The sequence below is a fragment of the Schistocerca cancellata genome, chromosome 9 (assembly GCF_023864275.1).
Source record: "Schistocerca cancellata isolate TAMUIC-IGC-003103 chromosome 9, iqSchCanc2.1, whole genome shotgun sequence".
In the NCBI taxonomy this organism is placed as follows: Eukaryota; Metazoa; Arthropoda; class Insecta; order Orthoptera; family Acrididae; genus Schistocerca; species Schistocerca cancellata.
This window is the reverse complement of record NC_064634.1, coordinates 241376020-241619812: the sequence shown is the minus strand read 5'-3', so window position 1 is coordinate 241619812 and position 243793 is coordinate 241376020. Positions and strand designations below refer to the sequence as shown.

General features: G+C 41.2%; 1 protein-coding gene and 3 non-coding genes across 4 annotated transcripts; 3 read left to right on the top strand and 1 right to left on the bottom strand.

Moving 5' to 3' along the window:
* Positions 1 to 19184: 19184 nt before the first annotated feature.
* Positions 19185 to 146166, bottom strand: LOC126100907 (G protein pathway suppressor 2). The gene is made up of 9 exons (XM_049911574.1): positions 145869 to 146166; positions 104015 to 104228; positions 101221 to 101365; positions 92195 to 92294; positions 72442 to 72495; positions 65425 to 65640; positions 63138 to 63307; positions 40366 to 40491; positions 19185 to 20285 (listed from the first exon to the last, which is right to left on the bottom strand). Exons 1-9 carry the CDS (start codon positions 145966 to 145968, stop codon positions 20169 to 20171), a joined length of 1242 nt encoding a protein of 413 aa, XP_049767531.1. The 5' UTR covers positions 145969 to 146166; the 3' UTR covers positions 19185 to 20168.
* A 45252-nt stretch (positions 146167 to 191418) lies between these two features.
* Positions 191419 to 191493, top strand: Trnas-uga (transfer RNA serine (anticodon UGA)). The gene has a single exon. It is a non-coding gene; the product is annotated as a tRNA-Ser (tRNA).
* Positions 191494 to 191719: 226 nt separating this feature from the next.
* Trnas-uga (transfer RNA serine (anticodon UGA)) lies at positions 191720 to 191794 on the top strand. The gene has a single exon. It is a non-coding gene; the product is annotated as a tRNA-Ser (tRNA).
* Positions 191795 to 192020: 226 nt separating this feature from the next.
* Trnas-uga (transfer RNA serine (anticodon UGA)) lies at positions 192021 to 192095 on the top strand. The gene has a single exon. It is a non-coding gene; the product is annotated as a tRNA-Ser (tRNA).
* The last annotated feature ends 51698 nt before the right edge of the window (positions 192096 to 243793 follow it).

The window sequence follows — 243793 nt, the reverse complement described above, 5'->3', positions numbered from 1 at the left end:
ACAACACTTGAACAAACACGTGAAGATTTAGCAGCTGAGCTATTTAAAATCTAATCAAAATATCAAAAGATTTCTAAAGATGTAAAATCACAAATTTGTGAGCATTTTCAGCCTATTTTTTTGCACCATGAAAATGCTTTACAGAATCATGAAGCAGCCATAAAAGAACTGCATACCATTGTGCACGAAAATCATGACACCTTGCAAGCCAAAATTGTCTCAGTTGCATCCACCAGTATGGTCACACAACTTGTACAAAATCAGGAAAACTTAAAGGGCACAGTAGATACTACTTTGACACAAATAGATACGCTAAAATTTGGTTCAGAAAAACACACAGAAAAAGTAATCGAACTTTCGGATCAGCTAACTAATTTATCTACAATGGTAGATGATGATCTAAATAATACATGACTGGTAGCCTTTAATGACACAGAAGAGTATGAGCAAATCAGGAAATTCAAACAAAATCAGAACCAATTTAATTTTAATACTCTCGCTACAACACGGGAAGTGGGATTTAGAAATACTGAACAGTCACAAAGTAATAACACTGGATATTATAGAGAGTTTGAAAGGAGTTGGCAATGTGCACCATATCTTGAGATGGAACCACCGACTTGATGTAACAATGACCGATTTGCAACTCGCTGTCTTGATGATTTTTACTATAAGCTCTTCACCACTACACGTAAATTTAAAACATTCAAGAATTCTGGTGATGACATTCATTTACAAGCTTGGCTTCATCAATTTCCTCATTGTTTTCCTCCAAATTTGTCATGAGAGCATATATTAGAATTCATGTGCGGCTATTTGGAGAATGAACCAGCCCTAAGAATGCATTCGGTTATTCGCAACTGTAACAGTGAAGGAGATTTTTATCATGCCTTCCTTTCTACATATTGGTCTCAGCCTACTCAAAATCGTGTAAAACACAGTATCATAATGAAACATTTCAAGCAATCTGAATTTTCCAGCTCGGTAAAATATTTTGAAGATATGTTGCACAAAAATCAGTATTTGTCAAACCCATGCAGTCCCTCAGAACTTATCCACATTTGCTTAATAAAGTTGCCTGAACATTTAAGACGTATTATTTTGGCAGGACATTGAAAAGATGACAATGAAGCTTTTCAGGGACTGTTGCAAGAACTGTAAATTGACACAGACAGTCACGGGATGTGAAAATGGGAAAACACCAACAATTACAGGTCACATCCGTCACAATTTCATAATGACAGAAGTAATAACTGAACATGACAATGCCATTATTATAATGCAAATTGTGACCAAAGCAGATGCCACCCATATGACAACCGTTGGGAGAATAACAATAGCTACAGGGAAAGATCACCTCCCCATGGTAATGAATATGACAGAGATAACTGTAGAAACAGACAATATAGGAACCAGAATAAATATCATCAAGGGAGACAAAATAACTTCAGACAAAACAGTCCATCTCATAATTATGATTCCAGGAGAAATTCTCCACCACATCTACATCTACATCTACATCCATACTCCGCAAGCCACCTGACGGTGTGTGGCGGAGGGTACCTTGAGTACCTCTATCGGTTCTCCCTTCTATTCCAGTCTCGTATTGTTCGTGGAAAGAAGGATTGTCGGTATGCCTCTGTGTGGGCTCTAATCTCTCTGATTTTATCCTCATGGTCTCTTCGTGAGATATACGTAGGAGGGAGCAATATACTGCTTGACTCTTCGGTGAAGGTATGTTCTCGAAACTTTGACAAAAGCCCGTACCAAGCTACTGAGCGTCTCTCCTGAAGAGTCTTCCACTGGAGTTTATCTATCATCTCCGTAATGCTTTCGCGATTACTAAATGATCCTGTAACGAAGCGCGCTGCTCTCTGTTGGATCTTCTCTATATCTTCTATCAACCCTATCTGGTACGGATCCCACACTGCTGAGCAGCATTCAAGCAGTGGGCGAACAAGCGTACTGTAACCTACTTCCTTTGTTTTCGGATTGCATTTCCTTAGGATTCTTCCAATGAATCTCAGTCTGGCATCAGCTTTACCGACGATCAACATTATATGATCATTCCATTTTAAATCACTCCTAATGCGTACTCCCAGATAATTTATGGTATTAACTGCTTCCAGTTGCTGACCTGCTATTTTGTAGCTAAATGATAAAGGATCTATCTTTCTGTGTATTCGCAGCACATTACACTTGTCTACATTGAGATTCAATTGCCATTCCCTGCACCATGCGTCAATTCGCTGCAGATCCTCCTGCATTTCAGTACAATTTTCCATTGTTACAACCTCTCGATACACCACAGCATCATCTGCAAAAAGCCTCAGTGAACTTCCGATGTCATCCACCAGGTCATTTATGTATATTGTGAATAGCAACGGTCCTATGACACTCCCCTGCGGCACACCTGAAATCACTCTTACTTCGGAAGGGTTCTCTCCATTGAGAATGACATGCTGCGTCCTGTTATCTAGGAACTCCTCAATCCAATCACACAATTGGTCTGATAGTCCATATGCTCTTACTTTGTTCATTAAACGACTGTGGGGAACTGTATCGAACTCCTTGCGGAAGTCAAGAAACACAGCATCTACCTGTGAACCCGTGTCTATGGCCCTCTGAGTCTCATGGACGAATAGCGCGAGCTGGGTTTCACATGACCGTCTTTTTCGAAACCCATGCTGATTCCTACAGAGTAGATTTCTAGTCTCCAGAAAAGTCATTATACTCGAACACAATTCGTGTTCCAAAATTCTACAACTGATCGACGTTAGAGATATAGGTCTATAGTTCTGCACATCTGTTCGACGTCCCTTCTTGAAAACGGGGATGACCTGTGCCCTTTTCCAATCCTTTGGAACGCTACGCTCTTCTAGAGACCTACGGTACACCGCTGCAAGAAGGGGGGAAAGTTCCTTCGCGTACTCTGTGTAAAATTGAACTGGTATCCCATCAGGTCCAGAGGCCTTTCCTCTTTTGAGTGATTTTAATTGTTTCTCTATCCCTCTGTTGTCTATTTCGATATCTACCATTTTGTCATCTGTGCGACAATCTAGAGAAGGAACTACAGTGAAATCTTCCTCTGTGAAACAACTTTGGAAAAAGACATTTAGTATTTCGGCCTTTAGTCTGTCATCCTCTGTTTCAGTACCATTTTGGTCACAGAGTGTCTGGACATTTTGTTTTGATCCACCTACCGCTTTGACATAAGACCAAAATTTCTTAGGATTTTCTGCCAAGTCAGTACATAGAACTTTACTTTCGAATTCATTGAACACCTTTCGCATAGCCCTCCTCACACTACATTTCGCTTCGCGTAATTTTTGTCTGTCTGCACGGCTTTGGCTATGTTTATGTTTGCTGTGAAGTTCCCTTTGCTTCCGCAGCAGTTTTCTAACTCGGTTGTTGTACCACGGTGGCTCTTTTCCATCTCTTACGATCTTGCTTGGCACATACTCATCTAACGCATTATGTACGACGGTTTTGAACTTTGTCCACTGATCCTCAACACTATCTGTACTTGAGACAAAACTTTTGTTTTGAGCCAACAGGTACTCTGTAATCTGCTTTTTGTCACTTTTTCTAAACAGAAAAATCTTCCTACCCTTTTTAATATTCCTATTTACGGCTGAAATCATCAATGCCGTAACCGCTTTATGATCGCTGATTCCCTGTTCTGCGTTAACTTTTTCAAATAGTTCAGGTCTGTTTGTCACCAGAAGGTCTAACATGTTATCGCCACGAGTCGGTTCTCTGTTTAACTGCTCAAGGTAGTTTTCAGATAAAGCACTTAAAAAAATTTCACTGGATTCTTTGTCCCTACCACCCGTTATGAACGTCTGAGCCTCCCAGTCTATATCCCGCAAATTAAAATCTCCACCCATAACTATAACATGGTGGGGAAATCTACTCGAAATATTTTCCAAATTATCCTTCAGGTGCTCAGCCACAACAGCTGCTGAGCCAGGGGGCCTATAGAGACATCCAATTACCATGTCTGAGCCTGCTTTAACCGTGACCTTCACCCAAATCAATTCACATTTCGGATCTCCATCAATTTCCTTCGATACTATTGCACTTTTTATCGCTATAAACACACCTCCCCCTTCACTGTCCAGCCTGATAGACAAGAAAGAAATCGACAACATGACGACAGATGCTATAACCATGACGACAGACCTGAATTTAATCAGAATTAGCGTGATTCAAATAGGGCAGGGCCCTCTCGACAAGTTGAAATTGTAGAAGTTAGATCTCCATATCCCAGTAATGATGCACAACAACAAAGAGATAACAGACAATGACTTACACCGCAGGTAGCCACAAAACGTACTTATGAAGCTGATGACGTAGCTGCCATGGCTATCAAGTACGTGAAAATGGAAGACATTAGGGATATCTTACTTCAGGAACATGACTTGAAACAGAATAATATTGCATTCCTGTAATTTACATCACAGCAAATGACATAAAATTTATGGCAGTACTTGAAACTGGCAGTCCTGTTTGTTATTAGTAAAATAGCTTTTAGTAAATGCAACAAATCAAACAGTTGCCCCATACTGGTACTTCCTTTATGCGAAATTAAATTACAAGGTGCCATTTTTCGAAAAAATGTAGATGTACGCCAACAAACTAACTTAGAATTCTTTTGTCAAAGCCATAGATTTACTATGAATTTTCTTATTCTTCCATTATTGTCAATGGAAATTATATTGGATGTAGACTTTTTCAATGAATATAAAACAATTTTAAACTTTCATGATGCTGAAATAAGTTTAGAAAAACAAGGTAAGTCAATAGCTTTGAAATTTGAAGATTGGCTTTCAAACCATGTCAAGGAAATTAATCAGCTTTACCTCTTGTTAGATCACAGTATGGAACGTTTGATGGAATTTGATACAATTAATCACCTTGCAAGTACTGAGAGAGATGATATCGATGACGTATTAGATACTAACGATTTAATTCAGAATAAAATTCAAACAATTGAGAACTGTAATGACACTGATAGGCAGGACCTTTTTTACATTTTACAGCACATTCTATAGTTTTTACTCCCAAAATAGGAACAATTAAAGGATTTCAATATCAATTTCATGTTCATGAGCACACTAAATTTTCCATTAGACCATACGTAATTCCGGCACATTATAGGGATCGTGTTAGAATGGAAATACAATCTATGCTTGATGAGGGCATTATTGAATTAGTGGTAAGCTCGTACAATAATTCATTACATGCTGAGAAGAAAAACGGATCAATCGGGCTTGTCTTAGATTTGAGACAAATAAATACCATAATCATTCCTGAAACAGACAGGCCACAAACATTGGAAGAACTTCTTCAAAATTTTAATGGCATAAAAGTATTGTCTTCTATTGATCTCAGATCCAGCTTTTATCAAATTGAATTTCATCCAGAATGTAGGAAATATACGGCTTTTCTTTGTTTCAGTGTTTGTTATCAGTTTTGGAAACTTCCTTTTGGTTTGAACACCTCTTCGACAGCATTTACTCATGGGTTAAATTCCATATTGCCTGAGTTCTTAAGACGTCACAACACATCATATGTAGATGGTATTTTAATACCAGAAGCATCTTGGGAACAACATAATTGCATCCTCAACAGTGTGTTACGTATTTTTGCAGAATTACAGTCAACTTGGAAAAATCTGAATTTGGTAGGACAAAGGTGAAATTTTTGGGTCACATTATTTCTTCTGAAGGCATTCAGCCAGATCCTGAAAAGTTAGAAGCAATCAGAACCATTCCAGTTCCATCCACAAAAAAACAAGTTCGCAGTTTTCTAGATCTCGTGAATTTCTACTGTCATTTCCTGAGTATGCAAATTCTAGTAACACTAAAACTTTATTCTCTCACTGGCAAAAACATTATTTGGAACTGGGATGAACAGGCACAGTTATTTCTTTGAATGAAGTGCTACTTAATGCGCCAATCTTAGCTCACCCAGATCTGTCACAAGATTTCTGCCTTAGCATGGATTCTTCTAAAGTTGGTCTTGGTGCCCATTATTTCAAGAAACCATAGAAAATGACATTATTGTTCAGAAAACCATGGCTTTTGCTAGCCATGAGCTAACAAAATCTGAAAAAAATTATTCCGTCACTGAATGAGAAGCTTTAGCTATCGTTTGGGCATTTGACAAATTTTGTTTCTTTCTTTCTGGCAAACACATAAAAGTTTATAGTGATCATCACGCATTACAATTTCTTATATCATCAAAATTCAATCATGATGGGTGAAACATTGGGCATTGTTTCTGCAAGAATTCTGCTTCATAGTAATCTACATTCCTGGCAAGGAGAACATTGTTGCGGACACACTTTCAGGTGCGCTGGCTGGCCTTCAGAAAAGTAACACGGAAGCTAACCTTGAGAAAAATTTCAGTATTCTTTACATTCAAAAAGTAGCCTTTGAAAACTTCATCACTGCATCTTTAAAGAACATTGCTTATGAACAAGATAAAGCTCCGATTTGGAAAGATATCAAAAGCAAATGGAATGAAAAGACACGCACGCAAATTTGTCATTATTATATGGTTAGAAACAACATACTCTTTAAACGTTGCACTGTTGATGACAAGTTATGGGTACTTTGTATTCCTGACGATTTTGTTAATAGGCTCATCTGGTACGCTCATTTCAGCTATGCACATTTTGGTCCACGAAAACATTATTATATTCTTCAGACAACTTGTTATTTTAGCAATGTAGAAAAGAGAATTATGAGAGTCTTGTCTATTTGTAAACTTTGTCATCTTGCTATCTACCCTCTCACATCGTGCTCCATTGTTTCCTATCATTCCTACTAGATTAAAAGAATTTGCTGCTGTTGATCTTCTGGGACCCCTTGTCAAAACATTGAATGCATTTTCTTGCATTCTAGTCGCTGTTGAACTTACTTCAAAATTTATTTATTTCACACCGTTATGCAAAGCCACTTGACGGTCTGTATCCAATGCCTTTGTTAAAAATTTCTTATGTGAAGTTGGACCCGTTGCCAAAGTCATTTCAGATCTACTGTTTGGTCATGTATGCTCTGGAAGTATAAAATCAAACCTGTTTTTATTTCACTGTACTCTCCACATTGTAACCCATCTGAATGGGTCATGAAAGAAATCAATAAGCTTTGCAGACTTTTTTGTCACAGGAAGCATCAGTATTCGGATGGATACTTACACTTATTTCAAAACGTGCTGAATGAAATGCCCCATGACTCAACTGCTTAACACCTGTTCTTGTACAGAAGAATGAGGAACCACCAAACAGAATTAGAGAGTTTGTACCTTTTCTGAATAGATGTAAACTTCGACATAAAGACGTAACTGATTTGGCTATTAAAAATATAAATTTTGCTGCAGACAAAAGGAGAAAACTACATGGTAAGACAAATGCAAAGAAACTACTTATTGGTCAGAAAGTTCTTATTAAAGTCCATTCTTGTCACACAAGAAGAAACATTTGAGTCACAAATTCTTTCTGATTTACAATGGACCTTATGGGATCCGACATTTACCGTGTGATAATTGCGTTGAAGTTGAAACTCTGCGTACTAAGAAAAGTAAAGGACTACACCACATTTCTCATGTAAAACTGTTTGAGAGATAATTTGCTTTCTGACTTAGTCATTGCCACAAATTTTCACTTTATTTAAAGTACTTTCTCAGAGATGACAGATGACACAGTATTTGGTATGTTTGTCAGCTACACGATTATATTGTGACACTATTAATGAGTGACATAATTTTCATTATTACTTTTGTGCTGTATCTGTTTTCTGTCTGCACAGAAATATTTCGGTAAAGAGTATATGTGACCCTGATGTTATGCTGTGCTGGGCTATGCGCTAGCCACTTTGAATTATACCTATTGTTGTGTGGACTTTCAACTTTGCTCATGCCACTTCAGCAACTTGTCGCACTCCCGCAAGCGCTCGCATACCTGCAGAAAAGAGAGGCTGTTGACCTCAGTATTAACATTTCTTTGCAGAACACACCACAAACATGACACATTATTACTTGGAAACCTATGAGTACACTTTGGAGTTCGTACTTTGTGCTACTTACTGAAATGCTTATGAAGTGATGAGCAATATTTTTATGCCACACACTTGATTATAACAAGTGTCATCTATGAGAGTTGAGAGAATTTTTACTGACTTATGAAATGCCATATGGCTGGTTAATGATGTTTTTATGCCTTGCTTTGTACATATTTGTTTATTTTATTTGATATTTGGTTTCTAGCTGCACTGTAGCATTGGTTTTATAATATAAAATTCAATGCATATGCTAATGTAAACACTTCCTGTCTACATATCCATTAAATAATAATTTTATGATCCAAATTCCTAAGAAAAAGGGAGCAAATGGAAAGAAAAATAATAATAAGAAGAAGAAGGAGAAGTGACTAGTAACTGGAATTGCATACATAATTTTCTTTGCAAGGACTTGATAATTTTTTGGTAGAATAAATTGTTGTGGTGCATCACTCTAGTGTTAAGATGTGACATAAGACATTAAAATGTGAATAGACATTTCCCTTATCTTCAAAAAATGGCTCTGAGCACTATGGGACTTAACATCTATGGTCATCAGTCCCCTAGAACTTAGAACTACTTAAACCTAACTAACCTAAGGACAGCACACAACACCCAGCCATCACGAGGCAGAGAAAATCCCTGACCCCGCCGGGAATCGAACCCGGGAACCCGGGCGTGGGAAGCGAGAACGCTACCGCACGACCATGAGATGCGGGCTTTCCCTTATCTTCATTTTTGTCTTTACTGTAATATTTTTTCTGATTATGCTTTTTCATATTTAGGTACAAGTTATTCCATTTGCTCCTGTTATTTGTCAGGCATTGTCCTACTGAATTTTACGTTGTATTACTGTGCTAAGCCAGTTTTACCAGTGATTTATTTTTCTTGTTTGCTGCATATTGCCTTATATTTAGTTGTAATGTTGCATTTTTTTTCTTTGCTAATTTAGATAAGAAACTGCTTGTTTTGCCAATTTGCATCTTTGGTTGTTGTTGTTTGTATTAATTGTTTTGTGCTGCTGCATTGCCTTGTTCTCTAGTTTATGTATCTGAGCTCAGTAGATTTAAGTTAGTTTAGAAGGAAGTATGCTATATAATGAGTAATGATGAGTTGGGAAGAAATGCATTGAGAAGTTGTATGGAAAAGGTTTGGCCAAAGAGTATTATGTAATGAGGAACAATTATTTTGAAAGAGGAAATGAACAGAGATAAGTAGGATATGATGACAACAGGTTTAGGTAGGATTTTTCTTGGAAAAGAAAGATGAGGTAAGAAATGTACGTGAAACTATAAATCCAGAAAGCATGCTTAGATAGGACTTTTTTTGTGGGAACAAATGTTGAAATAAGAAGAAAGTTTGGTTGCTAATGAAGTTCCACAAGTACTGCAGTACTAAATGTTACACTGAAAACAGAACCTGTCCTTTCCTTTTGTGTTATTCTGCTATGTGTTTGGCACCCTTTGTGTCTATGTTATTCCTGTCTCTGTGTGTTTACCTGATAAGATAAATTTCGTAGATTTTTTTTCCTAATACTAAGCTGCTTTCAATATGATGAGGAATACTGTTATCCCCAAATATAATTTTGTTTTGTAACATATTTGTTTATTTTGGGAAGATGTTTGGACACGATTTATTTTGTTATGTTTTCTTTCATGCTCATGTGTCAAGTTATTGTTTCAAAGAATATTCTCATTTTTCATTTATTTACTTATGTCACAATTCCTGTAATACTCATGTATACACTTATTTCTATTCTTTTTGTAAAGTCTGTATTACTGCAAATGTTATTGGTATAATCATGTTCTTGACTGTAACGATGTCTTCTGTACCTTTGTAACAGTATTCTTATGCTGTAAAATTGTAAATTGTATAGACACCAGTTCTTAAAGTTAAGTAAATAGTAGGGATTCATTTTACTGCTCACTTCTGTTGGTCATACTATATGTATAGAATGTCAGAGGTTCTATGACTGTGTTAGTGCTTGCACATGTGTTGATAATTCAGCAAGGGACTGGTTAACAGCATTGCTGATTCTAAGGATATTGCAAAAAGTGAGTGCACAAGTGGTGGTTCATGGACTTGCTACATTGTCATCAAGACTCTTCAATTGTGATTGTGCACCCGCACAGTTGCAACAGATGGCTGCTGGCCATCTCTACAAGGACTACAGTGGGTCTGCACCTTTGGTGGCCCATTCTGCCACAATTTCTACAATAAATACTGTGGGTCTGCTCTGTGGTGACCTACCAATTCTACCAATATTCTTCAAGACTTTGATTGACTCTGCTGTGGGTTTGGTCTGTTATGGCCCATCACCAGTCTTCATGTCAAGAGTCAGCACTGTGTTTCCATTGGGAGGACAACACTACTTCTTCAAGACTGCATGGAGATCCACTACTTACGTGTGCATTTTCTTTTACTGTTCAGACTTTGTTCATAGAACTGTCATAGACTACTCTTCTGATGAATGATTAGGACTGTATTTACGGACTGTGAGGTGAATTTTTTGATTTATTGACCAACAGTATATTCCTAATTTTGTGCATCTGATCTATCTGATATTGTTAAAAAATTAGTCTTGGCCACTGCCCAAACTATTTTCTAAAATTTTTTGAGAGGAGCAGGGCAGCTATGTAAATAGACTGTTTATGTGTTTGTAAGTTGGCAGCACTATGTAGCACTCTGCATTAATAACTCTGACAGTGCTGTGCACACTCTGTAAGAGAATCTGTGGCTGGTCGGACTAGCACTTGGAGGAGAACAGCCAGCAGTGATGGAAGTTAGGAGTGAGTAGTCAGCAGTGATGGAGGTTAGAGGATAATAATTAGCAGTGTTGGAGGTTTGCAGTATTAGCACAAGTGGACAACGGAATCTCTGTTATCACTCCTTTGCTCTAAAAATTCAATATGATTTTGGGCATCTGAGAGCTGATCCTTTACAAGTTTACACTCCGTTACTGCAAATCCTCACAAACTATCTACACCAATATAAATTTCACTAATATGTTATTGAACGCTCATGTTTCTCATAAAATCTAGCAAACCTGCCATCATTACTATTAAGTACCTCCTCCTTCAATGACTGTATTTTAGTATTACATGGTGTACAACTTTGCTTCCACCGTTTTTTCCCCCAAGATTTGAGGCTTTAATGAAACAAATTGGTTACACATGTATCATTCAAAGTACGAGTATTTTCCATTGCTGGCCACTACTTTCTCCATCTTTCGGGCAGTGTAGGAATACTGTGTCAAAAAAATTGTTCATCTGTTGAAGCGATCCACGAATTGATTCAGTTTGTGACTTCTTCATGAGACCGGAAGTGCTGGTCAGTCAGGTCATGCGCCATTGTTTAGACAGGTGATAGAGGGAGCAATGTCTGGAGAATATGGTGGGTGGGGTAGGACTTTCCATTTTAATGGCACCAAGTACATTTTGACCTCATTTGCAATGTGGGGTCGAGTGGTGTTGTGCTGCAAAATCACTTTATCATACCTCTCGCTGTATTGCAGCCATTTGTCTTTTAATGGCCTGCCCAAATGCATTAATTGCATTCGATAACGAGCACCTGTGATTGTTTCATTTGGTTTTAACACCTCATAGTACACAACGACGAGCTGGTCCCACCAAATGCAGAGCATGATCTTGGAGCCGTGAATATTCGGTTTGGCCATCGACGTGGAAGCATGGCCGGGATATCCCAATGATTTTTTGCATTTAGGGTTTTTGTAATGAACCCATTTTTTGTCCCCCGTCACAATGCGATGCAGAAATCCCTTCCATTTTTGCCTCTGAAGCAACTGTTCACAAATACACAAATGCCATTCAAGGTCTCTTGGTTTCAGCTCTCATGGGAACTAAGTTCCTTCTTTCTGAATCATGCTCATAGCCTTGAGGCATTTTGAAATTTCTTGCTATGTCACTGCCACTAATCGTGCCAATTCTGCTTGAGTTTGATGTGAGTCTTCACTCAGCAGTGTCTCCAATTCTGCATCTTCGAAAACATTCTCTCTTCCACCACTATGCCACTCTTGCAGCATTTAAACCACTCACGACATGTTATTTCACTAATAGCATCCTTACCATATGTACTTGAGAGCATTCAATGAGACTCAGCCACTGTTTTCTTCATATTGAAACAAAATGGTAACACTTTCCGCAAATGACGAGAAATAGGCTCATAAACTGACATTTTCAATCAATGATGCAGACACAAATTGACTAATGTGTGAATGAGGTTACGTTGACCAACGTCCTAGCTAACTGCCTGACGTCTGCGATTTGTTTCTTTCAACCACTACTTACCGTTGTCGCCACCTATCAGCAAACGGCGGAAGCAAAGTTGTACACCTTGTAATATCTTTAAACTAATTTTGTATCTTATTATTTTCTTCATTAAGAGTTTGTATCTGCTTAGTAAATTCATCAGATTTTTTCCAAAATTATTTCTAAATTCATTTCTCCCAGTGTGATCATCTTTCTTGTGATCACAGGCATAAATAAATAATTCATTTCTCATCACAACAGGCTTATCGTTTATATTGATGTATTTCATTTTAAAATTAATTGTATTCAACACTTCTCTTACTGTATCACTCACAACACATACAACTTTTTAAATTAATCGCAAGCACAGCTCACCATTAACTTTATAGTGCATGCTGCCGATGGACTGCATGTCAACTGCTAGTTGTTCACAGCTGCACACTGCTAATAAGCTGCATGTGATCTGCAATCTGTGGATAACTGTGTGCTGCCAACGAACTGTGTGTACGCTGCAATGAGTCGACACCTGCATATGTGCTGCAATCTTTTGATGACCACTTGTGGATTTGATTCAGTTTGACATCTATACAGTATAGAATGTCTTGTTATTTTATTCCTGTAGCTCTTGGCAACTCATTTTCTCCTTGGTGCTTTTTAACAAATTTTCTTGAGATTCGGCTTTTTTGTTATACTTTATTTGTCTTTTATCTGTTAAGTTCCTCACGTGAAGAGTCAGGTTGGCTTGGGCTGGGTGTAATTCATTACACACACATCAAAAAAATTTTCCATCGCCTCGGTTGCGAGAGTTCAGGAAGCTGTACAGAAAATTGGAATAGAAATCATCACAAATATCATTTCCATCCTTTTTATTGCTCTTGAAAACTACACATTGCATGTTGTACCATCATACATGTCGTTATCCTGAAGGAAGCCTTTCACAAGATGGGGGTGCGAATCGTCGTCCACGAAAACGAATGCCTCGCCAATATGCTGCTGATATGGTTGCACTATTGGTCAGAGGATGGCATTCACAGCCGTTATGGCACCTTCCATGACCACCAGCGGCATACGTTGGCCCCACATAATGCCACCCCAAAACAGCAGGGAACCTCCATCTCGCTGCACTTGTTGGACAGTGTGTCTAAGGCGTTCAGCCTGACCGGGTTGCCTCCAAACATGTCTCCGATGATTGACTGGTGAAGGCACATGCGACACTCATGCAACGTGACGCCAATCCTGAGTGGTCCATTCGGCTTGTTGTTGAGCCCATCTGTACTGTACTTCATGGTGTCGTGGTTGCAAAGATCGACCACGCCATGGATGTTGGAAGTGAAGTTGTGCATCATGCAGCCTATCGCGCACAGTTTGAGTTGTAACAAGACATCCTGTGGCTGCATGAAAAGCATTTATTCAACATGGTGACACTGCTGTCAGGGTTCCTCCAAGCCATAATCCATAGGCAGCGGTCATCCACTGCCCTTGGGCGGCCTAAGCGAGCTATTCATCGACAGTTCCTGTTTCTCTGCATCTCCTCCATGTCCAAGCAAGATCACTTTGGTTCACTCCGAGACGTCGTCTGGACACGTCCCTTGTTGAGAGCCCTTCCTGGCACAAAGTAACAATGCGGACACTATCGAAACGCAGTATTGACTGTCTAGGCATGGTTGAACTACAGACAACAAGAGCTGTGTACCTCCTTCCTGGTGGAATGACTGGAACTGATCGGCTGTTGGACCCCCTCCGTCTAGTAGGCACTGCTCATGCATAGTTGTTTACATCTTTGGGCAGGTTTAGTGACTTCTCTCAACAATCAAAGGGACTGTGTCTGTGATACAACATCCACAGTCAATGTCTATCTTCAGGAGTTCTCGAAACCAGGATGATGCAAAACTTTTTTTGATGTGTGTACTTACCTCTTGCACCAAATACATAAAAAAGTTGCCATCTGAACACTCCTTTCATATGCAATGAATGTTGCTTACTAAATATTCGGTCACTGTTAGGTATTACTAATCAGGGTCCAGCTAGTTTGTGCCCTGAATCTGTGTGCCTTCTTCCTCCAAGTTCGCTCAGACTTTGCTTCCTTACAGGCTGCAGATGAAGCTGCTTAAAATTAATATTTCATTATCATTCACTCCTCCACATCAATAAGAAGCTAGATTCAATTCACCATCTTATATTATCTTCAAAATTACAACTTGACATGATAAATGAAGACAGCTACTCTCACTTGTATACTGCCTCTCTGTACTATGTATATGACAGATTTGATATTCTGTTGGTAATTAACAATTACAATACATTTATCATATTTGCATTTTGCATTATTAGACGTCATGGAGCTCTTCCTTCCACACTGCTCACTCCATCGTACTCCTGTTACCATTTCAGCAGGTAGGGTCGTCTAACTGCTACCCACTTCTGTACATTCACTGCATCATTAGCTCTGGTATCAGCACCTACAATTTAAAACTCCTCCCAACAGTGGGATGCTCACCACCTATTGACTAGCATATGTATTTAAGGACATGATACCTCTCATTCGCGGAATGGGATGTATCACTACAAGGTGGCCCATGGACAAGGAGCGATAAGGCAGCTGGAAAAAGGATAGGTGTGAGGAGGCAGGTTGAAGAGGGACAGTGTGTAATAAAGCTGATGAAAGAGTAGTTAGAAAAACAGATGAGGGAAAGTTTATTAGGGGAAGGATTTTAATTTTTCCTGAATATTTTGATGAAATCATGGCCAACAGCTACTAGCAACTAATAACAGGGTACATAAATTATCTAAATTCATTGCAGTCATGTAATTCGAGTCTGTTGAATATATAGGCTGTTGCTTGTAACACAGAGTTGCTTAGTGACAGCTGCAGAGGCAGTGTGATTAAATTTTTGCTGTTATCAAGTTTGAATACTGTGAGAGCATGCAGAATGCGAAGAAGTCAGGTTCGTGTATGCACAGATAATATGGCAAAAACTAGTACAACCTACAGTGCATCTCTGCAGGGTAGTGATGACATTGTGCTGATCTCTGAATTAATTGAAGCATTCACCAGTTCAACATCTGAGGGATCGATTGGGACAGGGGCCACATTCTACAGCCCTTCCAGCTGAAATTGTTGTACTGGCCATTAGAAGTGGAGGAATTAGTTAGTCGTCATTGGTTGGTTGTTTAGTTAGTTAGTTAGTTAGTTAGTTAAATGATCCATGGTTTATTTTGTAAGATAAATCATAATGATGTGGAACAAGTAATTTTACATTCACATCACACATTAGTTTGTACAGACAGTTGCATTTTGAACATTTCTAAGTTTTTTTTTATTTTTTATTATTATTACAAAAAGAAAAAAGAAATACAAATGTGAGTTAGTAGCTCCTACCCACCACCCTTTACACATTACATTAATAGAAATTCTTCTACGGAATAGGAGTTGTCAAGGAGAAACTTTCTCACTTTGTTTTTCAATTTTACTTTTCTGTCTGTCAGACATTTTATATCACTGGGTATGCAATCAAAAACTTTTGTTGCAGTATTGTGCACCCATTCTTGTGCTAAAGACAACCTTAGTGAGGAGCAATGAATGTTATTGTTCCTTCTGGTATTGTAATTATGTACATCATTGTTCCTTTTGAACTGTAGTGGATTGCTTACAACAAACTTCATGACGTAATAAATATATTGTGTAGCAGTAGTCAGAATGTCCAACTCCTTACAGAGGCCTACAAGATGATCATGGGTGGGCACCACATATTATTCTCACAGCATGTCTTTGCTCAATGAAGACTTTCTTCCTTAAAGATGGGATGCTGGGTTGCAGGTAGGCACAACAAAAAGGCTCTCATAATTAACATTTTCTGTGATTAAAACACACACACACACACACACACACACACACACACACACACACGACTGCAGTCCCAGGCAACTAAACCACACTGCTAGCAGCAGCACCAGTGCATGATGGGAGTCGCAACTGGGTGGGGGTAAGGAGGATGCTGGGGTGGGGAGGGGGAGGGCGAGGGATAGTATGGTGGGATGGCGGACAGTGAAGTTCTGCAGCTTAGACGAAGGGCAGTAGAGAGGTGGGAAAATGGGGGGGGGGGGGAGTAGCGGGGGAAAAGGAGAGAAATAAAACGACAAGGTGTGGTGGTGGAATGACGGCTGTGTAGTGTTGGAATGGGAACAGGGAAGGGGCTGTATGGGTAAGGACAGTGACTAACAAAGGTTGAGGCCAGGGTGGTTATGGGAACGTAGGATGTATTGCAGGAAAAGTTCCTACCTGTGCAATTCAGAAAAGCTGGTGTTGGTGGGAAGGATCCATATGGCACAAGCTTCATTGAAATGAAGGATATAACGTTTGGCAGCATGTTCAGCAACAGGCTGGTCCACTTGTTTTTTGGCCACAGTTTGTCGGTGGCCATTCATGCAAACAGACAGCTTGTTGGTTGTCATGGCTTCATAGAATGAAGCATAGTGGTTGCAGCTTAGCTTGTAGACCACATGACTGGTTTCATGGGTAGTCCTGCCTTTGATGGGATAGGTGATGTTAGTGACCAGACTGAAGTAGGTGCTGGTGGGAGGATGTATGGGACAGTCTTGCATCTAGGTCTCAAAGGAATATGAGCCATGAGGTACGGGATTCAGAGTAGGGGTTGTGTTGGGATGGACGAGTATATCGTGTTGGTTCAGTGGACGGCAGAGTACCACTGTGGGAGGGGTAGGAAGGATAGTGAGCAGGACATTTCTCATTTCAGGGCACAACGAGAGGTACTACAAATCCTGGAGGAGAATGTAATTCCATTGTTCCAGTCCTGGGCGGTCCTCCACCATTCACCGAACCTACACAATATACTTGTCCATCCTTACACAACCCCTGCTCCCAATCCCTTACCTCATGGCTCATACCCTTGTAGTAGACCTAGTAGCAAGACCTGTCCCATATATCCTCCCACCAACACCTACTTCAATCCAGTCACTAACATCACCCATCCCATCAAAGGCAGGCCTACCTGTGAAACCAGTCATTTGGTCTAAAAGCTAACTTGTAACCACTGTGCTGCACTTTATGAAGACATGACAACCAACAAGCTGTCTGTCCGCACGAATGGCCACCGACTAACTGTGGCCACAAATCAATTGGACCACCCTATTGCTGAACATGCTGCCAAACATGATATCCTTTATTTCAACGACTGCTTCACAGCCTGTTCCATATGGATCCTTCCCACCAACACCAGCTTTTCTGAATTGCACAGGTGGGAACTTTCCCTGCAATACTTCCTATGTTCTCATAACCCACCTGGCCTCAACCTCCGTTAGTCACTGTCCTTACCCGTACAGCCCCTTCCCTGTTCCCATTCCAGCACTACACAGCCGTCATTCCACCACCACACCCTGTCTTTTTATTTCTCTCCTTTTCTGCTACTTCCCCCCCTCCTTCCCACCTCTCCCCTGCCTACGTCTAACCTGCAGCACTTCACTTCACTGTCCGCCATCCCCACCATACTATCCCTTCCCCTCCCCACCTCAGCCCCTCCTCCTTACCTCCACATTGTTCACAGTGTGGTTTCAGTTGCCTGAGACTACAATCATATGTGTGACTTGCATTTACGTGTGTGTGTGTGTGTGTGTGTGTGTGTGTGTGTGTGTGCGCGCGCCTTTTGTAGACAAAGGTGTTGATTGCTGAAAGCTTAAATTGTGTGAGTCTTTTTTGTTGTGCCTATCTGCAACACAGCATCTCCTTCTCATAATATTGCCACATTCCACTCTGGATTTTCCATTTTTTGGTTTCTTGAAGATGAGTTACCCCAGAACATTATTCCATATGACATTATTGAATGAAAATATGCTAAATACGTCAGCTTACTGATTTCTCTCTCCCCAAGATTTGCAATGGTTCTAAGCACAAATGCGACTGAACTAAGCCGTTTTTGGAATTGCGAAATGTGATTTTTCCCCAATTCAAATTATCATCAATATGGAACCCAAAAAATGTTGAAGTTTCCAGCCATTTATTATTTCCTTACCATGTGTTACACTTATCACTGGTGCAGAAGTGCAGAAATGAAATATGTTGTGTCTTTTAAAATTGAGGGCGAGACCATTCACAGAAAACCAGTCAATAATACTTTTAAGAACTTTGTTCACCATTTCTGATGTTTCTTTACGATTGCTTGGATCGATTACAATACCAGTATCATCTGCAAAAAGAACTAATTCTGCTTGTTTTATATTAAATGGAAGATCATTTACATGTATGAGGAACAGTAGTGGACCTTCGGGAACCCCATACGCGATTTCTTCCTAGTTCGATTTATTTCCCTCCGGATGACATATGGTGGGTGTAATATGCAATGCAACACATATTTCTTATTATGAGTGAAAATTAGGATGAACTACACTCTTTAACTATAATTGTGATTGTCTACCTTCCTTACTGATCTTGTTAATTTTATGTGCTTTTAAGTTACTACACATTAAATAGAAAGTACATGACTTCCAAAGTGTGTATTACTTTTATGGTCAATAGTTCCTACAACCTTCAATAGGACCAGAAGTCTTCAATAAACAAAAAAAGTCGAAGTTTAATGAAACATTCATACAATGTGGCCTGGTGTAGATATAAAAGATGTGATATGTTTACATTGTGTTATTTTCATAATAATTTTAGGGAAGCAATCATTAATTTAAAAGCTAGAAGAGTCAGCTGAAGAGTACAATTCATTTAGCACAAACAAACACATCTTAGATCTTAAACATGACACATGGTTATTGAATCAAATCTTTGATTTTCTATCTCAAATTTTTATTCCATAACTGGAAACACACAAAAAAATCTTGGCAAGTTAAGTACTGTTATCATGTTTATTAAAATAATTAATTACAAAAAGACAATAATATGTAGCATATCAACACTATATGTGTACTTTGTAAGTGTTTAATTATGCAGACTATACATTTCACCTCATATATTGCCTAACAATAGTGACAAATATTCAGTTTAAGTACACAAGAAAAATATTCTTATTAACAAAGGTGTCTAAATGACTGAACATGGGATGTTCTCATTTACTCTCAAATTGTGCACAAAAGTTTTGCCATAATCACCAAACACGTGAAGAAACAACCGTAACTTATATGATGCGCTCTGAACTCATGCCACTTCCTTTAATGTGCCATTTCTTTTAATTCCTCCATACTAGTGTTGCAAGCCAGATTAAACAATAAGAAAAATAAAAATAAATTATTTTTAAAATTCAATAGTTATTAAAACAGCAAGTAACACAAAAAATTTTAAATAGGAAAAAAAATTGTGTGAAATGAGGAAAAATGAAAGCAAAGGATTGAAAATGTGTACAAATGGGCCTGTAAGCAATGTAAAAATAGGTCACCTACTGGTTCCTGCATGTAGAGAAATGTAAGGATAGTAGATGCAACATTTCACGGATCAAAAAATTTAACAATAGTTGGAGAGCTCACAGCCAAAATCTGCTGCAAAAATCTTAATGGGCATTAAACATTTTGAGAAGAAGACTTTCTGTGCATAGTTTGCACCAAGCAGATGAGATGTCCAGTCTACAGTAGTCTATGGTGATGTCATGTTAGAGGTACTTTCATGCGAACAAAAATACTAACCTTCTAAAAAACATAGTAAATATTTTCTTGTATATACTGTCACCTTTTATCAGATAACTGAAAACTAATGTGAATTCACTGATTTCAAACAACAGCGCCTGAAACACTTGGCAATTTTGTCAACAGTATGCTTTTACAAAGGTTATCTGATCAATTAACTTTGTATTCTGTCTCTTCATACATATCTTCTCCAAGCTTCTCACATTTCCCGCTGCATGCTGGTAACATATCTATTTTGTGGAGGTGCCTGGTGACCAGGTGGACCAGCTTGGCTGTACAATAGACGATTACTTTGTGCCTGCGTAACATACACACTCTGAAAAATAAATAAATAAAAACTCAGTATACAGAATATTATCTTTTGTGTAAACTACTCATTTGTCTACTTAAAATTACAGGACCTGCTGAACGTGACTAAAGTCTAATGAGTACAGAATAAGAATGTGGACTGCAGGTAAACTGAAGAAAGACGAAAGTAATGAAGCACAGCAGAAACAAGATTAGCAATAAACTTAACATCAAAATTGATGAACAAGAAGTATATGGAGTGAAGGAATTCTGTGAACTTGGTAGCAAAATAACACGAGAGATGAAGCAAGGGTGACATCAAAAATAGGTTAGTATAGGCTAATATGGCACTACTGACCAAAAGAAGTCTACTAGTATTAACAGCAGCCTTAAATTGAGGAACAAACCTCTAAGAATGTACATTTGGAGCACAGCGTTGTATGAAAGTGAATCATGGAATGTGCAAAAAATAGAAAAGAAGATAATCAAAGCATTTGAGATGTGGTACTATATGATAATTGCGAGGGCTTTACACATCCAAATTTCAAAATTCTTTTATCTTCTTGGTATTGGTGTTCCTGATGCATCTTTGCAATTTCAGCAGTTTTGAACATTCACTTCATTGTTGACAGTCAAAAAGGTTTCATGTGTTTTTGAGTGCTTGGCAAATTTTTAGTTTTGTAAAAGATGTATTGAAGAATATGCGTAACATTTTGCTTGAAAAATGGAATAAAGTGCAGCACTGCATTCAAAATGTTCACTGTGTTTTTTGGTGGCTCTACTGTAATGTGTAAGATGAGAGTTTACAAGTGGTATAAATGTTTCAAAGAGGATCAAGATGATGAAGATGACAACCACCCTGCCCTAGCACATCAATTATTGATGACAATGTGGAATAAATAAAGAAAATGCTTCTGGAAAATTGTCAAATCACCATCAGAGAGGTTGCTGATGAAATCTGCATATCCTTTGACTGATGTCAAGCAATTTTCTTGCATTTGGGCAAGATATGTGTCGCACAAAAGTTTGTTCAAAGGTTGTTGAATTTCCACCAAAAATGACATCATGCAGATATCACTGAGGAATTGCTGAACAAAGTCAGCAATGATCCAGAGCTTCCAAAGAAGGCTGTAACTGGTGACAAAACATGGGTACACAGGTATGGTGTAGAAACCGATGCTCATTCATCCCAATGGAAACTGCCTGAAGAGCCAAGAACAAAAATAAATTTGACAACTTACATCACATGTGAAGGTTCTTCTCACTGTTTTCTTCAATTACAATGGGATAGCGCATCATGAGTGCCTGACTTATGGTTGCACAGTCAATAAGGGATACTAACTGGAAGTTATATGCCATTTGCGTGAAGCAATCCGATGAAAACCACCAGAATTTTGCCAAAATCACTCGCGGAAATTGCATCACGATAACACTCCCGCTCACACCTCAATGCTTGTTCGTGATTTTTTGGTGAGAAATGAAACTGTTATGTTGTCTCAGTCACTGTATCCACCAGACATAGTCCTCTGGAACTTCTTTCTATTCCCAAGGCTGAAGTAAACCATGAAAGAAGGTCGTGTTGCCACCATCAATGAGATGAAAACCAAATCACTGAAGGAGCTGAACATCATAACTACAAGTGAGTTCTATAATTCCTTCCAAGACTGGAAAAAGTTCAGTTACAAGTGTATTACATCTCTGGAGATGACTTTGAAGGGGTCAAATTTGATGAGTAGATAAAAATTATTTAACAAAAACAAAAATTTCCATTACCTTTTGCTCACATCTCATATCAAGAACACTGACAAGAAGAAGAGAGAGGATAATAGGACATGTTGTTAAAACATCAGGAAACATTTTCCAAGACACAAGACACAAAGATTGGAATGCATGCAACAAATAATTGGAGATTTTGGGTATGAGTGCAACTCTGGAATAAAGAGAGGTAGAGATGTACAAGAGAGGAAGTCATGACAGATCACATCAACCAATAAGATGATTCATGGTGGGGAGACTGTTACACTGTAGAAAAATTCTTTCTACTGAAATAGAACTAGACTCAGTCTACAATAAAATAAAAACTAACATAACATTAAAACAACTACAGACAGCAATGACTGTTAATACCAACATTATAAAAAGTGGATAACCCCTCTTCTAGTTTAAGTAAATACTGTCATCTACACTTCCATAGAAACAACCAAACACACACACCTGCCGAAGCAGTGTCACACCTGCGTTATTGTTTTACCCCTTGCATTCTGAAAAATACTGGTCATAATGTTTCTAATAGATGAACTTAACTACCCGACTCATAAAATTAACATAGAGCTATCATTCCTGTGACACTTTTGGTGTTAAGTGGATGCAAGTCTCATCTATAATATAAAATCACGGCACAAAATCTATTGGATCATTTTTTAAATATTTAAAATATAGCTGAGAAATTCATTATCAGGTTTGTTTTTGGTCAGTATAGAGCAAAAATGACAAGACTCTGCAAAAATCCTTTTGATAGTAAATTTTTCATTGCAGAATTTACTCATAAATATTCCAAACATTCATCAAGCAACATATTCTTGATGATTGGTCAGAAATGAATGGCACATATACTGCTGAAAAAATTATTTCCAGAGTGTATTGATTCCTCATAATATGTGAGATTATTCTCTCCTCTTTCTTAAATACGGGTTTTTACTAGGTTAAAGAAAGGTAAACCTGAATTTATATCTTTTGTAGATTTACCGAAAGCTTTTGAGAATATCGACCGGAATACACTCTTTAAAATTTTGAAGAAAGAAGGGATAAAATATAGGCAGCAAAAGGTTTTACGCACAATATTTTGACGACTAGTCCTGTTGTCTTCTTCAGGTGATCTGAGTAGTGTTGTTACATGTACTTGCAGCACCTAAAGAAGACAATGGGGTTGGTCATCAAAATATTGTGCACAATACAGAAATGACAACTTGTCCATATATCTGGAAAAACACATTATATTGTAACTGGTTGGTTGTTTGGTTGGTTGGCTGGATTAAAAGAGGGGAGAAAGGGTCCAAACTACAAGGTCATCAGTCCCTTGTTCCGAACAAAACAATGCCACAAGTGTGAGAATAAAATAAACAATGAAGGACAACAAACATGTAAATGGACATTGGGGACAAGAAAACCACAGAAACGCAAGAAGCAGGATGAAGAGATTAAAACGACAAAGCAGATTACCATGGCTGGCTAACCATGAAAGTTGAAAAAAAAAAAAAGGAGAAGCCAGCCACTCTGAAACACGTTAAAACCTCCACCCTAGAAGCACTAGGGTGCTGGACACAAGAGGGCCAAAGGACATGCACCAAAACTTAGATCAAACGATAAACCCCACCATCACAAATAAAATGTAAAACTAAATCAGCCGAAGAGGCGTTGTCAGATAAAATTAGCGGCAACAAGTCCGGTAACCCAAGATTTCATCACTGGGCAGTCAAAGTGGGACAGTGCACCAGAATATGGGCCACTGTCAGCCGGGCACCGCAACGACACTCAGGCGGGTCTTCAAGGCGCAGGAGGTAACCGTGGGTCACCCAAGTGTGGCCAATGTGGAGCCGGCAGAGGACAGCTGATTTCCTGCGAGAGGCCCACATGGAAGACGTCCACACATTCATAGTCTCCTTAATGACACACAGTTTGTTGTGTGTACTGTTATGCCATTCTGTCTTCCAAAGCCAAAAACCCTATGGCTTAAGTCAGAACGCAGGTCAGGTCCAGAGATGCCCATCTCCAGAAGCGGTTTCCACATAGCCTGTTTGGCCAGCCTGTCGGCAAGTTCGTTGCCTGGGATGCTGACATGTCTTGGGGTCTACACAACCACCACTGAACAACGGGACTGGTCCAGGGCATAGATGGACTCCCGGACGGATGCCACCAAAGGATGGAAGGGTAGCACTGGTCGATAGCTTGTAGGCTGCAAGAGAGTAGAGCTATCTGCACCCCAGTTGGTATTGCCCAGGCAGTGGAGGGCATTGAGGTGCTGCCAGCACTTCCGCTTGAGCTGACAAATGTGAGGTAGCCAAGTCAATCGGGTGTCGAAAACCAATCCTAAGAATTGATATGTCTCCACCACAGTGAGTGGATCGTCTTGAAGGTGAAGTTCTGGTTCCGTATGAGTGGGACGATGCCAACAGAAGTGCATGACACACGACTTTGCGGCCGAAAACTGGAAGCCATGGCCGTGAGCCCATGACTGCGCTTTGTGGATGGCTCCCTGTAGGTGCTGCTAAGCAACACCAGTACTGGTGGAACAGTACGAAATGCAGAAGTCATCTGCATACAGAGAAAGTGAGCCGGACGGCCCTACAGCTGCTGCTAGACTGTTAATGTCCATTAAAAATAGTGATACACTCAAGACAGAGCCCTGCGGAACCCAAGTCTCCTGGATATGGGAGGCACCAACTTGGCCTTGGAAAGTTCGGAGCGACAGGAAATTCTGGATAAAAATCAGGAGCGGGCCTCGGAGACCCCACCCATATAATGTGGCAAGGGTCAGACTCAAGGGACACAAGATTATCAGTAGTAGAGCACCCCTGGCGGAAGCTGCCCTCACATGGAGCCTGTAGGTCATGTGACTCCAGAACCCAACCCAACCACCAACACACCATACGTTCCAGCAGCTTACATAGAATGTTGGTGAGGCTGATGAGGCCGATAGTTATCCACATCAAGCGGGTTTTTACCCAGTTTGAGCACCAGAACGATGGTGCTCTCCCGCCATTGTGAAGGAAAGACGCCATCGCACCAGATCCGGTTGAAGATGACAAGGAGATGGTGCTTGTAATCAGACGAGAGATGTTTAATCATCTGACTGTGGATCCGATCCAGTCCAGGAGCTGTGTCGGGGCAATGCGCAAGTGAGCTGAAGAGTTCCCACTCCATTAATGAGGCGTTATAGGGTTCACTGTGGCTTGTAGTGAATGGGAGGACTTTCCTTGCCATCCGCCGTTTGAGGGTGCAAAAGGCTGGGGGGTAATTCTCCGATGCAGAGGCTCAAGCATAGTGCTCAGCAAAGTGCTCAATCGCGTTTGCATCGGTACATAGCACGGCATTTATGGTAATGTCGGGTACCCAAAGAGACATCTGATCATTGACCAGACTTGGTAAGGCGACATATGGCACCTAATGGTCAACACATACCTCTCCCAACACTCCTTTTCCCGTCGTTTTATAAGAAGGCGTATATGGGCATGGAGCTGTAGAGCTCACTGACGCTCTGTAATTGCCTCGACTTCCAGCGACCACCACGGGACAGTCTTTCGCTGGAGGCACCCTATAGAGCGAGGGATCGCATTTTCTGCCACAGAAATGATTGTGATAGTCACTTGCTCAACCATCACATCGATGTCACCATATGGTGGAGAGTGAACTGTGACATCAGAGGTGCAAGTTTACCAGTTCGCCTTGTTTAAAACCCATCTGGGCAGGCGTCCGTGGGCCTGATGCCGGGGCAGTGACAGGAAGATGGGGAAGTGGTCACTACCACACTGGCCGTCAAGTGCTCTACAGTGGATAGATGGGAGAAGTTCTGGGCTGCAAATTGATTAATCAATGGCCGAGTAACTACCTCAAGCCACACTGAAATGTGTGACGGCCCCATAATTTAATAGGTGGAGGTTGAAATGAGACAGTAAAATCTCTGCATCGGCCAATAAGCACGGTGTCACTCCACAAGGGGTTATTAGCGTTAAAATTTCCTAAAAGTAGGAAAGGTTTGGGGAGTTGCTCAATCAGTGCAGCAAATACATTCAGGGGTACTGCACCATGTGGAGGAAGATATACATTGCACAGTTATTTTGTATTTTGTCCATATTCTGACAGCCACAGCTTCAAGATGGATTTGACGGGGCACAGTTTCACTACAGACTGAGTTTAGGGCATAAACACAAACACCACCTGACACTCTATTATAGTCGCTACGGTTCCTTTAATATCCATTATAGTCACGGAGGGTAGGGACCCGCATTTCTGGGAACCAGGTTTCTTGGAGGGCAATGCAGATAGCCAGGTGTAAAGCTTAACAGTTGCCGTAGCTCAGACTGGCGGTGGAAAAAACCGCCACAATTCCACTGGAGGATGACATCATCATGAGACTGGGAAAGCATGGAACATTCAATGAGGCATTTTACACCTCAGGGTCACCTGCTGTCACCGACTTTTTGCCTGAGCAGCCTGTATCCATTGTGTCTGAGGGTCCGGCAAGATCCAGGTCCTCAGCAGATGCCAGAATCTCCACCCCATCCTCAGATGCAGAACTTATAGGTAGCGGTGGTGTGGGTGCCACCGCAAGTTCCTTGTTCTGAGGAGTCATCTTTTTCGATTTCTTGCGCTGTTCTTTGAGTTTCCCTGGGTGGTAGGACTTCACTGAATCAGTCACCAGCACTGATGATGAGCATGAAGCCCTACGACCAGCTGCTTTTGGGCTCTTCAGCCACTGGCGGGTGTCAGAAAACTGGGAAGGGAGTGACCCAAGGAACCCCTTCCTGGCGAGAGGAGCCGAAGGAGCCTTACCCTTCTCTGGCTCAGAAGTGGGGACTGAATTCCCCAATGGTTGGGGGGTGGGGGGGTGTTCCGGACTGAATTCCCCAATGGTTGGGGGGTGGGGGGTGGGGGGGTGTTCCTCCCAAAGTAGGTGGTACGGGAGCAACAGGAAGGGAAGTTCCCCTCGCCATCAAGGGGGCAGATGTAGTCTCCCAGTTATGAGAGGCAACAGGAATTCGAGGAACTGATAGGATGAGAACTGTTCTTGTAGCGGCGTATTATGAGGTGGTCATAGCCACAAGATGCTGGTGCTCAAATTTTCTCTTAGCCTCAGTGTAGGTCCGTCAGTCTAGAGTCTTATATTCCGTGATTCTGTAAAATCCTGCAGTCTGGTGAGCAAGGTGAATGATGCTCTCTGCAGTTGACACAGATGGGAGGCGGGGCGCATGGAGTATTGGGATGCAATGGACATCCACAATCTCGACAGGTGAGACTGGAAGTACAGCAGGAAGACATGTGGCTGAACTTCCAGCACTTAAAACACCTCATTGGGGGAGGGATCTATGTTTTGACGTCACAGCAGTAGACAATCGCCTTGACCTTCTCTGCCAATGTGTCACCTCGAAGGTCAAGATGAAGGCACAGGTGGCAACCTGGTTAACCCTCGGACACCGATGGATGCACCAGGACGAAATGAACACCTTGCTGCTCTAAATTGGTGAGCAGCTTGTCGTCAGACTGCAAAAGAAGGTCCCTGTGGAATATAATACCCTGGACCATATTTAAGCTCTTATGAGGCGTGATGGTAACAGAAACATCCCCCAACTTGTCACAAGTGAGTAATACCTGTGACTGAGCAGAGGATGCTGTTTTTATCAAAACTGACCCAGAGCACATTTTGGAGAAGTCCTCCTCCTCCCCAAACTTGTCCTCAAAATGCTCCACAAAAACTGAGGCTTCCTGGACATGAAAGATTCCCCATCAACTCTTGTACATACAAGGTACCGGGGCGAATAAGCTTCACTGCCATCCTTAGCCTGGCGTTTCTCCCATGGTGTGGCCAGGGAGGGGAACGACTTGAGGTCATATTTCTTAGCATTAAAGTTAGACTTTGCCCGCTTAGAGACTGCTGGTGGCGGACCACCAGCAAGAAATGACGTACTATGCTTCATGGCATGTCATCCATCCTAATGCCACCCACTCCGACCAGGGGCTGTCCCCACGGGCGCCACCTAACTGCAGCAAAGGCCACCTGGCAGGATGGACATTGCCGGGAATCCCAATGCCCCAGGGTGACGGACATCTACTCCTTGGCATATGTGGGGAGTTAATGGCGCAGGCATCAGCTGAGCAATCCCTGTTTTGTTAGGGGACTACAACCAACAGGTTACATGGCGGCCCCACCAAAAAGGACTGGCTACTGTGCCAGATATGAGGTACAAAGAAGTCCATGGTCATCGTCAGCACAGAAAGTGACACTGCGTAGTGCATGGTGGAAAACACACCCAGGAAGGTGTCCTTGCCCAAGAGATGGAGAATGGGCAGGACTGCAATGCGACAACGAGAAAGTGGACTAAAAACCTCAATGTACGATGAACATGATGCACCATGTAAGGCGCCCCTCCCCAATTGGTTCGCTCTTTGGGAAAATTTTTAAAATTGGAGGTCAAACCCTACAGGGGACCATCACATAAAGGCCGAAATGTGTGAGACTCCTTTTAGTCACCTCTTATGAAAGGCAGCAATACCTCAGGCCTATTCTTACCCCTGAACCCACAAGGGGAGGGGGGGGGGGGTCTATTGTAATTCTGCCAGACACAACAAAGGATTTCCAAGAGCAGTTAAATGGAATGCGTAGTGTCTTGAGAAAAGGTTATAAGATGGACATAAACAAAAGAAAGGTAATTAAATGTAGCTGAAGTAAATCAGGTGATACTGAGGAAATTATAATAGGAAACGAGACACTAAAAGTAGTGGATGAGTATTGCCATTTGGGCAGTAAAATAGCTGATGAAGGCTGAAGTAGAGAGGATATAAAATGTAGACTGTCATTGGCCAGTGAAACACTTTTGAAGGAGAGAAATTTAACTGTTAGGAAGTCTTTTCTGAAGGTATATGTCTGGAGAGTAACCTTGTCTGGAAGTGAAACATGGACCATACGCAGCTCAGACAAGAATAGAACAGGAGCTTTTGAAATGTGCTGCTACAGAGGAGTGCTGAAGATTATGTGGGCAGATGAGTAAGTAATGAGGAGGTACTGAATCAAACTGCAGAAAAAGTAAATTTGTGGCAGTATAAGAAAGGGTCAGGATGATAAGACACATCCTGGGGCATCCCAGAATCGTCACTTTGGCAATGGAGTGAATGAGGGAGGGGGGGGGGGGGGGGTGTAAAAACTGCACAGTGAAACTTAGGTAGGAATACAGTAAGCAGGTTAAAATGGATGAAGGTTGCAATAGTTAGCCACAGATGAAGTTTGCATTGTGTAGACCAGTGTAGAGAGCTCTAAGAAACCAATCTTTGGACTGAAGATAACAACAACAACAACAACAACAACAATTACTACTACTACTACTACTACTACTACTACTACTACTGATTCTTTCCACTGATTTGGAATTTTCCTTTGCCCCCAGACTCACTGAAGATACCAAGGGTCATCTGGGTTGATTTTTTTTGCCTCTGTGTACAAGAGCTCTTCACAGAATCAGAGGTAAGCAACTGGGTTGTTGGAAATGAAGTTCGTAGCATCTTTTTCTCCTTGCTGGGATATTTTGGTAAAAGCTGATGTTTGGCATCCATACTTGCCATGTTCAGTGTCTGATAAGTATACATCATAAGACTCTTTGGACTTCACTTACAAGTCATTTTGCCATTCCTTCTTACACGCTGTACTCCTCCCACTCCACCTGTTTTCATTCCAATTTCCATTTTAGTTAAAAATGTGATTTCTCTAGTATCTCTCTCTTCAGCTCTTTCTTTCAGAACCAAGAACTTTTTCTTCTTTCATCTACTTACCTTCGAGTCCCACAACTTCTGCAGTTGGCTTCGCTTCTTCTTTGACCTTGAACCATTCTAAAATGTACCTTTCACTCTGCAGCAGAATACATACAAATTTGAAACTTCCTAATACATTAAAACTATTTGTCGAATTTTGCATTGGCCCATTCTATTGGTGCCTGGTTACAAATGGTTTCCCCATCCATCTATGTAGAGGTTTGTAATGGATTTCTCTCTTTAAAAAAATCCCTTTCACTGCCTCTTGATCTCAGTTTTTATCATTTGCTTTTCTGTACAACACCTGCGCTCTATAAACAATTGTCAGATATGTCATTTCCTGACAGAACATTTGTTTCTGATTTGTCATGAATTTCTGACCTCCTGCCCACTGACTGTACTGTTGTATATCCCTGCATTTAAAAAAGGAGTTCTCAGCACCTAAATGCTGTTCTTGATACTAAGTGCACTGAAAGTTGCAAGGACTCTCAGCATTTTGCTTGAAGTTGATAGACTATTCTCCATGTGGGACCAGAATTTCATTTGCCTCAGTCCTTAATGAACAGAACAATTCTGACACTGTTCACTTCACCTGATGTGTTCCATTCTATACAAAAAATCTGTGTAAACCATACTCTCTCTTAATTTTTTCCTTGATTTCACTTCGACACATGCTGTCAATACAATTTGTTCTGGCTCTACAACTTGCCACACTTTCCAAGCTCAAGTTTTTTTATGTTCCCAATCATTTTTCTACATATATAAGTGGTCAGTGTCAGTAATGCACTCAGACTGTTAACTGACAATGCTTTTATCTGCAGGAATGTATTTTCACTGGGCAGTTGAAAGAAACTGCAGAAAACTTGGACAATGTTTTCAGTAGATCTAATGAATAGTACTTCTCCATAGAGTCTGCTGCACTGTTAAAATATGTAGTGGTGACACTATGTAGTGATATGAAATAAAACAAATTTGTGAAATTAGTTTTAGTTGGATGAAAAATTACATTTAATGGGAGAATTATTTGGAAGTGTACTGCATCTGGAAAAAACTAATGGAAATGATACTACTTCTCCAGTATCTGGAGTCTGTACTGTGCAGAAGAATGTCTCCCCAGAAGGAAGAATCACGGAAGGCATAAAGGAAGAAGAAATTGAATTAACAAGATGTAGATAGTGCAGTTAAGAAACTGAAGAATAATAAGGCACCAGGAGAATATAGGATAATGGCAGAGATGTTGAAAGCAGGGGGTTGGAAACTTCAGAAAAAGATGTATAATCTCGTAAGTGAAATATCGAGAAAAGAGTAGATCCCGAAAGAGTGGTAGTGAGCTACCATTATCTCACTGCACAAAAAGACCAATAAAAGGATTTGTAGTAATTAGAGAAATTTCTCTACTAAGTGTAACATACAAAGTGCTATCATTAATAGTTCTGGAAAAGCTGATGTCTTCTGCTGAAGAAACTATTGGAGAGGACCAGGCAGGTTTTGCGGGCAGGAAGATCAACCATGGATCAAATTTTCTCTTTGATACAAACCTGGGAGATGTGCTAGGAACATATCACAGTATACACAGATTAAATAATTGCTTTTTTAATTTGGTCCTGGAGAAAGTAATTCAGGAGGTGAAAAAACAAGGTAAAGGGGTGAAGCTAAATGGAAGAATGCAGCTATTGGGATATGCAGATGACATTGCACCCACAGCGAAGTCAGAGGAAGAGATGGCAGAAACTGTAGAGGATTTGACAAAGAATGCCAGTATGACTGGACCGAGGATTAATTTGAAGAAGATTGAAATGGCAGAAGTATCCAGAGAAGCACCAAATAATGCCCCATTACAGGTTGGAATATGGAATATAATTGAAGTGGAAACTTTTAAGTAGTTCGTCACCTTGTTCAACAGGCATAATAACCTATAACAAGAAAATAATCAACTTACTTCAGTGTGAAACAAATAACATCATCAAAAAATCTGTCAGTTAAGACCAAACTTAAAGCCTCTAATGCAGTGGTAGTACCAGTGTTATTATATGGGACATAAATGTTAAGTACCACAACAAAGATGAAGAGAACAAGCTGATCTTTGATCATGAGAAAGATCTTTGGACCAATCCATTTAGAGAACACATGGAGACATAGAAAGAACCAGGAACTGTAGGACAACTGAACATCAAGCAGAAAATGAAAGTGCACAGAATAAGCCTGGCAGGGCATACTGCCAGGAGGACAGAAACTTATGAGAAAGCCTGCTGGAACTCACCCAACTGGAAGAGCAAGGAAGTGATGGGAAAACTAACTGCAGGGCCTTCAGCAGGCCGGTGTCCATGAGAAATGGGTCAAAAGTGCTCAAGACCACTATCTATGGGGGAACAAAGTAAGATCGTCACATGACCTTCAGAGTCTGTGTTCGCTGATATGCGTGTATGTGCGTATAATGTAGTCTAACAGAAAATGTTAAGGGTGTCAAACACTGGGTTGCATCAGATCTATGCAGCTCAAACAAAAGTATAAAAGCAATGACCAGGGAACGTAAAATTATAATAATGGTAAAAATGTTCTTGTAAAAACTGCTTGGTAAACTTAAAGCCTGTTCATCTGCTGATACCACATTTCAATAGCAGTCAGTTAAGACACAATGAAAGATCACCTGAAAAGTATGGTTTGGTTTGCAACACAGTACTCCCTTTACCTCAAAATATCTAAAATAGGAGTGGCGTTCACAAGTGTTTTACAATAGCAGTTTTTGTGCACCTTATTTATTAATTAACATGAGTCGATGTACAGGGCTCTCTCAATGTGCCCCCCCCCCCCCCCCCCCAACGTCAATGCACCATTGCCACCTTCCTGGGTAACTTCATTATTGTGTCACAAAACCACTGTTTGGGGGTACTACACACCCACTCATGGATGGCTGCCTGCAATTCTTTGATGTTGCCAAATCTTTTATCCTGCAGCATGTCCTTCATGTTATCAAATGAAGCTAAATCTGTTGGAGAAAGATTAATATGGTGGGTGTAGCATAACAATGAGTCCCAGTGATGCCAAATTCGCTCATCATTCCACTGCTAATGACAATGACCTGTCCCGTAAACAGGAGTTTCTTTACCACACAGCATAGTTAAACCATTAAGAATATCTGTACTTCTGACTCCTTCCTTCCACAAAAACCATGCAAGTCCCTCTTTATCCATGATAGTCATCTTCCATCTTGTCCATAGCTTTCTCTACAAAAAAAGATTGCTGTCATCGAGTAAAACTGAAGTGATATCAGGTGTTCCCCAGGGAAGCGTCCTGGGACCTCTGCTGTTCCTGATCTATATAAATGACCTGGGTGACAATCTGAGCAGTTATCTTAGGTTGTTCGCAGATGATGCTGTAATTTACCGTCTAGCAAGGTCATCCGAAGACCAGTATCAGTTGCAAAGCGATTTAGAAAAGATTGATGTATGGTGTGGCAGGTGGCAGTTGAAACTAAATAACGAAAAGTGTGAGGTGATCCACATGAGTTCCCAAAGAAATCCGTTGGAATTCGATTACTCGATAAATAGTACAATTCTCAAGGCTGTCAATTCAACTAAGTACCTGGGTGTTAAAATAACGAACAACTTCAGTTGGAAAGACCACATAGATAATATTGTGGGGAAGGCGAGCCAAAGGTTGCGTTTCATTGGCAGGACACTTAGAAGATGCAACAAGTCCACTAAAGAGACAGCTTGCACTACACTTGTTCATCCTCTGTTAGAATATTGCTGCGCGGTGTGGGATCCTTACCAGGTGGGATTGACAGGACATCGAGAGGGTGCAAAAAAGGGCAGCTCGTTTTGTATTATCACGTAATAGGGGAGAGAGTGTGGCAGATATGATATGCGAGTTGGTATGGAAGTCATTAACGCAAAGACGTTTTTCGTCATGGCGAGATCTATTTACGAAATTTCAGTCACCAACTTTCTCTTCCGAATGCGAAAATATTTTGTTGAGCCCAACCTACATAGGTAGGAATGATCATCAAAATAAAATAAGAGATATCAGAGCTTGAACAGAAAGGTTTAGGTGTTCATTTTTCTCGCGCATTGTACGGGAGTGGAACGGTAGAGAGATAGTATGATTGTGGTTCGATGAACCCTCTGCCAAGCACTTAAATGTGAATTGCAGAGTAATCATGTAGATGTAAATGTAGATGTAGATGTAGAACACACAATGTTCACAACTGTCATCTAGTGTCTGCATGGTGTTCTGGAATCAGTTCACTAGGTCACTGTTCTACAAGAGGACTTGCCTGTAGTTTGAGCAGTATTAGTAAGACAACAGAACTGTAAATCATTCAAATATACCCCTTGTAATTCTGGACTTCTTCAGTGAATTGGATGGCTAACAACCCCATCAGCAGTCCCATTAGGTCCAGCTTTATCTAAAACTCAAATTGCTCTGCTGTTGCTGTCCACGGTGTGCTTCAGTAGACTCTTATTAATGACGATATGGGTTGTCAGTGATTTTGGGGTGGCCATAATTGCACCAGTAGAAGCTATCACTTGATACAAGTAACAACTTTAGACTCAGCTCATAGACCGATTATAGAGCTGATTTCATGTGCTTCAAGAATCACCCGAAACATTCTTTCCTGAACAACAGAAACTATGATTTTAACAACTGGATATCTTGCTAACCAATAAACCAAGCACAAATTATACAGGCAATAGTTAAAGAATTTTTCTGAATTCATTCCTTCTTCTTGGCAGAAGCAATTAACAATCTTCCTTGGCTAATATTAATTTTCCTAGCAGCTTCCCTTACTTCAGTTGAATTAGTAGCACGATTAATGTAAATCAAGAACTTTGTCTCTGACCTCTACTTATGCTCGTTATTTATATATCCTGTGGCCTCTCTTACTATCAGAAATTCCACATTTTTCTGCTCTTGGTCTATGCCTGAACATTTACAAGAGCCTGCTTCCTCTGTATTCTTATAATAAATCAAAGTGTGTCATCTGCCTGAAGAACAAACAACATTCAAGTGGTTTCAGAAAACTTTGTTACAAACAGACCAAAGTTTCAGGGAACAGTTGCACTGAAATCTGTAAAAAGGAGGTTTGCTTGAAGGAATTCACTCAAGTAATTCTTGAAAAGTCCCACTGCCAAAACAGTCTGTCTGAAAGGCAAATGAAGCTTACTGTTACTTATGTTTGTGTATATAATATTGTTGTAACAGTGTCTATGGTGAGAACAACAAGTATGTTATGATAATCAAAATATCCACGGGTATGCTGCCGGTCTATAGTGTCCAACGGGCACAATATTTCGGCGATCAAACATGTCGCCATCATCAGGTGAACTGACGGACTGAGCTCCTGTGAACGTACCGGCACGGAGATCCGTACGCTATGGCTGCTCAGAGGGAACTGGGTTCGGTCGCGGCGGCGGCCGATTTAAATACCCTCCGCCCGCGGCGCGCTCCCTCCGCCGTCCGCGCCCAGCGCCACGGTCGCGCGGTGGAACAGATTGCGACGGCGTCTGAGATGTCGTCGGTGTGATGGCTCTGTCCGCCGTGGTCGTCACAACTATACGTCTGCTCGATTTACTCTTGATTAACCCGATCGCTGGTTCCCAAGCCTTGCTAAGATTATAGCCACAGTCCCGGTTTATGAGGTCGTCATTGGTGCGAATTTCGATGGCCTCTCTAACAACGCTGTCCCAGTATCTCGACGTCTGTACCAGAATCCTCGTGCGGTCATACTCCATGGCGTGATTTTCCGACAAACAATGTTCAGCGACCGCCGACTTGCTCGGATACATTAGTCGAGTGTGCCTCTGGTGTTCACGGCATCGATCCTCGACGGTACGCATCGTCTGACCAATATACGACTTGCCACATTGACACGGAATCTGGTACACGCCGGCCTTCCTCAAACCGAAGTCATCTTTGGCGCTCCCCACCAGTGCACGAGTTTTATTTGGAGGACAAAACACAGTTCCGACCCGGTGTTTCTTCAGAATGCGGGCGATTTTCCCCGAGAGTGCGCCTGTGTATGGAATAAATGCAGTGCCTACCTCCTCCCTCGTGACTTCATCCATCTCAACAGGTTGTGCTGCAGTGGTTGGGCGGAGAGCACGTTGAATCTGCCACTCTGAGTACCCATTTTTTCGAAATACAGTTCTCAGATGTTCCAATTCCTGGGGTAGACTCTCTGCGTCAGAGATAGTGCGCGCCCTATGTGCTAGAGTTTTAAGTACCCCATTCCTCTGTGAAGGGTGGTGGCAGCTGTCTGCATGCAAATACAGATCAGTGTGCGTAGCCTTCCGATACACCCCATGACCTAGGGTGCCGTCAGCCCTTCTCTTGACCAAGACGTCAAGGAAAGGTAATTTACCCTCCGTTTCAGTCTCCATAGTGAATTTGATGTTGGGGTGTATGGAGTTTAGATGTGTAAGGAAGTCAAGGAGTTTATCCATACCATGTGGCCAGATGACGAACGTGTCGTCCACGTAACGGAAAAAGCAAGTAGGTTTCCATACGGATGACGACAGGGCTTCCTCCTCGAAGTTCTCCATGTACAAATTCGCTACCACCGGTGAGAGTGGGCTACCCATGGCGACTCCCTCCGTTTGTTCGTAGTATTCTCCATTAAAAAGAAAATACGTGGAAGTCAAGACATGCCTAAAAAGTTCAGTGGTCTTCTCATCAAACTTCTGACTAATCAATTCTAGTGACTCTCGCAGGGGTACCCTCGTAAACAAGGAAACGACATCAAAACTCACCATGATATCTGACTCATCCAACCTGAAGCTATCAAGGCGTTTAACAAAATCCACGGAATTACGGATGTGATGAGGGCATTTACCCACATAAGGACTTAATATTCCCGTCAGGTATTTGGCCAACAAATATGTAGGTGCCCTGATGTTGCTGACAATGGGGCGTAATGGTACCCCCTCTTTGTGAACCTTCGGGAGTCCATATAGTCTAGGCGGTACCGGACCTTGGGGTAACAATTTCTTAGCGTCACCCTCCGGTAAATCTGCGTCTTTGAGAAGCGCCCTCGTCTTGTTCTCCACCTTCTTTGTAGGGTCAACGCTGATCTTCCGGTAGGAATCGTCATTTAGCAGGCTCTGCATCTTATCAGTGTAGTCCTTATGGGAGACAACAACTGTAGCATTGCCTTTGTCAGCTGGTAAGACAACAATTTCAGAGCGCTCCCTCAGATCACGAATGGCCGCCCTCTCTTTACTGCTGATATTTGACTTCATCGGCTTGGATTTCGTCAACGCACGACAAGTTTCGCGACGTATTTCCTCGACTGATTCTGGCGGAAGTCGAGCTGCAACCTGTTCAACAGCACTAACAATTTCTGCGACCGGAGTGAACTTGGGGGTGGGAGCGAAGTTGAGACCTCTCTGCAAAACCGAGACCGCATCATCACTCAACACCATGCCACTCAAATTGATGACAGTCTTGCACGGAACCTGCAGGGATGGTTTGTCAAGGAGACGTGAGAACTTAGCTGTTTGACGTCCTGTAGCCTTCTTATGGGCGGAATCAGCTGACACCCAGGTGACACCATCAATCCAATCCCAGGAACAAGAAGTGAACTTACTAGCCAGTTGCAAATGTAGTTTGAGTAATTCCTGTGAGATAAACTCAAGGCTCCGGCGGGTGAATTGCACTCTCTCACGTACCAATGCGAGGCTGGCTCGTTTCTTGATTCTTTTAGCTGCTGCAGAATCGATGTGATGCATAACCTTAGCAAAACATCAGGGCACCTACATATTTGTTGGCCAAATACCTGACGGGAATATTAAGTCCTTATGTGGGTAAATGCCCTCATCACATCCGTAATTCCGTGGATTTTGTTAAACGCCTTGATAGCTTCAGGTTGGATGAGTCAGATATCATGGTGAGTTTTGATGTCGTTTCCTTGTTTACGAGGGTACCCCTGCGAGAGTCACTAGAATTGATTAGTCAGAAGTTTGATGAGAAGACCACTGAACTTTTTAGGCATGTCTTGACTTCCACGTATTTTCTTTTTAATGGAGAATACTACGAACAAACGGAGGGAGTCGCCATGGGTAGCCCACTCTCACCGGTGGTAGCGAATTTGTACATGGAGAACTTCGAGGAGGAAGCCCTGTCGTCATCCGTATGGAAACCTACTTGCTTTTTCCGTTACGTGGACGACACGTTCGTCATCTGGCCACATGGTATGGATAAACTCCTTGACTTCCTTACACATCTAAACTCCATACACCCCAACATCAAATTCACTATGGAGACTGAAACGGAGGGTAAATTACCTTTCCTTGACGTCTTGGTCAAGAGAAGGGCTGACGGCACCCTAGGTCATGGGGTGTATCGGAAGGCTACGCACACTGATCTGTATTTGCATGCAGACAGCTGCCACCACCCTTCACAGAGGAATGGGGTACTTAAAACTCTAGCACATAGGGCGCGCACTATCTCTGACGCAGAGAGTCTACCCCAGGAATTGGAACATCTGAGAACTGTATTTCGAAAAAATGGGTACTCAGAGTGGCAGATTCAACGTGCTCTCCGCCCAACCACTGCAGCACAACCTGTTGAGATGGATGAAGTCACGAGGGAGGAGGTAGGCACTGCATTTATTCCATACACAGGCGCACTCTCGGGGAAAATCGCCCGCATTCTGAAGAAACACCGGGTCGGAACTGTGTTTTGTCCTCCAAATAAAACTCGTGCACTGGTGGGGAGCGCCAAAGATGACCTCGGTTTGAGGAAGGCCGGCGTGTACCAGATTCCGTGTCAATGTGGCAAGTCGTATATTGGTCAGACGATGCGTACCGTCGAGGATCGATGCCGTGAACACCAGAGGCACACTCGACTGATGTATCCGAGCAAGTCGGCGGTCGCTGAACATTGTTTGTCGGAAAATCACGCCATGGAGTATGACCGCACGAGGATTCTGGTACAGACGTCGAGATACTGGGACAGCGTTGTTAGAGAGGCCATCGAAATTCGCACCAATGACGACCTCATAAACCGGGACTGTGGCTATAATCTTAGCAATGCTTGGGAACCAGCGATCGGGTTAATCAAGAGTAAATCGAGCAGACGTATAGTTGTGACGACCACGGCGGACAGAGCCATCACACCGACGACATCTCAGACGCTGTCGCAATCTGTTCCACCGCGCGACCGTGGCGCTGGGCGCGGATGGCGGAGGGAGCGCGCCGCGGGCGGAGGGTATTTAAATCGGCCGCCGCCGCGACCGAACCCAGTTCCCTCTGAGCAGCCATAGCGTACGGATCTCCGTGCCGGTACGTTCACAGGAGCTCAGTCCATCAGTTCACCTGATGATGGCGACATGTTTGATCGCCGAAATATTGTGCCCGTTGGACACTATAGACCGGCAGCATACCCGTGGATATTTTGATTATCAAATACGCCGGGAGAAACTCAAGAATCACAAGTATGTTATGATATTTATCACTGAGGAATACAGCCATACCCTTGTGAGCCTCTCGCAGCTGACAGTGTCCTACTAGGAAGTTTAAAGTGGATCCCCAACAACAACAATCAATTTAATTTTTCTTTCATTAAGAACTTTTGTTCCCTGATCCTGTTTTGAATTCACAGCAAAATGAGAGTCATTTAATCAATGACATCTATCAGCTCTCTTTCCATTTAGTTCCCGCACAGGTGGTATGCCTGTGACTGTAGTAGAAGGACTCCTCTTTTTTTTTTCTTTTGCTTTCTGACAGATATTCACATCCTTATACTGGATCCTTTTGGATCATCAGGTAATATTAGGGCCCTCTTATCTATCACATTTTGTCATCTGGTTATTTAGTCTCCTTTTATAGCCTTCTCTGTGAAGCTTTCATAATTAGTTGTTGTGAAGATTTCATAACCTTCTGCATGGTTGTAGTTTCTCTGGATAATGTCTGTTCAGTGGCAATTATAGTGTTTCCAATTTTGCAACTAAATTTTCACCTACTATGACTATTGTATCATTTGACAAGTATGTCTATATTGTGTAAACCACTCTGCTGTGGTTAGTAGCTAACAACAATGAAAAGCTGAATGCCTCGAAGGTGTTAAATAAAGGGACACATTTAATTAGTTTTAATTCCTATTTTTTCTCATCCTTAGAATAAACTTCTACATCACACCAGATGGTTATTAAGCTAATTAATGTAAACTGTTGGTAATGAACATTGTGTTCCATCACAGATGGCTCACCACATTTCAGGCAAGCTGTATATGTACTATCTTAGTTGATCCTCTTCTCATTCAGCACAGAGGACTCAGAACAAAACAAAGAACTTTGACTGCTGCAGTCAGCATTCCACTAGCGGCATATCTTATTATATCTTACAGATAAGTCATTGGCTCCCACAAAATTTCACCACTATTCAGCTGTCTGTATATACTTAATTACAAGAGTTATAAGAATAACTGCCAGACAATAAACAAGACAGTATAGAATTACCTAATGCCAACCTCTATTTTTCCCCATGAGCTATCACAACATAAGAAAATGTGAAGTAACTTAGTAAAGTGAATAGAAAGTTTCAGAGTATGGAACTCCTGCTATGAATCATTTTCATATAAAATCAACTTACATGGGATGCTGACACTCCTGGTTGATAGCTGCTGCTGGTAACATGAGAACTGTTGTGCTGAGGTTGTGCAGACACTGGCTGGGCTCTGATTGGATAGCCAGATGTAATACTTCCAGTCTTAGCACCCTACAAATTTGTTAATAAATAAATATTAGGAAAACAAATCAGAATCAATTTGGACTTGGAAAATAAATGAGATCAAATATTTCATGATGGATGATACATCACACACATTTAAAAGAAATTTTTAGGCCACCCTTTCCTGGCTCAAATTTTTCTACACTATTAATCATTAAATTATTCCAAATAAGAGTATTTATGATGAACTGAAAAGGAAAGCTTTGTACAATTGTTATGCTGTAACTATCAATTTTGTGTGTGCACAGCTTCATAGTTCATGGGTGAAGTCTGTGCTACATTTGGCCACTACAGGCCAATGGCCTGCTAATAGGTCAGTAGATGCATGCACAGCCTGCTGGCTGTGCCTGCTGTTGGAACTAATAAATATATAGGCCAGAGCACTTGCCTTTGCCAGTGATTTGTGCATTCCTTTTTCTATTGTACTTGTCTTTCACATGTGTGTATTGTTCAAGCAATAAATTAAAGTTTTCTTGGGTAAGAGCACTTTTTGATGACGAGTACAGGGTTCTACTCCAGGTGTTCCACTTCAGTCATTAGCCCTTTGAGTTTAATTCCCACGAAGGCAGTGCTCAAATCTCTTCACAAGCAACAACATATACAGAAAGTTGCTATTTCCAGTTTAACGACTACACTGACACACCTGGCAGCCATGCCAACAACATGTCTGCTGCTGTTTCCTGTGAACAACGATGCAGCAGAAGACCAGGATGCTTACAAAACACCTACAGCAACATTTCCAGGCATTTGGTGTAACAGACATAAACTTGCGCAAGGCCTTTTTTTGTAGTGGAATTCACTTCGTGTGTATCAGTTGTTGTGTCAGCTCGTCCCCTTACAAGAACCTTCAAGTCTTTCTTTCGATCAGATGTGCGAGTTACTTTCTACCTATCACTACAAGCATACAAACATTACTGCTGTTCCTGTGGAGATTTTACTGCTGCCAAAGTCATACAGGGCAGGGGCTCAGCTGTCATCATCATTTTGTGACAAATGTTCATAAGGAATCCTATGCAGAAAATCATACGTTTTGCTCCAAAGGCAAGTTTGAGAGTGAGATTTACAGTGTAAAAATCCTACCCTTCAGAAGTATTAACATAGCTCAGTCATTGAAGTTTCACAGGCCGCAGTCTGTCAGACAGAATCCTGGTCTGAAGTTTCAGAAGTCAGTTCCTCTCATCCCTTCCAGCCATCAGTCAGCTCATAAGCACAACAGAGTCATTCTCAGAAAGAGAAAGAGGTTTTGGCAATTATGTACACTCTAAAAAAAATTTCATGTTTTTCTTTATGGGTCTAATTTTCACCTGATCTCTTACCACAAGCAACTGGTGTGTCTTTTTAAACATTCAATGTCCTTGCCAGACAAAGCCACACATTGTTTACAGCTTTTATCCTGTCATGATACAATTATAAAATACATTTTAGACATACAACGCAACATGCAAATCCTGACAACTTATTGCATTTTCCGACTGGTCCAGATCCAGAGTTTGATAAAGAGGAATTACTTTGTTTTCATTTAGACATGGAAGCTCAAAATGTTGTTGATTGTTTTCCTATTATTCGCACTAAAATTGCATCCACAGTAGCCGTGGATCCTGTTTTCAGTCATGTTGTTTCTTTCGTGCATCACGGCTGGCCGGACAAGCTTCCGGCCCATGCTTCTGATCCTTTGAGAAATTATTTTGCATTACACCATCACTTCTCTGTTTAGGAAGGAGTGCTGCTGTTAGCTACAGAGAACACCGCTCCCCAGGTTATAGTCCTTCAGTCCTTCGGTGTGAGGTTATGCATTTATTTCATGTGGACCACCGGAGTGTGTCAACGTACAAAAGCATTAGCAGGCAGACATGTTTTTTGGATAGGCACTGATGGAGAAATAGCGCTAGCTGTTGCAACTTGTCCACAGTGTGCCACCCATCAAGTGGCTGCCCATTCTTCTTTGTCACCATGGCCAGATCCACAACAGCCTCGGGAATGCAACCATGCATATTTTTGTGGAACCCTTTTTGAATTCCTATTGGCTTGTAATTTATGCTTATTCTAAGTTTCCATATGTGGTGTGTTGTCTGTCTACTCCTGCAGTGGCAACAATTTCTGCTCTGTCAAAAATTTTTTGCAATGGAAGATTTTCCGTGTATGTTAGATGCTGACAACAGCCCCTAGTTCAATCTCAGGAGTTTGAAGATTTTTGTAAAAAAAAAAAGTGGTGTTCACCATGTCACAGCTCCTCCTTTCCACTCTCAATCAAATAGGGTAGCAGAACGACAAGTCCGAACATTTAAGACTCTGATCGAAAAATATGTTTTGGATGTGTCACAGGAATTATCTCTTGACCAGTTCCTCAGCTCTTAAGGTTTATCCCTGTTGGAGATAAGAGACCGGCTGAGTTGTTGCACGGTGATCAGCAACGGACATTGCTATATCTGCTTTTGGATGTGTCCGTCAGCACCAGCAATGCAATACTTCCAGCCTGGCACAGCTGTTTGAGCTTGTGGGTTTGGCCGCCGGTCTAAATTGGTGCCAGTGGTAATCGAGAGCACCAGTGGCCAACACCTATGTGCGGTTTGCATGGTTGAGAGGTGGGCTTTGTGATATGTCGACCAGCTATGGGCCCACATAGGTAGCCGCGCATCAGGTGCGCCTTCGCTGCCCCCGTCCTCCATCTACCGAGTCATCTCCTACATCGCAGCCAGTGCCCTTGCCTTCCCCACTGCCATTTGCGTAACTGACTTCTCTGCTGAAGATGCTCCCTTTAGCTGTCAGGAACCACAGCAGGACCCCGGCTCGGCACAGTCACAGCCAATAGCTCCACCGTAACCGCCCTCATCACAGCCTGTGCCGCCTGTTCCGCCACCTTTGCCGCAACTTCCTTCCCTGGGGTTGGACGTGGAAATGGATGCTGCACCAGCTTCACCTGTCCTACCAAATGGTCTCTCACAGGGGGTGGGCACCGCACCTGTCTGCACTCAAGTAACTTCTGACCCTGTGCACCAGTGGCAGTGTGTCACATGACTCAACAACCTACATGTACCACAGAAGAAATAGAAGTAAATACAGTGGTCACTTCTTCACAAAGGAAGAGGAGTGCAGTAAGCATCACTCTTAGTTCACACATGAAGCTTGTTCTACATTCTACCACTAGACGCCTCTCAGTCTTTTAATATGACAGCAGTGGTGTGCGCAGCCTGCCAGTTATGCCCCTTGTTGGAGCTAATGTATATATAAACCATTGTGCCAGGCTCCACCAGCAACTTCTGCATTGTTTATTGTACTGCACTTGTCTTTCATGTGTGTACTGTTCGAGCAATAAATTAAAGTGTTCTTGGATTAGCACAACTTCAAACCACAAAAGGAAACTTTCACCTCTTTTGCTGTCTCAAGGTGTTGGGTAGCAGTAAGTAATTACTCTTTAAGAGGCTGTACTAAGTGTCTGTGTAAATGCTGTACAGATAAATACCTTAGAGACCTGTTGCCACACTATGCTCACTTCTATTAATATAACATAATTAGGTTTCTCATTTTTCCCATTTTTCCACGACACTTGTGATTTTTAACAAAAGTCCTGGTGCCCCAAATTCTCTCTGGGAGCAGCGAAATGTCCCACATTTTTGTCTTACATAGTGAGATTTTTTTTTTCTTTCTGAACTGGTGACCTGTCCTGATGCAATGCTTTGTTTTCCAGAAGTTTTGGAACACTGCAATTATGCTTCATTTGCACAAAAAAACTGTATTGGCTCTCAAGTTCGATATAATATATAAATCTTTTGGAAACTTGGTGGTACTTTGACCATGTAAGCAAACGAATGTGTTTTAATTTCGGTGTGTTGTACTCTTGTATGGTGGTCTAACATTTCCAGAGCTTGTGGCAGTGACTTTTATAATCTCTATCTTAATATTACCAGTGTCAATCTCTGTCTTAATATTACCAGTGTCAATCCTGGAAAAACACATATAAAGTAAACCATCAGACACCGCAAGAATCCTTTAAAAAAAAAGAGAGAGAGAGAGAGAGAGAGAGAGAGAGAGAGAGAGAGAAGAAGAAGAAGGAGGAGGACGTGGTGAGAATGCTGAGTGATAGTTTATGGTGTGAAATTTAGCACTGGACACTCAGGACGCACCAACATAGTAACTCACATGGAGTCCAACAAACATTATGCTGCACTTTTGGGTAACTACTCAAGATAAAATATCTAACTACTTAACAGTGAATGCAGTTTCAGGTACAGATAAGCAACTTCCGGTGCAAGAAGTCAAAGTTGCTTAGCACACAGTGATGCACAACTAGGAGTTTCAAGTCCATAGGATGCACCACTGACGTAATTAAACCACTGTTCAACAAGAACATCTTGTGCTTGTAGATAAAAACCAAATCAGTTACCAGAAACTTAACTGCACCATTTGTTATGGAACAAATAATGAAGTACTAAAATATGCAAAATTTACTTCAGTGATGACAGAGTCTTCCTGCCACATGGACTTCAAACTGGTTCATCTAAGAATTAGGCTTTATGATCCAGACAAAGGCATCATAGTGAGAGTGCTGGAGTTAGTGAACTTTGGTGTTGAAAGTGTAAAATATCTGGCTTCGATTTTAAGAAAAAATTAGTAGCAATTTCAGCTGACAGTACAAACTGCAATTATGAAAAAATAAAATAAAAAACAAAAACAATGTTTATTTTAAGTTGCAACAATTTAATGTTTATGCTGTACATTTCACGAGTTCGCTAGAGCAGAACACAAACGACTTTTAGGGCATTGTAAAACTATGCCATAACCTGCCTCTTCTACTAGCTTTTAGGGTTATTGATGTTTTCCAAGCATGTCCTACTTTCCTGATTTTATTTTATTTTATTTTTTTTTTTTCCAAAAATTCACCACTGTTTATCACTCTTCGGCTCCTTTCAAGCCAGTTACATATCTTCTCCAACAGCATTCAGTTAATTGAAAACGAAAATGTAACTATAATTGACATTGCATGCAAATTAAATATGTTGCTCAGCAACTTTGAAGGCAAACAATCCAAAAGAATTTTGATATCTGCAGTAAAACAGCAGTTACATGACTTGGAAAGTGAGATGCTAGTGACATTTAATCATTTTAATGATATTACCACAGCTTTCTTTGATACCTGCACTGGATATATTTGTGAATGGTGTGAACGATTTCTAGAACTACTTTCCCCATGCAGTAGATTGTGCTGGAAAAAAAAACTATCAGCTCCATTAGTGTTCAAGGACTGTACAGTTTTGTAAAATCTAGTGTTACAAACTTCGCCATGGATGAGGAAGAACCATATTATTAGTACTGCTGTGTAAGCAGATTTTGTGAAGGTAAACTACTCGACTGGAATAGGAAATCAAATACTAGTGTCAGTGAAATTTTTATTCATTTACACAATGAGCAAGTGTATCAAACATATCACAAGCTTTGTTGAATATTCACTGGCTATTCCAGGTTCTAATGCATCCACTGCACGAGTGTTATCAACAATTAAACTTTTGCAGACAGATTGAAAAAAGTAAAAGTTTTCACAATGATTAAAAACTCACACTCATTAGCCTCTCTTGTAAGGGCTTCTACAATTTAATATTTAATGAAAATAAACTTTTAAAGTAAAGAAACGCCACTAAAAAGTACACATCAAGTACCAGTAGATCGTCAAAAGAAAATGTGTGAAATGTGTGTTTGTATTTGATTCCATATTGTATATGCAATACTGCTGTAACCTCTCATCAGTTGTACTGTAGATTATATGAAAATAAATTATTATTAAGCCTATACTGACATTATTTGATCATATCCTGTCTTTTACTCATATAATTTTGTTCATTATTTTGAAAATGTCCTGAATTTGGTTAAAAATAATATGGGAATGATAATCTTAGAACATGCTTGTATCAACTTGCTGAATCATGCACCAATGTGTGATTTAACTTCCTATATGTTTCAGTACACTGATTGTAATAAAACTTTACACTGATGTATGACAGTAGTAGACCACCATTCCAGTTCCAAGATAACAACTTCAATAGTTGCCAAGATTTAGAAATTTACTTAAATCTCAACCTTTTTCACAGTGCAACAAGAATATGTTCCTCACACTTTGGTATAACACCTTATTGTCAAAACACAGGCCTCAACAACAAAATCAAACAATGGAAAATTTAAGATGCAATAACAACAAATGAATTAGATTCCTGATCACCACATAGGTAATGTTGAGAAGTAGACATGCACATTTAGAAGTACATGGGAATTTTCACTGATGAAATCATCTTGGTTATCAGCCAAGGCATGGTGTCAAGTCATTAAAATGATTCGATGAGTTTCCGACTTATCATCTTTAGGTAACCTTCCTTCCTTCCTTCATCACCCCTGAATTGCAAACTCCACTACTGAGAGCCGGACAGGAGGGCCAACTACATTTCTCTGGAAGAGATTTGTGGTAGGTTGTGGGAGGGCTCCCTGGCATGGAGAAGTGGAGTCTGGGCATCAAGTGCTGGTGCTGCCTGTCTATTCCATCTGCTTTCTCTGCTGCTATTACATTAGTGCATTCCTGACTTATTTTTGCTACTGTTACATTCCATTGGAGCTCAGTTGGAAACTGATTTACTGGTCGACAAGATCATTATGCAGTCATTTTTTTATATCCTGTTCCTCTGTAATCCTGCATATGATTCATGCTCTGTGTAACAGGGTGGTGCACACCAATTTGCAATGTGCTGGATGATAGCAGCCATAAGCATTTAGGTACAGATCTGTGTGTTTTTTCCTGCAGACAGAATGTCCCAGCTTGCTCTCAGGGTTGCTGCCATCAAGGATAGCACAGTTTGCTTGCTTGTGACATCACATCATCACAAAACACATCTACAGCATTCTAGTTCAGTCCTAGTGTGGGGACACATACATGATACCTGGCTAGAACTGGACAAAATGCCATACTGGATTTTGCCTTGTCACTTCCAGTTTAAGTTCATATTTTGTGGGTTTTATATTATAACTTATGTGCTATGTATATTTGCTACTTCAAAGCAACAGCATATTGAGGATCTCTTGAAAATGTGCCATTATTGGTACAATTTGTTACAATAAAATGAGAGTAATTGTCGTGTTGGTGGTTACAGAATTTTCATATTTAGTTGTTTTCATATTATATCTTGCAAGTCATGAAAGTATTCATTTTCAAGGCAATGGTGCAGTGAAGATTTATCAGAAACGCATCAGTCTTGGTACAATCTGTTACTATTAAATGTCAGAATCTGAAACAGCATAAGATGAAAGATGTAACACCATATTCCATAATTTCACCCTGGTGCAGTGGATAGGGACATGGAGTGCAAAGTGAAATGTAGATGGTTAGTTGGTTCACATTGTAATGTGGCATACCAAGAAACCCTACTAAGAATTGACTGATGCTGGGAATGATGCACATCCCAAAACACATGTTGTTAGAAAAACTAATGTTTAATAAATTATGGTTAATATTGCCATATTTAATTTCACTAGAATATGAGTTTATAATCGTCATTACACTTAAAAAGATTTGCTGCTGGATTTCAAATTCCCCTTATTTTATGTAAAATTCTAGGAAATCAGTCTGACACCAGTTCCTGAAATCACACCTTCAAATTATTTGTTACAAGAACCACAGCTGTTAATGTCAATAATCAAATTAAGATTCTGTGAACAATTTAGCAACAAAAATAATTATGTAATTAAAACAAAATGTAGAAATACCTTATCCGATTGTTTCGGATACTCAGTTTCCAAAATTTTGTATTAAAATGTGTGTTCGCAGTAATCTGTTTATATGAAAAATGTCATTACTTTTTTATGACCCAAACTTTGTATCCAAATGCTTACAGAGTTTTACATGTTAATTATAAACTCATTTATTCAGTCATGTCAATAATGTTATAGAAAATTATCAATGTTGTCTGTGGCTCAGTCTCAGTTTTTGGCCCCATGTTACACAGAGCACTACTTCTACAGTTGTTCAGTTTATTAGTTTATCAAAATTAATGTGTTTTATGAAGGCTTATAGCAGAATAAAAACTGTTCAAAATTTGACATACATTTTTTTTAAAATTGGGATGCATATCTGACAACCTACATGCATGAAGAACCTAAAATTAATTTTGAACTGCTGCAATATTTTTAACAGTCACACCAAACATGAAAATGGGCATAGAGAAAAGTGATATTCTGCTATAAATTATATCAGCATTTTGTAAGATGCTTTGTGAAGCAAACAGAAGTCAACAACAAAATTAGTTTTTATCCTCAATGTTTCATAGTGTTTTGTAGCAGACTCTTGCAGCATTCAATTTTTTTATTCATCTTTGTGTTTTCTACAGGACTCTGGAATTTTTTAATTAATCTAAGAATTCTGTAATATTTGATGCATATAGGAGTGCTCCCCCCCCCCCCCCCCCATGTCCCTCCTTGTCTGTCTGTCTGTCTCTTTGTCTATCTTGGGAGACAGTTTGTTGGATTTTCTGAGCATGGCAGAGAATATGGGCAATAGCTTGAATACTTTGTCACAGCCCAATTCCATTGCAGTTCAATACCATATTTACTTATTTACCCACAAAGCTTTCCTGATTGTAAGACATAAAGGGTTGCCTAGAAAGTAATGCACCACATTTGTTTTTGCTCAGCCAAAAACAATGCTATGAATGTGAAACGTTACATACATATTACACGAAGTCTCCTGAGTGAGCCTGCCAAATTTCCATCACTTCCAACAGACAGCATAGTTGCAGGACAGTTCCAAAATGGCGTCTGTGGGTGATCTGCATTACAAGCAACATGCCATCACTGAATTTCTCAGTGCAGAGAAAGAAACTGTGGGGAATATTCACAAACGTTTGTGCAAAGTCTATGGAGCATCTGCTGCCGACAGAAGTACAGGAGGGTGTGGTCATCAGAAGGCAGTTCAGCAGAGCACCATGATTTGCAGCGGTCGGAGAGGCCATCCACAGCTGTCACACCTGACATGGTGCAGCAAGCTGCTGATGTCATTGATTAAAGGATGCCATTTGTGGAAGATATTTTGAGGACGATTAGGAGGTGATTCACACAGTGAAAGACTGGCACTGCCAGCAGGACAAGGACTGGTACTGACAGGGTATGCACACCCTTGTTTCACGCAGGAGGAAGACCACAGAATGGGATGAAGATTATGCAGAAAAATAGGGTGTGTAGATAAAACACCATTCTTTCATGTGTGTAATTCTCATTATGTTCAATAAAGAATTGTTGAAAGAAAAAAATGTGGTGCATTATTTTCTGGACCACCCTCATGTAACTGCTTCATAAGTACTGTGGTTCACTGCATGCACAATGCACACATGTACACGGATACACATGCAGGTGTGCAAAAAACACACACACACACACACACACACACACACACACACACACACACACACACACGACGTACAGAAAACTTATCAGTAATATTGCACTAAATAAATGAATTTTTCATTTTATCTTCAAGAGAGCTTAAAATATTGCAGTAGAGTATTCTGTACTTTCTAGTTTAAAGTCTTGTATTTCAGGTGTTCTACAAATTATGCTCCTGAATAGAAGCAGTGATGTAATAAGAAAGACCTTAGGGTTTTAATAAAAAGTGAGAATGATGAAATAATTTTTATCTTATGTACAATGCTATTTTAAAGTTGTATCCCACTACTTCTAACAGTAATTTTAAAAGCTGTTGTCTTACTGACTCAACAAGGAATTTCTCTTCACGTCTTATGCACTTTTATCAGACCTAATATGGCAATTTTATGTATGTCCATTTTCATAAACAAAATGTGTTATTTTCAAGCCAGATACAGCTAAAAACTACTGCTTGAGCACACTGCATTCACAGTTCATGATAACGGCATGTTCCATGTTATGTGCCAGCTTGTTTCTGTGTGTGCACCTACTATAATGTAAAGTGTGGTGCCGACCTCTATACTAGCAGCAACAGGAGAACAGATCATTTGTTTGCTCATTGTATTGTGAGCTAAAGTAGAAGCTAATTACATATTTAACTTTATCTGTGTGATTTTGTAGTTTAAACATAAATTTCTTGTGTATCTGTATAGTGTAGATTTCTATCATCTTTAGTGTTGATGGGGACTGTGAATGCAGCGATCGGATGGGAGCTGAGTTAGTGACCCTTTGTTCACAGCTCCAGACAGCGCTGGCTTCAACCAAGCAGCTTGAGGCTGTTGCCAGTGGGCATCACTTTCAGGGGTCGGATGTGGGTATCCAAGGGATATTCACCAGCACATCATTCCACTTGTCCCCCGATCAGTCCATTACTGTGATCAGGCTGGTTATTGCCACACTGAGGTTGACCTCTCATCTGTGCTTAAATGAGAGTTTGTTTCAGGGTGTGGTAGGTAGTGAAAGACTTTCTGAGGGACCAATTGAAAGGCCTCCCTGGCTTACCTGGCAAACAGATTTCAGACTCTACTTGTGGCTCAGAAGGATTCTGAAGCAGCTACAATCATTTGTCCTTTCTTAGTGGAAGCCTCTCAGCCTACAAGGTCCGGGCATTCACAGGGGGATGGGTTATGGGTAGTTGGGAGCTCCAACGTTAGGTGTGTCATGGAGCCTCTTAGTGATATGGCTGCCACAGAGGAGAAAAATATAAAGCGTGCATTCTCTGTGCATACTCAGATATGGAATGGGTCTATCCATATGCCACGAAGAGCACAGAGTGCAACCAGCTTCAGGTATTGGCTCATGGATGTTCATCACTTTGGATTGCAAGGGGTTATGTCTGGTTTCCAGCAGCTATCTGAAGTGGTAAAGACAGAAAGTCTTGCTCGTAAGGTGAAGGCAGGGCTTGAAATCCATTACACACAGGAGGCAGCTACATGGGTAGCGGGTGCAGTGTGGAGTGCACTGCACGGTTGTTTAGAGTAGCTCAAACAAGTGAAAACACAGTTTCAGTCCCATAGGCTGCAGATCAAACACTGCAGGAAGGAAGACCTAGGAATCATTGGGATTATGGTTGCAAATGGTCCTAGATGTGTTAGGTAAGAACAACATTTTCAAGTACTAACAGAAAGCACTGAAGCTGAAATCTTTACAGGTACTGAAAGCTGGCTAAAGTCAAAGATAAGTCCAGCCAAAATTTTTGCCAGGGACCTGATGGTGTTCAGAAAGGATGCATTAAATTCAATTGCGGTGGCACCTTTCATGTTGTTAGAAGTAGTTTATGTTATAGCGAAACTGCAGTAGATAGTTGATGTGAGTTAGTAGGCCTTGAGGTTATACTTAACAATTGGAATAAAAAATAATTAGTTCTTTTGACTAACTCTCTTCATCAGATAATATAGATGCTGAAAGCTTCAATGAAAAAATTTTAAAATTGGCGGAAGGCATACACAATTGGTGAAAATGATAGTAAATGCTCTCTCTGATAATTATTTTCAGCAATTAGTTCAGGTGCTCATTCACAGAGTAAATGGGTGTGATAACGTACTACCCTTCTTAGAGAATAATAATACTGAGCAAAAAAGGAGCACCTAGATGGATGCAGGGATTAGTGATCACAAGGTCATCATAGCAAGACTGACAACCCTAGCATCTACATCCCCAAAAAAACACAAAATACATATATTCAAAAAGGCACATAGAAACTCACTTGACTCCCTCCTAAGAGATAGTCTACATTCCTTTCAGACTAACTATGGAAGTTTAGATCAGATGTAGCTTAAATTCAAATAAACAGTGTTGATGACAGTTGAGAGATTCACACCAAGTTCAATAATTAGAGACGGAACAGATCCGCCACAGTAGAAAAAGTAGGTCAGAATACTGTTCCAGAAGCAACAAAAAAAAAGAGTGCCGGATTTAAAAGAATGCAACACCTTCGAGATTGGTGTCTCTTACAGAAGTTAAAATTCAGCATGGACATCAATGTGAGGTATGCTTTCATGGAATTCATTTGTCAAAAAAGGTGGAGTAAATATTCCAGAATTTGAATCAACAACTGCAGCCAACATTAGTAACTTGGAATTAGATACATTTCGTGTAGCAAAGAAACTTAAATCATTCAATAAAGCAGTTCTTCTGGCCCAGACAGTAGACCCACTGGGTTCCTTTCAGAAAACGCTGATGAAATCGCTCCATATTTAGCACTATACAACCATTTATTCAATGAAAGATCCACACATAAGGACTAGAAAATTGCACACATCACACCAATACAAAAGAAAAGAAATAAAAGTAATATGCGGAATTATGAACCCATATAACTGACATCAATTGCAGCAGGATTCTGGAACACACACTTTGTTCAAACATCATGAAATATCATGAAGAAAATGATCTACTGACACATAGTCAGCAGAGATCAGAAAATATTGTTCTTGTGAACACTCACATGAAGAAATGAGAGTATGGATCTCAAGCTGATTCCATATTTCTAAATTTCCAGAAGACTTTTCACACAATTTCTCATAAGCGACTTCTAAGCAAATTGCATGTCTGTGGAGTATTGTCATGGTAGTGCAACTTAATTCATGCTTTCCTGTCAGAAAGGTTTATAGTTCATAGTAATTGATGGAAAACCATCATGTGAAACAGAAGCGATATCTGGCGATCCCCAAGAAATTGTAATATGCCTTCTGCTGTTTCTAAGCTATATAAATGATTTAGGTGACAGTCTGAGCAGCCCTCTTAGATTGTTTGCAGATTATTTACCATCTAGTAAAGTCATCAGAAGATCAAAACCAACCGCAAAATGATTTAGCCAAGAAAATTGGCAGCTGTCTCTAAACAATAAAAAGTGTGGGATCCTCCACACGAGTATGAAAAAGAATACTTTAAATTTCAATATTCTGAGAAGGAAAGTTGCTACTCACCATATAGGGGAGATGCTGAGTCGCAGATAGGCACGAATTTAATTAAGTTACACGAATTTAAAGGCTGTCAATTCAGTTAAAAAACTAGGGATTACAAGATGAACAACTTAATTTGGAACCATCACACAGAAATGTTGTAGTGAAGGTGAAACAAAGACTGTATTTTATTGGCAAAACAGAAGCTACAACACCTCTGCTAAAGGACCACCTACACTAATCTTGTCCATTCTATTCTGTAGTACTGCTGAGCAATATGCGATTCTTACCATATAGTACTGATGAAAGACACTGAAAAAGTTCTACGAGGGGCAGCTCATTCTATATTATCAGAAAGAGGGTGAAGAGTGTCACAGATACGATATGAGACCTGAAGTGAAAACCATTCAAACAAGGGTATTGTTTGTTGCAGTGAGGTTACCAAATTTCTACTCAGAATGTGAATATATTTTGTTACCTCCCACCTATAGAGAGAGAAATGACAATTACAATAAAATATGAAAAATCTGAACTTTGTTTTTCCCAAGTAATATTCATCATTAGAACAAAAGAGAAATAGACTGAAAGTGGTTTGATGAATCCTCTGCCAAATGTACTTAAGTGTGAATTGCAAGGCAGTCACACAGATGTAACTATGTGATCAAAAATATCCATACACCCCCAAAAACACATGTTTTTCATATTAGGTGCATTGTGCTACAACCTACTGCCAGGTACTCCATATCAGCGACCTCAGTAGTCATTAGACATCATGAGAGAGCATAATGGGTCACTCCGCGGAACTCACGGACTTCAAACTTGGTCAGGTGGTTGAGTGTCGTATGTGTCATATGTCTGTACGCAAGATTTCCACACTTCTGAACATCCCTAGGTCCACTGTTTCCGATGTGACAGTGAAATGGAAACGTGAAGGGACACATACAGTACAAAAGCATACAGGCCGACCTCATCTGTTGACTGACAGAGACCGCCGATAGTTGAAGGGGGTCGTAATGTGTAATAGGCAGACATCTATACAGACTATCACACAGGAATTCCAAACTGCATCAGGATCCACTGCAAGTACTATGACAGCTAGGCGGGAAGTGAGACAACTTGGATTTCATGGTCGAGCACCTGCTCCTAAGCAACACATCACACCGGTAAATGCCAAACGACGCCTCGCTTAGTGTAATGAATGTAAACGTTGCATGATTGAACAGTGGAAAAACATTGTATGGAGTGACGAATCATGGTACACAATGTGGTGATCTGATGGCAGGGTGTGGGTATGGCAAATGCCCAGTGAACATCATCTGCCAGCATGTGTAGTGCCAACAGTAAAATTCAGAGGCGGTGGTGTTATCGCGTGTTTGTGTTTTTCATGAAGGGGGCTTGCATCCCTTGTTGTTTTGCGAGGCACTGTCACAGCACAGGCCTACATTGATGTTCTGAGCAACTTTTTGCTTCCCACTGTTGAAGAGCAATTCGGGGATGGCGACTGCATCTTTCAACACAATCAAGCACCTGTTCATAATGCACAGCCTGCGGCAGACTGGTTACACGACAAGAACATCCCTGTAATGGACTGGCCTGCAAAGAATCCTGACCTGAATCCTATAGAACACCTTTGGGATGTTTTGGAAAGCTGACTTCATGTCAGGCCTCACCGACCGACATCGATACCTCCCCTCAGTGCAGCACTCAGTGAAGAATGGGCTGCCATTCCCCAAGAAACCTTCCAGCACCTGAGTGAATGTATGCCTGTGACAGTGGAAGCTGTCATCAAGGCTAAGGATGGGCCAACACCATACTGAATTCCAGCATTACCGATACAGGCCGCCACAAACTTTTAAGTCATTTTCAGCCAGGTGTCCAGATACTTTTGATCACATAGTGTAGATGGAGATCCCATATGAGGATGGCTTCACCTAAATATGGAATACTTCAAGGAAACTGCTCTCACAGCAGCATGCCTGAAACTGAATCAATAAGTGTACTGCACATTCCTGATCTGCCCACATGGTAAAGAATCCCAACAGGAATTCCTGTGCCACCTGTAACAGCATATACAATGTCACATTCAACATGCAGGTGGAAGAAAATCAATACCTACTATTTCTGGATACTCTAATATAGAATTTCCAGATGACACACTTGGAAATTCCCTCTACAAGATGAAAACACACATGGACATGTACCTGAATGCCAATAGCTGCCACCATCCCGCATAACACAAGTCAATGCTTACTATCCTGGTACACAGTAAGTGAGCCATATGCAATAAGAAAAGTTTGTTTATCAAGTTACAGCATCTGTGTGAGACCTTTAGCAAAAATGGATACTCAGAGAGACAACTAAGAGCATGAAAAATGAAAAAGATCCAGAAGAAAGAACCAAGCACCTGGAGTTCCATCCATACACAGCCAAAATTGCAAGGATAATGGAGGAATGAAACAGTTAAAAAATCAAGAATATTCTTGCCTTGGTCAAAGACCAACTAAAGCTACAGGCACCAAGCGTCCACAGCATCAGTTGCGAATGTGACATTCAGTACATCAGCCAGATGCAGCATTGCATTTCGCAGCAATGTTCGGAGGATGTGAGGAGAATATGTCTTGGTCAGACCAATACGTCTATAGTGGAAGATCACAGAATCAATAGAGGACACACATTTCTTTATCAATGGACAAATGTAATGTGCTGCATTAGCAAGTTCTGGAATTCAATCATCAAAGAACAGTACAACTAAGATTGCTGATGATCTTGTCAACTGGCACAGTGGTTTCCAACTGAGCTCATCATGGAATGTAGCAGTAGCAAAAATAAGTCGTGCATACTCTGATGTGAGAGCAGCAGACAAAGTGGGTGGAATAGACAGGCTGTGCCAGTACTCAATGACCAGACCCTCCTTCATCCCACTGGGGAGCTTTCCCACCAAATGTCGCAAGTCTCTTCCACACTGGTTGGCCCACCCATTGGACTATTGGTAGAGAAGTATGTGGCCCAACAGTCATACGGGAACAAACTGCACATGAACCTGACACTTCGTCTGAAGATGATGAGCAGAAAACTAATCAGAACATTGTGTATATACAATGCCACGATTTGGCTGATAACCTGAGAAGGCTTTTCCATTTGAAAGAAGAATGCCAATTAGAAGCCCGCCTCTGTCAAAATACCAGCGTGGCCAGATGGCCAGTTTCAGTGCGCGTCTTGTAGTGGCAGAGGTCACGTAGACACCCTGCAACACACTGTCGAAATGTCTCAAAATGTTGGTACCTCCTCAGCGTACTGCCTGTAGGTGCCGACCCACTGTATGACGTAAGTGCTAAAATTGCAGGTCCTGGTGAGCACATGGAATTCGGCAACAGGCCCTGGCTCAATACCACATCACTACTCTGGTGTGGGAGCACAGAAGGGCAGAGAGACAGGTGGAGGAGAGGGACCACCAAAAGTAAGAGGTGTTACAGAAACAAAGGATTTGTTGTAGTCAGAGTTCTCAACTGTGCAATTCAGAAATGCTGGAGTTGATAGGTATTCCATACGGCACAGGGTGTGAAGCAGTCATTGAAGTCAACCATGCAGTAATTGCTTGGCAGGCTCACATAGAATGCCACACAGAGATTGCAGCTATGTTGGTAGGCCACATAGCTGCTTTCACAGATGATGTGGCCTTTATGGGCTAGAAATACCTATAACAGGACAAGGAGTTGGGAACAGGGGTGGAATAGGGACATACAAGGATGATGTGTAGGTTCTGTGACTGGTCGATTGTCACTATGGGATGAGTAGGGAGGGCAGTGGGGAGGATATTTCTCATTTCAGGGCACGAAGAACAGTAGTCAAAATCCTGGCAAAGAACATGATTCAGTTTTTCCAGTCCTGGGTGGTACTGATTCATGAGGAGAACATTTCTACGTGGGCATGCAATGGGTATGCGAGGGGTAGTAGATGACTGGGGAGACAAGTTTCAGGCGATCTGGTTCTGTACAAGATGTGCTTGAGGCCAGAAACACTATGAAATCAAAGGATTGTTGTAAGGACAATTGTCATCAAAACTATAAAGAGTGAGTTTTTAAGCTTTTTATGGAGAGGGGTTTGGGAGTCCTTCAGTACCCCATAAGAATCTTGTAGGACTAATTTGTCCAGGTGTCCTTCATCCCATTCCATCACACTAACAGAAGAGTTCAACTGCAACACTGCCAGGCTTTCCGCTGCATGCCATTCACCTTTTTGCTGATCAGCACCCTTTCCAGCACACAGACACCACAAGTAATTTTGAGCAACGACCAAATGAATGGAATGAGGGCAGAAAGGTAGAAACACATACATCACATAAAATTTCAATTACAGTCAGTCTTTTTCATTTAAGCTGATTTATTTATTAAATACACATACCTCGCTGGTTTTCAAAACGCAATAAAACAAAAACCAGAGAGACAGAATAAAGGACTGTACTTGTGACTTTTCCTATCAGTATTTCTAAATACAGCTGGAGAACAAGGAAAGAAGGGCATGGGGCATTCAGGCGTAAAGATCTGTAACACAATCCCAGATTCGATGAAGGTGCAGAGGATATTCAGACAAAGACAAGTGAAACCCCCACTTTACATTTTTGTTTGATCCCGAGTTAAAAAATGCAAAATTGAGGAAAATGTAGAACTGAAAAAATGTTAAAACCCCTAAAATACAAGCAGAAGCAAATGTAATTGGCATATATGATTAAATACTGTAAACCATTCCAATATATTGTATAAAATCCATATAAGTGAAGGAAATTAAATGTACATTACGATTTTTATACAATAATTTTTTGTAACGAATTTCTTCGGTTCTTAAAAAATCACAGATGTGTAACAGTAGTTAAAACTAAACAGAAAATTGAAATTGGCATCTGGGTACAAGATAATCAAGCTCTTTCCAACATGCAACAATCACAAATTATAAGTCACAACAAGCAATTTTGAGAGATCTTTCCTCTGTGCTCACCCAGAAAAAAGAACATGTGAACTGAACTGAAAAATGTGAAAGGTGTCAGATTCAGTCATAGGATGGGGAGGGAGTGGGAGGGGGGGAGGGAGGCGAGGGAGGGGGGGTGGGGGGTGAGTGTTTTCCTTATGTAGCCAGTGGCACTGCAGCATAGTCTGGTGACACAAGCACAGTGATCTCTAGTGTACTGCTTGTAAACTTTTCTTTGTTCATTGTGCTGAGTGGTCAAAGTAGAGCATTCTGCAGTATTGTCAGCACATGCCATTTGCACTTAGAACTTGTCACTTGCTGTAGTGTAAACATAGCAGGTTTTGTGAAAGCACATATACGTGGACAAGTTTCCCTTCACATGTTGTACTTATTTATACCAATGTACATGAAATAAATTTAAGCCTGTTTCTCTGTCCCAGCAATCCACTACATTCATAACAATCTGTCTGCCATCACAATGCATTAAACACCATTGATGACAGCAACAAAGATGAACAGGTCATTGCACAACTGTTCACTGATCAGGTCCTGTTAATTGTTGGTGCTGCACTTAGCAAATGGAGTAGCCTACATTGGCTGCAGCCAGTATAGGCACTATACCTTCCAGATTCTGTTGACAGGCTCTGAGCACAACTACTGTAAGTAAAATTAATGCACAGTAGTGAAGGGTGTATGCAGTATAACTACATAAATTAAACCTAAGGGGAAGCTGCAATCACTCCATTTGCTACACACTGATCGCATCAGCCACACTTTGGAAGAAGCCACCATGTAAGTTTGCTGTTTATCATTCTATATGCTAGAAGTCACTGCATTAGCGTAACGTTATACAGCTATTGGCTGCAGGTGCAAAACAAACATCCAAATGTTGTAATCCAGCAGCTTTCATCATATTTCACAATTTTCAGTTTATTTCACCATGTAGGCTATAAATTCTTGCTACTTTTGAGGTGTACATAAAATGAAAGAACCCTCAAAACTTCATGTTTTAACCCATTAGCGCTGTGCGTTGCCATATGGCAATGTTTGTAACACTTTTTAAAATCGTCGATTCCACGACATCAACCAAGCGAGAGTGTTGGCAGCACTGGATTCTGTTCCGCAAGACTGTAAAGATCACTACAATGCAACAGTTTTAACAATACATTTAAATTCTGCGGTGTAAGCAGTGTTGGAAGTCGTCGTTTGTAAAAATGGAGTATAAGTTCGAGTAAGTATGTTTTACACAGTAACTTACAGTATATAATTTGGTTTTTTAGTATGCTTGTGCTTTAAATACTCAAATATATATTCTTTGGAGGTTACTGCTTGCTGTGAAATAAATTACGTTCATTTAGGCCGTATGAACATCGGTGTTGCCATATGGCAACACTAGGCGCTTGTACTCAGTGAAAGGATGAATTTTCTCTTTCTTGTTTTAGAAGAGGTTTCTCGCTTGCTGAGACGCTGGAGATTCCTTATAATGACGATATTGAAGGTGATGTGTTTGTTGAGCCCCCAGATCCGAATAGAGAAGAATGATGGATTATTGTATGTGCGGTGGCTGGGCAACTCAGTTGTCACAATTATCTCTTCTTCATGTGGTGCACAAGAAGTTGGCCACATCAAGAGATTCTCGCAACAAAAAAAGCGAAATAATATGATTCCCAGACCAAAACTGGTAGCCAAATATAATACACATATGGGAGGCACTGAGCAGATAGATCAGAATCTAGCGTGCTATCGCATTGTAATAAGAAGCAAGAAATGGTACTGGTGTCTCTTTACATGAATGTTAGATGTCGTCATAGAAAACAGTTGGATTTTGTATTATAAAGCAAGAAACCAAACTATTTCTCAGCTTGATTTCAAGAGAGAAACAGCAACAGTGTACTTGCAAAGACACCAAGCTTTACCAAAAGGAGCCGGGAGACCACCTGCATCAAGGGCATGTTCCGACAGCCGCATATCAGACTCAATTAGGTTTGATAAGACTGACCACCTCGTCCAGCACACAGAAGGAAAGAAGAAGAAAAGGTGTGCACACAAGGACTGTAAATCTATTGTGAGAACAATGTGTTCAAAGTGTAATGTGGGATTGTGTATTGACTGTTTTATTCCATTTCATGTAAAATAATGCTGAGTTCAAGGTTTGAACTTTTGATTATGAATTGTATTGTGTTATAAAGTATCAGTTGTATGATGAAGACTGAATAATAAATTTGCACCAAACTTGCATATGTAATATTATTTCCATAACCAACTTATTTCAGTTGAAGTTGTAATCCATATAAATTTAGGTAGTGAAAGCACCAAGCGTTGCCATATGGCAACATCAAATATCTCACTAATGGCGGTAATGACTTTCGTTGAAACAACTCTGTTGTGTAATTTATGCCTTTTACAGACATAATAATGCATTTTTTTTTTTAATCATGAAAAAATTAATTCCGGCGCTAATGGACTAAGGCAAAATTTGTGGCAGTAGAGTGATGGGAAATGGCTCAGTTATCTTGTACATGACTAGCATAGGTGACAAGCTTTTCAATTAACGTGCTGTACAGTATTAATAGTGCCAAAACAAACTTTGCTTCCTAATACATCTTTTATATGATATAAAATGTTGAAATTTCTTTCTTGTTTGTTTATGGATTTGCAATTTGGTTATGTCAGTTCATGTTATGAGTGTTGGTGAAATTGCTACATAAGAGCAGAACAACAAAATTCTCACACAAACTATGATTTATAGCTTCTGTGCCTGTTTGTACTGTATAATCCAGTACTTTAGGAAGTTCACATTGACAGTCCTGTTCTCCTGTTGCAGCCATAATCTAGCAGTAGCTGCATCAAATCTGTGCAGTGAAGCTAAACATTGCAAGCTGTAGTAGACAAAAAGTTCTAGCCTCATGCATAACTTTGTTCCTAGATATGTTTAATCATGTAATTGCTGAATTGTGTAACTCCATACATAATTTGTCAAAAAAAGGTCACTGAAGTAACTTTACATTAAGCCAAAGATCGAGACATTAAGAAGTCGAGATGCATCTTTGTCTTATCATCATGTTTATTTTACCATCATCATCTTTGGAATCAGTAATGTACTTGAAAATGGGCTTATAACCCAAAACCAAGGTTGTGCAGTAATCATAATAAAATTTATGAAACAATACAAAAAACAGTGTTTGTTTAGTTGCAAGTTGTGTTGGCAACACTGATCGTGGGTTACATCAGTATCTCCTCACTCACGTCTCCCTTTCCACAATGGCCTAAAATATTCCCTTTACTCTGACATAACCTGTGATGTGAACTGTCTGCCTTTTGTGCCTCTTTTAATTTCTTCAATCACATCGAATGTCAGTAGGAATAAAACAGTATCAAGGCAAGCAAAAATAAGCATCACTGTGCAAGAACTTGAATCGTGGTCCTCCTGAACATCAGTCAAGTGTGTTAATCACTGCACCACCTCACTAAGTAAGTCATTTGCAATTCTTTCTGTTAACAGTGGAGAGGTGGATGTGCTGATGTAGATCTTGTTTGATAAGCAGGACCATCTCAACACCGCAATGAATAGTAAGTGTTGTGCAACTGGCAAACAGCTTCATTTATATGGATGTAAGTTCGTACCTGTAAAGTATATGACTTTTATAGTTGCAGTAAAAGTGTCAGAAATATTAACCGAGCAACTTCACACAAATCAGACAAGCTATTCAACTGATTTATTTCTTAATACTGCACTCTCACACTGATAACTGAGTGCAGACATATCCCACTATGTTCTCTTGGAAAAATTATTGTGGTGTCAGTTGACAATACATATGTCTGCCTTGCAAATGATTTTGCATATGTATAACTGTTATGTGCATGACTATCATGAATGGCTTGTGCATCTAGTGTTGCGTTTGTGTCATTAAGGATGACAACAGAAATAACATGAAGGGAGAGGATGACAGGAGTGTCAACAATTACCTTACCCTTTCAAATAATGCAAAGGGGCCCCACATTAGTTCACAAGTCTTAACTCTACGGGAGGCTTTGGGGAAGTCTGGGATTTAGCCCAAACTATGAGCTGACACTTTGGTCTTCAGAAATCATATGACACCATATCCCTGATCACAAGGTAAATTCTTGTGATGAATTTTTTTTACCCACCAGCAACCCTCAAACTGAACAATACTGTAATAGGAAAAGATAGGTAGCTACTTACCATAAAGAAGACATGTTACGTTACAGACAGGCACAATTAAAATACACTTTCACAATGCTTTTCACCACTGCCTTCATCAGCAAAAGAGAAACACACACACCATTCATTAACACAAGCAAGCACACCACATGCACCCATGACTGCTAACTCCTCTAAGGTCAGAAAAGCCTTAGTTGCCAGAGTTGGCAGTCACGCAGAATGTGTGAGGTGTGCTTGCTTGTTTGTATTAATGGTGCCTGATTCGCTGTTTCTCTTCTTCTAATGAAGACTGTGGCCAAAAGCTTTGTGTAAGTGTCTTTTAATTGTGCCTGTCTGCAAGCAACTTAATGTGTCTTCTTAATGGCAAGTGGCAACTATCTTTCCCTAGGTAGTTGATATTCCTATGTGGAGTTTCAATTGTTCAATACTGCAATAGCATAAGAACCTTGGCTACAAAGGTGAGTGTATTTCTTCATATAAATCAGTCAATTTAATGGTGTACAGCATGTACTACTCAACTACGATCTAGTAAACCTGTTTTCAAAACCTTTTGGGAAAGAAATATGTAATTCATAAATATTATTAGCAAAGGACAATAATGAGTCATCATACATTATCAAATTATTATTTCTCACCTGTGGTGGCTGCTGTATAGGAATAGCACCACCATGTATTGGAACATGTGTTGCAGGTCTGATGGATGGCACCTGGTAATATTTGTCAGCAGCCTCCTGTGCAGTCTGAAAAGCTGCTGCCCCTTTCTGAGAACTATGTTCCATTGGTTGGTGCAATGGTGCCATGTATGCTGTTGGAAATTACAACACAATCAGAAAATCTGCAATCAAATTTATTTAGTACATGAAATCATGGCTCTGTTGAACTTGAAAGACATAACAATGCAAGGTCTCTCTATGGACATTATTGAAATTTACATTATATCATTTAGTCCAAGAAATCTTAGCAGGCAATGTGACCTGTTACAGCCCACATGCTGTTGGCTGTCTTTAGGTCTCCAATGTGGCCTACGTTGTTTATAGTTCAGAATAATGTCCAGTATACAGTTTGGAGTGTTACACTGGGGGTATCTCCAACAATCTAGTGACACTATATTCCAACAAGTTTACCATTTTACACCAACTCTTCAACACACTACAGCATATAATACTTCTCCCATAGCTTGTCTATTTGCAGAACAAATCATTAAATGGATACATGTAGAAACCACATACTCAACAGCTATTCAGTCTAATTTCCACCAAGATACAATAGCAATTAAAAATGAAGTCATATGGCAGAAGTTTGGCAAAAATACTTCAAAAAATGCAACCGACACCTTTAAGTCAATTTTATGCTGAACAGATTGGCTAATAGCTTCAAAAAATACAGATCCTTTGGCAGCGATCTGGTCAGGTTAATTCAGAACTTCAATAGCTTACTTGAATCACTGTTAGTTACAGAAAGTGTAAATATCATCCATTTCATATCATTTCTCCAATGCGTTGCAATGTTTTTGTGCAGCAGAACCCTTTGTGAAAGAATTCTGGTCAACATCTTTGGCTTTCTAAACCAGTCTTCCACTTTTAATTTACTGTATCTAATACTAATTTGTTGCTATCATTTCTCTCGTGTAACTTTTTTACATGTAACATTTTTACCTCTTCAGTATAACTTCCACTGGAACATGGTTAATAAAGTAAGTCACAGTCATTACCAAAACACTTAGCCCTTACTCTGGCACAATTTTACTACAGGCATCCAGTCTCCCTTGCCTTGAATATTTTCTGGTTGGGTTGAAGTTTTTTTATATTAATTGCTACACCAACAACAATAACTTTAAAAAATATGTAGCACAGTTACTAGTAATGATACTCATTTTAATTCATTTCCTTTTTCCCTACTGAGAGGGAAATTTAAATCTGCCCTGTGGAGGTTTCCAACTCCAACAAAATAAACAGTGAAAGGTCTTATGACTCCAGCAAACACGCAACATAATATATGTTGAAGATTGTTATGAGAAAGTGTCACATGTACCTCCCTGCAGCAAACTGTCGGCAAAAGAAGAAGATTACAAGAAAGTTTAATGAAATAAATAAGTAATTACAATAATAATACTGAGATTAAAAATTGTAAGAAATTGCAACAAGCAAAAACTTCTTTACTAAGAATGTGTAACAATAATAAATAAACTGGAAATCCATAACTGTTGGATCAGTCGTCCAGGGACTCTTAAAGAATCTTCCCATCAGAAAGTAACCTAGTCTACAAGACTTCAAACAAAAAGTCCATAACAATATCTAATGATATATCACAGAAACCACAGACCATCAGTCTCTTAACAAAATAACTCATACAGAAGAAAATTAAACTACAGTTTATAACAAAACTTCAGAAACAATGCTACTACTTTATCAGATTGTATGACTACAATTTAAATATGAAATAGCAATTTCCACAGTCCATAAATTATAGTGGTATAAACATGCAATATATTTTATTTTGTCTCCCAAAGCATGCTCTCTACCAGATCCTTATCATGAAAAATTCAAAGTTAACTTCCATAGACTTGTGGTTTCCTGTTTCATCTCCTAATAATCGTGTATTTTCACAAGTTATGTTCTCTAATGTTTTAAAATATATTTGTTATTTACGGCTTCTTGTTTTGATACCATTGCCTGAATGAGTATTTCCTTAACACAGAGGATTTAACAAACACCCAACAGAAAAAAATTCTGTCCTATATTTGTAAATATAGCTCCTTTGTACTTAACACCCTGCTTGTCTTCAATGAGATCAAAGATTTAGCAAAGCATTTTCTACATTCCCTCATTATTTTGTCTTGTTTTGCCTGCGTATTTTTTGACAGTATGGAATCTCATACGAAATTCTGTCCCTGAAATAAAGACACTGCAAAAGCAATCATACCTTGGCTATGTGGTGCCACATTGGTACGTGGTTGTCCAAGATAGATGCTGTGCTGTTGCTGAGGCTGTTTTCCCTCGTCACGTGGTGGGGCTGCTGGCTGCGGATACTGTGAAGTGTAAGTATACACAGTCTGTCCACTGCCAGGAGATGGAGCATAGCTGACTGTCGTCACCGCAGGAGGGTAGAAAGGCTGAGAGTTGGCATACTGTGTTCCCTCTGCAGACATGGAGTGATCAGCAGTCAGCTACAGCACTCCAATATCTTCTATTTTAACTGGGAACTGGGACTGTTTCCTAGGGTCTTACTTTTAAATCTTTTCAGAGAACTTTTTTGAAACCAAAGGCACCTATGTAAAAATTTTAAATATATGGGCATCTTGTATGTATTATTTAGTAGCATATCTTCTAATTAGGAAACAATCATAGACACACAGAAAACACTACTTACAATACAAATCTAGAAAAACATAGCAACTGAATTTGTTATTTAGAAAGTCCAAACAAGAAGGAATGATATTACATATGGCAAAAACATACCAATAAGAGTGTACTCAACTAGTACAGTTACATTTAGTCAACTGACAGCACATATAACAGCACCACTTATTGTGATCCATCAGAAACCACACTTTCTCTCAAAGGTGTTAATGTGAAGAACAAGGAAAGAAAGAACACACATATTGCATGCAGAAAGTGAAGCTACAAAGATGCAAGATCAGGGTGTAAATGCACATATACCTGTGCAGGTTCCCAAGTCACAAGATAAACACTCAAGAAAAATCAATATGTTTTGGACTCAATTTCTTATACTTATATGAAACTAATATGACTGGGGCATTAGTAGGAAGCATGTTGTCACTGTGGCACAAGACATGGCACACCTAATAGACATGTGCGTATAAAGTCTGGTTTGTTGGCACACTGGTTTTGTCACTGCCTAACCAAAATGACTGAAATTAATGCAAAATTGAGTATCTGTGCCTCAGCTATAGAGAGAGGCCATATGGTTAAAAGAAATAGAGGGTGCTGTATTATCTTACTCTAACCTCAATCTGCATGTAATTTTAATATCTGAACACAACTTTTACAAACAGTATTATATTACACCAAAACCTACGGTATTTTCTTCCACCAACTGTTAATGTACAGACTTTGTTACTTTTAAACCAGAGCCACTCTGGCCATAAAGCCATCTTGCACACAATATCTGTTTATACCCACATCATGTGGCAGAGCTATGGAGCACTTAAGCTCATAGCTTATAACAAATACTACTAGCACAACATTAACTGGCATAAGTGGTGTATTACTGAACATCTACATAACACATACATATTCTGTTTCTACATTTTCAGTATTTCTTACAATATAATTATAATCACCATCATTATTACTAATATGAACCATATTGTGCTTCCCACAAACTGATTCCGAGTGGATCCACCAGCAAATAGCGGACGGAAAATTTTGCCTGGGCTGTGTTTCGAAGTCCAACAGCCCTTCTGGTTGCACTACTTTTATGTGTGTCTAAACTTCAAGCAGCACTGCGTATATGGACAAGTCCCAAACAACCAAGACACCTCACAGCAAATGTATCACATATGACCACATGCCTTACATAAATACTGAACCAACAATGTTGACAAGCCATTTTGGTCACTCTCAACAACGGTCCTGTTTGCCTCCAAACAATGTTCTGTGATATCTCTCACAAGCTGCTCTCATGTAGTTCTGATTTAATTACATGACTGAGGTTCTATTGCACTGTGTTGGTAATGAAATTTGACTGCAGCTTTGGACTAATTGGTTGTGACTAACTGGTAGTGTTTAATACTTACTTTGCCTTGTCTTCTCATCACCGTTAATGATGTGCATTTTAGTGTGGCTGTGACACTTAATAGAGTGCTGTGTTTCCCAGATAAAAAATAGCTTTTCATGGATATTTAAGAAACAGAAGAAAAGCAATCTGCTGCATGGAGGTGATGAGTATAAGATGTTAATATTATGAAAAGGGTAGATTGCTGAGTCGTGATAGGCACAACAAAAAGATTCACACAATTACAGCTTTTGGCCATTAAGGCCTTTGTCAGCAATAGAATCTTTTTGTTGTGCCTATCGAGACTCAGCATCTCCGCTATATGGTGAGTAGCAACTTCCCTTCTCTAAAATTGTTACAGTCCATCCTAGATTTTCCATTGTATGAAAAGGGTAGATTGCTACTCACCATACAGCGGAGATCTTGAGTTGCCAACAGGCACAGTGAAATTAGCAGTCATTTTGTTGTGCCTGTCTGCGACTCAACATCTCCACTACACGGTAGTAGCAAACTATCCTTTTCATAACATTGTCATTATTCCATCCTGGATTTTACATTTTTTGAGTATAAAATGTGAAGGGCAATGCTGAGAAAAACAGAATAGTTCAATGCAATCTTCTTTCTTGTCATTGACCATCAGCAATGCAGTGAGCTGAACTGTGTGCAGTATGGCATAGCCATTAGCATTGTACGCTGGGGTGCTGTGGGTCACCAGTTCAAACCTGACATCGTCCCTCAATCAGACTGGATAATACTGGCAATAAGGTAGTCAATTCCCAATTGTCTACTTTGGGAACCTCATCAAGAGGTTAATTCCAATTTGGAGGTATGGTGCTGCTGCAGGTGGAACTGGTACCAGATGCCCTGGAAGTAACTGGGACCACGTGCTTCCATTGCTGACATTCCCTACACTTGCTCACATAGTGTTTAACAGATTGCTGGATAGAGATACCTGTGTCTGATTCTGTCTAGAGTTTTCACGAATCACAGATGATCAGATGGCTTAGCATCATGGGAAAAATTCATGATAGCTTATCACAGATGATCTGAGATGATGAAGAACCATTTCCCTCCCATCTGTCCTACACTGTATGAACTTTAAGCCAAAATAATTTGAAAATTGTTGCACTATTGTGATAAAATGAATTTTTTGTGATGAAATAAACAGGATTTTAAAAATAATCAATAAGTGCTTTGGCAGAGACAAACAAAGGAGATACTGAAGCACACCGGGCTGCACCTTCAGAGCAAACCTTCTGCTTACACAGGCACAAAACCAAGCAAGTCTACGTCCATTCTTGTTGTCGAGTATGATAAGGTTGGACTGTATCAATGGAAATGGAAATGAGCATTTGGAGTCATTGGCCGGGAGGGCCCCTTGCGGGGCAGCAGGTCCTGTTGCCGTGGTGCAGGTCTTATTACATTCGACACCACATTGGACACACTGTGTGCCGGATGGGGATGAAATGATGATGAAGACAACACAGCACCCAGTCCCTGAGTGGAGAAAATTCTCTGACACAGCCGGGAATCGAACCCAGGCCCATACGATGGCAATCCATCATGCTGACCACTCAGCTATCAGGGGGGACACTGTATCAATGATGACATGACAATAAATCTATTACATGTATTAAAAAACAGACCTCCACAGGGTGAATGTTATGAAGGGATATAAACTTCTGAATACAGTCAAAAAGATACTTTCGAAGCTACCAGGAGACACTGACGCTGTAAAATGGCTGCAGGAGATGAAACAAACTAAAGCACAATCGGGCACAATTAAGCCACTGTGAGTGATTTAGCTTTCATGTTCAAATGCATGTAGCTATCTTCCCAATATAAAGACTTGTTGACAGAGCAACAGACAACCTCTTGGGAAGGAATTTAAGAATTTTGACCACATTGCTAGTTGAGAAACTGTAGAAAGTTTCATAGACGAGCTATCTGGGTAATTTTTTTTTTCCTTTCTTTTGCTGACATCAATGATTATTTTATTTCTGAGTGTGATGTACAGACATGTGATACATAACATCTAATAAATCCAATGCAAATGATCAAAATATTTTCATTTTCAATATTACCCTTAAAAACTATAAAATATGGCCAAAGTATTGAACAAAAGCCAAACAGGAAGTTGTTGGAAAATAAAATAAAAAATGAGGAAACTCAGCACTGAAATCTGCAAATAATAATACTGAAATTGGCCATAAATGAAACGATTTCTTCTGTACTTTCTCCCACTAACTGCTTATAAATACACTGAGGACTGTTATTTGTATTTTTCATTCCTGGTACACCATCATTTATCCAGAGTGTCTTGAGGTTTACTGAAGATTTTATTGTAATATAAATATGTTAAAGGAAAGTTCTGGTAGACTGCAAACAAATTATTGATAAAAGTACAACTTATCAAATAGTAAGAGTCATTGACAAGCATATAAATAAGACTGAAAACATCATTAGCTTTTGGACAAATCCTTTTTCAAACTAGAGTGCTGGTAGAATTAAATAATTTAGGAGAAAAGTAACAGCTCAACATGTAGTACAGGCAATTATAGGATAAAAAACACAGGTTACTCACCACATGAGTTTACGTTGACAACAGAACATGTGATGTGTACAACATGCATTTCACGTCAGTTCTTACAACAGGTGTTATAGCAGCATTCTGTTTATTGGCCTGTTGGTTTGCAAGATTCACGTGATTGGTAAGTTGAAAAAATTTATGACTGTTATTTGGTAATGATAAAAAGCTTAAAAAAGTGACCATTAATAACTTGGTGATTAAGAAGAATGTTCTTATCACCGTGAAAGGAACTAAGGAAAATTCAGTCACATATTTATATTCACTGAAAGATTGTTTTGCAAAATATCTTGATGCATCTGGTGTCTTGTAATAACTTCTGCAAGAAAGTTTCTTGTCTGAGGTAAGCAAGGGTAGCATACTGTTTGTAGTCCCTCTCCATTTACAAAACTGATATTGCCCTACTCAATGCAATTTGTAAGAAAAAGAAGAACTGTATGCTCTATGTATCTGAATCACAACCTAAAACACTCTATTGCAGGGGCGGGCAAACGTTGCACGCGGCTCATGAGCACACAGCGCTGCACGTGTGCTGCTCGCGTGTAATCGTCGACCGGGGCAGTGGCGACAGGCAGCAGGTTGCGGCAGTGTAGTACCAGGCTAAGATGCGGACATTGAAGCGAAGCGACCACTACGCAGTGAACGTTGTATTTCAATAACCGGAAAATGCAGAGTGAATCAAGGAAACGGAGAATTGGAATTTGCTATCTTTTAAAAAGGAATGGGAGAATCATTTTTTTCTGTGTGCAAAAACGTGAAAATTGGAAATGTATAATATGTGACAGTATTCTGGCTGGTCAGCGGAAGTTTAATATTGAACGCCATTATAATAAATTTCAGTATGTTGCCGTTCTTGGTGCAATAAAAGAGGAATTTCTCAAGCGATTTGGGGATATATCTTTTTTATCCCAAGGTTTTGAATAGTTCTCGAGACAATCTGCTGTTTCTGTAGATGATATTCATCCCAGTTTGCAAATGGAATTAATAGATCTACAGCGTAATTCTCGTCTGAGAGACAAGTTCCTTTTGGCAAGACGTGTAATAGATTTTTATCACGACTTTCCACAGCAAGAGTTCCCTCGTCTCCATTGTGAAGCCATGAGGATAATGTCAATGTTTCGCTCGACATACGTTTGTGAGAGATTTTTTTCTGTTATGAAAGTCTCGGTTAAAAGAAAACATCAGTAATGAAAATTTACGTAACTGTTTGCGTTTGTCTGTATGTAGAAATTTTGTTGCAGACATTAAACGTATTGTAAACTCCACCTGTGATAATTAAATAAAACGTATCGTAGGTAATAGGTACTCTTTCAAACCACGATTACTTTCAAGCACTCCTACTAACCTTATTCCTTCATTCAATAAAGCAGGCCAGGAAACAAGACGCATTACAAAGGAAGAATCGGTGAGACGGTATGGCGGGGAGGGGAGAGAAGCGGGTGGCCAGCTTGCCCCTGTGTGCGCGCAGAACGCCTGTTAACTGCACACGTGCATGTGCACCGCACATGTGCAGAATTCCTGCCCGCCCCTGCTCTATTGTGTTATTAATAAAGGAAAGAAATTCTAGGTATGTGTTTCTAACCATTTTACGATTCAGTTAAATAACTTCTGCCCAAATAATTAAGTATTTTTTATTCTGTATGACACATTTTGGCTTCTGCCTTCATTGGACACTAAAAATGAAACAAAAACAAATAACGAGATATGACGGTAATTTTTTTTATTTTTTTAAAGAATCAAAATATGACAGACACAAAAAAAACCTTGTGGAACAAAAAAATCCTTAAGCAGTTCAGATGTAACTTATTTACTTGAATTCCAGTATCTGACAGAACAGCACAGACACGTGAACAAAACATTTTTGTAGCTCAGATGGGACTTTGGACAGAACCTCTCGGGGGGAGGCAAATAATATTCGCTTCCAGAAATAAATAAAATCTTAATTATCAGTACAATATTTTAGAAGGTTATACAGGGCAACAACATGCTATAATCAACAAGTGCATTAAGCAGTTAGGGAGGGTTTATTTCTGTTAGCCATATCACATCTACCCTCATGTAACTTTTTTAGTCAGTTTTCCACAGCCCATAAGGTTGGCAGGTCTTGTAGCTTATTTCCAAAATAGTGCCACCATATACAAAATTCACAGAAATAAAACATCAAAAGTACCCAAGACCAAAGATCCACTACAGGCAGCATATTCAAGTGTACGATCTATCTATAATTACAGGGTTCCTTATTCACGTTTGACTTCCTTGCGATTTTCACCTCACAATCATAAAATAATGGTATTGCATGATAACTACTGGACTTTTATCATGAATAACACTATCAGTGAGGATATTCAATGTTATTAATGTGAGTGACATTCCAATAATTGCTCACAGTGCATGTTATGGCAGAACTGGAAAATTAGGAATAAACACGACAGGAATAGGCTACAACTGCAGCATATAAACCATATGTTTCAATTGGAAATTTAGCATAATGCTGACTGCAGATGACATGGATAAAAACTTAAAAATTCAACACACACAATCTCAAATCATGCATTATAATGAAAATTTCATAAGCTTAAACACAAAAAGAAAAGTTCAATGATTTCTGTACTTACTATTCCACAAAACAGCGCGAACATACTCATGTCCCCTACGGCCGTCATCTACTTCTGCAAAAACAAGATAATTTACATTTAAAATGCAACAAGCAAGAAAATGAAGACAGCTATGTAATGAAAACTTACATGCTTTGTTCCCAACAGTTACTCTAAAATCATTTTACCTTGTTTGAAAAAGAGTCAGCTGGCAATGACCTAGATGCTAATAATGTAGGAAAAGACAGTTTGCTACAATAAACAAGACACATCAAGTTGCAGTCAGGCACAGTTAAAAAAGACACTCACATACAGTTTTCAGCCACAGCCTTTGTCAGTAAAACACACACACACACACACACACACACACACACACACACACAAACATAAAAAAGCAAGCGCGCCTCATGCACACAGGACCGTTGTCTCCAGCATCTTGGGCTGAAATGCCAGAGATGCTGGAGTTGGCAGTCATGTTTGCATGAGGTGTGTTTGCTTGCTTGCATGTGTGTGTGTGTGTGTGTGTGTGTGTGTGTGTGTGTTTTACTGACAAAGACTCTGGCCAAAAGCTATATGTGAGTATCTTTTAATTGTGCCTGTCTGCAACTTGATGTGTCTTGTTTATTGTAGCAAACTGTCTTTTCCTGCATTGTTGATATTCCTATCTGGAGTTTCCATTGTTTGACTAGATTTAAATAAGAGTTTCAAAACTGGAATACAGGTAGAACCTCATATCATTTAGATACACATGCAAAATATTTTCAATCTAATTAACGCTGATGTAACTGCCTGACACAATCTTCTACTTTTAACTGTGTATCTATACAAATATATATAACATCTTTAAAAAAATTCTGAACTAAAATTGAAAAAAATAATACATACAAAAATCACACGATAACCTACACAAAACACATTAATTCATTAAATATATCAGTAACATTCACACACCCCAATCTATTTATTTATTAACAGCTACAAAACCAACAGAGGAACTAAGGGATTTAAAAAAGGGACAGAAATGACAATTAATTATGCAGTTCTTTCAAGACAAAACCCAGAAATACATGGAGAGCAATGTGTATAAATTGGATTCCACCTGTCTTTGCATACACCACAGTATGACAGAACTTGTGACAATAGATGAACACCATGATGATGATGTTTGGTTTGTGGGGCGCTCAACTGCGTGGTTATCAGCGCCCGTACAATTACCCATCTTTGCTCAGTCCAATTTCGCCACTTTCCTGGATGATGATGACGACAACACAAACACCCAGTCATCTCGAGGCAGGTGAAAATCCCTGACCCCGCCGGGAATCGAACCCGGGACCCCATGCTCGGGAAGCGAGAACGCTACCGCGAGACAACGAGCGGCGGACAGATGAACACCATGTAGCCCCCTCTCGTGGATCTACAGAAGATATGCGGAAGAAAAAGGGAAGGCCAAAGGAACGACTATCGGTATGCAGCAGAGGCAAAAGAAATTGACACAAAGCTTCAAGAAACTTGACTAATAACAGTTGGGATTTCATATCTGGAGAATACAGAACGCGATTCAGTGATGAATTATTGTGTTACCCATTTACACCAAGTTTAACTGTGTCACAGTTGTCCAGTGGATCAGATATCAAATGGGAAGTTAGTTTGGAAATGTGTAGTCACTTATTAAATACACTGCATTAAAATTTGGAATTATTATTTTTGAAAATTTTCACTTATCATCTGTGTAGGCTCAAAATATTTTAATGTGTTATAAGTTTCTAACCATACTGGTAAACACAAAAGGACTCCACATTTTCTGCTTGCCATCCAGGTCCACTCAATTTCCTTTGCCATAGCACACTGTGTTTCCATTTGCTAAATGCTACTTTCCAGTTATATGTTCTGAAAAATGAGCAGAGTATTTTGCTTTTAAATGCAGTGGTGATTATACAGTGCGCGATCCTTCCATTGCATGTTTTGGAAACAGCACTGATTAGACGGAAGTCAGAATGTTTGCTTTTTGTGACCTGTGTGATTATAGTTTACAATGTAGGCGTAGAATATATATTTGTCCGTATTACAGAAAAAGATTTTTCAGTAGCCTTTAAGGTGCACTACATCAGTGCAAACAGAAGTGAAATTGCCTTCCAAATTCACATCTCCAATTCTCTGAGACTCAAGTATAAAGTCTGGTTGCTGACTTCCTCCCATGGTTTCAGACATTCCCCTCTTAGTTTATTTGTACCTATCAAGTCAGCTGTGTTATGTTTCGTAGACAGTAAGCAAACATTCTTCCACTTAAAGCACAGAATGTTTTGTTCCCCACTCACTGAGCTGCTTCTACATTCACTGATTTGTTAATTATTTTTCTGAGTAGATCTGGATAACAGCACCAATTACCTTAAAATAGTGTATGGTCTCTGTCACAAAAACAGTTCACGCATGTTTAGCACTGCATAATTGCTTACAGTCAGACTGCTACCATCTAAATTTTTACATACGAGGTGTGATCAAAAAGTACAATTTTTTTTTAATTTTGAGGGCTTTATACCTCCGATTTCCAATTTATTTATTTTTTTATTTTGTTGGTACATATGCTCATGAAGCGAGTCAGCAATTTCAGCTATATATTTGTTTGTTTGTTTATTGTTGACAGTCGAAAAGGTTATACATGTTTTAGAGTGCTTGTCAAATTTTTAGTTTTGAAAAAGGTGGATAAAAGAAACTGCATTAAGTTTTGATTGAAAATGGAATAAAGTGCAGTACTGCATTCGAAATGTTGACTCTGGCTTTTGGCAAATCTACTATGAGTAAGACAAGAGTTTACGAGTGGTATAAATGTTTCAAAGAGAGTTGAGAAGATGTTGAAGACAATGACTGCCCTGGATACCCTGGCACATCAATTACTAAAGGCATTGCGGAAGTAGGAAAGAAAATGGTTCTGGAAAAATCGCCAAATCACCATCAGAGGGTTTGCTGGTGATGTTGGTATATCCTTTAGCACATGCCAAGCAATTTTTTCAGATGTTTTTGGCATGAAACATGTAGGAGCAAAGTCTGTTTCAAAATTGTTGAATTTTGACCAAAAACAACATTGCATAGACATCACTCAGGAACCGCTAAGTGAAATCAGCAATGATCTAGAACCTCACAAGAAGTTTATGACAGGTGTTGAAAAACAGGTATACAGGTATGACAACAAAACCAAAGCCCAATCATCCCAACAAAAACTGCCTGAAGAGCTAAGACAGAAAAAAAATTCGACAAGTTTGATCACATTTGAAGGTTCTCCTCACTGTTTTCTTCAATTGTAATGGGTTAGTGCCTTATGGCTGTACAGTCAATAAAGAAGTTATGCGCCACTTGCATGCAGCAGTCTGAAGAAAACAACCAGAACTGTCGCAAAACCTCTTGTGGAAATTGCAACACAATAATGCTCCCACTCACACTTTGTAGCATTTGCCTGCTTGATTTCCTCGTTTTTTTATCCTCAGTGTCAACGTACTGCAATGCTACACTGGCTGAAAAATGGGTTGTGGAAGTACAACACTGACTACTTTAAATAATGTAGCCGACATGTGCACATTTGTGCTTCACAGTACTTTACTTTCACTTTTCACCCCCCCCCCCCCCACACCCCCCCCCCCCCCACCACCCAAATAATACACACTTATATGGCCAGTGCACTATTGTTTAACTTTCAATAAGCCTCATAAATAGGTTGCAAGCAAACATCCACATACTGCTACAACAGTTTCCTGTTGAACATCTACCAGCAGTAAAAGCCTAACCACATAGTCCACATTCCTTGGAGAATAAAAACTATGTATGGAAACAAACACTGTCATTGTTTTAACACACAGCCTAATTGTGTTACACTTATTTCACAGTAGATGCATTGTTGGGGGGGGGGGGGGGGGGGGGGGGGGTATCTGTTGAGAGGCCAATCAAATATGTGGTTCATGAAGACGGGCAGCAGCCTTTTCAGTAGTTGCAGGGGCAACAGTCTGGATGATTGACTGATCTGGCCTTGTAACACTAACCAAAATGGCCTTGCTGTGCTGGTACTGCGAACAGCTGAAAGCAAGGGGAAACTACGGCCGTAATTTTTCCTGAGGGCATGCAGCTTTACTGTATGGTTAAATGATGAATGTATCCTCTTGGGTAAAATATTCCGGAGGTAAAATAGTCCCCCATTCGGATCTCCAGACGGGGACTACTCAAGAGGACATCCTTATCAGGAGAAAGAAAACTGGCATTCTACGGATTGGAGCGTGGACTGTCAGATCCCTTAATCGGGCAGGTAGGTTAGAAAATTTAAAAAGGGAAATGGATAGGTTAAAGTTAGATATAGTAGGAATTAGTGAAGTTTGGTGGCAGGAGGAAGACTTTTGGTCAGGTGAATACATGGTTATAAATACAAAATCAAATAGGGGTAAATAGGAGTGCGGGTAAGCTACTACAAACAGCATACTGAACGCATTATTGTGGCCAAGATAGACACGAAGCCCATGCCTACTACAGTAGTACAAGTTTATATTCCAACTAGCTCTGCAGATGACGAAGAAATTGAAGAAATGTATGATGAAATAAAAGAAGTTATTCAGATAGTGAAGGGAGACGAAAATTTAATAGTCATGGGTGACTGGAATTCGGTAGTAGGAAAAGGGAGAGAAGGAAACGTAGTAGGTGAATATGGATTGGGGCTAAGAAATGAAAGAGGAAGCCGCCTAGTAGAATTTTGCACAAAGCACAACATAATCATAGCTAACACTTGGTTCAAGAATCATGAAAGAAGGTTGTACACATGGAAGAGGCCTGGAGACACTGACAGGTTTCAGATAGATTATATAATGGTAAGACAGAAATTTAGGAACCAGGTTTTAAATTGTAAGACATTTCCAGGGGCAGATGTGGACTCTGACCACAATCTATTGGTTATGAACTGTAGATTAAAACTGAAGAAACTGCAAAAAGGTGGGAATTTTAGGAGATGGGACCTGAATAAACTGACTACACCAGAGGTTGTACAGAGTTTCAGGGAGAGCATAAGGGAACAATTGACAGGAATGGGGGAAAGAAATACAGTAAAAGAAGAATGGGTAGCTTTGAGGAATGAAGTAATGAAGGCAGCAGAGGATCAAATAGGTAAAAAGACAAGGTCTAGTAGAAATCCTTGGGTAACAGAAGAAATATTGAATTTAACTGATGAAAGGAGAAAATACAAAAATGCAGTAAATGAAGCAGGCAAAAAGGAATACAAACGTCTCAAAAATGAGATCAACAAGAAGCGCAAAATGGCTAAGCAGGGATGGCTAGAGAACAAATGTAAGGATGTAGAGGCATATCTCACTAGGGGTAAGATAGACAATGCCTACAGCAAAATTAAAGAGACCTTTGGAGAAAAGAGAACCACTTGTATGACTATCAAGAGCTCAGATGGAAACCCAGTTCTAAGCAAAGAAGGGAAAGCAGATAGGTGGAAGGAGTATATAGAGGGTCTATACAAGGGCGATGTACTTGAGGACAATATTATGGAAATGGAAGAGGATGTAGATGAAGATGAAATGGGAGATATGATACTGCGTGAAGAGTTTGACAGAGCACTGAAAGACGTAAGTCGATACAAGACCCGGGAGTAGACAACATTCCATTAGAACTACTGACAGCCTTTGGAGAGCCAGTCCTGGCAAAACTCTACCATCTGGTGAGCAAGATGTGTGACAGGCGAAATACCCTCAGACTTCAAGAAGAATATAATAATTCCAATCCCAAAGAAAGCAGGTATTTACAGATGTGAAAATTACTGAACTATCAGTTTAATAAGTCACAGCTGCAAAATACTAACGCGAATTCATTACAGACGAATGGAAAACTGGCAGAAGCCGACCTGGCAATACTGACCCTACGACTTATCTTAAAAGATAGATTAAGGAAAGGCAAACCTATGTTTCTAGCATTTGTAGACTTAGAGAAAGCTTTTGACAATGACAGGAATACTCATTCAAATTATGAAGGTGGCAGGGGTAAAATACAGGGAGCGAAAGGCCATTTACAATTTTTAAAGAAACCAGATGGCAGTTATAAGAGTCGAGAGACATGAAAGGGAAGCAGTGGTTGGGAAGGGAGTGAGACAGCATTGTAGCCTATCCCCAATGTTATTCAATCTGTATATTGAGCAAGCAGTAAAGGCAACACAAGGAAAGTTAGGAGTACATACTAAAATCCATGGAGAAGAAATAAAAACTTTGAGGTTCGCAGATGACATTGTAATTCTGCCAGAGACAGCAAAGGACTTGGAAGAGCAGCTGAACAGAACGGACAGTGTCTTGAAAGGAGGATATAAGATGAACATCAACAAAGCAAAACGAGGATAATGGAATGTAGTTGAAGTAAGTCGGGTGATGCTGAGGGAATTAGATTAGGAAATGAGACACTTAAAGTAGTAAAGGTGTTTTGCTATTTGGGGAGCAAAATAACTGATGATGGTCGAAGTAGAGAGGACATAAAATGTAGACTGGCAATGGCAAAGAAAGCGTTTCTGAAGAAGAGAAATTTGTTAACATTGAGTATAGATTTAAGTGTCAGGAAGTCATTTCTGAAAGTATTTGTATGGAGTGTAGCCATGTATGGAAGAGAAACGTGGACGATAAATAGTTTAGACAAGAAGAGAATAGAAGCTTTTGAAATGTGGTGCTACAGAAGAATGCTGAACATTAGATGGGTAGATCACATAACTAATGAGGAGGTATTGAGTAGAATTGGGGAGGAGTTTGTGGCACAACTTGACTACAAGAAGGGATTGGTTGGTAGGACATGTTCTGAGGCATCAAGGGATCATCAATTTAGTATTGGAGGGCAGCGTGGAGGGTAAAAATTGTAGAGGGAGACCAAGAGATGAATACACTAAGCAGATTCAGAAGGATGTGGGTTGCAGTAGGTACTGGAAGATAAAGCAGCTTGCACAGTATAGAGTAGCATGGAGAGCTGCACCAAACCAGTCTCAGGACTGAAGACGACGACAACAACAACAACAACAACAACAACAACAATTTGTTTATAAATCAACAATAGAATTTAAGTTAAGAAACAATTACTCATTTCACCTATAACAAAAACATTAACTAGTAATAGTAAAAATAAATTGGAAAATCAAGTACATACATAAAACTCAGTACAAAATTAGATCTGGTGTTATATTCTTTAAAACAGAGGGCTAACCTTTCTATTTTATGAAAATTCGAATTATACTCATGTATGTTAATAGTAATTAATTCAAAAATGAAAAAACGAATTTAAGGAGGCAAAACATGAGGGGAAGTAAAAATATCCCAGCTTGCTTCATCCCAAACTCAGCTGGAGATGGGTAATTTGATGGTGAGGCCATTGGGACGGAGGGGGGGGGGATTTCTATGTGCCTAGCAACAATGCAGGAACAGTATGTGGGACTGGTTCTGGCCAGGGATAAAGAAACTGTCCTGTATTGATGCAGGTGGAAGGAACAAGGATACAAGGTGGTGGAAAAAATGCAAACAGTTACATAAATAAATTATGTAATTTATGTCTGAAAAAATTGGCAGAAATACACCCAAATACATGGGGAAAATCACAAGAAGAATGAAATGGATGCAAAAGGAAGAAACAAGATGAAATCTGAGACAGTCAACGATAGCGAAAGGTGATAAGTCACTAAAATTGGCGTGAAGTCACAATGAGAACAAAGTCAGGGCTGCCTCTGAAACCAGTCATGTGATCTACAAGCCAAGCTGCTACCACTGTGCTGCATTCTATGTGCTGTCCTGCATGAACAGCCACCGACAAACTGTGGCTAAGAAACAACTGAACCACCCTGTTGCAGAGCACTCTGCCTAAAATGACATATTTCATTCCAATACTGCTTCACAGCCTGTGCCATATGGATCCTTCCCACCAACCCCAACTTTTCTTAACTGTATAGATGGGAACTTTCCCAGCATTATATCCTACATTCCCATGGTCCTGCTGGCCTCAACCTTTGTTAGTCATTGTCCTCACCCATCTGACCCCTTCCCTGTCCCCATTCCCATTCCAGCACTACACAGCCCTCATTCCACCATGGCACCCAGTCTTTTTACTTCTCCCCTTTCCTGCCCCCCCCCCCACCCCCCTCACCCCTGTCCGCAGTCTAACCTCCTGATCCCGACTGCACGGAGCTGCCCTACCTTCTCTCCACGTTGTCGCTGTGCGCTCCCCAGCAGCACTTACTGCCCCCACCCCTACCCACGTCCCTCTCCCTCCCCATCCCAGCCTCCTCCTTACCCCCCCCCCCCCCCCAGTCACAGCTCCCATCATGCACTGATGCTGCTGCTCGCAGAGTGGTTTGAGTTGACAGAGAGGAACAGAAGGTTCCAAATGATTGGAAAAGAGCACAGGTAGTCCCAGTCTTCAAGAAGGGTCGTCGAGCAGATGCGCAAAACTATAGACCTATCTCTCTGACGTCGATCTGTTGTAGAATTTTAGAACATGTCTTTTGCTCGAGTATCATGTCGTTTTTGGAAACTCAGAATCTACTATGTAGGAATCAACATGGATTCCGGAAACAGCGATCGTGTGAAACCCAACTCGCATTATTTGTTCATGAAACCCAGAAAATATTAGATACAGGCTCCCAGGTAGATGCCATTTTTCTTGACTTCCGGAAGGCGTTCGATACAGTTCCGCACTGTCGTCTGATAAACAAAGTAAGAGCCTACGGAATATCAGACCAGCTGTGTGGCTGGATTGAAGAGTTTTTAGCAAACAGAACACAGCATGTTGTTCTCAATGGAGAGACATCTACAGACGTTAAAGTAACCTCTGGCGTGCCACAGGGGAGTGTTATGGGACCATTGCTTTTCACAATATATATAAATGACCTAGTAGATAGTGTCGGAAGTTCCATGCGGCTTTTCGCGGATGATGCTGTAGTATACAGAGAAGTTGCAGCATTAGAAAATTGTAGCGAAATGCAGGAAGATCTGCAGCGGATAGGCACTTGGTGCAGGGAGTGGCAACTGACCCTTAACATAGACAAATGTAATGTATTGCGAATACATAGAAAGAAGGATCCTTTATTGTATGATTATATGATAGCGGAACAAACACTGGTAGCAGTTACTTCTGTAAAATATCTGGGAGTATGCGTGCGGAACGATTTGAAGTGGAATGATCATATAAAATTAATTGTTGGTAAGGCGGGTACCAGGTTGAGATTCATTGGGAGAGTCCTTAGAAAATGTAGTCCATCAACAAAGGAGGTGGCTTACAAAACACTCGTTCGACCTATACTTGAGTATTGCTCATCAGTGTGGGATCCGTACCAGATCGGGTTGACGGAGGAGATAGAGAAGATACAAAGAAGAGCGGCGCGTTTCGTCACAGGGTTATTTGGTAACCGTGATAGCGTTACGGAGATGTTTAACAAACTCAAGTGGCAGACTCTGCAAGAGAGGCGCTCTGCATCGCGGTGTAGCTTGCTCGCCAGGTTTCGAGAGGGTGCGTTTCTGGATGAGGTATCGAATATATTGCTTCCCCCTACTTATACCTCCCGAGGAGATCACGAATGTAAAATTAGAGAGATTAGAGCGCGCACAGAGGCTTTCAGACAGTCGTTCTTCCCGCGAACCATACGCGACTGGAACAGGAAAGGGAGATAATGACAGTGGCACGTAAAGTGCCCTCCGCCACACACCGTTGGGTGGCTTGCGGAGTATAAATGTAGATGTAGATGTAGATGTAGACTGCAATTGTGTGTGTGCGAGTTGCATTTGCGTTTGCATTTGCGTGTGCTTGTGTGTGTGAATTGCGTTTGCATTTGTGTGTGTGTGTGTGTGTGTGTGTGTGTGTGTGTGTGTGTGTGTGTATTTATTTTCAACGAAGGCCTTGCTGGCTGAAAGCTTATTTGTGACAGTCTTTTTGTTGTGCCTATCTGCAGCTCACCATGTCCACTATATGAGTAGAACTTTCCTTCCAAAACATCCTGGATTTTCCATTGTTTGTTTTATACCAAACCTAACTTGTTTTAATACATTGCACTGCATGTATCTCAGTTGTTCCCTACATTTCATAAGACTTTCTTCAAACTTAAGTTTTTGGTCTGGCAAATTAAGTTGTAGAAAGATTTCAGGGAAGGTTATAATAATAGTAGCGGTTACCTTCAGTTCATCTCAAGAATTGCTTTGTGTAGTGAGTGAAATGTAAACACCGTTAAACCAAGTGAGCTTTTCCTTGTTCATTATCTTTTCAAAGACTCCTACTTTTTCTCACTAGTGAAATCAAAATCACTACAGCCCACGTGAACTTTTAGTCTCTCCTCCCCCCCCTCCCCCCTCACACACACACACACACACACACACACACACACACACATACACAAATCTACATACTGTGAAACCCCTATTTTAGATATCTGTGCAGTCCAGACTTAAAAACTGCAAAACAGGAAAACGCAGAATCGAGGAAAGCATTAACACCCCAAAACATGCACAAAACATCTACATCTACATCTACATTTATACTCCGCAAGCCACCCAACGGTGTGTGGCGGAAGGCACTTTATGTGCCACTGTCATTACCTCCCTTTCCTGTTCCAGTCGCGTATGGTTCGCGGGAAGAACGACTGTCTGAAAGCCTCTGTGCGCGCTCTAATCTCTCTAATTTTACATTCGTGATCTCCTCGGGAGGTATAAGTAGGGGGAAGCAATATATTCGATACCTCATCCAGAAACGCACCCTCTCGAAACCTGGCGAGCAAGCTACACCGCGAAGCAGAGCGCCTCTCTTGCAGAGTCCGCCACTTGAGTTTGTTAAACATCTCCGTAACGCTATCACGGTTACCAAATAACCCTGTGACGAAACGCGCCGCTCTTCTTTGAATCTTCTCTATCTCCTCCGTCAACCCGATCTGGTACGGATCCCACACTGATGAGCAATACTCAAGTATAGGTCGAACGAGTGTTTTGTAAGCCACCTCCTTTGTTGATGGACTACATTTTCTAAGGACTCTCCCAATGAATCTCAACCTGGTACCCACCTTACCAACATATATAATTGGCATATATGATTAAAAATCATAATCCTCACCAACACATTGTATAAAACCTGTACTGGTGAAGGAAATTAAATGTACAATACAATGTTTACACAACAGTGAGAGGTCAAAAAGTCATAGATGTATAACAGCAAGTAAAAACTCTTAATAAAATTTAAATTGGTATCTGGGTACAAGGCAATTGAGCTATTTTCTGACATGCTATGACTACAAATTGTACTTCAAAACACATGATTTTGAGACATCTTTCCTTTGTAATCACCCAGAAAAAAGCAAAACTGATGAACATGGTGGAAACTGTGAAGTACAGTGAAAGGCATCAGAATCTAACATGTAGGGGTGTGTGTTTTCCTTCAGTAGCCTATGGCAGTTTAATTGGGCCGAAAGGCGCATATACACTAACCTTGAAAGATGTTTTTGAAATATATTTCCTGCTGCTTAATGTGGACACCATTTGGAAACATCTTTTGAAACACGGAAACATCTATCTGTACCAGTGTAGGTACAGATCAAAAGAAACAATGTTTCAGGCCAGCTACCACAACACTGCACAGCACAAGTGTATATGTGTATGTCGCATTGTGCCAACTGTTGTGTAGAGTTGTTATGTGTTTTGTTTTCTCTTGCTGTATTAAGTTTTTCTGAAAACAAAATGCTCTGCGGAAAACTGCTGCTACATTTGACAGAATACTGACTGTGTAGAAAAGAAAATAACATTGTATGAGGTAGCTTACTTCAAATGTGAAATAAATACTCAAGGCTCTAGAATGAATCTCCAGTTGATAAAAAAATTAGACTAACTGCCTGTTTGGTTGTAATTGCTTTCATGAAACTTTTTTAAAAAAAGATGATAGCCTATCTGCCAGAAATTCAAAATCGCTAAATAATGTCCAAGTGAAATTATGGAAACTTTAGCTGTCTTCCATATTCAGTTCCCTAATGTACCAAGTTTTTCACCCCAGTTTTTCTATAGTATGTTTTCGCTCGATAAAGACAATGACTGTATGCAAACCACTAAATCCGATTTTGTCGGCCATTACCAAATACTATAAAAACTCTCCATCAAAATAATACTCTATCATTGGTTTAAAACCAATTATGAAAGTCTTTGATAAATGCAACCTTATTCTGCAAAATCACAAAACACTGAGAGGTGCTTATGGCTTTTAGGTCACAAGTCATGATAAATCAATAAAAAAGAATGAATGTCATTGACATCTTTCATTTTGTTTGCATGAACCTTTGAGTATTAATAATGCAGCATCACATATTACAGTTTTCATGCCTCTAGGCATGACGTGATAGATAATATGAAAGCAATACAATAAATAGCACTGCAGACAACACGTATACCCTGAGAAATGTTTAATGCCACTGGGGACAGAAACGGAGACAAGAAACAAGTTTGAAACAGATGTAGGAAAAAAAATTTCCAACAAAAACATGTTTCCAGTGCCAGTGTGGATGTGGCTTCACACTACTTTTTGCAGTGATCACTTCACTAGTGCTCTTTTAACTAATAACTTTCGCAAGTGCTTGTGAATGACCTCTGTGTGAACCATCTGCATTTTGATTGTTCATTTCCTTCATGGTGTGTGATGTGTGCACAGTATACTGTTTCAAAGCAATGGTGCATTGAAACTATATCACAAGTACGTCATACTTATCATAGAATGTCAATTAATAAAGCACCAATGATGTACAGCTTCAAGAGATTTTATAACAACTAATGCACAACATAAAATTCAGATGAATAAGCAGTAGCATAAAGGATAGCATCACAGTTAGTTCAGTTCAAGGTTATAGGTTCACAAATCGAAGTGTGAGAATTTACTTGGATAACATCACAGTTAGTTCAGTTCAAGGTTACAGGTTCACAAATCGAAGTGTGAGAATTTACTTTTTCAACTTCATGCTGTAACTACATTCTAGAATATTGTTATAATTGTAATACAATGTGTTCTGCAATATTCAATGTTGTTAAACATTCCCGTCTGGTTACAGAACAAATGGTGAATTAAATATTTGCCTGTTTATTTTTGAATGTGTGGTGACTTCCGAGTTTGTGGTTGGGCAGAAACCTAAGAGGACAGACTACATTTCTGAGAGTGAAAAGAGTAGCGATAAAATTCATATTGTTTCTTGTTACAAATACTTTGCTGTTTATTTCTGAATATGTGGCAATTTCCAAGTGTGTGGTAAGGTAGAAACCTAAGAGGATACCTTAAATTTCTGCAAGTGAAATGATGAGCAATAACAATATGAAAAGGAAAGTTGCTACTCACCATATAGAGGAAACGTTGAGTTGTAGATGGACTGGGTGCCATAGTGGAATGATGGCTGTGTAGTACTGGAATGGGAACAGGAAAGGGATCAAATGGGTGAGGACAATAACTAAGGTTGAGACCAGCAGGGCCACGGGAATGTAGGACATATTATAGAGAAAGTTCCCACCTGCGCAGTTCAGAAAAGCTGGTGTTGGTGGTAAGGATTCATATGGTACAGGCTGTGAAGCAGTCACTGAAATGAAGGATGTCGTGTTGGACAGTCTGCTAAGTGACAGGTTGGTCCACTTGTTTCTTGGCCACAGTTTGTCGATGACCATTCATATGGACAGCCAGCTTGTTGGTTGCCCTGCCCACATGGAATGCAGCATAGTGGTAGCAGCTTAGCTTGTAGATCACATGATTGGTTTCACAGATAACCCTTCCTTTGATGGGATAGGTGATGTTCGTGACTGGACTGGAGTAGGTGGTGGTGGTGGTGGTGGTGGTGGTGGTGGTGGGAGGATGTATGGGACAGGTCTTGCATTTAGGTCTATTACAGGGATATGAGCTATGAGCTAAGGGACTGGGAACAGGGGTTGTGTAGGGATGGACGAGTATATTGTGTACATTTGGTGGACAATGAAATGCCACTGTGGGAAGGGTGGGAAGGATAGAGGGTAGGACATTTCTAATTTCAGGGCATGGCGAGAGGTAGTCAAAACCCTGGCGGAGAATGTAATTCATTTGCTGGATTTTGCATTGTTTGATGAGCAATAACATTCATGTTCTTCCTTGTCACAAATATTTTGCATTGTGTAGCCACAAACATATTCCCCTAAACAGTTCTTGCTACAACCGAGATTCTCCTGTCACTAACACATCCATAAACAACAACTTGGCACCACAGTGATCAAAAATTTGACAGCGGCGCTCCTGGTCACCCTCAGAGCACCAATACGTCATGAGTTCCTGCAAAAAGTAGTGTGAAACGTACTCGACCCACCATTATTGTGAGGTGAAGCTATACTTTGCATGTTGTCTTGGCAATGCCAATCATGGATTACATCAGCATTTCCTCTCTCATGCCTCCTTCTCTGCAACAGCCTAATATATTCCCTTAAGTCTGCCACCACCCACAGTGCAAACTCTCAGTCTTTTGTGCCACTTATAACTTGTTCAGTCACATCAAACATCAATAGGAAGAAAATGGGACGAAGTCAAGTGAGACGTCGAATAAGAACATAGAATCGAGTAATCCCTTCTAAGGAGAACTGGAAGAAGAGAGAATTTTTAGCATTGATCTTATGAGTTTTTCAAAGGGGCTCCCTCCCCCACTTCCCCCACTCTCTCTCTCTCTCTCACACACACACACACACACACACACACACACACACACACACACACACACAAATACACCAATCTATACAAATAGTCCACTTCTTGTTCCTTTTTCAGGTCTTTTAGTTATTTCCAAGCCTACAGATTTGTCTCATCAGTAATTTTATGCCACAAACACTGCATATACCCTAAAGCTACAGAGAATTCAGGAACTTTATTTGAATCACACTTTTCAGCTATTCTTGGTGAGGCGATGCTGAATTCTTAAACAGGAATACTCTACCACTGTTTTCCCTTCCACTGACTAATTTCATTTTTTAGTTCACTTTTAGCATGTTTTCCTGATATTAGGAAACCACCATCACTTGCCCAACTTCACCCACCATTTGCATTACTGATACAATAATCACAGTCTTTCTTGGTCAAGCAGCTTACCGGAATGCAGCCAACTGACATCTTTGACAGTGTTGATATTTCAACACGTAGATGACTAGTGCCACGGGAATGTTCTGCAACAGCAGATTTGCCCAACTGCTGGAACTGTACGAGACCCTTATGCTTAATACACTGGTCTTCTACGATACTAATGATCTGACCGATGTTATGACATGCCACAACAAAGGGATGCAGTAGACACTCGCATTATACAATCATCCTTCAAAGAGCGTAAAAGAATATTACCTTGGACAGTGGATGAAAAACACACTTTATACCGTGTTTTGGCAGGATACAACAATACTGTTGAAAATGTTACCTGTGTAACGCAGAAAGGCCGTAGCCTTAGGTGCACCTCATTATTTTCTTCATTCACTCAATTCACTGTTGATCAATAGTGCAATACTTGTCTGGTCTGTCTTTCGCGATAACCCTTCAGATGAAAGGAGACATGACGATGGGCTAACTCAGATGACAAACTTCCCACGTCTGAAGTAACGGTGGCCGTATGAACCAAAGTACAAAGTACAGCTTCACGCTGAGCCAGGTAGTGATAACTATTAGCCTGAAGATACCAATCAGTGTCAGCTGACTTCCTGCTGACCAGCTGACCAACACATAAGGGAAGGAAGGTCAGCCACCCTATTCAGATGGACTTACTGTACTGTCCCCAGTAGAAATATTAGAGAAACTTGAAAGTGATATTTGGAAGAAAAAAAAAAAAAGAAAAAAAAAAAAAAAAAAAAAATCACATTTAATATAGGATTACACGTGAACATTAACCGCTCAGGCGATATGTAATTTTCTCTCATGGACATCATCATCATCATCACATCATCATCATCATTATTATTATTATTATCGTATAAAATTCTGTGCATCATTTTCAAGTGCAAAGAACAAAAAAGATTCACTCTGACAATAATGGACCATGTAGATGGAAAAGGAACCATCTTTTGTCATCTTTTATCCATTATCACTCTCTCTTGTCTTCGATGCGAGTAGTCAGACATCTTAGCAAGTACTGTTGAATGTAAGAATTATTGTACTTGGAATCCGATAATATATTAGTTTCATGCTATTATTCACTTTTAATTGTAAGAGGTGAGCCCTATCTCATGTCCACTTCCTTTGAATATCAGTAATTCAAGATATTTTCAGCGCAACAATTGCAGCCTCCGTTGGAGCCACAGCCGCCACTAGGTGGCAATTTTAAATTAGGAAATTAGCGGAAGCAAATTATTCGCCCGCTTCAGTTATGATACACATTTTTTTTCCACAGCTGCCAGCCGCTGGAACATAAGACATAGCTTTAAGATTTTTATTTTCAGTTTAATAGCCAAGATCCGGAGCCACAACTCAGACTACAATGCATCACAAAAGAAAATGGAACGAAATTATTCTCTCGCACTTGTGTGGGCAAACACAAATAACAATCAGAGATCTCACGGTTGAGCTGAAACGTTTAGCTGAGGCAAGAGCCTAAAAAAGTTTATTTCATTTTTTCAACTTACATGTAATGTGTTACAAGATCAGTGTGTCTTACAATAATTAATGTGATTAATGATTTTGCTAAGGATTAGCTTTCACTGAACAAACCGTCTTACAAAAATCAATTTAATTCAAATCAAAGAAAAAATCAAAATTAAACTAATAACCAAATTAGCAACCAATTTTGAGAAAAGCCCACCACATAATAATGGCATTCATATAAAAAGAAAGAGAAAACTATTTTATGTTATCATAAATCACGCAAGATGATGATCTAACAAAAAATTTTTTTTATTCTCGCTTTTATTAGCCCAAACAAGAAAAGTATTGTCTAAATATTTTTAAAAAATTATGCTGGTTTCAACACGCCGGACTCTAGGGCATATTCTGCAAAATCTTCCGTAAACAGTTTGGCAATAATAGGTGACAAAGGGCTCATCCCACTCCTCTTGTTGGAATATCAGCTGCACTCTTGTTAAGTTGTTTGAACATTTATTTGCTGTGAGAAACTCAAGTTTCACTATCTTTCTTATAAACCCTTAAAGAAATATTAGTAATATCATCTGGAAGGTCACTACATTTACAAGGGATGTCTTAAAACCCAGTTCATGAGATTTGTAACTGCCTCTTCTTCATGAAAGTCATTTCACGACTATAGGATGAATTTCAAACAACCATATCTATTATACACGGTGTGTGAGAACAGTAATGAGACAGACCACTGCATATGATCTGGTAATGCTTTGTTGTTCTACCTGTGTAGCAGACCTGTGTGTTCAACTCTTCCAGCTCTGTAAAGCCACCACATGATTTTTGAGAGTTCCATCTGTGAAGTTCTGTTTTTGTTGTGTGTTAGAAAAATGGAACAACAGAATTTAGAATTACATTACACTGTCAAGCTTTATGTTAAACTTATGGAATCCAAGAGTGAGAGACAAATCTCTTATCAGGGAGCCCTCAACTTCAAAAACCAACGAAAACGTTGAATGTGTGCATGCTCTTCTGAGATAAGACTGATGTTTAACAACAAAGATCATAGGTGATCTGTTAAACACTTTTCACTGCACATCAAATTTTCACTGAACATTTGACACTGAACATTTGTGTCAAAATAGTGCCGAAAAATCTCAAAACTGAGCAGAAGGACAATCAAAGAAACGTGTGCACTGATCATCTTCAGAGGATTACCAATGGCCATGAATGGTTCAGTTGTGTGATCACTGGTGACGAATTCTGGATTTTTGAGTATGATCCTTAGACAAAGTGGGAGAGTGGGGAGTGGTATACTGAGGTATCTCCTCAACCAAACAAAGTTCAAATGAGCAAATCATAGACCAAAATAATGCTAATTTGCTTTTTTGATGGTGGAGGTATTGTGCATAAAGAATTAGTTTCTCCAGAACAAGGTCCACAACTGGTGATCTAGTGGCTAGCATTGCTGCCTCTGGATCACGGGGTCCCAGGTTCGATTCCCAGCGGAGTTGGGGATTTTCTCTGCCCAGGGATTGGATGTTTGTGTTGTCCTCATCATCATCATCGTCATCATCATCATCATCATCATCATCATCATCATCATCATCATCATTCATGAGAGTGGCTAGATTGGATTGTGTAAAAATTGGACTGTGAAAAATTGGGACTTTGTATGGCCACTGATGACCGTGCAGTTGAGCACCCCACAAACCGATCATAATCATCATCATCTCCAGAACAAATTTCGACCAATGTTTTACAAAGATTTTCTTGAAAGGCTCAGGAAAAGGGTGAATCGAGTCAGACTGGACATTTCAGGCCACTTCCATCATGGAATTTTTGATCTCTAAAAGATATTCCTGCTGTTTCAGAATCCCCTGTTCCCTTAATCTGAGTTCTTGTGACACTCTTCTTTTCCAAAAATTGTAAAATGTCTTAAAAGAACATCAGTTTGGGACTCTGGAGACATTCAGAAGAACGTGGCTGACACTTTAAAGTCCATACCAAATGAAGCTTTTCAGTGCTGCTATCAAGACTGGTAACAATGATTCTACTGGTTTATAGTTGCCAAAAGAAACTACTTTGAAGGGGACAATATTGTTTTTTGAAAAAAATAAAATAAAAACTCGGGTTGATAAAAAATCACTCTCATTACTTTTCTCACACACTTCATAGAGAGATGGTCCAAAGTGAAAATTCTCAAAGTTTCCTCAGAGACCGTGATACCCAGAAAAAATAGACTGATTTACTATAATACTCAAGACTTGAAATATCATACTACAGAATGACATTTAGAGGCACATTTCTTAAAGCACACACTCATAGGTGATTCTTCAGCTTTCTTCATGGACACGTGAAACTATTTTGTCAAACAGCTCACAGTTAAGACCACTTGCTCACAGATGGAAATTTTAAAGAGAGAAACTGTAATGACTCATATTGCATAAATTAATAGTACATTAAAAAATATCTAACAGAGCAACAATTAGTTCAGCAATCAGTACATTTACTAAGCAATACAAAAACTGAAGATACACAATGAACAATATTTAAAAACCAATTAACTTGCTATTCTGACTAGACGAACAAAGTATGGGAATTTACCAGCTGTCATTTAATCTGTTAACACCAGGTAGATAAATTTATTCCTTTTTCTTTATTTGCATGTAATTTCAATTCAGAATATTAATTTCTGTAGATGGTGTCTTAAATATCAACAATAGTATGAAAAGGATAGATTGCTACTCACCATAGAGATGACAAGTTGAGTTGCAGACAGGCACAATAAAAAGACTGTTACACATTGAGCTTTCGGCCAAAGCTTTCTTTAGAAAAGAAACACACACACACACACACACACACACACACACACAATCAGGCACACCTCACGCACAAGACTGCTACCTCCGGCCACTGCACACACAATGCCATTCTGGCTGCAGTGGTAGCTTTCATATATTCGTGTGTGTGTGTGTGTGTGTGTGTGTGTGTGTGTGTGTGTGTGTGTGTGTGCTTTTCTTTTTTGAAGAAGGCTTTGACCAAAAGCTCAATGTGTAATGATCTTTTCAATGTGCCTGCCTGTAACTACAGAAAGCTATCCTTTTCACAATATTATTGTTACTCCAACCAGGACTTTCCGTTGTTTGATGTATTAAATAGTATAGCTTAATGCATGGTAATTTTATTATTTAAAAAAAATCAAAATTTATTGGCTTACTTTGCTGGGAATATGCAGGAACTGTTCCTGGTTTGTACCCATACCCCTGATGGTAGTTTGATGGTGGTGGAGAAGGTGTGCGAGTTCTTTTTAAAGCACCCTGAAATTTTAAAAAAATAATAATTTTGTCAATTTTAAAATTATTTACTTTTCTGAAGTAAAAGCAGCTGCAGAAAAATTAAACAGAATAATACAGATGAAGAACATTGGAAAAGGTATTTTTCAGGTACCTTCTGGAACATAACCAACAATATTTAAAAACTAATTAACTCACTAGTCTGTCAGCCGAAGGAACCCTAGGGTCAACAAAACTTGTAAATTTATCAGGTACTTCACTCCTACGTTATTTATATTCATGCAGAACTATCCATTATGAAATTTATAAATGTAGCGTGATGTCTGAGGGCTCCACAACTACTTTTAGTATACTGAAGCAACACAGAGATCATTGAGTTCATTTTTACAGTTCTGTACCTCAATCAGTAAAAATGGAACCCATAGGATCACTTTGTTGTCCCTCTATTCAGACTCCTTTCTCTCAGGAACTGGTGTAGATATCAAGTTGTAATTTACATTAAATACTATGGTCTATGGCCCCTTCATAGTGTAAAAATTTACACTTCTAAGTCAATGCAATCAAAAGATACAGCTATTTATGTCATGTATTTTGATACTAGCAATCTCATCGAAACCTATAGATGGACTATCTGCATAAATAATTAAGTTTGTACACAAACCTCAGAGCACCAAATCCTACTCACCTTCACTCAGCTTTTTATGATTATCCTGATTACCAGTTCTGACCTGCATTACAGGTCATCCTCACATCCAAAACTTAGTTACCATGAAGAACAGCTCATCAGCAGTGAGAAGATTCAGTTAAAATGAAGGAAATGGTCATTTTCTTGATGGAGATTTTGAGAAAGACAGTCCTTCAAAGAATGCACTTTTATTCTGTTAACATTACTGATGAGATAGTGAAGACATTCATCCAAATCTCTCTCTTATTTTTAGCAATGAAGTGCTACCAATGGATTACACACTGCATTATCATATCACCATGTATGGAAGATTTTAAACCTTTGATACTGACCAACTATAGATTCAGTTCCATCAATTGGACATGACAGTACTGAATATTAGCTAAAGGAATATTTTTTGTCCTACAGAATACTCTTCCACTTTCCTGCATACAGATAAGTCTTCCATGTCAGTGGCCAAAGTTCTGCCAAATACCAGTTCTTCTAAAACTTCATTTCTATTAATGGACAGGAAGGTACATGTACACTTAAGATGATATTTTGTAGCACTCAGGTTTATTTAAACAACTACATACAGAGTTGTGCATAGAACTTCCACCCAGCCAGGTCACCAGTTTGGTGCAGACTGACATTCTTAACACAGGTAGTCCACCACAGTGTATGAAAAATCCCCGTATTTATGTTGCCAGTTCCTCATGCAGGAAGTATGTCATGCTGGAACCACCACAGCACTCCTCCCCAGGGAGGAAACCAACTATAACCTATTTTATGAAATCATCCTTGGATCCAGTTAGAATAGCACTCTTTGCCTGTATCATATCTTCACAGTTGAGTCGTATTCTCTTGATGGCTGACATGATGCTTCACTTGTGTCTGGGTGTTCAGTGACCACCAGCCAAGTTGCTCGTGTGGTTGATGGTTCCAGGCATGAACATTACCGCAATTCAGTGACATCTTCAGCATTCAGGTATGTTGGTTCACATTGATCGATGAGCCATTTTATCTGGCTATTAAAATGCTTAGGTCCTGTACTGAATACTTCAATACTGGATCAGGTCTTGAATCAGACAGAACAACACTATTTGCTGTATACTGGTTTCTTCACTATAAGTTTTCACACTCACTTGTCAGCATACGAAACCTACAAATTACGTAATACAAGGTGCATTCAAGTTCTAAGGCCTCCGATTTTTTTCTCCGGACTGGAAAGAGATAGAAACATGCGCACTGTTTTAAAATGAGGCCGCGTTCATTGTCAATATGTCCCAGAGATGGCAGCACCGTACTGCAGATGGAATTTTACTGCCAGCAGCGAGAATGAGAACTGTTTTAAATACTTAAAATTGAGATGTTTTCCTTACTTGAACAGCGTGCAATAATTTCGTTTTCTGAATTTGTGTGGTGTGAAACCAATTGAAATTCATCGACAGTTGAAGGAGACATGTGGTGATGGCATTATGGATGTGTCAAAAGTGCGTTCGTGGGTGCAACAGTTTAATGAAGGCAGAACATCGTGTGACAACAAACCAAAACAACCTCGGGCTCGCACAAGCCGGTCTGACGACATGATCGAGAAAGTGGAGAGAATTGTTTTGGGGGATCGCCGAATGACTGTTGAATAGATCGCCTCCAGAGTTGGCATTTCTGTGGGTTCTGTGCACACAATCCTGCATGACGACCTGAAAATGTGAAAAGTGTCATCCAGGTGGGTGCCACGAATGCTGACGGATGACCACATGGCTGCCCGTGTGGCATGTTGCCAAGCAACGTTGACGCGCAACGACAGCATGAATGGGACTTTCTTTTCGTCGGTTGTGACAATGGATGAAATGTGGATGCCATTTTTCAATCCAGAAACGAAGCGCCAGTCAGCTCAATGGAAGCACACAGATTCACTGCCACCTAAAAAATTTTGGGTAACCGCCAGTGCTGAAAAAATGATGGTGTCCATGTTCTGGGACAGTGAGGGCGTAATCCTTACCCATTGTGTTCCAAAGGGCACTACGGTAACAGGTGCATCCTACGAAAATGTTTTGAAGAACAAATTCCTTCCTGCACTGCAACATAAACGTCCAAGAAGGGCTGCGCGTGTGCTGTTTCACCAAGACAACGCACCCGCACTTTGATCTAACGTTACGCAGCAGTTTCTTCACGATAACAACTTTGAAGTGATTCCTCATGCTCCCTACTCACCTGACCTGGCTCCTAGTGACTTTTGGCTTTTTCCAACAATGAAAGACACTCTCCGTGGCCGCACATTCACCAGCCGTGCTGCTATTGCCTCAGCGATTTTCCAGTGGTCAAAACAGACTCCTAAAGAAGCCCTTCCCGCTGCCATGGAATCATGGCGTCAGCGTTGTGAAAAATGTGTACATCTGCAAGGCGATTACGTCGAGAAGTAATGCCAGTTTCATCGATTTCGGGTGAGTAGTTAATTAGAAAAAAAATCAGAGGCCTTAGAACTTGAATGCACCTCGTAAACATCGGGGTACTATCTTTGACATCTATAATAATACAATTGCATAATCTTCAGTTTATATCCTCACAAGTTAATAAAGAAAAGACACGTTTCTAACAAACTGTAATTACAGACATGTGCTGCATGTAAATATCTAAAAAACAGATTGAGAAGCAATTTAACTGCAGATAATACTGATTTACTTTGATAACTGCCACAGCTTGTGTGAGAAATTAATAGCGCTACAAACAATAGCAGAATACAAATTGATATATAATCTGATGAAACACTTAGCTTCAAAATTAACACATTTATAAAATGTCATCACCTTTCGATAATTCATCTCTCTTTGGAAAGCTCAGAGGCCGGCACTTCATACTATGTTAAACTTGTCATGTTGGGGTGTAATTCAAATACTAACCCTCCACCATTTGCACCACTGTGTTTTGTAGAGTACCTGGCTTGTTTTAACTATCCACCACTTACGGTCACCTTTTTGGATTATTGGCATCAAGTATTCCTTGCAACAACACTCTTTTTGCCACCTGCCCCTCTCCACCCATTTGTTACTGCTACTTTTCTGCCAATAAACAATTTATTCAGTACATGCCTGGCTGTTGTATGGGAAAAATGCACGACCACTCTTGTTCTGATTGTTTTCGGTCGTGTTTATTTTCACCCTCAAGAAGTTTTTTACGCAATGTTAAGTAAAATTCTTTTTGTTTTTCTTATTTTTAATGTTAGTGAGTGGAATAGTGCACGTCAGATTGTTTTTCATTAGGTGTGCTGTCAAAACTTGAAGATATTCCCTGAAATTTGCAAGAATTGGAAGAAGAAGAGAATGAAACAAAAGCTCAAAATCATTCAACTCAAAATTTTGAGTGAAATGATTCCAATTTAAGTAAGGAAAAAATAACAAATGCTGACAATGATTCTGAAACTGAAGTTGAAGGTAGTGATGGAAACGAATCAGAAACACGGGCTGAAAATTTTTATGTTGAGAAGGGTAAAGTTACAAAATGGTGAAAATCAAATTTATTGAAATCTCAAAAAATAAGGGGAGAAAATAAAGAAAAAAATACAGTAAAAATTTTACCTGGTACAAAAAGAATAGTAAGAGACGGTATCTCCAACTGATACATTTTCAAAACTGTTTTGATTTAAACATGATTCATGAAATTTAAGACATATTAATTCAAAAATTGAAAAATTATGCCCAGTGTACATGCAACCCCAAACTTGCACTGATCTAACCCGAGAAGAATTATTGGCCATTATAAGTATCCTTATTCAAATCTGCCTGAAAAAAAAAAAAATACCAATGGTAAATGTGGAAGAGTTGTGGACAAAGGATGAGACTGGAATGACGCATCTAAGAGTGGCCATGCTTTCATTCAGGTTTTATTATTTTTGAGGAGCATTGATTTCATGATAGCCCAACCTGGCAAGAAAGATGGAAGCTTGAGATACTTTCTTCCATAAGACATATTTTTGACAGGTATGTCCACAATTTTAAAAAATCTTACAGCATGAGTAAACTTGTGACTGTTAGCAAAATGTTGCATTCATTTCACAGACACTGTTAATGGATTCAATATAATGGAAACCTGTCAAATATGGCAAAAATGTATGCAATGGACAGGCAAAGGCATTGTATTGAGGAAATTTGGAAGTATATGTCGATTAACAACCACTAGGACCATATTCTGTTTCAAACTCGCCAGAAGTAGTCGTAAAGCATTTTGTTGAGAACATCGAACACCACCACACAAAAAGCTATGTATGGAGTGGTACCATGACAAGGAAGCATGGACTCTTTATGAATGGTTTCGCACTGTGTTCAGCAATGAAAGCTATTCTGCACTACCCTGGATGATTGTCACTGACAAATGGGACAGCGACCAGTGGAGAGATCCCATTCTTCCAATGTTTTCGAGAGACAAAGTGATGTTACTCCTGACGTCATGGTGTAGGGAGATATCAGGTATGACTTTGGGTCACAATTTGTAGTGACTGGCAGAACTCTTGATGGCACAATGGTGTCATAGACATCCCTCATCCTTATCCATTCCTCTCATGTGACAGTATTGTGATGCCCTGTTTCAAGACGCCAATGGTTGTCCACATATCTCTGTTGACAATTCCGTCCCTGTGCCAGTATCCAGAATATCGAGGACCAGTTACAACAGCTGTGGGCCAGTTTGCCTCAGAAGATGATAGAAATGCTTTATGACAGCCTTCCCAACTGAATCAGTGCATACATCCAGGTCAGATGGGATGCAATGTCATACTGATAAGTTGGCTCATATTGTCATCTTCTTTGTAAATTTGACTTGATTTTGTAATCAGTGAAATAATATTACACATTTTCTCAACAGTGAAGTTTCATTTTGTTTCCTCCTCCCATTCTAGGCACTTCCCTTTTTCATATGGCTTTGTGTGTGTGGGGGGGGGGGGGGGGGTCATGGCCTAAAGTTTATTTTGGATAATAATCGCCATGCAACCATTTAAAACAGGAATTCTTCTCACATTTTTGACATAATAGCACAGATAAAGATTGCAGCAAAATAAGATTTATAAATAAAACAAAATTCAAGCAAAATACCAATAAAAATATTGACTGTAATAACATGCATGAAAATATAAAGTAACAAAAAGGAAGAGATTAAACTGAAGTAAATACATTAAAAAAATTAAAATTACAAAGATTCCAAATGAAGGAAGAATCAAATCCAGTAAAAAAATTAGAGCAAATAAAAAAAATTAATATAACGATTCAAATGAGGCAGCCCAGGATTAAAAGCAACAAATTATATTTAAACCAAGTAACAGAATAAAAATAATAATCACAGTCATTTTGATACAGATGTAAAAATGAAAGGAAAGAACACTTGGCAGGATTCAAACCCAGAACCTCCAGCATATCAGTGATAAACATAAGTGCTGCACTACAGCACTGCCTATATGTTATTGCTAATTTCAAGGCTCTAGTCAATCATAAGAAACATAAAATTTTGTGCATTATTTGCAAACTAGGGCCCAATAGGGTGATTGGCTGCAGTGTACGATACCTGGAACCCTGACCCACACTACCACACAGTAAGTTTCAAAAAGTTGATCCTAGCTGAGGGAACCTCTCCTTGTCAGTTATGCTGAAAGAAACTACTAAGTACTTGAAACAGAACTTATCTCTGAATGAGTGGCGGCTTGCACTGGTCTGTAGACGAAGTAAACATGCGGATGTAAGCACACACACATGCATTTCAAGTAGTTTGTATCTCTCAGAATGCACAAACTGTGTTATAACAAAATACCACAGTGCTCTTAGTAACAATAACAAACAAATGGTTTGAATGAGATAGGCAAAATACCATGATTAATAAAAAATAACAGGAGTGCTCTGAACAATGAGAGGCAGACGATGACATCACATAAAAGATTTCTATCCTAGCCAAACATTGACTTTATCTGTCTGCACCTTAGCCGAACGGTCAGCGAGTCTGACTACTATGCACAGGATCTGGGATCGATTCACAGCTGCATCAGAGATTTTCTCCACTCAAGGCCTGGGTGTTGTGTTGTTGTCGTCGTCGTCGTCGTCGTCGTCGTCGTCGTCATCATCATCATCATCATCATCATCATCATCATCATCATCATCATCATCATCAACAACAACAACAACACTCAAGTCACCCAAAGTGGTGTTAACTGAAAAGACTTAAAACTCAACGGCCAAATTTCCCCAAGTGGGGACTCCCAGCCATCAATGCCATACAATCATTTCATTGATTTTATCCTTGTCACCCAGATCCAAGCATCCTCTTGCCTAGCCACAGCAGTTTTAATTAACAGCAACCTCATAATGTGCTCCAGCAATAACAATGATCCAGAATAAATAATAACATACTGGTTACAAAAACTTACATTAATGGCCTTATATTTTATAAAACACTGTATCTACAGTTTTTCTTTGTCTAGAGGTACAACAAATTAAAGCAAATTGACTTACAACACCTCTGCTCACTTAATATTGCAATTATAATGAACTGATGACTAGAAACATACATATTTCTCAACACTTTTTGTGGGGACCTCTTCAAGGAGCTTAGTGTTCTCACACTGACAACTCAGTAAGTTTACTCATAATTGTATTTATGGCTAATGATAAAACTAACCACAGGTAAACTATAGTGTACACAATTAAAACATATGGTATAAAAAATTACCACATGGCTTTGATCACTGAGTGACATCCAGAACTCATTACTATATACTGGTGGAAAAAAATTTAGCAAGTTGCTCAGGGACATATGGCTACAAAATTACCCACAAGTCTTGTATAGGCATGTTACATTTATAATTTTCTACTCTTTTGTCAAATATAGACTGCTCTGATTATTATGCGGTAACTTGAAATTGTGTACTGAGCGGCAACTGTTTTGTACCTGGATCCCAAACTCTTGTTTAACTTGGCACACACAACTGACACAGAATATATTCTGTTACAAAACGAGGAGAAAACTTCCACCTCAGCAACAGTCTTGAAGCTATAAGCCATACTCTTCAATATACACATTCTCCCCTAATGCTGGTCCAACAGTGTCACAGCAGAGCCTTTGTATGCATTGGAAAGGATACGAAGAGGCTCTTGATATATTGAAGTTTACAGTCAATCCAGGGGGGTGCTCTGATTGTGTAAATAGTAATGCACTACCAATGAAAAGTGGTTATCTGTGATTGAGTATTGGAACACGTAATTTTCTCGCTGCTCAAGGTTATGATGCAGTATTAGGTAATAGCTACTAAAACAGCAGCTCAAATGCATACCTATAAAAGCAACATCTTTTTACAAAGTTGCATCATTTCCTTCAAGTTAAAAAATACTTATAAAACTTTTTGCATAAATGTCTCACAGAATTAAATCAGTGATGTATGAATATTAGTAACATGGGGTTGTCGTAGTTGGTCTCTGCTGTCATATTTTTTCCTGAAAAATTCTCCTTTGTACCACAATTATTGAAACATAATTTCTTATGGCAAGAAAATGAATGTCTGTGATACGTTGTTGTGGATTTTGCAGCTAAATAATAAAAAAACCTCTCTCTGTATGCAAAACATCCTCCAAACATTCTAAAATGATTCTATTCCTACCATATAAGCGATATCAGTGAAATAACTATGGCAGCAGCTTGAACTAACAACTGTAAACAGCAGATTTGCATGCAACCAGTCATAGTCAAGTACTATGACTGGTGCAATAGTTGTGTGTCACCAATCACAGTGGAGAAAAATCCCTAAATCAAGTGTTAAAGACATTCTCCACAATCTATAGGAAGAAAAAACTGTGCATGCACAGCCTGCCCTGCCTTCACTTTTGAACAAAATCAAGGGCACATGGACACATGCCATGATTTGATTGAAATGCGACATGCAGACAACTCTTTTTCCGGAAAAAAATCATCACTAGTGACAAGACTTAGTGTTATCAACACCAAGCTACCACAAAACAACAAAGTGCAGAAATTCACTTGAAGGGTCAACCAAGGCCAATGTGGCAAGCAAGTTGAACAGTATCCCAAAGAGAGATTTTTGTGACCATTTCACATGGGCGTGTGAATATTATACATGTGTTTTACTCAAGTGGGGGGAGATTGTAGAACGTATGGAGCACTGAAACCACAATCTTAAAGTTTCTCTAGTTTTTATGAACCCAGTCTCTTAAACTTTCTGGATTGCAGTGTACCTCACATCTCTTACATGTAAAAAGGAGAAAGAAGAAAGGTAACAAACATGACAATTTCTGTTACCGCAGGCAAAAGTGTATGCTGTCCATGTGGTGGAGCAACTTTGTAGATCGGTGCACGGCCTGCCAGAGGGATGTTTTGTTGCAGAAATATTTGCGGATGGCCTCCTAAAGCCATTGCCGGATATGCATGCATACTCATCATGTCACTGTAAAATCAAGAACAAAGGACGAAATTTAAGTTACATGGAGATAACTGTAAAAAAACAATGTGAAATTTAACATAAATATACGTTACGTGTAAATGATGAACGCAACTGAAATTTATTCACAGTCTCTTCAAATTCACCATAATGGTTTAATGTGTGTAAAATCCGGCGTAGCTATGAAACAATGAAAAGTCCAGTATGGAATAACAACAATGTGGAAAGGATGGACTGCTTACTCGCCATACAGAGGAGGCGTTGAGCCACAGACTTGCACAATGAGAAAAACTGCTGAAATATTAAAGCTTTCAGGTATAAAAATCCTCTCCCTGCAGTAGAAAACACACACACACACACACACACACACACACACACACACACACACACACAACCACAGTTTCTGGCAGCTGGGATCAGCTAACTTTCTTACAGACTTTTTGTTGCGCCTTTCTGTTACTTAGCATCTCCGCTATACACTATATGATGAGTAGCAACTATCCTTTTCATTATATTATTGCATTCCATTCTGGACTTTCTGTAGTGTTGTTATTCCTGAGAAGCTATGCCTACTTCAGTCTTTCATACTACTTTCTCCATCTGAGTTTGGATTCACATGCTGATTTGGGAACAATGAAGTATAATTCAAGGAGCACAGAAAATGAAAGAAATCATTAACCAGTACTGGAAAGATACCGCCTCACAAAAAAATTTGCTTCCAAGGTGACTTCTTTTCTTCATTGTCATCAAAGAACTGTTGTTCAATATCAAGAGCCTAATATCTGTAATTAGAATCGAATCAAATACAATCTTTTTGCTGTGAGTAAAAAGCCAGGTCCACATTTGTGATTTCCAACAGTGTGGCTGCAAGTCGGATGATTGTTCATTTCAGGTCAAGGAAGATTACAATATGTATAAATCCAAACTTGTTAGTGACAAGTCTATTAAAACTACTAACTTTCACAGATCTTGAATCTACTGTCTGAAAAAAAGTGAGACAGATGTAGCAAACAATGAAATGCACCAAAATGTTTCTTCAACCTGGCACAACTGCAGTGATATTCATATTTTAGTCATTGATTAAAGCTTAATCAAGTTGTGACATAGCAAACATAATTACAATTGATAAAATATTCCAGACTATTATGCTGTGGTCGAAGGGATTTCACTTTAAAACTGATGCTTCATCCCCATTTGCAGAGGACATTCACAAGGGGGATCATAGCTTTGCTGAATGTCCGATTCACACCCCGGCTCACTACTGACTGCAGCAAAGTTCCGCTTCCACAAGCTTCCGTGCAAAGGCGTGATGTCACATGTTTTGAATACACAAGCACAATTGGTCCATGTCAACTGACATTGTTCACTGTTACTATCATCCCATCGTGGAAGACTGGTACACATCATCTTCAGCACTGGAATCCAAATTTCCTCAGTTTCATGCCCTCCTCCTTCCTACTGAAATTCCTGGGGTGTTTCACATTCTCTAAGGCCTCTCTGTATAGCTTTTTTTGGTATCCACTTGTGGCTACCAATACTTGAGACCTAACAAAACGAATCTGGCAGTCTCCTGTCTGTAAAGCATATTGCGCAACAGCTAATCTGGCAATCTCACCACTTCTGCAATTGCATTTGTGCACTTAGAGTTGCTTTTGACAGTTCTTTTCGTAGTACCCACGCACACTTCGCCACTAAACATGTGACATCAAACCACTGCGTGGAAGTAGAATTTTGCTGTAGTCAGTAGCGAGCCGAGGTGTGAATCTGACATTCCACAAAGCTACAATGTACTCAAAACATGTGATGTCACGTCACTGTGTGGAAGCTCTCAGAAGTGGAATTTTGCTGTAGTCAGTAGCGAGCTGGGGTGTGAATCAGACCTTCAACAAAGCTATGCACAGTCCCCCTTGATAATGTCCTCCGCAGATGGGGACGAAACATCGGGTTTTAAAGTGAAATCCCTTTGACTACGGCATAATAGCCTGGAATATTTTATTAATTGTAACAACTCCAGCTGTGAAAGTTTACATTTTACAAATATCAAACACAGTCGACAAAAGTTTGTGATTTAAGCTAGATAAGATATAACCATATAAAAAACTTTTCCACAGTTCATTGACATATTAAAATACTAATAAGTATTACTGTAAACAGTTTCAGACTTTATATCATAAATAAAATTTAAAAACTGTTAATACCAAAATTAATATTATACCAGAAAAGCCTGGTTATAATTCAAATAATTGTATGAACAGGCAATCATTCAACACAGAATGTAGATGTTGGACAGTAAGCTGGCATGCAGACAAAAGTTGAACACTTTAGTCCAGCTTTCAAAATTGCATCCAAATCATGTCAAGAGGAAAATCTGTACAGTTTTTCTTCTTCAGCTCAGAAAACTAGACAATATATTATCCCCCCCCCCCCCCCACACACACACAAATAAATAAATAAATAAAAATTTTGACTACTCTCTTAAACGGCCATATCATTATTTAAGATGAGAGTATTTGTAACTAACATGACATCTTTTGTTCGAAATAAAATGGAAGAACCATCAGGCCCCTATATCATCAAACATTTTAAAAAATCATATGTCCTACTGCTTATTTATTTTAGAGAGATGTTACACATTGATAAAAAAAAGTGAGTCACCTAGATTCTTTGACTAGCTGTCTTCGGCGATCGTCTTCATTCAGTACTTTCTTCAGCTGCAGAAAAAGTTGGTGCTTCTCATCTTTAAGTTGAGCGAGTCGAGTCTCAAGTTGTGATATCTGTTCACGTGTTTCACCCAGAGTCATAACATCTTGTTTCTGTTGCCTTTCACGCTCTTTTCTTTGTCTTTCCACTTCAGCATCTGCTTCTTGTTCTAAGAAATTGTTTTTTTGTCATAAGACATAATAGCACAGTTACAGTTTTCACATACACCTGGTACAAGCAATGTTGGTATTGTTACAGAGTATTTTATAGATGACACAAAGTTAAAGAAGGGAAAAATCACATTTTTCAACAATACTGGTTGAAGGTAACAATTGTCAATCCATAGTTACATCAAGAATATTCATGAATGGGGCCATCCATCTCAAAATATTAACTACTTGTTTTTAAAATAATAATTCACTTCCAATATTCAGGTTCAGTAAAAGGAGCAAGACACAAACACGTAATACAAAATTTCATTTCCATGCCCGGTCAGCTTACGTGGGGGTCTAGCTCTGTACTGAGTAAGAGCTAGGCATAACTCTGCATACGACAGTGGGATGGGGGCCCTTAACCCCAACATGGTGCGTCCCAAGGGTTGATAGGGGAATTCCTGTAGATATGCAGGACAGGTGTGAATAAGGCATAGCCAAATAAGTATCCACTGATCAACCGAGGGAATGAGGAAAATGGTCAACGGTCACGAAGGCAGAAGAGGGGGAAACCCCAACAGCAGAGAGGGTGGATGAACTGACTTATATCCACTCTGCATCTGACTTGCAACAAGCGGCAAAGTGGTCAGCATCTGATCACCAGAGGTGCGGCTGGAAATGTATGTTCTGGAACTATACACTCCAGTCCTATGAAACTGGACTACGGTCCAAAACTTGTGATGATCAAGTACTATGAAGCGTGACAGGAAACAAATTTGTACCCATAGGTGGTAACCAATCCACTGCTGCCATCAACAGCACAACCAGACTATTGGATTCTGGGAAGTGTGGCTTGACACGCATACAGAGGGACTTGGAGACCTCTGGCCAACTTTGCCCAAATACCAAAACATTTTTCAGCTCATTAAATATATATTCTCTCTTATGGATAGGGAAGTTGTATGAACTAGAGAAAATTCTTAATGAACAAAAACTGGAAATACTGGCACTCCAAGAAACAAGACTGACAGATGAAAACGCAATGGATTTCGGGAGCTACAGACTTTTCAAAAGCAAAACAGACAAACAGATTCTCAAAAATACACCACATTTACGAGTTGCTTTTGCGGTCAAAAAGAGCATACTCAACTCGGTAACTCACATGAAGCCTGTAAATAGTAGACCAATAACAATCACCCTAAAGTGTGCAAACAAAACATACACACTGACCAATGTACACATGCCTATCAATGACGACAATAAAACAAATCATAACAAGGTAGACAAATCATGGAAAACAATAGAAGAAATTGTATCCAAATTTCCACAAAACCGCGTCAAAATCTTACTAGGTGATTTCAATGTGCAGCCAGGCAAAGAAAGAAAATATAGGCAAACAATAGGAAACTTCCCAGCACATAAATGGACTAATGGAAATGAATAGAGGTTGGTCGAATTCTACAGCATATTCAACCTTAAAATCACGTTAACGTATTTCAAGAAGAAACTAATCAAAACAAAGGACATGGAGATCACCCAACTCACTCATTGGTGAATTCAAAATTGACCATGTAGCAATTTCCTATCCAAACCACAAAGAAATTATGAATATTCAAGCAAGAAAGGGTGCAAATGTAGACTCAGACCATTACCTAACAAGAATCAAACTATAGTTAAAACCTCAGAGGTTCACAAAAAGGAAGTCACTAACCCCAAAATTTGACACTAGCCGGATCCAACCATCTTTCACAGAAGAATTAGAGAAAAAGCCCTCTGACAATTGGAAACAACTCAGAAGAAAACTAATCAAAAACGCACAAACACAGATACCTAGACAAAAAAGAAAAAAACACCCTTGGTGGAACGAAGAATGTGAATAAGCAATCCAATCTCAACAGAAAGCATACAGTAATTGGAACAGCAGAAAGACTAAGAAGAATTACAAAACATTCTCGGCAGTGAGGAAAGAGACAGCCCAATTAATCAGAAAGACCAAAAGGAAATTCGAAAAGGACCAGCTACTTGAAATCGAGAAAGACTTTGAAAGAAACAATATGCGAAATTTTTACAAGAATTTCAAAACAAAACTCACAGGATATCCCGCCGCAAAATTTTTGCTTCACGGAAGGAAATGGGCAATTTGCACTGAACAGTCACGAAAATTGCAAAGAACTCTCAAGATATTTTGAAAAACTACTAAACTGTCCAGAAACAACACAAAGATTTCTGCCTCAGGAACCTGAATCCACAAACCCAAACTCACCATCACCGGATGTAGAGGAAATCATCAAACAGATCAAACATCTTAAAAACAATAAAGCTGCAGGTGAAGATGTAATCATAGTGGAAATCCTCAAATCAGCAGGTCCAAATACTATAAAAGAAGTCACCAAAATAATACAAGACATTTGGCAAACAGAATGAATTCCAAACGACTGGAAAAAGTATTAATTCATCCTCTACATAAGAAAGGAGATAGATCAGATGTAAGCAATTATAGGGGAATCTCATTGATATCAGTAGCTTACAAAATTCCATCCCAGTGTCCTCTCAATAGAGCACAACAACAACCAGAACCAAAAATTAGAGAATATGAGGCAGGATTTAAACAAGGTCATTCATATCCAGAGCAAACTCTGAAATTAAAACTAATCTTAAGACATCAGAGAACAAGTGGCAAAGATGTAGTTTGCACATTTGTTGACTTTAAAAAGCCTACGATTCAGTTGATCATCAATAATTATTCCAAATATTAAAAGAACAGGGTTTAGATCTGAAAACACTTGCAATCCTACAACAGACATTGATAAGACACAAAATCTAAAGTCAAATTTATGGGGGAAATCTCAACCTTTTCTGATCAAAACAGGAGTAAGACAAGGAGATGGTCTCTCTCCACTACTGTTAAACTGCATCCTTGAGAAGATGATACAAGAATGGCACAAACTGAAATCAGTCCTCAAGATTGACCAACCAACTACTCTCGGCAGAGGAAAATGAACAGTAGATTGCTTAGCATTTGCAGACGATCTAGCCATCTTAACTCACAGTGTTTCAACAGCCAAAAACCAGATTGAACTCCTGAAAGAAACTGTGCAAAAAGTCGGCCTGCAAGTATCTTTTGAAACAACAGATTATATGACTTGCAACAAACAAGCACCAAAATTCATGGAGACAAAATATGGCAAAATTAAACTAGTCCCACAATTTCAATATCACGGAGAAACAATTCAGGAAAATGGAATATAAACGAAAGCCAACGAAGTCAGATGCCAAAAGATGGACACTGCCTATAGACTCACTCTAAATATCTACAATAAAAAAAAAATGTCTCTCCAAGCACACAAAACTACGACATTACAATACTGTCATAAAACCAGAATGCCTGTAGGGATCAGAGACACTAATTTTAAAGACCCCCCCCCCCCCCATGAACCATGGACCTTGCCGTTGGTGGGGAGGCTTGCGTGCCTCAGCAATACAGATAGCCGTACCGTAGGTACAACCACAACGGAGGGGTAAAGTTGAGAGGCCAGACAAACGTGTGGTTCCTGAAGAGGGGCAGCAGCCTTTTCAGTAGTTGCAAGGGCAACAGTCTGGATGATTGACTGATCTGGCCTTGTAACAATAACCAAAACGGCCTTGCTGTGCTGGTACTGCGAACGGCTGAAAGCAAGGGGAAACTACGGCCGTAATTTTTCCCGAGGGCATGCAGCTTTACTGTATGATTAAATGATGATGGCGTCCTCTTGGGTAAAATATTCCGGAGGTAAAATAGTCCCCCATTCGGATCTCCGGGCGGGGACTACTCAAGAGGATGTCGTTATCAGGAGAAAGAAAACTGGCGTTCTAGGGATCGGAGCGTGGAATGTCAGATCCCTTAATCGGGCAGGTAGGTTAGAAAATTTAAAAAGCGAAATGGATAGGTTAAAGTTAGATATAGTGAGAATTAGTGAAGTTCGGTGGAAGGAGGAACAAGACTTCTGGTCAGGTGACTACAGGGTTATAAACACAAAGTCAAATAGGGGGAATGCAGGAGTAGGTTTAATAATGAATAGGAAAATAGGAATGCAGGTAAGCTACTACAAACAGCATAGTGAACGCATTATTGTGGCCAAGATAGATACGAAGCCCACACCTACTACAGTAGTACAAGTTTATATGCCAACTAGCTCTGCAGATGACGAAGAATTTGAAGAAATGTATGATGAAATAAAAGAAATTATTTAGATAGTGAAGGGAGACGAAAATTTAATAGTCATGGGTGACTCGGAATTCGAGTGTAGGAAAAGGGAGAGAAGGAAATGTAGTAGGTGAATATGGATTGGGGCTAAGAAATGAAAGAGGAAGCCGTCTGATAGAATTTTGCACAGAGCACAACATAATCATAGCTAACACTTGGTTTAAGAATCATGATAGAAGGTTGTATACATGGAAGAACCCTGGAGATACTAAAAGGTATCAGATAGATTATATAATGGTAAGACAGAAATTTAGGAACCAGGTTTTAAATTGTAAGACATTTCCAGGGGCAGATGTGGACTCTGACCACAATCTATTGGTTATGACCTGTAGATTAAAACTGAAGAAACTGCAAAAAGGTGGGAATTTAAGGAGATGGGACCTGGATAAACTGAAAGAACCAGAGGTTGTACAGAGTTTCAGGGAGAGCATAAGGGAACAATTGAAAGGAATGGGGGAAAGAAATACAGTAGAAGAAGAATGGGTAGCTTTGAGGAATGAAGTAGTGAAGGCAGCAGAGGATCAAGTAGGTAAAAAGAAGAGGGTTAGTAGAAATCCTTGGGTAACAGAAGAAATATTGAATTTAATTGATGAAAGGAGAAAATATAAAAATGCAGTAAATGAAGTAGGCAAAAAGGAATACAAACGTCTCAAAAATGAGATCGACAGGAAGTGCAAAATGGCTAAGCAGGGATGGCTAGAGGACAAATGTAAGGATGTAGAGGCTTATCTCACTACGGGTAAGATAGATACTGCCTACAGGAAAATTAAAGAGACCTTTGGAGATAAGAGAACCACATGTATGAACATCAAGAGCTCAGATGGAAACCCAGTTCTAAGCAAAGAAGGGAAAGCAGAAAGGTGGAAGGAGTATATAGAGGGTCTATACAAGAGCGATGCACTTGAGGAAAATATTATGGAAATGGAAGAGGATGTAGATGAAGATGAAATGGGAGATACGATTCTGCGTGAAGAGTTTGACAGAGCACTGAAACACCTGAGTCGAAACAAGGCCCCCGGAGTAGACAACATTTCATTGGAACTACTGACGGCCTTGGGAGAGCCAGTCCTGACAAAACTCTACCACCTGGTGAGCAAGATGTATGAAACAGGCGAAATACCCTCAGACTTCAAGAAGAATATAATAATTCCAATCCCAAAGAAAGCAGGTGTTGACAGATGTGAAAATTACCAAACAATCAGTTTAATAAGCCACAGCTGCAAAGTACTAACACGAATTCTTTACAGACGAATGGAAAAACTAGTAGAAGCCGACCTCGGGGAAGATCAGTTTGGATTCCGTAGAAATACTGGAACACGTGAGGCAATACTGACCCTACGACTTATCTTAGAAGAAAGATTAAGGAAAGGCAAACCTACATTTCTAGCATTTGTAGACTTAGAGAAAGCCTTTGATAATGTTGACTGGAATACTCTCTTTCAAATTCTAAAGGTGGCAGGGGTAAAATACAGGGAGCGAAAGGCTATTTACAACTTGTACAGAAACCAGATGGCAGTTATAAGAGTTGAGGGACATGAAAGGGAAACAGTGGTTGGGAAAGGAGTGAGACAGGGTTGTAGCCTCTCCCCGATGTTATTCAGTCTCTATATTGAGCGTGCAGTAAAGGAAACAAAAGAAAAATTTGGAGTAGGTATTAAAATCCATGGAGAAGAAATAAAAACTTTGAGGTTCGCCGATGACATTGTAATTCTGTCAGAGACAGCAAAGGACTTGGAAGAGCAGTTGAACGGAATGGATGGTGTCTTGAAGGGAGGATATAAGATGAACATCAACAAAAGCAAAACGAGGATAATGGAATGTAGTCGAATTAAGTCGGGTGATGCTGAGGGCATTAGATTAGGAAATGAGACACTTAAAGTAGTAAAGGAGTTTTGCTATTTGGGGAGCAAAATGACTGATGATGGACGAAGTAGAGAGGATATAAAATGTAGACTGGCAATGGCAAGGAAAGCGTTTCTGAAGAAGAGAAGTTTGTTAACATCGAGTATAGATTTAAGTGTCAGGAAGTCATTTCTGAAAGTATTTGTATGGAGTGTAGCCATGTATGGAAGTGAAACATGGACAGTAAATAGTTTGGACAAGAAGAGAATATAAGCTTTTGAAATGTGGTGCTACAGAAGAATGCTGAAGATGAGATGGGTAGATCACATAACTAATGAGGAAGTATTGAATAGGATTGGGGAGAAGAGGAGTTTGTGGCACAACTTGACCAGAAGAAGGGATCGGTTGGTAGGACATGTTCTGAGGCATCAAGGGATCACCAATTTAGTACTGGAGGGCAGCGTGGAGGGTAAAAATCATAGGGGGAGACCAAGAGATGAATACACTAAGCAGATTCAGAAGGATGTAGGTTGCAGTAGGTACTGGGAGATGAAGAAGCTTGCACAGGATAGAGTAGCATGGAGAGCTGCATCAAACCAGTCTCAGGACTGAAGACCACAACAACAACAACAACAACAACAACAACTATTTTAAACAGGAAAACAGACATAGAAAACATTCAGAAAAAGGAACGGAAGATCATAAGAAAAATTTTAGGGCCAAAACTTGTAGATGAACAGATCAGCACAGAAGCAAACAGGAAATCAAACAATACTCTAATATTCACAGTGACATTAGAAAACACAGATTAAGATTCTATGGACACAACAAAAGAATGAATCCGGACAGACTTACAAAGCAAGTAGTCGAATTCTATGAAAACAGGAGTAAATCTAAAACCGACCCAATGAAATGGATTGGCAAAATCAAAACAGATATGAAACTAGCAGGAATTACACCAGAGGATATCTGAAACAAGGAAATCTTCAGATCCAAAATTCACAAGTGGTAAGTTGACCAAGAAGAGAAACCAAAGAAGAAGGCTCATACAGCATGGTCTCAAGAAAGAAAAGAAGCCCACAACAAAAGAATGAAAGAAGTATGGACAGAAAAGAAAGGCAACTGCATGCCACTAACAAAATTTCATTTGTGATTCTTCAGTTTCTCCCAGTGTATTTGTTGCTCGAACAGTCCACGGATATACTGCCGGTTCATAGTGTCCAACAGGCACAATATTTCGGTGATCACACATGTCGCCATCATTAGGTGCGCTGACGAACTGAGTACACCGAAATATTGTGCCCGTTGGAAACTATGAACCGGCAGTATACCCGTGGACTCTTCGAGCAAAATTTCATTTGTCAATGCAGCTCACAGAAGAAAATATTGTTGGTAATCAAGACAGTTCAAAAATAGGCAATAAAATTTGAAAGAGTGCAAAGTCGTAGTGGAACACTGCGGATTAACATCCCATAAACTTTATTCTTCTACATAGGTTATCACTCCAAAAAGTTTATTCTCGTGAAGGAAACAGCTTAAAATGGCATATCCTTTTCTAAGAAGAGCGGGGACCAAAGGACTTGCTTACTGGTTCTTTTTTTAATTTATTTCTTCTTTCTAACTACTTTTGTCACCTCAACTATGTGTAAGAGCAGTGATTATCAGTTTTTTCTTATCACTGCTTTCTTAAAACTAGCTTGATATTTTCAACAATTTTTGTATGACTTCCCTTGCATTAAGTAGAATCTCATTCAAGCGGTGTTATGTCTTCGGCATTCTCATACACATTTGTGCAAGTTTAAAAATTACCTACAGGTTCATTGTTGCTCTTTCAAGAATGACCCACATTAACAATGTTCCAGTCCAAGCAATATTTGCAAGTTTTGACCATCATCAGTGGCGAAAGATGTTTGCACTGTAGTGCTCCTCTCAATATTAAGTTGCTATCCATCATGGACTTTGAACAGTAGCACTCCTGTGAGATCATTAAAGATTTCAAAACTGCTAGAAGCCTGCAGCAAGTTTTGGTTGATTAAATTTAGTATTTTTGGATTTTCCTTCCACGACCATGATATTTTGTTGATTCAATGAATTCAGGTATAAAAGAAACTGACTTAATTATGAAAGTGAATCCAGGCAACCAAAAACAGTTTTTACCAAAAGAAATGCACTAGATGTTGAAAGAGTTATTGGTAGAGAATGCACCTACCAACACAACTGGTGTATTTTGGGTTGTACTGATAGACATGTCTCAGATGTTATATATGAAAATCATTATGTCAAACCAGTCACTACAGACAACACTGAGTCATGCAAAACCAAAAGACTAAGCATTTTGAGCTTTGTTAGTGGGTGGTTAATGGATTTAGTTCCAGTGGGTTACAACAAATATTCAAAATTCTAATTGGTATTGAAGAAATGTGGTTACAGTAATTTTATTTTATCCAAAAACAAAAAGGGACCTTTTTGGTGTCAGACTCTCACAACAAAAGTTAAGGAAGAACATAGGTAAAAGGATGCTTGGCATTTTATTCACAACTAGTGGACACATTGCTCCATTATGCACTTTAGGGTATGAATGTAACCACAGATGGATATACTGCAGTACCCCTATGTAAGCTGTCCATGAGAATACCAAGCTGAATAAGATCTTATTTAACATCATTACTAATCTCCTAACAGGACAGCAAATACACAGGTATGTCTTGAAAGGTTGTGAGACAACAAGACTTCCATATTCACCTAACAGCCCAGACCTCACTTATGACATCATTAGAAGGACATTAAACCCTAATTTCCTTCATATCCCATGCCAAGTGATTTCTTTCACTTTCCAAGGATGACAGAAACCATTCACCTACATCTTTTTATTCCCTAGGATTGTCTGTGAATGCATATGAACCACTCCTTGGTAAATTTCCCAAGGAAGTATCTGATGGGAGTCTATGATAAGTGGTTTTGGACAGTGTAAACAATGTTCAACTTGAAAAAGAAGAATCATAATTTCCAGTACTTTAACAGATTTTTCTGCATAGCAGTCATGTATGCCCAAACTCTTTTTTTAATCTACCTGTAAAGTAATAACTACATGTCCTTTATTTTTTATCTTTATTACTAGTTTTTTTACTCAGTGTTATTCTTGCAGCATTCCAAACTTTGCACCACTTAGGCTTTTGAAAAATGAGAATCAAATACATATCTACTCACTACAGTCATCGTTATTTACTACAGTACCAGAATACTCTCTTTCAAATTCTAAAGGTGGCAGGGGTGAAATACAGGGAGCGAAAGGCTATTTACAATTTGTACAGAAACCAGATGGCAGTTATAAGAGTCGAGGGGCACGAAAGGGAAACAGTGGTTGGGAAGGGAGTGAGACAGGGTTGTAGCCTCCCCCCGATGTTATTCAATCTGTATATTGGGCAAGCAGCAAAGGAAACAAAAGAAAAATTTGGATTAGGTATTAAAATCCATGGAGAAGAAATAAAAACTTTGAGGTTCACCAATGACATTGTAATTCTGTCAGAGACAGCAAAGGACTTGGAAGAGCAGTTGAATGGAATGGACATTGTCTTGAAAGGAGGATATAAGATGAACATGAACAAAAGCAAAACGAGGATAATGGAATGTAGTTGAATTAAGTCGGGTGATGCTGAGGGAATTAGATTAGCAAATGAGACACTTAAAGTAGTAAAGAAGTTCTGCTATCTGGGGAGCAAAATAACTTATGATGGTCGAAGTAGAGAGGATATGAAATGTAGACTGGCAATGGCAAGGAAAGCGTTTCTGAAGAAGAGAAATTTGTTAACATCGAGTATAGATTTAAGTGTCAGGAAGTCGTTTCTGAAAGTATTTGTATGGAGTGTAGCCATGTATGGAAGTGAAACGTGGGCGATAACTAGTTTAGACAAGAAGAGAATAGAAGCTTTTGAAATGTGGTGCTACAGAAGAATGCTGAACATTAGATGGGTAGATCATATAACTAATGAGGAGGTATTGAATAGAATTGGGGAGATGAGGAGTTTGTGGCACAACTTGACTAGAAAAAGGGATTGGTTGGTAGGATATGTTCTGAGGCATCAAGGGATCACAAATTTAGCATTGGAGGGCAGTGTGGAGGGTAAAAATCGTAGAGGGAGACCAAGAGATGAATACACTAAGCAGATTCAGTAGGATGTAGGTTGCAGTAAGTACTGGGAGATGAAGAAGCTTGCACAGGATAGAGTAGCATGGAGAGCTGCATCAAACCAGTCTCAGGACTGAAGACCACAACAACAACAACAACACCAGAATATAAAGAAGCCCGAACTAGAGATGAGTCGTTCACGAACTAACAGGTCCAAAGGAACCGTTCACCTAGATGAATGGAAGGAGCAAGGAACGTTCGTAGTTCACTTTGGTCGCAGCTTTCTACTTATAGTTCCTGGGAACGAGAAACGGTTGGTCTCATTACCACAGCGCCACTTCGGTCAGTCTCATTCCAGCCTCGGTCCTGTTCCCATCTTTGTCTCGGTCTCCCTTGGCTGCAGTTCCACTGCCGACTGTTACCAGTTAGTTCAGTGTAGAGTTGTCATTCACTTCATTCGCTGCACACACCCTTTCTAGATCTGTTTCAAACCTTTCTTGAGCTCTGGAGTTCTGGTTCTTTTCATATTCTATTCAGCATCCACGGCCGGTAATTAAAATGTATTTTATAATTACATAAATTACATAAAAATTACATTGTATGTAATACATACATCTTTTTAGGTAACAAAAGTGCATATCAGCTTACTTTGTTATTTCGATAAACAGTAGAAGACATATAAAAAGGCAAGTTTTTTGTTATTAAGCATGCAAAGGAAGTCGGTACGGCATACACGAGTGGCCATTTTCCGTCTTTCTTTGATCCAAGGTGTGTTCATTGTTATGGAAGGCAGATCGACTTATAACCGAATGAAGCCCGCACTCCATAATCTGGTCTCATATTTTGTAAAGAGAATACCATAACTTCTAGAATATTATTTCAGTGGTACAGGGTAGAGTACGAAAATTCAGCCAAGTACTAGACTGCTCACTGTCACCCATCAATTGTCATCTATTGGTTTGAAGTAGTTGTTTGCATTAGTTTATGTGTTATTTATTTACTGCCTAATTTTTACATGTTTACATATTCTGCTCCTAGCAGTCAACAAAGTGTGTGCAGCTGGCGAACAGTCTGTACTCGGGGTCGGTTTTGCATACAGCAGCTTACATTATTTCACTGTGGTCAGCCACATAACGCTATAGTTGACTAAATGACAGGTTTTGCAGAATCACGGAAATTACTTCTACAAGTGTGTGAGTTCTGTAATGAATAAAAACTCTATACTCCAGGGCGGAGGGAAGTGCCCATTCTTGGCGCCTTCCATCCTTCAGTCGCCTATGCTATTAATTTTCAATTTTTTGTAAGAACCGTATACCATACGCAAATGAACAGTGAATGAGTAAAAATGAACAGATCTCAAAAAAGAGCGATCACCAGTGAACTAGTTCCCAAGGATGAATGAGTTTGCCCATCTCTAGACCAAACACTTTTTTTGTCTGCATATTTCAAATATGGAGCTTAAAGACATGTGACAGGTGACAAACCTATTACTTCTGAGAGTACTTTAAAATAGTTTCATAACACAATCTTGAGCTATTCTGTTTGTCACTTTTTTGTTCCCCAGCTGTAACTTTACAACTGGCTTGTCTTCAACTAAGCATCTGTTCCATTCCAAATAGAAAAATGTTTAAAATAATCTAATGTTTGCCATTCAGGGCAATGGTCTGGGTCACTGGATAGTTCCCATTCTCTGAATGGAGCATTATATGGCTCCAGGTGGCAGGTAGTAAAAGATAAGTGTGTTCACTCTTCCCGCTGTTAAATGAGCCGAAAGAGGGGGTGGTAGTTCTCAAATGCAGATGTGCACGCATAATTCTCAGAAAAATGTTCGGCAACGGTACCCTCTTTGGAAATATCTGGTACACCTGCAGGAGACCAGAAACCGTAGAGGTGTCTGATCTTTGCCCATACCTGTACGTAATCCAATGGTGGAAACATACCACTCCCAGGATTCTTGCTTTTGTTATTTTATGAGGCAGCAGATGTGGGCACAGAGCCATTTACAGGTAACGAGGTGCTCCAGTCAAGGATGCTGCTTATAGCATTGGAGAGCCCACCTACAATCTCTAATAGCTGCAGCAATCCACCAGGGTACCATCTTTTGATGGGGGGGATCCTGAGGCAGATGGGATGGCATGGTTGGCAGCTGAAAGAATAGCTGTCGTTGTACACAGAAGAGCCAAAATAATTGGTACACCTGCCTAATATCGTTTAGGGCCCCCGCGAGCAAGCAAAAATGCCGCGACGTGACATGGCATGAAATGGACTAATGTCTGAAGTAGTGCTGGAGGGCATTGTCACCATGAATTCTGCAGGGCTGTCCATAAATCTGTAAGAGTACAAAGGGGTGGAGACCTCTTCTGAACAGCACGCTACAAGGCATCCCAGATATGCTCAATAATGTTCATGTTTGGGGAGTTCGGTGGCCAGTGTAAGTGTTTAAAACTCAGAAGAGAGTTCCTGGAGCCACTTTGCAGCCATTCTGGACATGTGGGATGTCGTATTGTTCTGCTGGAACTGTCCAAGTATGTCTGAATGCACAATGGACATGAATGGACGCATGTTATCAGACAGGATGCTTATGTACGTGTCATATGTCAGAGTCATATCAAGACATATCAGGGGTCCCATATCACTCCAACTGCACATGCCCCACATCATTACAGTGCCTCCACCAGCTTCAACAGTCCCCTGTTGACATGCAGGGTCCATGGATTCATGAGGTTGTCTACATACTTTTAACATCCATCCACTCGATACAGTCTGAAACGAGATTCATTCGATCAGGCAACCTGTTTCCAGTCATCAACAGTCTAATATCAGTGTTGACTGGCTCAGGCGAGGCGTAAAGCTTTGTGTCATGCAGTCGTCAAGGGCACATGAGTGAGACTTCAGCTCCAAAAGCCCATATCGATGATGTTTGTTGAATGATTCGTATGCTGACACTTGCTGGTGGACTATCATTTAAAGCTGCAGTAATTTACAGAAGGGTTGCATTTCTGCCGTGCTGAACGATTATCTCGAGTCATCATTGGTCCCTTCCTTGCAGGATCTTTTAATGGCCGCAGCAATGTCGGAGATTTGATGTTTTACCAGATTCCTGATATTCATGGTACACTTGTGACATGGTCGTATAGGAAAATACCCACTTCATCGCTACCTCGAGGATGCTATGTCCCATGCACAGACTATAACGCCACATTCAAACTCACTTAAATCTTGATAACTTTCCATTGCAGCAGCAGTAACCAATCTAACAACTGTGCCAGACATTTGTCGTCTTATGTAGGTGTTACAAACCGCAGCACCGTATTCTGCCTGTTTACAGATCTCTGTATTTGAATATGCATGCCTATATCCGTTTCTTTGAGGCTCCAGTGCATGTCGAACAGCTACATTGATACTGCCTTGCACTGGGGAGAAGGATGACAGCAGAGGTGAAACCATCCCAGTCAGCATTAAGAAGAATCCATTTGGGTGGGTGTCCAGGGAAGCACAGCTGAGGGAAGGACAGGAAGATCGGGAAGTGGTCACTAGCATGCGATCATTGTAGACCCTCCCATGGATAGGTGGTACAAGATCAGGGCTGCAAAAGAAGAAGTCAATAGCAGAATAAGTTTCTTAAGCCACAATGATGTGTGTGGCGGCACCATCGTTCAAAAGACAAAGATCGAGCCCTGCCAATAAAGTTTTAATTTCTTTACCTCAGGCAGTGATCACTGTACCACGCCACAAAGGATTATGGACATTGAAGTCACCCAAAACTAGGAAAGGTGGGCAGAGCTGAGAGAGTAATGCAGACAGTACGTCAGGAGGGAGATAACATTACAGATGGTAAAATCCTGATGTGCCCTTACCTACCTGAAGCACATACCTACAAACTCCACACATACATACACGGCACACATACAAACTCCACCCAATACCCTCTTACAGTTTGTTTGATTCTTAAAATAACCTCTGTAGCCACGAAGAGCAGGGGTTCGAGTTGCCGGAAACTATGTTTCCTGGATGGCAATACAGAATGCAAGGTAAGTGCTTAAAAGCTGCCATAGCTCAGCCACATGGTGGAAAAATCCATAAAAATTCCACTGGAGGTTCAGACTTTCTGAATAATGTGGGGGCATGAAGTGACGAGGGGCAGGCAGGTTGTCACCAGGGTAATGTGTTGCCACCGGTTAACATGTCAGGAGATAAATGACATAGGTTCTGTGGCAATTGCCTGGGGAGACCTGGTGTCTCAGGGACCACTGGGATCTCCACCTTGGGCACAGAAGGATTAAATGCAGAGTCTGTTGGTATCTTAGAGGTCTTTTTTGTCCTCCTTATAATTATTCTCCTTAGAAGACGACAACTGGGAAGGTTTCCTTGAATTGGATTCTGGGACAGAGAGAGAATGAGAATTCCAACAGCCAGCAGCCTGTGGTGCCTTCAGGCACAGGCTAGTGACTCACTGTGGATCAGCAGGAACCATGGAAGGAAGAGTCTTGAGAGATCGCTTCCTAGCTAGAAAAACTGGAGGAGGATGAAACACCTCCGGAAGGGGGACAGGGACTGGTGTTCCCAGCAGGTGCAGAGCCCATGCTCCCAAGATGGGTGCAGTGGAAGCAACAGAAGGGACCCCAACCACCTGGGGGGGGGGGGGGGGGTGGGGAGTATTAGTGGGTGGCTCTGATGGCCCACTGTAAGACTGTAAGAGGCACAACAAAAGAAGACACCACCTACAGAGAAGACGACAAAGCGTATGATTGTCTCATTTGTTTGAGATTAAGACGCTCATACTTTTCTTTTTTGACGTCTCATTATGTGAGCTTGTTCAAGGTCTTATACTCTTTGATTTTCTTCTCATACTTAAAAATGGAGCACTCTGGTGAGCAGGGTGAGTGGAGCTCACCGCAGTTTGCACAGACAGGGGGAGGTGCACTAGAAACATTTATGTGCAGAGGACATCCACAATCCCTGCAGAAAGGGGTAGCAGTGCAACAGGGAAACATATGTCCAAACTTTATACACCTGAAGCATCTCATAGGAGGAAGAACATAAAGTTTCACGTCACACCAGTAGACCTTCTCAGGCAACATATCATTCACGAAGGTCAAGATGAAGACCCCAGTAGCAACTCTGTTTTCCATTGGTCCCCTATGGACACCATGAATGAACTGCATGCCCTATCACACAAAGTTTTTTTTTTTTTTTTTTTTTTGTGGTTTTAGGGCGCACAACTTCAATGGTCATTAGCGCCCTGACTACTCTAAGAATGCACCGCGAGGCACAAGTTGACAACAACAACTAAAAGGGAAAACACGATAAAAGACAGACTGACAGGCATAGGATTAAAAAACAGCATCATCAAATGTCCTTAGCGAGGTTTGTCAAATTGATAAAACGAAGAACACGAGCAGCTGCTCGTGGGTCATCCGCTAAAATGGCATCGAAAGTATTTGGCAGGTGAAGATCGAGGTGCAGTGTGTTAAGATCTGGACAGGACATTAAAATGTGTCTAACCGTCAGCAAGTGCCCACATGGGCAGAACGGCGCCGGCGCAGCCGTCAGCAGATGGCGATGGCTGAACCGGCAGTGTCCAATTCTTAACCGGGCCAAAACTACCTCCTCCCGCCGAGAAGGGCGTGAGGAGGACGTCCAAGCCACGGGAAGAGGTTTTAAGGCCCAAAGCTTGTTGTCGGTAAGTGCAGCCCAATCGGCATGCCACAGCGATACAATTCGCCGACAAATGACCCTGCTAAAATCGGACGAAGGGACACAACAAGAAGCTGTCCGAGGCTGGAGGACCGCAGCCTTGGCCGCGGCATCTGCAGCTTCGTTCCCAGGGATACCGACATGGCCAGGAACCCACATAAAGCTAACCGGAGAACCGACGTCCACCAGCTGCTGAAGAGACCGTTGGAGCCGGTGTACGAAAGGGTGAACCGGGTACGGATCACTGAGGCTCTGGATGGCGCTCAGGGAATCTGAGCAGATGACATAAGCAGAATGTCGGTGGCGGCAGATGTAAAGAACAGCCTGGTAGAGGGCAAAGAGCTCAGCTGTGAAGACCGAACAATGGCCATGGAGCCGGTAGTTGAAACTTTGTGCCCCGACAATAAAGGAACACCCGACCCCGTCATTGGTCTTAGAGCCATCTGTATAAATGAAAGTAATGTTGATGAACTTCGAACGAAGTTCCAAAAAACGGGAGTGGTAGACCGAACCGGGGGTGACCTCTTTTGGGAGCGAGCTGAGGTCAAGGTGAACGCGGACCTGAGCCTGGAGCCAAGGTGGCGTGTGGCTCTCGCCCACTCTAAAGGTTGCAGGGAGTGAAAAATTAAGGTGTTGAAGGAGGCGACAAAAGCGAACTCCAGGGGGTAGCAGGGCAAAGACATACAACCCGTATTGACGGTCAAGAGAGTCGTCAAAAAAGGAACGATATGACGGATGGTCGGGCATTGACAGTAGCCGACAGGCATACCGACAAAGCAGTATATCGCGCCGGTAGGTGAATGGCAATTCGCCAGCCTCAGCATGAAGACCCTCTACGGGACTGGTATAAAATGCTCCGATCGCAAGTCGTAAGCCCCGATGTTGTATGGAGTTGAGGCGGCGTAAGATGGATGGCCGTGCAGAGGAGTATACGAAGCTCCCATAATCCAGCTTGGAGCGGACGATCGACCGATATAGACGAAGTAGGACGGTTCGATCCGCTCCCCACGACATACCACTGAGAACACAGAGGACATTTAAAGAACGGGTACAACGGGCGGCCAAATATGACACATGTGGAGACCAGCTAAGTTTCCTGTCAAAGGTAAGGCCTAAAAATTTGGTTGTCTCCACGATTGGGAGAGCAACGGGACCGAGTCGTAAGGACGGTGGGAGAAACTCTTTGTAGCGCCAGAAGTTAATACAGACAGTCTTCTCGGCAGAAAAACGGAAGCCATTGGCGACACTCCAGGAGTAAAGACGGTCAAGAGAACGCTGAAGACAGCGCTCCAGGACACGTGTACACTGCGCGCTGCAATAGATGGTAAAATCGTCCACGGAAAGGGAGCCTGATACATCAGTTGGGAGGCAATCCATTATTGGATTGATCGCGATGGCGAAGAGAGCGACGATCAAAACTGAGCCCTGTGGCACCCCATTCTCCTGGCGAAAGGTGTCGGACAGGACAGAACCCACACGTACCCTGAACTGTCGATCCATTAAAAAGGAACGAATAAAAAGAGGGAGGCGACCGCGAAGGCCCCATGTATGCATGATGCGGAGAATGCCCGCCCTCCAACAGGTGTCGTAAGCCTTCTCCAAATCAAAGAACACAGCCGCGGTCGGGCGCTTCTGCAAGAAGTTATTCATAATGAAGGTCAACAAGGTAACCAGATGGCCAACAGCAGAGCGGCGCCTACGAAATCCACATTGTACATTGGTAAGTAGGCGTCGAGACTCGAGCAGCCAAACCAATCGAGAGTTAACCATTCGCTCCATCACTTTACAGACACAGCTGGTAAGCGAGATAGGTCGATAACTGGAAGGTAAGTGCTTGTCCTTCCCCGGCTTAGGAATCGGGACAACAATAGACTCGCGCCAGCATGCGGGAACATGTCCCTCAATCCAGATGCGATTGTATGTACGAAGAAGAAAACCTTTACCCGCAGGAGAAAGGTTCTTCAGCATCTGAATATGAATAGAATCTGGCCCTGGAGGACCGTGATCGGCCAAGTGCGTTTTCGAGTTCCCGCATGGTGAATGGGGCATTATAACTTTCACAATTCGAGGAGCAGAAGTTAGGTGGCCTAGCCTCCTCTGCCTGTTTGCGGGGGAGGAAGGCAGGGTGGTAATGAGCGGAGCTCGAAACCTCTGCGAAAAAGCGGCCAAAGGCATTGGAGACAGCCTCAGGGGCCACAAGGACGTCATTCGCGACCTTCAAGCCAGAAACTGGTGAGTGGACCTTAGTGCCAGATAGCCGGCGCAGGCTACCCCAGACAACAGAAGAAGGAGTAAAACTGTTGAAGGTGCTTGTGAAAGCAGCCCAGCTGGCTTTCTTGCTTTCTTTGATAATACAACGACACTGAGCACGTAATCGTTTATAATTGATACAATTCGCCACTGTAGGGTGGCGTTTAAATGTGCGTAAAGCACGTCGACGAGCACGTAAAGCGTCTCTACATGCTGCGGTCCACCAGGGGACCGGTACGCGACGTGGAGAAGAAGGAGGGTGAGGGATGGAATATTCAGCAGCAGCGAGAATGACTTCCGTGAGGTGTGCGACCTGACGATCGCAGCTTGTGAAGGTTTGATCCTGAAAGGTCGCCCTGGAAGAGAAGAGCCCCCAGTCTGCCTTGGAGATGGTCCAATTAGAGAAGCACGGAGAGGGGGTATGCTGCAGGAGATGGATAACACACGGGAAGTGGTCGCTCGAATATGTATCAGAAAGTGCATACCACTCAAACCGGCGTGCAAGTTGGGGAGTACATATAGAGAGGTCTAAATGGGAATAGGTGTGAGATGTGCGAAAGAAAAGTAGGGGCGCCAGTATTGAGGCAGACAAGATCGAGCTGGTTGAAAAGATCTGCTAACAAGGAGCCCCTCGGGCAGGATGCTGGAGAGCCCCAAAGGGGATGGTGGGCATTGAAGTCTCCAGTTAACAAAAATGGTGCAGGTAGCTGAGCAATAAGTTGCATCACGTCTGCCCTGGTAACGGCAGATGACGATGGAGTGTAAACGGTACAAAAATTAGAGAAGCACGGAGAGGGGGTATGCTGCAGGAGATGGATAACACACGGGAAGTGGTCGCTCGAATATGTATCAGAAAGTGCATACCACTCAAACCGGCGTGCAAGTTGGGGAGTACATATAGAGAGGTCTAAATGGGAATAGGTGTGAGATGTGTCCGAAAGAAAAGTAGGGGCGCCAGTATTGAGGCAGACAAGATCGAGCTGGTTGAAAAGATCTGCTAACAAGGAGCCCCTCGGGCAGGATGCTGGAGAGCCCCAAAGGGGATGGTGGGCATTGAAATCTCCAGTTAACAAAAATGGTGCAGGTAGCTGAGCAATAAGTTGCATCACGTCTGCCCTGGTAACGGCAGATGACGATGGAGTGTAAACGGTACAAAAGGAAAACATAAAAGTGGGGAGAGTAATGCGGATGGCAACTGCCTGCAGGCCGGTGTGCAACGTGATGGGATCGTAGTAAATATCATCCCGGACCAGCAACATAACCCCTCCATGAGCTGGGATACCTACCACAGGGGGTAGGTCAAAACGCACAGAGGTGTAGTGTGCCAAGGCAATTTGATCGCATGGGCGTAGCTTCGTTTCCTGGAGGGCTACGACGAGCGGACGGTGCAAGCAGAGCAGCAACTTCAAGTCCTCTCGGTTGGAGCGAATGCTGCGAATATTCCAGTGAATAAGTGCCATCGTAAGAAAAGGAAGATGATAGAAGGGGTCACCTCGAAGGCCGCTTAGGGCCTGGCTTCGAGCGAGCACTGCCGCCGCTATCAGTAGGCGGACAGTCATCGTCCATTGGGTCTATAGGGTCATCGGCCATCTCGGGAGGATGGCCGGGAGGGGGAGCTTCCTCCGCCGGTGAACGGCCAGATGTACGGCTACCAGCGGTGCGGCCAGGCGAAACGGATGACGGCCTGGGGCGGCAACCGCTGGGTGGCGCAGGAGAAGAAATGCGCCGTGGCGGAGAACTGTGCTTCCTATGCGCCTTTTTGGAAGGACGTTTGGTGGAAGTACCGGTCGAAGGCTGGGAGGTCGAGGTACGGAGGAAGTCTGCACGGGATGGTTCCTTCTTGAAGGCCCGTGCATCTGACTTCAGGGTCTTCGTCTTAGCAGAAGCTGAGGAAGGGGCTGGTGTCTGTGGGGTGATGGGAGGAAGAGGAGACGTCGACCGCGCAATCTTAGCACTGGCCGAACGGACGACCGTGGTGCTGAAGGTCAGATCGCATGTCTGGGTTGCTACCTCCCGGGTAGTCAGAGGAGAGGCGAGGACAGTACTGTATTTCCCCGCTGGGAGCAGCGTGGGCTTCCTACTAGCCAATAGCTTGCGAGCAGCCGAGGTGGACACTTTCTCTTTGACCCGAATTTCTTGGATACAGCGTTCTTCCTTATAGACAGGACAGTCGCAGGAGGATGCGGCATGGTCACCCTGACAGTTCACACAACGAGGAGATGGAGGTGGACAGTCACCCTCATGGGCATCCCTGCCACAAGTGACACATTTAGCCGCATTGGAACAAGACTGTCGAGTGTGATTGAAACGCTGACACTGGTAGCAGCGCGTAGGTGTCGGAACATAGGGGCGAACAGAAATAACCTCGTAGCCCGCCTTCATGCGCGATGGCAGCTTAACACTATCGAAGGTCAAGAAAAGTGTCCGGGTCGGTACAAGGTCATTGTTGACCTTTTTCATGACCCTATGGACAGCCGTCACGCCCTGCTCAGCGAGGAAAGATTGAAGCTCCTCGTCAGTCAATCCGTCGAGGGAGCTAGTATAGACTACACCACGAGACGAATTCAAAGTTCGGTGGGCCTCCACCCGGACAGGGAACGTGTACAGGAGTGTGGCCCGAAGCAGTTTTTGTGCCTGAAAGGCATTCTCAGTTTCTAGTAATAAGGTACCGTTACGCAACCTGGTACAAGATTTGACAGATCCGGCTATGGCATCTACGCCCTTCTGAATAACGAAAGGGTTGACAGAGGAAAAATCCTTTCCGTCCTCAGATCGAGAAACTACGAGGAACTGTGGGGCAGGCGGTAGTACTTTTGTCACTGTTGGCTGGTCACGTTTCCGTTTTTGGGTCGAAGTCGAGAGAGATGGAGTAGAATCCATTGCGGAGGAATCCCCCATGATTGCCAGCGTCTCCGATGGCGCGCTCCTTCCTTGTGGGGACCCTCTCAGAGGGCACTCCCGCCTTAGGTGAATGTTTACACCTCAGGTCACACCTCCCAAGAAACAGACGGAGGGACCAATCGGCATGGTCAGAAGGTGTCAGCTCAGGCAATCACCCCTCCCCGGGCCTGGCCTTTACCAGGGGGTACGCGCGTGCCTTACATGTCTACCCAGGGCGGGGACTTACGCGTTACCCTGTCACCGGCTACGCGTGCGAACGCGTGGGTCGGCCTTCAGGCACGCACAAGGAGGAAGGAAGAAGAGGAAAAAGAAGAGAGAGGGAGAAAGAGGACAGACTGTCTCAAACGCCGAGGCGGAGACCAGAGAAGGCAATGAGAAGGCAAGGAGAAGAAGGCAATGAGAAGGCAAGGAGAAGTCAAGGGAAAGAGTAAGGAAGACAGTGAGGTGGAGAAGAGCAAAGAAAGGAACCAACAAAAGGAAGGAAGAAACGAGAAGGGAAAAACCAAAAAGACCACAATAATAGGTCGAGGAACCGTCCGTCTCCGGACGCAGGCGCTAACTACCCCCGTGAGGGGGATGGACTCCTTTTAGTCGCCTCTTACGACAGGCAGGAATACCTCGGGCCTATTCTAATCCCCGGACCCGCAGGGGGATCACACTAAGTTGGCCTGTAGCTCATCGTCAGATTGCAAAAGATCATGGTGGAAGATGATGCCCTGGACCATACTGAGACACTTGTGGGGAGTGACAGACATGGGAAGGTCATCCAACATTTCACAAGGAAGCGACACCTCTGATTAGGCAACAGATGATGTTTCGATGAGGAGAGAACTGCTCTTCATTTTAGAGGTGGCTGTAGCTCCCTCATATTTGTCTTCAATGTGGTGACAAAAAGGAAAGGCTTTGTGGCCAAAAAGGTGTCCCCGTTGGTCCTGGTACAGACCAGTTATTGGTAGGGGGGATTTTGATCCTTGTCATCTAGTCCTTTATTTCTTCCACGGCATGGCCAGGGGAGGGAACTCATTGGGATTGTACTTTTTTGCATCATAAGGCGCCTTTCCATCCAAAGAGACTGCTGGGGCCATGTGACCACCAGCAGGAGAAAGTTTAAGTCACTTCATGTGCAAACTACCCGCCACAACACCACCCACTCTGAACTGGGTCTCTTCCCATGGGCACCATCCAGCCACAGAAATGGCTACCTGGCCAGTAATCCGCTACTGGGAGTCCCCTTGCCCCAGTCATGATAGGCACATACTCCATGGCATACATGGGGAGTGTGCAGTGCAGGCACTAACAGTGCGACCCCTGCATGGTCAGGGGGCTACCACTATGTAGGTACATGTTGATCCCATCCCCCCCTCCCCTCCCTCACACACACACACACACACACACACACACACAAATGGGATGGCTACCATCCCCCCTCCCCCCCCCCCCCCACACACACACACACACACACACACACACACACACACACACACACACACACAATGGGATGGCTACCTTGCTAGATTTTGGGTACGCTATGACAACAGGAAGGAAGGGTGCCTGGGTGGAAGAGCACACAGGTGGAGCATTCACTACAGTGGGTGAACTTCCCTGCACAACATGTAAAATTTGGAAAATGTGACAGGTTGAATCTAATAACAGGGACTGTACAATCGTTTATGGAAAGTGAAGATAGCACCAGGAGTGAAACTGGAAATCAAGACCAAAATCAGGCAGGGCCTGCACCAAAAGGATCATCCATCGGAAAATCAGCAGAGGTATGAGACAGTCGAAGCATAGGTTTGCAGACAGAAAGAGGAAGTAGTGCCACAAAGGCTGGGGCCCGATGGTCACCAAAGAAAGGTGAGCCTGGGGGAGGGGGGGCAGAGCCTGTTTGGGTGCTCAGTTAGAGCTATTTTGCAATCAGTGCATACTTTCCTTTGTATGACAATTTTCTACATTAATCACTTAATTTCTCTAACATGTACTCCTTCCTTGGTTATTACTTCCCTTAGGTGCATTAGGTACCATATTTACTCGAATCTAAGCTGCACCTGAAAAATGAGACTCGAAAAAGGAAAAAAATATTTCCCGAATCTAAGCCGCACCTGAAATTTGAGACTCGAAATTCAAGGGGAGAGAAAAGTTTTAGGCCGCAACTCCAAATCGAAACAAAGTTGGTCCATTGTAATATGGGACACAATTTAGGTCGAATGAATGACGATACAGCTACAGTAGTTTGGTTCGAGTCGTAAGCTTAGCAGTTAAGCTTTACCAGGTAGCCATTGCTATGCGTCAGGCACTCCGTCTGTATTTATACGGGTACCGTTCCTTTTTCACGTGCTTCGTCTGGTTTGAATCAATTGCTTATTTTGCTTTGATCTGATAAGTGCCATTTTCTTTGTTATAGGTGTTTACGTCACTCTAAGCTGAAAACGCATTACTGTACTGTGTCATGCATTGTTTGTCGCATTCTGATAGTGCGTGTTTACGGCCTGTCGCCGCTCGCGGCATGACTTGCTTTATGAGCGCTACCGCCGCTTCGTCTCATTAGCGAAACAATGGCAAGAGACTGCTATTTGTTGTTACTTACACTGCTGCTTTCTTTGATAATGATCAACAAGAACCAAATAATAGACTGCGTATGATAGAACGTTCTGAACGAGAGTTAGGCGCAAATTTTTCTCCGTTTGAAAATCTTTGCGGCCGCTTCTTTAGTACATCAAATTCTGCACAGAAATTAATCATCTTACATTTAAAATCTAGTCAGTTGCCGTGCTTCATTTCTGACTGTATCACTATTAGGCATAAGAATAATACGAATATAAACATGACACGATACGTATATTCTTCCGCGTTTGCTGTTGTCTCATTCTAGTTTCGTAGTTTATTAGGCAGACAGGATTTAAATGAGATAGCAGAAAACACGAAAGAATACATGGCAAAATGTTTATATTCATATTATTCTTATGGTGAAGAGAATACTGCATGTGATTCACATTTCATCAGGTTCCTATTAGCAACCATCTCTTCTCACAGGTAGTAATAAACTCGGAACGTAGAGTTGGCCATATTGACAAACATCCCTAACAGTCTTGCCAGTCGGATTTTCGTAGTACATTGAAATTCTGCTACATTCGAAGATGAACAATCCAGAATTTGTATTTACTTCGTTGGATAATGTATGAAAATGCAGTGGTCAAAACTCGGGGCGGAGAAAAAAAAGCTCGTCTTCTACCTTTTTTTTTAATTTATTTACTGATGCAGAGGTTTTGGCGCCAGTATTAATCTTTGTGCCCACAAAGCATGCTTGTGTAGTGCTACATATATTCGATGGCAGAAGTTAGTTGTGGCGGCACCTACCAACATTTTTCAGAACTTCTGCTTGCTTTGCACTCGATTCTAAGCCGCAGGCGGTTTTTTTGGATTACAAAAACAGGAAAAAAAGAGCGGCTTAGATTCGAGTAAATACTGTATATGCTTCATTTTGTTACACTGCTTGTGTCACCCTCCTTTTTATTTCTCTCTTCTTTGTTATATAATGTATTTAATTGCCTACACCATTATATTAATTGACTGGCACAATGGCTTGTGGTCCTCCTCTTGCCACAATGTGTCACAAGATTCGACAGTTCCTGTGGCAGTTACGTTCCCCTGGTCGGTACTTCTAGGCAGCATTCCGACAGCTATAACAGAGACCACTGATTACTTACTCCAGGCTTATGTTTTTTTGTTTGGCTTTGTATTATTATTTATTTTATCACTTTTTTTTAATGTATATACACTGATCAGCCAGAACATTATGACCACTGACCCACTATGGGTATAAAGCCATTCAGGCGATAGCAGCATCACATATCAAGGAATGACTGCTAGTCAGATAAACACAATGGTGCATGTAGTATCAGTGAGTGTGCTGTCTGTGTGTAGAATGAGGAGGGCACATGATCTATACGAGTTTGACTGAGGGCAGATTGTGATGGTCCAGAGGCTTGTCACGAGCATTTCAAAAACTGCATGACTTGTCGATTGTTCGATGAGTGCTGTGGTGAGTGTCTTCAACAAGTGGTCAAATCAAATCCAGATATCGTTGTGCGGGCATCCCTCATTACAGATGTTAGACATCACAGGTTGGGCAGGCTGGTAAAACAGGTGCCAAACTGGGACGAAACCAACATCACACTAATGCTAGGCAGAGTACAAGTGTGTCTGAACACACAGTTCACTGAATACTCCTAACACTGGGCCTCTACAGCCAATAACCCATACATTGCTAATGTCAACACCATGACATTGGCAACTACAACTGAAATGGGCACATGCCTACTGGCACTGGATATTGGTGCCGTGGCAAAGAATTGCATGGTCTGATCAATCCCAATACCTTATTCATCAGGCCAATGGAAAGGTGCAAATCCGTCATCTTCCAAGTCCATACACCCCCATAGTGATCACATTTCCTAACGGCAGTGGTGTTTTTCAGCAAGATAATGCACCATGTCACAAGGTGCTGGAATGGTTCGAGGAACACAGTGATGAGTTCCAATTGATGTACTGCCCCCCCCCCCCCCCCCACTTTCCAGATTTGAACCCAACTGAACACGTGATTGAAAATGGTGTCACAGATCATCACTCACCCTCTCTGGAATTAATGGGAATTAAGTGACTTGTGTGTGCAGATGTGGTGCCACCTCCCTCCAGCATCCTAACAAGGTCTCATTGCTTCCATGCCACGACACATCGCTGCTGCTATCCGTGCCAAAGGTGACCATACTGGCTATTGGGTAGGTGGTCATAATTTTCTGGCTGATCAGTGTTTATATCTGTCAAATATGCACACAGTAGCAACATCTGATGAGTTTACGTCACAAAAATGTTTTTTGTTTCACAACTGTAGCCTAGTTTACTGTGAGCAAAAACGCCATTCACATTATGATTTTTCCGGCATTGCGGCCTGGTTTAGAGTATATTATTACACGTGTTAGATGATGCCAAGCTAGTCTTGTTTATACCTTTTGAAGATTCCACTTTGGCTTAATTGTATTAGGATAATGTAAGGTTTCTTCTGTTTGGTATGATTTATCACTTTTTATGCTCATCTTTTGATACATACAAGAAATTATTAACTTTTCATTATTTTATAATGTTTTCTGACAGATACGAAGATGGTCATTGTGGACCGAAACTGCTAGTTTTATGACAATTTATTTGTGATCATCATTAACTGAAATAAAAGAAAGAAATTTATCTCAACTGGCTCACCTTTCAGTTTTGCTATCTGAAAAACTCTTCAACGTTAAAAAGTAGTAAAAAACGCAATTTGATGTTCATTTTGGAACCAAGCATTCTGATGCTCTCCAAGAGTTGATGAACAATTTAGGTATAATTCTGTGCTCAGGTTATTATCAAAATAATCTTTGACAATGTTTCTGAATGCCAACCAAATATTCTTTTCAAATTCTGTCATTGTTCCGATGACATGTTCATTTTTAACGAGCTGCTGAAACTGTGGGCCATTAAACACAATGGCCTTTATCTTTCCACATGACAGGCTAAGAAAAGCCAAAATGAGATACTTGAAACAATCTCTGTCAATTGATGAAGCTTTAAAAAACATTTCATGAAACCCAGTTTTATATGCAGAGGTGGAAATACAATGTTGTTGTTCTCAACAAGTGGCTGATGTAGAATGTTTGGATCACCAGGTTTCAGGTCAGTTCTTGGTGGTCAATTTGACTGCAACCAATGCTTTTCACAAACTCTGCCCCACATACACAAATAACAGAGATACATGGTGTAATTATGTTGCTGGCCAAGAAGGAAGCAAACCATTTTAACGTCAACATAGATGATCCAGTGGTGCATGTGATATTGCAACAAATTGTTGATAATTCTCATATTCTTCACATAAACAAACTGGATGGACTTTAGGGACAGCAAATAAATTTCCATTATGGAGTATGACACACTTCAAGCTCCGTTCTGAGCTATCAATGAACACTCAGCATTCAATTGTGCTATGGGCTGAAATTTCCCAACTGTTCCATTAAACCATGAATGTTATGGCAACCACTGCTTTGAAAGTATTGCACCTCAGTTCCTTTTTCAAACAAGCTTTCCTCAAGCAGTAGTGATGCTAACAGTACTGAAGCTTTTTTGAATAGTCCTGTATTTCATGCCAAACCATTAAACTCATGCTGCTCTAATTCCCTACAAACAGAATCACTGTCACTGGGGTCACTCTGATCTTCTCCCAACTGGTATTCCAGTATTTCCAAAGAGGACAATCCTTTGAAAACTAGCACTGGGATTTCAGCTGAATGAGGCACTGGGCATATACCTGATGGTCATGTGTTCCCTTCATCAACATCCGTAAACTCTCAACACACTGACTGCACACTTTGTGAGGGGTCTATGTTCTATCTTGATCGCCAATTTTCACTTTCAAGTAGGCAAAATAGGGTTGCCAGACAAACGTACTGTTTTTTTTTTTTTTCATAAAACTGCCACATATATAATGTAATGAATTGGGGCCATTTAAGTACTTATGACATAAGCTCCCTGAGGAAGACATAAGGAAAGGTTTCTGTTCATATATAATAAAAACTGAACACTGCTAACCTTGTATCAAACAAGAATTTGGTCTCTATGTTGGAATGCACTATCAGAGTGAAACAAATAATCTCACTACAGTGTCTCAACCATAAGTGAACTGGTCTAGAGAATATGAACCTCTTACTGGTCAACTATGGCCTCATTCACCCCTCACATCACCAGTCAGAGGTTTATGGCAGCCAATAGGAAAGCAAAACTGCTGACTGTGCTCCACACTTAATCCTGCACAGAGTATTCATATTTACATAAGATGCATGGGAAAAAACTTGACCTGGTAGAAGAAAACTAACTAGTTTTGAAATCAGCACGACTACTTAACTCCAAACAAGCTCAAAAACCAAACTCAACATAAATTATGTTACAAATTTTTCCCTAGTGTTATCTGCAATTAGTTACATTTTAATGCCACAAGAAGCTACAGATGTGAACATCCACCACAGCCATACAGAGCTAGCTTCAATAAAGCTAAAATATTGTCACATCTAATTCATTACTGCAGCGGTTCTGGTAATAGCACAACTACCATATTGAACAGACAAATGAAAATAATTAATTCTTGACAGTTTTGACATTGACTTCCAAACTAATAAAAGCCAGACTTCACTTCAAAAAGCTTTCTCACCTTCTCATAAAATACCTCATCCATGGTGTTTCCCTTCCTGTCCCTCTGCAATTGTGCCACACCATCAACCACCACTGCTCACCTACAAACCAAGCTCGGCCACCCTCTTTTACATCCCACAGCCTTCACCACAGCCTCCCAGACCAGTGATGCCAATTACATTATACTGAATAGATTGGTACACTGAATTGTGTAACAGTGTAATGCCCTACTCTAAATGCAATGGGGTAAAGTTCTGGGGGATATGAGTCATTTACATTAGTCTTTTAATGGTACTATTAGGTATCTAATAGACATTTAAAGACAAAGAAGGAAAGGAATATCTGTTTCCATTAGGTACTGTTAACATAATTAAATAAATAATTAACATTATTCAGAAGCTGACACATTGCATAGAGTTGGAACTAGGGTTGGTACACGAACATTTTTCCAAGCAAGTGACTTATCATTTGGCACCCTCCCTCTCCCCTTCCCCTTGCACATTTTGACCCATGCCAGTTTTTGCAAGTAGGCCTAATTCTGATACACAGTGCATACAGTGTATATGGATGCTCAACAGTGATGTTATCAGCACCCTTGTACTAATTAGAAGAAACAAATGTGGATAAAATTTCTAAAATTGTTGCCTGCAAAATGACACACTTGCACTCACTCCCACCTCACTTGTAGCGATCCATACAATCACTCCATCTCACATGCCTTAAGACAATGGAGGTAGGGTGAAAGGTACTATACCAGGGATTAAAACATATATAAAGTGACAGAGGAGCTAAAACAATGGCACAGGGAAATGTGAGCAGCTGACCACTTACCAAAAAATATGGGGGAGCCAGTCACTCTGTTAACACATTAAGAGTATCTCTCTAAAATCTTAGGACATATACTGGACAATTCACAGAACTTTAAAACTTTGACCATATCCATTTCAAAATCAATTAAAATACAGGACACAGCTGTCCATAGATCAACTGCTGCCATCTGGTCCAGAAATAAAACACAATCTAATAAAATGCAGCACACAATGATCTGTAAGCCACAAGCACCACATATTGGAGGGCCCTCTCACTGGAGCAAGACGCTGTGTGCCACAGGACTGTGGCCTATACTAAGATGAGTATGGAGGCTCTCCTCCCATCAATGTGGCTGGAAGGAAATACAGCACAGATGCATTTGTGTGCTTTACTACACGGAGCTTATTGTCTGTCACTTTCAGCTATTCATCCTCCCATCGATGCATGACCATGTATCTCTACAGTGAGGCAACAGATAGCATGCACGGGTATGGCACACCGAACTAACTGAGGATCATGACGCATCTCCTTGGCTGCCACATCCGCCCTTTCATTCCCCACAATACTTATGTGCTCTGGCACAGAGCAGAGAGACACCTCCTTCCTCAACCTTTGTAGATGCAGGAGGATGTCCTGAATATTCTGAACAACTTCATCTTCTGGGTACAAGTCTTGGGGAGAGAGATAAGCACTCAGAGAATCTGAACAGACAAGGAATTTGGCACTCGAAACATGTCTCATCTGCTTCAGCGCCTCAGATACCTCATCTAATCCAACGCTGTAGACAGTAAAGACTTGAGGCAGTTGTCTCCTGAGCAACCAACGGAGCCCCCTTGCTTATACCTATCAATAAATACAGCTTATGAGTTGTGGTGCTTATTTAAGAAGTCAGATAATAATGTATTAAAAACATACGCCGGAGTGCAGTCACTCCCATACTGCATTAAATCTAAAATTACTCTGGCCTCTGTGTAACCAGGGTGGCAGTTGGTTAAAACCCCAGATTTGAGCATGTATGTGCCCCACAGCAAGGAACTTCAGCACATACTTCATATGGATCCCAAATGGTCTCGTTGCCCAAGGATGACTGGTAAAGGTGCATTCCATGGCCAGATGGGCAACAGTATGGTATAATGGGGAAGTGGAAGAGCGAAAAACTGAAACGCCTGATGCACCATGAGAAGCTGCTGCCAGGAGATAAGTGGCACTTCGCCAGCTTCAGCACACAGACTGCGCATGGGGCTGGTCCTGTAAGTTCCTGTGGCCAGCCTGATTTCCTCATGGTGTACAGTGTCAATCCACGATTACATGAAAGCCACATAAAACTGGAGCAGAATGGCCTCTCCACTCCCGAGGACCTGTGCCTAAGACACTTCAAAATGTTCAGAGCCTTCAGGTGAAGTAATCAAGAAATTTTGGAGTAAAAATTAAATGTTCACTCCTTCTGGGATCTTGCCTTCAGAGCATTCAGGTGTAGTAACCAAGAAATTTTGGAGTAAAAAATGAGGCCCAAAGAAGCAGTCTTTAAAAGGGAGAGTGGTGTTCCACATACGCAATTCGGGTAAATTAAAAATATGATGAGAATGATTAAAATGAACACACACACACATACCATGAGAATAAAAAGGAAAAGCCAGCCAATCTGCAACCCATTAAAACATCCACCCTAAATGCATTAGAGCGGAGACCAAAAGGGACAAAGGACATAGGCTAAAACTTATATAGAATGATAAAACCCGTCGTGTATAAAATGTAAAACTAAATTAGCCAATGAGGCGTTGTCAGCTAAAATTAATGGCAACGAGTCCGGTAACTGAAGAGTCCATCGCAGGGCAGCCAAAGAAGGACAGCTTGCCAAGATATTGGCCACTGTCAGCCGGGCGCCGCACCGACACTGAGGTGGGCCATCACGGCGAAGGAAGTGGCCACATATCACCCAAGCGTGGTCAATGCAGAGCCATTAGTATACCACAGAGTCCCTGCAAGAGGCCCACATGGATGACTGCCACACATACGAAGTCTCCTTAATGACACACTTCATTGTGCACGCTATAGTTATGCCATTTCATCTCCCAAACCTGCAACACCTTGCAGCATGGTACTGAACGCAGGTCAGTTGCAGAGAAGCCGATCTCCATAAGCTGTTTCCGTGTAGCCTGTTTGGCCAGCCTGTCGGCAAGTTCATTGCCTGGGATTCCAACATGACCGGGGGTCCAGATGAACACCACTGAACGACTGGACCATTCCAGGGCATAGATGGACTCCTGGATGGTCGCTACCAAAAGGGTGATGAGGGTAGCACTGGTCGATAGCTTGTAAGCTGCTCAAGGAGTCAGTACACAGAAGAAATGACTCCCCAGGGCATGAACGTATTTGATCAAGAGTATGAGATATAGCCACCAGCTCGGCAGTCAAAACACTGCAGCCATCGGGCAAGAAATGCCGTTCTATATGTCCTCCATGGACATACACGAACCCAACGTGACCATCAGCCATCGAGCCGTCAGTGTAAACCACTTTGTGGCCTCGGTACACGTCAAGAATCAAGAGGAAATGGCAGCGGAGAGCCGCGGGGTTAACTGAGTCCTTAGGGTCACGTGAAAGGTCCAGGCGAAACCACAACCTAGGTGCACACCATGGAGATATACGTGAATGGAGGTAAAGGTGGTAAAGGCAAGGACTCCAGTTCAGAATGAAGGGATCAGACACAAACTGCAATTGGAAGCCCTGACCTGCGCCGTCGATGCGGGAGATGAACCGCCGTAGGTGGGAAAAGGAGACAGTGATCACGATGCGCAGAACTACAAATGTGTGCAATGTAAATGCCCAGCCGTTGTGCACACCTAACCTGCAATGGAGGGACTCCGGCCTCCACAAGGATGCTGGTCACCGGACTCTTCCTAAAAGCTCCTGTTGCTAGGCGAACGCCACAGTGGTGCACTGGGTCGCATAAACATAACGTTGAGGGTGCCGCCAAACCATAAACCAGACTCCCATAGTCAAGGCGGGATTGAACAACTGCTCTGTAGAGCTGCAGCAGCGTAGAGCGATCTGCACCCCAATAGGTGTTGCTCAGGCAGCGGAGGGTATTGAGGTGCTGCCCGCACTTCTGCTTAAGCTGACGAAGGTGAGGAAGCCAGTCTTAAGAATCGATATGTTTCCACCATAGTGAGAGGATTGCCATTAAGGTAAAGCTCGGGATCTCAATGAACGATACGATGCCAACAGAAGTGCATAACACACGACTTTGCGTCCGAAAACTGGAAACCATGGGCTAGAGCCCATAACTGTGCCTTGTGGATGGCTCCCTGTAGGTGCCGCTCAGCAATGCCAATACTGATGAAGCAGTACGAAATGTAGAAGTCGTCTGCATACAGAGAAGGTGAGACGGACGGCCCTATTGCTGCTGGATCATTAATGCCCACTAAAAATAGAGTGTCACTAAATACAAAACCCTGCGGGACCCGATTCTCCTGGGGGGAACTATGGGAGGCACCAACTTGGACATGGAAAGTACGAAGGGATAGGAAATTTTGGATAACAATCGGGAGTGGGTCTCTGAGACCCCACTTGTCTAATGTGGTAAGGATATGGTGTCGCCAGGTCATGTCATACACTTTTTGTAAATAAAAAAAGATGGCAACCAAGTATTGGCATCTGGAAAAGGCTGTTTGGATAGCAGACTCGAGGGAAACAAGATCATCAGTGGTACAGCGACCCTGGCGGAAGCTGCCCTGACATGGAGCCAGTAGGGCATGTGACTCCAGAACCTAACCCAACCGCCGACAACACACCATACGTTCCAACTGCTTACAAACAATGTTGGTGAGGCTCATGGGGCCAACAGCTATCCACGTCAAGTGGGTTTTTATCAGGTTTGAGCATCGGAATGATGGTGCTCTCCTCCCATTGCGATGGAAAGACGCCATCACACCAGATCCAGTTGAAGATGATGAGGAGATGCTGTTTGCAGTCAAATGAGAGATGTTTAATCATGTGACTGTGGATCCGGTGTGGCCCAGGAGCTGTGTCGCGGCGATGTGCAAGGGCACCGAGGAGCTCAAACTCTGTAAATGGGGCATTATAGGATTCACTGAGGCGTGCAGTGAATGAAAGGACTTTCCCTTCCAGTCGCCGTCTTAATAGTGCGAAAGGCTGGGGGGTAATTCTCTGATGCAGAGGCTGGAGCATAGTGCTCGGCAATCGTGTTTGCGTCGGTAGATAATATGTCATCTATGTTAACACCGGGAACACCTGTTGGGGTCTGGTACCCGAAAACACTTTGATCTTTGTCCAGACTTGGGAAGGTGACGTATGGCAGCCAATGGTCAAGACATCTCTCTCCCAACTCTCCTGCTTACGTTGTTTGATAAGTTGGCAAACGCGGGCACGGAGCCGTTTAAAGGCTACGAGGTGCTCCAGGGAAGGGTACCGCTTATGCCGCTGTGGGCTCACTGACACTCCTTAATCGCTTCAGCGACTTCCAGCAACCACCAAGGGACTGCCTTTGCCAGGGACAGTCTAAAGAGTGATGGATCGTGTTTTCTGCCACAGAAACGATTGTTGTAGTCACTTGGTCAACCATCACATCAATGTTACCATGTGGGGAAGATTCAACTGTGACAGCAGAGGTGAAAGTTTCCCAGTCCACCTTGTTTAAGGCTCACCTGGAGCAGTGTCCGTGGGCCTGACGCCACGACAGTGACAGGAGGATGGGGAAGTGATCACTAACACACAGGTCATCATGTGCTCTCCAGTGGGTAGATGAGAGAAGTCCTGGGCTGCAAATTGATAAATCAATGGCCAAGTAACTACCATGAGCCACACTGAAATGTGTGGTGGCCCCAGCATTTAAGAGGCAAAGATCAAACTGAGACAGTAAAGTTTCAACATCTCTGCCTCGGCCAATAAGCACGGTTTCACACCACAAGGGGTTATGGGCGTTAAAATCTCCCAAAAGTAAGAAAGGTTTAGGGAGTTGATCAATCAGTGCAGTTAATACATTCAAGAGTACTGCACCATCTGCAGGAAGATATACATTGTAGACAGTTATTTCCTGTGTCGTCCTTATTCTGACAACCACAGCTTCAAGAGGGATTTGAAGGGGCACAGGTTCACTACAGACCGAGTTTAGGACATAAACACAAGCTCCACCTGACACTCTATTATAGTTGCTACGGTTCCCATAGTACCCCTTATACCAGCGGAGGGCAGGGGTTTGCATTTCCGGGAACCAGGTTTCCTGGAGGGCAATGCAGAAAGCAGGTGTAAAGCTTAACAGTTGCCATAGCTCAGCCAGGCAGTGGAAAAAACCGCCGCAACTCCACTGCAGGATGACAACATCGTGAGATTGCAAGAGCAGTATATATCCCCGCAGAGCTTGTAGGTAGTGGTTGTGTGGGTGCTACTGCAATTCGCTTGGTCTTGGGGACTTTCTTTTTGGATTTCTCTCACTGCTCCTAGAGTTACCCTGGATGGGAGGACTTCACTGATTCAGTCTCTGGGACTGAGGACGAGTGTGAAGCCCTACGACCAGCTGCTTTTGGGCTCTTCAGCCACTGGCAGGTGTCATCTTTCCCACTAGCAGAAACCTGGGAATGTAGTGACCCAAAAGACCCCTTCCTAGTGAGAGGAGCCGAAGAAGACTTGTGCTTCTCCAGCTCAGAAGTGAGAACTGATATCCCCGAAGGTTGGGGGGGGGGGGGGGGTGGTTGCTCCTAAACTAGGTGGTGCGGGAGCAACAGGGAGGGAAGTGCCCACCACCATCAAGGGGGGAGGGGTAGTCTTCTGGTTCTGAAAGCGACAGATATGCGAGGAACTGATGGGGCAACAACTGTTCTCGTAGCAGTGGCTTAAGAGGTGGTCATAGCCACAGGATGTATGTGCTCAAATTTCCTTTTAGCCTCAGTGTACGCCAGTCAGTCCAGGATCTTATATTCCATGATTTTCCTCTCTTTCTGTAAAACCCTGCAGTCTGGCGAGCATGATGAATCATGCTCTCCACGTTGACACAGATGAGAGCCAGGGCATATGGAGTACTGGGATGTGATGGACATCCACAATCTCGACATGTGATGCTGGAAGTACAGCGGGAAGACATATGGCTGAACTTCCTGCACTTAAAGCACCACATCGGGCGAGGGGTATATGGCTTGACATCACAGTGGTACGCCATCACCCTGACCTTCTCGGGTAATGTGACACCCTCGAAGGCCAAGATAAAAGTCCTGGTGGCAACCTGATTATCCCTTGGACCCCGATGGACGCACCGGACAATTTGAGCACCTCACCGCTCTAAATTGGCAAGCAGCTCACCATCAGACTGCAAAAGAAGGTCCATGTGAAATATAAAACCCTGGACCATATTTAAGCTCATATCGGGCGTGATGGTAACAGAAACATCCCCCGACTTGTCACAAGCGAGTAACGCCCGTGACTGGGCAGATGACGCTGTTTTAATCAAGACTGACACAGAGTACGTCTTGGACAAGCCCTCCACCTCCCCAAACCTGTCCTCCAAATGCTCCACAAAAAACTAAGGCTTCATTGACATGAAAGATTCCCCATCAACTCTTGTACATACAAGGTACCGGGGCGAATAAGCCTCACTGCCATCCTTGCCTGGCATTCCTCCTATGATGTGGCCACTGAGGGGAATGATTCGAGGTCACATTTCTTCTCATTGAACTTACACTTTGCCCACTTACAGACTGCTGGTGGCGGACCACCAGCAAGAGATGACGTACTACACTTCATGGCATGTCATCCACCCTGATGCCACCCACTCCAACCAGCCCCCCCCCCCCTCCCCGGGCACCAGCCAGCATCAGCAAAGGCCACCTGGCAGGATGGCCATTGCCTGGAGTCCCGATGCCCCAGGGAGATGGGCATCTATCCATGGCATACGTGGGAAGTTAACAGTGCAGACATCAGCAGAGAGATCCCTGTGTTGTCAGGGGGCTACAACCAACAGGGTACATGGTGGTCCCACCACAATGGACTGGCTAATGTGCTGGATATGAAGCGCTAAGAAGTCCATTGTCATTGTCAGCACAGAATGCGATACTGCATAGTGCATGTGGAAAATGCACCCAGGAAGGTGTCCTCGCCTAAGAAATGGAGAATGAGAGGGACTGCAATGCGAAGATGAGAAAGTGGGCTGAAGATCTCCATGCACGATGGACATGATGCACCATGTAAGCCACCCTTCCCTAATTGGCTCACTCTTTGGGAAAATTTAGAAAGATGGAGGTCAAACCTGACAGGGGACCATCACATAAAGGCCGAAACATGTGAGACTCCTTTTAGTCACCTCTTATGACAAGCACGAATACCTCAGTCCTATTCTAACTATGTCAACAGCTTTCAGGTCAGCAGCTAAGGGGAGTGCAGAGGAGGGATGCACATTAGTGACAAACACAGCAACACCTCCCTTGGCCCTTTCCCCTTTCAGGTCATCCATGCAACAGAGCATATAGCCTCATAGTACAAGGACGTCAGATGCTTCAAACAGCATTTTCTGCAAACACCTGCAAAAGTGGCATCACTGTGTTAGGAGTTTCAGTTCATCAACGTGTGTCCTGAACCCATTAATGTTCCATTGTACTATGGTAGCCATCTATCATGGGGGTAGAACTTTCATCCTGACTTTCTGTCATGGAAGGGAGCCTGCAATGGATGGAGGCTCAGTCCAGGGTTGAGACATAAGACATCAAGATCCATCAGTTCTGAAGAATACTCGAGAGAGAACCACGAATGTAGTTGTGGCAGCACTGGAGAGTGGTGCAGACTGGATCTTAGGAGGAGCAGGATGTTATCCAACTTCAGCCCTTTCTGGTGTTATAAAAGGGGATACGGGCTTCGAAATAAATGCAGTGTCAAGTGTTTAACAAAGGAAATCTGCCTTGACATGCTCCATAAGTTTTGTGCTACTGAGCATCAGGATAAAGGAGTCAGATTTTACAAAATCTCCATCCATCCACTTCATGATGTTTTGCACATCAACTGTACCTTCATGAGCACACTCGTCTTTCAATTCCTCCTTGGAAATGTCCACCTAATCCCTGCATGTCACAACGCCTCTGCTGTAATTCAAACCAAGCGAGGTGGCGCAGTGATTAGGACACTGGACTCACATTCAGGAGGATGACTGTTCAATCCCGCATGCGGCCATCCTGATTTAGGTTTTCTGTGATTTCCCTAAATTGCTCCAGGGAAAAGCTGGGATGGTTCCTTTGAAAGGGCACAACTGACTTAATGTATACATTAATGTATCACAATTGGTTTCTATGATAGTCATCAATTTTAATAAGTCTGCTACATGCATTTTATCTAATGTGCTTTTATCAGATTATGTTTTTGCATAAATGATGACTACATATAAGCAAGCCCACAGTAGCGACATCTAGGGAGGGTTTAGGCAAACAGGTTTCTGGATGCTACTGTACTTCAGTAGCTAGCTGGCAATAATCACGATGTGGCCTATTCTACACCATCTTTTAGATCTACGTGATGATGCTATGCTGATTATATTTATATGTTTTGACAATGCCATTATGGCCATATCACTTTAGGACATGGTGTAAAAAAGGTATGTTATACCATATTTTATCTGTACATTTCCCTAGCTGTATGACAGTATATTGTGATACATATTGCTGTTTTATGTTAAAAGACATACTGCTCACTGTATGTATATATATTTTAGATCAGAGGATGGTCATTACAGACTGAAACTGGTCATCGTCAAAAGAATTCATATTGTGATCAGAGACTGCAATAAAAAAGCATTCTACCAAAGTGGCCAATTATGCAATCGCTAGACTGATGTTAACGTGCCAACAATGCCCTCTAAGCCTTCTTGAATATAGAAAGGAGAAACTTTTTCAAAGCTGCAACCTTTCCTTTTCACTATTACCAGCATGTGCTCTGTTACTAGAGACGAGACTATTTGAATTAATTCCAGAATCAGGAGGACTAGCTACAGAAGCCCTCTTGATTGATAGGATATTGGTATCTGCTAGTGGCTCACCATTTCCACTGGGAGGAGGAGGAGAGTATTTCACAGGTTCTATTTCAGTGCCACGAACAGCTAAGGAAACAAAAGTCCAGCTAGACAGAGCCCCACATGCCTAGGTATGCCTTCAACAACTGAGGTGCGAGAGGCTCCCCAGAGGTTGCACGCTAACAACCGTTCCACCTCAACAGCCATGTACCTCATTGGCAAGCAGCACACCTTGTGATTGAGAGGCTTTTTTTATAAGGGTGTTCACTACCCTAGTGATTAGGGTGGTCAAGCGAAGATCCCCATTCCCTGTGACACACAACATACCAACACCGTGCCACTCATTGGTTGCTCAAGCATACTCATAGCTTACGGTGATGAGTACTGACAGCAATTATCGGTCTCCACCTTAGAAACCCTGGGGCCATCAAGCCCTCATCCAGCAAATGAAATTGAGCCCCTGAGAGCGCAATAGTCTGCAAGATAGCTCTAGTCAATGTGAAAGTGGACAAAAAAGCATGTCAGAGATATAAATAAGGGAGAATGATCAGTCTACCAGAAATAAGTTTGTAACAGCACGATATTTCATCTCATATAGTGCGTCATCCTATGACAGTTTTATGTCTGTCTGAAACCAGTGCACAGAAATGGATCATAAACCTTCCTGTCTCACAAGCTAGTGTGCTGTACATTACACTGTACAAGCAGGCATCAAAAGCCTTTGCTAACTCATAAAATATACCCAACATCCACTATTTCATAAAAGAATATATTTTGTTTTACACAGGAATTAGTGAATTATGTTTCCAACTGATAAGGCATGGTTGAAAGGATGCAGCAATTTTCATAAGCTGTGGTAAATGAAACAAGCACTTTTAGATTAACATAAACAAATTTTTTGAGAACACACGACACTGGCTTGCAGTTTTAAACTCAATAACAGTGTAATGTTTTAATTGGAATGGGCTGCAAAATGTGCTCTGAACTAATATTTTATGGAAAACTCTCCATATACGCAAAAGTATTCATTACAGAAGAGAAAGGAATTACAATTTTATGTGGCGTACACATACATCTCACAGATATTCAATTAAGAAATTACAATAACAGCAGCCTTGCAGTAGAAATCAGCAATCTATATTTTTCACAAATACTACTCGTGCAGAAAAATTATCCATGCAAGTCTTTAGAGACTCCAAGTTTGGGTAATAGTCACTTACTGATGATGATGTTTGGTTTGTGGGGCGCTCAACTGCGTGGTTATCAGCGCCCGTACAATTACCCAATCTTTGCTCAGTCCAATTTCGCCACTGTCCTGGATGATGATGAAATGATGAGGACAACACAAACACCCAGTCATCTCGAGTCACTTACTGCCTCCTCCCTCCATTTTTCATTGTTTATGCACAATATATGTTAATATACATTAAAATACTTGTCGGAGTCTTGCTCATTATCTAATATATGCTTTCTGAATCTACCTCCACTATTAGTTTTTATAATGGAAAGTGTATTTAATTATGATGTGAATGTAAACACCAGGCTACACTACAGGACAGTCGGTCAACACAAAATTTATTTGGCCTTCACTTTCAATGGCTTTCTCAATTCTCAACTGAATTATGACATGTCAGTCTGGCCTAGACCTTGGGTTACGCTACAGATTAGTCTATCACCAAAACTAAGAATTTGGGGATGGGGTTCAGATTTTACTGTAGCCAAATTTCATATTCAGTGCTAACGAATGTGTCTTTTTCAAAAACGCTTCTCTTTGCCAGTCTGAATTTTGTAGCCTGTACTTCAACCATCATCAGTTATTTTGCTGCCCAGGTAGCATTACTCAACTTCTTATAGCATCTCATCCCTTTTAGTGTCAATTCCATCAGGGTCACCTGACTTAGTTCAACTACAATACACTACCACAGATTGGCTTTATTGACGTTCACATTATAACTTCATTTCAAGATAGTATCCACTATGCTCAACTGTTCTCCCAACTCCCTGCTGTCTTTGACACAATAAAAATGTCATTGCCTTACCCAAATTTCATTTCCAGCTAAAGTCAGGTACTGGACCCTGCCCCCCCCCCCCCCGGAAGTCTTAGCTGTGGTAATAAGAATAGTCTGTAGCATAGCCTGAGATCTAGGCAGGCTGAAATGTCATAATTCAGTTGAGTGTTCACAAATCCACTGAATATGAGTACCAAATGAATTTTGTGGTAACACATTGGCCTGTAGTGTGACTTAGTGTTTATGTTCAGCCCATAATTAAATACACTTCGCCATTTTAATGCACTTTCCATCATAAAAACTAAAACTATAAGGTAAATTCAGAAAACATGTATTGGATAATGTACAAGTCTCTGGTGAGGATTTTAAGGTAAGGATTTTAAGGTAAGGATTTTAAGGTATCTTATGTACATTTATTGTGCAAAAACAACAAAAATGTGGAGGCGAGAAAGCACTATGTAACTTTTACTATAAATTTAAATGTTTAGAAGTGTTTTCTGAGTGCTTGTGCATGGATTATTGTTTTGTAAAGAAGTGAAATGTGGATGGTAACCAGTGCAGAGAAGGGATTGGAGCTTTTGAAATGTAGTACTATAGAAGAATGCTGCAGATTTGATGAGTAGATCAAATCATTAATGAGGTAAAGAACCGAATTTGGGAAAAAAGAAATTTGTAGCATAGCTTGACAAAAAGAAACTCACCACAAAGGAATTTTCAGTTTGGTAATGAAAGTAAGTGTTGGAGGTAAAAGCAGTTGTAACTATGCAAATATAAATAGGTTTGCACACTTCCGACTGGAGGCAGCAGCAGCCTTTGTAATTTTTTATTGAACGGAATTACTGTATCCCAGAGTTTAACATTTCTGTGGCTTGGGCAATACGCAGTTGAGCGCCCCACAAACCAAACATCATCATCAGTAAGTGACTATTACCCAAACTTGGAGTCTCTAAAGACTTGCATGGATAATTTTTCTGCACGAGTAGTATTTGTGAAAAATATAGATTGCCACCGGACAGTTAGCAGTATATATGAGCATGACCGGATAGTAATATTTCTACAGATAATAAACAAGTGATATCTTTACAAAAATAAGATATCTACTATTACAAGACTGCTCCGCAGGTTAGCAAGGCTCTACATAAATCTATGCCTTCAGTAGGGACCGAGTTATTTGAAGTCATGTTCAAAAGAGCATTCTACTTTGTTTGCTGTTGTTTCATTAAAACTGTGTTAACTCTATCATCAAGAAGTTACCTCTTGGTTATAGGCCTACGAATGTACCAACTCTTTCACTTATTTAAAAAAAATTCTTCCGCAAGCATTTCATGCAAATTTGGAATATTTCAGTACGGTAATCCTTCACAGTACACATGTGGTAACAATGACTCAATAAATTCTGTCAGGTGTGTATATCATCGTAAAACTAACTAGCTTCCAAGCAGCTGTTTGCGTTAGGAATACACGACTTACTGTAAGGGGATAAATGCACAGACGTAACTTAACGAAGTAGTTGGGACAGGGTGTGGCGTCTATTGAACGTGCTCAGCAAACTTGACGAAAAAATACCTTGTTTCTTTCTCTGCCTCTCTCGAATTATATGCGCCTTAAGCGCTTCCCACATATCTTCCTTTTCCTTTTTCGGACGACCCACCACAACTGCAGGCATTGTGATTAAAGTAATGTCAATGGAAACTCAGATTAAAATTACACCTGCTCACTTAACATTACAGAATTTCTTATACGTTGATTGCGCTCATTGTACATTAACATTCATTGCACACTTCTCTTAAATTTTCCATAGTCAACACGTCTGCTACAACACCTTCCGTCATATTAACAGGGCTGAGGGCTGAATGTCAACATATCGATAGGACTTGCTTTTCGATAACTCTGTTCAATCGACTTTAGCTTTTGACAAGAAGAAATGTCCACACTCCAATGTCAACCGACAACCGCAGGCCTGCTGCCACCAACCGCAGGCCTGCTGCCACCCCTTTCTTACTTCACTCTTCCCTCAAATTTAACGACGCATCCGTTTCCTCAGATACAACTCTTCACTTTGTAGCTTTACGACAGCGATAAACGATTTCCGAAATTCGGTTTTGATCTTCCGGGAGATGTGTCGAATGAAAACCGAGTGAGAGAAGTTTACAACATGTTTTAAGCCATGTCTCCATCGTTTCTAGGAAGTGGAAACTACCGCTGATCAATCGATGTTTGCAACATATTTCGAAACACGGAAAAAGTTATTTGTGGCAATGTCGGTTCAAATTAAAGGAAACCTTGTTTCCATTTCATTTCATTTTATTATCTTCCTGTAAATCATTTACATGATATAGGAATTGTCACAAGTGTAATTAACATGCGAAGTACATGTAATACGAACATAATAACAGAATATCACTCATTGTTTTCAATGCATTTTTGAGAGTACAACATTTGTCAATAGAATGTACATAAATGTCAAGACAATAATTTTACACACATTCAAAGTACTCACCTATGTCATAGAAACTTTTGCTTAAAAGGTAATTTTTAAGCTCAGTCTTAAATTTTACTTCACCTTTTATTTTCTTCATGTACACTGGCAGAGCATTGTAAAGCTTCATTCCAAAATAACTTACATGCTTTAGGGTTTGTGTTATCCTCACTCTTTCTACATGTAAATTTTTACATTTGCGAATATTATAATTGTGGTAGCCTTCATCGGCATGTAAACTGTTCAGTTGTACTCTTTACATAGAATGCTTTTAAATATATACAGTGATGCTAATGTGAGTATTTGTAACTGTCTGAAGAGAGACTTACTGTGAGTTCTTGGAGAATTGTGTGTTATAATTCGAATAGCTCTTTTGTGTAGTTTGAAGATATCTATTAAGTGCGATTTAGTTTTACCCCTGATTACTATACCATAAGACATACAATAGACTGAAAGTAAGCAAAATACATTAATCTATCACACTCTATGGTGCATACTCTAGATATTATCCTCAATATGAAACATGCTGAACTGAGCCTGTGGGATAAATACCTAATATGGTCTTTCCGGTTAAGTTCTGGTCAATGTGCATGACCAGAAACTTTGTGGATTGTACATTCTCTATCTCTTTGTCACTCAGTTTTAACTGGAGGTCATTTCCTTGGGTTGCTTTTCTGTACTGCATATAATTTGCTTTACTAAAGTGTTAACTTGTTGCATTAAACCACTGTTGACTGTATTTCAGGTCAGCTATTGCATCTTGTGACCATATGGAATCACATGTACTCTATGTTTTGGTCATCTATGGCTCGTCTGCTTTTGTGTTTGCTTATACTGGGTATTGCTACTGATACTGAAGTGGATTTGATGAGGTCAGATGTTTTGCAATTGCTGTCATTTTATAAGGCAGGGAAGAGCTTCATGAATATCATGAATTCCCGCTACAAGAAAGTAAACTAAAAACCTGAGTCTGGAAAGAATTGGTGCTGCAGTTAGGATTGTCACCTGAACTTAATCATAAAGCATTGTACATTATTTTGAGGATCTGTCCTCTATATTTTATGAGAACAATAAAGTAAGTGAAAATACTTTATTTCAACATATTTTGATTGGTTCTAGGATTAATTTTTCAAAAATCATAAAAATACCACTGAAGTTGCCTGTAATTTTATGTATAATGGATTGGCTGAGTAACTGAACAGTAACTGGTTACTAGGTTTTGAACACAACCTATCCTCAAATGTGAACATTGCCAATAAATTTGAAAAGCAGTGCTGAATCTGACGATTTTGTTAAAGTAGTTGAAAATATAAAGCTGCAAAAATTCATTTGAAATTTGATGATCTTTATGGATAAACTGCATTATATGTGCAAGAATACATTTCCAACGGTTTTGCAGAATTATCTGCTGCACAAAAATTGTGACAAACATTTAATGAAGCAAATGCTGATTTTAGTAACTTGCGCAAATTGGTTTCATTCCCATTGCTGATTCCGCCAAGGCATTTATAGAGAGTTTTTCTGTAATAAATACAGGGTGTGTTACATGGCAAGATGGTTGGTATAAGATTACCATGTAAGAATATTTCCCTGATAAAGTTATATTCGAAAACGCTTCGTTTGCCTGCTACTGTCTCTGAAATGAGGAAAAAGTTGTAGGCAGTTTGGGTGGCACAATTTTGGCAAGGAGTACAAGAGGTTATATGTAAGTTGGTGGGTAAGTTCATTGCGTTTTGCATGCTGCTATCCCTGTTGCTATGAGTTTATTTATCGATTGTAAATTTTTATTTGTGGTTCATTGTTGCTATTTGAGTTACCATACTGTCATTTTGCCATTTGGAGGTAGTTAGTGAGTAGAGCTCTGAATGCTAGAGAACAGAGTGCCAAGTGGAGGGATCAGAACATTTCCTTCTGTTTGATTTCAATACTGTGACAATAGCGGAGGCAGTCATAAACACTTTTGCTGTGTATTGCGATAATGCCAGTGGACAGAGTGTAGTAAGAAAATGGTTTACTCGTTATAAGGAAGATCGTTTTGTAATTAGTGACCCTCCATGTTCAAGACGACGTTCAGGATTTGCTGAAGGTCGTTTAAACGCATTAACCTACAATGATCCATGCCAGTGTACTCGAGTACTGGCAAATGTGATGAACTGTAATCATTTCACCATAATGCGACATTTGCATCCCGTGAAGGTGTTATGGACATCGTATGCTTTAAGACCGAATCACGAAAATCAGCTATTGGCTACATGTTCATCTCTTTGTCTCGTGAATAACACTGACCATTCCTAAACCGTGTCATTATTGGTGTCGTTATGTTACCATCAGAGAAAGAAAGGTATGGCTGAGCCCAAACAATGCAGCAGCTTCCCACACAAAGATCTGCATCCATGTACAAAAGATAATGTCATGCATTTGGTGGAACAGCGAAGTTGTGATATACTTTGAATTGCTCCCCTGGGGTGAAACCATCAATGCGAACATTTATTGTCAAGAACTGACAAGGAAACCCTTGAGTGCGAGGTTGCATGTTCAATCTTTAGTAAGACTCATTTGAGAGTGTTCTGTTAGCAATAATGACAGGAAAAAATATTGGCTGCTAATGACTCGCCATGTGCATCAGGAGGACGACAGAAAATGAATGTCCAGCATGTGCAGAGATCAACCTTCAACAGGATGTATGTATTATGCTTCACAAAATGGACATTGTCGACGTTCAAGAAATGTTCAGAAAAAGCAATTAACTTGCACCACGAACGGCAATTGAAAAATGGCGCGCCACAGTTATTACAAAGTTTCGCACCATCAAGATTGAAGGCAAATTCCTTGGGAGTTGTAAACTGTTCCAGACGCTCAACGAGGCATCCACTCTTAAAGAATGCATATACAATCATATTGGTGTCCCTCTATGATGAAATTATTGGAATGTGATGGCAAGCAACCGAGTGTGTCTGTCAGGGAGCTTATAGTGAAACTGGCTATCCCTTAAGGCAGGGGCGGGCAAACGTTGCACGCGGCTCGTGAGCGCACAGCGCTGCACGTGTGCTGCTCGCGTGCAATCGTCGACTTGGGTTGTGGCGACAGCCGGCAGGTTGCGGCAGTGTAGTGCCAGGCTAGGCTGCGGACGTTGATGTGTAGCGACCACTACGTAGTGAACGTTGTATTTCAAGAACCGCAAAATGCAGAGTGAAACAAGGAAACGGAGAAGTGGAGATTTGCTATCTTTTAAAAAGTAATGAGAGAATCATTTTTTCTTTGTGCAAAAATGTGAAAATTCGAAATGTTTAACATGTGGCAGTATTCTCGCTGGTCAGCGGAAGTTTGGTATTGAAGGCCATTATAACAATTTCAGAAGGACGAGTACAATTTATTGTCGGATTCTGAGCGGATGGGGAAATTGACTGAGCTTAAGAAGAGCGATCTGACGATACTAGACGAATCTGTCGTAGTTGCTGTTGTCACGAGAGATCTGCGACTTTCTTTCCCCATGTCTCTCATCTAACTGATTTAACATTTTATGGAGCACTGCTTTCAGTTTTTCAGGATGACAACAATAATAGCCCAGCGGTACGTACAGTTGTAAGATTGCGCTTAATATAGCGAGAGCTGGAAAACCATTTGCTGAATTAGTAAGTATCGGTTAAGAGCAAACATAAGAGATGAAAATTTAAGTAACTGTTTGCGTTTCTCTGTAAGTAGAAATTTTGTTCCACTCCACCTGTGATAATTAAATAAAACGTATCGTAGGTAATAGGTACTCTTTCAAACCACGATGTCTTTCAAGCGCTCCTACTAATCTTATTCCTTCATTCAATAAAGCAAGCTAGGAAACACAATGCATTGCACAGGAAGGAGCGGACAGAAGGTATGGTGGGGAGGGGAGATAAGCGGGTGGCCAGCTTGCCCCTGTGTGCACGCAGAACACCTGTTAACTGCACGCGTGCAAGTGCACCGCACACGTGCAGGATTCCTGCCCGCCCCTGCCTTAAGGCGTAGTGGGATAATATATTCTGTAAGTACGGAAAAAACAAATATTCAGAAGCTGAATTTGTCCAGAGGTTCCAGGGGCATGAACTGCAATGTCACACTTTTTTTCAGGGGGGATAGTTCACTCCAAAGGAGCATGATTTTTGTATGCAGACAGGAATCAAGCTAATGCAAGTTATTTTGACCAGCTATGGGCCAAAAACAGTGCTCATAGGATAGTTGAAGTTTTCTTAAACCCATTTTCCCAGTCTTGCATGCTGTAACATTAATATTCCCTTGTGCCCTTTCGAGCTCACACACATGAGAAAGACTCATAGGGAGCAGAGCACGTCCAACTTCACCTAGCACAATAAATAACTTCCAAGCAAATTTGGCATCCAGATTATCAGTCGTTATAATTACAGATGAATGCGTTAAGGCATTGATGATAGTTGACCTTAGATACAACTCTCTTGGTACCTCTAATTTCCAGCGTTACTTTCACATGCATTTCATTTTTATATCCCGATTGATCGAAGTTGAAAACAAGATCCTTAACGAACAATGGGGTAAGTTCGTTTATTCACCTACAAATATATGGAGCAATTCAGCAGAATGATGTGACTTTTAAAGTTGACAATTTTTATGAAATTTCGTTACCTTGCTTCTTTCAATTCTGTAACACTGTTTGAAGTTACGCAACCATCCACTGCTTTCCTTGAAATCAGTGTAATTTATGTAGCACGCAATTTGACGTGCATAACACAGTAGGTTACTATCATTCACATCCTGTAAACTTTAAAGAGCCAGTTTTTGTAACAATTGCTCTGTGTTCTCCCTCAATATCTGTGATGTTTCTTATGCAGTACACAGTAATATTGCTGCGAACTTACACGAAATCTGTTCATCATTGATTTTTTACTATGCTGCTGATGACCTTCAAACTATGTTCAGTACCTGCTCCTTGGACATCGAGTGTCCTTTACTACATTTCACAGGTGTCAGGATTTATGACTCCCTGTGAAACAACGATGATGAACTACATGGCTCGACATCTTTTTCAGTATCACTTTCACTTGTTAAGCACATATTGTCATCACTGTACTCCTCATGTACATTGTTCACACAATCAAGCATATACAGCACCACACATTACACTGAGTCATCTTGCAGAAATGTTAATATTTCATCTGCCACTTCTTTCTCACTCTGTGGGATTCCTTGGATCTTCTTTATGAGGGACTGTCAACTTTGGCAACTGTTGTAAATATAATGTAATGTTTGCTCTGCTTATCATAGTCAGTGCTCTGCTTTGAATCAACAACGCTAGTACTGTAGCACTGTTGTGAGTTACTCATCGACTAAGCAGTTCAGCTACACTCCAAGCTGTGCTCGCCATTGGATACCTCCAGTCCCACTCCCTGTTGGCATTAGCAGCCAACACTGTCGTTGCATGGTAGACAATACGTGGGGCATCAGATGACCTAAACACCATCGGCTTTTTGCGACTTCACACTCAAGATCTAAGCATATACTATCTAATCTAATCGAAAGATGTTTATTGTGAGACTTCTTGGAGATGCAATTCAAGAACAACAGCCAGTAAGTCTGTGTGAGGTTATGCTACTCCACGATAATGCCCATCCATATTGTGCTAGATTCACGAAAAACACTATACAGGACTTGGGTTGAAAGGTCATTCCATACCCAGCTAATTCACCTGACATTGCACCATCAGATTTTCACCTTTTCCACTCTCTATATTCAAGGAACTTCATTTTTGATGAAAATTCGCTCCGAACATGACACGAGTTCTTTGTCACAAAACCACGTGATTTCTACAGTCGTGGAATTAAACATTTAGCCCAGCGTTGGCAGACTGTTGTAAATAGTGAAGGAGGATATATTACTGATGACTAAAAGCTCTGCTGTGTGTATCTGTTGCGTTTATTAAACATATGGGAAAACGCCAAAAAATTAAGCATCAACCCAATACTTTATTGTCAGTAAACACCAGTATATTTTGCTTACAGAAGCTGCTCAGTATGACTGCCACCAGGTGCAATACATTTTGTGTGTCGCCTGATGTAGTCTTGTGGAATTCTTGGAAAGATTCCTGGCATATCACAGATGTCTCCACCTGCTATTTGTATTTGTGCCACAATATCTTGTGACCTTGTGGTGACTCCATTGGTGTCTTGCACACTGGGGCTTTCATGAACTTATGAAATGAAAATCCAACAGTGTCAATGAGCGCCAGAGGGGGGAGGGGGGGGGGCAAGCTATTAGGCCGCCATGTTAAATCCATTTGTAGCCAAAGTTGCCATCCAAATGTTGGCCACATTGGAAACCTTTTGTAAGTTAATTTTGCTGCTGTACAGTGTCTCCTTTACTCCCTGCCTAGCTTATTTGGTTCAAACTGCCTAAGGTCACCTCCACATTTGAAAGACACTAGCACATTAATGAAGCATTTTCGAAAATAAATTTGTTAGTAACATATACTAACATGGTACTGATTTACTGACCACCATGTCTGTAACATACCTTTTGGTGACACCTGTATTAAGTGGTTGCACGAAAAAGGACAAAGTGTTTCTGAACTTTATAACAAAGTGAATTTTTTATTTATCTTGGACATATATGACAAAGAAGCTGTGTAGCTCTTTAGCAGTTGTTAAATGCTGTTAAAAGCAACAATAGATATCTTCTTAAATAAAATAATTTAAAAAGTAAATAATATTTTATTTTAATACAATGTACTTTTTTCTACTTTTAACAACCAATACACTTTATTTGTCTAAAACATAGGTGTTAACCCTAGCTATAGTTAACACCAGCACCAGCTACATGGGGAGGTAGATTAGGTCAAAAATCATTCTGGTCTTCAACCAGTGCTCTACGTAGTTCAGGCACTATGTCAGATACGACCTGCTACCTCATGTGAGATAAACATGCAAGACTCTGAAATGAATTGGCAACTGCCAAAATACAAAGAGTAACAGCAAGTCTTAAGTTCATTAGGCTTCTTTGCTTGTCAGTGCCACATGGAAAAAATTCCACAACACATTTCAAAATTCAAGTAGCACTATTAACACAAGCCATCAACGGACCATCACATCAAGATTAGTAGGCAAGAATGTTTTGATGGTGTCATTGTCTGCTAACATCGGAAGTTAGCCCAGTTTCACCACACACACTCTTATTATAGTATTGCGTTTCATGATTTGCTTCTTCTTCAGGTTTATTTTTTTACTGTGCTTTGTGCTAATGTTCCACGATGACTTGGCTAGTTTCCCTCTGTGTATTCTTCCACAAGCGAAGTCATATATCTGAAAGCGAAAAAGTATTTAGGTTTACAATAACAGAAAAAAGCTAAGGCCCACATTGTGTATAAATAAAAACATAAGTGGATGAAGCAATTTAAGTGAAAAAGTCAGCTCTAATGAAGGAGATAAATAAAACTGTCTACGGCGTTATTAGTTACAAAAGGAAAAAACCATAATGGTTAAGGTAAAAAGGCTCTATTTATTCCCTCGCTCAAATTTCAATAAATTGTTTTGTGATCGTTTTATGAGGAGCCATTACAAAAGTGTAAACAACGTAAAAATGAGAAAAAGATGTATTTTAAGTGATCACTGTGTTTCTTTCTGATTACAATGCTGAAATGCTGCAAACGTGTAATGTGTCTGAAATGTGATCGACTTGGAGGTTTTGTTCCAAATTTTAAGTCTCAATTCAATGAACTCATCACAAACAAATGATTTGTTTTGTTCCATTAAACTTGAAATAATAATAAACATAAAGGTGCTGCATTTACATTTACATTTCCGTTACAAGAGTGATGTTTAAATAAATAATCGAAGCAAAGAAATGCTTTATGTCGATTGGTTTGCTGTGACATCATCATCTCTTTCAATGCAATGTGTTATGATATACGATATTTTTTGTTTTGTCTGGCACGTGAAAGAAACTGATCCTTTTCTGGCATAAGAACCAGGCGACATACAACTGACCATGCGAGAAGCATTGATTTTTGGAGTTAATACCCCACACACTCTGTGATTTTATTTTTATTTATTTTTTATTTGGTATGCGTATTCCATAGATCCGTACATGCGAGTGATTCGCCTGGATGTGGAACGTGTCAATACAATTGTACAAATACAATTAATGCTACAGAATAGTAATATAATACAATGATACAGATATTATAAGTATCACTTTTTCTTATTTACAAGCTGTCATTAAACTAGTATAGCAATTCTCAATATAACATTATAACTATAACATTAACACTGTAACATTAACATAATATTGTATCATCCATCTAATAACTAAGAGACTAAATACATCTATATTAAGGGAGGGTATTACTTCTGGAAAAGAATTCATCTAACGAGTACAGTGGATTGTCGAGCAGGTATTTTTTTAACATACCTTTGAACAGTGTTTCATTTTCTATTGTACATTTAATATAATTAGGCAATGCATTAAAAGTCTTTATAGCAGCATACTTTACTCCCTTCTGTACAAGTGTTAAATTTCTTAGTTCAACATGTAGATCATCATTACCTCTAGTATTGTAGTTATGGTATGAACAATTTGTTTCATACTGAGCATAGTCTTTATTAACTACATTCATCAGAGAGTATATGTACTGACATGTTGTGGTCAGAAAACCTAACTGTGTGAAAAGTTTTCTACATGAGGTTCGTGGAGGAACCCCACACATGATTCTGACTGCTCTCTTCTGAGCAGTTAAGATTTTTTTTAGGCTGGTGAATTACCCCAGAATATTATTCCGTAACTCATTAGATTGCCCTTGTGATTTGCTTATTGTTGTTGTGAATGCAAGCTGCATTAAAAACTGTAAGCATTTGAAGTCAAATGGCTTGTCAGTTCGAATCATTGGGACATGTGGTATCAAAACACCATTCCTTTTATACTTTCCTTTAAGAATTGTTACTTTGATAAAGTTGCTCATCAGGTCCTTCACTGCAAGATTTTGTTAGTTAATATTTCACAACATTATGATCACCAAGCTGCCTTTCAACTGGAGATTGTGAGGTGACAATCCAGGCAATTCCAGCGAGTTATAAATTCTGTTGGATATTTGACGACACATTCTCACATGGTAACAGAATCCACTGATTTGCACCTCATCAATTTACCTGCAAATTTACTTTGAACCTTGAATTTCAATACGTCGACATCAATGTTTTTCGCAGCCAGTGTAGCTCATTGACACAATCAAACATGATTTGTGTAATTTCGAGCAATATCTGGGAACACTTTTTGCATTAGTTCGATCTTTGATTCAATGAACTGGCAAAAATCGATCAGGAATGTAATGCAGCCAGTTAAAATGGCAAAGGGATTTTGCTATTTCCATTGCTTACAAACTGTTTTTTAAAATACTTATCCAGATTTGTGGTTTTGTAGCTTGACACTCGTGGTCATACTTAATTTGAGTATCTGGATGTGTTTCCGCAAAATGGATGACTTTGAAGTCATTCATTTGAAGTCACACATTAAATTTATTGACTGTGGACGATCATGGAATCGCTGGTAATATTTGGCGACTATCACCTGTCTACAGAATCGTCACACCCGCAAACCGGCTCTGATTGTTTCGTAAATCTTGCATCGTTCAGTCTAATGCCTTCAAAAGCTTTTTATGCGCCATCGTACATTCAATTCAAATGATCAATTTGCAAAACTTTGGGTATCACACAGTTCTTTGAAAGGTTGCGTGTTGGAGTTTCATTAATCCGCATATTCAGTGGCAACCTGTGTGCTGAATGAGCTGTTCAACTACCTCCCAACACTGTGGCTGCAATTACTGGTGAGGGAAGTGCGAGTACAACTTCATTCTTCGAGCAATTTGTCAAAATCAATGCGACCAATAAAGTTTTTCCAGGTCCACCAGGAGCGTCCAAGAGGAAAGTCTTTCCATTTCCATTGTTCTAAGCTTTCATGAGAGTGTCAAACACATGGTTTTGTTGTTGAATCAACATCGAGACGTTCGTTCAAACTGATTCTCTAAATGCATTGCAATCGTATAGTTCTTTTCGTTTCAGCTCTTGATTAAATTCAGCGTACATTGGATGATTGGGGACTGTTATGCGTCAGTGAGGTAATACCTTGTTTGATATAATAATACACATGTCTTAAACTAATATCAATGCCTTGTGAATTTCCTTGCTCAGTTGTAAATCTGGATTTCATGTTATACTATACATCTGATACAAAATATCATGAGACATGTATTCTTTTATTTGGTCCACGAATCAGCTGGTTTCACTGGGAAACATTTTGATATAAGTATCGAAAACAGTGTTCATATCTGATGAGTATTTGACGAAATCCAGCATCTCCAAGGGTGTAATTCCAGTGGGTATCATTCTCTAACAACATTTAAACGTTGAGAGACTTCTCTACACATACCCATTATTCATCATTAATGGTTCACAGATGTTGAAATGATCTTGGGGCAAGAACGTTGACTAATGGCAAATGCAGATAGAAATACTCGTTGTTGCTTGCTTGGACTGCGTAAATGCGACGTAAGACATTGGTGGAAAATACACATGGGTAACCAGGAACTGGATTTCCTTGTTACAGTCGTTGAAATTTCTTTGAGGATTGATTCAAAGTATACTATTTTGGCATTTAGGAGTATAAGATGTCTGGGCGAAATCATCATTTTGGCACATTTAAAAAAAACTGTCCAATGTTGCAGATGGTGGTCGATCAGATCGTAGTAATGTATCTTCCACAGTGAAGAATAGTCTTTCACCATTCTCCACATGGCCGGCCAAGTGAACAACGATCGAATGTCTTTTGAGAATGGCGAATGAAAAAATGCCTCAAACTCTTTCATTAGCGCTAATGTAGGAGCCCACTTGATATTGAGTGACATGATCGTTTTAATTCTCTGCACCAACTCCAAACACTCCTTTGGTCACATATTTGCAGACTTATTTAATGGATTTCACGGCATGGCAAGAGCCCACATTGATGTGCGCTTTAAATATAATGCCAAATATGGAGCAATCCGACGATTATCAACTCCAATGTGCTGTTGATTCACTTTAATAGACGTTGATCTTCCATTGTCCGCAGGCGATCGGCGATGGTACAGTGAATAACTGTTATTTTCAGTAATTGTTTCTGCTACTATTGCCCGTAGATGACGCTTCGAACATTTCCCATCGACCATACACGGAAGTTTTTATTAAATGTTGCAGAGGGACCAGTAACCTCTTCCTGCAAGCTTGAATCTTCTTCTACATCGGGAATTTCCGCTGATATCACATAACCGAATTAATTCAGTCTTATTTTTGCAGTCAATCAAATGAGAATATTTGTATGTGACTATCCATATTTCTGCCACTCCATTGAATACATACATCAGCGAGTCTCATTGAACATGCAATGCTTCATAGCGGAATCCATCAGCGATTTCAGTTTTTATTTGCAGACTCCCTCAGTAATAAGGCGATAGATGTGTGGTTGGCCAGGGAATAACTCTTGACGAATTTCTGTCCACTGCAGATTGCATATGAACACGGTGAACAAATGTGGTATGCCATCATGGCAAACTTACATCACTGAAATGTCTTGCACATTCTGCTGCAGGTGACTTATCGGCTCTGATTACAATTTTGTGATTATAAGATCGCATATAGTCCAGTGTGGTTCTGAATGACATAGTCTGGAAGAGTAATTGACAGTCTTTCCATAATTAGTCTTTTCACTGAACTGTTGTGTGCACAATGCTGATCTACTTCATGTCGTGAATTGACCATGAAACAAATGTGCAGAAATTTATTATCTGCATCTGAGGTGGCAATGGTGAACATACTCACTAATATATTCGACAATGAATTTGTAAAAATTAATATATAATATGTTGTTGTTGTAGTCTTCAGTCCTGAGACTGGTTTGATGCAGCTCTCCATGCTACCCTATCCTGTGCAAGCTTCTTCATCTCCCAGTACCTACTGCAACCTACATCCTTCTGAATCTGTTTAGTGTATTCATCTCTTGGTCTCCCTCTACGATTTTTACCCTCCACACTGCCCTCCAATACTAAATTGGTGCTCCGTTGATGCCTCAGAACATGTCCTACCAACCGGTGCCTTCTTCTTGTGAAGTTGTGCCACAAACCTCTCTTCTCCCCAATCCTATGCAATACCTCCTCATTACTTATGTGAACTACCCATCTAATCTTCAGCATTCTTCTGTAGCACCACATTTCAAAAGCTTCTATTCTCTTATTGTCCAAACTAGTTATTGTCCACGTTTATCTTCCATACATGGCTAGACTCCATACAAATACTTTCAGAAACGACTTCCTGACACTTAAATCTATACTTGATGTTAACAAATTTCTCTTCTTCAGAAATGCTTTCCTTGCCATTGGCAGTCTACATTTTATATCCTCTCTACTTCGACCGTCATCAGTTATTTTGCTCCCCAAATAGCAAAACTCCTTTACTACTTTAAGTGTGTCATTTCCTAATCTAATTCCCTCATCATCACCCGATTTAATTCGACTACATTCCATTATCCGCGTTTTGCTTCTGTGGATGTTCATCTTATATCCTCGTTTCAAGACACTGTCTATTCCTTTCAGCTGCTCTTCCAAGTCCTTTGCTGCCTCTGACAGAATTACATTGTCATCGGCGAACCTCAAAGTTTTTATTTCTTCTCCATGGATTTCAATACCTACTTCGAATTTTTCTTTTGTTCCCTTCACTGCTTGCTCAATATACAGATTGAATAACATTGGGGATAGGCTACAACCCTGTCTCACACCCTTCCCAACCACTGATTCCCTTTCTTGCCCCTCGACTCTTACAACTGCCATCTGGTTTCTGTACAAATTGTAAATGGCCTTTCGCTCTCTGTACTTTACCACTGCCACCTTCAGAATTTGAAAGAGAGTATTCCAGTCAACATTGTCAAAAGCTTTCTCTAAGTCTACAAATGCTAGAAACGTAGGTTTGCTTTCCTTAATCTTTCTTATAAAATAAGTCGTAGGGTCAGTATTTCCTTACGTGTTCCAATATTTCTATGGAATCCAAACTGATCTTCCCCGAGGTCGGCTTCTACCAGTTTTTCCAGTCGTCTGTAAAGAATTCGCGTTAGTATTTTGCATCCGTGACTTATTAAACTGATAGTTCGGTAATTTTCACGTCTGTCAGCACCTGCTTTCTTTGGGATTGGAATTATTACATTCTTCTTGAAGTCTGAGGGTATTTCGGCTGTCTCATACATCTTGCTCACCAGATGGTAGAGTTTTGTTAGGCCTGGCTCTCACAAGGCTATCAGTGATTTTAACGGAATGTTGTCTACACCTGGGCCTTGTTTCGACTCAGGTCTTTTAGTGCTCTGTCAAACTCTTCACGCAGTATCGTATCTCCCATTTCATCCTCACCTACATCCTCTTCCATTTCCATAATATTGTCCTCAAGTACATCGGCCTTGTATAGACCCTCTATATATATATATATATATATATATATATATATATATATATATATATATATATATATATTACATATATTTTTTCTATATATACAGGGTGTTACAAAAAGGTATGGCCAAACTTTCAGGAAACATTCCTCACACTCAAATAAAGAAAAGATGTTATGTGGACATGTTTCCGGAATCGCTTAATTTCCATGTTAGAGCTCATTTTAGTTTCGTCGGTATGTACTGTACTTCCTCGATTCACTGCCAGTTGGCCCAATTGAAGGAAGGTAATGTTGACTTCGGTGCTTGTGTTGACATGAGACTCATTGCTCTACAGTACTAGCATCAAGCACATCAGTACGTAGCATCAACAGGTTAGTGTTCATCATGAACGTGGTTTTGCAGTCAGTGCAATGTTTACAAATGGGGAGTTGGCAGATGCCCATTTGATGTATGGATTAGCACAGGGCAATAGCCGTGGCGCGGTATGTTTGTATCGAGACAGATTTCCAGAACGAAGGTGTCCCGACAGGAAGACGTTCGAAGCAATTGATCGGCGTCTTAGAGAGCACGGAACATTCCAGCCTATGACTCGCGACTGGGGAAGACCTAGAACGACGAGGACACCTGCAATGGACGAGGCAATTCTTCGTGCAGTTGACGATAACCCTAATGTCAGCGTCAGAGAAGTTGCTGCTGTACAAGGTAACGTTGACCACGTCACTGTATGGAGAGTGCTATGGGAGAACCAGTTGTTTCCGTACCATGTACAGCGCGTGCAGGCACTAGCAGCAGCTGATTGGCCTCCACGGGTACACTTCTGTGAATGGTTCATCCAACAATGTGTCAATCCTCATTTCAGTGCAAATGTTCTCTTTACGGATGAGGCTTCATTCCAACGTGATCAGATTGTAAATTTTCACAATCAGCATGTGTGGGCTGACGAGAATCCGCACGCAATTGTGCAATCACGTCATCAACACAGATTTTCTGTGAACGTTTGGGCAGGCATTGTTGGTGATGTCTTGATTGGGCCCCATATTCTTCCACCTATGCTCAATGGAGCACGTTATCATGATTTCATATGGGATACTCTACCTGTGCTGCTAGAACATGTGCCTTTACAAGTACGACACAACATGGGGTTCATGCACGATAGAGCTCCTGCACATTTTAGTCGAAGTGTTCGTACGCTTCTCAACAACAGATTCGGTGACCGATGGATTGGTAGGGGCAGACCAATTCCATGGCCTCCACGCTCTCCTGACCTCAACCCTCTTGACTTTCATTTATGGGGGCATTTGAAAGCTCTTGTCTACGCAACCCTGGTACCAAATGTAGAGACTCTTCATGCTCGTATTGTGGATGGCTGTGATACAATACGCCATTCTTCAGGGCTGCATCAGCGCATCAGGGATTCCATGCGATGGAGGGTGGATGCATGTATCCTCGGTAACGGAGGACATTTTGAACATTTCCTGTAACAGAGTGTTTGAAGTCACGCTGGTACGTTCTGTTGCTGTGTGTTTCCATTCTATGATTAATGTGATTTGAAGAGAAGTAATAAAATGAGCTCTAACATGGAAAGTAAGCGTTTCCGGACACATGTCCACATGACATATTTTCTTTCTCTGCGTGTGAGGAATGTTTCCTGAAAGTTTGGCCATACCTTTTTGTAACACCCTGTATATATATATATATATATATATATATATATATATATATATATATAATGACAATATATGTAGTGAAAGATTATTGTGTTGCCATCACCATGAAGTGAGCATGAAATAGTCCTGAATTACATTTTTTGTGCCAGATGAAGTCATCTTGAAGCAACTGTTGTTTTATGTATTACAGAAACCAGTGAATGCTATGGCTCTGGTGGCACATCAAGTGGCACCAATTCTGCCTTACAACTTGGGCAACACAATCCTGGGACCTTTCTTCTGGATTCAATGCCTAATAACATGGGCACAAAAAGATCATCGATCCAATGGCAACCGTTTAGTCTACACTGTACTCAACTGTCACATTGTTACATAATGAAGCTTGATACATAGTCATCATAACAGTTGTTTGTGTTCTTGCATGATTATTCAAATTCATTGTCTCGTGATTGGTAACTACTGACTGGTGATAGTCGTTTGTTGCATATCATCTTTCTTGGCATTTTCTCTTTCTCCTTGTGTACATGCTGAACATGTTTGCGAGAATCGATACCATTCATTTTTATTTTCCTCTGCATGTTGTTCTGCAGCTCCAGTAGATCGGACTGAAAATTTTGTTTGTAGCAATGCAAGTTCTGCAGCCTAAACTGCTTCATCTTCCTGGCAGCTTTTCAATGCGATTAAACTGTGTCATTCAATTCAATTTTGTCGATTGTGACACAGGGTATTATGTGTATAATCACAATTCAAATGAAAATGGACAGTTGATTCACTTTGTTGTTGCTGTATAAGCATTTGTCATTTCAAAACTCACAGTATTTCGTTTGTAAATCTGTTAATTTCTTTCATATAAAATAACAAAACCTGATTCATTTCTTGAAGTGACTGCGATGTACGTGCAGCGCAATCATAATTAAACTGAAAATAAACAAATGAATCAATTTTTCGTCACTATGTAACTGACTGGTTTTATTCACTATTTGACAGTCAGCTGTCAAACGACTTTCGCGCTCATAGTAGTGAAATAAATTGGTATTGCGATAGGAATAAAATAATACATTTCTTGGACAGATACAAAAGATGTAATTATATTTTTATTTAAGCTGGCATGCGTTTTCACAGATTTTTCTCTAGATCTTCCAGATTTTTTAATCAAAAAAAGAATCAAACAAATATGTTGTTCCTGTCACCAGTTATGATCGAGATTATTATTTTTGATTTATGTCCGAATTTTCCGACTTTCCCCGTAACACTTCCAAATTTTTTCCCCTGAAATCTTTTCCAGGACTATAACAAACAATACAAAAAATTATGCATAACAACCATTCGAATCATGATTTATGGTCTTGAGCACGTACAAAAACGCATAGAAAAAAGCACTTTCAGGTTTCCTGAAGTGTTCAGTTTTCCTGTAAACTGTACCAATTTTTCATTCCGAAAAAATCTTATTGACTGTTAAGAACAATTTAAAAAATTAGTCAAATTGGTCCAGCTATTCTTAGTTGATGTGCTTTTTTTTCGATGACACATAATTGTCGATGTTTTCTAATGGTGTTCACTTCTCAGCGCTTTACTACATAAAACTGGTAAGAACATTTGTTATGAAGTTTGCTTTGGGTAATAGTAAACTTTATCACTGTTAGTTCCCCAATTCCAAAACTATACTCTGACTTTTTGTGTCATGGATAGTAACTCATAACCTCAATTCTATAGCTCAGTACTGGGGTAAGTGAACTGATGTGACATGACATGAGAGACAGTGTGAATTGGCTGCAGAGAATTCCAGATAGTGTGCAATCAATTCATTAGTGGGGTATCAAACAGCTAGAGATTGATATTGTTCATGTGTTTCTGTTTGTTGTTTCTGTAATATAATTTGCAGAGGGCAGCCAGTCGACTAAAGCATTCCATGTCCTGCACAGTCCTAAAGAAAATTATATCATCACTTGCTCAACCATTAGCAATAGTAATTAATAACTGTTTATCCTTCACTGTCTTCCCAGAAATTCTGAAACTGGCATAGGCAGAACCAGTCTACAAAAAGAGGAGATCTATGTGAAGAGTATACTTATGGACCAATTTCAGTAATCCCAATTTAGTTCAGTTATGGAGTCTGTCACGAAATACCAGACACTGAAGACAATAAGCTCTTCCGGAATACACAGCATGGTTTTTGCAAAGGGAAGTCAATGGTAACAGCAGCAGTGGACCTAATTACAAGGATAATGTTGGTGTTTGAGGACAGAGAGAGAGTGTGGCATTGACACTTCGTGACCTTAGCCAGGAATCTGCTTACATCTCACACAGGATACTGCTTAATAAGCTAAAGGGTTATGATACTGGAGGTGTTGTTCCGATAACTCTTCAGTTTTATCTTGAAAACCGAAGGCCAGTAGTATCGGTCCATAGAGCAATTTCCTAAGAAAAAAAATTGGAGCACTGCGTACCTCAAAGATCCATCATAGGACCTCTCCAGTTTCTTATTTATGTCAATGATGTAGATTTAACAACCACACATTACAGTTTGCTGATGACACCACCCTTTCTACAAGAGAGAAAACCACAAGCTCTACAAGCCATAGATGTGCTCTTTGAGAACATCAAAGAGTGGTTCATCATGAATAAAGTGAAACTGAATGAAGAAAAATTACATCACCTGATATGCAGCCTCAGCAATCAATGAATGAACGTTCAGTGTATGTGTACTCCAACCTCTCCCATATAATATACTTTCTGAGAAGACTGAAGGACATATTAGCTGACCAGTACCTCATAACAGTGTATATGCACCATTCCAAACCTGCATTAATTATGGCCTGCTGTTAAGGGGATAGTATAGGGGCTGTCAAACTGTTGAACTTCATGATTGACAGCAAACTATCAATGAATAAACGTTCAGTGTATGTGTGCTCCAATCTCTCCCATATAATATACATTCTCAAAAGACTTAAGGACATATTAACTGACCCGTACCTCATAACAGTGTATATGCACCATTCCAAAGCTGCATTAATTATGGCCTGCTGTTTGGGGGACATTTCTTCAAGGTGCAAGGACGTGTTAGTACTACAAAAAAGGCTGTCAGGATCAAGTAAAATAATGGAGCACTGCAAGCCTCTGTTCACCCAATTAGGAATAATGACCATTTTCAACTATAAACTGTTCGGCAAGAGAAGAGGTCTGACAGCTGAAGTGGCCTTAGCACATGTGCTTCGTGCGTCCACGACGGCCAGTCAGATCATACATTTTGTTTATGATACTGTGACAATGTCCCAGCATTATCGTAATGCTAGGCGACCCCAGCTTTCAATCAGTGGTGCCACGTGCTTAGTTCAGGTTTGTGTATGTACATATACGTTCCACTAATTCTGTGAGTTTCTTGCTGTGTGAGTGGGCAATGGCTTCCCATAATCCAAAGAATAACACTTTTGGAAAAGGAGATACATTGAAACCTCAAGAACGCGAGTTTGTATACAGACTGCGTGTTTACTTTGAAAGGTAATGGGACTGATACCAGTGAGTAAAGTGATTTTCAGGGTGGCAGAAGCATTGAACATCTTTACAGCAACAGTGAGTCACAAATGATAAAGAGGCTGCCAATTCAGCTGCGAGCCCTTTTGTTATGAAGCCTGGAAGTGAAGGAAGAGATCGTGGCGTGTGTCTGAAACAGGCTTCCAGTGGAGAAGTTCTGAGGAAGAAAGGTACTAATGGAACACAGAGACATTGTGGCATGGAGATGTCGTTTCCTTTTTGACTTGCTAGCAGTGAAATCGGAGAATATCATGTGGACTGACGAAACATGAGTCAACGTGTGTCACGGATGATTTATCATATCGACAGACGACATGCACCACAGAACTATGAGTGTGCCAACCTTTAAGGAAGGGCGACTAATTATTGTTCATGCTGGATCTATGAACAGCTTTTTGCCCGGAGCTATGACAATGTCTCAGAAAAAAACCGGCGATTACCACGATAACATGAATAATGCAGATACATTTAAAGATTGGTTCGTTACTCGTTTGCGACAAAATTTCAAGTCTGGTAGTGTTTATGTAACGGACAACGCACCGAACATTCTGTAGAATTACATAAGGCACCAATGGCGGCGCCGGCCGTTGTGGCCGAGCGGTTCTAGGCGTTTCAGTCTGGAACCGCGCGATCGCTACGGTCGCAGGCTCGAATCCTGCCTCGGGCATGGATGTGTGTAATGTCCTTAGGTTGGTTAGGTTTAAGAAGTTATAGGGGACTGATGACTTCCGATGTTAAATCCCATAGTGCTCAGAGCCATTTGAACCATTTTTGAACCAATGGCGGCAACAAGGAGAGACGAAGTAGCCAGCTCGTTGAAAGATAATAAAACGGGCCTGGAACAGAATATGCGGAAAGCAGAACTTCTGGAATTAGTTAAGTGATACAAACAACAAAAGACGCATTATGTAATTGATACCGTACACTAGCAGAAACCACAGTTACGAAGTTATACTTCCTTCACCATACCACCGTCATTAGAATGCCATCGAACTTGTACGGGCTCAAATAAAAGCAGATGTCGCGGAGCGAGATAAACCCTTTACGCTGCGAGATACAGATATGCTGGTAAATGAGGCTGGCAGTGAATAACGCCAGAAAATTGGAAGAATCTCATGAACAATGTGTGACAAGAGATTACTAGTTCGAACATAGAAGAAGGCGTAAGAGAGGAATTCATACAAAATACTGTAATTTCTTGCTCAGATGATGAGGACAGCAGCAGCGAAGATACCAAAGATAAGAGATGATCAATCACATGACGATGATCTTCAGCTTTCCTTTCTCCCACACAAAAACTAAAGGTAACATCTCCATTCGATATTTTACATGCAATATTTGTGCATTTTGCTATACCTTGTCAATGTAGAAAATCTATTTGTGCGTGTTTGTGTAAGGATGCAAACACTTCTAGTGCATGAGAAAAAAATCTTTGATCAAGGAACACATCCTCCAGTATAACGCTGCCAACAACAATGCTGCAATGAATCATGCAGCATTGGTAGATTCTGTAGCCCTGGCTGCCCCTAGCCCAAAAGGGTGGAAGAGGAAGACAGACTCGCCACTCGCTGGCCCACTGCACTTCCATGTCGAATACTGGCTACTGCTCTGACAGCTGTCACAGCTCTTCTCTTAGCGTAAGTAGCATGAGTCATTGTTCGTCATCAATGTAAAAGAAAACCGAGGGCTTTCAGCATGTGGCAAGAAATACATAATAATGGCATCTGTAAAAAAAAAAAGGAACAATGAAATATCGAGTTGTCGACTGTCTGGAACAGAAAATAGTTTCCCAAAAGTTGTTCTAATGATGTTCAACATACTACCTCGAGAATTGCAATGTCTGCTACCAACAACATTCAAAAGGAAAACTGCACAGCACTTTAAACATGACTCTTTATATTCTATTGAAGAATTTTTCAAGAGTCTAAAGTGACTGGACAAAAAAAATATTGTTTCCATGTTCTGTTCGTCCTTATTATGAACAGTTTTCTTCATTTGTTATATGAACAACCGTAAAAGTTCATATTTATGTATGGAATTTTTGACGCCATATGCCCAGTCATGACTGGTAAATGACTCAAATCTGGCGATAAACTACTAATGAAACACTTTCATTCGATCCTTACACACAACTATAGCCTAGAACATACGAAACGATCTGCCTGCTCCAAAAGATTGTGGAGCGTGTGGGCAGGAGAATTATACAGGTATGAGATTTGTACAAACCTGGAAGTTGGAGTTCGAGGTTTGAAAAATCTGTGGGTGGAAATCACATTTGCACAGATAAATCATAGCGCGTGGACAGGCGATAACTGCAAATCTGTGGTTTTAAAACTGTTTCAGCCAGTCTAGTGTTCAAAATTTGTTGATATGTGTAAGTGCCTTAGGGACGTCTTTGCTGACTTCATTGGAATATGCAAACACTCAAGGCAAGAAGATAGTTGCTTATAATACTTTAACAGAGAAATCACAAGAATCGAACCTACAGCAAACAGGAAATCAGTAATTAAAAATATAGATTCGGTGAAGACCGTTTACTGTAAATGGGGTATCCTAAACCGCTAAATCCTGGATTACGATTTTAGGAAGCTGTCTTTTTTTGTAATAAACAGCTCTGCATGCAATTTCAACCATGTGTATTGGAGTGGAATCAAGCGCCATTCGAAGTTTATATCCTTGCTTGAGGATAAATTTAATTGGTAATTTTACTCCAGACTGGGTTGATTAAACTTCGCAGGATCGTTTTTCTGATGTAGATAGAAGGGGAGTTTCCAATTGTGGCTTATATTTAGTCGCCAGAAGTCCCCAGCTGTATAATGTTATGTGAAACAATACAGCATTGAGTTACCAAAATTCTGGCTATCAGCAGCCTAATAGTTAACTCTTAATGTTCACACACAATTTATTACAAATATTTAGTCACTGTAACTTGATGAAACAGCAGTTTATGCCTGTAATCAGTTTTAAAAGTTCCTTCTGATTTGCTGCAATAATTAAAATCTTGTGCAACGAACGGTAAAGTTCTTCTACATATCTTATGAGAGATCGATAATTAGTCAAAACTTAGATCAAAATTGACCTCAAGCACTTTTTGATAAATAAGCTCTTCAATTATTTATCACAACACACTGTTAAAAAAACTCTGACTTACCGCTTCTTTCCTTTGTGAAATTAATGAAATCGTTGGTTTTAAGGCACTTCCTTAAAAATAGTCCCAGAATCAAATTCATTAAAAAATTCAATCTGCTTCAACTTCTTGAAATAGGTGAAACGAAATTTTGCCAAAAACACAGTTTACTTATGACAAATGTATTCACCAATTTCAGTAATTTTCTGTTTCACAATACATCTCAATATTGCTTTCCAACTTGAAGTTATTCCAAACACTTCAGCAAAGTCAATGTTGAGAAAAATAATTCTTCACCATCTCAGACAAATAAAGACTTCGATGACATCAGAATTTTAACAATGAACTGAGTGGTTTATTTCTCACTATTCAACATACACTCACAAAATAATGTTGACATCTGTACAGTTCGGAATTCCAACTAGAAGTCTGTATGTTTTACAAAACTTTTGAAATAATTCTCTATCAATAAATTCATAGAATTTTAACAATGGTGGAGCAATGTTCTCACCAATAACAACCATCGCTCTATCAGATAAAGTGCCCACACCTCCAGAAACTGATTCAGGGGGGAACATCACTGGAACATCTTGTCAGAAAATTCCTCGAATACAAGTAATAAACAAAAAAGAGGCACAGTTTAGTATATATTTTTAACATAAACTGATTACAAAAATTATTCACATAGACAGGCCTTAACCTGAGTTTGGTTAAACATAGAAGCAAAGACAATGTGCATCCAAATTGGTGCACCACATCACCTCACAGATAGAAAAGCAATCTGAGGTAATGGTTATTTTATCAAGTTTATTAGAGTAGCAATCTCAATACATTCAACACTCGTCTTTTACAGCCATGCCACACCAACATGTCTCAGCACTGAGATTTTCTCTTCTTTTCCTTTAATAGTTGCACTGACTGTAATATCCATAACATTATGTCCCATACCATAATATAAAACTGTAACTTCTATAAAGTTTATCCATCATTACTAATGGAAGTACTCGAAGGTTAGTCTCTGTAACATTACCGGCCGTTTGGCTACAATAACAACATTCAAATTTTGGTAATCTTCTTGTTAATACATTAAATATCGTTATGTTTAAGAATCGGACTAATTTTTCTTAATATGTAGCTTATTATTTAATTACATCCATGATTGGGCGATTTTTTTATCTCAGTCTTACCGATTACATGAGGTGCGTTTTTAATTTTATTTTCCAATAATCTCTGTCTTATGTTTAGGAGTATTTTTAATATTAACCTTTATACATGCAACAACATCTCTTTTTCCATTTCTTGCATTATGCGTATGCAAATTCTAACATTTGTTATGGTATTTTAGGAACACCTAGTTGCTTTGACCTATGTTTCTAATAATCATAGGTGATATTCAGCTGAAGAGTAAAGTTCACAATGCTCAAAGCAATTCAGTTTTCATTAGACTATCTTTCAAATTTCGCAGTTATAACTAGTTCCCATCGTTAGTTGTTTTTACTTTAATTGGTATAAAACGATTCCCCCCCCCCCCCCCCATGAACCATGGACCTTGCCATTGGTGGGGAGGCATGCATGTCTCAGCGATACAGATAGCTGTACCGTAGGTGCAACCCCAACGGAGGGGTATCTGTTGAGAGGAAAGACAAACGTATCGTTCCTGAAGAGGGGCAGCAGTCTTTTCAGTAGTTTCAAGGGCAACAGTCTGGATGATTGACTGATCTGACCTTGTAACACTAACCAAAACGGCCTTGTTGTGCTGGTACTGCGAATGGCTGAAAGCAAGGGGAAACTTCAGCCATAATTTTTCCTGAGGGCATGCAGCTTTACTGAATGGTTAAATGATGAATGCGTCCTCTTGGGTAAAATATTTCGGAGGTAAAATAGTCCCCCATTCGGATCTCCAGGCGGGACTATTCAAGAGGACGTAGTTATCAGGAGAAAGAAAACTGGCGTTCTACGGATCGGAGCATGGAATGTCAGATCCCTTAATCGCGCAGGTAGGTTAGGAAATTTAAAAAGGGAAATGGATAGGTTAAAGTTAGATATAGTGGGTATTAGTGAAGTTCGGTGGCAGGAGGAACAAGACCTCTGGTCAGGTGAATACAGGGTTATAAATACAAAATCAAATAGGGGTAATGCAGGAGTAGGTTCAATAATGAATAGGAAAATAGGAATGCGGTTAAGCTACCACAAACAGCATAGTGAATGCACTTTTGTGGCCAAGATAGATACGAAGCCCATGCCTACTACAGTAGTACAAGTTTATGTACCCACTAGCTCCGCAGATGATGAAGAGATTGATCAAATGTATGATGAGATAAAAGAAATTATTCAGATAGTGAAGGGAGACGAAAATTTAATAGTCATGGGTGACGGGAACTCGATAGCAGCAAAAGGAACAGAAGGAAACGTAGTAGGTGAATATGGAATGGGGATAAGGAATGAAAGAGGAAACCGCCTGGTAGAATTTTGCACAGAGCATAACTTAATCATAGCTAACACTTGGTTCAAGAATCATAAAAGAAGGCTGTATACATGGAAGAAGCCTGCAGATATTGGAAGGTCTCAGATAGATTATATAATGGTAAGACAGAGATTTAGGAACTAGGTTTTAAATTGTAAGGCATTTCCATGGGCAGATTTGGACTCTGACCACAATCTAGTGGTTATGAACTGTAGATTAAAATTGAAGAAACTGCAAAAAGGTGGGAATTTAAGGAGATGGGACCTGGATAAACTGAAAGAACCAGAGGTTGTAGAGAGCTTCAGGGGGAGCATTAGGGAACGAATGACAAGAATGGGGGAAACAAATACAGTAGAAGAAGAATGGGCAGCTCTGAGTGCTGAAATAGTGAAGGTAGCAGAGAATCAAGTAGGTAAAAACACGAGGACTAATAGAAATCCTTGGGTAACAAAAGGGACACTGAATTTAATTGATGAAAGGAGAAAATATAAAAATGCAGTAAATGAAGCAAGCAAAAAGGAATACAAACGTCTTAAAAATGAGATCAACAGGAAGTGCAAAATGGCTAAGCAGGGATGGCTAGAGGACAAATGTAAGGATGTAGAGGCGCATATCACTAGGGGTACGATAGATACTGCCTATAGGAAAATTAGAGACCTTTGGAAAAAAAAACACTTGTGTGAATATCAAGCCCTCAGATGGAAGCCCAGTTCTAAGCGAGGAAGGGAAAGCAGGAAGGTGGAAGGAGTATATAGAGGGTCTATACAACGGCGATGTCCTTTAGGTCAATATTATAGAAATGGATGAGAATGTAGACGGAGAAGAAATAGGAGATATGATACTGTGCGAAGAGTTTGACAGAGCACTGAAAGACCTAAGTCGAAACAAGGCCCCGGAGTACACAATATTCCATTAGAACCACGACAGCCTTGGGAGAATAAGGCCTAACAAAACTCTACCATCTAGTGAGCAAGATGTATGAGACAGCCTAAATACCCTCAGACTTCAAGAATAATATAATAATCCCAATCCCAAAGAAAGCACGAATTGAAAGAGTTGACAGATGCGAAAATTACTGAACTATCAGTTTAATACGCCATGGCTGCAAAATACAAACACGAATTCCTTACAGACGAATGGAAAAACTGGTAGAAGCCGACCTCGGGGAAGTTCAGTTCGGATTCCGTAGAAATGTTGGAACGCATGAGGCAGTACTGACCCTACGACGTGTCTTAGAAAATATATTAAGGAAAGGCATTTGTAGACTTAGAGAAAGCGTTTGACAAAGTTGACTGGAATACTCTCTTTCAAATTCTGAATGTGGCTGGTACAGGGAGCGAAAGGCTATTTACAATTTGTACAGAAATCAGATGGCAGTTATAAGAGTCGAGGGGCATGAGAAGGAAGCAGTGGTTGGGAAGGGAGTGAGACTGGGTTGTAGCCTATCCCCAATGTTATTCAATTTGTATATTGAGCAAGCAGTAAAGGAAACAAAAGTAAAATTCGGAGTAGGTATTAAAATCCATGGAGAAGAAATAAAAACTTTGAGGTTCGCCGATGACATTGTAATTCTGTCAGAGACAGCACAGGACTTGGAAGAGCAGCTGAACGGAATGGACAGTGTCTGGAAAGGAGGATATAAGATGAGCATGAACAAAAGCAAAACGGGGATAATAAAATGTAGTCGACTTATACCAGGTGATGCTGCGGGAATTAGATTAGGAAATGAGACGCTTAAAATAGTAAATGAGTTTTGCTGTTTGGGGAGCAAAATAACTGATGATGGTCGAAGCAGAGAGGATATAAAATGTAGACTGGCAATGGCAAGGAAAGCGTTTCTGAAGATGAGAAATTTGTTAACATCGAGTATAGATTTAAGTGTCAGGAAGTCGTTTCTGAAAGTATTTGTATGGAGTGTAGCCATGTTTGGAAGTGAAACGTGGACGATAAATAGTTTAGACAAGAAGAGAGTAGAAGCTTTTGAAATGTGGTGCTACAGAAGAATGCTGAAGATTAGATGGGTAGATCACATAACTAATGAGGAGGTATTGAATAGAATTGGAGAGAAGAGAAATTTGTGACACAACTTGACTAGAAGAAGGAATAGGTTGGTAGGGCATATTATGAGGCATCAAGGGATCACCAATTTAGTTTTGGAGGGCAGCGTGGAGGGTAAAAATCGTAGAGGGAGACCAAGAGATGAATACACTAAACAGATTCAGAGGGATGTAGGTTGCAGTAGGTACTGGGAGATGAAGAAGCTTGCACAGGATAGGGTAGCATGGAGAGCTGCATCAAACCAGTCTCTGGACTGAAGACCACAACAACAAAAAATCGATTCTTTAAATGTGTAAGGCTTGCAGAGGCACATTGAGCCTTATATCTGTGCATATCCTGAAGGCTGGAACTATTACTTGGTGGCTTACTTATTTGCCATGGGTTAAAGCTCTCATCAGTAACCTATCCTCAAGAACAGAGTTAAGATTTATTTCCAATTAAATGTGCCTGGGGTACTTTTAAAACGTCTAACTATGCTACCTACGAGTGAAAACGATATGGAAGTCTTTCTTTGTACCATGATCCTGATGAAACCCTGTCATTACCTCACTTAGTACCAGATGTGACCCCTATCTTCACTTATGGGATTTTTATCTCATATCCATATTAATCATTCTTAGACCCCATGTGTATGATCATCACAATCATTTTCCTTAAACAATCTGCCTTGGTTCACCTACCAAATTGTACCTTATGGTAATGGTCAGAGTAGACAGACTTCCATATTTTCCGAACTTGGTGTCATATTAACAAAGAACTACCTTAGTAGTGATAAATGATAAATCCCTATTTCACCTATTCATCAAAACCTAACATTGTACATATGTCTTTTCCTGGTGAACTAACTTTATTTTCCCTATAATACTGATACATTATACAGTTATATGTATCATCTGTGTCCTAAGTTTCTCGTATTCTTCACATCTCAACATTTGCAATATTCCCATTCCTTATTACTCTGCACGTATGTTCATTCAATTAAGTTCTCTGCTTGAAACAAATTAATAACTATTTCTGTGTCTGTTACCTCTCAGGCATATCTTTTCTTTTGACCTCATCTAGCTTATCACTCCTAATTTACCTTTATCCTTCTCATCAGCCACACGAAGAGCCATATTAAATTTTTTAAAAGACATCTTAGCCGCCATTGACTGTATAAAATATTTATTCTTACGATTACAATTTCTGCCTTATGGCCATTTTCAAGTAACACTGCAAAAGTTACCGAAATACAAAAATACAAAAGTGAAGCACAGGGTGTATATACATAATTAAGAAAACATTTCATTAAGAAAGTAGCTCAATTATACAAATTGGTGAGAAATGTACATTACTTGCATTCTGTCAGAATATAAAACTGACATAAGTACACTCCTGGAAATGGAAAAAAGAACACATTGACACCGGTGTGTCAGACCCACCATACTTGCTCCGGACACTGCGAGAGGGCTGTACAAGCAATGATCACACGCACGGCACAGCAGACACACCAGGAACCGCGGTGTTGGCCGTCGAATGGCGCTAGCTGCGCAGCATTTGTGCACCGCCGCCGTCAGTGTCAGCCAGTTTGCCGTGGCATACGGAGCTCCATCGCAGTCTTTAACACTGGTAGCATGCCGCGACAGCGTGGACGTGAACCGTATGTGCAGTTGACGGACTTTGAGCGAGGGCGTATAGTGGGCATGCGGGAGGCCGGGTGGACGTACCGCCGAATTGCTCAACACGTGGGGCGTGAGGTCTCTACAGTACATCGATGTTGTCGCCAGTGGTCGGCGGAAGGTGCACGTGCCCGTCGACCTGGGACCGGACCGCAGCGACGCACGGATGCACGCCAAGACCGTAGGATCCTACACAGTGCCGTAGGGGACCGCACCGCCACTTCCCAGCAAATTAGGGACACTGTTGCTCCTGGGGTATCGGCGAGGACCATTCGCAACCGTCTCCATGAAGCTGGGCTACGGTCCCGCACACCGTTAGGCCGTCTTCCGCTCACGCCCCAACATCGTGCAGCCCGCCTCCAGTGGTGTCGCGACAGGCGTGAATGGAGGGACGAATGGAGACGTGTCGTCTTCAGCGATGAGAGTCGCTTCTGCCTTGGTGCCAATGATGGTCGTATGCGTGTTTGGCGCCGTGCAGGTGAGCGCCACAATCAGGACTGCATACGACCGAGGCACACAGGGCCAACACCCGGAATCATGGTGTGGGGAGCGATCTCCTACACTGGCCGTACACCACTGGTGATCGTCGAGGGGACACTGAATAGTGCACGGTACATCCAAACCGTCATCGAACCCATCGTTCTACCATTCCTAGACCGGCAAGGGAACTTGCTGTTCCAACAGGACAATGCACGTCCGCATGTATCACGTGCCACCCAACGTGCTCTAGAAGGTGTAAGTCAACTACCCTGGCCAGCAAGATCTCCGGATCTGTCCCCCATTGAGCATGTTTGGGACTGGATGAAGCGTCGTCTCACGCGGTCTGCAGGTCCAGCACGAACACTGGTCCAACTGAGGCGCCAGGTGGAAATGGCATGGCAAGCCGTTCCACAGGACTACATCCAGCATCTCTACGATCGTCTCCATGGGAGAATAGCAGCCTGCATTGCTGCGAAAGGTGGATATACACTGTACTAGTGCCGACATTGTGCATGCTCTGTTGCCTGTGTCTATGTGCCTGTGGTTCTGTCAGTGTGATCATGTGATGTATCAGACCCCAGGAATGTGTCAATAAAGTTTCCCCTTCCTGGGACAATGAATTCACGGTGTTCTTATTTCAATTTCCAGGAGTGTACGTGTCGTCCTTAAAATGCAGCCTTTTGACTGTGAGAGTCCCACAATATCCGATAAGTACGACACTTATTACATCTTAATATGTTGTTAAATATGTACTGAACTGTCAATGTTACCATCATTCTAATAATCTATCACACATACAAGCTCAGGTGCACTGACAACATGTGAAGCTAAGTCTGTTGGTGCGAAAATACTAAAGATACTGCTGATGCACATAGCAAAAGTAGTGCACGCTAAGGATACAACATATAAGCTTTATATCGTAAAGTCTTTTCATCTGTCGACTTTCTTACAGCTTTCTAAATAGTGCTATGGTAGGATAGGAAGGGAATATTTATTTATAACATAATGGAGGATAATACATGTGTTATCTGTTAATAAGCTCTCACATTGACTTAAATGCTCGTAAATGAGATGAAGACACGTCCTCTGATATATAATACTTTGTGTGCGTATAAATGGCGTAAAACGATCGCCAGCAATCCAATTCACTGTGCAGCACCAAAAATTCTGACAAAACATCACAATGCCTCCGCACAAATACAGGATGCATCCTTCAACCAGGCTCAATTATAGCAAAATGGTTCAAATGGCTCTGAGCACTATGGGGCTTAACATCTGAGGTCATCAGTCCCCTAGAACTTGTTGTTGTTGTTATGGTCTTCAGTCCTGAGACTGCTTTGATGCAGCTCTCCATGCTACTCTATCCCGTGCAAGCTTCTTCACCTCCCAGTACCTACTGCAACCTACATCCTTCTGAATCTGCTTAGTGTATTCATCTCTTGGTCTCCCCCTACGATTTTTACCCTCCACGCTGCCCTCCAATACTAAATTGGTGATCCCTTGATGCCTCAGAACATGTCCTACCAACCGATCCCTTCTACTGGTCAAGTTGTGCCACAAACTTCTCTTCTCCCCAATCCTATTCAATACTTCATTAGTTATGTGATCTACCCATCTAATACTCAGCGTTCTTCTGTAGCACCACATTTCGAAAGCTTCTATTCTCTTCTTATCCAAACTATTTACCGTCCATGTTTCACTTCCATACATGGCTACACTCCATACAAATACTTTCAGAAATGACTTCCTGACACTTAAATCTATACTCGATGTTAACAAATTTCTCTTCTTCAGAAACGCTTTCCTTGCCATTGCCAGTCTACATTTTATATCCTCTCTACTTCGACCATCATAAGTTATTTTGCTCCCCAGATAGCAGAACTTCTTTACTACTTTAAGTGTCTCATTTGCTAATCTAATTCCCTCAGCATCACCCGACTTAATTCAACTACATTCCATTATCCTCGTTTTGCTTTTGTTCATGTTCATCTTATATCCTCCCTTCAAGGCACCATCCATTCCGTTCAACTGCTCTTCCAAGTCCTTTGCTGTGTCTGACAGAATTACAATGTCATCGGCGAACTTCAACGTTTTTATTTCTTCTCTATGGATTTTAATACCTACTCCGAATTTTTCTTTTGTTTCCTTTACTGCTTGCTCAATATACAGATTGAATAACATCGGGGAGAGGCTACAACCCTGTCTTACTCCCTTCTTAACCAGTGCTTCCCTTTCATGTCCCTCGACTCTTATAACTGCCATCTGGTTTCTGTACAAATTGTAAATAGCTTTTCGCTCCCTGTATTTTACCCCTGCCACCTTTAGAATTTGAAAGAGAGTATTCCAGTCAACACTGTCAAAAGCTTTCTCTAAGTCTACAAATGCTAGAAACGTAGGTTTGCCTTTCCTTAATCTTTCTTCTAAGATAAGTCGTAAGGTCAGTATTGCCTCACGTGTTCCAGTATTTCTACGGAATCCAAACTGATCTTCCCCGAGGTCGGCTTCTACTAGTTTTTCCATTCGTCTGTAAAGAATTCGCGTTAGTATTTTGCAGCTGTGGCTTATTAAACTGATTGTTCGGTAATTTTCACATCTGTCAACACCTGCTTTCTTTGCGATTGGAATTATTATATTCTTTTTGAAGTCTGAGGGTATTTCGCCTGTTTCATACATCTTGCTCACCAGATGGTAGAGTTTTGTCAGAACTGGCTCTCCCAAGGCCGTCAGTAGTTCCAATGGAATGTTGTCTACTCCGGGGGCCTTGTTTCGACTCAGGTCTTTCAGTGCTCTGTGAAACTCTTCACGCAGTATCCTATCTCCCATTTCATCTTCATCTACATCCTCTTCCATTTCCATAATATTGTCCTCAAGTGCATCGCCCTTGTATAGACCCTCTATATACTCCTTCCACCTTTCTGCTTTCCCTTCTTTGCTTAGAACTGGGTTTCCATCTGAACTCTTGATGTTCATACAAGTGGTTCTCTTATCTCCAAAGGTCTCTTTAATTTTCCTGTAGGCAGTATCTATCTTACCCCTAGTGAGATAAGCTTCTACATCCTTACATTTGTCCTCTAGCCATCCCTGCTTAGCGATTTTGCACTTCCTGTCGATCTCATTTTTGAGACGTTTGTATTCCTTTTTGCCTGCTTCATTTACTGCATTTTTATATTTTCTCCTTTCATCAATTAAATTCAATATTTCTTCTGTTACCCAAGGATTTCTACTAGCCCTCGTCTTTTTACCTACTTGATCCTCTGCTGCCTTCACTACTTCATCCCTCAAAGCTACCCATTCTTCTTCTACTGTATTTCTTTCCCCCATTCCTGTCAATTGTTCCCTTATGCTCTCCCTGAAACTCTGTACAACCTCTGGTTCTTTCAATTTATCCAGGTCCCATCTCCTTAAATTCCCACCTTTTTGAAGTTTCTTCAGTTTTAATCTACAGGTCATAACCAATAGATTGTGGTCAGAGTCCACATCTACCCCTGGAAATGTCTTACAATTTAAAACCTGGTTCCTAAATCTCTGTCTTACCATTATATAATCTATCTGATACCTTTTAGTATCTCCAGGGTTCTTCCATGTATACAACCTTCTATCATGATTCTTAAACCAAGTGTTAGCTATGATTAAGTTGTGCTCTGTGCAAAATTCTACCAGGCGGCTTCCTCTTTCATTTCTTAGCCCCAATCCATATTCACCTACTACGTTTCCTTCTCTCCCTTTTCCTACACTCGAATTCCAGTCACCCATGACTATTAAATTTTCGTCTCCCTTCACTATCTGAATAATTTCTTTTATTTCATCATACATTTCTTCAATTTCTTCGTCATCTGCAGAGCTAGTTGTATATAAACTTGTGCTACTGTAGTAGGTGTGGGCTTCGTATCTATCTTGGCCACAATAATGCGTTCACTATGCTGTTTGTAGTAGCTTACCCACACTCCTGTTTTCCTATTCATTATTAAACCTACTCCTGCATTACCCCTATTTGATTTTGTGTTTATAACCCTGTAGTCACCTGACCAGAAGTCTTGTTCCTCCTGCCACCGAACTTCACTAATTCCCACTATATCTAACTTTAACCTATCCATTTCCCTTTTTAAATTTTCTAACCTACCTGCCTGATTAAGGGATCTGACATTCCACGCTTCGATCCGTAGAACGCCAGTTTTCTTTCTCCTGATAACGACATCCTCTTGAGTAGTCCCCGCCCGGAGATCTGAATGGGGGACTATTTTACCTCCGGAATATTTTACCCAAGAGGACGCCGTCATCATTTAATCATACAGTAAAGCTGCATGCCCTCGGGAAAAAATTACGGCCGTAGTTTTCCCTTGCTTTCAGCCGTTCACAGTACCAGCACAGCAAGGCCGTTTTGGTTATTGTTACAAGGCCAGTTCAGTCAATCATCCAGACTGTTGCCCTTGCAACTACTGAAAAGGCTGCTGCCCCTCTTCAGGAACCACACGTTTGTCTGGCCTCTCAACAGATACCCCTCCATTGTGGTTGTACCTACGGTACAGCTATCTGTATCGCTGAGGCACGCAAGCCTCCCCACCAACGGCAAGGTCCATGGTTAGAACTACTTAAACCTAACTAACCTAAGGACATCACACACTTCCATGCCCAAGGCTGGATTCGAAGCTGCAGCGCGTGGTTCTAGACTGTAGCGCCTATAACCGCTCGGCCACTCCGGCCAGCTATTATAGCAAACAGGACTAAATAAATATCCATACTATTCTATCGAAATTGTTTAAAATGTTTTCGATAAGTGTCTAAAATAACTGTACAGTTCTATAAACTACTGTTGAATTAGATTGATAAAATAATTCACATTTTTCGGATACAATGAAATGTCGACATTACATTTCATTTATAAAATATACAAAAATAATTGGAGTATGCTTTTCTTCCCTCGTTATAGTCCATAAACTTTTGTTTACAGTAAAATACACTAGAATTACTGATAAAATTTGTTACTTATGATTTAAGAAAAAACTGCTCTGATAAACCACATAAAATTGGCGACCTTAAAATACATAAAATAAGAGAATAGATACATTGCAAGTGGAGCAGACATGTCATTACACAGTTTCTATTATAATTTTGAAGTATCTCCATATTTTTTTATTTTTTATTTATTTATTTTTTTTAAAAAAACCTCGTTTACATGCCTGTGTATACAAAATATCAGGGTGGTAAACTCCCATCAGATGTCAAGGTAGTGCGCCTGTAAGCCATTTTGCAATCTATAATTTGTACATAAAATGGTCTGGAAATTATCTAAAAATCTCTTATTTTTTAAATAAGTTTGATCATTAAGTAGGTCATTGGCCATAAGCAAAACAAATTGCCTTAAGGCCGAAATTGCAGTCGTAATAATAAATATTTTATACACTCATTGCCAACTATGATGTATTTTAAGAAATATTATATGACTTTGAATCCCGACCATGAGAACTTATTACTTTATATAAAATTTTACACATTTATGTATAACCTCTAAATAAAAATTTCTTTTGTTCTAAACACTATTTGGTAAACGGTTTCTACCAACTAGAAATAAAGGCTTCACTCGCCTTTCTTCAGTCAATAGTTTCACAAAACTCCTGCACCTGTGATACATTGTAAAGACGTTTTACAATCTGACTGACTGGATCAGACAAGAGTAGGACTTTTGAATTAGGAATGCTTATGATTTCGCATGGACCCTGGAACAAATTAAATAACTTCCCTACTTCTTTTTGAAGCTTAGAGCTTCTAACATGTGTATAAACCATAACTCTATCCCTTACCTTAAATCTAGGAATTAGAGCTGTGTCATTATGCCTCATGAGCCTTGCTTCTGCACTGGTTTTCAGATTATCCTCTACTTTTTCCTAGTTAATAACTTTTTCATTAACTTCGGTCATTTTAATGAAGTTAACAATGTTTCACCTTCTACTTCTTTGCCTATGACTTTTATAAGTACCTCTCCCATACTAACATGAGGTAGTTGATTCACTATCGTCTCGAATTTAGGAAGCATATCTGTTAGTTTACTATACCCCTCTGAGTTGTAAGTACAACAAAGATGTCCTATTTCTTTCGTTAGTGTTTCTGCTGCCTTAAATTTGAAATAATATTTTGATATAAGTATACAATGAATATTGTGGTTGATAAGTAAAATTTTAAAAGACTTACCGTAAATTGACTACCGTTGTCAGATAAAATACTCTTAGGTTTCCCTATGTTAAGGAAGTAAACTTTCTCCAGACAGCTGGCTACGCTTTTTGCATTTGCACGTTTTAATGGGTAGAGTCTAACGTATTTAGACCAACACTCTAGCACCACAAATGCGTACTGCACACCATCTCTGCCTTTCAGAAATTGACCATAGAAATCGATAGCACACAGATCCCATAATTTCTCAGGTATTATGGGATACACCCGATATTTAACTACAGGTGAAGTATTCTTTACTTCCAGACACAGCTGGTATAAACAGATAACAGTTATAACTATCCCTCACATTGTGAGCATAGAAGAACTAGTTCATACGTTTTAGGCATTTCTTTATGACAACTTCGCAATCAACTAGCTCCTCAGTTTGACTCACAAGGGCTGAGTGCACCCCACTTGCCAACAGCATCTGGCAGTCTGGCAGACCGGATAGTCACCCATCCAAGTGCTAGCCTTGCCCAACAGCATTTAACTTCAGTGATCTGATGGGAACTGGTGTTGCCACTGCGGCAAGGCCATTGGCAAAGCAAGATCTAACGCTCTCTTAAAAAATGATACTGACACATTTAATACGATGGGTAACACCTTAAATTGGAAGGATCTTCCTTTTAATAAAAATGCAGTATAAGGCGGATATTCTGGATGAAGCGAGATCTTATATACTCAGCCCCATTTAATCAAGCCTTCTTCTGTAATAAACGTTTATCCCTTTCCATTTGTATTATTTGATTCAGAGTCATGGCATCTGAAACTAAATAGACTTCTCCACTACATATCTGTATGACTAGGAAGTCATTATTGTATTCACTATGTGACCCTTCAACTATACCTTTTTCCAGCATTTTTTAAAATTTCTAATGTGGCAGCTGCTTTGGTAGTACTTATGAAAATATTTTAGTTTACCCATCTTATACGCCATAAATATTTCCTCCTTAGTTTTCTTTCCCTTTCCTTCTGTGATGGCTACGATTTGAGCTCTGCTTACAGGTAATGATGGACACCTCCAGGATTCTCCACTCCTCTTCAAGAAAAACTGATCTACAATACTAATATTATAGCCAGAATCGATGTCATACACCTTTCCTAAAACTATTGGTTTCACATTACATTGCTAATTAGGAAAGGAGCTCTCTTCCAATAAATTGTCTGTAATAACCTCTCTTCCTGTAACTTAATTACCCCTAAAAACTTGGGCCTGCAATAATCTACTGCTGGGCTGCATTTCATGATTCACAGTAACAAACAATATGTGAGAAGGTAAAACAGCTGTGGGAAATATTTGGTGTAAGTATGTTTTGCTGCAAGTGCATTGGACTTAGGAGTACCATAAGTCCATAATGGAGATGTATGGCTGCAGGCTCGTTAAATGTAGACCAATTCATTGTACTCTAGTATTTCAACTACTGCGAGTGCTTCTTGGATACTGCAAGAATGAAAATAGAGTAGCTTAGCGGACCAATGTGTAGTGCTCCCCCTACTGGCGAGGGTACAATCTACAAGCCCAGCCATTGTATATGTGGCGAGGTACATCTTCTGGTGACATCACATGGTCAACCTTTGTTATCCACTATTGGGATACTTCCATACATTTGCTGTTCCATAAGTCTTAAATCACTTGTATCAGCGTCATCTAGGTCATTTCGAGGGGAGGGAGACGAGGGGTGGGGGGAGGATTAAACATTAATAAGAGTCAACCTATGCATGGGAGCACATCTGTATGTGGTATAAAGTAAGCAGAATTTTGGTATGAGACGCCCATTTACTTGTAACCAGGCACTCTAAAGTTTCGCCAATACAGGAAGAAGAGAAACAGGTCGCTATGACGTGGCCTGCTCCTAATCTTTATGTGGTTTCAGTATAGGTTTGACTTGTCCAATCTTCTATTAGTGTGTTGTTCATCCAGATTTGGTTAAATATCTGTAACAGCTTTGTAAGTACTACATCAGTGAGATTTTCTATCATCTGATAGTGGATGTCGTCCTTGTCAGGTGAGGAATTTGCACCTTTTCAATGTTCTTCATCATTTCTGATACATAAATGGTACCATGAGGGAATGACTGTGATTCCTGTTGCTCTGGAGGACGAAACAGCTGCTTGGCTGCCGACGCTGGCGATATTAAGTTCACAAATCTTCAAACCAGACGTCATTTTCTCAAAAACTTTAATTTTATCCATATGCCAGCAAGACTGATATTATTATTTAAGAATTCACAAAATGTATTCCAGCTGTTATTTTTACAGTCTTCAAACACTCGAAGATGTTCCCTGATATGCAATGAAGTTTTCTACCGTCAGTTTTTTTGCAAGTTACTGACTGCAAATTTTCGCTTTGCTATAGTTCTAGAGCACTCTGGTGTCCACCAGAAAGGGAGCTGTTGCTTCAAAATAATGACTATCTTTTTGTTTGGAATGGAAGTTGTTGCAGCTTCTTCAACAACTGAAATGAGATGTTGATAGGTAGTCTACAGACCTAACAAACTGTTAAAGAAGTGAAACTTTTCCTGGTATGTAGCAGTGTATGTGAGCCAGCTAGCTTCCTTGATATGCTAGCTGCTGTTCGGGTATAATATAATAGTGACTCGATTTATAGGGGAATCTGTCAGTTTCCAGAGGGAGATGATCCGAATCAAGGCAGTCACATTTGACTGTCCACTCCATTACTCTGTGAAAATCAGTAAAGTGCTATGTCACATCGACGAGTGACTGTCACCTGAGTTTTCTACATAGGTTCCTTTGAGCATATTTTCAAGTTGTTTGTACAGTGCAAAATTACCAACAGATTGGAACATAGCAAAATAGCTACCAGATTGAGCACTACTCTTGACCTAGCCCAACCCACTGAGCAAGCTGGGTTCTGTACAGGGTTTAGTGCAATTGATTACATCCTCATCTATATCAAACAACTAGTAGAAGAAATGAGTGCCATCTACCTCTTTGCCTGGCCTTCATAGACATCAAAACAGATATTGGATTCGATCAGTCATCCAGATGTGTTTAAGACTCTAACAGAACAATGAACAGAACAGGTCTATATTAAAGTCTCATAGAATATGTGCAAAACCTCTGAAGCGTTGGTGAATGTAGTTGAAGAAGCCAATGAATTTCACATTTAAATTGATGTAAAACAAGCTGACTCTGTATCTCCAAAAATATTTTCAACAGTCCACGGTAAAGCAATGTCTAAATTGGATTCGACAAATAGAATTCAAATTCTGGGAAAGAGATTAAATAACTTGAGGTTCGTTGATGATATTGTTCTATCTGCAAAGAGTATAGAAGAACTTCAAATACTGATTAGTGAACATGTGTCAGTCTGCCCTGAAGCTAGCTTAAAGATGAACGATGATAAAATCAAAATCATGATGAATGTATGACTCTGGTGCGAAATGTTTCTGTTGGAACCTTGCAACAGTGAAGGATCACGAAATATGTGTGCCTGCAACAACTGCTAAATATGAAAGGAGAGCTAAAACCAGAAATATTTCAACGAATTAAGTTAGACTGACAAGCTTATGGAAGGTACGCTTTCGTTTTGAAATCTAAGAAGTCAGCGAAGCTGAAGAAAACTGCTTTTGCCCAGTGTATTACTGCCAGTAATATCTTATGGCTGTGAAATGAGGGCGTTAAATGACTTAATTATTAGAAAACTAAAAGTAGCCGGAACAGGAATTGAAAGATGAATGTTGGGCAACACAAAGAAAGATAGAAAAAAAGCAACTGACATCAGACAGGCAACAAAAGTCAGTGACCTAATGGAAAGAATGAATACCTCGAAATGGCACTGGGTTGGCCATGTCGCTCGAAGAAAGATGGTAGGTGATCAAAACGGGTACTACATTGGAGCCCAGTTTATCAAAACATACCAAGGGGAAGTCCACCAGACAGACAGGACAGTGACCCGGAGCCGAGTTTATCAAAACATACCAAGGGGAAGTCCACCAGACAGACAGGACAGTGACCTCAGAAAGAAAGCTAGATTGAATTGGCAACAGGAAGCTCAAGATCGGCAGATATGGAAGGATCAGCAGCGATTCTATGTTACTCGCCAGCTCAAAGAGGCCTCATCAGTAAGTAAGTTAGTTAGTTAGTTACGTGCTCCATTTATCAATAGCATGGAAAACCGTTATGATGTGGAATGTGCCAAATGCACAAGAAATGCGCACAGGAAACAAGGTGTTTTTCACACTATAGTGTTACACCTAAATATTTCTATTATCTAACCCATTTCCTTAAAAGGCACAAAATGCATATATTATATCTCCAGATTTGTTCACTCATATTCAATAATTCATCTGTGGTATAGAAGGAGTTCTCAAGGAGGTATGATTTCAATTTGTTTTTGAAACTATTACTGCGGTCTGTCAGACATTTTATTTCATCTGGTAATTTATCAAAAAGTTTTATAGTAGCATATTTTACCCCTTTCTGTGCCAAAGATAGGTTAAGTAAAGGATAGTGTAGGTCTTTCTCTTTTCTGATATTGTAATGATGAATGTCGCTGTTGATTTTAAACTGGTCCATGTTGTTGAGAAAAAATTTCATTACTGAGTAAATGTACTGTGAAGCAGTTGTAAGAATTCCTAACCTTTTAAACATATGCTTACGAGATGTGCGACTATGAACCCCACACTTTATTTTAACCACTTTCTTTTGAGCAGTGAATACCTTTTGCCTAAGTGTTGAGTTGCCCCAGAATATTATTCCGTATGGCATCAGAGAGTGGAAGTATACAAGCAAAGTATGTTAGCTTACTAGTTTTTACATCCTCAAAATTGTCTGATCTGTAGCGTCAGCCACCAATCGCTAGACGTACGTCTGGTGAACGGTGGCTCAAGGATGCAACAATTTGAAAAAAATTGAAAACGTAGTGCCGCGTTGGCCGCTTAGCGCCTGCGACGCTGCATGATGCAACCCGCCTCGTGCGGCTCGCCAGCGGGTGCGCGCGCTGATGGTACGGCTACAGGGCACTTACGTCTAGGGGACGCCAAAGAATTGGCTTTGCTGATTGGCCACGTCGTGCCATGACGTCGTCTCTCACACCAGCCAATCCAGATCGTTGCTAGTTTCTTAGTGTACGTTTACACTGCCTGCGATGCGATGCGACGCGACGCGACGCGCTGCGAGGCATAATGGCCAAAGCAATGCAATGCGATGGAGCGTTCACATTGCACACGATACAGCGCGCGCGCGCGCGCGATCTGGCCAGCAGTTGAGCAGTCTCGGCACGATGTCGTGTTTCCTCGAACCAGTAAATTCTTTTTTATTAGAAAACAGTGCTCTGAGAATTCAACGCAGTCGTGAATGGGTGCATGAAATCAACAAGGAGAGGAGGGCTTTACGTAAATTTCATCATTTGTTCAGAGACATGAGAAAAGATGAGGATAAATTTTGGAATTACTTCAGAATGAGTACAGAGACATTTGATTATATAGTGTCGTCTGTTTCAAATAGATTACAGAAGCAAAACACAAATTTCAGAATGGCTATTACCCCTGAAGAGAAAGTTATGATCACCATCAGGTGAGTACACAATATCAAGTTTACAGCAATCATTTTCTAATGAAAAATTTACAAATTGTGATAGATTCAAACTTTCTTTTAATAAGTTTTGACGTAAATGACAATGACAAGTAAAATACATCACAGTTCACTCACTTAAGTATCAAAGTTTTCAGAATCTTGGTGGCTTGAAATAACAATGTCATCAGGTTGAATTTCAAAAATAACTGTTTCATTCTGCGGATTTCCAGCAATTACGATTTCAACTGGATATTCAGGTGCATGGGGTGACATCAACGAATGTGCAGTGGAAGAGGTTCATTGTTCCAATTCTTCCAAAAGAACCTGCTGAATTTTTATCCTGGCTCTCAACTGAGCTGCTGGTGATAGTTTTCGCATTGCTGTCAGCAAACTCACTACAAAATGATAGCTGATAGCGTTTCTGATTTCGACATTTGTTGCTCAATTAGCTTCTACGTTTGCTTCTCTATATTTAGCAACTCAGAGTTTGTCGATTTCTTGGATTTCTTGTTTTGTTTTGTGTGTAGGCTGGGTCAGGGAGGAGGCATCGAAACGCTACCCTCTGAACTTACAGTCTTGAAGAGCTGGCTTGGTTGGTTTCATCAGGTGAAACACTCTCTCTCTGTAAGAGCTGGTAAGAATGGTACGTTGTCGTGTGCATCGTCGTGTTGCGATGCTGTTCTTTTACTGTGATGAACATTAGTCTTCGTCTTCCACGGCGTCATTATGTCAGTCAGGAAGATCATTAGCTCGTACCACGGCCAATTGGATTGGAAAGGCGGCATGCCACCTTCGTCTCCTGAACGTTCAGCAGGAGAGGTTTTTTTTTTTTTTTTTTTGAGTTCAGAGCGGAGAGTGTCACGTAGGTTCTTCCATTTATTCTTCAGTACCTCGCCTGAAAATGTAGACGTGAAAATATGCGTAAATAATTGAGTACACTATATACTTAATACATTTTTTTGTCCTTAGCACATTAACTGCAAATCCTACAGAGATCCTACACATCCTTCAATTAAGCTCATTTCATTCTTTTTCAGATACTTGTCGGTTGGGATGTCTTTCCATGCACTGTCACAGTCGTTTCGGATGGGTCTAACTACAGTCGCACAATGTGTGCATGAAACGTGCGCCACAATATGTGAAATTCTGAGACCTGTACACCTGCCTTCTCCTACTATACCACTGCTTCAAACCGCTGCAAAACACATGTATGCCAACTGGAATTTTACGAATTGTGCGGGGGCCATTGATGGTAAGCATGTTCGGGTTAAATGTCCCCCTCATTCTGGGACAATGTATTACAATTACAAAAAATATTTTTCGCTTGCTTTACTAGCTGTAGCCGATGCTAACTGCAGATTAATAGCAGTTGACATTGGAGGCTAAGGCAAGCAATCAGATGGTGGCACATTTAGAGCAAGTAACTTGTATAATAATATTTTGAACGAAACTGAAAACTGGCCTCCACTGAAAGAACTACCAGGTACTTCAGTAAAAGCCCCATTAGTGTTGGTTGGAGATGAAGCCTTTCAACTTCTGAAAAACTTAATGCGCCCTTTCCCTGGACTGTCACAGACTGAGGAAGAGAGGTTATTTAACAGGAGGCTGTCGAAGGCTAGGACGGTGGTGGAACCCACTTTCGGAATTATGGCCGGCAAGTGGCGTCTTCTCTGAAAGGAAATTGAAACTTCTGTGGAACATGCAGACACTATTATTCAGTGCATCTGCGTCTTGCACAATATAATAATCGATAAAGATGGGCCTGACACTTCCATTCAATTGTCTATTGACCAGGACATAACAGGAACACAGTGCTTTAGCAGCATGCTTCCAAAATGACAGAGCAAACAGCAGTGCTTGAAGAAGAGCGAGTAATGTCAGAGAGGCCTTCAAAAACTATGTCAACAGTCATTAATGCAAATATATTTCATGTCGAAATTATCAATTACTGTAACTATTGTGAACGTCATTTCATTATAAAAATACTGTAACAGGATCTATACACAATTAAAATTAGAAAATAAACGAAGTTGTTTGTGTTACTTATTTGTTGGAGTCTTGGAGCTATTTATTTTACTTTTTTGTACTTACTGTCTGTTCCACAATCTTCAGCTATGTCATTCCATGCTTGGCGAACAAAATCCCTATTGTGGTAATATTTATTTTTCTGGTCCCACAACACACGCACATTAATCTTTCGACGTCCATCGCGAGCAAGCAATTACTCCAGACGTAAGCGCAAACAAGCAATCGCTCCAAACACTCGCGCGAAACGCAAACTCGGTTGCGACTACAGCGGAGTCATCGCATTGCACCGCATCACATCGCTCGGCCCAGCCTACAGTCTAGTCTAAACGGGCATCGCTCTCTTGCCACTGTTAAACCAAGCCTGCCCACTGTCACGCGATTTCAGCGCGTCATCGCTCCGCTCGGCTCGGCATCGCATCGCATCGCATCGCGGGCAGTGTAAGTTTAGCCTTAAACGCGCTGTTCTTTAAACGAGGCCATTCGTCTGTCGATACATTATGTGGCTAACTCGTTATAGTACTTCACTGTTGTGTGTTCTAGGCCTATGTTTATAATGGCAGATTCCAACACGTGTTTTGTGTGCGATAATGCATTTCAGCTTCGAAAAACTTTATACCCGCACATCAGGAAATTGCATGATGTAGAGCCAAATACAGAAGGTAAGATTAAGTGCCCACAAGACGACTGCAGCTATTCCTTCAATACATCGGCTAGTTTGAGAGCACATGTGGAGGAAAAAGCACATGGTTCGAACTGTGGATGAAAAGATTGTATTCCAGTCAATGGACGGTAAGAAACACCGCATAATAATAAGTTTTTACTATTCAATAGTAGGATCGTTTCTGGTAAAACTATAGAATTTCGTTCTTTGTGCATTCAGTAATCTGGTGCAATGTTGTACTGCAAAGTTTCTTTCAGTTCACATGAAAGGATTATTTGTATTAACGGCCTAGTCTTAGAAGACATTTAAGTCACAATCATTGTAATCCACAATGGGTAATTAACAAACCTTTTTATCGTCCATAAAATGTGAATAAACTGTTTCTTTTTCGTATCGCTCAACGCATGGAACCCAGATTGGAATCCAGTTTCATGTGTAACAGATTTCTCATAGCAAAATGAACAATTTAGACATACTGGGAGATAGTGAGCAAATTCTGAAGCTTTGGGAAGAAATTGCTGTCACTTGTTAACTCTCGCTCCAAGAAAGGAGGTCAACCAACACTGTGCCAGCAATGAGAAGATGCCAGTTCAACGAACATCTAACAAACAGAACTTCAGTCTAAAAAGTGTCTTTGGTAAACCAACCCTGGCTGAAAAGTCAGATGTTTGCTAGCGCTTTGGTGCAACCTGACAGTGAAGTGTTGAGTGTACATGTTGGCTTTGATCACACATACTCTAAGAATTAAATTTATCTGTCCTACAGTTGCGTGTGCATGTTTGGGTATCATGGTTTATAGGCCTACTGGGGAAACTCGTCATGTAAAAAAATGAGTAACGCATCATACTCGGTACCTCAGGGTGATGTGGAAACCCGAGTGTACTTAATAAAGAAAATGTTATTGTTTGTGTGTTTCTTTTGACTCCTTTATCCTATTGCATATAGTTAACAAAATGTAACTGAAATATCTATTAAACTGTAACATTAATTGGACTATGTACATAGTCATTTAAAATGGTTTTGCTATTTTTCACAGGTAAAGTATGAGTATTCACCAGAATCCTACAGTACGAATGTTTTCCAGTTGACATCTGAATGAAGTCAAAAAGCAAAATTTGCTTGGACAAGCTGAACATTGAAACTTCCTGGCAGATTAAAACTGTGTGCCCGACCGAGACTCGAACTCGGGACCTTTGCCTTTCGCGGGCAAGTGCTCTACCAACTGAGCTACCGAAGCACGACTCACGCCCGGTACTCACGGCTTTACTTCTGCCAGTACCTCGTCTCCTACCTTCCAAACTTTACAGAAGCTCTCCTGCGAAACTTGCAGAACTAGCACTCCTGAAAGAAAGGATATTGCGGAGACATGGCTGCAAGTTTCGCAGGAGAGCTTCTGTAAAGTTTGGAAGGTAGGAGACGAGGTACTGGCAGAAGTAAAGCTGTGAGTACCGGGCGTGAGTCGTGCTTCGGTAGCTCAGTTGGTAGAGCACATGCCCGCGAAAGGCAAAGGTCCCGAGTTCGAGTCTCGGTCGGGCACACAGTTTTAATCTGCCAGGAAGTTTCATATCAGCGCACACTCCGCTGCAGAGTGAAAATCTCATTCTGGAAACATCCCCCAGGCTGTGGCTAAGCCATGTCTCCGCAATATCCTTTCTTTCAGGAGTGCTAGTTCTGCAAGTTTCGCAGGAGAGCTTCTGTAAAGTTTGGAAGGTAGGAGACGAGGTACTGGCAGAAGTAAAGCTGTGAGTACCGGGCGTGAGTCGTGCTTCGGTAGCTCAGTTGGTAGAGCACTTGCCCGTGAAAGGCAAAGGTCCCGAGTTCGAGTCTCGGTCGGGCACACAGTTTTAATCTGCCAGGAAGTTTCATATCAGCGCACACTCCGCTGCAGAGTGAAAATCTCATTCTGGAAACATCCCCCAGGCTGTGGCTAAGCCATGTCTCCGCAATATCCTTTCTTTCAGGAGTGCTAGTTCTGCAAGTTTCGCAGGAGAGCTTCTGTAAAGTTTGGAAGGTAGGAGACGAGGTACTGGCAGAAGTAAAGCTGTGAGTACCGGGCGTGAGTCGTGCTTCGGTAGCTCAGTTGGTAGAGCACTTGCCCGTGAAAGGCAAAGGTCCCGAGTTCGAGTCTCGGTCGGGCACACAGTTTTAATCTGCCAGGAAGTTTCATATCAGCGCACACTCCGCTGCAGAGTGAAAATCTCATTCTGGAAACATCCCCCAGGCTGTGGCTAAGCCATGTCTCCGCAATATCCTTTCTTTCAGGAGTGCTAGTTCTGCAAGTTTCGCAGGAGAGCTTCTGTAAAGTTTGGAAGGTAGGAGACGAGGTACTGGCAGAAGTAAAGCTGTGAGTACCGGGCGTGAGTCGTGCTTCGGTAGCTCAGTTGGTAGAGCACTTGCCCGTGAAAGGCAAAGGTCCCGAGTTCGAGTCTCGGTCGGGCACACAGTTTTAATCTGCCAGGAAGTTTCATATCAGCGCACACTCCGCTGCAGAGTGAAAATCTCATTCTGGAAGCTGAACATTGTTTATTCAGTTCCAGTTATTATTATTATTTATATTAAAACAGTTCCCGAGAATCTATTTTGCTAACTTTCTTGGTCTAATTTTCTATACTTAACATGTCGGTTATGACATGCTTGGTAATGAATGTTTTGTCACCAGGCATATGGCATCAGGTGTGTGGCTTTTAGTGACAATACTGCAGTCGATGTGTTAACAGCTTTTCGGGACCTTGAGCATGAAGTATACGCATCTAGAGGTCTTGTTTAAAAAGTGCAGCCAAAATTCTAATGTCTGTCTGAGGAATTTTCCTTTAATGGAATGTTTTTGCCCAAAATTCAGTTAATGTCTGGTAATTACTTAACATGGTAAGTGCTATGAGGCCAACACCAGCCACAGCAGAGCCGTCTGCCATGGCTGCTGGCAACTTTGTGACATTTAAGGGATAATATACAAAAGTGGGCTGTGCGAGAAGTTCAAACTAGTTTTCTTTGGTTAAAGCAATTAAAATCAAACATTTGAAGCATGTTGAAAATCACATACTCCTCACCATAATTTAAATGTTTACATTGAAATGGTTCTGACATGTGCATAATAAATGGAATTATGTTTTCTTGAAACCTTAAGAACCAAACCCGTTGGGTGAATTAACATATGAGTAAACCCATCACAATAGCATTATGTTATGCATCAATTAGCTGTAGTTATAGGATAAGTAAACATGTACAGTAAACTTTTCATACAATTTTTTTTATAAAGCTTGCAAAGGTTATAGAAAAGATGGACAACTAGATAAACTTGTGTAGGCATCATTGTAAATACATTTTTACTTCAAGAAAGCTGAATTGGATAATAATCTCAAGATGCCTTAAATTGCATGACACATATCACCAATCAGGTATTTTCTGTTGGAGAAATAGTCTGGTTTTTCAGAATTTTTTCATTTGTTCTTGTGGAAAACCTTGTATCAAACAGCTGTTTTTCTACGATCAATCCATTATTACATGCATGTAGTTTTGGTGACCCAATGGCAGCCATCTTAAGGCTGTATGCAAACCACCAGATAAACATGTCTACGTAGTTGGTCTGCATTATGCAGGTCTCAGCAGTTTTTTATTAGATTCTGTGAATGTTTCCTTCAGTTCCAGGTGGATGTCTCTGACATAAAAGTATTATGATAATTTTATTAAATGCTTTCTTGCTGTGTTGACTTATATCAATGGTGACACAAGAAAATTTTTACTGGATCGGGATTTGAACCCGTCACTCCTGCTGTCAAGGCAGTTGCACTGACTACTTCACTACCAAGACACAGTGCCCATCACGACTATGTGGATTACCTCAGCAAGTCTCCCATTTGACCCAAAATTGCGTATGTCACTACTACTGCAGTAGTACCCTCACTACAGCAGTCCATCTCACTCGCCGTATCCATGAGATATTCCTGCAAATGGCTCTGAGTGTATGAGTGCATCTGAACTGAAGAAAGTTCTCCAATGCCAAGCTAGGCTATGTATAGATACAATTGTATGCATGGTGAAGAATGGATACCATGCATATAATTGCAGAAATATAACTAATTGTCTTATGACTGAGGTGTCCACGTCAGTCTGAAGAAGTCCGTGGAATCTAGTAAAAAAAACCTGGTGGCACCTGCGTAATGCAGACCAACTATGTGATATATTTATCTGGTGGTTTATGTATAGCCTTAAGATTAATGGGATGCCAAAACTAGTTGCATATAGGAAAGGATTTATAAAAAGTAAAACAGCTGTTTGGTACAAGGTTTTTCACAAGAATTTGAAGCCAGCTGCAGTCCTATATCCCACCTCTGATGTATTCACAAAAAGAAGAAAGAATCATTAATTGCTCTAAGAATTTCTCCAAAAATATTACCCATAACATGGAATGACCAGATGCTGCATTCAGAACAAGAATTTTGGAGACCTATGCAGGACCAATGCCTGGTAAGTGCTAGATCAAAATATGACCTCTTCCAACACCTCTTCATTTTCTACCTCGTTTTCATTTTCTTCTTCTTCACCTAACTCTGAATTATTGTCATGGCTGCTATATAATCCAGATAAAGGCCCAACTCAGCATTGTAGCTGGTTACTTTCTGTAGAAGAAGGCAAAAGGAAGACAGCAGTCCTAAATTTTGCATTTAAGAACTCGTTCACACAGGGTGATCATACAGACACTTGATTTTGCCCATCACACAGACTGGCATGTGACTGAACTTGAACATGGCATCAGAGCTCACTCCTCAAAATTTACAAGAATTAGGGGACTTGTGTGCACAGATGTGGTGCCAACTCCCTCCAGCGACCTATCAAGGCTTTGTTGATTCCGTGCAAAAACGCATCGTCACTGTTATCCGTGCCGAAGATAGACATACCGGCTATTAGGTAGATGGTCAAAAGGTTCTGGTTAATCAGTGTGTGTAGCTGTACTTAGTCAAGGATAGACTGTAGCCATTCATCGATTTGATCACTTATTTTCATTTCTTTACGAGAATATAACATCGTTTCACTCTATAGGAACAGGAAACAGTTCGCTAGAGAAATCCCACAAGCAGTATGGTGGGAACAGTCTGGCCCCAAACTTACCTGCTCTGAACACAACCACTTGGTTTTACAGTTCAGAGTGCAAAGTATGCACACCTAAAGCACTACAATTACAAGCATTCAATATAAACATAAACAAAATTCCCTGGCATCCGTATTAACCCACCACACTGGTTATCGGTTAGATAGGCTACGCCAGATGACTTGGCACACATTTGTAAAAGAAAGAAATGAACGTAGTTAACTGAGGTGATGGAAAAAAAAGAGGCAAGTGAAAGTAAAGAGTAAGTATCATTGAAGTAAAGATGCACTTGAAAATTGCATAAAGGAACTAAATTTTGTGAATTAATTGGAAAATATTTCAAAATCTTGCAGCCTACAGAAACAACTAACTTTCAGTTTATTTAAATATTACTATTTGCCTAAATAAACACTTGCATAATATTGTACATACATTTTCAATAAAAAAAGTTTTGGTTGCCAGCAGCTTTTCAAGAAGTAATGTATCTTATACAAATTCATCCCAACAAATACAGTAATAAATTGTAAAGTGAAAGAGTTAAAATGATTGTTTTGATAGTTTTCTGTAAAGTGATCGGAATAATGGTGTTAACCCATTCTACAGAAATTCTGGAAGTGCTTCTTACAATTAGTATTTCAGCAGGTTATATGGTTTAATGTTTTATGTACTTTTAAATTATTCATAATTTAAGTGAACACACTGAAAACAGAAAAAAATTCTAACAATTCAGTTAAAAATAATATAAATACAAGCGAAACACTAGCAGGACCATGACACAAAAAATAAAGATTGAATTTCCATGTACAATGTACCATTATATCTGTATAGGAAGTTAGTTTTATTTTTAAAATAAATGCAAAAGGAAATAGTGTGCAAGGATTAAATAATTATGGGTAAATCACCAGAAAATGTTAAGCAAACAGTATATGTTTTAGCCACTTTTGATGACTAATTAGTAATGCATTTCACACATTGCCCATCATCAGAATATCTGTCCAGAAACATCACAAAATATGTATGACACATTAAGTGTACTTAGATTCATAGGCAAATAAGTTAACATACCAGAGAAAAAAAACTTTACTTCAGAGTATCATGCCAAGTGTTATGATAGATAACTTCGGAGCTCTCAACTCACAGCATTCTGCCATCACATAATTAGCTGTTATAACATACCACTAATTGACTTGGTTGTAGAAGTGCTGAGTTCATTTGTCATATTTTGACAGACAATTAACAAAAATCAATTGAAAAACCATAAAAACAGTACATTATGCTAAATGATTTTTATTCCTTGAGGAATCACAATTGAGAGTGCAAAGATCACACTGGAACAAAAGAACAGTATTAAGATGGAAAGGGAAGGGCAAGGGGGATGTGGTGAGAGGGTTCCAAACTAATCTCAGCTTATGTAAATGAGAACCAGCAATCTCTGGTATTAATAAACTTAAAATAGGCAATAGAGGCTTACTGTAAGTCTATTAGGTATTGTGCATACACATAATAAGTTGAAGGTGAAATTTCTTTAAAGTGCATAAACAGGTTATTAAATTATTCCAGCACTTAGATAAGAACACACAATATATTCAATATAATGTTATTCTGTCAAACAGTAGTGAGTCACATATTTAGCTTTTTTTTGTTTGTTTTCATACTTTAATTCTTAAGTTAGAAATGGTAGGATGGATAGGGTGTGTGTTGGACACAATAGGAGCTGGCTGCAGTTCATGATTGGCTGAAGATGCTTTTAACTATGGTCAGCTGTCTTCAGGCTGCTGCATTCAGGTGTAATGGTGGCAGAGAAACTGGTGTATTGCTTGGAACAGCTCAGGTATCATTTGTTTCACCATATGCTCTGCTGTTGAGGCACCTTCTAGTGTATCTGATGTGGTGGGTCTGCCCTGACCATAGGGTGAGTGGCAGTCGGTAATACATTTGCATCACTTGAGGCAAAGGGTCAACATTGAGACAGATCATTGGGATGGGGGGAGTGGACTGCACATGATAAAGTGAGCATTCATGATCAAGGAAAGAAGTAAGCAGAACACGGATTAAAGGGTCAGTGGAAGGAGGGTTGGGGCATGGAGGTGTACAAAATAAGAGCAGAAGAGAGGAATATCTTTGTTTGATTGTGGAACTACATTCCAGAAAATACCCTCTATGTTTTGATGGCTTTCAATGTCAACACTAATAGGTAAATTTGGATATCATCTTATAATGATTGATATTGGCAGTCATTAGGTGTAGTATGATAGTCTTTGTGATACTAGGCTGTTCTGTGATTTTGGTATCAGCTGAAGGCATTTTTCCTTCTACACTTGTTTTGATATATATTTAGTACAAACAATGTTTTTTATCCTCGTGATTATTATTGAATTGTTGTGTGTGTTTGCATATTCAGCAAAGCATGATATTGTTTATAATGTTTGAATTCTTTGCAGTATTAGGCATCTATGCAAATTCCCAGTTGGAAGTAAGTTTGCTATTAATTCAGATAGAACACTACTGTATAAATTGGGATCGTGCCTATGACATGTAGTCCGTAGTCTTGTCATAATGCTGTGACATAATCTCTTCTGGATTTGTATTTATTATGACTCAAAACCACCCCCCTGCCACCACCATTTAGTCACTATTTATTTTACTTATACCCTTGACCATACCTCATCTTCCCACTGCACTTTCACAATCCCCCCTCCCTCCAAACAAACATTCTGTATATGAAATTACGTCAATTCTGTTGAAGAAATCATCAGCCAAGTCATGAGGACAAAGACACAGCATGGCTTCCAATCTGTGGTGCAATGGGTAAGTTAGAGTGTAAACAGGCAAGGAATCAGATGAGTCTTTCTGTCACCAAGGAAAATTAAGGAAAGGTTGTGACCTGACAAACATACTCTCAGGCTCAGTGTACCAGGGATTTATAATATTCCTTGTGAGTATGGTATCAGTTATGTGGGACAGCCTATACAAACTACTGCTAATTGCTGTGTTGATCATCATCTCAAGCATGAAAAATGAAAATCAGCAGTTTCCGAGAACTGTTTAGTGAGTAAATGCAAGAAAGCCTTTAAGCAGATGAGGATCTGGCCCATATTTCTAGCTGTTGGGACTCTGTAATTACGGAAGTAGCTGAAATTAGACTATATGATCACAACAATATACACAGTGGCTATGTAATTATCAGTTTATTTATTTGCTATCTTCTAATACAAGAACAGAGCACGTGTTGCGCATGAGGCAGTATATATGAATATAATACAATAGTTTGACACAATTTCAAATTAATTAGTATAATTAAGCAATGCATGGAAGCATGCACATCGGAAAGAAAAATTACAGAGAAAAACTTCACATAGTTCACCATCTACTACAAGTGATGGCACTGCAAGCTATGCTGGACAGCTTGCAAAAATGTGACCTACGGATGCAGAGGGTGTTGCTTTAGCATATGCTTTCTCCATTATGTAATTTAGCCAACTGCATTGTGTCCACTGGGCATAAGTGTGAACCCCATTAATTTTATGACAGTCAGACTTGGCCCCTGACAATAGTGATGGAGGCAGTAATCAAAAGCATGGGATTCTATTCAGTTTTAATGTGGAATCTTATGAGAGAACTTTTTATCCACATGGGTAAGATTATTGTGTAAAAGTGATAGATCATCATCTCAAGCATGAAAAAATGAGAATCAGCAGTTTCCGAGAACTGTTTAGTGGGTAAATGCAAGAAAGCCTTTAAGCAGATGAGAATCTGGCCCATATTTCCAGCGGTTGGGTCTCTGTAATTACGGAAGCAGCTGAAATTAGACTGTATGATCACAACAATATACACACTAGCTATGTAATTATCAGTTTATTTATTTGCTATTTTCTAATACAAGAACAGACCACATGTTGCACATGAGGCAGTATATATGAATATAACACAATATTTTCACACAATTTCAAATTAATTAGTATAATTAAGCAATGCATGGAAGTATGCACGTCAGAAAGAAAATTAATCTAATTCCTCATTCAGCATTGTTTATCACAATGCCATATGAACATAACCCGGATTCTGAAAAACTAGACAAGGTGTAGGAAGACGCAGTTCGAGCATAATACTGACATATAGTTTCCTGTTTACATAACAACAACCAAAATTGAAGCATAACACATACTTTGCCAGGAGCACAATATTGGGACACCCCCCTGGAAATCTATTCTACGGACTTCTCTATAATGTTGTCTGAGGCCTAGGTTAGTTGAAGGGTGATAATTTCGTTAGTTGTGGAACTCGTAAAGATTGAGTGCGGGATAATTGTTGTGGTGACAAACGGACATATGGCATTGCCTAATATTTACGTTTGCGTTATATTTGAAGGTACCATATTTATCGAACTTCTCGCAATAAAACCTAAAAGAACAAGGTAAAATCGGAAAATATAGTTAATGAATAAGCATTCAAAGAATATTTTGATACATATTATGAACAATATCATACATAAACTGCAGAAAATGCAAGGAATATGTATGTAACTTTTACATATATTTGGTCCGATTTTCCGCATTTGCCACAGCTGCAACCGAGTTACTCTGTCACCGCATTATCGATTATTCACATTCGAACCAGGTTTTTACATTTAATTCCCATAAGTTAAGCTCCAGTGAATAATCTGGATTTATTTGACGTTCCAAAATGACAGCTGTGGGAAATCTACATGTAATTTTTAAACAACAGGTGAGCGACGTCGCTAATGTCAGTAGAGCTCATTATACATCTTGTCACCAGGCGTCACTGCTACACACGTTCAGTCTCCCTGATGACGTCATGAGCCTCCACCAATCAGCACACCCAATTCCCTGGCGTCCCCTAGACACAAGTCTACAGCGTGCGTACGGGATATCGCTCCCGTTGGCGACGCTGAAAATTCAAAGTCCGTTATCAGCGCTCTTATGTAATCAAGGTCAGGCGGTCAGTATATAAGCGGCAAACGCAGACCAGCGGACATCAGAGGGTTGGATCCCCTCATTCGAAGGCGCCAGATTCCAAAGCCTGGGCTACTCTCTGGTTGGAATCTCCGCTTTCGAAGATTGTGTTCGTCTGTCTGTCTGTCTGTCTGTCTGCCCGTCTGCCCGCCGCTTACTGTTGTAGCTGTTCGTCCGTCCGTCCGTCCGTCCGCCTGCCTGCTCGCTGTCCATCTCTGCTGCTGCCGGCTGTCCGTCCATCCGTCTGTTTGCCGCCGACGCCGCCTGCTGTTCTCCGTTCGCCTGCCTGCTCGCTGTCCGTCTCCGCTGCTGCCTGCTGACCGTCCGTCCGTCTGTTCGTCGCCGACGCCGCCTGCTGTTCGTCCGTCTGTTTGCCGCCGCCAGCCGGTGCTCGCCGCCGCCACCACCGCCAGCCGGTGCTCACTGCCACCGCCGCCGCCGCCAGCTGGTGCTCGCCGCCACCGTCGCCGTCCGCCCTGGTCGTCCAACCCTGGTCTTCATCCGTCTGCGTCTTCGCCTATTCCCAGTTTGTGTCCTTTCCTTTTCATGCTGTGCGTTTTTTCTTCCTGTCGTCATGTCCGCCCCCACCACCACCGTCACTACTATCACCATCGCCATCGTCTATACATCCCCTTCCGCCGCCTCTACCACTATAACTTGGTGTGCCCAGTCCCACCCCCCTCCTTCCATCCCACCTCTCCTCACTCTCCCTTCACCCTCTATCTTTGTCGCCCCCTCTCCCGCTTCTTCCTCTCGCTCGTCTCGTTCTGATCCTTTCCCCCCACTCCCCCAGCCTGTCACTGCAGCTCCGGCTCGGGTGGTGGCCCGTCGGGCCACTGTCCACGCCCAGCTCTCCCTGTCACCTTCGCCATCACCGCTGCCACTGCCACCGTCATTGTCATCGTCGCCGTCGCCTTCGCCTTCACCGTCACCGTCACCATCTCCGGTGCCGACTCCAGCCCCGGGACCTGCCACTCCCCGCCACATTCCAGTTGTTCCCGTCCCCCACACCTCCTCCGCCGCCGTCAAGCACCCCAGTGGCACTCCTGTCTCGTCTGCTCCAAATAAGGCTCCGCCTCGTCCCCCTTCCCCCACCCCTGATGCCATGGATGTCTCCCCGCCCGTCCCTGGCCCCTCCTCCTCCTCCTCTACCCCCTCCTCCTACTGCTACCTCCTCTCCCGTCCAGATCCCTCCCTCCTTGAAGCCCGGAACCTCACCCTCTTCCTTCGCCAGAATTGTCCTGGTGCCCCCATCTCCCTCCTCACTCCTCGCCGTGATTCGGTACTCATCTCCTCCCCCAGCCCTACCCTTCACACGGACCTCCTTTCCCGCATCCCTATCACCCGCTTTGGCCCTCATGCCTCTCTCACCCCTGCTCCATCGCCACCTCCCTCCCGCCAACCCCAACCTCCGCGTCGCCCGCCGACCCTCACCGCCGTGATCACTTGGCTCAGTCCAGTGATCACGGAGGAGGAGGTGTTGGCGGAGCTTCAGGCCCATCCCCATCTGGAGGTGCGTGCGGTTCGCCGGATCCATAACGCTGCCGGCCCCACCCGCCTTATGCGTGTTTTCTCTGAGCACGCCCCCTCCATAGACCGTCTCCTGAAGGAGGGTGCCCTCCTTTTTAACCAGCGTTATAAAGTTGACCCCTCCCGTTCCCCTCCTCAATCCCTCCGCTGCCAAAGGTGCTTGCGATATAATGCGCACCCAACATCTGAGTGCCGTGAGGCCCCCACCTGCCCGCACTGTAGGCAAGCCCACTTTTTACGGCAGTGCCCCAATCTCCAGTCCCCCCCCTCCTGTAATACCTGTAACCTCCCTCATCCCACCTACTCCCAGAAGTGTAAGGCCCGACCCCCTCCTACCACTCCTGAACTCACCGTTCCTGTCCGCCCTCTGGATGCCCCCACCCCTCCCGGCAACTCCCTTCGCCCACCCCCTACCGCTGAGGACATCATCCGATTCCTTACCATTGTCCTGCAGAATGTACATCCTTTTCAGCGCCCACACACCCTCCAACAGATCTCCCTCGCCACCCGATCCATTTTCCACCTCAAAATGTACGCCACCTACCCTAACAACCAGGCCCATTTCACCTTCTCCCGTCTTGACACCCTCGTTTAAATCCCTGTCATGGCGCGACAGCAACGTATCCTTTTCAACAACATCCGCTCCCTTCCTGCCAACAAGAACCTCTTTCTCCATACCCTTGCCACCCACTGCGTGGACGCCTTCCTCCTTAATGAAACCTTCCTCCAACCCCACCACACCGTCCACACTTCACCCTACCTCCTCCACCGCTCCAATAATCCCCTCCCAATTGCGCGTGGCGGAGTTGCCATTGGGCACCATCGCCAGATCCCCGTTTGGCTCCAACCTCTCCTTCCCGACCCCACCGAACACCTGATCCTTAGTCTCTTCTTCCCTGGCCTTACCGTTACCTGCGCCACCATCTATGTCCGCCCTAACGCCCCTATTCCCTTCGACTTCCTCTCCCACATTGACCGTACCTTCTCCTCCTACGTGATCGCCGCCGACCTCAACATTCATAGTCATTCCGCTGCCCAGTTACGGCGGTGGCATCGGTTCCTCTCCTCCCTTCAAGGCGACCTCATTCCCATCCCCCAGCACACCCGTCCCGAATCCAACTCCACTCCTGATGTTATCCTCTCCTCCCCCAACCTCCTTGGCCGCATAACGGTGGATGTCCTGGAGCCTATTGGTAGCGACCATCTCCCTGTCCTCCTCACCGTTTCAGACGGTCGTCGCCCTCGCCCCGACCCTCGTACTGACCCTCCCCCTAAGTATGTCCACGACTATTCCCGAGCCGACTGGAATGCCTACCGGGATACCCTTTCCACCCAGGTCGATAGCCACCCTCTCATCTACCACCACCCTGACGATGTCACCCATGCTGCCTCCTTTCTCCAGCAGACCTTGTCTGAGGCCGTGGAGGCCCACGTCCCTACTGTCGCCATCCACCCCCACCGTCCTACCTTACCCCCACAGGCCATTCTCCTCCTCCGTAAATCCCGTCGTCTCTACCGTGCCTTCCTCCGCACGCGTGACCCGGACACACTACGACGCCACCGGCAACTCCAGCGACACGTTCGTAATTTGCTCGCGGCTAAGAAACGCCGGGACTGGCGACAGACATGCACCCGTTTAAATGCTACCCTACCAATCAACTCGTCCAAGTTCTGGTCGGCCTTCCGTCGCCTTACCGGAACTAAACCCTCCCCCTATTATCCTCTTCTCCATGATGATCACCCTTTCCCTGACTCCCTTAGTAAGGCCATTCACTTTGCCTCCTACCTCTCCGATGTATTTTCCATCCCCGATGATCCCCAGTTCGATTACTCCCTCTTCCCGGATATCCGCGATCAAATTGACACCTCTTCCCCTCCCCTCGCTTCTGGTTTCCAGTACTTGGACAGCATTGCACACACGGAACTCAATGCCCCTATCACTACACAGGATCTCATTGCTACACTCCGCACAAAACGCAACACCGCTCCTGGTCACGATCGTGTCACCTACCGTCACCTTCGTGAAGCTCCTGTATCTTTCCTCTCCACCCTGGCCAGGCTCTACAATGTAGTCCTGTCCACCGGTTACTACCCCGACCTGTGGAAAACCTCCCGTATCCTCATGTTCCTTAAACCTGGCAAACCGCCGTCTGCCGTCTTCTCCTACCGTCCCATCAGCCTTACCTCGGTCTTCAGCAAGGTCCTGGAATCTATCCTCACCCGACGCATCCACCAGCATCTCCGCCAGCACCGCCTCCTTCCCATTACCCAGTGTGGCTTTCGGCCATCCTTCTCTTCCAACGATCTTCTCCTTCACCTCACTCATCTCCTTTCCGAACAGCTAAATTCCCGTCGCTCCGCAATCTTCCTCTCCCTTGACCTCGAACGCGCTTATGACCACGTCTGGCATTCCGGTCTCCTCTTCAAGCTCCAAACCTTCACCCTTCCCATCAACTACGTCCGTCTGTTCGGCTCCTTTCTCTCCCACCGTCCTTCCTATGTCACAATCCATAACACAGATTCCTACACCTTTTTCCCCTCCGCCGGTGTGCCCCAAGGCTCCGTCCTCTCACCCCTTCTGTACCTTCTGTACACGGCGGACATGCCGCCGCCATCACCCCCCGTCCACCTTCTCCAGTTTGCTGATGACGCTGCCTTCCTTGCCCTTGCCCCCACCCTGCAACACTCCCAACGCCTTCTCCAATCCCATCTTGACCGCTTCACTGCTTGGTGCAACCAGTGGTTGCTTAAGGTCAATCCCTCCAAAACCCAGGCGATCATTGTAGGCAAAACCACCCCCTCCTTCCGCCTCCTTGATTTCTATCTCACCGTCTATGGCCGTCCTATCGCCCTCACTCCCACCCTTAAGTGCCTTGGCGTCACCCTCGACCATCGCCTCTCCTGGACTCCCCATCTCCGGACAATCCAAGCCAAGGCACGTTCCCGCCTCCGTCTCCTCAAGCTCCTTTCTGGCCGTACATGGGGTCTGGACCCCTCCACAATCCTCCACACCTATAAATCCCTCATCCGCCCTATCCTTTGTTACGCCCATCCAGCCTGGATCTCCGCCCCCCCCTACCTTTTATAAATCCCTCCAAATCCTTGAACGCCATGCTCTCCGCCTTGCCTATCGCATCCGTCTCCCCTCCCCCCTGCGGATCCTGTATGATCTCATCCCCTTCCCCCACCTCCTCCTTTTCCTTGAAAGGATACGGATCCTGTACACCTCCCGTAAACTCGATCCTCCTCACCCGCTCGTGTCCCCGATCCTCTCCCACCACCGCCCGCTGCCGCGCCTGTATTCCCACATCCCACCCGGTCTCCATCTCTCCACCCTCCTTACCCTCTCCCAAGGTGGCTTCCGCCAGCTCCCCCTCCCTGATGATGTCCTCGTCCCCTCCATCTACCCCTCCTATCAACTTTGACCCTGCCCCCCCCACTTCCGGTGTCCTTTCCCTCAGGCACCCTCCCTCCCTTCTCTTCCCTTCCCTTCTCTTTCCTTTTCCCCCGTCTCCTCCCTCCACCTCTCTCCCCTCGGGCTTCCCCTCCCCCTTCCTCTCTCCTCCCTCTCTCCCCTGCCCGTGGCGTCTCTGCTCTCCCCTCTCGCTCTCCCCCTCCCCCCCCCCTTCCTCCTCCTCCTCCTCTCTTGGCAGGTCCCTGGACTGGCACACGCATAGTGAACATTCGCGCGCCGGAGATCATCGCCCTCGGTTTAGTGTCTGTGCCGTCGTGTTTGTGCATCAGTGTTTTTCGCCGTCCACGCTCCTTCATTCACATGTGTCATCTAACTCGTCAGTGTTTGTGCACAGTGCCGACAGTTTTCTTGTTTGTTTCGTCGAGTGTGAACAGCTTCATGTTTTTTAATTATTGTATCTACTGTTTTTTAAACCGCCCGTCTGTTACTTATCTGTCTCCCTTTCTTTTTTATTCTAATGCTTATGGCTGATGAGCGGAGTAAACTTTTCCGCTGCCAGCCCACCTTGTATGGGGTGTTCAAATTACAATAAAGGGGAAAAAAAAAAAACAGCGGAATCATTCCGCTGTGAGCTATATCTGCAACAGCATTTAAGCACTACGCCTATTCGACGTGTGTATCGTTAACATCGCCATCGCATGCCAGTCTATAAACACATAATAAGTCTGGAGAATAAACTTGGCACAAATGGAACTTCACAAAAGTTGCTGAACCTAGTCGCTTCAGGAGACCCAAAATATTAATTTTCCAATTAAGATTCTCATCTATACGTACACCCAAAAACTTAGTATGCTCTACCTTGGCTACTGACTTCTTTTGATGTGTTATGTTTATTGACGGAATTATACTTTTTGCAGCAGAAAATTGGATGTACTATGTTTTTTCAAAGTTCAGAGCCAGCCCATTCGCAGAAAACCAATTAATAACTTTTCCAAAGACCTTATTTGTATCATTTTCTATCGGACTTTCTTTTACTGGATTAATAACTATGCTTGTATCATCAGCAAACAGTGTCAGTTCAGCATCTTGTTTTACATAAGAAGGGAGGTCATTCACATATATCAAGAACAGGAGGGGACCCATGATGGAACCTTGTGGAACACCTAATGTAATTTCACCCCAGCTAGATGAAGTGGCAAACTCCTTTGAATCACTTGAAGCATATAAAGAGACTTTTTGCTTCCTGTTCTCTAGCTATGACTTAAACCACTCATATGCTGTTCCATTTATGCCATAGAATTTTAATTTCTCTAACATAACGTCACAGTTCACACAATCAAATGCATTGGGTAAGTCTCAGGATATTCCTACTGGTGACATTTTACTATTTAAAGACTCTATTATGTGGACAGTGAGATTGTATGTTGCTGTCTCAGTGGAACAGGATTTCTGAAATTCGAACTGTGATTTACTAAGTATCCCATTACTGTTGAGATGGCTAACCACTCTTGAGTACATTACATTCTCAAAGATTTTTGAAAATGCTGTAAGCAAGGATACTGGCTGGTAATTATTGACATCTGTGGTTTCCCCCTTTTTGTAGAGAGGCCTGACAATGGCATATTTTAAAATACCCTGAGTCAGTGATGTATTATGTATGTGACTCAAAACATCAGCTGTAATTTCTCCATATTGTTTTAATAACTTGTTAGAGATGTCATCTACTCCAACAGAACATTTATTTTTCAAAGATTTAATAATTTTCCTTATTTCACAAGAGGCTGTTAGAGTAAACTTAATCTGAGTAAAATTTTTCAAAACTGTCTCTTCCATGTACTGCCTGGCTTTTTCTTTTGAACTATTCTCATCAATTTTTTCTCCTACACTTAAGAAGTGATTGTTAAATACATTGGCTACCTGTGTACGGTTGATTAAGATGGTCTCATTTTCTTTAACAGTAATACTACCTACCCCAATTGTTACTTTTCCTGTCTCCCTTCTAACAACACTCCATATTGATTTGATTTTATTGCTGGAGTTGTTAATTTCTTCTCTAACATACATATTTCTTGATTTCCTTACAACTTTTCTCAGTGTGTTACAATAATTTTTATAGTGTAAAACTACTTCTGGATCTGTACTAGTTCTTGCTGTCTGATACAGTTTTCTTTTTCTTTCTGAAGACACTTTAATACCTGTAGTAATCCAAGGTTTCTTTGAAACGTTTGTGGTGTTACATTTAGTAATTTTCTTTGGAAAACAATGTTCAAAAAGGGATATAAATTTATCAAGAAATATGTTCCATTGATCATTAGCATTTGGCTCATTATATACATCTTCCCAGTTTACATTTCCTAAACTTTCTCTGAAGTGATCTACAGATACCAGTTTGAGCACCCTCACACTTTTACTTAATGATTTCTGAACTGTACACCCTGTTAGGTTTTGTAAGTTAATCAGTTGTGCATCATGGTCACATAATCCATTTACCACAGGGAAAGCATGTGTTTGTTCTACACCCTCTTGCTGTACAAATACATCATCTATTAGAGTACTACTGTAAGAGATCGAATTGGCTGATAATGATGATGATGATGATGATGAAAAAGAAGAGGAAGAAGAACAGTTGCCTGTGGGTTCATGTGCATATGCAGAGCTGAAGTCACTTTCGAGCAGCGTCTTCTCCCGCTTTCTGGCTTGTTAGGGATTGGCTGTTAGCTGTTTGAGCAGTGAGTGTCAGGCAAGCGGAATCTACAGGTTAAAAATTTATTTGGCGCTCCCAAGTTGCTAGATTCGTGCATGGGCAGAACTGTCTGAGTTCTAGTGGCCTATGTTTACGTTTCGTTATTTTGGTGTTATTTGTTTTTAATTCAAGTACAGCTCTCACAGTAAATGAAAACAAACCAGGTTTCTATGACTGGGAGCTATCAAGAGAATTAAAATTATTATCGAGGAAGACTAAAATACTCTTTTATTTGTCCCAGATTCTATTTGATTTTATTCCCACATTATCAGTATCATAAATCATATTGCAGAGCTTTGCAGTTATTTTTGTTGGTTTGCTAAAGAAATCTGGCCTTTGTTAATCAACTGAGTGAAATGTTCTTTTGCGCTGAGACAGTCAATTTATTTGAAACACATTGATTCATTTCACACTATTGGCTAGTTTCGACTGGTTGTTCAGTTTCAAACGCACATTTTTATTTCCTCAGGCGTATAACATTACCAGGTCACATGTGCCATAATAAAGAAAGTAAGTAAGAGAATACTCGAAGATAACTGACATCCCGAAAACCACTCCTACAAGTTTGATGCCAGGTACTTCAGTGTAAATCTGTGCATATGAATGTGCACTTTACTTCAAATTATGGTTTTTAGTGTGGTTTGTGAAATTCTGCTGTTCTTGGCATATTCTCTGATCTATTGTTACTTTTATGAGATATTAGGATCTGTTAATGCTATATGTACAGGATAACAATTATTAAACAACACAAAAAATGTAAATTAGTAACAAACTACAGTATACAAACGCCGGCCGCAGTGGCCGAGCGGTTCTAGGCGCTTCAGTCCGGAACCGCGCGACTGCTACGGTCGCAGGTTCGATTCCTGCCTCGGGCATGGATGTGTGTGATGTCCTTAGGTTAGTCAGGTTAAGTAGTTCTAAGTTCTAGGGGACTGATGACCTCTAATGTTAAGTCCCATAGTGCTCAGAGCCAACAGTATACAAACACTTTATTTAACATGTAAATGTCACTAGAGATAATCAGGTTTAGGTTACGACATGTCTGATATGCCTGCCATCATTGGCGATGATGGGGCGCAGACGAGTAGCGAAGTTCTGCATGACCCGCTGAAGTGTCAGAACATCAATGCTGTCGATGACCTCCTGAATGGCTGTCTCAGCTCAGCAATGGTTTTGAGGTTAGTGCTGTACACCTTGTCTCTAATATAGCTCCACAAAAAGAAGTCGCACGTGTTCATATCCAGAGAGCATGGCGGCCCATCGAGGCCCACGTCAATGGCCTCTGGGTGCTCCAGAGCCAGAACGTAGTCCCCAAAGTGCTCCCTCAGGACATCAAACTTTCTCCTGCTTCGATGGAATCGAGCTTCGTGCTGCACGACCCACATCTTGTCGAAATCAGGGTCCCTTTGGATAATGGGGATGAAGTCATTTTCCAAAACCATTCGGTAGTCACTGTGCCATCAAGGAATATTGCACCGATTATTCCGTGACTGGACACTGCACATCACACAGTCACCCGTTGAGGGTGAAGAGACTTCTCGATCGAGAAGTGCGTATTCCCGGTCCGCCAAATGTGCCCATTTTGCTTATTGACGAACCCATTCAAATGAAAGTGGACTTTGTTGCTAAACCAAACCATATTCACATCAAAGTCCTGTTCGTCAATTCTTTGGACAAAAGTGTTGGCGAAACACAACCGCTGTTCCATGGTATTGGAGCTTAATGGCTGATGGGTTTGAATTTTGTATTGGAAGAGATGCAGGTCTTCAACAACAATTCGTCGCAGTTTTCCTGGTTGATTCCCACCTGATGTGAAGCTTGTCTGATCGATTACCTAGGGCTGGTTTGAAACACAGCCGTCGTTGCTGAAGGGTGCAGGAAGGGCCGAAGTATGAACGTCTGTGGGTAGTGGAAAAGTCTCAAGAAAATGGTGTTCTTCAGTATCGTTTGAAGACTTGCAGCCTGTGTGTATACCTTCAATGATAAGATCATCTCTGGTGACAGTGAGTGGAGATCGCCAGGGCAGAAACACTGCACATCCAGGGTGCATTCTTTGAAAGTGACAGCTGCATCCAGAGTAGAGGGGAAAGCAATAGGTGGGGAGAGCTCAGTAGGCAGTGAGGTGTCACAGTAACCATGAGTTCATTGTTGAATGTCCACGCTGGTTTGAGTCTGCTGAGAGAGACTGTGTCAAGCTTGTCAATTAGCAAGGTATTGAACGTGTGAGTATCACAACCGAATAAGGGAGTTGAAGAGTTGCATGTATCACTTCATCAGGAGAAGTGCCTTCTCACTCAGCCAATGAGGGAGGCAGAGCAGTTGTCACAGATGGAGGTTGACGCAAGCCGGGTGTCGAGGTCATGTTTATGAGCAATGGGCACACCCGGAAGAAGCCAGTGGAGGACATCAGTCTAGACACCTCTGTCACACATTAGTGTCGTCTTGAGGGTACTTTACAACTCTAAATAAGCAAGTTACTTTGTAGATGATAAGCAAGTGTTCTATAGCGAGAGGAGGGGGGCGGGGACAGCCTCTGTGGGAACATTAGCCTCACTGACCCTCTGCCAATTTAATGTGTGTTGTGTCTTTGTCATGTCTAGATGATCTGTGTAAACTTGCGTCAATAAAATCATTGTGTATCTTGTATTCTATGCCCATCCAACCAGAGTTTCTTAAGTGGTGACCCACGATGCTCACGAACACCATTGTCTATGCCTACAACATGTATTCGAACATTGCCACAGACTGAAAATGTAGAGCAGCTTCAGTGTTTCGCGTTACATCAGCGCCCAACGATTGCCCCATCTGGGCATCGAATATCTACACGACATGTTCAGTGCTCTGTAGTGACGCGATGTGCATTCTTCACAGGACAAATATACACGTAAAGGGTGTCAGTGCAACGCAAAACATTTAAACGCTACCCAGCTAGTTGGACAGTCCACACAAAACGACGCCCACGCAGCACTTGTTCAGATTCTCCACGATCATACTTCTCAACTCATGCAGACATTCTTTTCACCCTATTATTCTCCACAATCGTTAATGTGTAACCAAAGCCACCATGAATGGCAGTTATCTTGCCTCGCCTCAACCTCTATTTGCCTCCCAATGGCAAGTATTCGAAATTACACGAAGTCACGCGACCATCACCGATCATGGCGTCCTCGCCTCCACACCAGACTAGCTGGCTATGGTACCATAACTTTGCTTTACAGCCGATGAAGAAGGCAGAACTCTTCTCCACTACAGCTGTCGTTCGTGACGTCAAGCCCGTGCCCAGCCGGCACTGAGACAGTATGACTCGGTCCAGTCATAACTGACCTAGAGGACGCCATTTGTCTACAGCAACAGTCAGCTGGTGCAGCTATCTGTTGTGGGATACAAACTAATTCTCTGTGTGCACGTACACATGTCTATGGTGGTTCCACCTGTGTTATGGTCTCTCCTCACGGAATTGCCAATGGCCATGTACGCTCTGCCAACGAAATGTGCTATTTGCACTGAATCACAAATCCAACTCAAGATGCCCTCCTACTAAATGTAGCACAATTACTGATACAGATTATGTAAACAGCAACTACGATGGCATTTTACTACAGCGATTACGTTGCCTGGAGAACTGTGTCACAGCATTACTTAAGTCACTTCCGTTGCGTGATGGTTATACTGCCACAATAAACAAGATGTTTAAACTATGACACGAGAATCACACACATGAGAAATACCCCAGCCATGACTGGTCCCTACCCTGGATACAGTTGGTCAGAAGACAATCACGCCCAGGAGAAACAGTCCATCTGTGCCTCGTCCCTACCAAGCCATGGCATGATTTGTCATATCTGCAGCACAGTCTCTCTCCCATCCTTCTTCGCAATGTTCATTTATGTTCATTTAATTATATATTTCTTCATTCAGACCTATTAGGTTTGTTAGCACATCTGAACATATAAACAAAAATGTAATCAGTGCCGTTTGTTGCATTGTAAAACGTTTGTTATATCCGGAGATATTGTAACCTAAAGTTAACGCTTGAAACCTCCGACGTTCAGTTGCGTGTTGTAACAAACACGGGCCACGGTCGGTGAGCAGCATCTGCAGGGACATGTTTACGATGACGACCGTGTTTACGAGTGTGGCTGTAGTGCACTGTTGTGGTTTGGTCTAGCTGTCGCAGTGTCCGCATGTAGAGCTTGCTGCTATTGTTATTCTGCATTCGTCTCTGCACGCAGACCAACTGTAGTACACCGTGTTACCAGACGTCTGTGATAGTGTAGTGTTGTAGGGACTGTGACCATGGTGTATTTGAACTCTGAAAAGGCGGAGATGATACTCATCTATGGCGAGTGTCGACGAAATGGAGCTGAAGCCTGCAGGGTGTATGCAGAACGGTACCCGGACAGAGAGCATCCAATGTGCCGCACATTGCAAAACATCTACCGCCAACTGTATGCAACAGGTATGGTCGTAGCACGCAAACGGGTCCGTAACAGGCCCGTCACAGGAGAAGCAGGTGCAGTTGGTGTGTTAGCTGCTGTTGCCATGAACCCACACATGAGTACATGGGCCATTGCGAGAGCCAGTGGACTGAGTCAAAGTAGTGTCATGCGCATACTGCATCGTCACCGCTTTCACCCGTTTCATGTGTCGCTACATCAGCAATTACATGGTGATGACTTTAATCATCGAGTGAAATTCTGTCAATGGGCATTAACAGAGAATGCGTTGCAGTTCTACCTGTTTACCGATGAAGCGGGTTTCACAAACCACGGGGCAGTGAATCTACGGAACAAGCATTACTGGTCCGTGGACAATCCTCGCTGGCTCAGACAGGTAGAGTGACAGCGACCGTGGACTGTAAATGTATGGTGCGGAATCATTGGCGACCACCTCAATGGTCCTCACTTCATTGCAGGGGCCCAAACAGCTGCAACATACATTGCGTTTCTACAGAATGATCTGCCAATGTTGCTCGAAAATGTCCCACTAGAAACACGTCGACGTATGTGATATCAGCATGATGGTGCACCTGCACATTCCACAATTAACACTAGGCTGACCCTTGACAGGATGTTCGACGGCCGTTTCATAGGATGTAGAGGACGCATAAATTGTCCAGCCCGTTCTCCTGATCTTACACCTCTGGACTTCTTTCTGTGGGGTTCGTTGAAGGAGAATGTGTACGGTGATGTGCCTACAACCCCAGAGGACATGAAACAACGTATTGTGGCAGTCTGCGGCGACATTACACCAGATGTACTGCGGCATGTACGACATTCATTACGCCAGAGATTGCAATTGTGTGCAGCAAATGATGGCCACCACATTGAACATCTATTGGCCTGACATATCGGGACACACTCTATTCCACTCCGTAATTGAAAACGGAAACCATGTGTGTACGTGTACCTCACCCCTCATGGTAATGTACATGTGCGTCAGTGACAAAGACCAATAAAAAGATGTTAGCATGTGGACGGGACGTAATGTGCTGTTCCAGTCTCTTCTGTACCTAAGGTCCATCACCGTTCCCTTTGGATCCCTATGTAATTCGGTGCTCTCCGATACACACGATCGAACAGCGGAGTGGTACTCAAGCATCAACTTTAGGTTACAATATCTCCGGATGTAGTGAACATTTTACAATGCAACAAACGGCACTGATTACGTATTTGTTTATATGTTCAGATGTGCTAACAAAACTGATGGGGTTCCATTTAAAAAAAAACGTAGGTTTTTGTTAAAAAAAACATACTTCCGTGCATTTTTTTATGGTTTGTATTAACCAATTACACTAGCCCCTCTCCTCACGTTCGGTCTGTGGAATCGATTCGTCAGTATTTGATGTGGTTTACGAAATATATCCAGCGGTAATGTTAGGTGACTCACGCTGTATATTACACTCTGGTATTTCAGATTTACAACACAAATCAAACATTATTTCTCACAAAATATAATTATATTAACTACCATATATATAATACAATCACAATCACTGAATTTTACTTTCATCAAAGTATCCTCCTTTGGATTTAATGACTGCCTCAAAAACTCGAGGCATGGGGTCAATCAGTTTTTGTATGCATTGTGAATCTATATGATTCCAGACATTCTTCCCTGATACGTACGTCCACTTCATCCCAGACCATTTCAATGGGATTACCATTGGGGCTTTGGTATGGCCATACCATATCATTCAGTACTTTCTGTTTTTCCTTTGATGCAACGTAGTATGTACAGTATGCTGACTGACGTTTTGGGTCATTATCCTGTTCTATGGTGAATCCTTTCCCTATTAAGCGCAATTCGCTTCATATTTCATGATAATGAAGTATGTGGTGGTACTGCTTCTGATCCATACATCCTTCTATTTCCACAATGTCGCCAACTCTATCTTCGGCAAAACATTCCCAAACCCTAATAGAACCTCCACCGTGTTTAATAGTACGTAGAACAAACTGCTAGGCTATCCTTTCCCCTACAAATCGGCGAACAAATATTCTCCTTCTGGTTCCAAAAACCTCGAACTTCGATTCATCGGTGAATAACACCTTCGTCCACTCTTCCAATGTCCAATTACGATGTTTTATTGCCCATTCAAGTCTCTTCGGTTTATTTATGGGCCTTAGAAGGGGTTTTCTTGCTGTGACATATCCTTTCAAGCCGGGTTCAGTCAGTCTCTCTTTTTTACTGTTGCAACAGATATTGTTGTCGTGTTCATTTCTACCAATTCTGCAAGAATTTGGAGCGCTGTTTTCAATCTATTTCTCTTGCTGGTAATTCTGATATATTTATCGTCACATTAAGTTGTTCTACGAGGTCGTCCTGGTCGTGGAATGTCCTTATTGCTACCTGCTGTCTTCTGGTGGTGAAGGTTGTATTGCACTCCTATAGACACAATATACTGTTTCGCAATTTCGCGAATAGATAAACCTGCTTGACTAAGTGCGTTTTTCTATGGATATCTCCACTCGTGGAGCCATACTAGCGATGTGCACACTTCAGTTTCACGAAGGAACTGACATGCAGGAAGCACGTGTTATGTATCGTAGCACTATCTGACGTTCGCTGCGGAACACAGGGCACAACACAGGTGCACCAGCTGCGGCGTCCCTCGGCAAATAGGTAAACAAACATATCAGATAGGTACATAACGTTTATGTACACAACATTGTTGGATACTATTGTATCTCTAGGACCACAAACAAAAATCATGAAATCATGATCGTGTACAACTGTTATACTATTTCTTTGCTTCCTCAATCGTACCCACGGTATTACACTTCATCTACAGAGAACTAGATGTCATAAATATATAGGCATGCGTATTTAAATACAGAGACATGTAAACAGGTAGAATACGGCGTTGTGGTCGGCAATGCCTATATAAGACAACAAGTGTCTGGTGCAGTTGTTAATTCGGTTACTGCTGCAATGGCAGGCTATCAAGATTTAAATGAGTTTGTGGTATTATAGTCAGCGCACAAGCGATGGGATGCAGCATTTCCGAGTTAGCGATAGAGTGGGGATTTTCCTGTACTACCATTTCACGAGTGTATTGCGAATATCAGGAATCCGATAAAACATCAAATCTCCGACATCGCTGAGACCGTAAAAAGATCCTGCTAGAATGAGACCAACGACGACTAAAGACAATCGTTCAACGTGACAGAAGTGCAACCCTTCCGCAAATTTCTGCAATTTCAATGCTGGGCCATCAACAGGTATCAGTGTACAAACCATTTAACGAAACATAATTGATATGGACCTTCGGAACCGAAGGTCCACTTGTGTACCCTTGATGACTGAAGGACACAAACTTCATGACTCGCCTGGTCTCTCATCACTGACATTGGACTGTTGATGACTGGAATAGGTTGCCTGGTCGGACGAGTCTCGTTTCAAATTGTATCGAGTGGATGGACGTGGACTTGGACGGGTGTGGAGACAACTTCATGAATCCATGGACCCTGCATGACAACAGGGGACTGTTGAAGCTGGTGGAGGCACCGTGATTGTGTCGGGCGTGTGCAGTTGGAGTGATATGGGACCCTTGATACGTCTAGATTCGACCCTGATAGATGATACGTCCTGTCTGATCACCTGCATCCATTCATGTCAATTGTGCATTCCGACGGTCTTGGGCAATTCCAGCAGAACAAAACGACACCCCACACGTCCATAATTGCAACAGAGTGGCTCCAGGAACACTCTTTTGAGTTTAAACACTTCCGCTGGCCACCAGACTCCCCAGACATGAACATTATTGAGCGTATCTGGGATGCCTTGCGACGTGCTCTCCAGAAGAGTTCTGCACCACCTTGTACTCTCACACATTTATGGACAGCCCTACAGGAATCATGATGTCAGTTCCCTCCAGCACTACTTCAGATGTTAGTCGAGTCCATGCCGCGTCATGTTACGGCACTTCTGCGTGCTCAGGGAGGACCACATGATATAAGGTGGGTGTCCAAGTTTCTTTGTTTCTTCAGTGTAATAGGTTGTGTTTTAACATTATTTCAAGTTGTTATACGTTTTCATTGATCCCAAAGTTATGTCTCAGCACAAAAACAGGAATAATAATAACATTGATGTTGTCGTGGTCTTCAGTCCAAAGACTGGTTTGATGCAGCTCTCCATGCTACTCTATCCTGTACAAGCCTCTTCATCTCCTAGTAACTACTGCAAGCTACATCCTTCTGAATCTGCGTAGTGTATTCATCTATTGGTCTCCCTCTATGATTTTTACCTTCCAATCTTCCCTCCAATACTAAACTGGTGATCCCTTGATACCTCAGAACGTGTCCTACCAACTGATCCCTTCTTCTAGTTATCTCCCCAGTTTTATTCAGTACCTCCTCATTAGATACATGATCTACCTATCTAAGCTTAAGCGTTCTTCTTGTCTAAACTGTTTATCGTTCATGTTTCACTTCCATACATGGCTACACTGCATACAAATACTTTCAGAAACGACTTCCTGGCCCTTAAATCTATACTCTGTGTTAACAAATTCCTCTTCTTCAGAAACACTTTCCTTGCTATCAACAGTCTACATTTTAAATCATCCCTACTTCGACCACCATAAGTTATTTTGCTGCCCTAATAGCAAAACTCATCAACTACTTTAAGTGTCTCATTTCCTAATCTGATTCCCTCAGTATCACCTGATTTAATTCGACTAAGTTTCATTATATTCGTTTTGCTTTTGTTGATGATCATCCTATATCCTCCTTTCAAGACGCTGTCCATGCTGTTCAGCTGCTCTTCCAAGTCCTTTGCTGTCTCTGACAGTATCGCAATGTCATTGTAAAAGCTGAAGGCGTTTATTTCTTCTCCCTGAATTTTAATTCCTACTCCAAATTTTTCTTTTGTTTCCTTTACTGCTTGCTCAATATACAGATTGAATAACATAGGGGATATGCTACAACCCTGTCTCACTCTCTTCTCAACCACTATTTCCCTTTCATGCCCCTCGACTCACATAACGACATCTGGTTTCTGTACAAATTGTAAGCAGCCTTTCGTTCCCTGTATTTTATCCCAGCCACCTTCAGAATTTGAAAGAGAGTATGCCGGTCACCATTATCAACAGCTTTCTCTAAGTCTAAAAATGTTATTACAATAAAAATAATTATAATATTGACAATAGTAATCACCATGTAAGAAGAAAAAAGGAAATTTATATTTATACATCTATCATTGTATCATGTATCGGTAACAACACTGTTGTATTTATATATAAATGTGAATATGCTCTGAATTGGTACAGAGCACATTAACATTCTATTTCCTTTTAGATTTTATAATTATTATTATCTTTTCTTGTTTTTTTGTGAGTGTGTTTAAAAACAGTCTTGGAAGAACATCAGGACTCACACTTTATGTCTCATCCACCTTCCTTTGATGGGCATCTCCCCATCTTTGTCACTAAGGTGGGCCTGGAAGCTGCGTAATTGTGGGGTTTTGTGATACCATGGGTTCTGCCTTGTACATTTCTGCAGTCTTGGCTATACATGCACATTCAGTAACACAGCACTCACGTACTCATCTTTTGCGACACTAGAGGCACTCGTTAGCACTTAGTTATTCATACTGACTCTCCTACATTGATATGTATGCAGGATGGGAGGGGTACTGTAGTCTTTGTACCCTGACAAATTTGTTGCTTTTTTTTGTGCCAGAAATGGTGTTAGCAACACTGTCTATTATTGTAAAGCCATGCATTGTTTCTTATGAGTTTATGTAGAGGTCGTCTAGTCTCTACTGGTTCCCTGATTCTATTATAGGTGGCACAATTAAAGATAATGTAGTCGGTTGCTCTCGTATGGCCACAATGACCGACTTTGTTTTCTTTCCTTCTAAACATATACAGATAAACTGGATATGGCTTATGTCCTGTTGGGTAATGTACCATCCCTTGACTGGGGTTTACATAGCCAAGCACTAGGCATTCTCGAAGGCAAGGGAATATTTGGTAGACTCCTCAACCTGTTCCACAGTTTTCCCAGTTGTAATGCCATGTGTTCACTTTCCACTCAAAGAGTTGGGCCTTGGTAGTTACCCTTTAGTCTGAGATTTCTTGGACTTTTGTGAAATCCCCTTTATGTAACCAATAGGAGGCTTACAGTATCTTACTGTAATGTCTACTGGGTAGGTACCAAGGATCACCATTGAAGCACTGGTTGGTATAGTGCCAAAGGACCCTGTGAGTCTGAAGAATACATCCCTCTGTGCACATTGCATTAGTTCCCTATTCTGCACACACCAAAATCTGTGCACCTGAACACTTGCTGTATAGCCTGTGATGGATGTCAAAATGGCATCCTGATAGATACTCACTGCTTGCAGTGATAGCCTGTAGTTTGCCATTGAGGCACAGGCAATTTTGTGAATAATGTTGTTTGCTTTGTATGACTGTCTCATTGTGTTGTGTGAAGTTACACTTTTCATCCAGTTGTACAAGAAGATATCATGTGACTGTTTGTCTGGTGACAGAGATTTAACTGCAGGAATTCTATGTAACAAAAGTTGATCTTTAAGAAGCTTGTGGGTGGCTTTTTATGGGGCATGGTAAGTTTGTTTTCTATACCCCATCGCTGCATCTGGGAGAGGATCCCATTCACAATCCCCTCCATCTGAACTCTTGAGTTCCCTGATACCACAGCCAAGATGTCATCAGCATACACCACCACACCATAGACTCGGTCATCTTTTTCCAGTTGGAGCAAAAGTGGTTCAGTTGCCAAATTCCAAAAACACTGGGCCATAAATTGACCCCTGTTGACCCCCCTTTGGTACTGCTTTTTATTACTTTTTGTGTGTCGGCTGACTATTCCACAACTCCACACCTGCAGCACTCTATGGGGCTGTCATATAGACACTGGGGAACCTGCACATCACTTATCTGGGCAAACAAAGTGGGCCACCATAAATTATCAAATGCTGCCACGATGTCAATTAATATTGCTACTGTGTATTTTTTGGTATATCATCTTGTTAACACACATCTTCGATATGAAACTTCCTGGCAGATTAAAACTGTGTGCTGGACCGAGACTCGAATTTGGGACTGTGCGGATGGGACGTGAGTCGTGCTTGGGTAGCTCAGATGGTAGAGCACTTGCCTGCGAAAGGCAAAGGTCCTGAATTGGAGTCTCGGTCCAGCACACAGTTTTAATCTGCCTGGAAGTTTCATATCAGTGCACACTCCACTGCAGAGTGAAAATCTCATTCTGGAAACATCTTCGATATCTTTCCCTATTCTGAAACCAAACCGGCATTGATTAAATCCGTGATGCTCTCTCTGTGGGTGCTACCTGTCACAGAGGAGCATTATGTGAATCTTTGCAAGTGTGTTAATCAAACAGACTGGTTTGTAGGTATTAGGATAAGCTGGATCTCTATCCACAGACTTTTTTTTACCATAACAGCTTTCGTTAATTTATGGTCTGTAGACACTCTACTCTGTGTTAAGAAATCATTTAGTAGTCTGATTAGGAATGGAGAATTTGTGCTTTTATTTGCTTGAGAACTTCAGCATGAATTATATCTGGTTCTGGAGCTTCCTCAGCTTTTAATTTCTCTTGGCTACTTCCTCTTCAGCGAACAGTGTGGTTACTAAAGAATTGTTGCATTTATTGTTTAGTGCACATTTAAGTTGCCTGCGTACTTGGTTATATCCTCTTGATCGTCATCTGGGAGAAATTTTCCCAGCAGGTATTTAGCTGACTGTCTCCATTCATAGGTCTTCAAACCATCTCCGGTTCTAGGTTAGGGTGAAATAACTATTTTTTTTATTTTGTCTGAGAATGTTTTATATAGTTTACCCCACACATCCATCTTTAGCTGGTTTCTCAGGCAGATTTCGCATTGCACATGTTTGTGTTGATTAAGCAGTTCTTGGTATTGGGTCTTAAGGCTTCTGTAACGTGGCACTTTGGTCTGCCTTGACGGCTGCAGTGAGGGACCTGTTGTAGTCCCTTCTGGCCTGCCTTATACGTCGTCTAATGTCCGGCAGCTCCGGTGTCCATAGCATCTTCTTTAATGATGTCATGGTAACTTTAGGGATGCATTCGAGTTGCGCATTTTATATTGGTTCTTATAGTGCTTGTGCCCTTAGATCTACACTATCTGATATTGTATTGCCAGTGGATACCATTTCACGTACATCTACGACTACATCTACATTATTAATGTGCAATTCACAATTAAGTGCGTGGCAGAGGGTTCATCGAAGCACCTTCAAGCTATTTCTCTATGGCTCCACTCTGTAACATCGTGCAGGAAAAACAAGCAGTTAAATCTTTTTGTGCGATCTCTGATTTCTATGATTTTATCATACTGATCATTTCTTGGTAAGTAGGTGGGAGCCAACAGAATATTTTCGCTTTTGGGGGAGAAAGTTGGTGACTGAAATTTCGGGAGAAGATTCCGCCGTAATGAAAACTGCCTTTGTTTTAATGACTGTCACCCTAATTCACTCACCATGTCCGTTGCATTCTCTCTATTATTTTGCGCTGATGCAAAACGAGCTGCCTTCTTTAAACTTTTTCAATGTGTTTCGTCAGTCCAATCTTATGCAAATCCCACACCGCACAGCAATATTCCAGAAGAGGGTGGACAAGATTGGTGCATGGAATCTCTTTAGTCGATCTGTTGCATTTTCTAAATGCTCTACCAATAAATCGCAGTCTGGTTTGCTTTACCCACAACATTATCCATGTGATTATTCCAATTGAAGTTATTCATAATTAAACCCCAAAGTATTTAGTTGAGTTTATAGCCTTTAGATATATGTGATTTATTGTGTAACCAAAATTTAGCTGATTTCTTTTAAAACTCATGTGCGTAACTTCACAATCTTCATTACTGAGAGTGAATTACCATTCTGTGCACTGTGTAGAAATCTTGTCTAAATCATTTTGCAGTTTGTTTTGATCATCTGATGACTTTGCAAGTTGTTAAATGACAGCATCATCTGCTAACAATCTAAGAGGGCTGCTGAGATTGTCTCCTATGTCGTTTATGTTGATCAGAACAGCAGAGGACCTATAGCATTTCCTTGGGGAACGCCAGACATTACTTCTGTTTTATTAGATGACTTTCTGTCAGTTACTGCGAACTGTGACCTACCTGACAGGAACTCACGAATCCAATCGTACAACTGAGATGATACTCCATAGGCACGCAATTTGATTAGAAGGCGGTTGTGCGGAACAGTGTCGAAAGTTTTCTGGATATCTAAAAATATGGAATCGATTTGGTAACCCCTGTCAGCAGCACTCACTACTTCGTGAGAATAGAGAGCTAGTTGTGTTTCACAAGAAAGATTTTTGCTGAATCTGTGCTGACTATTATTCAATAAACCGTTTTCTGTGAGATTATTCATTATGTTCAAATGCAGAATATGTTCCAAAACCCTACAGCAGATCGATGTTAGTGATATGGATCTGTAACTCAGCGGATTACTCTTGTTTCCTTTCTTGGGTGTTGGTGTGACTTGTTCAACTTTCCAGTCTTTAGGTACAGATCTTTCGATGAGCGAGCGGTTGTATATGATTGATAGATACAGAGCTATTGTATCAGCATACTTTGAAAGAAACCTGACTGGTATGTAATATGGACCAGAACCCTTACTTTTATTAAGTGATTTAAGCTGCTTTACGACACCGAGTATATCTATTTCTATGTTTCCCATCTTGGCAGTTATTTGATTGATTTAAATTGCTTCACTATACCAAGGATATCTTCTCCTAAGTTACTTATGTTGGAAGTTGTTCTAGATTCAAATTCTGGAATATTTACTTCGTCCTCTTTGGTGAACGAATTAAGGAAAACAGTGTTTAGTAACCTGCTTTAGTGGTGCTATCATCAGTGACAACACCATTGTTACCTTGTAGTGAAGGTATTGATTGCATGTTGCCACTGGTGTATTTTACATATGACCAGAATCTCGTTGGGTTTTCGGCCACATTTCTAGATAGAGATTTGTTGTGGAAATTATTGAGAAGATCACGCTAAATTTCGAGTTCCTGTAAACTTTCATCAGTCCTTTGGAATTTTGTGTTCGTTTGAATTTTAAATGTTTTTTTCATTACTTCTGAAAGAGTGCTCTTCATGGTATCCAGAAGGCTCCTTTCCGCCTCTGGAATAACTCCGTCTTGTTTCCACACAGAGTGCACACTGGATTCTCCCCCCTGCTTTGCAGCCACATCCCTAAGGGGTCCCATTACACGCCTGATGTTGGAGCTCCAAACTACTAGTAAACTGAACGTTCATGAATGCCCAAACCTTATGAGTATTCCATTGTTGCCAGATGTATCAAAGAGGGCGGAGATGTCATCTAAGATGGCAGTGTGTAGACTTGGCAACAGCGCATGACTTCATCCAAGATGGCGGGCATGACGTTAGCTGATGACACAAGTGCTGTTATCCAAGATGGTGGCTTTTGGAGGGAAAGATCCATGCCCCCTCCCCCAGAAAAATGGCGGGAAGTTCAAATTCCAACAGGATAATACATTACACCTATGAAAATCGCGGGAAGATAGGTCACTTGGGCAACCTCCACTAACCTAAGTCATCCGACCGCCACTTCTTCCTATAAACCAGCGCCAAGTTTAAATTTTGACGGTAAATAAAGGTCAATTGGGGTATCTCTACTAACCTAAGAAAATGGCACGAAACAAAGGTTACCTTCACTAACCTCAGTCACCTGACTGCCAACTCCTCCTAAGGATTCGTGGGAAAAGGACTCAACCAGTGCTGGATGTAGTCTTTATTTAAACAATTTCACTCAGTTACTTTCAGCCATAATGGCTATGTTTGTGAATTGCAACTGTGTGGGATAATTATTCATTTCAAGTTTCTGCTACCAGTCACTTTTTATTTTATGCTTAATTTAACATAATGCAACACGTTTCGAGCATGTTCTGTTCATCTTCAAGTGTTTATACATACATACATACATACATACATACATAGAGAAATGTTACTTAAAAATAAAGACATGTTTTAAGTAACTTTAATCTAATGTTTCTGTATGTACGAAATACTTTCACAACTTGGCTGGTTGAATCATAATTATTTTCAGCCATAATGGCGATGTTTGTGATCCATGATTTTTACGTAACATTTCTCTATGTATGTATGTATGTATGTATGTATGTATGTATAAATGCCTGAAGATGAACAGAACATGTTATAAACACATTGCATTATGTTAGATTAAGCATAAAATAAAAAGTGACTGGTTGCAGAAACTTGAAATAAATAATTATCCCACACAGTTCACAAACATAGCCATTATGGGTGAAAATAATTATGATTCAACCAATCAAGTTGTGAAAGTATTTCGTACATACCGAAACATTAGATTAAAGTTACTTAAAACATGTCTTGATTTTTAAGTAACATTTCTCTATGTATGTATGTATAAACGCCTGAAGATGAACAGAACATGTTCGAAATGCGTTGCATTACGTTAGATTAAGCATAAAATAAAAATTGACTAGTAGCAGAAACTTGAAATAAATAATTTCATGCAGTACAGCCATCTGGTGTGTTCACCACAAGGTCCGGACTCCAACTGACTTAGTACACAGCGCCACCACCAGAGGGCAGTGTCGTCCAAGATGGCGGCCATGATGTCAGGTGATGACAACAGTACTGTTATCCAAGATGGCTGCAATTTTTTTTCTCTCCACTCAGATGACCGGAATTGATGGTGCACATTCAGTCTTTGCTGAGCTGTCATTGTCAAACCATCATCATGTGTTCGATCATCGAGATGAGTGTGAAGGATAGAGCAGCTTTCAATAGCTGCATTACATGTAGACATCCGAAGGAGGGCTGTAGCCACAGTTCACTACATGAGGTATGGAAGAGAATGATAATGGAGGAATGTAGGAGGAATAGATACAAGAAGTCAGTTCAGCAGATTGCGACAATGCAGAGGGATGGAGGCAGGATGCATCTCCTAACCAGCACATGCTCATGCACATGCACAAACTGCCGAGATATTCATCATGAAGCATTCACTCTCCCAAAATGGAAGAGACATGCTGTTGATGTCGATTCGATTCCTTGTAATCATATTCATATACACGATATATACCATTGAACAGCAGCTGCTCACCCCCATCCTCGTGGTCGTGCCAAATGTGTTTTATCGATGAGTTATTGGTGTTTGACCGGGACGAGTTTAACAGCTATGTTGATTGTAAGCAGACAGCCAAGGACTGCTGCTATAGCCTCCTACATGTAGAATGGAAGTGAGCATTAATGCTCAAACATAGGAAGAAGAATATGGTCCTGCAAATAAATGACTTGCAGCAAGATACTTTAAAGATGCATTACCCAACTCATGGAAACATCTGTTACTGTTGGAACTGTCTGCCTTTTCTAAAGCCAACATATAAGCTCCCAGCAGACTAAAGAACTGAGTTAGTTCACAAGCTCGCTGCTAGAGGGCACTTTGATAGGTCACATGATCATGTGATTCACCAATAGGAATCAGCAGCTACTCGATCTCTGTTCCAGTCAGCCAGTCAAGATGAAGCATCAGTCACAACAGCAGCAGGAGAATAGGAGGAGGAAGCAGCAGAAAAGTTAGTATCTATTTCGCAATATTATTATTATTATTATTATTATTATTTCTGTAGCAGGAGAATATGATGCTTATGTATATTCTTCTTTGTCAGGTAGCTGCACCCATGATGTCAGCATCAGCAGGCTCCAATCTGTCGGGGTCCACACACATGGTGGCCTCGGACTCTTCCACGCAGGATCCTGTATTGCAGCTTCTCAGCATGCTGTAGTAGGATAGCGAGTTGCTAATTTCAGAGCCAGAGGCTGCACTTGAGGGGGCTTCACAGTACTGGACTCCTTCTTATGCACCATCCATTATAAGAGATGCACAACCATCAGTGCAAGAACAGCTGGCTAACTGTGCTGGTGCGGATGTTGTGGATGAGAAGATATCAACCCCAGTGCACCACAACCATTACTATTCGCCTCATGCTATGTGCTAACAGTTAGTGTTTCAAAACGTCTTCATGTAGGACTTGAAGTTTCACAAGGCGGTAGCCTGTCAACTGTGTTAGTGCTCGAAAATGTGCTGAAAAATATTAAAGTGCGGTTTTCAGACTATGAGTGGGATGAACTCTGTTGCGTAAAAACATACATACATACATCAAGAAGCATATGACTACTGAATATGCTCCATTCCATTCCTACCAGGACATGTACTGTGGCAGTCTATCTGTGAGTATTCTATCAATGTATGATGATGCTACACTAAGAATTAGAAGTGGTGAGGGTCAAAGTATTTTCAGTCAGCACTCGACTGTCGATAACTTGATCAATCTAGACATGGTGGTAAGTAGTACGATAGAGAGGCTAAATATATATGCCCATTTGTTCAAGCTGTATACACTGACATCATTAACTGGCTTTGCACATGTAGTGTTCACATAGGAGATATAGATCATTGTTTTAGTACCTGTATGAGTGCAGTGCCAAGGTCTTGTGCTATTCCTCGAATAGGTGTTGAAAATGTCGAACTCAAATTCACCATTGGAATACCAGACTATTGCAATGCGCCAATAACATTACGACTTATACATGCTGAATTTGAGGGATACAAGAAGCAGCTATTTTCCAAATACTGTACTGCCGCTGCACCGATTAAAAAAGAATCAAGTGATTTTTTTTCGATATTGATGATAATTGTAGATGGTGAATAAATAAATATATTTACAATATTAAATTTGTATTTGTGTTTTTATTTCTCTAGACAAAATGTCACTTGCATTATGCACATTAGTGCATGTTAGTGCATGTTAGTACACGTTACTGCACATTAGTACATGTTAGTGCACGTTAGTACACATTTATGTATGTTAAAGTACGTGACACTCTTCCTTGAAATATACCACTTGGAGCGCATTCTATTGTGTAGCCGTTGTAGCTCAGTTGGTAAGGTGACTGCACTATAGTGGCTAAACACACACATTTGTTTATCATATAAAAGCCTATTGCACACCAGTACCTAACACAGTAGGTATCATGGCAGGCTTGGTGAAGCACCCTCGCTGCAAGGACTTTGTTTTAGGTGACTGGTCCTGTGACGATTACAAAGACTAGAAGACCCATAAGAAGAATGGAGTACTCCTTCCTGACAGCATACGAGCAATAATTGTAGGTCCTTCCAGCTGTGGTAAGACAAATGTCCTCATGGCTCTGTCAATGCACATAGACGGAGTCTGCATTGAGTACCTTTTCGTTTTCAATCCAAGTACCAGTTACTGCAGAAAATATTACTGGAGTAGATGGTGTGACGTACAGGACATACAGTGAAACCAACGACATCCCCCCACCTGAAGAGGTAAAGCCTAACACTGTCTTCATATTTGATGATGTGGCTTTTGAAAAGCAGGATCAAATCCATAGATATTTCTGCTTTGGTCGTCATATGGGTGTTGACATATTTTATCTGAGTCAGACATATTCCAGGATCCCAAAACAGTTGGTGAGGGATAACACCAACCTCATTATAGCATTCAAACAAGACAATCTCAATTTAAAACACATTTACTAGGCTCACGTAGGGACCGAGATGTCATACAATGAATTTGTAAAGATATGTGCGGATTGCTGGAATCACTCACAGTACAGGTTTCTCGTTATTGATAAAACTAAAAAACTGAATGAAGATAGGTACAGACGGAACTTCCAGGAGTTTCTCCATACATTAACATGCAAAATAAGTGAGTGCATCAGCAGACACTACACCATGGACAAATTTGCACATATGTCGGACGCTCAGTCAGAGAGGTTAGGTGTTTATAGACAGAGTGCTCACATGTACACCAATATGAAATTTAAAAATCTTGAGGAAAGACTTGGTAAGGCTGTAATGGAATTAAAGGACATTCAGAAACGTCTTGTGCTTAACCAAAACCAGCTAGAGAACAGAATTAGCGCAACTGAGGGGAAGATAGAAGCCGAGGTTGTTGTTATTGAAGAAGGGGTTGCAGGAAAGAAGAAGAACAACAACAAAGCATATATAAAACCATGTGATATACAGAGCTCAGATTAGTATGTGCCAAGATGTCGACAAAGCATAAAGTCATTCAGGCGCACAAACCAGTTCGAGAGAAATTATGCCTGTTGAGGTTGGGACATATGGATCGGGAGCAAACACTAAGAGAAATTTTTAAACTTGTTACCAAATCTATCAGGAAGATGGCTTCGCATGATAATGATCCATCGGTGAATTCACTAACCAGTATGTGGTGGGTAGGATGGATACAACATTTGGTGTCAGCAGGGAGGGACGGTACACGCTAGGCTCTCAAACTATAAGTTTAACCAATAGCACAATACGCATCGGAGATAAAGAGTTTGAAAGAACAACTGGCTTAATGAATCTAATCTTCCTAAGGCCCTCAAAAAACTTAAAATACTCTACCAATGATCGCAAAGTGTATGCTTAAATACTGCAGTTGACTGAGGTGCATAAAAATCCTGACAAAACACTGAGAAGCCCGCAAAACTCTAAATGCACGACCATTATACAACCTTTACTGAATGAGCAACCTAAAACATTGGTGAGGATGTAGACTTTCAGTATAAAGGAGTGAGCAATCAACTCCCACAGTATATATATTATGATGAGCTGGATGAGAGACTTCGACTGTTGATGGCTTTGGCTGTTGCGGGCAATACTGCGCACTCGAATGAGGTTACCTCAATAACTTCAGAACTTAGAGAGAGAGGAATCATCAAATGATAATAGCGAATATGAAAACAGTGGTTCAGGAGATGCACAAACCGGCACACAGAACATACCTGTGCAGACATGTAATGATTAAAGGACTAGACGACTTATGGCAGGCAGAGCTTGTGGATATGGGTCTTTACTCCAGTGAGAATAAAGGTTTCAAGTATATTTTAATGGTAATTGATACATACCCTAAATTCACTTGGGCATTACCTGTGAAAACTAAAATGGGTAGAGATGTTGCTGCAGAGTATGACCGTTTGCTGCAAACAGGAATGAATCAATGGCCGGACAATCTTCAAACCAATCATGGTGGCGAGTTTTACAATGAACATTTCAAGACTGAGATGGAGCGGTACGGGATACATCACTACTCCACGTTTACCCATCTGAAAGCTAGCATTGTGGAGCGTTTGAACAGAGCAGTCAAAGCTCAAAGGTGGATGTGATTTAATCTTCACAGTTTGTACAAGTGGATAGGTATCCTCACACAGATAACTGCATGGTATAATCGAACCAAACATAGTACAATAAAAATGAGACTGATGAATGTTCACGACAATTCACTCATGGACACAGTATATTTCCACATTAAAATGCTGGAAACATGCAAACAGAGGTTCAATGTAGGCAACTTAGTACGTATTTCAAAGCACAAGACAGCGTTCGAGAAATCATACTTACCAAACTGGTCAGCGGAGACATTCACAGTATCCAAAGTGCAGAGAACTAATTCTAGGACATATATCTTAAAGAATGGCAAGGGTGATGAAATTGCAAGATGCTTTTACACGGAGGAATTGCAGAAGAGTTCTGAACCAGATGTATTTCTCATAGAACGCGTGATAAGATGTCGCCGGTGTAGAGCGCTAGATAAATGGTTGGGTTTTCCATCATCAGAAAACAGTTGGATTGACACTAACGAGTTAGTATATAACAGGGAGCGTAGACATCTATCTCCTCAGTAGCATACCATGCATGATAGGAAGCACACCATAATAAGAGGTGGAGGTGGTATTCTCGACAAATAGCCTGTTGAATTGCACATTCCAGGATATAACTTCTGTGGACTGGAACAAAGCTTCAGAAATGCCTGGCACACGGTGATAAAGGTATTAACCTAATAGACGAAGCCTGTCTAGAGCATGACCTCACATATGCTACAAATAAGTATCTCTCAGCACGCCACGTCACAGACCAAATATTAGCCGATAAAGCCAAGGAAATAAGATGAAGAAAAGATCTCAGAATAGGTCAACATGTTGCTGCATTCGTAGTTGATAAAACCATGCATGGAAAAATTAAGTTAGGCTTGGGGTTGATGAATTTCAAACGAATTATGAATGCAGCACAGACACCTTTGGGGGTGAAGAAGAAGAAACCTGGTTGTTTGAAAAAACGTATTCTCTCTTCGATGTGTGCAGCTAAACGTATGCTGAAGGGTGAGAAGAAGAAGGAGGAGGAGGAGGAGGACTGCAATTAAACCACCTAGGGTCCTACTACTACCAAAGAAATCAGGTGGAATTATTCCATTCCTCGTTCCAGCCCTTGCAGCTCTGTCAGCGGTAGGTTCACTTACAGGCGGGGCTGCAGCTGCTGTCAAAACAGTGAACAACGTGCAGAATGTGCAGGCGCAACTAAAGAAAGCAAGAAGACATAATCAGGCTATGGAAGCAGCAGCTATCAGAAAGGGTCTCTACTTGAAACCATACAAGAAAGGACTAGGTCTCTTCAGAAATTAAAAAAAAATCTGTTACTTATCCTATCTGACCAAGCACTCACAAATAAAGATCTGGTTAAGGCTGTTAAAGAAAAACTTCACATTCCTGGATTCTGTGGCATCTTTATGTGGGATGCATTACCAAAGATCACGTGGCAAACTAATGAGTGCAGAATTGTTAATTTAGATGTTGCTGGGGGTCCAGCGACCCATTGGGGTGGCATATGTTAAGAAAAGTGCAAATACATTTCAGTATTTCGATTCATTTGGAGATTTGCAGCCACCTGAAGAATTACAATGCTACTTCACCAGAAAAGATGTGTCTTCTACAATTTCCAGCGATATCAGGACTTCAGCACATACTTGTGTGGGCATCTCTGCATTATGTTCCTCCTCACATCCATGACAAATTAGCATGCGACTGCAGCAGCGGACCTCTGGAATGCACGCTATATATAGACCGGGTGGATGGGTGTCTGGAATGCACACTTTCTCCTCCTCAGAGCAGGTGTGCCAACATCCACAGATATAAAAGAGCCATCATTGAACACACACCCACCATTTGAGATTTAGATACAATGTCATGCACTCTGACTTTACAAGAGCGAGGATCAGTATTACTTGCAAATTACTTTCCACCAATGGATTTTTATATATATAAAAGCAATTAACTGGGTGGAACTCACATACTTAAAACTAGTTCTGACTAGATGACTAGCGGCAGTTGAAACTTAGAAACTAAAATGTAATCTATAACCACTCACAAACACGCACATATGAAGTGCGAAAACTTTCATGACACTTTTTTTTTTCCATGACATATTAATTTCTACTAATGAAGATATATATTTACACAGACATACACTTATTTCCTACACACAGGCACCCACACTCATTTGCACACTCAGACACACACGGAAGCACGCAGACACACACCACACATGACACACACAACCAATAATTACACTATGATAAAAGAGCCATACTATTCGATGAATAAACCCCCTCACCCCATTCACACACTCATTCTCTCTCTATCTCTCAATCAGAGTCCCCCACCCCTACTTTCGCTTCAAGTAAATAGTGTGAGTATGGGAGGGTTTCCATTCCATCCTCAGAAATGACTCTTTTATCATCATGAGGAGACAATCCGACTTTAGACTGCAGTAAAGTGTACACTTTGTGACCTCGCAATCGAATACTAGTTAGCCAAACGATGTGTGGAGGAGTGTCTTGAACTCTGCAACCATACAGGCACTGCAAATAGTTTTCAACCATAAGAGCTCGAGATGCCGCATTTGTAACACCCTTTTCCCGCCTCTGGGTGCCTCCGTCTATTGTACGATATGCATTTATTTTGGACCTCAATCCCACAAACTCTACAATCGGTAAACCATTTGCCTTGTCTTTCATGAGACCGATAACCTTCTTGTTCTTAGGAACAATACCATAAGGATTATCGACCTCATAAGAAGATGTGTCAAATTCTTTACCATGGAACCTAATTACTTCATATGGATCACAGTTCTTGATCAGGTAGGTAAAGCTGTCTGTATTCATATAAAGCAACTTTGGTTCTATGAAATGAGGTTTCACAGACTCGTAGTGGAAGTGGTACATGCAGCATTTGGAGATATCCAGTATGCACATCCCCAAATAAATAAGCCTAATAAACTCTACTGCAGTCTTCAACATCTCCACAGCAACAAAGTTTTCATTGAAGATGGTGGGCTGCTTAAAATTTGGCAAGGTGATACACTTTTCCGTGCCATAACGCCCTTCCCATGCAGTTCTAATCAAAATATTGCGTTCTTTTCTTACATTCTGCATAGTTATCCCGAAAATGGAATTGTTCATTAATTTATAAAAATCTTTTTCAAAATCATTACTCGCGACCACCCTCTTTTCGGTATTTAGTTCAATATACTCCTACAACCAGTGGGATTGCTTGAAGGAGATAGCCCAGGTGATTCTAACAAGCTTCAGCCCTAATCTGAGGTACTGCTGGAGGTTACGATAATGAATAATACACCTCTGCTTATCTCCAACAGCAGCCAACAGTTTAGGGATGGTGCTTCATCACAGAATTTGTTGCTCTGGACATAACGGCAAGTCACTTGTCTCTCCATGGAAATTATTAGGATATGTGATGTCTGCCTCAAGCACATACCCTACATCAGAACTGGCCCTAAGACCCATTATTTTTCCACCTAATCCCTTCAATTCATTTTCGGGCACCCATCGAAAGCCACCAACTGGCAGTGGCTGGATCATGGCATGCCCACATAAGTTGTTCACATCTAAGTACATAATATAACTCGAATCAAGGGATGCTTTAAACCCGACACACATCCGTGTGTTATTTGCCTTGGAATGCCTGTGAACGCGTTGATAAAGTCCCCCATGAATCCCACGATCAAAAAATGGAAGCACTGCAGCATCAGTCAAAAGTTCGATGATGCACTCCATTTTTTTTAGCACAACGTCCCAGGACAACCCATATGCCATGTAATAAAAGGCGGGGTCCAGAGAGTACGTGGCCATACATACACTCCGGATCTTTTCGAAAACATCTGCAAGCAAACGCACATCTGTGTCCATGTATAGTCTAGCATATTCCCCCAAATTGGGGATGTTGAATTCCCACCAAACATTCATGGCATGCTCATAATCTGCTGTAGTTACGGCATTGCCTGTGAGAGTACTGGTAAATGCAGATATGTCGGGAAGCCTGGTTTCATTGAGTTTTGCCATACTATCAACATACTCGTATGGTAAAACTGCTTTCCTAGTTACAATTTGGAACTTTTCTTCATCAGGAAATGCAGATCGAGTGATATGCATATTGTTCTGAGGTAAAGTTTCAACGTGTTTCCGGAGTGAAGTCCACATAAAGCGTAAAGAGTCAAGGAAGCGGGGCATAATTTTTGTCATCATTCGTTTTAAGAAAGAAATGTACTTCTCAACACTTTCAGGGAGGACACTGACCTGATCATTCTTCATACCGAAATTAGCCAAGTCCTCAACAAAAAAATGAGCGTCATACCCACTCAAATTATGAAAAAAGACAGGTATGTGGCGTGGTAACTTTACTTCAAACTGCATGCGATATGAGCTGCACTGTGGAGCTTTCCCGTAAGATGGCAATGATCTCTACGGGGAGTTTTCACTTTTCTATTTAATGGTAGCCCACAAATATGACAATTAACTGCCTTTTCATATCATTAATCATCTTCCTTTGATTTGGTCATGGGTATATAGGTGCTGTAGAGCTTATCAACTTCCCGTGAAAGTTTTTCAAGCTCAGTGAGGAGCAAAACTGCAGGATCATCCCCGACATAAGACTCTACATCTACATCTACATTTATACTCTGCAAGCCACCCAACGGTGTGTGGCAGAGGGCACTCTACGTGCCACTGTCATTACCTCCCTTTCCTGTTCCAGTCGCGTATGGTACGCGGGAAGAACGACTGTCTGAAAGCCTCCATGCGCGCTCTAATCTCTCTAATTTTACATTCGTGATCTCCTCGGGAAGTATAAGTAGGGGAAAGCAATATATTCGATACCTCATCCAGAAACGCACCCTCTCGAAACCTGGCGGGCAAGCTACACCGCGATGCAGAGCGCCTCTCTTGCAGAGTCTGGCACTTGAGTTTGTTAAACATCTCCGTAACGCTATCACGCTTACCAAACAACCCTGTGACGAAACGCGCTGCTCTTCTTTGGATCTTCTCTATCTCCTCCGTCAACCCGATCTGGTATGGATCCCACACTGATGTGCAATACTCAAGTATAGGTCGAATGAGTGTTTTGTAAGCTACCTCCTTTGTTGATGGACTACATTTTCTAAGGACACTCCCAATGAATCTCAACCTGGTACCCGCCTTACCAACAATTAATTTTATATGATCATTCCATTTCAAATCGTTCCGCACGCATACTCCCAGATATTTTACAGAAGTAACTGCTACCAGTGTTTGTTCTGCTATCATATAATCATACAATAAAGGATCCTTCTTTCTATGTATTCGCAATACATTACATTTGTCTATGTTAAGGGTCAGTTGCCACTCCCTGCACCAAGTGCCATCCGCTGCAGATCTTCCTGCATTTCGCTACAATTTTCTAATGCTGCAACTTCTCTGTATATTACAGCATCATCTGCGAAAAGCCACATGGAACTTCCGACACTATCTACTAGGTCATTTATATATATTGTGAAAAGCAATGGTCCCATAACACTCCCCTGTGGCACGCCAGAGGTTACTTTAACGTCTGTAGACGTCTCTCCATTGATAACAACATGCTGTGTTCTGTTTGCTAAAAACTCTTCAATCCAGCCACACAGCTGGTCTGATATTCAGTAGGCTTTTACTTTGTTTATCAAGCGACAGTGCGAAACTGTATCGAACGCCTTCCGGAAGTCAAGGAAAATAGCATCTACCTGGGAGCCTGTATCTAATATTTTCTGGGTCTCATGAACAAATAAAGCGAGTTGAGTCTCACACGATCACTGTTTCCGGAACCCATGTTGATTCCTACATAGTAGATTCTGGGTTTCCAAAAACGACATGATACTCGAGCAAAAAACATGTTCTAAAATTCTACAACAGATTGACGTCAGAGATATAGGTCTATAGTTTTGCGCATCTGCTCGACGGCCCTTCTTGAAGACTGGGACTACCTGTGCTCTTTTCCAAACATTTGGAACCTTCCATTCCTCTAGAGACTTGCGGTACACGGCTGTTAGAAGGGGGGGCAAGTTTTTTCGCGTACTCTGTGTAGAATCAAATTGGTATCCTGTCAGGTCCAGTGGACTTTCCTCTGTTCAGTGATTCCAGTTGCTTTTCTATTCCTTGGACACTTATTTCGATGGTGGTGGTTAAGTTTAGAATCTTATCCACATACACCTTGGAAAGCAGCCACATAAGGTACTTGTTTTTGTGTGAAGGTTGTATGTGAGGCTAATGGATTCCCTTCACAACTAGTAATAGGAGCCAGTAGGCATTCAAAATCGGCGTACACTACAAAAGGACATCACTGCTGGTGGTGAGCATTTTGAAATTTAATGAAGTTATTTTCCTCTGTGGGCATAATAACACATACCGGGTCCTTGGAAGCACAATCTAATAGATGTATCGCTAATAACACTGAAAAATAATTCAGACACCTCAAACAAATAAGCTTTCTATCATTATTTTTTGATAGTTGGGATGAAAGGAGTCGGGGCATGTCTTTGATCCAAACATAGTGATAATTATCACCTTCAGAGAAGAGCAGCATGTTTACATGCAGCCCTCGCTCACCTGCAAATTTTGAGAAATGGAGGGGACCAACGTCTGTGTGCTTGTCTTGCTCATCTGACTTGTCATTATTCTTCCTCTCCAGGCCATAAACGTGAACCAATGTTCTGGTATTCTGCACGTCAAATTTAAGTATGTCCTGGATCCTGACGGGGAACTCTATACCATCAAAGTTATAACACAAATGAATATTATCACCTAGATTGTATGTATTGGGACGCTCAGGATGATCTCTGTAATTGTACTTTGTCTCGCAAGCCAGAATGGACCATGCAAAACAAACCTGATCTTTTCTATTTTCAACATTAATGCATACTTGTTTGTTAGCTATATCTTTTGGGAGCTTGATATAACTTGACCCTCCATTTACCAGATCATAGGCATGTATATGGATGTCAAGGTGTGGTACACGGCTGAGCACTTTAGCAGACTCACATACTTCCATCTCGGAAAATCGGGCCATAATAGCGCTCTAGGTGGATTAACAATACCACTCAGCAATGGATGTGCTCCGAGAAATAACGCCATTATCACCCCATATACAGGGTGAGTCACCTAAAGTTACCGCTGGATATATTTCGTAAACCACATCAAATACTGATGAATTGATTCCACAGACCGAACGTGAGGAGAAGGGCTAGTGTAATTGGTTAACACAAACCATAAAAAAATGCACGGAAGTATGTTTTTTAACACAAACCTACGTTTTTTTTAAATGGAACCCCGTTAGTTTTGTTAGCACATCTGAACATATAAACAAATACGTAATCAGTGCCATTTGCTGCATTGTAAAGTGTTAATTACATCCGGAGATATTGTAACCTAAAGATGACGCTTGAGTACCACTCCTCCGCTGTTCGATCGTGTGTATCGGAGAGCACCGAATTATGTAGGGATCCAAAGGGAATGGTGATGGACCTCAGGTACAGAAGAGACTGGAACAGCACATTACGTCCACATGCTAACACCTTTTTATTGGTCTTTTTCATTGACGCACATGTACATTACTGTGAGGGGTGAGGTAAACGTATACACGTGGTTTCCGTTTTCAATTACGAAGTGGAATAGAGTGTGTCCCACTGGAAACGCGTCGACGTATGTGGTATCAGCATGATGGTGCACCTGCACATTCCGCAATTAACACTAGGCTGACTCTTGACAGGATGTTCGACGGCCGTTTCATAGGACGTAGAGGACGCATAAATTGGCCAGCCCATTCTCCTGATCTTACACCTCTGGACTTCTTTCTGTGGGGTTCGTTAAAGAAGAATGTGTACGGTGATGTGCCTACAGCCCCAGAGGATATGAAACAACGTATTGTGGCAGCCTGTGGCGACATTACACCAGATGTACTGCGGCATGTATGACATTCATTACGCCAGAGATTGCAATTGTGTGCAGCAAATGATGGCCACCACATTGAACATCTATTGGCCTGACATGTCGGGACACACTCTATTCCACTGCGTAATTGAAAACGGAAACCATGTGTGTACGTGTACCTCACCCCTCATGGTAATGTACATGTGCATCAGTGACAAAGACCAATAAAAAGGTGTTAGCATGTGGACAGGATGTAATGTGCTGTTCCAGTCTCTTCTGTACCTAAGATCCATCACTGTTCCCTTTGGATCCCTACGTAATTCGGTGCTCTCCGATACACACGATCGAACAGTGGAGGAGTAGTACTCAAGTGTCAACTTTAGGTTACAATATCTCCGGATGTAGTGAACATTTTACAATGCAACAAACGGCACTGATTACATATTTGTTTATATGTTCATCAGATGTGCTAACAAAACTGACGGGGTTCCATTTTAAAAAAAACGTAGGTTTGTGTTAAAAAACATACTTCCATGCATTTTTTTATGGTTTGTATTAACCAATTACACTAGGCCCTCTCCTCATGTTCGGTCTGTGGAATCGATTCGTCAGTATTTTATGTGGTTTATGAAATATATCCAGCAGTAATGTTAGGTGACTCACCCTGTATAGTGAAGAGTTGTAGCCTCTGCAACACCTGGATGTTTAGATGGGTGATTCAACTCGCAGCATAGTACTGCACTGCATTTAATGGCATTAAATCTTGGATCGTCTAGGACTTTCAGGAGCTCGGTCTCCAAGACAGGGAGGCATGCCTCTAAAAACCAAACAGGGTCGGGGTAGCTCCCTCCTGGATTCTCAATTCTTGTGAATCAGATGCGCCCCTCAAAAGCCCTAGAAACTGCTCAGTATTCTAGAGGGGTCATTATACCATTATTCTGATGTTCTTCACTTTCAATAGGATGGGGGAGAGCACTACTGCTAGCTATAGGATAATCAATATTACTACTACTACTACAAGTAAGAGTCCAGCCCATCGATGACGGGGCTGGTGAGAGTGCGTCAGCTATGTAAGGGGTATGCGCCTTGGTACACACACCTTTCATTGATGGCGAAGGCAAGTTGTCTGAGGATACGGAGGCGGAGGCGGTGATGCTCGGTGGGAACAGCCAGGCTGCGGCAATGGCCCCCGGGGTCTGATGTCTCCATTACTGACTGATGAGGTGGGAGAGAGATGCCCCTGCTAGTCTTCTTCTATGGGCTGAGTTGCCAATGGGCGCCGGAGGGCTTGTGGTGATGCAGGGGCAGGTGCCGCTGCCACCTCTCACGCAGCTGTGATCGGTGATATACGTGGTGCAGCGTATCTCTGTGGTGTGCGGCTGATTCCTGCCCCAGCAACCTCCACTCTAGGTACATGATGTACTTCATGTGTATGACTGTAACATAAATAAGAAAAAATAAGTTTAATGATCTAGATTTAAAACAAAAAATAATAAGACTAAATAATGGTAATTATTTGCTGTAATGATAAAGTTAAAAAATATTCACCTTCTCCACTCTGGCTCCACAGCTTGAGCAACTCATCGGCACAATCAGTGAGGTCTCCTACCCACTCAGGTATATCCACCGCTTCATCTAAAATGGTCATACGCTCACGCCTTTCGGTTTCTTCTTCTTCTTCATCCGCAGCAGCCACCATCAAGGATTTGACCCCCGCCTTGCATGACACCCACAGCAACCCCCTCCGTATGCATAGAATCATCTAGAAAGAAAAGAAAAGAATATGTCTCAGACAATTCAATCCAGGCACTTGGAAAACCAATATATATTACACAAAATTATGTTATCTAAGAACTAGGTTTTACAAATGTACTTACATTCGCACTGTGCTCCAGCCCTCTCTACCTCTAGCTGATGGGTTAGCTCAGGCAACATGCGAGGGATGAATTCTAGAAAGACGGAAAAGACTGAGTATAATATGCAGCATGGAAAAAAAAATCTCTGTAGCACAGACACACACAAATCTGTTAAAGGGTGCAGCAGTTTATGGGCTGTGGTCCAACCAGATATAACACACCCAACCATAGAATCTGTTAAAGGGCCCAGCAGTCTGTGTTGACTGCAGTACAAAACAGATATAAGACACACACACTCCATTAAAGGATGCAGCAGTCTGTGGACTGTGGCTCAAACAGATATTTGAACACCGGAAAAGTACTTACCGGGTAATTGATCTTCATCTCCTCAGCGGCGCTTGCTGTTGTCCCTGCTGATGCTGCTGGTACGCTTCATGATGAGGATGAAAGGCACAACAATTGACCTCTGGGAGAAGTACAGAAGTAGACTGAGGGCAAGTTCGGTTGTGGTTTGGCTTATATAGATTCTATGACATCGAATCATCTCATGCAGTAGCCAATAGGAGTGCAGCATTCTAGGGGGGGAGGGGGGGTGCTACGTCATGAATGAATGATGACTGTGCTCCTAGTGGAAAAACATCGAACTTCTCATTTGATCATTGATTCTCCAAGTGATACATTCAGTTATCGAATATCATTGAAATTGGATTGGAATTAAGTACTTAAGTAATTCATATGTTAGATGTACTCCATTACAATCGTTAGCATATTTCTAGAAGGCAATCTGTGGTGTCAGTATGAGTGTGCGGGCTAGAGGCCATGACATCAGCATTCACCTGCTCGTGGGCTATATATGTGGTGCATGCCCCATTAGAAACACATGAGAGAGAAAGCATTACAGCATCTCTCTCTCAGCACTTAACTACAGGTGGGGTGAGGGGTTATGCATGTTTCACGTACTGCGAATGACAATCGTGGATTATGTAATGGGAGTGTACTCCAGCTGTGTCCTAGAACACGTGGCAAACACACTGTTTGCCTCCATCTTGGATTACGTCACAGATGAGAGCACCCTCTGGTGGTGGTACTGTGTACTAAGTCAGTTGGAGTCTGGATCTTGTAGTGAACACACTGGATGCCCGTACTGCATGAAATTGTTTAAATAAAGACTTATGTCCAGCACTGGTTGAGTCCTTTTCCCGCGAATCCTTAGGAAGAGGTGGCGGTCGGGTGACTGAGGTTAGGGAAGGTAACCCAAGTGACCTATCTTCCCGCAATTTTCTTAGGTGTGATGCATTGGAATTTGAACTTCCTGCCATTTTTGGGGGGAGGGGGGCATAGCACTTTCCCGCCAAAACCACCATCTTGGACAAAGGTACCTGCGTCATCAACTGACGTCATGGCAACCATCTTGGATGATGTCATGCACTGTTGCCAAGTCTACACGCCGCCATCTTGGATGATGTCATAGTCGCCATCTTGGAGACATCTGGCAACAATGGAAAGTGGGGTGATGCCCACCTTGCCGCAATACTCTTGTGGGGTGAGAGGTTTCCTCTGGAATAGGGGGCACATCTGTATCTGGCTCAGGGAAATCATCAGCCACAGATAACACCTGAAACCCGGTCCTCAGACGAACCATAGTGGCCTTCCGATCGGCCTTACGGAAAGTCTTTCGCTGCCTGCAGACCCTGGAACGACCGCCCACTTGACCATGGGTGAAGGGTCAGGATCAGTGCAGGCAGTAACTGGAAGGGTCACAGCAGTGAAGTGAACAGGGGACATGTGGGATGATTTAACATCTATTGGATCCCCACATCCAACCCCCCACAGTCTTCAGCTATGAGTGAAGCATCACCAACTCAGCTCTCATCTGTACACAGCAGTCATGGTCCCTATTCACAATAAAGACAGTGAAAGACATACAATACAGTTAACAAACAGGGAACTGTGCCTGATAAATAAACACACACAAAATTAACGACTTGCAACTAAATAGCACTCAAACGCTCAAGATATTACAAAAATAAACTAGTAACTACACAGATAACTGAAAATATGTCACTCCTTTTTCAAGCTCGTAGGAATACACTACTGGCCATTAAAATTGCTACACCAAGAAGAAATGCAAATGATTAACAGGTATTCATTGGACAAATATATTATACTAGAACTGACATGTGATTACATTTTCACGCAATTTGGGTGTGTAGATCCTGAGAAATCAGTACCCAGAACGACCACCTCTGGCCATAATAACGGCCTTGATACGCCTGGGCATTGAGTCAAATAGAGCTTGAATGGCGTGTACAGGTACAGCTGCCCACAGTTCATCAAGAGTAGTGACTGGCATATTGTGATGAGCCAGTTGTTCCGCCACCATTGACCAGACGTTTTCAATTGGTGAGAGATCTGGAGAATGTGCTGGCCAGGGCAGCAGTCGAATACTTTATGTATCCAGAAAGGCCCGTACAGGACCTGCAACCTGCGGTCCTGCATTATCCTGCTGAAATGTAGGGTTTCACAGGGATCGAATGAAGGGTAGAGCCATGGGTCGTAACACATTTGAAATGTAACGTCCACTGTTCAAAGTGCCGTCAATGCGAACAAGAGGTGACCGAGACGTGTAACCAATGGCACCCCATACCATCACGCCGGGTGATAAGCCAGTGTGGCAATGACGAATACACGCTTCCAATGAGCATTCACCACGATGTCGCCAATCACAGATGCAACCATCATGCTGCTGTAAACAGTACCTGGATTCATAAAAAAAATGACGTTTTGCCATTCGTGCACCCAGGTTTCTTCATTGAGTACACCATCGCAGGCACTCATGTCTGTGATGCAGCATCAAGGGTAACCGCAGCCGTGATCTCCGAACTGATAGTCCATGTTGCTGCAAACATTGTCAAACTGTTCGTACAGATGGTTGTTGTATTGCAAATGTCCCCATCTGATGACTCAGGGATCGAGACGTGGCTGCATGATCCATTACATCCATGCGGATAAGATGCCTGTCATCTCGACTGCTAGTGATACGAGGCCATTGGGATCCAGCACGGTGTTCTGTATTACCCTCAACTGTAAGCTACAACGGTCAAAAGTCACAGTTACTGAATGTCACTAGAGGTGTTCCCCAAGGATCAGTGCTTGGGCCATTACTGTTTATAATATTTATAAATGACCTGCCCAGCAATATGCCATGCCATGCAAATCTGTGCTTTACGCAGATGATACAACTTTCATCGATTCAGGGAAGGGCATAAATAAACTGAAGGAGCAAAGTAAAGATTTTCTCAGATTGTCCAATATGTGGTTCAAAGCCAATGAGTTAGCTATTAACTATGAAAAGACTACATATATCCTTCAGCTTATCCAATGCTGATACTGAGTACACTTCTACCAAATTTCTTAGCATGTACTTAGATACAAAATTAACCTGGCAGAGTCACATAGACAACATATCTCGAAAACTTTCATGAGTTATCTCTCTACTGAAACAATTACGCACCTGTGTTTCTGAAAGCCTGCTGATTAATTCCTATTATGCATTCTTTCATTGCCATATTAGCTATGGTATTCTTCTATGGGGTAATTCTCCATGGTCGAGGAAAATTTTTATTTGGCAGAAGAAAGCCATCAGCAGCATCTCTGGGATTACCAAAAATAACATATCATGTAGGTCATACCTCAAAGAATGACAAATAATGATAGTCCCTTATCTTTTTATATACAGCTGCCTTTTGTACATAAAAGAAAACTTTAACAGTTACAACCTTACGCAGACTGTTCATAATCATAACACTCGTCAAACATTTAAGATAGACATACCAACAACTCGACTCAAGAAAACACAAGACAGTTATGAATACATGGGGATAAGGCTTTTCAACACATTACCTGTGCAGGCACATTGTGTCTCTCTTAATATATTTAAAAGTAAGACTAAAAAATGGCTGAAAGACAAAGCTTTTTACAGTGTTAAAGAATTTGAAAACTCTTCAAAAATAGACCTGACTTACAAAACAACTTGCAACTCTGTTTGCACCTCTTCCTAAGCTTTTTTTGTCTCTGTAGTTCCACATTTAACTGTTCAACATGTGGAGAAATCCTTATGTATGAAATGTATTCTTTTATTATACACATTCTTTAAAATGCACACTTTAGTTATGTGGGATATCTTTATGTATCAAATGTATTCCTTTATTATGTATGTTCTTTTAAAAGGTATACTTTAGCTTTGAGTGATACCTCACAATAGTTATATTTCTTAATATGTAAATTGTACATTACTCATGATGACATCGATAGCATATGTAAATGCTTAAAGATGGATAAATAAATAAATAAAAAAAACCCACCGATTCCATATTCTGCTAATAGTCACTGGATCTCGACCAACGCGAGCAGCAATGTTGCGATGCGATAAACCGCCAATAGCAATAGGCTACAATCTGACCTTTATCAAAGTCGGAAACATGATGGTACACATTTCTCCTCCTAACACGAGGCATCACAACAATGTTTCACCAGACAACATCAGTCAACTGCTGTTTGTGTACGAGAAATAGGTTGGAAACTTTCCTCATGTCAGCACATTGCAGATGTCGCCACCGGTGCCAACTGTGTGTGAATGCTCTGAAAAGCTAATCATTTGCATATCACACCATCTTCTTCCTGTCAGTTAAATTTCACGTCTGTAGCACATCATCTTCATGGTGTAGCAATTTAATGGCCAGTAATGTATGTAAAAATGTGAAAATTACCGAACTATCAGTTTAATAAGTCACAGCTGCAAAATACTAACACGAATTCTTTACAGACGAATGGAAAAACTGGTAGAAGCCGACCTCGGGGGAGATCAGTTTGGATTCCGTAGAAATGTTGGAACACGTGAGGCAATACTGACCTTACGACTTATCTTAGAAGAAAGATTAAGAAAAGGCAAACCTACGTTTCTAGCATTTGTAGACTTAGAGAAAGCTTTTGACAATGTTGACTGGACTGCTCTCTTTCAAATTCTGAAAGTGGCAGGGGTAAAATACAGGGAGCGAAAGGCTATTTACAGTTTGTACAGAAACCAGATGGCAGTTATAAGAGTCGAGGGACATGAAAGGGAAGCAGTGGTTGGGAAAGGAGTAAGACAGGGTTGTAGCCTCTCCCCGATGTTATTCAATCTGTATATTGAGCAAGCAGTAAAGGAAACAAAAGAAAAATTCAGAGTAGGTATTAAAATTCATGGAGAAGAAGTAAAAACTTTGAGGTTCGCCGATGACATTGTAATTCTGTCAGAGACAGCAAAGGACTTGGAAGAGCAGTTGAACGGAATGGACAGTGTCTTGAAAGGAGGATATAAGATGAACATCAACAAAAGTAAAACGAGGATAATGGAATGTAGTCAAATTAAGTCGGGTGATGCTGAGGGAATTAGATTAGGAAATGAGACACTTAAAGTAGTAAAGGAGTTTTGCTATTTAGGGAGTAAAATAACCGATGATGGTTGAAGTAGAGAGGATATAAAATGTAGACTGGCAATGGCAAGGAAAGCGTTTCTCAAGAAGAGGAATTTGTTAACATCGAGTATAGATTTAAGTGTCAGGAAGTCGTTTCTGAAAGTATTTGTATGGAGTGTAGCCATGTATGGAAGTGAAACATGGACGATAACTAGTTTGGACAAGAAGAGAATAGAAGCTTTCGAAATGTGCTGCTACAGAAGAATGCTGAAGATGAGATGGGTAGATCACATAACTAATGAGGAAGTATTGAATAGGATTGGGGAGAAGAGAAGTTTGTGGCACAACTTGACCAGAAGAAGGGATCGGTTGGTAGGACATGTTCTGAGGCATCAAGGGATCACAAATTTAGCATTGGAGGGCAGTGTGGAGGGTAAAAATCGTAGAG

Excerpts from the sequence above, each read along its gene's own strand:
- LOC126100907 (XM_049911574.1), bottom strand. The coding sequence starts at position 145,968 with ATGCCTGCAGTTGTGGTGGGTCGTCCGAAAAAGGAAAAGGAAGATATG. Across the intron at positions 92,295-101,220 it reads AGCATACACTTTTGCCTGCG|GGTGCTTTAAAAAGAACTCG; the intron begins GTAACAGAAATT and ends TTAAAATTTCAG. Across the intron at positions 72,496-92,194 it reads TCCTGCATATTCCCAGCAAA|AAGTAGATGACGGCCGTAGG; the intron begins GTAAGCCAATAA and ends TTGTTTTTGCAG.